Source organism: Vulpes lagopus, chromosome 4 (assembly GCF_018345385.1).
Source record: "Vulpes lagopus strain Blue_001 chromosome 4, ASM1834538v1, whole genome shotgun sequence".
NCBI lineage: Eukaryota > Metazoa > Chordata > Mammalia > Carnivora > Canidae > Vulpes > Vulpes lagopus.
Window position 1 is genome coordinate 121,753,469 of NC_054827.1, and position 233,504 is coordinate 121,986,972.

At 44.9% G+C, this 233,504-nt stretch overlaps 4 protein-coding genes and 2 pseudogenes across 6 annotated transcripts; 3 read left to right on the plus strand and 3 right to left on the minus strand.

Moving 5' to 3' along the window:
- The first annotated feature begins 20,386 nt into the window (after window positions 1–20,386).
- TNIP2 (TNFAIP3 interacting protein 2) lies at window positions 20,387–45,830 on the plus strand. 2 transcript variants are annotated; one of them, XM_041751331.1, is made up of 6 exons: window positions 20,387–20,769; window positions 40,193–40,480; window positions 42,032–42,121; window positions 42,543–42,809; window positions 42,973–43,092; window positions 45,087–45,830. In XM_041751331.1, exons 1-6 carry the CDS (start codon window positions 20,491–20,493, stop codon window positions 45,348–45,350), a joined length of 1,308 nt encoding a protein of 435 aa, XP_041607265.1. In that variant the 5' UTR covers window positions 20,387–20,490; the 3' UTR covers window positions 45,351–45,830. The 2 variants fall into 2 exon arrangements, with proteins under 2 accessions (XP_041607265.1, XP_041607266.1); XM_041751332.1 differs by lacking the exon at window positions 42,032–42,121.
- Window positions 45,831–54,060: 8,230 nt separating this feature from the next.
- On the minus strand, window positions 54,061–219,429 carry FAM193A (family with sequence similarity 193 member A). 2 transcript variants are annotated; one of them, XM_041751330.1, is made up of 21 exons: window positions 219,372–219,429; window positions 153,844–154,089; window positions 128,773–128,927; window positions 127,870–128,037; window positions 124,455–124,689; window positions 118,246–118,370; window positions 112,835–112,982; window positions 105,153–105,230; window positions 103,560–103,672; window positions 103,184–103,426; window positions 100,632–100,785; window positions 100,335–100,514; window positions 94,900–95,151; window positions 86,439–86,637; window positions 85,183–85,455; window positions 83,511–83,790; window positions 77,189–77,372; window positions 75,965–76,195; window positions 72,758–73,589; window positions 63,971–64,052; window positions 54,061–54,795 (listed from the first exon to the last, which is right to left on the minus strand). In XM_041751330.1, the coding sequence occupies exons 2-21, from the start codon at window positions 154,069–154,071 to the stop codon at window positions 54,702–54,704; spliced, it is 4,254 nt and encodes a 1,417-aa protein (XP_041607264.1). In that variant the 5' UTR covers window positions 154,072–154,089; window positions 219,372–219,429; the 3' UTR covers window positions 54,061–54,701. The 2 variants fall into 2 exon arrangements, with proteins under 2 accessions (XP_041607264.1, XP_041607262.1); XM_041751328.1 differs by having other exon boundaries at window positions 128,773–128,930.
- On the plus strand, window positions 179,160–179,868 carry LOC121488860 (annotated as a pseudogene).
- On the plus strand, window positions 179,806–180,999 carry LOC121488967 (annotated as a pseudogene).
- Window positions 219,291–220,868, minus strand: LOC121488861 (translation initiation factor IF-2-like). The gene is made up of 4 exons (XM_041751136.1): window positions 220,469–220,868; window positions 219,962–220,299; window positions 219,559–219,837; window positions 219,291–219,470 (listed from the first exon to the last, which is right to left on the minus strand). Exons 1-4 carry the CDS (start codon window positions 220,866–220,868, stop codon window positions 219,291–219,293), a joined length of 1,197 nt encoding a protein of 398 aa, XP_041607070.1.
- A 7,502-nt stretch (window positions 220,869–228,370) lies between these two features.
- LOC121489927 (FXYD domain-containing ion transport regulator 5-like) lies at window positions 228,371–229,564 on the minus strand. Its single transcript, XM_041753380.1, has one exon. It carries the CDS (start codon window positions 229,545–229,547, stop codon window positions 228,858–228,860), a length of 690 nt encoding a protein of 229 aa, XP_041609314.1. The 5' UTR covers window positions 229,548–229,564; the 3' UTR covers window positions 228,371–228,857.
- Between the last annotated feature and the right edge of the window lie 3,940 nt (window positions 229,565–233,504).

Here is a 233,504-nt window from a genome sequence, read left to right on the forward strand (position 1 = left end):
TAAGGAGAGGTAGCCAGGCAAGGTAGGTGCCAGGTTGTAGCTGGACAGAGCTTAGGCACATCACTGTCCTCCTGTCCCAGAGCTGCCTGGCAATGGGTCCCAGGCCCCAGAAAGGGGAGACCTGGCTGCAACAGCTCATGACCCGGCAAGACACATTTGGGGTCAGAAAAGTTACACGGGAGTGGGAGGGGAGTGGGAGAGGAGTGGGAGAGGCCAGAAAACCAAGTGCCAGGCCCTGAACCCATGCATAGGGGAGAGGCCCATGTCTACCAGGAGGAGACCAGCATAAAGACAGAACCACTGGAGAGGAGGGGGCAATGTTAGGGAGGGGTGGCCAGAGGCAGGTAAGTCTATGGGAAAGCCTTTAGCCAACAGGGCTTCAGTTTCTCTATCTGTGAAATGAGGGTGGGGCCATCTGCTAGAGAGTTGGCAAAAGTTTGGTGGAGGATAGAAGCAAGCAAGGAGCCTAGTACCCCAGCCCTTCAGCCCTCACCACTGATAGATACTCTCTCTGCTGGCCCAGTACCATCCTCTCTCACCCTGGCCCCCCATCTGTGACTCCACCCACCCACAGCTGAGTCTGGCTCTCCGGGTTGCACATAGACCCCAGAGTTTCTGAAATTCTGCCCCTCCAAGCCCACAGAAGTGCTGTGGAAGTGACTGGGTCAACCACCATTAGCATCCCACGTAGTCACTCTTGGAACAGGGCTCCATGTGGAGGAGGCCCAGGGCTGGCTGGGCTGGGCTGGAGCTCCTGATAAAAGTGCTTACCACCTCACAGCTGAACATGTTGTTTTCTGATGGTTCAGCAGACCAAGTGCCAGCCCTCTGCTGCACCCTGGAGACCCCAAAGTGATATAGGAAAAGCCCCACTCTTGCAGCTCATGGGAAGGGGCAGATACATACACATGTGAGCAGACAACATCGTGTCAACCATGAGTGACCTCTTCCTGGAGTGGGTGGCTGGGGAGGGGGATGGACCGGGAACAGGGTGGAAGAAAGCCAGACATCTGTGCCTCCAGCCAGAGCATGACAGCAGGGGCCGGTTTCAAATGCCACGTTCCCAGGTGACTAATGGCAGAGAGGCCTCATCATCAGGGTCACAGCAAACAGTTGGGACAGACCAAGCGCCCCAGAGATATATCACCTGCAAATGCACATCCGCCTCTGTGTGTGCAGGGCATATCAGCCAAATGGGGAACAGCAGGCAGCCTCCACCTTGGAGAGAATCGAAAACTCACCTTGCCGCTGTTCTTCCTCGACAGTGTAAGCCAAGCCTTGGGGAGAGAGGGCATCCTGGCTGGACCTCAGCGCTGCTCAAAGCAGCCTGTCAAGCCAGGGAGTACAGGAGGCAGAGGCCAGAGGAGCTGGGCCCTCAGGGGGTTTCCACAGGAGCCAGCAGGACAGTCACAGGTAAGAAGGAGGCTCTCAACTGCTGGGGAAAGTATGCAGGCAGGCTGGCCCGGCTCTGCAGGTGAGCAGAATGAGGCAATGAGCTCTGGGTGGCCAGGGGGAGGATGGGGCAGGCCACCGTAGAGCACAACCATATGAAAGGCACACAAGTGACTCCTGAACTGCACTCAGCGGGGGAGGGCCAAAGAGCAGGGCTAGTCCCTCTGCCATAGCCATCAAGAGGGTAGCCATGACTGCTGACTTGGTGGGCTGTGCCAGGGCCCAGCACATCTAAAGCAGCTGCAGTCTAGGGGTGGGGTGCGGGGCAGGACTTTGATAAGATTAAGATGGAGTGGGAGGGGGCAAGATCTGCCACCAGCCCAGGGGTCATCCCCCTTCCCAAAGCCTTGGAGCTGCATGAACCCTGACCCTGCCTAAAGTCATGTCACCAGTGCCAGTCTCTGTGCTGACCACCAGGCTTGGCACAGACTTGCCAGGCTCACAATCCAAGGCCCACTCACCATCTCTGCCTGGATATCTCCAAGCATCTCAGGTTTAACACATCCGAAAGCAAGCCCTTCATGTCCTCTGCCCTCCCCATCTCCAGCCTGTGCTTACCCTGTCTGCCTAGAATCCTGCCCCCTCTCAGACCCTACCATACCATCCTCACTCATCTCGTCTCCTGTTCCTGTCCTTGCTTTGCAATATCCGATGTCGGAGGGATTCAGTCACAATGCCAGTTAGATCATGTTCCCTCTCTACTCTGGAGCTTCCCAGGGCAAATGCCTGAATTCTCACTGTGGGCATGGACCTGTACAACCCTTCTGTTCTCTCTGAGCACCTCTCCCCCCAAGTGCCCACCTCCAGGAGCCACACTTCCTGCCTTCCTGCTGCTGGGGAAAGAGCTCAGTAAAGAAGGTTGGGCCTCCCACACACCAGGCACATTCCCACCCCAGGGCCTTTGCACTTGCTGTTCCTTCTTAGATGATTCTGACCCCAGATTTCTGTATGGCTCACCTCCTCACTTCCCTCAGTCTCTGTTTTAGCTCCACATTCTTAGATAGTTCTCTCCTCATTTCTCATTTCTCTTTTTAAAGCTGCCCACCATTATGCTCTCTCCCTGCCCATCCTCCTCTGAACCCTTATGTGTATATATATATTTTTTTCTTCCCCTTCCCCTAAACCCCTATGTATTTTTATTGATTGTGGTTGGACCTCACCTGGAGTATCATCTTACAAGGCTGGGACCAGGCATCCTCCTTCCCCAGGGCTTCAGTGCCTTCTGTTACAGAGTAGATGCTCAATAAGTGGTTGATGGATGAGCAGACGAAGGCCTCAAGGGGCAGCAGGAAAGGGCAGGTTTACGCAGCTGCTCACCTGGGTGCCCATATCCAGAGGACCCTGGAAGCATCAGCCTCCTCTCCCAGCCCAGCCCCAGGAGTGGCCCTATCGTCATGCCAGGTACTGCCTCACCAGGTTGGCTGTGGGAAGGGGGTTCAGTTCAGGACACCCTGGCAGGCTTACTCCTGGGCCAGGCCAAGGCTGATGGCTGTAGCACTGTACCCTCTGGCAATTTAGCTCCTAGGCGGGAACATGGGGAACCAGTGTCCACCCCATTCCCCTATCCCCCAGGTGAGAACATTTGGAGCCACCCTGGGCAGGGCCCTGGCCACATGGCCCAGCAGGTGAGGAAGAGGCAGTGATGCTGGGAGGGTGTGCTGATTGCTGGGCTCTTCCAGGGGACTCATTCACAGTATGTGCCTGACAAGGGGACAGGCTGGGCAGGAGCTGTCTGCCTTTGGCTCCAGGCCATTTCTGAACCTCCGGCAGGGCCTCCAGTGCTCCCTCATACTGCTTTGCCCTGGGTGGAGGTGGGGATGTCTTTTCCTTTGCTGGAAACAGGGGGACAGCAGTAGAGTGAGAACCAGGGCTGGAGGATGGCAGTATAGGCAGCAGAGGCTTACAAGATGCCTATGCGCTGGGAAGAGATGGGGAGTCTCATTGAGACTCCAAACTAGAGCTCCCAAGCTGGTTTCCCCACTACCTCCTCAGCCTCCTACATCCGTCCTGAGGACCCAGCTCAGTATCCCTGTCCCAGTCACTAGAGTTCCTGTCCAGATACCCACCCACATCTCAACCCCCACCTGCCCCATTGCATAGAGCTCACTGGACTTCCTGGCCCGCACTCCCTCCAGGCAGGGACCCTGGGGGGAGGTCTTGTTGGCCAGGTCTGTATCCCCAGAATCATCCAGAACAGGGCCATGCTCAGAGGCTGCCCTCAGCAGGTGGCACTGTCTGTGGGCCTCTGGGTGGGCTGCCAGGATGAGCGCCTGGATGTTGCTCTGCTGCCCCCCGGGCCCTGGCATGGCCTTATGGGTCCACATGTGCTCGTTTCTCAGCCAGCCTGAGACAGGGTGTAGGTTGATAGAGTCAGAGAAACCTTTCTGGGGATGACAGAACCGAGTGGCCCTGGTAGCCCGGAGGGCTCTCCTGGAAAATGGAGTGCTGTGGGCTGTGGGCCTTCCCTGCCCATCCACCTGCACTCCCCAAGTGGGCTGCACCCTGCCAGAAGCCACCAACAGTGTCCCCCAAGGCCAGATTGGCTGCTGTTTGCCCTTCCAGGGGTTTGTTTGGGTGAACTTTCCACAGAATAACAGTGTCAGGCTGGCCCCACTAAGACATTCTATTTTAAGACACTAACCCCACCGGTAGAGGAGGTAGGGCCCACGCACAGACTCTTGTTTCTATTTTTGCATCCAACCACGCCTGCTCTCAGCCCCCGGAGCCCAATTTGGAACTTGAAAGTGGCCCATTCTATTCTGGGTCCCACTTCCGGCCTTCATAGTGTGGAAGAGGTAGGTGTCTGTACACATGGAGCCTTCTCTCTCCACCTCTTCAACCCCTCCTCTGAAGCTCCTACACCCTGCCATCCACGTGACCTCCTGGAAGGCCCTGGGACCTGGCAGGGGAAGCTCATGGGGCTTGGGAAGGGGAAGCTGTGGCCCTCAGGATGGGAAGGCCTCCTGGAACCCCTGGCAGGCCCCACCTATCAGCCCATCCAGGGTCAGGGGACATCCAGCCCTCCTCTGCCAGCAGTGGACACTGGGATGAGGTGGAATAGTGAAGCCTTTCTCCTCCACCAGAGGTGGGAGGAATAAAGGTGAGCCTGGGCAGGCTCCAAGGGCTGCCCTCCAGGCCCTGACTCAGCAAGAATGAAGGGGAGAATTGCCCAGCCAGGCTCCCAGAGCTTCCTGCCCAGCTGGGCCCCTCGCAGGTTCTGGGAGAGCCTACAGCCCCCTGCCCCAAGGTGGGGATGGAGGATCACTCCTTTCACCTTTCCAGTCATCCATTCTCAAGAGTGGACTCTGGCCTCAACTCCCACTCTCAGGGGCACTCCCAACATTGGTGGGCAGCTCTAAGGCTCCCAGATGCTGGCCTGGGTACACCACCCCCTGGCCAGTCAGCCAAACTGATGTCATGGTGCCTGCGTGTGTTCCCATCCCCCACCCCCAGGCTGAGGCGGAGCCCCCTGGGCCCCAGGCTCAGCCCCAGCCAGTGCCCACCACAGCAGCTTAGAATGGCTCAGGCCCAGGGTGCACGGCTTCTGAGCCCCCTGCCCAAACTGCCTTTCGGTTGGCCTTGCACAGTAGTGGGACTGGGAGAAGATGAACATGGACCATCCACAGTGGTATTCTGAGCAGTGTCCAGGTGGAACTGGTTGCGAGAGGGGTGGTGGGGCAAAGGGCAGAGTCCAGGGACTCCAAGGACCACAAGGCTACTATCTCACAGGGAAGCCAGGTTAGCATGCAAGGAGGACCAGGAGGGGAGTGAGGAGGAGGGTTACTGGAGGCATAACCGAACCAGGCCCTGTCAGGGGGGCACCAAGGCCTTCCTGGAGCCCCTGCTCACATCCCTTATTCCAACTCATCCTGCAGCCACTGCAGATGGCACCGAGCCCCATTATCAGATACAAAACCCGGTGCTCTCAGGAAGTCTGGCTGCAGAACCTGTGTGCCTGCTCCCACAGAACCACACAGAGATACAAGGTTGCTGGGTTTTTTTCTGTTTCATATTGCAAAAAGTTAAGGGTGGTATTTATCTCAACTCATTCACAGATAGTGTTAGAATGTCTGGCTAACCATTAGAGAAAGAAAGAGATCCTACCTTCCATCTTAAGCCAAAATAAGTTCCACCCAGATCAAAGGCTTAACATGTGAGAGAGAAAAAGAAAGAAAAAGAAAGAGAGAAAGAAGAAAGAAAGAAAGAAAGAAAGATGATAGATAGATAGATAGATAGATAGATAGATAGATAGATAGATATGAGGGGCACCTGGGTAGCTCAGGGGTTGAACATATGCCTTTGACTCAGGGTGTGATCCTGGGGTCCTGGGATCGAGTCCCCACATCGGGCTCCCTGCAGGGAGCCTGCTTCTCCCTCTGTCTATGTCTCTGCCTCTCTCTCTCTCTACCTCTCATGAATAAGTAAATAAAATCTTAAAAAAAAAATGTATGGAAAGAGAATGGGGGTGATTATACACTCTGGATGAGGCAGGCTCTCCAGGCACAACACCAAAGGCAGAAGGACCAGCTTTGGGGGATAAAGGAAAGAACCAGCAGATACGGCAACATCAGAGTGACCCCAAAAAGCTGAACATCAGAAATGCCATAAATAGGTAGCCCCCAGGTGGCTCAGTGGTTTTTCAGCCTACAACCTGATCCTGGAGACCTGGGATCAAGTCCCACATCAGGCTCCCTGCATGGAGCCAGCCTGCTTTTCCCTCTGCCTCTCTCTCTCTGTGTCTCTCATGAATAAATAAATAAAAATCTTTAAAAAAAAAAAAAAAGCCCTTTCCTTGGGGATCCCTGGGTGGCGCAGTGGTTTAGCGCCTGCCTTTGGCCCAGGGCGCGATCCTGGAGACCCGGGATCGAATCCCACATCAGGCTCCCGGTGCATGGAGCCTGCTTCTCCCTCTGCCTGTGTCTCTGCCTCTCTCTCTCTCTCACTGTGTGCCTATCATAAATAAATAAAAATTAAAAAAAAAAAAAGAAAAAAAAGAGAAAAAAAAGAAAAAGAAATGCCATAAATAAAATTGAAAGGAAAACCACAAGCTGGGGAGGAATACGTGCAAAATGCATGCATCAACAAGGGATGAATATAAAAAGCAATTTTATGAGCTATTTACAAGTTTCTCCCTTTAGCTGAAAATGGGAACTGTGTGTTACCACTGAGACAGCTTTAAACACATTCCACCTCACCAGCAAGGAATAAATACAAACGAGAACCATGAGAAGGCATTTTTTTACTTACTGGCATCAAACTCTTCCTTGGCACCCCAATATATAGGAGCAGGTAAAAGCAGCATTTTGTTGTTACACCTTCATGTATTTACTTATTATAAGGAGAATTTATAGTCACTCTTTCTAGGGTTGCACGAATGAGCTGGTCTTGAGGCACACGTTTACATCCTGCCAGTTTACCAACAAGATGAAATTGGGCACGCAGCTCATTTGAATGTATGTTTTAAATTTAGTTTCAACTCGTTACTGGAGTTACATGTGCATGTGATTTAGAGAGTTACATAGTTTTTACAAGGGCTTCTTACAGAACACAGCCGTCCCCTACCCCTCATTTTCCATGGCAACTTTTACCTCATTCTTTTAGTTTCACTTCCATATTCCCAAGTAACACACTTTTATTGCCACTTCCTGACTCTGATATCATTGCACCATCATTTTGTTCAGATCGACAGTCATGGCTGGCATCATCATGCTAGCACATAAACCACATCTAAGCCACATAATGTGTCCCAATAACTTTCCTTTCTTGCTCTACTTCTTGTTTCTCTCAACTTCATGTCATCTTTTTTTTATGTTGTTTAATCTTTCATAACTAATTGAACACGAAATTCTGCCAAATATCCAAATCTCCCTCAAGATATCCTGGCATATCAGGTATTAAATCAACTCAAAGTAGACTCTGCTTTCTCAGCCTGGATGTTGGGCCCAGGCTTCACCCCAGATCTGCCTGCCCCAGTACATTCCCTGAATTTGTCCTCTCTGCTGAGGATCCCCTGATCCCTCTTTTTTGACTTCCTTCTGTGTCTGCTGGAGCACACCTTCCAGCAGCTTCCAGGGAAAGGGTGCTGGGACAGAAACTTTTTGAGACCTTATCTTTCGGAAATGTGAAAATTAACAAAAAGAGCTCACTGCTGTGGATGCAGGATGCTAGAAGGGGAGATTGGCGGGGGAGCTAGAACACTCAGTGTCCAGTGTAGGAGGAATTGTCCATTACAGAGCTCTAACAGAAGCACCCTGGATGGCCCAGAGTCATCGATTACAGGCCCCAGCCAGGTAAGTGGACACTGTATCTCCTACAAACCAACTGTCTAGCAACTCAGCCAATGAGAAACCCTCAGCACTTGGTGGACTTTTTTTTTTTTTTTTAAAGATTTTATTTATTCATGAGAGACACAGAGAGAGAGAGGCAGAGACACAGGCAGAGGGAGAAGCAGGCTCCATGCGCCGGGAGCCCGACGTGGGATTCGATCCAGGGTCTCCAGGATCGTGCCCTGAGCCAAAGGCAGGCGCTAAACCGCTGCACCATCCAGGGATCCCTTTTTTTTTTTTTTTTTTTTAAGATTTTATTTATTTTTTTGTGAGAGACACAGAGAGAGAAAGAGAGAGAGAGGCGGAGACACAGGCAGAGGGAGAAGCAGGCTCCATGCAGGGAGCCCGACGTGGGACTCGATCCAGGGTCTCCTGGATCATACCCTAGGCTGCAGGCGGCACTAAACTACCGCGCCACCAGGGCTGCCCTCAGTAGATCCTTTCAATCTTGTTCTTGTTTCATGACTATGATTGTTTCTTCCTGAGGACTTTAACGACGGTTTTTCTAAGTCATCTTCCAGCCCAGTACCTCTTTCTTTCTAGGGGCCATCTTCTGTTTCATCTTGATCTTCCACGTCACAGGTATCCCTCAGATGTCTGGTCATCCTGGCTGGCTGTTCAGGCTGGACAGTGGACTTGGGAATGGAGCTTGTTGATTGTCTATTTTGCCACAGGGTCACCTGGCAGGAAATGGCCCCTGGTATCTCCTGGCTGATTGGATGCCCTGGAGAAAATCCCTCTGCCACCCTGCCTGGAAGGGAAAGACCTGGTTTCCAGTGTCCTTGGCACTAAGGGTGGGGTAGGGCAGGTCTGGGGTTTCAGCATTGTGCATATGAGTGCTACAGCCTCTACCTCCTCCTGCCTGATGGTCCCTGATTCAGAGGCCCTGTGTCCAGTCCACTCCAGCAAAGAAACCTGCAGTGTATGGCCTAGTGTAGGAGATCTAGAGGCCCAGCTATAGGTGGGCACTACAGACAGATCTGGTTCTCTGTTTTTTTTTCCCAGCTAGCCCTGCTTATTTTAGCTCCACTTCATCCACATCTAGAAGTCCCTGGGACCATGAATTCCTGAGCCTTTCAGAGGGACATGGAGGCCCTGGGGTCAGGGGGATATGGGGAGCCCTGCCTCTGTCCTGTGGATACCAAGGCTAGAGTTAGTCCATCCCTCCGAAATCCAACTTCCTCATGCCCTGGGGGAGGACTGCATTTTCCCTGGGCTCATCCCAGCTGAAGGAACTTTACATCAAGAAGGAACTTTCGCAGGACTTCAGCAAACACCCGAGGAGCCCAGCTGGCTGCTGGGGACCTACTTTGCCACCCTAAGACTTTCATTCTTTGGGTTTATCTGTCCTTGGTTCCTTGGCAGTCTGTTTTCAAAAATCTATGTTAAAAATAACCCCAGGGATGCCTGGCGGGCTCCATCTGTTGAGCATCTGACTCTTGATCTCAGCTCAGGTCTTGATCTCAAGGCCATGAATTCTAGCCCTATGTTGGGCTCCACGCCAGGCATGGAGCCTCATACATAAAACCAAAACAAAAACCAAAACAAAAGACAACATCAAACTCCAGTCAGCATTAGACTTTCACGTCGAACATCTTAACTCACAGACAACACTTTTTTTTTTTTTTTAGAGATTTCATTTATTTACTCATGAGATACAGAGAGAGAGAGAGGCAGAGACACAGGTAGAGGGAGAAGCAAGTTCCATGCAGGAAGCCCGACATGGGACTCAATCCCCGGTCTTCAGGATCACGATCTGGACTGACGGCGGTGCTAAACGGCTGAGCCACCCAGGCTGCCCACAGATGACACTTTAGCTGTTACCCAAGACCTGTGTTGACAGGTAACAGCTTGGTTATCAGCTGTTACCAAATATCAGCCATACCCTTGCTAATTGTCAGGAAGAAGGCTCTGTCTTGGAATGAAATACAGATGGTCCCTTGTGTATGTGTTGGCGGGGAGGGGATGAAGTAGGGGGATGAAGGGTGGCTCCTAGGAGGAAGAAAATGTTCCCATAGGGAATGGAGGAGCCAAGATCCAGAAACCACCATAACCACATAGCCTAAGGGACCGGCTGGAGCTCCAATGGCACCACCTTCACAAGTGAGGTCATTTTCAGCTTATAGGCACATTACCCTCATCCAAATAGGGTGAACTCTCTAGGAGCAGGGACCAAGGCACATGCTAGTCACACTGTGGGTGCTTGATACAAATATGTTTAATAAATAAGAGCGGACTGTGCATGCTTTCTCTCAATTGAACAGATGAAAACATTGGGACGAGAGAGAGGAGGTATTTGTCAAGGGTCCCTCCAGGGGTGTGCTGGTTTCCTGCCCTGCCCGTTCTCAGCTGCCATGCCCCATACCCACCAATCCCTGGAGCACAAGAGAGGTGCCCAGCATCTAGGTGCCCCCACTGGGGCTTCTCATTTCTTCTTCCATTTTTAAATTTTTTTATTATTTATTTATTTATTTATTTTATTTTATTTTTCATTTTTTTCATTTCTTCTTCCAAACCTTAGAAGAGTCCTGACTTACTCACTCCCTTAGAAAACTCTTGCTGCCCAGGTCTGGAAGAGGAACTTGAGGGTCCTGAGTTGTCTTCTTGGCCCAAAGCAGGACTACCTTGGCTCCTCTGCTTCCATAAGAAGGCTCAGAAGCTTCCTGAATTCTCTCCCTGGGGCCAAAGGGTTTGGAAAGATGTCCTAGCACTAAATGTGCCTGGGAAATGGAGCGAGGTGGAGAAAAACATGATGTTTCCAGAAGGGCTCTTGGAGATGTAGCGGATGCGGTGGGCAGGGAGGGGCAGGGCAAGCTGAGTTGGGGAGTGCCCTGTGATCCCCCTATAATCCCCCAGGGTTGCTCATCACTCTGGCTGGGGAGGACAAAAGTGTGAGGAGGGTCCCACCCCGCAGGGCTGCTGGAGCCTGCCTGAGCTCCAGGGACTGGCAAGAACTTTGGCTGTCCGGACCTTCTGGCTTCCCACCCCCAGCTAAGGGGAGGGGATGTCAGGTGCATCTCCAACGGTCTTCCCTGGGGAGAGCCACGGCCACATGGTTAAGTATTTCAAAGCTACACATCGAGCTCTAAACCATGAGATAGACATGCTTCCTGTCCACTGGCAAACACACCTCGTAGCATCCTGGAAGGCCAGGTCTGGGTTTACTGTCTCCGGCTCCCCTGAGTGGTTTGCATGAGTGGTAAACACAGAGGGAATGTGGCCCGGGCCCCTAGGCTGAGAACTTCAGCCTCCCCCACAGTTGTTGAGTGAAGGACAGAGGGGCTCCGGGCTGCAGGGACAGGCTGTGTGCTCTGGAACAGCCAGGAGGCGGCTCAGCGATGAGACCCCTGGGCACCCAGGGTCCAGTTGTGAGTGCTCAGGTGCTGGGTGAGGGTGGGATTCACACCTACTTTGGTTCCTGCCAGAGGCTCTGGCGGTGGGCGGGAGGCTGGTCCCTGGGAGCACTGGGCCACATTGCCCCCTTGTGGACGCTCATGTGGTGGAACACCCACCTGCACCCCCTCAAGGCCCCGCCAAGGCTAAGGGTACAGCCTGGGCGCCCTGGGACCCAGAGCGCCCTCTTGTGAAGGACGTAGTCTGCGTGAGGGGCAGCCCAGGTTCCCAGCGAGCACAGCACCCAGTCAGGTCTCCTTGGTTTGGTGGGGGTAGGGGTGGGGGTGATTTCCTTGGTGTCAGACGACCCCGAGCCCTGGCCAGGAGGTGAGCTGCCCTGAGTGCCTCTGCCCACCAGGAACTAAATACGAACCCCACGCAATGTGTATTTTCATCACTCAGTCAAGAAATGGTCATGGGAGATGGATTAGGGGTCATTCCTCCAGGCAGGCTAAGGGTGGGTCACTGGTGAGCCGTTGGGCACCATGGCCCCCAAGGGTCCTTGTGCAGGCTGCTCCTCTGCTCTCCCTGCTGCTGAGTGTTCACTGCCCTCAGGACCTATGCCCACTGGGGGGAGAAGGTATAATGTCAGAGGGAGCTATGGGGACAGAGGGAGCCACGAGGACAGAAGCCAGGGACCACCGGCAGCTCAGACCACCAGCGGTTTAGGCTGTGTGGGGCAGGCTGGGGCTGCATTGCTGGAACACGGACTCACCCACGTTGGCCTCAGGTCCTAGACTCTTAAATGGTCCAGAATTTTCCATCCCTTGCCCGCCAGCCTCTCAGGAGCTAATGTGATGGTGCCTACAAGCTGGTCAAATACCTCCTCTGGGCCGTGTTCAGGTCTTCCTCATACTATCCTGGCACATATGCTTCAGTTGCATTGGCAGGACGAGGAGGAGCGGGTTCCCTGAGATCTCACTGCCCTGGAGCTGGGGGCAGGACAGGCAGTAGCCCCTGTGTGCATGGCATGCTGAGGGCTTGGGGAAGACCAGGCCTCACTGGAACTCACTCGAGTGTCTCCATTGAGGGCTCTTTCTATCCCAGCTTCTCTCATGCCCTCTCCTGTGGTCCCCTTCAATGGTCCTGGCCCCCTCCAAGGCTCACCCCTGAGACTATGCCCTTGCTGTTCCCTCCACCTAAAAGTGTCTTTGCCCAGACACCTGCATGGCCTTCTCCTCCCTTCTGGTGTCCAGTCACAGGCCACTGGTCTTTCCTGAGCTTTCTGAATGGAAATCAGGAAGAGTCAGGGTTGGAGCTGGGCTCCTGGTAGGGTCAGAGAAGCCACCTGAGGGAGGGGGGATGTGGGAGAGGGGGTCAGGGTCGGGGGCTCTGACCTCCCCTCCTCGTACTCACCCTTGGTGGCAGTCTCCCTGCTGAGCTGGATCTCTGGAAGCCTCATGGGGAGCTGTGGAGTGATGGTGAGGGGACAGAAGGAGGCATGGATGCTGGGCCTGGAAGGGGCTGTGGGGCAGCTCAAGACTTCGCTCCCGGGAGTGGGGCCAGCACAGTGTGTTCTGTGACCATCACGGTGGCTACCTGTGAGCCTTGCCTTGTGGGTGCACCATCTCTGCTACATGCCCTCGATCCCATGGTCTAATGGCCACCCTACAACCTGCCACCACCTTCTGATGAGCAAAGCCGCACCCTTCATGGCAAAATGGTACAAGACAAACCAGGAGACAAAGCCAGGAACACTGATGCTGGAGGTTCCTCTAGGCCCCGGGGGTGGCCAGTTCCTCTCATAGGATCATACCTTGTGAGGTGGGCAGAGGGCACCTGGGACCCAAGGGTGCATAGGGAACTGTGGGTTCAGGCAGGATAACCCCCTTGGGAATGGAGCTATGTGGTGGCTCCTGAGCTATCATTTTCAACAGGGGTGCCAGGTCGGCTTCCTTGGTTTGTGTCACGCCATGACTCTGTCTTCACATGGCCTTCTTCTGTGTACGTCTGTGTCTTCCTTCTTCTGTCTCTTATAAGGACACCTGTTCCCAGATTTAGGGCCCACCTGGATAATCCAGGATGATCTCTGCATTTTGAGATTCTTAACTTAGATTACATCTGCAAAGCCTCTTTTTCCAAATAAGGTCCTATTCACTGGTTCTGGGAGTCAGGACTCAGACATGTTTTTCTGGGGGACACCCCACAACCCACTGCAGGGGGATTCCAGTTTGTTGCTCGGAGAATACTCCATTTCATGGATAGTGCAGTGCTTGCCAAGAAATCCATGAGAAGGGGATTGGCAGCCTCATGAATGGAACATTTCATGCTGCAAGGAGACAGGAGTGGAGGCTTCAAGGAGAGGTGTACTCTGTCAGCGACCAGCACACAGGGCCTGGGCTGGCCGGGCACAGGCAGGGGGCAGCTCCCTGGGGCTACTCAGCTACCCAAGCTTACTTCTCTCACCTGTTATCCGGGGTGACGCAACACATGAGATAGCTGTTAGCTGTGCAAAAAGTGGCAGGAACAAACATTCCAGGCAGAGGGACAGCAGGTGCAAAGTCCAGGGGTGGGAAAGAACTTGATATTTTTCAGGGGCTCTCAAGATGGCTCGTCCACAGTAGGACCGCGGTGAGTAGGGTGCAGACATGCCAGAGAACAAGCAAGGCACAGGCCTTTGTAGCTACGGGTGTGGGTGGGCTTAGCCTTGGCCACTGTCTCATTCTCATTCGAAGCTCCTAGGACTTGCTCTTGGGGGTCTGCGGGGGGCCAAGGGGGGAACAGAAGCACATGTCACCCAAGGTCTTACCTCGCATGACCTGTGCTGAACCCACTGGCTGGGTTCAGTGCTGAGTGCCAGGGACATAGCCTACTCTAGCTAGGCAGGTACCCAACCAAAGTCACTTGGCAAAGGGTATGATGCGAGGTGTTGGGAAGCTGGGATCAGTGATCAGGAATATACATTCACTGTGAATAGCCCTGTTAGGGTTCCCAAGACACCTTCAGGCTCAGGCACTCACTAGAAGGACTCACAGAACTCAGACAAGCTTCTATACACATTTAGGATTTACTACATAGAAAGATATGGATGAAAACCAGCAAAGGAAAAAGGCACATATGATGGGGGCCAGAGAACCCAGGCACAGCTTCTGTTGTTCCGTCCCCATTGTGTTTATGGACAGCACCTACTTGTTTCAGCAAACACTGTTTGTCTTTTTTAAATAGATTTTATTTGTTTATTCATGAGAGACACACAGAGAGGCAGAGACATAGGCAGAGGGAAAAGCAGGCTCCCTGTGGGGACCCTGATGTGGGACTTGATCCCAGGACCCTGGATCACAACCTGAGCTGAAAGCAGACCCTCAGCCTTTGAGCCATCCAGGTGCCCTCCAGCAACACTGTTGATGACATAGAGGGGTGCTGCTGCTGTTACTGGCTACAGTCCTCAGGCCCAGCAATGGTAGAAATGAGGCTGGCCACAAAATTTAAAAGCACAGGCAAGGCTTCATTGGGGTGTATGCTTTTTTTTTTTTTTTTTTTTTTTTTTTTTTTTTAGAGAGGGAGAGCAGGGAGGGGCAGAAGGAAAAGAGAATCCTTAAGCAGACTCCTTGCTGAGCAGGAGCTCAATGCTGGGCTTGATTTCACTACCCTAAGATCGTGACCTGAGCTGAAACCAAGAGTCCCCGGCTCAACCATCTGAGTCCCCAGGCACCCCTATTGGGGTTTATGGTTGAGCATGAGGGACACAGCACAAAGGAGAGAATCCCCAGGCTGGCTCTCCAAGGGGAGATCAAGGAGAATTTTTTATTTTTATTTTTTTAAAGGTTTTATTTATTTATTCATGATAGACATAGAGAGAGAGAGAGAGAGGCAGAGACACAGGCAGAGGGAGAAGCAGGCTCCATGCCAGGAACCTGACGCAGGACTCGATCCCGGGACTCCAGGATTGCACCCTGGGCCAAAGGCAGGCGCCAAACCGCTGAGCCACCCAGGGATCCCCAAGGAGAATTTTTTAAAGACACAGGTGGGAAAAGGACCGGCTAAGTAGGTAGAGGCAGGATTTATTCGCACCTGCATGCTTAAAGGTCATGCTGCTTCTTCCTGCAGTTCACATCTAGTTAGCATGTTAAATCTCCACTCGGGTGAGTTTTAGTATTTTCACCAGGAACAAAGTTGGTGAAAGGTCCGCGCTGGAGTCCATCTTGGTGCAAATTGGTTTGGTCCAGTCTTCGTCAGCGTTCATAGGTAGCATCCTCACTCTGCATTCCTTTTTTTTAAATATATATATTTTTAAATTTATGATAGTCACACATGGAGAGAGAGAGAGAGGGGGGTAGAGATGCAGGGAGAGGGAGAAGCAGGCTCCATGCACCGGGAGCCGGACGTGGGATTCGATCCCGGGTCTCCAGGATCGCATCCTGGGCCAAAGGCAGGCGCTAAACCGCTGCGCCACCCAGGGATCCCCTCACTCCGCATTCCTGCAAGATATGCCACTCAAGAGGTGTAGAGTTTTAGGCTTTTTTTTTATGGAGGTAACCAAGGAATGCTAGATTTGGGGGGTCAGGGATGGCCAACCAGAGTCCAGTCCCTGTTCTGTCTCACTACCAACCAGGGAAGCTCACCCAGGCTTGATGTTGGTGTGGAGAACAAGTGTGACTGGCCTTGGGTCCCCAGTTTCCGGCCCCTCCAGGGGTCAGGCTGGTACATTGCACCCCCTGGCCCTGCCAGAAATCCTATTGTTAGCATAGACTGTGTGGTGTGGCCTGAGGCCCCCAGGCAAAGATATTTTATCAGACAGGACATGTCAACAGCTCTGAGACTATCTCCTAGGAGCTGGTCAAGGCCAGTTCTTCCTTTGCCGTGTGTGCATTTTGAGCAGCCAAACCTGCATAGCTAATCCTTTACTATAGAAATCCAAACAGTGCACAAGTGCCAGGCATGGAAACCCAATGTTCCCTGTTATCTCCTGCCCAGCTTCCTGTGGAGCAGGCTTTGGAGGTCTTTGTTTCAGGTCCTGTGAGTAAGGACAATGAGTTTAGGGCTGGGGGTAGGAGATTCTTCTGACTAGTGGGTGAGGAGTGGAGAGGGGGTGGGGGTGGGTACAAGAGGGTGAGAAGGGTGGGCAGTGGCCACTCCACCCCTAGAACTGAGGGCTGTCTCTTCAACCTTGTGCTCTTTTTTTTTTTTTTTTTAAGATTTTACTTATTTATTCATGATAGACATAGAGAGAGAGAGAGGTAGAGACACAGGCAGAGGGAGAAGCAGGCTCCATGCCGGGAGCTTGACACGGGACTCCATCCCAGGACTACCAGGATCACGCCCTGGGCCAAAGGCAGGCGCCAAACCACTGAGCCACCCAGGGATTCCCCCAACCTGGTGCTCTTTCTACTGCTTCAATGCACCAGAAGCAAGGGCATCTTAAAAAGGCAAATGGTAAACCTAAAACCCAGTGTAACAGCTTCACATTTGTGCTAGGCTGGCTGGGAAGGTGTGGAGACACTTGGGGCAGAGGGTTTACTTCCTCCTCCATTTACCATGGCTGGTGCAACAGGACCAAACAGCCTTTGCAGGGGCTGTTGTGGGCTGGTGGCCCAGGCTCCCAACAATGCCCACTCTGCCTTCTGTCCTTCTGTGTTCCACCTCTTTCCTCTTCCAAAGGCAGAGGGAACCTTCCTTCATATGCTGGGCACCTTATGAAAGAGCAGAAAATCTCTCTGTGCTCTTCAGGAGCATCCCCACTGTTATCAACGGAATTGTGTCCCCCACCAAATTCCTATGTTGTTGTTTTTTTTTTAATTTATTCATGATAGTCACAGACAGAGAGAGAGAGGCAGAGACACAGGCAGAGGGAGAAGCAGGCTCCATGCACCGGGAGCCCGATGCGGGACTCGATCCCGGGTCTCCAGGATCGCGCCCCGGGCCAAAGGCAGGCGCTAAAGCGCTGTGCCACCCAGGGATCCCCCAAATTCCTATGTTGAATGAAGCCCTACTCCCAGAATCTGACTGTGTTTGGAGAGATAGCCTGTAAGGAGGTCATTAAGGTTGAATGAAGTTATTATGGTGGGGCCCTGATCCAACAGAACTTGGTGTCCCTGTAAGAAGAGAGAGAGAGATAGGCGGGTCCGTGAAAGTCAAGGAGGAACCAATCTGGCTGGTGCCTCACGCTGCCGACTTCCAGAGGTGGGAGAGACAGATGCCCTTGGTTTCAGCCCCCAGTCTGTGGCATTTTGTTCTGGAAGCCTGAGCTAAGACACTCACCTTCCTCCAAGTAGGAAGGAAGGGCTTGAGTTTGGTGGTGGTCGTGGTGGGGGCGTGTGACAGCAGGTATGTGCACCTGACTGGCCCCCTCGGACAGACCCCCAGACCCCCATACTCCTTGGCATGGCTGCTAACAGAGGCCAATCTGGTCCCGCTCTGCCCAGGATGTCGGCCCCTGTAACTCTCTGGCACATTAAAACACTTTTATTTATTTATTTATTTTATTTATTTATTCATTTTTGAGAGAGAGAGAGAGAGAGAGTACACAATGGAGGGGAGAGGCAGAGGGAGAAACACACTCCCCACTGAGCAGGGAACGCAACTGGGGACTCAATCCCAGGACCCCGAGAGCATGACCTGAGCCAAAAGTGTATGCTTCACTGGCTGAGCAACCCATGCCTGGGGCACATCTTCCCTCTGCTCAGGACTCACTCCATCCCGTGCCTGGCTCCTTCTCAGCCTTAGGTTGCCGCTGAAACTCCCCTCTGTCCTGGCTGCCCTCTCTTTTCTCCTTCTTTGTCCCTTCTTTGTTTCCTTACTTATCTCTCTCCCTTTCCTGTACAGTTTCCTTACACTGCAAAAAAAAAAATTTTTTTTTTTTTTTTTGGAAGAGGGTCTGTCTCCGCCATCAGGATGTTTGCCCATGAATCCCCAGTGCCTGACTCACTACTTGGATTTTAGTTGAAGGCACAGGCATGTCGTTAAGTCTGTTAACAATGCTATGAAGTATGTGAGCCTGCCAAATCCTCACAACATCCTGTAAGGCACGTGTTGTTGGGAAGTCTGCCATCCGTCATTTGTGATTTTAAGATCCCAAAAGCTTGGAAACGCAAAGCATTTTTCTTAAAGTTGGTGAGAAATTCGCTTGAGAGCTGTAAGGTTTTGGTCTTTATTTATCTCAGTCTGAACAGTCATCTTGTCTTTGAGGAGATTTTATTTTATTTTATTTTTATTTTTAAAGATTTTATTTATTCATGATAGTCACACAGAGAGAGACAGAGAGGCAGAGACACAGGCAGAGGGACAAGCAGGCTCCATGCAGGGAGCCCGACGTGGGATTCGATCCTGGGTCTCCAGGATCGCGCCCCGGGCCAAAGGCAGGCGCCAAACTGCTGCGCCACCCAGGGATCCCGAGATTTTAATATATCTGGTTTTGAGGAGCTGTCGCATGCTTCAGCACGCACACTCTAACATACTATGTGGGAGTTTTCTAGTGCTGTGTAATAAACTACCCAAATGCTAGCTGACAGCTTCACGGTAAACACTGGTCATATATGCAGCTGCCATGGGTCAGGGATTCGGAAGCAGCTTTGCTGGGTGGTTCTGGCCCGGGGTGCGCCAGGTGCTTAGTTAAGATGTCAGCCTACAGGCTTGAGCGGGCTGGAGGGTGGGGCCCCAAGGCAGCTCGCTGACAACAGTGGGCAAGATGACGCTGTCTATTGGCACAAAGCACTAATTCCTTGCCACCCACAGGGGTACCTGAGTGTCTTCATGATATGGAGGGTGGCTTCCTGCAGAGCTGGTGATCCAAGAGAGGGCAAGGCAGTAGCCATAAGGACTTTCAACTCTGCTGCAGAAATCACACTCCATCCTTTCTGTGACATCCTATTGGTTATGATGGCATCAGGGTGTGAAATAACTGGAACTGGATGGATCCCAGGACCTGAGATCCTTTCTGGAGGCTGGCTGCCCCCATGACAGGTACCTATGTCAAATACAAAGATTCTGATTTCCAAAATACATGTGATCCTGAGAGTGTTGGATGAGAGACTGGAATGCCCATTTCACAGCTGAGAACCAGGGTCAAGGGCATTTAAGTGACTGGCCCCTAGCTACATATATGGCAATAGAATGAGGACCATCCCACCTCAATCAGCTGTGGGACCGAGCCATTTCTGTCTTTACCACTGCCTCAGCCAAACAAAACGGTTCATCCATAGCCATGGCCAGGGATTGTGGACTTACACTGTGTAGGACATGTGCACCTCCTCTTCTAGGCCCCACAACCCCACCCAGGAGGGAGGGTACTGGCCCTGATCTTCCCTCTGCAGAGGAGGAAGCCTGAGCTGCCTTTGCTCATACACTTGTATGAGACTTGATTACAAGCCTGCAGGGTGTTTCCTGGGCCCAGCCCAACCTTGGCAGTGGACTGCACAAAGGGGAAAACCAGAGGGGGACAAGGTGGAAGACGGGAAGGCGCACACACCAGGGCAGGGTGACCTTTGAAAGGCCACGGCTGTGCTTGGTGTGACCGTGGGCGAAAGCAGATTCTGAAAAAGAAAACAGAGTGAAACACACTGGTGGTTGGTCTGGGCAGTTGTGGGAGGGAAAGAGATGGGAAGGTGAGGGTAGAGCAGGGCAGTTCCCTCCGCCTTCTGTTCTAAGAATACCTTGGAGCCGGGCTCGGGCTCGGGGCAGCGCCCTGCCCCGCGCCACTGCCCTGCAGCTGGGAGGGAGCACCCCCCGGGGCTCCGCTCTTGGAACCTTGCCCTGCTCAAGTTGCTCGGCATGGCCAGCCTGGCCTGCAGGTCGCGGATGTGACCCGCGCACGGGTCCAGCACTGGAGGTCGCCCTTGACTCCCTTCTTTCCCTCCTATCAGCGGCTGCATAGAGGCGGCTTACCCTCGCTTCTCCTCTCCGCTGACTCCTTGAAAACTTCGACGTTGGAGGAGGAGGGGAACCGGGCCGCTGGGACAAGCCTGCCACCCAGAGGAGGACCACCAGGTCACAAAGCTGGGGCCTGCGAAGGGGCGGGGCCGGGCTGCGAGGGGGCGGGGCCGGGCTGCGAGGGGGCGGGGCCGGGCCGTGGAAGGGTCTGGGACAGCCTTTCCGTTCCTCAGGGGCCACCTTGGTCGCCGGGGGCGGGGCCGGGCTGTCGGCAGGGGGCGGGGCCACGCGGTCGCCATGGGCGGGGCCGGGCTGCAGTGGGGGCGGGGCGGGCTGTCGAAGGGTCTGGGACGGCCTTTCCCCGGGTCAGGGGCCACGCCGGTCGCTGTGTGTGGGGCGGGGCTCTCGGCGGTGGGCGGGGCGCGCCGGGAAAAGTTCCGGGAAGGTGCGGCGCCCGCCCAGCCCGGGCGCGGAAGTTGGCGGCACCCGCGAACGGCGGTCAAGGCCCACGGCCATGGCCTCAGGGGGCGCCGGGTCTGGGGGGCAGGAGGGGGCGGCGCGCGCGGCGGCGGCGCTCTGCGGCCTGTACCACGAGGCCGGGCAGCGACTGCGGCGCCTGCAGGACCAGCTGGCCGCCCGGGATGCCCTCATAGAGCGCCTCCGCGCCCGCCTGGCCGCGCTCGAGGGGGACGCGGCGCCCTCGCTCGTGGACGCGCTGCTGGAGCAGGTGGCACGCTTCCGGGAGCAGCTCCGGCAGCGGGAGGGCGGCGCCGGCGAGGCGGCGCTGCGCCAGGTGCGGCCGCGGCGGGCGAGCGCGCTTCCGGGGCGAGCGGCGGGGACTGACGGGGCGAGCCCCGGGAGGCCCTGAGAGGTCTGCACGCGGTGCCCCGGGCTCGAGAGCGAGGGCGGTGGGCCGGCCCGGAGGGCTGTCGGTGCCGGTGCGCAGCTCCCCGGGCGCTCTCGCGTCGGCCTGTCGGTTCTGAGGACGCACGCGGACGCCTTAACCTTAAAGCTAAGGCTGCCAGTCGTTTCCCAGCAAAACTAGGTTTATTCGGGAGGAGCAGAGAATTGCAGTAGGTGAGGCCGCCGAACAAGGAGGGGCGGCTCCTTGGACAGAAGCCCGCCGTCCTGGGCGATGCCGTCCCGCTGCCTGTCGGGTTTGCGACGGAGGAGGAGCGGGAGGGGGACAGCTCCTCCTGCCCGTCGGGACTCCGTCGGGACTCCGTCGGGACTCCGTCGGGACTCCGCTCTAGCGTGCTTCTGACGGGTGTGAGGGTTGTGCATTCTTGGTGGCGCTTCGGGGCCTAAGGTTTGGGGGCGGTGTTGCCAGCCCTCAGGTGAGGGTGCACTCCGGTGTTGCGTCTGTGCGTTTGTGCCCATTCTGGGTTCGAGGTATTTGTGTCCCATTGGACCTAAGGGTGGTTGTGTATGAGGGGTGTTTGTGCCGGTTGGCTCTGAGGGGGTGTGTGTGTGTTATGTTCTGAGGGGTGTGCTCCAGGTTGTGTCAAGGACTGTGTGCGCATTTATATTTGAAGGTTGTGTCAGGCTTACCTGTTGTGTGGCTCTGCGGGTTCTGAGGGGTGTATATGAAGCGGTGTTGAGCATAAGGGTTGTACGTCTTTTGGTTCTGAGGTGTGTAAGCCCCCGTCGGGTTTTGAGGAGTTAGTGTGCTTGGTTTGGTCTGAAGGTTGTGTGTTCCTGTTGATTCTGAGGGTATGTGAGTGTGTTAGATTCTGAAGAGTGTATCCTGTGTTGGGTCAGAGGGGCGTGCTCATGTTAAGGGTTGTGAGTCCTTGTTGGTCTGAAGGTGTATGTTCCTGTGTTGGGTCAAGGCGTATGATACTCACATTGGGTTCTGAGGGGGTATGTGCCTCGATTTTGTCGGAGGGGTGTTTGTGTATGTTAGGCTCTGAGGTGTGAGCTCCTCTCTTGGGTCTGAGGGGTGCGTGTTTGTGTTGATTCTGAGGGGTGTGCTCCCATATTAGGTCTGAGGGTTGGGTTCCATTTGGTTTTATTTTTATTTATTTTTTAAAGAACTTATTTATTCATGAGAGACACAGAGAGAGAGAGGCAGAGACACAGGCAGTGGGAGAAGCAGGCTCCATGCAGGGAGCCCAACATGGAACTCGATCTGGAACCCTGGGATCATGACCTCAGCGGAAGGCAGACGCTAACCCTTTGAGCCACCCAGGCATCCCTCCATTTGGTTTTAAAGGGCTGCCTGTCCTTGCTGCTGCTGCTGCTGCTTCTTCTTCTTCTTCTTCTTTTTGTGCTTGTTGTTTCTGACGTGTCTCTATGTTGCATATGAAGGATGTGTATTTGTGTTGATTCTGAGGAGTGTGCTCTCGTCCTGGGTTTTGAGGGGTGTGTTCATGTGTCAGGTTTTGAAGGATGTGCTTCCTGGCTGGCTGAGAGTGTCGTGTGTCTGTTGGTTCTGAGGAGTGTGTGTGCCTCTTGGGTTCTGTGGGGCATGTGTACCTGTGTCAGGTCTAAGGGTTATCTGCCCATGTTGGTTCTTCAGGTTTGTGTCTGAGTTGACTTGAGAGATAATGTGCCTGCCTAGGTTCTAAGGGGTTGTGTTTATGTTGGGTTCCGAAGGAGATGTGTACCTCAGTGGCTTCTCAGTGGTGTGTGTGTCCATTTTAGGTCTGAGGTGTTTGTGTCAGTTCTGAGGTCTGTGCATGCATGTTGGCTTCAGAGTGTTATACTCCCATGTTTGTTGTGAGGGGTGTGTACACCCATGTTGGGTCAGAGAGTACCACGATGTCTGTTTTGGTTCTGAGTAGTGTGTCTGTGGTGGCATCAAGGAGTTTGCACCCATGTGGGTTTGTGAGGTGTGTTTGCCTGTGTTGGCTACCGAGGAGTTTGTGTGCCTGTCTGGGTCAGAGGCTTGTGTGTTTATGTTGGTTCTGAGGGATGTATATTCCTGCGCTGTGCCTGTGTTGGGTCCAGTGGTTGTATATCCATGTTTTTTCTAAGGGTTGTGTATGCCAGTATTGTGTTCTGAGGGTTGTGTGTCCATGTTGGTTTCTGAGAAGTGTTCTGTCTGTGTTGAGTCTGGGGTGTGTATGTTGAATGTTGGTTATGAAAGCTGTGCTCCCATATTGGATGAGGGTTGTGTACCGCTGTTGATTTTGAGGTGTGTTTGTGCCCCTGTGTTGGGTCTCAGGTGTGTGCATCCTCATTTTGGGTTCTTTTTTTTTTTTTTTTCTCATTTTGGGTTCTGAGACGTGTGTTTGCCTATGTAGGGTTTGAGGTGTGTGTGCCTGTGTCGTGTCTGAGGGGGGTATGCACTCATGTTGGATTTTGAGGAATTGTTGTGCCCAAGTTGTGTATTGAGGGGTGTGAGTAGATGTTCATTTGGAAGAGGGTGTGTGCTCCGTGTTGAGTTCTGAGAGGTCTGTATGCCTGTATTGGGTCTGAAGGTTGTGTGTCCATGTTGGTTCTGAGGGTGTTTTTCTGTTTGTGTTGGGACGAGGGGTGAGTTATTGGTTATGAAGTTTTGTGTATTAGGTTTTGAGGAGGAGCTCCCATGTTGGTTCAGAGGAAAGTTTGTGTGCCTGTGGTGGATTCTGGGAGGTATGTGTGCTCGTTTGGGTTCTAAAATGTCATTCTTAGTAGGTGTAAGGGATGTGTGTCCTTGTTAGTTGTTAGGGGTGTTTGTCTGTGTTAGGTCTGAGGGGTATCTGCCTGTGTGGAATTCTGATGGGTGTGTATTTGGGCTCTAAGAAGTCTGCCCCCTCATTGGGTGTGAGGGTTGTGACTGTATTGTGTTCTTAGTGGATTGTGCATGCATGTGGAAGGTTCTGTGTATGTGTGTGTTCAATTCTGTGTTGTGTGTGTAGACACTGGGTTCTGGGGTTTTTGTGTATGTGTAGTACACAAGCATAGGCTCCTGGTGTGTATGTGTTCATGCTGGGTTCTGGGCCATGTGAACCCCGGTTATGTTTTGGGGCAACATTCAACCTCAGTCGTAAATGAGTCTTTCAGTAGTAACTGTCCTCCTCTGCTGGGAGTGATGACGGGGCTGCGGTGCCTGCGAGTATTGGATAACAGACTTAAATCTCACTTTCCCTCCTCTTCATCCCTGCTGTTGGTGTTATGTTTGTCTTTGTGAAGTACCATAGATGCCCAGTCTGGGAGCAAGAGTCAGTGTTTGTCCTAAGAGCAATTGGGAAGTGCTGCTGCACACCTTTGGGTGGACTCTAGTGCCTCATTTGGGCCATAGCTATTATCTGGGTTGTCCCAGGAAAGAAACTAGGTCTGCAAAAGGAGTAGCTGCAAAAGACAATTTTCATTTCTAGGCTTAGCCCTACAGCCACACTTTAGAGTGAAAAAGAGACTTGCACACATACCCTCCTTTTTTTTTTTTTAACTATAAAAGTAATTTTGAATATCTGAAAAACAGCAGAAAGAATAAAGAATAAAATAACAGCCACTATAAATCCCACAGTGTGGGGGTAACCAGTGTTAGTTTATTGGCATACGTCCTCCCTGTTTTTCCTTTACACACAGGGTATATACATACTGGGCTTGCTTGAGATCATGTTGTCTGTACATCTTCATGTCACGTTGCAAGTATTTTCTCATCTGCATCATTTTAGTTGCTTCTAGAAGCTAGATGTCTACCTCACTGAAGTGCTCTCCCTCTTCTGGGGAAGGTGGTTCATAACTCATCAGCTCAGAAGGAAAATTTATTTATTTTTACTTTTTAAAAAAGATTTTATTTATTCATGAGAGACAGAGAGAGGCAGAGATACAGGCAGAGGGAGAAACAGGCTCCATGCAAGGAGCCTGATGTGGGACTCGATCCTGGGACCCCAGGATCACGCCCTGAGCCAAAGGCAGGTGCTCAACCACTGAGCCACCCAGGTGTCCCAGAAGGAAAATTCAGAAGTTGCTTGGTTGTGGGCACCAGAGATGAGTGCAGAGCAGGGACCAGAGTGCATCATACCCACCACCAGCTTACACACACCTGCAAGTAGCAGGACTCTACTTGGAGTGTGGAGGCTGTTGGTGGTCAGCCCTGGCATCCTGAGGCCCCACAGCCTCTAACCAGGACCCAGACAAGTGGATCTATAGTCCTAGATCTATGTAGTCCTCTACCCGTGACATATAGGTTTCGTTTTAGGATTTTTAATTATTTAAGTAGCATTTTTAACAATCTGGTATCTTATGTGATTAAATGTTTGTGGCTCACTCCTCCACCTGTCTGGGTCTGTCACAGAACCTGTGGACGAATGGAGAGATTTCACACTGTGCAAAGTGAAAACAATGAGAAGAATTGATCAATAGATTGGTCTCATCAGTGGCCAAGTCGGCCAGCACATTAGGAGCAGGGACTCTGGGTTGGTAGAGACTGAGGGTCCCAGAGAGGATGCGGAGGCTGTGTCCTCAGGTGTGCAGGGACTGCCCCGTGACCTGTGCATCTGTGACTGAGCACAGAGAGCACGTGATGGGGCCAGATCAATCTTGAGGATTCTGGTTCTCTACCACCACAGTAAGACCCAAGACCTTCCCTTGTTTGTAACACGAGGCCCATGTGGGGAACTTTACCCAAAGGCCTTCCAATTAAGACTTTGGGATAATGGTATTAATTCACTCTGTGGCCCATAACTGCTCAACACCACTTCATTACTAGCCGAGTGCTGGCCTCATGGGTCCTGCCTGGTGCTGCCAACCAGCTTCCTCTCCCTTCTGGCCTGCCTTTCCCTGTTCTGCCGTGCTTTCTCTGGAGTGGAGCAGCATTCATCCTTTACAGTGGGCTGTGTTAGCTGTGTCATTGGTTGGGTTTTAACCATCTGTCTATCTCCATACCTTTTTTGCTCTTGTAAACCTGAAACTCTATGCTCTTTAAACTGTAACTCCCCATCTTCCTGCCCTCACAGCCACCACCCTTGGCAAATATGCTTTCTGTCCCTGTGACTTGACTCCTCTAGGGACCTCATAGAAGTGGAATCCTACAGTATTTATCTTTTTGTGACTGACTTATTTCACTCAGCATGATGTTCTGCAGGTTTATCTGTGTTGTATCATGTGCCAGAATTTCCTTCTTTTTAAGGCTGAATAATATTCCATTGTACATATATATCACATTTTGCTTATCCACTCATCTGTTGATAGACACTGGGTTGCTTTCATGTTTCAGCTATTATGAATAACACTGCTGCTCTGGATATGTGTGTACAAACATACCTTTGAGACCCTGCTTTCAGTTCTTTTGGGTATGTGCCAAGTGGAATTGGTAGATCATAGGGCAATTCTGCATCATTTTTTGAGGAACCACTATGCTGTTTTTCCACAGTGGCTACACCATTTTGGATTTCCACCAGCATTGCACAGGGATGCATTTTCTCCATGTTCCCACCAACATTAGTTATTTTCCATGTTTTCTTTTTTTTTTTTTTTTTACAGTTGCCATCCTGATGAGTATGTGGTGATTTAATACAAAATGATTGTAGTTTTGATTTGCAGTTTTCTAATGATTAGTGATGTTGAGCATCATTTCATGTGCTTATCAGCAATTTGTGTATCTTCTTAGGAAATATCAAGTCCTGGGATCCCTGGGTGGCGCAGCAGTTTAGCACCTGCCTTTGGCCCAGGGCGCGATCCTGGAGACCCGGGATTGAATCTCACGTCGGGCTCCCTGTATGGAGCCTGCTTCTCCCTCTGTCTGTGTCTCTGCCTCTCTCTCTCTCTCTGTCTGTGTGACTATCATAAATAAGTAAAATCTTTAAAAAAAAAAAAAGGAAATATCAAGTCCTTTGCCCATTTTTGAATTGGTTATATTGTTGTTGTGGAGTTTTAAGAATACAGGCATACCTCATTTTATTGTGCTGCTCGGCTCTTATGCTTTTTATAAATTGAAAGTTTGTGACAGGGCACCTGCCTGGCTCAGTAGGTGGAGCATGTGACTCTTGATTTCAGAGTTGTGAGCCCTGCATTGAGTGTAGAGATTATTAAAAAAAGGAAAGAAAAAGAAAGAAAGAATGAAAGAAAGTAAGTTTGTAACAACCTTGCATCAAGTAAGTCTACTGGCCTCATTTTTTTAAATTTTTTAAATTTATTTATGATAGTCACACACAGAGAGAGAAGCAGAGACATAGGCAGAGGGAGAAGCAGGCTCCATGCACCGGGAGCCCGACATGGGATTCGATCCCGGGTCTCCAGGATCGTGCCCTGGGCCAAAGGCAGGCGCCAAACCGCTGCGCCACCCAGGGATCCCTGGCCTCATTTTTCTAACAGCATTTGCTCACTTCATGTCTCTGTGTCATAGTTTGGTAATTCTCATATTTCAAAAATTTTCATTATTTTTATTATTGTTTGTTATATGATGTGTGTTCAGTGATCTTTGATGTTACTATTGTACTTGTTTTAGGGTACCATGAAGTGTGCCCATAAAAGACAGCACACTTAATATGTGTGTGTTCTTTTTTTTTTTTTATGTGTGTGTTCTGACTGTTCCACTGACCAGCCATTCCCCCATCTATCTTTCCCTCTCTTCCCTCATCCCTGAGACACAATGATATGGAAATTAGGCCAATTAATAACCCTGTAATGACCTTTAAGTGCTCAAGTGAAAGGAAGAGTCACACATACCTCACTTGAAATCAAAAGCTAGAAATGATTAAGCTTAGTGAGGAGGGGATGTCTAAAGCTGAGAGATGCCGAAAGTAGGCCTCTTGTGCCAAATGGCCAAGTTGCAAATGCCAAGGAAAAGTTCTTGAAGGAAATTAAGAGCGCTACTCCTGCCAACACATGAACGATAAGAAAAGCAAAATGGCCTAATTGCTGATAGGGAGGAAATTTTAGTAGTCTGGATAGAAGATTGAACCAGCCCCAGTGTTCCCTTAAGCCAAAGCCTAATCCAGAGCAAGACCCTGACTCTCTTCAGTTCCATGAAGGCTGAGGGAGATGAGGAAGCTGCAGAAGAAAAGTCTGAAGCTAGCAGAGGTGGGTTCCTGAGGTTTAAGGAAAGAAGTGCCAGGTGAAGCAGCAAGTGCTGATGGAGAAGCTGCAGCGAGTCCTGCAGAAGATCCAGCTAGAATCATTCGTGAAGGTGGTTCCTGACAATAGATTCTCAGTGTAGACACAACAGCCTTATTTGGGGGAGAAGTTGCCATCTAGTAGCACTTCCTAGCTAGAGAGGAGTCCTCAGCGCCAGGTTGCAAAGGTTCAAGGGACAGGCTGACTCCCTTGTTAGGGGCTAATGCAGCTGGTGACTTTAAGTTGAAGCCAGTGCTCACTTACTATCCTGAAGATTCTTAGGGCCCTTAAGAATTGGGCTCCCTCTCCTCGGCCTGTGCTCTACAAATGGAATAACACAGGCTGGACCACAGCATATGTGTTTCCGACATGGTTTACCAAATATCCTAAGCCCACTGTTGAGACCTACTGCTCAGGAAAAAAAAAAAAAAAAAGATTCCTTTCGAAATACTAACTGCTCATTGACATTGTACCTGGTCACCCAAGAGCTCTGATGATGTACAGAGAGATTAGTGTTGTTTTCACGCCTATTAACACCATACTGCAGCCCACAGAGCAAGGAGTCATCTTGGGGAACACATTTCACAAGGCTCTGGATGTCCTAGATGGTGATTCCTCTGCTAGATCTGGGCAGAGTACATTGAGAATCTTCTGGAAAGATTCACCATTCTAGATGCCACTAAGAAAATATTCCCATGGATCAATATCAATACTAACAGGAGTTTGGGAGAAGTGGGTTCCAGTGCTTATGGAGGAAGCCACTGCAGATTTGTTGGGAACAGCAGGAGAACTAGAAGTGGAGCCCAGAGTGGGGACGGAAATGCTGCCATCTCAGGATAACACTTGAACAGATGAGGAAGTGCTTCTTATGGAGGAGCAAGGAAGGTGACTTTTTGAGATGGAGTCTACTCCTGATGATGAGGCTGTGAGGATTGTTGAAACGACAAGGATCGAGAATATTGCATAAACTTGGTTGACAAAGTGGCCGGATTTGAAAGGACTGACTCCAAGTTTGAGAGAAGTTCTACTGTGGGTAATATGCTGTCAAACAATGTCACATGCTACAGAGAAATTCTTTTGTTTCCTATGCCCTAGTGTCATACCTAAGAAATGACTGCCAAATTCGATATTGTGAAGCTTCTGCCATGTTTCCTATAAGAGTTTTGTAGTTTTAAGTCTTACATTTAAGTGTTTGACCCATTTTGAGTTAATTGTTTTATATGATGTTTAAAAAGAGTCCATCTTTATTCTTCTGCATGTGGATGTCCCGTTTTCCTAGCACCATTTGTTGAAAAAATTATCCTTCTCCTGTTAGATGGTCTTAGAGCCCTTGTCAACAACCATTTGACCTATATGCAAGGGTTTGTTCCTGGGCTCACTCTTCCATTCCCTTTGTGTAAATGTCTGTTTTTATGCCAGTATCACACTGTTTTGGTTACTGTAGCTTTGTAATCAGTTTTGAATTCAGGTAGTACAAATCTTGCTTTGTTCCTTTTTTCTTCTTTTAAGATTGTTCTGGGTATTTGGGGTGCCTTGAGATTCTATATTCTATATAGGATGAGTTTTTCTATTTCTGCAAAAAGCAAATCATCTGGATTTTGATAGGAATTGCATTGAATCTATAGATCACTTTGGGTAATGTTAAACCTAAAAATAAACTGTGTTATTTTACCAGCAAAAATGGGTTTATTCCGGATAGTAGAGATTTGCAGTTCATGCAAACTACAGCAAAACCATAGGCAAGTCCAGACAATAAACAAGAGGAATGCTTTTTTATAGAAGAAAGGGGGAGCTGAGAAGGCTGTTGTAAACAGTCCATTGCAGCAAACTGGGAGCCAGGGATAACCTTAGTTATGAGCATCACCTTTTCACGGTCTTTAAGAAACTGATGAAGCTTGCTAAAGTTTCCTTTTAGAAGGTTCCCAAGGGATTTGTAGAAGTATTCTGGGTTATAATACTTCCTCATTATTGTGCATCAATGAGGAGCAATTGTTACATTAAGTATTAAAAAACAGTATACTTTAAATCTGATTCTGATGCTTTCTAGCTATGTTACTTTGGGGAAGTCACTTAATATTCTGATTTTCTTATCAGTAAAACTAAAATAACAAGACCTAGATCATAGGAATATTTGTCTATTTATTCATTCATGCATTAGGTATTTGTTGAATGCCTACTCTGTGCCAGATGTTTTGATAGGTCCAGGAAGTGCAGAAAGGATCAAGAAAGGCAGATTCCTACCTTTTATGAAGCTTATATACTGGGTGCTTGAACGGCTTGTCACTTTAGTGTCTGCCTTCAGCTCAGGCATGATCTTGGGGTCCTGGGATAGAGCCCCATGAGCCCCCTGTTGAGCAAGGAGCCTGCCTACTTCTCCCTTTACCTCTGCCACTCCCCCACCCCCAACCCCTGGTCATGTGCTCTCTCTTTCAAATAAAGAAAGAAAGAAAATCATTTTTTAAAATACTTTATTTGAGAGAGAGAGAGAGCAAGAGCAGGGGGAAGGGGTAGGGGGAGAAGGAGACCCAGTGCTGAACAAGGAGGAGCCCAGCTCAATCCCAGGACCCCTGGATCATGACCTGAGCCAAAGGCAGATGCCCAACCATCTGAGCCACCCAGGCATCCAAATAAAATCTTTTAAAAAAAAGAAGCTTATATACTAGTTGAGAAAATAGAGATTGTAGAAATAATCAATTGCCTTTATGGAAAATGTATAAAACAGTTATATAGTACATTATGAGTTTTGTATTGTGAGGAACATGTGATTTAACATATATGAAAACCTAGCATAATCCTTTGCACCTAGTTGGTACTCAGAAGATGTGAATATCACCTACCATTGCTACTTAAGTGTTTATTTATTGAGCATCTTCTTTTTTTTAAGATTTTATTTATTTATTCATGATAGACACACAGAGAGAGAGAGGCAGAGACACAGGCAGAGGGAGGAGTAGGCTCCATACAGGGAGTCTGACGTGGGACTCGATCCTGGGACTCCAGGATCACGCCCTGGGTGGAAGGCAGGCGCTCAAACCGCTGAGCCACACAGGCTACCCTATTGAGCATCTTCTGTATGGAATGGAGTGTGTATGTGCAGGCATCGTGGGTTATGTTTTTCCATTTCTCCTAATATTGAGTCTAGTATATTCATTTCACAAGCATGTATAGTGTCAGGGTTGTTGTACCGGGCTTTGGAGCAGTGTTAATCCAGTAGAATTAGAGTGAAGAGTATAGAGAATAACATAGGAAGTGGCTGTAAAGTTAAATTGGGGGCATTGTGACTACCTTCATTACCTTATAAAATGTCAACTACATATTCTTTTAAGCACTACCCTAGGGGAATGCAAAGATGATCAAGGTCCAGTTCTTGCCCTTCAAATTGTGGAATCACACATGGACATAAATGATTACTTTTTTTCCTTCCTTATCAATTTGGATGCTTTTTATTTCTTTTTCTTGCCTGATTGCTATTGCTAGGATTTCCAGTACTATGTTGAATAAAAGTGGTGAGAGTAGACATCTTTAACTTGTTCTGGATCTTAGAGGAAAATCTCTGTTTTTCACTTGAATATGATATTAGAGTGGGTTTTTCATATATGGCCTTTACTATGTTGAGGTGTGTTCTCTTTAAACCTATTTTGTTGAGAGTTTTTATCATGAATGGAATTTTGTACTTTGTCAGATGCTTTTTCTGCATCTATCAATATGATCATATGGTTTTTATTCTTTCTCTTGTTAATATGTATCACATTGATTGATTTGTGAATATTAAACCACCCTTAGATCCCTGGGGTAAATCCTACTTGCTCAGGGTAAAAGATTTTTAAAAAAATTTATTGTTGGATTTAGTTTACTAAAGTTTGTTAAGAAAAAAAAAAGTTTGTTAAGGATTTTTGCATGTATGTTCATCAGAGACATTTATCTATAGTTTTCCTTTTTTTTTTTTTGTAGTGTCTTTATCTGGTTTTGGTATCTGGGGCATGCTGGCCTCATAGAATGAATTTAGAAGCTTTTCTTCCTCTTCTGTTCTTTGGAATAGTTTGAGATGGAGAGGTACTAAGTCTTCTTTTTAAATTTTATTTATGGGGATCCCTGGGTGGCTCAGCAGTTTGGCGCCTGCCTTTGGCCCAGGGCGCGATCCTGGAGTCCTGGGATCGAGTCCCGCGTCGGGCTCCCGGCATGGAGCCTGCTTCTCCCTCTGCCTGTGTCTCTGCCCCCCCCCATCATAAATAAATAAATAAATCTTTAAAAAAATAAATTTTATTTATTATTGAGAGAGAGAAAGAATCTTTTTTTTTTTTTAAAGATTTTATTTATTTATTCATAGAAACAGAGAGAGAAAGAGAGAGGGGCAGAGGCAGAAGCAGGCTCCATGCAGGGAACCCAACACAGGACTCAATCCAGGGTCCCCAGATCACACCCCAGGCTGCAGGTGGCGCTAAACCACTGCGCCACCAGGGCTGCCCGAAAGAAAGAATCTTAAGTAGGTATAGTACAGAGTCTGATACAGGGCTTGATCTCACAACCCTGAGATCCTGACCTGAGCTGAAATCAAGAGTCAAATGCTTAACTGACTGAATCACCCTAGTGTTCCCTAACTCTTCTTTAAATGTTTAGTAGAATTCACCTGTGAAGCCATCTGATCCTGGACTTTTGTTTGTTGGGAGTTTTTTTTTTTTTTTTAAGATTTCATTTGTTTATTCATGAGAGAGAGAGAGAGAGGCAGAGACATAGAGGGAGAAGCAGTCTCCCTGTGGGGAGCCTGATGTGGGACTTGATCCCAGGACCCTGGGATCACGTTCCTCTTTTGGTTTCTTTTTAGGTTTTAAAAGTCTCTTTAGGGACACCTGGGTGGCTCAGTGGTTGAGCATCTGCCTTCAGCTCAGGGCATGATCCTGGAGTCCCGGGATCGAGTCCTGTATCAGGCTCCCTGCATGGAGCCTGCTTCTCCTTCTGCCTGTGTCTCTGCCTCTCTCTCTCTGTCTCTCTCTCATGAATAAATAAATTAAATCTTTTTTAAAAAAAGTCTCTTTATTCATATTTCCGTTTTGTTTATATAGTGCTTTCTTAACTTTTTCCACATCTTTTCATTTTCTGAGCATTTTTAAGATGGTTGTTTTAAAGTCTTTGTCTAGACGGCCTGCCATCAGGTCTTTTATTTATTTTTATTTTTTTAAAGATTTAAAAAATTTATTTATTCATAGAGACACAGAGAGAGAGAGAGAGGCAGAGACACAGGCAGAGGGAGAAGCAGGCTCCATGCAGGAAGCCTGACGTGGGACTGGATCCCGGGTCTCCAGGGTCACACCCTGGGCTGAAGGCAGCGCTTAATTGCTGAGCCACCTGGGCCACCCCATCAGGTCTTTTATTTTTTTTTTAATTAATTTTTATTGGTGTTCAATTTACCAACATACAGAAAAACACCCAGTGCTCATCCCGTCAAGTGTCCACCTCAGTGCCCGTCACCTATTCCCCTCCAACACCCGCCCTCCTCCCCTTCCACCACCCCTAGTTCGTTTCCCCGAGTTAGGAGTCTTTATGTTCTGTCTCCCTTCCTGATATTTCCCAACATTTCTTTTCCCTTCCTTTATATTCCCTTTCACTATTATTCATATTCCCCAAATGAATGAGAACATACACTGTTTGTCCTTCTCCGATTGACTTATTTCACTCAGCATAATACCCTCCAGTTCCATCCACGTTGAAGCAAATGGTGGGTATTTGTCGTTTCTAATTGCTGAGTAATATTCCATTGTATACATAAACCACATCTTCTTTATCCATTCATCTTTCGATGGACACCAAGGCTCCTTCCACAGTTTGGCTATTGTGGCCATTGCTGATAGAAACGTCGGGGTGCAGGTGTCCCGATGTTTCATTGCATCTGAATCTTTGGGGTAAATTCCCAACAGTGCAATTGCTGGGTCGTAGGGCAGGTCTATTTTTAACTCTTTGAGGAACCTCCACACAGTTTTCCAGAGTGGCTGCACCAGTTCACATTCCCACCAACAGTGTAAGAGGGTTCCCTTTTCTCCGCATCCTCTCCAACATTTGTTGTTTCCTGCCTTGTTAATTTTCCCCATTCTCACTGGTGTGAGGTGGTATCTCATTGTGGTTTTGATTTGTATTTCCCTGATGGCAAGTGATGCAGAGCATTTTCTCATGTGCATGTTGGCCATGTCCATGTCTTCCTCTGTGAGATTTCTCTTCATGTCTTTTGCCCATTTCATGATTGGATTGTTTGTTTCTTTGGTGTTGAGTTTAATAAGTTCTTTATAGATTTTGGAAACTAGCCCTTTATCTGATATGTCATTTGCAAATATCTTCTCCCATTCTGTAGGTTGTCTTTTAGTTTTGTTGACTGTATCCTTTGCTGTGCAAAAGCTTCTTATCTTGATGAAGTCCCAATAGTTCGTTTTTGCTTTTGTTTCTTTTGCCTTTGTGGATGTATCTTGCAAGAAGTTACTGTGGCCGAGTTCAAAAAGGGTGTTGCCTGTGTTCTCTTCTATGATTTTGATGGACTCTTGTCTCACATTTAGATCTCTCATCCATTTTGAGTTTATCTTTGTGTATGGTGAAAGAGAGTGGTCCAGTTTCATTCTTCTGCATGTGGATGTCCAATTTTCCCAGCACCATTTATTGAAGAGACTGTCTTTCTTCCAATGGATAGTCTTTCCTCCTTTATCGAATATTAGATGGCCATACATTTCAGGGTCCACTTCTGGGTTCTCTCTTCTGTTCCATTGATCTATGTGTCCCATCAGGTCTTTTAAAGGGATAATTCTGTTTAACTTTTTTCCTTTATTTTTATTTATTTATTTAACTTTTTTTCCCTTTAAATAGGCCATATTTTCCTGTCTTTGGATGCCTTGTGATTTTTTTGTTAAGAATTGGACATTTGGATCTAATGTTTTATGTCTAGAAATCAGATTCTCCCCCTTCCTGAAGGTTTTATGCTTTTTCTTTGATTGTTATAGGCTGTCTCTGTGCCAAGGATCAACCTGAGGGATATCTCGAGGTTTGCTCAGGTCTCTTCTGAGCCTGTGCCTCTTCCTGGTTAAATGTGGGCACTTTATAATTTCTTCTTTATATGCAGTTGCTTCTGAATGTCCTTGTCTTTATTTTGTGTGTGTGTGTATTTTTATGTATGTCTGTCTGTATGTCAACAGGCCTGAATGTCCTTGTCTTTAGTGTCTGGTTCCTGAGGGTTGGAAAAGAGAACAATGAAGTGGAGTGGGGGGAACGGGCTCCCTCCCTTTGAATGTCCAGGTTGCTTCAGCTGGAGAGGGTCTTTGCAACCATAGGGGAGCAAAGTGGCTTCCTTTCTCTGCATCTGCACCTTTGTGATAGGAAGGAACAATCAATGATCAGAGCACAAATTTCCAGTGTTTGGAGGACAGTTTCTTTTTGGCCCACCCTGGCTCCTGCAAGATGTGTGCTAGTTGCTGCAGAAACACAGGTGGGTGGCTGGGTGTGGGGGATGGGCTGGGGTGAAAGGGGTTGAAAGTAAGCTCAGCTGAATGGCCAAGTCCTCCCCTGGAAGTTGCAATCCTTCGGTAGAATTCCAGTTTACAGAACAGTGACATCAGATGGATTCCGTCAGTGCAGCTGTTTTTCAGGTGGGAGATAGAGTCCTGGTGCTTCCTGTTCCACCATCTTCCCAGAATCCTCCAAGCTGCATTAGCTTCTGTCCTTTGTTTGCCTTGCTCTTCCACTATGCTCTTCCAGAGGGGAGGAAACATGTTGCTCTCCTATCACTGCTTCCCAGGGTACATCTGTTTGGCACTTATGGTAAAGGCTCAGTTAACTGGCCTTTCCTAAAATTCCTGTGTTCTTGTTCTCTTATGGTCCTCTTAGGGTGGGTCACAGGGACAGCAGGGGCTGGGCTGCAAGCAGCACATGGGCGCCTATTACGGATGTGCAGAAAGGAGAGAGAGACGGGGACTGCACTGGGTTGGGCATGTCCCTCTCGCCCCCTATGAGTGGGATCTTTTTTGGAAATAGGGTCTTTACTAGATGCAAGACATTAAAATGATGTCATTCTGGATTAGGGTGGATTGATGGTTGGTGTCCTTATCAGAAGGCCTCATGAAGATGGAGGCAGAGATTGAAGTGCTGCATCTACAAGTACAGGATTACTGGCAACCCCCAGAAGCTGGAAGAGACAGGAAGGATCTTTCCTTCTTGCCCTGGAGGAAGCATGGCCCTACTGATACCTGGATTTTGGACTTCTGGCTTCCAGAATTGTGAGAGAGTAAATTTCTGTTGTGGACTTTGTTAGGGCAGCCTGAACACACTAATACGGACCGGGATGAGGGCCGGGAGGCTGTGCCTTTTATTTTTAAGGCTGATCCACAGACTATAGAATTCTTCCTACTTTTGTATCTTGAGATGGAGCCATGAAATTGTGGGTTCCAGCAAAAGGCTCTCGTGGGGGGGACATTAGCCCATGTGCTGATTCCTGTGCAGTGTACGTGTATAAAGCTGGGATTCTAGGACAGGCCTTGCTCTCTGACAGCGGTGGTCTGTATTTTTCTGATTACACAAGGGCCCTTGGCCAGATCGATCAGTACCTCTCTGTCCAACTTCAGAGCAAGCAGAGTGCCAAAAACCTGGGGCCCCTCATGCTGCTGGTGGGAGGATGCTTTTGGGGGCTGCCCTGCTGTGCAGTGCACCACCCTCTAGTGGTTTTGCTTTTGTTTTTCTAGCTCTGGGAGATTCCCAGCTATGAAGAAGAGTAGGGTAATATCCCCAGCAAGCCTCCAGGTGAACTAGGTTCTTTCTAAAGTGATGTTTGAAAGCTTTTTTAAAGATTTTATTTAGGGGATCCCCTGGGTGGCTCAGTGGTTTGGCGCCGGCCTTCGGCCCAGGGCGTGATGCTCAAGTCCCGGGATCGAGTCCCACTTCGGGCTCCCTGCATGGAGCCTGCTTCTCCCTCTGCCTCTCTCTCTCTCTCTCTCTCTCTCATAACTCATAAATAAATAAATAAATAAATAAATAAATAAATAAATAAATAAAAAATAAAGATTTTATTTATTTGAGGCAGAGAGAAAGAAAGAGCTAGTATAAGTGGAGGCAGAGGTAGAGGGAGAAGCAGACTCCCCACTGAGCAGGGAGCCAAAGTAGGGCTCAATCCCAGGGCCCTGCCTGAGATCATGACCTAAATGGAAGGCAGACACTTGACTGAGCCCCCCCAGGCGTCCCTGAAAGCTGGTTTTGAAGACAAAAGTAAGGCTGGTGAGTCCTTCAGAACTAACCTCACCCCTGCAGTCAGCCACGTGTCTGTGGTTTTTCTGTGTCTGTATCGTGAGCAGGCTGAGAAGAGAGTCCGGATCCTGACTCTTTTCATGCCCAGTCTTACTCCTAGACAGTTACTGGGTATTCACATGGGACTGGGCCTGGTGCCCTGGGCCAGAGTGTGGAGATGGAGCATGCCCTTGGGAAGCTCCATGAGCCCCCTGAGCTGGGGGACATGTGCCCCACTGTTTGTATGGCTGCTTGTTTCTCCCACTGTCTCCATGACCAGGGAGGAAGGATGCTTAGAATTCAGGTCTCGCCTGAAGCCCTTCCGCCTCCAGGAGGACATTGAGGCTGTGGTGGCCTCTTTACCCGTCACTCCAATGGCTACCGATCCCATGAGCCTTGGTTGGCCTACTTGTAGAGTGGGAGAGACGGCAGAAGCTGGCTCGTAGGATGTGTAGAAACTGCATGGCTGGCACGGAGTGAGGGCAGAGCAAGCAGGAGGTGCTCCTGCTGTCACTGTGGTTGTTTGCTAATGATCCCCCGGAGACCAGCCTCTATGGGTATTGTTTATAGGACTCCCAACTGTAGTCCTGTTACATATATTTGTATATGTGTTGTCTGTTTCACACATTGAGATGCAATTACCCTGAATAAACTTCAGTATTAGATACGAACAAGGATAGAGACATTTCTCCATCGTGCTAATTTGAGTAACTTTGACATTTTAATGGAAATGGCATCTCAGGGCATACCTCTTTATGCACCATCTATTCACTCTGCACACACTTCTGGGCCCGCTGTGAGGGGAGCAGTCTGAGATCAAGGAGCACGGCAAAGAAAGGTCACTGCCCTCAGGACTTCCTTCCACAGGGGCAACAAAGCAAGACCAAAGCTGTCATGTAGGCAGAGGGAAACTGAGGCTGGGCCAGGGGGCCGACACATTAGAGGGCGAGGCTCCTGCAGTAAGTACTGTCCAGACAATAAGAACACAGAGAAGGCTCAGCTTGTGAGACCTGTTAAAAGGTGGTCAGTTTTTAAAGAAAAATTCCAGGCTAATAATGAGGCCTAGTTTTGTGTTTCTAGGCTCAAGGCCACAGGAATGGTCTGAGTTTACCCTCAGATTTGGACTTTTCTTGTCTATTGATTGTCTATTGAGTTTTATGTTAAGGAGGCCACATGGTTGGTTCTCAGCTATGTGGACTCGGCCCCCAGGCCCCGCCCCTCCAAGTCCTGTGGCACCAGCCTGGAGCTGAAGGGCCCTCTGTTGGGAGGAGGTACCGATGCTGATGAGGCAGCTTTCAGGGAGGGTCCTCCTCCTCCTTCAGTCCAGAAAGGCTTGCTTGCACTCTACTCAAGGGTGACATCAGAGAGTGGTCCTGAGGCGGACAAGTCAGAGGAATGGCCATCACAAGCTGTGCAGCAGAGGTGCCCTGAATTGCGGACATCTGCGGGGGGATGAGGGAACATGGGTGAGGGAACACGTTAGGCAACAATCTCGGTTTTGGGCTCCTCGCCAGGTGCACAGTGTGACACCGTGTCTGGCCATGTCCCCGAGTTCCACCACTTATTTCTTAATCCAGTCTTAAGATGGCCTAGCGTGTGACTCTGGGGCATGTCTCCTGTGAAGGTGTGTGCACCAGCCACATGTTTGTGTGTTGGAGGCTGCTCCACAGACCTGGAATGTGCTGTGTGCTTCCAGGCTGGGTGGGGAAAGAAAGGGGCAAGCAGAGGTAGTATGGGGGTTTGGGGGGTGGGGGTGGGGGAGGACAGCAGGGTGAAGAGCATGCCGATGCAGGCCCTATCTGTGTGTGAAGGCTGCTGTTGTGGATGCTTGTGCACATCCTGGAAAGATAAGTGCCCACGTGGTGATGAGCTGCCTCTGGAAAGTGGCACTCAGGGTGGAGGGTAAGTGGGAAAAGAGGGATTTAGATTTTCACAGAATTCCCTGAATTTGTTATAATCATGCATGGTTTTTGTTTTTGTCTAACACATGTTAGAGAAGACTCATCCAGGGGCCCTCTGGTAACATGGCCCAGCCTCTCCTCCTGCTGAGGGTCCTGGCATCTGTCCCTCCTCATGCTTGTGGCCGGGACCCCCTGCTTGCCTGCATGTTCTCCTGGAAGCCTGGCCTCTCCTCTCCCGCCCTTTTCCCCCACCTGATGCTGCCTTCCCACCTGCAGGCTGCTTTCTTTGCCCTGCCCTCCTCCTCTTGCTGCAGGCATTGCAGGGTCCTGTGAACAGAAAAGCAAAAATTAAGGCCAGACAGAAAGCAGACTGTAATTTTAAGAACTTTTTTTAAAGAGGTGACCGTGGTTGGGTGCATTCATTTCCTATTGCTGCTGTGACAAAGCATCATCAACAGGGCTTGGTTCATCAGCCTTGTAGTCTTCCGCACTCCCAGAGGCAGAGCCTGAGCTGAAGGTGTGGGCAGGGCTCTGGCTCTTTCTCTGCCTCTTCCAGCTTCCTGGCTCCCGCAGTCTGCAGCTCACCTCTGCATCTGTGGCCTCTGTCATCGCACTGCCTTGTATCTGTCCACATTTCCTTCGTCTTCTAAGCACGAGAGTCACTGGATCAGGGCCTCTTCCCATCCAGAATGGCTTCCTCTGAAACCGTTACATCTGCAGGGACCCTGTTTCTACATAAAGTCACATTCCAAGTGCCAGGGGGCAGGACACACAGACTTCATGGGGCTCGCCCACTGTGGGTTCTAGCTTCCCTATAAAGAAGCGTATGGATGTGCCACACTTTTACTAAGTTTGTTGATGTACTATCTAAAATTGTGCACTTACTTGTGAAAACAGAATTTTAGATTGAACTTTCAGAAAGACCATTTGAGGTTGAAAACTCCAGTTAATTACATTTCAGAAGCTGACCTCTGAATCATGACTGTCATCTAGTGATGGCATGTCCATGCCAATTTTTCTTTTTGTGAACATTTTTCTGACCTTGCTTCTTTTAATAAATGTGCTTTAAAATCTTCCTCTTAGGAAATTGAGAGACTTTCTGAGCAACTAAAAGAAAAAGAGAAGGAGACACAGCAGCTGATGAGCCAGCCGGAGCACGAGCGAGAGAAGGAAGTTGCACTGCTGCGGAGGAGCGTGGCGGAGAAGGAACGTGCCCGGGCTGCCAGTGACATTCTGTGCCGCTCCTTGGCTGATGAGACCCATCAGCTGAGGAGGACTCTGGCTGCCACCGCCCACATGTGCCAGCATCTGGCCAAGTGTCTGGATGAACAACAGCGTGCTCAGGGGAACCTGAGGGGGAAGAGTCCTGAGGTAGGCTCTGTACATGTGTGTGTAGATGGTGGTGAAGGCCTCTGCAGGGAGACACTGCTTGGGGGCTGCAGAATCCCTCAGCAGCCACGGGAATCGGGGCGCCCAGAGCCCACTTATTCCCAGTATTGAGACCCAGCTCTTGTGGCAAAGCCCACCTATCCAGGGGTTTCTTCTAGAATGATGGAACATGCAGTATGTATGTGATAGGAAAGCAGGGCAGCCTGTCTCACCAGCCCCTCCCTCCTGGACGCTGCATGCACTGTGGCCTCATCAGCCTCACTGAGCTGAGGACAAGAGGGCAGAGCCAGTGCAGGCCTGGTCTGAGCAAATGTCAGTGCTTGAGCATCAGCCAGGTGAGCAGACTGCACAGCAGGGAAGGCAGCCCCTCTTCGTGCCTCATGCACAGGAGCCAGGCCCTAGCCTGCCACAAAGGGCAGCGGGTGCTGACCTTCTGTAGATCCACATGTCTGAGTGGAGCAGCACTGGCTGTGCCCTGGTCCTCCTGCATAGCTGGCTGGGGGTGTGCAAAGCAGGGTCCTTTCTAGGTGGCTCTCTGGGGCTGCCACCACGTTCATGTGAAAACACACTCTGTGATGTTCTAGAGGGGATAGGCTGCCCAGCTCCTTAGCAGCATCTTCACTGAGAGCCTGTGTGGGGAGAACCTTCGTTTGAGAACCACCCATCCCCGTTGGGGGGATTCCATGAAAAGGGAACCTCAGAACACTCGTGTATTTCAGAAGCCAAAAGACAAGTGCTGTCTGGGAGGAAGCGGGCACGCTCATTTGACTTTGAGTCACTGTGTCATTTCCTTGTGGGGACCTGGAAGTAGCTACACAGGATGGTTGGCCTGGGGCTGCAGTGAGGCCAGTGCAGCCCCTAAACCAGTGTAACTTCCCACCCTGGGACTCTGCTGAGTCACCTGGGGCTTCCCGTCCTGCTTGGTGAGGACACACACTTCCTCTATCATTCATGGGGAATTCTCAAAAGCAATGTCACCAGCATACAGCCCCTTGTTCTGTTAAATGCACCGAATTTCTCGGATTCAGATGGACTTCTTGAGACTTTTTGCTTAGGTCTGCCCACCACTGTCAGAGTTGGTTAGGGATGTGGCTTTTGGTGTGAACGTGGTGTGGGTCGAATTGCTGCATGTGGAACCCCTGAGGTCGACCCTGACTCTGCAGAGGCGATGGTGTGGTGTGCTTGGAGGAGTGAGCCTGGTTCCTGGCCAGGCCTGCGCCAGGTGGCCCGAGGCCAGCATGTCCTCTGTTCAATCGTGGGACAAAGTGCCTGTGCTCCGACTCCTGTGATGATGGAGAATCTGAGGCCATGGGAGACCATACACCAGGCTGTCCGGTTGGTGGTGGGGTCTGGGCGAGGCCTGAGCAAGCCCCCCAACCCCCACCCCACCTTCTCGCATCTCTGCTCTACTCCTCTCCCGAATGCACACCTGCACCATCTGTGGCCTCCGTCTCCAGGTCCAGCTTCCTCCCCTCTTGCTGTGTGTGTCATGTTCAGCAACACGGCGTCTTCCCCTGTCCCTTCCTTCTGCAGCCAGAGTGCACAGGTGGTGCTGCCTCTGTCCAGGCCGTTATTGAGAAGTTACAGGAAGAAAACCGCCTGTTAAGACAGAAGCTGATTCATGTGAGTGTCTGTCCTGTTTCACTTATCCCACCATTGGTGGTGCTCAGGGCTGGTGTCTCCCTCGGGCTACCTGGGCTGACACAGTCCCCAGAGACCTGACCTTTTTGTCTAAAGGTGCAGAGAACATGCTGTCACTCTGTCCCCCCACCGGTTAACTTGTAGATCAAGAAAGGAGGTGCAAACATTTCTATCAAATGCAGCTTTTAAGGCAGGAGCATTTACCGAGTCCATGTCTGTTTAAGACAGTTGCTCGTGGACGTCAGCACCGTGCCTTGGTGCGTCTGGTGGTCAGAGTCCCTTCTGAACATCTGAGCAAAGTGAGGCAACATCTGTTTACAGAAAGAACTCATTAGCTAATTGTTGCTAACAGAGCTTCCTGGTCTCGGCCGCCTTGTACAGCTCTGTGGCTCTGTCTCCTCAGGTGGAAGACCTCAATGCGAAGTGGCAGCGCTACGATGCCAGCAGGGACGAGTACGTGAGGGGGCTCCACGTTCAGCTTCAGGGGCTGCAGGCCCCCCCAGAGCCCGAGAAGACCTCCTGCCCTGAGCTGATGAGGAAGGAGATTTCCAGGCTCAACAGGCAGCTGGAGGAGAGGATACGTGCCTGTGCAGATGGGCGGCGGGAGCTGGCGGCCGTTAGGGGGGCCCGTGATGCGGCACTGGAGCGGGTGCAGATGCTGGAGCAGCAGGTAGCCGCTCAGGGCTCCAGGTGGCCATAGGGGGGCGTCTGCCTGCAGGGGGCACTGGCGGTCAGTCGCATGGCAAGTGGCAGCAGGGGTGGGTGGGGACTTTCTCCTTCCTGAGCTGAAATGGTTCAGCACCGTAACTGTGGAGCGTCTGGCCTCCTTTCAGATTCTCGCGTACAAGGATGATTTCACCTCAGAAAGGGCAGACCGGGAACGGGCCCAGGGCAGGATTCAGGAGCTCGAGGAACAGGTGGCTTCCTTGCGGCAACAGGCATCCTGGACACAGGTAGGGCCCGAAGGCTTTTCTCCTCATTTAGGCTCAGTGTTTCTCTCACTTTTCTTTCCATGAATTTCGAGTGCTAGCCTGAGACACTTGTCAAGGCCCCAGACTCCTTACTTCCCTGTGTGGGCCCGAGCCGTCCTGCCAGGTGTTGGGACGTGGTGGTGGAGGACCTCCGTTGCACTGTGTGGAAAGCTGGCATGGTGGTGTGGTGGCAGAGGTAGCTGTGTCTATGGGGCCTGTCCTGCCCTCTGTGTGGCTGTGAGGTGGGGACCCTGGTTAGCCCATTCCACAGATGTGGATGCTGAGGCCCCAGGTGTCCAGTGATGTCCCCCATCTCATGGCGCAGGGGCCTCGTGCATGGAGTTGGGCCTTGTGGGCCAGTGGGCCCTCCACCCCACTTAGACAGGCCTGGCAGGCATCAGAATTGACAGTCTCTCACTGTGGGACGCATGGCACCCACCGCCTCTTCCCCTTGGCGTCCAGACCTGCTCAGTGCTCTGCGGAAACCCCAGGAAAGCTTGGTTTCTTCAGCCCCTCTGCCAGTACCCAACATACCTCTGGCCCCAGAGTGAACCCTGGGCCCCTCAAAGAACTTCATCTGGACACAGACTGGACAGTAGTGGCACCTCTGGGGATCGAGGCAGCTGGTGGAGCAGGGGTGCTGAGCAGACCTTGGAGCTGCCCCTTCTGGTTGGCTTGTGGGCAGTGTTAGTTGTCCACACTGTCCTGTGTTATGGCTGCTAGGGTTCATTGGTGGATTCTGCTTCCCTACGGCAGGAAGGTACAGGGAGCCATGGAGGACGTGCTTGCACGCTCTTGGACCAGTCCATAGCAGTGTGCCCACACAAAGGCAGCTGTTTCTACTTGCGGGTGAAGTGGGTGGGGACCGTGGCTGATGTCTGTGTCCCCTCCACATCTGCAGGCCCCCGGAGAGAGGCAGGAGGACCTCACCAGCCCCAGCAGCCTTCTTGGCCGCCATCGGAAATTCCTGCTTCTCCTAAGGCCCTAGGACTGTGGGGTTTGGTTGAGGGATGCACACTGGAGGACCCTCAACCCAAGCATTAGGATTTTTCTGCACTGGGGCTACGGCTCACTGCCCACACCTTCACTCCTGCCCTGGGTCACCCAGGGACTGAGCAACAGCACATGCTCCCCAGTGTTCAGGGGGCCATGGAGGCCACTTAGTGCACATGGCCCGGTCCCCTGGAGCACCCTCCAGCTGGGTGGGGGTGGTCTTCCTGTGACTTGGCTTTGCCTGTGGGGTTTCTGGCTGGAAACATGTTGCTCTTGAGTTGAAAGGTCACTAATGCTGTGGTCCTTGGCAGCCTCCCAACAACTCAGGGCCGATAGGAGTGACCAGAACTTGGCTCCAGGTCTGGTGGGGACCGGCTGTGTGCACTAAGTGGCCTCCGTGGCCCCTCGAGCACTGGGGAGCATGTGCTGTTGCTCAGCCCCTGGGTGACCTGGAGCAGGAGTGAGGGTGCAGGCAGTGAGCCTTAGCCCCACAGTGGAAAATCCTAATTCAGATGTGAAGTCGAAGCAGCAGAGCCAACTGGAACGAAGTTCCTGAATGAGAGTGATGAGTGCTGCAGGCCACTGTCTGAGGCACCCCTGTCTTTGGGGGCTCCAAGTACTCAGTATCCGGGCCCTGCAGAGAAGGTGCGGTGGGTGGCTGGGATATGGCTTGCCCAGCTTCCCACTGTAAGCTCTGCCACTCCCTCTCCACTGAGGTATCGGGGGCTGGTGTCCAGGGCCGATGGGCCACTCAGGCCTTCTGCCCCAGAGGTGTGGGTCCCTTCACGAGAGCGCAGGAGTGTCCATGTGGTCGCTCTGGTTCTTCATGGAGCATGGCCATATTTGGGCTCTGGGTTACTCCAGGAAGCAGGGTGAGGGGTGCACACTCCACTCAGAAGAAATATCTCAAATGCTAGAACCCAATATGTGATTTTCTGGTCTCCTGTGCAGCCCATGTAACTGGACCCTTGGCTTTTTCCCAGGACCGCCGGGAACCAGGCTCCTGCCGGATTCATACAGGGAACAGAACCCCCAAGTACTTAGAGACTGATGCTCTGGAGCTCATGGCACCTAGTGGCCGGAGGACTGGGACTGGATCTCAGGGGCTGGACTCACCCACCGAGGGCAGGTGTCCTGGAACAACCCGGAGAGGGCAGGGGGACCTTCAGTGCCCTCACTGTCTGCAGTGCTTCGGCGATGAGCAAGGCGAGGAGCTCTTCAGGCATGTGGCTGAGTGCTGCCAGTGAGCCCTGTGGCCGGGGCTGCTGTGCCCGGGCACCTCCCGTGGGGGTTAGAGATCCCTCGAGATCGGGGCCCATACCAGGTCAGAGGGAACCTCTAGGGGGGCATGTGCTCCTGGGAAGGAGTGTGGCCCTCCAGCTGGACCAAGACCAAGGCAGGGCACAGTCAGGCCAGGCCCTCCAGGCCCACATGATGGCCCCGCATAGCCTGCCAGTGGGTGCGCTCTGGCTTGCCGGGAAAAGCTGGCTGCCTGCGGGGACCACACGTGGGGGCCTCAGGGTGAAGGCCTGCCTTGTTCTGGTGACTAAGGACCAGGAGGTTTGCGGAGCTGAGCACATTGGCCATACCTCTTACCTGGGGCTGGTCTCTGCCACCGCAGAGCCATGTGTCTGCACTGAACTGCACTGCAGTGCCTTTGCCACATATCTGCAAGTCCAGAGACATTTCACAATCACTTATTTTCATAATAAATGCACTTGCTCTGGTGACTGCTCTAAGAATGCATTCTGGGGGTTGGGGTGCAGGGACCAACGTATTCCAGTGGGGTGGGCATCAAACCAGCCGGTAAGGAAAAACACTCCTGTGTGTCTGCTGCCTGTCAGAGACCACTTGACCTGGCACCAGCTCAGCTTTGCCTTTGGGCTATTTAAGCCCCAGCCCAGGGTGTGAAGTCATGGGCTGGGAATGAGGTGAGAGGAAGCAGGTACCTGCTAAGAGCACATCGGAGCCACAGAGCAAGACATGAGTGTGGAGGGTCAGGAGACAGGAATGAGGTAGCGGGAGGGGAGACTGAGGCACTGTGCTGTGTGTGTGCCAGGTTCACTTCTAGCAATTCCAGAACCTAAGTGTTATGATCATCCTCAACACAGACAAGGGAGATGAGACACAGCAGGGTGAAATCACTTGCCCAAGGTCACACAAGAGCTGAATAACAAAGCTGGGATTTGAACTCCTGTCCTCCCAGGAGCTCACCCTTACATCTGGCTAAGTCCTCAAGTCAGAGTCCAGGCATCACTTCCTCTGGGACTCCCTGTGCACCCCTCTCCCTAAGAGCCCAGCTGGGAAAGATCTGGCCTGTGTGGCACAGGGTGGCTAGGCTGTAGCAGAAAAGCCTCAGTCTTCCTGAACTGAGGAGGTGCAAGTTTGTGGACACCGGAATGCAGGAAAGAGGATGGGGACATGCCAGAGAAGGGAGCCACACAAGGGGGATCCTTGGCTCCCTCAGATCCTTGGCTGACCCCAAATTGTGCGTGCTTCGAGCAAGACCCTAAGGATTCTGGGGCAAGAACAGCAGATGGAAAACAGAGAAGGAACTGAGCAGACATTTCAGTGAACGAATATTATGGGGTGATAGCTTTGAATTTAGGGCTCAGTAAACACTTCAGGTTTTCCTTTGAAACTCTGGGAGGGCCAGGCCTTGGGAGTAAAGTTGACACAGTGGGACAAAACGGAAATAGCCCTTGCTCCAAAAAGGCATTAGAGTTCAGGTAATCAACCAGTAAATCACCTATCCATTGTATTGAAAACCAATTTTCTCCAGAGACGGGCAGCAGAATCTCAAGCCTTATGCTGTACGAGCCACAAGTGCAATATGCAATAGAAAAGACTAGAAGGGCACCTGGCCGGATCAGTCGGTGGAGCATACAGCTCTTGATCTTGGGGTTGTGAGTTTGAGCTTGAAAATAAATTTTATGAAAAATCAAGGCAGCAGGAATGTATTTTCAGACAGTTACAAGGTAATGAAGTTTATATCCCAACAGACAGCCCTACAAGAAATAAGAAATCTGTACTACATATGGAAGTGATTCTGGATAAAAGACAAACAAAAGACAAAAGATAAAAGACAAAAAGGAATGAAGATCATGGGGGTAGGTAGCTGTGGATTACTGACTGCTTCAACAGTGATGTTTGAGGGCTTTAAAACATGCACACATGTGACCACAAGAGCTTTCCAGGTCAGGGAAGGCATATTTCAGGAACTTACACAGAAGTTTTTGCATTGATTTACAGCGGGGTGTAATGCAGTCAGGAAGCATATTATAATCTTTAAAGTAACCAAGAAAATAGTAATACAAATCTTTAAAGAGTGAACATAAGAGAGAAATGTATTTATTAATCCAAAGCAAGATGAGTTAGGAGAGCTAAAGGAATAAGGAAGGGAGGAGAGAAAACAGATGGTGGCAGACTTAAACCCGACTCTATCAATCATCCACTCAAAAATATGGATCCCACAGTGACAAAGACCATGATTGTCATGCTGGATGAAAATCATAGTCTCACCTATATGCTTACTAGCAGAGACCTACTTTAAATATAAGAACAGAATGAAAAGGACAGGAAAAGACACACCATGTTAGCACTAACCACGAGAATGAGAGTGTATGTAGCCATTCTCATTTTTAAAAAAGATTTTATTTATTTATTCATGAGACACACACACACACACAGTGGCAGAGACACAGGCAGAGGGAGAAGCAGGCTCCATTTAGGGAGCCTGGCGTGGGACAAGATCCCAGGTCTCCAGGATCATGCCCTGGGCTGAAGGTGGCGCTAAACCGCTGAGCCACCTGGGCTGCCCAAGCCATTCTCATTTTGAAGTGATGAGTAATACAGCTTCAAAACATGTGAAAGAAGACCTGGATAAATGCACCATCATCGCTGGAGATTTTAACACACTTCTCAGTAAATGACAGAAGCAGGAAAAAAGTAAGCAGAGACACAAAGATTTAACTAAAACACTTAACCAACTTGGCCTCCTTTGCATATGGGGACATAAGGCCCAACAAAATTAGGCCCAACTAAAATTCTTTCCAGTTGCACATGGAACACTTAACAGACAAATCTGTGGGCCATTAATCAAGTCACATCATCATGAAATTGATGTTCTCTGACCACAGTCCCATTAAACCACAACTCAATCACAGATAAATACCAAACTCTCAACACACTTCTAAGTGATCTGTCGGCAAAGGCAAAAACACAACAGAAATGAGAAAATACTTTGAACTGAATGAAAATGAGTTAAAATTCTGTGATCTGAGTGCCCATCTCACCAGCTAGGAAGGAACTGCAAATTAAACCCAAAGAAAGGGAATGAGAGAATATAAGAGCAGAAATCAGATAGAAAACAGAAAAATCAACAAAGCTGAGTTCTTTCAAATAAGGACAAGACCCATGAGGACAAGAGAGGAAATAAATTGCTGGTAATGGGGAATGAAGAGGGGGATGTCACTACAGATCTCTAAGAGGGCTACTCTGAATGCTTTCATGCTAAGAAATCTGACAGATGAAATGGATAAAATAAACACAACTTACCAAAATGGATACAAGAAGAAACAGAAACCCTGAGTAGCTCTGTAGCTATTAAGTAAACAATCTGTAATTAAAAATATTTTCACAAAGAAAATGTTAGGCCCAGATGACTTCACTGATGAGTTCTTCCAAACATCAGAGAAAGATATGCCAATCTTACACTCAGCAAGGGCAGCCTGGGTGGCTCAGCGGTTTAGCGCCTGCCTTCAGCCCAGGGTGTGATCCTGGAGATCCGGGATTGAGTCCTACACTGGGCTCCCTGCATGGAGCCTGCTTTTCCCTCTGCCTGAGTCTCTGCCTCTCTGTGTCTCTCATGAATAAATAAAATCTTAAAAAAAAAAGTTACACTCAGGAAATAGAAGGAATGTTCCCTAACTCATTTTTATGACACCAGAACTGGAGAGAAAAAAATGAGTATCTCTCATGAACACAGATGCAAAAATCCTAAATATTAACAAATTGAATTTGATATAAAAAGGATAATAAATCATAACCAAGTGGAATTTTAATTACAGAGCTACATGATTGGTTTTTTTTTAAAAAAAGCACTAAAAGTAATTCACTAGAGTAACAGAAAAAAATTTCAATACAATCAGAAAAAGCATATGACAAAATTTAATGCCCACTCATGATAACACTCAGCCAACTAGGAACAGAAGGCACTTCCACAATCTGATAAAGAGGTGTGTCCCAAACCCTAGGGCTAACTAACATTCTGGTGACAAATACTGAACATTACCTCCGCTCAGGTTTACATTACCACTGCAGTGCCACATTGTACAGGAGGTTCTAGCCAGTGCAGTAAGTTAACAAAAGGAATAAAGAACAGGAAAATTAGAAAAAAATTGTCCTTATTTGCAGATGACATGATTATAGATGCAGAAAATCTTAGGTGATCTTAAAGTTTAGAATTTGTAAATCATTTTGACAATCTCAAGATACAAAGTTCAATACATGAAAAATCTGCCATATTGCTATGTATTTGCAACAACTGGAGAAGTGAATTTGAAAACTTGTCTCCTTAAAAGATAAGGTGACTAAAAAGATGTTAAGTCTTAACCCCAAAAACCTGTGCATGTGACCTTACTTGGAAACAGGGTCTTTGCAGATATCATGGGAGGTGATATCATGCTGGATGAGGGTGGGCCCTAAACCCAATGGCTGATGTCCTTATTAGAAAAGCAGAGACATGGGGCCCCCAGCAGGCTCAGTCCGTGGAGCATGTGGCTCTTGATCTTGGGTTTGTGAGTTTGAGCCCCACACTGGATGTGATTAAAGTCTAAGAAAAGATACAGAGGGAGGAGACGTGAACTCAGGAAGAGAGACCGGAGGGACACCTCTGCAAGCTAGGGATTGTCAGTGGCCACCAAGAGCTAGGAGAGAGGCATGGAATAGATGGCTATTCACAACCTCTAGAAGGAACCAATCCTGTGGGTACCTGTTTTGGGTATATATCCTCCCAGGGATTTTGGGTTATATCCTCCAGGACTGTGAGAGACTAAATTTCTGTTGTTAGAAGCCACCTAGTTTATGGCACTTTGCTACGGGAGCCCCAGGAAACTAAAGCATAACCCCGTTTATGATAATGTCAAAAACCTAAAATGCTTAGAAAAAATTCATCAGAAGTTTGCAAACTCTCTACAACAAAAGCTACAGACTACTGCTGAAATTGAAGAACACATAAATGATGAGACATCATGTTTGCAGACTGGGAACTCGGTAGTCTCAAGATGTCACCTCTTCCCAGGCTGATCTACCCACTCGACACAGCCTCAGCCATAGTCGCAGCAAACCTCTGCACACTCCAATCACATGTATGTTGGAAGGCCCGACACTGCCCCACAGGTTACAGTTTTCCATCCTCTCCTCTCTGTGCTGCTTTTTGGTAATTTCTGTTCCTATGCCATCAAGTTCATGGGTGTTTTCTCTGAGGTTTCAGGTCTGCTGTTAATTCTACCCAGTGCATATTTTCATTTCAGATATTCTATTTTTTCTTTAGAACTCCACGTAGGTCTTTTTGGATCTCATGTCTCCCTTCATTTTGTTCATGGTTTCTTTTACAGCTCAAGAGTGACAATAGCCATTTTAAGGCCCCTGTCTGCAAATTTACCAACTGCCATTTTGGGGTCTGTTTCTATTGTTTAGTATTTCTCTTGATTATGGTTTATGTTTTCCTTCCCCTGGGCATGGCCTGGTAATTGGTAATTTCTGCTTGGATTCCAACATCATGACTTTTGTTTAGTGTGGGCTATATTTGTATTCGAGTGTTGGACTTTATTCTAGCATGCAGTTAAGATACTTAGGTTTGCTTTTAGATGTAGATTTTACTTTAGGGCTAATTTCACCCCGCTAAGGTCACAGCCTTCTGAGGACTCTACTCTGATGTCTGCACTGTGCATTACAAAGTCTCTCCACCATGGCTGCTGGGACACTATGCCAGCCATACTGCTTTCTGGTGATTTTCCTTTCGGTTCCTGGAAGCTGATACCACACCTGCATGATCAGTTGGTTGCAGGGGACTCTGTTGCAGCAGGCCCCCAGAGCTCCTTATGTACAGCCCCTCCTGTCTGGAAACCTGCCTCACAAATTCCAGCCACCCCGGGCTCCCCAAATGCCCATCTCTGCTTGCCCTGCTCAGAAGGCCTGCTGGGCTCCCCTCACCCCCACCCTCCCTCCTGGGCCTGGAAACTGCCTCCGGGCAGGAAGCTGGGGCACCTTGTTTCCTCCCCTTCACTCAGAAAACACTGCCATGTGCTGTGTCTATTCCAACATCTAAAAACATTGTTTAAACAACTTCCTCCATTTTACAATGGTGTCTGACAGTTTCTGTGGCAGCTCATCCTTCACGGGTGCCACGGGTACACATTTATGACTCTTCTTCTCAACCTACATTATCTTGTCTGTGGAGAATGATCTGGAGGGCTCCCAGCGACATCGTTTAATGTGAGTTAACAGTTTGTGACTGCTTGAAATCCCGCTGTGAGCTCTGCCTCCTGCCTCTCGGGGCTTATTCTTCCATTTCACTAGTGGCTGCAGGACAGTGACTGCTGGTCACTATGAGGACAGAGAGCCAGGATTCAAGTTACTTCAATTCTGTCATTCTGGGGGTGACTGAGAGCTTTCATTTGGGTTTAAAACCGAGAAACAAAGTGACCTGTGAGGTAAGTTTTTTCTTCTTCTTTAATCTTAATGAATTTAAGAAATGTTCATCCTTTCTGTACCATAATACTCATTTTGATAATATTTTGGTTTAATGGTAGGAGTATGTAGACAAGGTTCAATAAAAGGACAGTTTTATTGTTTTCTAGCCATTGTTATTTTATTTCATCTCACAATTACCGTTACCATGTAAAGGAGGTGATACTCCAACGTGGTCTACATGAGGCTCCCCCGGGGCCGACTTCCAGGCCTAGGCCGTGTGTAGATAGCAGCACTGGAGCTGGATGGCGGCAGATGCACCTGGGGCTGTGCCTTCCCCCTCTGTAAATGCAGTATCTGGGTGTAAGGACACAGCCTCACACGGGGCGGGGGGGGGGGCGGGAGGGGAGTGGGAGGGTCACAGTACAAGTCTTCAGGCCCGGGTCAGCCTCATGGGCACTCTGAACTAGGGAAGCCCCGCTGGCCTCCACCCTCCACTTCCCCCACCCCTGGCCCCCAGGCTCCAAATCCATTCTGTTTTTAATTTCTGAGGCCTGGGAACTGTCAAGTGACGACCCCTTCTTGGGGAAAGGGCCGAAGGAGCAGCAGGGGCGGAGGTGTACAGCCCTGGAACGAGGCATAGGTGGCAGCCTGTGCAAGGGGAGGCAGCATAAGTGTAGGGGGCACCCAGGGCTTGCTCTCACCACTCACGGCCCTGCTCATGTCACACATGGGACCCTGCGGTTCCTCAGTAGCCAACACAGCCTCCCCACAACAGACGGAGGCTGAGGCCCAAGGTGGGACCACCCCTGGGGAGAACAGGGCGAGGCAGGGACAGGGTCTTGGGGGCCTGGGCGGGCAGCTTCCCCAGAGAGCAGGTTCCCCCACAGACCCCTCCCAGTGTTCGCTCCACTTGCCCAGGCAGCCCCTGCTCCCCACTTGCTCTCCCCTTGCTCTCACCAAGAGAGGTTGAGGCCCAGGCTTGGGGGTCCTGGAGGCCTTTCAAGGACACAGCTCCAGCTGTGGTTACTGCCCAGCCTGTTCCTCGCTTTGCTGGGTCACCCCATGAGCAAAGGGATATGCTCATCCTTCTTCCCACCTAGGAAAAAAAAGCAAAACAAGCCAGCCAGCCTCTTGCCCTCACATTCCTCTAGCTACTGCCCTATCTCCTAATCCCAGACCTGCCGTTCCCACCCTGGTTCTCCTGCAAACCAGCTCCCACTGAGTGGTGGCCAAGGTCACCCCAGTGTTAGAGCCCTGTGCCAGCCCCAAACCCCCCTTGACCACAGCTACCCTCCTCCTCAACTCTGGTTCTTGGGCCTGAACCCCTGAGCCATCCACACTGGCTCCTGGGTAGCCTCATAGGCTGGTGAGTGTGGGGCCTTCTGTCCATGAACAACACCCCCCTATGCTAGACATCTCACCTGGGTGTCCAATGGGTACCTCAGACTTGATCCCTCTGCAGGACGGTCAGCCCCATCCTGCCCAGGGTCAGACCAAAGCCTCAGAGGCCCTCTTGCCTCCTCTCTCTCCTACCTGCATCTGTCGGTCCTGTGGATGGAACCGCAGAGTATTTCCAGAGTCTACAAGAAGTGGTGCCCTCATCACTCCCCCTTCACTCAGGGGCATGCCACATCCCTAGGGCTGCACGCAAGCAGGTTTCCCAAGAGGAGGGAGCAGGGGGAGCTCCGGAGCACTCTGGGAAGCGGGTGGGAGCAGGACTGGCTCTGCCAGAGACTCAGATCGCAAACCTCCTGGAGAGATCGCAGAGGAAAGGATCCATGGCAGCATTCCCATTTTCATCCTAAATACTGCTGTGTTGCTCCATGTTTATACCTGATTTAACACGACTTTTCATAGTCTCACCAAACATCATGATCCCGCCCTCCCCCAACTGGATGGTGCTGCCCATAGGCTCTATGAATCCCAGCCTCCCTAGGTTAGAATGCAGGAACAGCCTCCACCCCCCTGGCTGCTGCTTGGTGGTGACTGCTGCCTTGACACCAAACCCTCTTGAGTATCTGGCTGGGCTGTCCCAGGGCTGGGCCCTGCCTGGTGCATGGGAGGCCCCCCATACACCACTGCATGGAGAGTGGGGGTGCCAGGACCCTGAAACTGTTGCCAGGGGTGACCCGGGAGATGCTCCAGGGCTGGTGCACAGGGGCCCCTAGGAGGGCACTGCCCCCCCCCCCGTGTGCCCTGCCCCCCACTCCCCCACTCCGCCACCACCCCCAGCAGAAAGCAACCAGACGAGGTCTTCTGCTGTACTAATGTATTCCATCTTTCAAAAAGAAAGACATGATTTTAATATTACTTAACAATATGTTAAAAAAGTAGCCAGGCAGGCCTCCGTGTTAATACAGTCGTACACTCTCTAACAGACTTGATGGTGTGAGTACTGGGTGGGGTTTTGTTTTGAACTTTCTCATTCTGCAAGGGATCTTACACAAGCTGGCTACAAGTCAGGGGGGTCAGACACAAACAGCGCAACGTGTACACTCTTAAACAGTAGATTGTGGAGGAGAACGAAGCGCGCCTGCCCGCCCAGCCCGCCTCAGGGGGACGCAGGACACACGAGAGCTGAGTGACGGCAGTGCCCCCGGCGGGGACAGATGACAGGACGGGGCGAGATGCAGAGGCAACAAGCCACGTGGATGATGAAACCCGTCTCTGGCCACGTGGTGGAGAACTGGCGGGAGCCACTGTTCCAATCCGACAGCACAGCACTGCGATCGACGCCTCACTCACAGACTACACGCACACGAGCTACCGATGCGGGCCGAGCTGCAAGTTCTCGGTCTGGGGGGGTCTCAGGTGCGGCGGCCCACCCGGCACAGCCCTGGGCAAGCACAACAGCTCCGGGGCCTGGCCCACCTCCCGCGCACTCCTCTTCAGGCGGTCCTCATTCAGTGGGCAGCAAAAGTGGCTTTTTTCAAGCTAAAATTGGACCAGTTGATGGACAGTCTTTGCCGGGTCTGTCGAGCGGAATCCAAACAGAATCTGTGGAGACAAAGAGCCCAACAGTCATGGAAGGAAAGAGCCTTCTCCTGAGCAGGTGCTGGCAAAGCCTAGCCTACTCCTGGGGACTGGGAGTTGGGGGAGGGGGACTCAGTGTGCCAGACCCAGCATCAAGATCCCCTCCACCCCTGGCTGCCTGGCCACCCTTCAGAGTGGGGAAGGGCCCTGGGGAGGGCGGGCCCCTCCTTCAGGACCCTGGCCAGTGCCCTCAATGTCCTCTGCTGTCCTCCAGGAAAGCTGCCCAAGGTAAGTTTCTGGAAGAGCCCATCTGAGAATGTGCAACCACCCTGCCCTCTCCATGTGTCAAGCCACAGAGATCCCACCTCCCCTCATTTGCCCACAAACGCATGAGTGCATGCACTATGAATGGGACTTTTCACAGTGAGACTTGGTCACAGCGCTGTCTGCCATTAGCTCCTGGTGCTCAGGCCCAGCAGGCGCAGAGGAGTGCCCTCGGGCCTCAGGGCCAGACCTGCACGCCCAACAGTGCTTGTAAAAACACCTGCTTCCCAGGCAACAAGGGCCGACTCTGAATTAAATGAGGAACATTTTCTCTCAAAGACCTTTACTCTGCAGAATTTCTGACGTTCTCACCTGTCCAGATCTCATTTGCATCACAGAAACTGGAATTAAGCCTGAAAATGGTTACTGCTGACACACCACCAGAAACTGAATGGATTCATTTACACGGTGGTTAACCTGACCACCTGCAATTTCTGGCGCTGCTCACCCGGCAGTCTGAGGTGGATGGAGTTGTGTCCCCCTGCATCACCTGTCCCCCCTGCCACCAAGCACCACACCACCTCCCAGAATCCAACCTCTCTTTTCCTGGCCACAGCTGGTCAAAACCCAAGTCCTAGTGGTGTTGCCTTTCCGATTCCACCGATTCCACCATCTCCTCTCGTTCCAGCCCCCTGCTCCTCTCCACGCTCACAGGTGTCTCCAAGCCAACTGAAGCAAAGCCTCCAACGGGCCAGCACAGGGGCCATGGTCACCAGCTCTGCTGCCTCCTCCCCACACCGTGTGCCCGGCTCCCCTGCACCTGACACCCCGCTGCCACCTGCCCATCAGGCCTCTGCGTGGTCAGCTATGCACCACATTCCATGGACAGAGCACATGTACATGAGTAACCACACTCCAACCCAGGGCAAGAAGCCCGACCCTGCCAACCCCATGGAACTTTGTTGTCCTCTCCCAGGGGAGCCCACACCCTGGTGTCTGGGACCATCAGACTGACGATCTCACAGCTCAACAACGTCTGCCTGTGCTCATTTCCAAACTTACAGGAACAGAATCGTCCTGTATGTCTTTCTTACCGCGTTCAATCCACATCATGTTGTGCAATTCCTCCATGAGGCCATAGTGTGGTTGTTTCCAAGGTGTGAGAGCTCACCCCATGGGACTGACCGGTGGGTGCCACTCACGTGGTTCTGCCTGAGTGGCCTACATGTGCACCCATGCGGGACTTCGAAGCTTGAGTCGGACAGGAGGAAGTGACTCTGCAACTCCCTGGCCACATGATTCACGTGACAGCCCACCCGGCACTGCGTGTCTTTTCCTATTCTGAGTATTTCTATATCCTGATATGCACCCTTGGTGACGTGCTGCAGATACAGTCTCACTTTAAAGAGCTGTTGATTTTAATGTCATTTAACAACTTTTTATTTTATGGTTGGTGTTTGTAAGAACTCTTTCCCCACTCTGATGTCAAAAAGATATCCCCCTACATTCCAAATTAAAAGGTTTGCTTTTGACACTGAGAAACTTAACTTGTCCAGAGCTGACCTTTAAATATGATGCGAGGTGAGGATCCAATTTAAAAGTTTTTCTTATGTCAACTTTCACAGCTCCATCTATGAACACACCTTTATTTCCACAGTGATCTGCCTGTCTTTTGTCATAAACCAAAGCTCAGTGTTTGTATAGTCTGTTTCTGGGCTCCGAAGTCTGCATGAATATCACAATGTTTTCATAATTATGACTAAGTCTTTGTAACGGGTAGAAAAAGGAATCCCAGTTCTTTCTATTCTAGGAGGGTCAGATCAACCCTTTATAAATTTATTTGGTGAACATAATACACATACAGAAGAGTAAACAGATGTGCATGATACAGGAAAACTTTAAGGCAAACACTGATCACAGCATCGAGCTGTGGGACAACTAATCACTATTCTGGCTTTTTATGTTGATAATTTCCTTACTTTTCTTTACAGTCTTAACACCAATGTATTGTTTAGTATCCCTGAATGATATACTTTACTTAAATTATACTGAAGTATAATTTATGTATGATAAATTGCAGTTACTATAGAGTTCATAGTGCTGACAAACATATATATCTGGGTAACTATCCCCTCAATCAAGACACAGAACACTTCCAGGAACCCCTCTTTTCCCCAGGCCCATTTGTTGTCATCTCCTTGATGCCCCAGCCCTAGGCAAACAGCAATCTGTTGTCTGTCACTATTTGTATTTTATGCATTTGTATTTTCTGGAATCTCATGTACATGGTACTTTGCAGTATGGACCTCTTGTCTGGCCTGAGATCCATCTATGGTGTATGATCAGGAGTATGCTTTCCACCACTGAGTAGTGTCCACTGGATGGACAGAGCACAGTTTATTTGCTCATCTGTTCTGGATATCTGGGTTGTCCTGTTTTTGGCTATTACAAATAAAACTTCTGGAAACATTCATGTACAAATCTTTGTGTGGTTACATGCCCTTCTCGAAGGCAGACAGCCAGGGGTGGAACTGCTGGATTGAATGGTGTACATTTAATGGAAAGAACCCAGAAGTCCACTGACAGATGAATAGATAAAGATGTGGCGTATACAGACAATGGGCTATATTACTCAGCCACCAAAAAAAAAAAAAAAAAGAAAGAAAGAAAGAAAGAAATTTTACCATTTATAATCATGTGGATGGAACTAGAGGGTATTATGCTAAGCAAAATAAGTCAAAGAAAGACAATTATATGATTTCAATCACATGTGGAATTTAAGAAACAAAACAGAGGAACACAGGGGAAGAGAGGGAAAAATAAAACAAGATATCAGAGAGGGAGACAAACCATAAGAGAGCCTTCATCACAGGAAGCAAACTGAGGGTCCCCAGAGGGGAAAGAGGTAGAGGGGACAGGGTAACTGGGTGATGGGCATTAAGGAGGGCACGTGATGTCTTGAGTACTAGGTGTACTACAGGCTGATGAATCACTGACCTCTACCTGTGAAACCAATAAAATGTTAATTAATTGAATTTAAGTAAAAAGAATTTAAATGTACTTTAGTTGCATCTAAACTGAACTTTATATAATGTATTGTGTATATTCTCATGTTCTGCCTTTTGCCTACTATTCTTTTTTTTTTTTAATATTTTATTTATTTATTCATTCATGCGAGACAGAGAGTGAGAGAAGCAGAGACACAGGCAGAGGGAGAAGCAGGCCTCATGCAGGAAGCCTGACGTGGCACTTGATCCTGGGTCTTCAGGATCACGCCCTGGGCTGAAGGCGGCGCTAAACTGCTGAGCCACCCAGGCTGCCCTACTATTCGTTTTGTAAGAACCATGTTGCAGACTGCTGTAGTTCATTCCTTGCTGCTGCTGTATACAGCATTCTGTGTGTGACTGTATCACGTTTCCACCTTAAAGTGTTTGAAAAACACTCAATTTTATAGAATCCTTCTTGGGTTTTAAAATCTACAGATAGGGGATCCCTGGGTGGCTCAGCGATTTGGCGCCTGTCTTTGGCCCACGGCGCGATCCTGGAGTCCCGGGATCAAGTCCCGCGTTGGGCTCCCAGCATGGAGCCTGCTTCTCCCTCCTCCTGTGTCTCTGCCTCTCTATGTCTATCATAAATAAATAAATTGAAAAAAATAAAATCTACAGATAAATTTAGGGAGGTGAGATGGCTTTATGATATTCACTTTTCCTATCAATGAACATAGGATGTATTCTAGGTCTTCAATGCTCTTCACTCATGCTTCACTACCTTTTATGCATCAGTTGTGGGCAACTTCTGTTAAGATTTATTCATGGAGACTGCACAGATTCTGGTGCTATTATAAATACTGTCTTTATTTAAACTATATTTTCAGATTACGGATGGTGTAGAGAAACTAACTTTTTGTACATTGATCCTACAGCCAGGCCCTTTACTAAATTCTTTTTCTTGCTAAATTCTTTTGTAATTCCCTTTGTAGACAATTAGTTCACCTATAAAATGGAATTTTATTTCATGCTTTCCACTCAAGCGTTTCTCTTATTATGCTACCTAGGAAGGATGATTTAAGGAAAGCATCTTTGTTTTTGAACATGCGTCCATGTTTCCTGTTTTAGAAAATGTTTCATGTAGACCTCTCTTCTCTTCTCTCTTTCTGTAAATCTCCTTTTCAGGTTAAGGATATTTCCTTCTACTACTAGTTTGCAATTTTTTAAAAATTAATTAAATGCTAACATTCTATCAAATGTTTCAAATGTTTTTTTCTGAACCTATGGAAATGATCATATGGCTCTGCTTTAATAAATCAATTTAGCAAAGAGCACTTGTGGATTTCCTGATACTAAATGCTCCTTGCTTTCGTTCCTGGGGTACAACAGTTTGGTCATATGCTGCTTTTTAAAATACTGTTGGGGGAAGCCCGGGTGGCTCAGCGGTTTAGCACTGCCTTTAGCCCAGGGCCTGATCCTGGAAACCCGGGATCAAGTCCCGCATCGGGTTCCCCACATGGAGCCTGCTTCTCCCTCTCCCTCTGCCTCTCTCCCCTCTCTGTGTATTCTCATGAATAAATAAATAAAATCTTTAAAAAAAAATAAAATAAAATACTGTTGGATTTGGAATGTGAAATTTTTTCTTGATTTCATCCAATTAGTATTCATGACTGAAAGAGATCTGTGATTTTTCATGTTGTCTGGCTGCTTTTAGCAGATTTTGGTATGAAAATCTTCCTTCTCTCATAAAATGAAGTGGGGGCCTTGTGCTGTCTCTTCCTTTCAGTTCTCTGGTAGAATCAGGTACAAGGCTGGATTATCTCTTTGAAGTTTTGGGAGAATTCTCTGCACAAATGTCAGATGTAGTATTTCAGTAGGATTACTTGTAACTCCTGATTTCTTTGATGGTTACTATATCATTCAGGCTGTTTTGTTATTAGTTGGATTTTGTGTTAAAGTTTTAAAACTAACTGTGAAGTTGTTCCCAGTGTTCTGTTCTATTTGAATCACTGCAGTGCCTATAGCTCGGCCCACCTTTTCACTTACACAGTCATAACATTAAAGACGCCCTTTCATTACAGAAGGTGTCGAACCCACACCAAAGCAGTATGATGACGTGGGTGCAGCCATGGTCCAACTTTGATAACTGTCAACATCCTGGTTCTCTCCCAGCTGATTATTATATTGTGTCTTTTTCCCTATTTTTCTTGACCAGTCTCTCAAAAGGTTTATTTATTTAATTAATATTTTCAGAGTCAAAGTCTGGCTTTGTTGATATTTTCTATTTTACTATTGCTTTTATGTATTATGTCCTTTTTTTTTAAAGTTTTTTTTTAATTATTTTTTTATTCATAGAGACAGAGAGAGAGGCAGAGACACAGGCAGAGGGAGAAGCAGGCATCATACAGAGAGCCTGACGTGGAACTCGATCCAGGGTCTCCAGGATCACGCCCTGGGCTGCAGGCAGCGCTGCTGCGCCACCGGGGCTGCCCATATTATGTCCTTTTACTTTCTTTGGGTTTATTCCCTAGTTTCTCGAATGAAATCTGTAACTCATTAATTTTCAGGTTTTTAAAAACTCACTTGGCAGCTTTAAGGCTTCACTGAAAGAGCGCTCGAGAGTAAACTGTGTCCACATCCCATAGGTTTTCACATACGATGTTTTCCTTAGTTCCACATATTTTTAAATATCTACTGGGGTTTCTTATTAAACCCATTAGTGCATGTACTTTCCAATTTCCAAATATTTAAGGACTTAAAATTGTCAACTGCCTACTTAAATGTGGTGTGGTCAGAGAACACAATTATACACATGCATTTTCTGAAACTTCTAAGCTTTTTTTCTGCGGTCCAGTACCTGCTCCACTTCTGAGCACCTCGTCTGCCAAGAACAGACACTCTGTTCCCTGGAGGCACTTTCTTTCTTTTTTTTTTTTAAATATTTTATTTATTCATGAGAGAGACACACACACACACACACACACACACACACACACAGAGAGAGAGAGAGAGAGGCAGAGACACAGGCAGAGGAAGAAGCAGGCTCCATGCAGGGAGTCCGACGTGGGACTCGATCCTGGGTCTCCAGGATCACGCCCTGAGCCAAAGGCAGGCGCTAAACCGCTGAGTCACCTAGGGATCCCCTTGGAGGCACTTTCATCTGCATTCCTTGCTGGCCAAGCTCTGCTCATCATCCACAGCCCTGTGGATGTGTGCGCTACTCAAGCAAGCAGCCACGCAGAGAAATAGTCTGAGATGCCCTCCAAAGAGGGTGGATTTGACTCTCTATGGAGCCCAAACAATTTTCCTGTTTGTATTTTGAGGCTATTCCATTAAGTACCTAGTTTAAAATTTCTACATCTTCCTCACGTGTTGAACCTTTAAACACTATGTAGCAATCTTTATCTGTCCCTTATATTAAGCCATGTTCTGTTTAATAATAACTTAACTATACAACAACTTCCTTTCCCTCTTTACTTCCACCTTTCTATTCATTGTATTTTAGGTATGTTCTTGTAAATGGCATGTGTGTGCGTGCATGTGCATACGTATATATTTAAGACTGTTAACACCATCTGGCACTTTTTTTTGGTCTGTTATGGTTGCTGATAAAACTGAGATTCTGTCTCTTGTGTTTTTAAAATTCGTTTGCTGTACTTTATTTACATGTTTTTTTTTTTTCTTGTTGGAGTTCTGCTTTTTTCCTTCTACAGATTAGCAATTTATATATCCTACTTCTATTCTTTTAATGCTTGCTGTAAAACTGTATCATGTCCATTTAGCTTGAGGTCTGAATATTAAATACTTAACTGCTAAATACCTCAATAAGAAAAGGACCTGAGGGTATCAGCCCCATCTCATACTTAGCTTACACACTCCTGTTCAATACAGCAGTTCTTTCAGACATAATATCAATTGGACATTACTGTCTTGTTACAAAGAAAATGTTTTATTTAATGACATTTATAAGGCTGTTTTCTCTTTCCTTCTTGCAAATCAGACTGAGATGAATCTCCTTTTTTGCTTCAAGATTTTTTTTTTTTTTTTTTTTTACACAGACCTCTTTGTAGCAAGTTCCTGCAATTTTTCTTTATTATGGAAAAAAGTTTGTGGGATATATAGAAAATTTTCTCCCAAACCTGTAAATATCACTCCATGGTCTTCTGGTTTCACACTGGCTATGTTGAAGAACGGACTTTGGTTTGTTTATTCCACTGGTATATGTGCTTCTGGATTTCTCATTAGTTCTGCAAAATCCCCAGGTACTGTTTCCTCTTCCAACAGAACTTCTCTGGAATGTCCACCTTCTCCCAGGGGTCCCAGGTACACCATGTCAGACTTGGTCTCTCCTCCATGTCTCTGAACCTCTCTCCTCTTCTCCATTCTCCTGTATCTGGGTGCATCTTTCAGATTGTTCTTCCAGTTCACTAATTCCCTCTTCAGCAGTGTCTATGCTATTTATCATATATCTACTAACATCTTCCTTTTCAACACTGTATTTTTCATTTCTAGATGTTTGATTTCCCCAGGTGCTGGCTGTCTGAGAATCTCTGTTTATAAGGCCAGGCATGAATTTAGAGCACAGGAGTCCCACAGGTCTACCTTGGGAAAATATCCCTCAAAGTTCTGCCTTTACGCATGAAATGTTCTTATTCTATCCCCTGCTCCGAGAATCCAGCTCCAGGGCAAACTGTCTTAGTAACTCAAGTGATTTGCCTACAGGATTTTTTCAGACTTTGTACACACACACACACACACACACACACACACACACACTACACACACACTCTCTCTCTCCTGTCACCTGAGAAAAGATAATTCTGTCTTCCTTCTGATTCTCATCCCTTTTGATTCTTCTTACACCTTCTTAAACAAAAGTTGTTTATAATGGGCATCCTTATCTTTTTTCTTTTTTAATCTCAAGGGACAGCTTTTAATGTTTCACTCTAAGTATGGCATTTATTTATTGTATTTTATGGATACCTTTTATTATGTTAAGGATGTGCCCATCTAGTCCTACTTAAGAGTTTTTATTATGAATGGGCGTCCAACTTTAGTAAATGCTTTACTCTGCCTGCTAAGATGAGATATATACATACACGTACACATATATAAATTATATAATAAATATGATTTCCAGAATCATTTAGAATTCTACAGTATTTCATTTATTTTTGTCTTTTATTTTTTTAAGTAGTTGGGCATGGAGCCCAACACAGGGCTCGAACCCCCAAGCCTGAGATCAAGACCTGAGCGGAGATCAAAAGTCAGATGCTAAACTGACAGAGCCCCCAGACACCTCTATACCATTTCAGATATGAGTTCGTGACTTTTTGCACCACAAACTGTTTCTTCTGTGTATGTGTGTATTATCTAAAACAAACAAGTTAAAGAAGAAACCTGAAAACAACTCACTTGCTATAATTCACAAAGTAGATAAAATACTATAGAATACATTGTATTCTAATGTATAGAATACATTTCCTGCTTATCAGGAAAACTGAGCAAATATCTAAAATGTCATTTTTCTCCTTAAAAGCATGCCATATCAGTGTGTTCCAATGTCAGCACACATGAGGATCATCAGGGATGCTTGTGAGAATACAGATGTCTGATTTGGCAGGTTTGGGGGGGTGGGGTGGTGGCTGCGTGCCCACGTGATGCTGCTGGTCTGGAGCACTTTGAGAGAAATGGTCCTAAACCAGTCTTCACACAGAGGTGAAGAGAGCAGTGACTGGGTACAACGGTGAGTGAGGAGGCCGTATGTGGCCAGTGCTGGGGCGGAGACATGCGGGGCAGGCTTTCACAGGCTGGGATGCTACTGAGTAGCCAGGCTCCTTGGCCAGCTGACAGCTCTCGTGTCCAAGAAACCCTTCAACACTATGGGAGGGTCATGTACAGCAGCCATGAAACCATCATTACTTCAGACACATAGCCCTAATATTTACCTTTTGAAATATTCCACTTCCCTCTCTGTCTCATCCATATCCACACTGTCTAGGTCAATATCTTTAGGCAGAAAGACATCATCTGTAAAATGAAAGAAAAGAAGCAAGTCAGATTATAAGAGAACAAATTACCTGGGCTTTACTTAATTTTAAGAACTTCAAAACTGAAACTTTTTCTAAAATGAGATTTTACAAACAACCAAAGGAGGACAGATGTCTCTCCTGTGCTTGTGAACATCAGGTTCAACCTGGAAATTATGGAACTCACATGTTTGCTGAGCAAAGCAACTGTGGCTTCAGGTCCCACTAGAAGAGATCCATTTGCTGGCACCTGGATTCCCCAAGGGACTGGTCTTTACTGGACATGTTTCCATGATGGGAGAGCCCCTGAGAAGATTCCTGGAAACCTAAGGAGCTTGCAAGCCCAGTCCGTTCTAAGTCCCTACTGGAGGGAGGGAAAGAGTGGGACATGCTGGTAAACAGAAACTGCTCAGAAGGCAGCCTTATGTGGGGGAGAATGCGGTCCCTTGTACCAAGAGGACATGACTGACTACCCAGGACCCAGATATCAAGCTCTATAGGAAGATGGCGCTCCCAGGCGTTCAGTGTATACATGCAACATCCCAGAGACATCATCAAAAACTTTTCAGGATGTTCCAATAAAAAAATAGTTACATCACTCTCTTTGAAACACAGGCAGGATGGCAGGGAGACTCATGATTCAGGATCATTCCATCTCCTAGAATCTCAGCAAGTTTGAGGGGTTCAACTTCTTGCTTCTTCTCCGCCTGCCTTGTCTGGCACCTGTGCAATGCTGGGCACTTCCTGGGCACTGAGCCCTGTGCGCCAGAGGCGACATCAGTGCATACTGCTGCAATGAGGGCTGGTGGTGCAGACACAATACCCAGCCCCTATGATACAGAGCCTCCACTTCCCTGTAGACTTTAGCAAGGATCATTTTTTTTTTTGTCATCTTAAAAAAACAAGGCCACACTTTTTTCCCTATCACTGGGGTACTTGCACAGTAGCATAAGACATGGTTCACCTCTATAAGAGCAGGTAACATTTTTGCTGACTTATACCACCAGGCCAATGTCTTCACATCTGGAAGCTCACAGAAATGTCAGTGGAGAGCTTCCCTGTAGGGACTTGCATGACCACAGCCTCTTCAGCCCACCTTCTGCTGGCACCCAAAGCTCTCTGTGGGGTCAGCTTTCCTCCTCTGCTCCCCACATCCCATCCCTCCTTCCACAGGGATCACCAAACTTCCACCCTTGCCCCAGACTGCTCTCCTGAGTTCTGCATCCATGTAGGCACCTCCTCTGTACATGGGCCTTCAGGCATCTGACCCCCAATAGGGGCAAAAGTGCTCCTTTTCTGACAGTGACCCTCTTGCCCCACCTTACACTCACATCATACCTTCTACATGCCAAGCAAGTTCTTGTTGGCCTTCACCACCCTCCCAGTTAGGCTCCTTGGTCTCAGCTTCCACCCTGCCCAACTCGGCCAACACGGAGTCACCCTCCTAACACATCCAGTCACAACTGTCCTGCTTCCACGGCCCAGTATGTTCCTTTCCAGCCACTAAGACTGTTCCAATTGGGCCTCTGTCTAGATGTCTACTTGCAGACCTTGCTTGGCTGCCAACTAGACTTGCTGAGGCCCTGTTCAAAGAAATGCTGGAGTGTGAGGAAGGGGTAGGAATGTTTAAAGAAATAATGAAAGTGAAGATGTAGGAAAGTGAATTTCTGATCAACAGTGTTCCCATTATAGTTCTATAAGAGGAACAAGCACAAAAGCAAACAGAGCAGGCATGTCTGCTGGAAAAGCTGTCTTCTAAATGCAATTTCTAATACTCTTTTCTTCTAAGTAGAACTAATAATCAGGACAGAACATCTTGGTATAAGAAAAAAGAGACAGAAACATAAGCAGATTCAGTACCAGGAAGACATTTTTCACAAAAAAGCTATGTTAACTAGAGTGGAAAGTGTGACCCGAAGGTTTCACAGCCAGCCAGGCTGTGGCTGTGTGTACATCATTAAGACTATAGGCAACACCCTTCTTTGCCAGAGCTCAGAGGATTCTGTACCCCTACTTGAGGGCATGCACCCAAGGGTGAGCCTCACTCAGCCAGAGGAGGATAGGGAACAGCTCACAGGAGGACCAGCACAAGCACGGAATGTAATCAGCTGGAGACTTATGAACACTGTGTGTCCAACAGCAGAAATAATGCAGCTGGAAAACGGGAAGAGAAGGGACTGCAAAGGGAGTGTGGTGGAAAGAACAGAATCAGTTCCCAGACCATTTTCCAGGCAAGTAAGTGGGTGTCAGAGGACCTGCCCTGCAGCCCACTGTGGAAGGTAAGCAGGGAAACTAAGGATGGGGCAACACAAGTATGAGGGTAGAGGAATGCACTCAGGCAAGATTGCCAAGTTTCCTAAACCCCAGTGATTTTCAAAAATAAAAGCTAAGAAAACACACCACAGAGAAAAAGAAACAGCAAATATAAAATACACAGAGTAATTATAAAATGTTGTTGGACTTGAGACAAAGCGCATAGTAGTAATAAATGGGAATGGACTCAAATTCACCTATAGATGAAATTTTTCATTTGGCTCACAAAACAAGATTCAAGATTTGTGCTGTCTGAAATCAGAGAACAAGCTAAAGCTGAGTGATTCAGAAAGGGATGAGAAGAGAGGTGCCCACCACACAAATGGAAACATGGAGAGAGAAGGGGCAGTGATCACCATCTCAGACAAAGTAGAATTCAAGGCAAAAGCACAAAAACACAATGAAAGGACATTTTTTAGTACTAAAACCCATAATTCACTAAGTAGATATTAAAGTTAGGAATGTGCACCAAATACAAACACCACCTTTATAAAGTTTTGCTTTATAAAACTTGCAGTTTTGCTTGCAAGAGTCAAAAAAACACAGAAATTCATAATAATAAAGAATAGAAGACAGGTCAAGAGGACAAAAAACCAGGAAGGAAAGAGAAAAGCTAACTTTAAATATTATTCATAAGTACATCATGGAGATATATATATATTTTTCAATTTTCACCATGATAACAAAAAAATCATACTTTTATCTGAAAGTATATGGAGCAGTCACAAAAGGTGGTCACAAAAAAAGTATCAGTGATTTCTATAAAGCTGAAATATTACAAACAATATTCTCTGATTGTAATGCAGAAAATCTATAAATTATTAACATATAAAAGGCTCTCCCAAGGGTGCCTGCATGGCTCAGTCAGTGAAGTATCTACCTGTGACTCGGGTCATGATCCCAGGGACCTAGGCTTGAGCCCACTTGGGGGCTCCTTGCTCAGCAGGGAGCCTGCTTCTCCCTCTCCCTTTGCTCCTTCACTTGCTCGTGCTCTCTTTCTCTCAAATAAATACAATCTTAAGAAAACAAAAAACAAGTCTTGGAAACCTGAAAGCCACCTTTTTAAACTACTGAGCAATGGGGACAAAAATGAAGAAACTCTTGAGTTTCGTAAAACAAAGCAAAATGCCAATAGAAGTATTATCAGACTATGAGATATATTTAAAGGAATGATCACAGGAAAATCTGAAGTGGGAAATACTTTGATCAATAAAAATAGTGGAATGAAAACAAATGAACTAAATTTCTAAATCAAAAATTTAGAAAATAAACAAAAGAAAAAGAAAATAAAGCAAAGTAAAAGGAAAGCACACGAGAAAATAAAGATAAAAGCAGAAATTGATGAGGTATTAGAAAGAGCCACAGTAAACCTGTGTGAAAGCCACAGTTCAATAAATAAAGAGCCTTTTTTTTTTTAATCTTAACAAAATAGACAAATTATTTTTCACACCCAACTTGGGACTTGAACTCATGACCCCACCATGATCAAGAGTCACATGCTTCACCCACTGAGCCAGCCAGGCGCCTCCCAAATAAAAGAGAAGCTATTAACTAGCAGAATGAAACAGAAATGGGGAGAAAACACAAATATACAAAATAAGAAATGATGATGAATACAGGCACTGAAAAATACATTTTTAAAAATTATGTAGTTTCAGACATCTATGTAAATAAGTTTGAAAATTTAGCTAAAAGAATTTATTATGGAAACATAGTTTACTAAAATTAACCCCACTGGAAAGAAAAATACCAAATAGACCAATTTCCATTTCTTTCTCAGCAAAGAGAGAAAATTGTTAAGGAACTCTCCCACAAAAAAAATACCATGCCCAGAGTGTTGCACAGATTTCTCTCAAACCCTGAAAACCTAGACAGTCTCAATGCAGGGTGAATTGTTCTACAATACTGAAAATGAAAAACAGACAAGAAATCCTGATTCTTTAAACCTCCTTATGAGGTATAATATTAATACCCAAACCTAATATAGGCATCAGGGAAAAAAAAGTTACAGACCCATAGTTCTTATTAATATTGATATAAAAATGCTATATAAAATATTAGCAAACAGAAACCAAAACTAAAGAATGCAATACGCTACAAGCAAGTGGACTTTATTCCAGGAATCCAAGCCTGCCTCAGTATTAGAAAATCCGAAAATGTAACAAATATAAGAAGAAAAAATATGTTTCTCTTCAGAGACACTAGAAAACCTTTGGCAAAATACAACACTCATTCTGATAAAAACACTTACTAAGAGTAGGACTTGTCGCATATTTTCTTAAGATGATAAAATACGTAAACCTTATCCTAAGCCAGAATGTTACTTTTAATGTGGACCAGACCTTTCTGTTAAGATTGAGAATGATGCAATCATTTGAAATGATTGCATCATTCTCAATCTTGGAGTGAAAGAATTGGAAAAGTTGGAATAAAAAGAGAAAAGGCTTTCTCTATTTGCACAAATACGACAGAATACCTGGAAAACCCCAGAGCATCAAGAATAATTTGGTAAGTTAGCAGACATAAAGTTAATATACAGATATCAGTAGACTTCATACACAAATAACCTGTGAGAGCAGTACTAGCCAACAGAAAGATGATGTGAGCCACAGATATAATTTAAGATTTTCTGGTAGCCACATTAAAAAAATTAAAAAATAGGTAAAATTAATTTTAGTAATATATATTTTATTCAGTTAAACAGTGCCAAAAGATGATCATTTCTACATGTAACCAGTAAAAGATTTATACTGAGACATTTAAATTTTTTTTTAAATCTTTTTTTTTTTTTTTTTTTTTTTAATTTATGATAGTCACACAGAGAGAGGGAGAGAGAGAGAGGTAGAGACATAGGCAGAGGGAGAAGCAGGCTCCATGCACCGGGAGCCCGACGTGGGATTCGATCCCGGGTCTCCAGGATCGCACCCTGGGCCAAAGGCAGGCGCTAAACCGCTGCGCCACCCAGGGATCCCGACATTTAAAATTTTTTAAAACCTCATACAAGGTTTTCAAAATCCAGTGTATGTTTGTACTACAAGACCCATCAATTTGGAGCAGCCATATTTCCAGTGTTCAGTGATGACACGCGACTCGTGGCTAATGCACCTGAAGTGCAGAGCTAGCAGACATAATGGTGGGGAGTACCCTAATGAAACTAAAAACAAAGAAGGTCAAATACTTAGCATTAAGCTCAATAAGAAATGTGAAAAATCAATGAGAGAAAATATAAAACATTCCTAAAAGCCACAAAAATAGACTTGAACCAATGGAGAAACACCTCTACTTCAGGAAAAGACAATCAACATCATAAAGAGATCAATTCTCCCTAAATTAATTTATAAATGTAATGCAACCCTGACAAAGATCCAACAAAGGGTTTGTATGGCTCTAGCACACAGACACTTTAGTGAAAACACAGATGCATGGACAGGAAAGAAGAGTTGGACAACAAGGGAAAGCAGGGGAGGAGAGGCCTCCCCCCGACACACAGAGTGCCCGAGATAACCAAGTCAGTGCAGCAGTGGCACATAAAGCAAGGAGGAAAAGAAGAGAGATTCCTAAATAGACCGAAGACACAGGGAAACTTACTATAGCACAAAGGAGGCGTCTTGTATCATGGGGGAGGATGAATTTTTATTAACTGATGCTGAGCCAGCAGGCTAACCATTTAAGAAAATACTAGACCCACGGCTCTCCAAGTGTACCAGGGGCTAAATGAGAAAGGTAGAAACACGGGTACACTCCTCTTCTACCTTAATGTTAGATTAATGTTAGATTAATGCTTTCTGATCATTGTTTAAAATCCAGAGGCACTAAAAGATCAATGAAATGACTATATAAAACAAAAAAAAAAAACTTCCACAGAGACACAGTCCAAAGGAGTACATATCTGCAGCCTATGATGCAGGTAAAAAGGCGAATATTTCTCATATATGAGTCTTAAAAATGCAAGGAAAAAAACCCCAAAACCTAACTAAAAAAACAAGAAAAAAATATGAACAGAAAATTCACAAAAAAGAGACAAATAGCCCTTCAAAATACCTCACTGTATTGGAGGAAAATGCAAATGAAAGCGACACTGGGGACTCCTGTCCCCTCCTGTCTTGGCTTCAATTACCAGGACTGTGGTGCTGCCTTCGGACTCGGCACTCCACCTTCTAGGGAGTTCCTGAGGAAACTTGGCCCCACAGAGGCCCTGGCTGTGATGACGAGTGATGATGAACCAAGGACACAAGGCCAGGAGCCCATGCACACAGCTTTCCTGCTTATGTTCAGTTGGCGGGAGGGGCAATCAAAGGGCAAAAGATCTCTACTGTGTTACTTTTTGTGCAAAAAAGAAAAGACACTGAGTCATCCCTATAGGGAGCAGGTGGATGCGAGGTGGAAAGAGGAAAACTGGGCTGGGAGTGAGGAGGGGGAGGCATGCAAACAGGCTAAGGAGCCTAGAGCAGCAGTGTGCCCTCAGCCTGGAGACACACCGAGGGAACACGGGCACAGGGCCAGGCCATTGTCTTTTCCAGCAGGGAGGGCGAGCATTCCTGGATGCACACTGTGGTGAACTGCTGCACAGCCATGCTGAAGGAGGGAGGTGCAGGTAGAGCACCACCAGAGCCATCAGTGTGAACTTTATTATTTTTATTATTTTAAATTTTTATTTATTTATGATAGTCACAGAGAGAGAGAGAGAGAGAGAGAGACAGGCAGAGACACAGGCAGAGGGAGAAGCAGGCTCCATGCACTGGGAGCCCGACGTGGGATTCGATCCCGGGTCTCCAGGATCACGCCCTGGGCCAAAGGCAGGCGCCAAACCGCTGCGCCACCCAAGGATACCGAACTCGGCTTTTATTACAGAAAATACACCAGCTGCTTGTGTAGGCTACATGCGTGCGCACACACACACACACACACACACACACAGAGCCACTTGCCCTGCTGTGTTGATAGGAAGGGTCTAAAAGCAACAACACACCAGCAGCCCCTGTGTCTGGATTTCTCAATGCCACTCTGCTCTAAAAAGAACCAGGGCTTCTTGGAAAGTGGTAGATTCAGAGCTGGGGCAGGAAAGCACAAGATAAGCCCAGAATACCTTCCCGGACTGTGCAGGAAAGGATGCAAGTGCTCCAAGAATGATGGGGTTGAGGGGCCACCCAAAGGGGCTCCCACTGTGACTCAGGGACAGCCAGGGGACCAAAATATGTGGGGTCAGTAATGGACTCTAATTGACAGCATGAAGACAGATTCCATGAACCCACCCTGATATAAATATCTGAATGAATGCAAACAATACACAGGGGAGACGGGAAGGAGGCGCCTCCCACAGAACACCAAATAAGAAATGCACATAGGGAATAGTAATGTTAGAAAAATAACCACTTTGCAAAGAACTTGGGAACAACCACTTTGGGCAAGACTCGCTGGTGAATGTTAGCAGCAGCAGGAAACCCCGTCCCCATCAGAGCAAAGGAGAAAAGTGTGGGCCTCACAGCAGGAAGGCTGAGTCCCTGTCACTAGATGCTATGCCCCCCACAGCAGGCACCAGCAAGCACCCACCACTTCCCTGGCATTGCTGCCCAGAACACACAATCTGAATCTGATCATGAAGAAATGGCACATAAAACCAGATTGAAATTATTGTAAACAATAAATTATTGTAAAAAATAAATGGACTGTACTTTTTAGAAATATCAAGGTCACAAGAGACTGAGGAACCGATTCATTAAAGGAAATTAAAGAGAGAGGATTTGTGATCTGGACTGGATCCTGTGTCAGGAAAAACAGTAACTTTTTTTTTTTTCTGAGGGTTGGGGGAGAGAAGGGGGTAGGGGAGAGGGAGGGGAGAGAGATGGGGTAAACGGTTGGTGGGCTCTGAGGTATTACAGAAAACTGACACATCACTGACCTCTACCTCTGAAACCAAGAATACAATATGTTTAATTAACTGAATTTAAATAAAGCTTTTAGAAAACCTAAAAAAATAAATAAAAGGACATTAAAGGGACAACTGGAGAAATAGCAATAAGGTCTATAATTAGATTATCCCATTGTGTCAGTAGTAATTTCTTAGTTTTGATAATGGTATTGTGGTTTCCTAAGAGAGTACCCTTGTTCTGAGGAAATATAGACTGGAGTATTTAAGGGCAAGGAGCTTCACGCTGAAAGTATTCTTCCTCAGTTCAAGAACAATGAAAGAGGGAGAAAGAGAAAGCAGATGTGGAAACAGAGCTTGGGGGACCGGTGCGCAGAGGAATTCTCTGCACATCTGTAATAATTTCCAAACAATAAAAGAGAACGATAGTGGCTATTTGTGTCTCACTGCTGTGGCCAAGCCACGGAAAGCCCGGGGCCAGGAGAGGCCGGGGCACCAGCACACAGACCCCTCTGCTCCCTATTTACCGATTGAACTGTTGACTCTGTCTCCTTTCTTCTTCCTATTTTTCTTGCTCTTGCCCTTGGGCTGTGGAGAGTCTGCCAGCACCAGCTTGCTGTCCGGCAGGGGCTCGCTGGGGGGAGCAGGCTCCAGGGGGGCCGGAGGCAGCCTTTCCTCCTTAACATGGTTCAGCTGCTTTTTGTTATTGTTGTTACTGTTCACTCTTCTCTCCTCCCTCTTCTGCTCTGCCAGGGAAGCCAGGTCAAGCACCTTGGCCTTTGGTTCCATCTGGGGCCGTGGTCTGGGCTGGCCCTCTGAGGCTCGGGGGGCCTCGGCCGGCTTCCTCGCAGGCTCACTGCCTGCCTTGCTGGTCTGCTTGAGCTTCTGTTTGCTGTTCCCCTCTTTGTGGTGATGCATTATGTCGAGGAGGAAAGACAGCGGCTCCTGCTGCTTCCCACTGGCCTCCTTAGGGAGGAGAAGCTTGGAGTCTCTGGCGTCCACTGGGCTGGCAGCATCCCCATCAACCCCCGGCCCCGGCCTGGCCTCTGAGTGGTCCCCATGTGTGGAAGGAGAGAGACAGGAGGTTTCCGGTTCTTCCATTTGCTCTAGTGAGCCATTGTGCATGGTTTCAGAGTTAGGTACAGACTCTGTTGCTGCCTGGAAGTTTCTAGCAAGCATGTCCAACTTGGGACAGTCTTTACTTGGTCTCTCCTTCTTCTTCTTCTTCACGGCCCTCAGCTTCTGAAGCTCTTGAAGCCGCTGAAACTCCTCCTCCTCCTCCTGTCGCCTCTGCTCCTCACGGAGGTGCAGGTGCTCCCGGGCCCTGGCCTCAGCTTCCAGGCGAGCTTTCTCCTCCAGCTGCCGATGGGAAAAGAAGACACAAGACAAGAGTGAGTGTTCTAAACATTAAAACACACAAGAAAAATAAAATTATTTTAAAAACAAGTCATATAACAAGAATATATACTCTGAAACAGGTTATAATAAGCCAAGTAGCTTAAAACGTACCTCACCCAAATTATTTTACTCTCCAGGATTACTAGATTTAATCTTTCTACTAAGGTATACATTTATTACTTTATTGATGGTGGTGGGGGAAGGGCTCCGTAACAAAAAGTTCCCGATAGCCTTTGCTCTAGTGGCTAAGCATGTCTTTAAAACAAGGTAGGGGCACCTGAGTGGCTTAGCCGGCTCTTGATCTCAGCTCAAGTCTCGATCTCACAGTCGTGAGTTCAAGCCCCACACTGGGCTCTGCGCTGGGCATGGAGCCTGCTTAAGAAATAAATAAATAAAATAAAACAAGGTCAAAGCAGCTACTGTGTCTGCCCTGCTCCAGCCTCCTATTTGCACACGGGGGCTGGATGGTTACATGATTGAAGGTACACACCAGTCACACAGCAGCCAACCAGCTGCCAGTGGGCCGCCTCTCCAGGTAAGGCTGGTGCATTCACATGCACATCAATAGGACACGTAAAAAGTATGCACTACAAACTTGAAATTCCTTTTTCCCACCATAGCAGATACACCAAACTCCCAACATATTTTCACCAGCGTGAGAGAGCAAGTGACATTCTAGGATGTTCCACATCACATAGCAGGCAGACATTGCCTATTTCTGCCCTCCAGCTTGGCATGAAGTTAATTTTCATTCCAAATGACACCTAACCCAGAAGCCCCCAGGGAAACTATTCCTTTTGCTCAGAAAACAAATATGTCTGTTAAAAGTGCACGACTCTGCATCACTGAGCTCCAGTAAAAGCTTTGGCAAATATATTTTGCATTTAAAATCCTTTCAAAAGTAAAAAACAATACGATTAAAAAAATAAAAGTCCTTCCAAGTTTCAATTATTTTTCACAACATCCCAGTAGGCACTACTTAAAAAAAATTTAACTTGACAATTCAAGTAACACTTATTTAAAAGCCTGGTTCCATCTGTTAAAAGCAAACCTTGGAAGCAGCTCCCAGAGTGGCCCTGTGTCTAGTGAGCAGAGTGCCTCCCACAGCACAGGTCAGGAGCAAATCTGCCCCAGGACAGAATCTACAGGAAACTCACAACCAGCCCGTCAACCAGATGCTCTATGAAGATGGGGTGCAGGGTACCAAGTGCATGGGGTATGAGCGGGCCCTGACCTAACACTGCCAATGGAGAGCAGGTCTCACTGCCCCGCTCTAGTGGGGCTGGGCAGACCCTTGTCTCCCAGGCACAGAACAAGCTTCTCAAAGCCTGTGAGTTAGACACTGATTAGGGCTGTGAGATATAAGCAGGGCTCCCGACAGGTGTTCCACTTTGGTGGAGCGATCCCAACTGTCTCCCCATCACAAGCAGCTAAAGGTGGGAGCTCCTTGTCCAGTACACTCTGGGATGTCCTCCCACCCCAGCTCTGCTGGACCTCACAGGGGCCCAGGTTCTTCTCCAAGCCTCCTGTTTGCCGTCAGAGCCTCCACTGTCGTCCCATGTTCCTTCTGTACACAGCCTGGATCTGCCTGGCATGGTCTGGCTCTTGAGGAAGCTAAAGCAGGGACATCCATGGCATGGGCCCAGCCCCAGGGCGCACTGTCCTGCCAAAGAGCAGACACTATCCCTCCCTTCACTAGTGAAGTATAGACTACAGGTTGTCACACGCTGGTCGACAGCCTCTGCATGCCACGCCCACCGCTGGGCCAACCTGGCTTGTCTTGGTAGACGCTTGCTTCCAGGACAGCCCACACCCCATGGTGGTGCCCAGGGCTGCTAACAAGAGCTGTCCGTCTTACTTTTGGACCCTGGCCACCAATGCTGCATGCCTGACCTCTTCTGGGAGGGCTCTGACTGACTCTCCTCTGCCAGTTGAGGGACAAGGAGCATGGGGTGGGGCACTCAGATTATGTCTGAAGGATACTGCTGGGCCAAGGGCCCTGTCCCAGCCTTGTGTCTAAGTGACCCCCTCCTATTCCTTCACAACTAGGGGCTCTTTCCTCAACCTCCCTGAGAGAGAAGGCTCTTCCTCCACAGACAGCGGCCAAGGGTCTGCTGCAGCATGCCCACTTGGGGCACAGGGACCCAAAGGCCCATTTTAGATCTATGTTATAAGAGGGAAAGCCATGTCCTGAAAATACAACCTGGGGTTCTGACCAGCTCCAGCTCAGGCCACAGAGACAGAGACAGTGACAGGCTCCCAAGGCCTGCTGTATCCAGCTGGGCTTGGGCTCTTCAGGTCGCCCTTGAGCAGAACCACACTGGCATGCCATTTACCTTCCTCTGCTTGTGTCTGGCTCGCTTGGCGGCTCGAGTGCTGCTCACAGGCTTGGTCTCTGAGCTGTTTATGAACTGCAGCAAGTCTTCCACCCTTCGATGGTCAACCACACTCTCTCTGTCTGAGAGCTGGTCCGCTTTTTTAGGCTGCTCTTCTTTCCTCTTGGTCAGCCGCAAACGAAGCTTCTCCCTCATCTCTGCATAATTTCTACTTGTTGGTGCAGCTGGAGGCTAAGGCAGTTAAAGGAGAGTGTGGTTGAATTAAGCTTCAAGTTTTAATGATGTTGAATATTGCAAATTTCAGAATGTATCTCTAAAAACAAAAGTTTTCTTATTACTTATGTAATACATGTTCATGGTGAAAAATAAGGAAGATAAACAAGTGGCAGAAACAAGGAAAACCTGCTCTAGAGTGACCCAAAGATTTGTTCTGGCACCAACCCCTCAACCTGCACATGTTCGTGAAAAATATGGTAAAACATGTACAACTATGTACACAAATGGACATTTTTAAACTGAAAAAAAAAATCACATATACTGATTAATCTACTTCTTATATAATGCAGTGTGATTATTATTTCATGTCAATAAATGCATTTGTAGAATCTTTTCATTCCTTTGTGGGTTTCTCATTCAGTGCCAAAAGGGAAAAAGAAAATTGCTCTCAATCCCCCTGCCAATATTTCTTCCTGGCACTGCACGTGTGTGTACTCATGTTCAGCAAATGCAGACAGGACAGCAGTAAGAAAAGCAACTACCAGCCATTGCTTTTCCTATCAGCCACCCCTAGGCACAACATGGCTGACATCTGCTTGTACTGAGACCGTGAGGTGTCCCACAGCGCACACCATGTACAGCAAGTGCCCCCCCCCATCATGCACGTGGGTTGTGCATGATCTGGACCCAACAATTCCCAAAGATGGCTGTTCGTGAGGCCCCTAGCTCATCAACTGATTTAAAAATCACAAACAAATGCAAAAATGGAGTAATGAAATCCTTATAGGTAGATCTTTGGGCAAACATTTGTTTTTTTGTTATTTCTTCAAGATAAGCACAACCTAGGAGCAGAACCACTGTTTCAGACCACACCTTGATTTTAACCACACTGCAAATGAAGCTTTACACACAGTATGATCACACCGAGGATTCCACCTGGTACCCGCTCGTTCTAAGTACCTGCTCGCTGCCCGCCCCCGGGGCACTTATCCCAGCTGGGGTACTTACCCCACCATGCCCGAAGAACTCACAGTAGCAGCAGTCACAGTACTTGCCCTCCTTCTGGTTGGTGGAGGTTGAGGTGCTAGAGCTATGCTCAGAGCAGCTGTCCTCGTCGGCACTCTCATCCCCATCGTCCTGCTGTGGGTCATACACGCCGTTCTCACAGCGGTGCCCCTCACAGTCAGGGTCACTGCAAAACCACACATGGGCTGGTTAACAACAGCTGCCTCAAGAGAGGCACATAGGGCAAGTGGCCATTTGGACGCTGGGAGTCACATAGGAAAGGTGATGTGGGCTTGGAGGGCACAGTTTCTCCACTGTCACTCCTACCACCACTTCATGGCTTCAAACAGGTAACATAAATTGTCTTTTTAAAACTGTTGTCAGTGTCCAAGATGGCGGAGGAGTAGACCTTAGTTTCATCTGGTCCCAGGAATTCAGCTAGGTAGCTATCAAATCATTCCCAACACCTGTGAACTCAACCAGAGATCTAAGAAAATGGCAACAACTTTACAAATATAAAAGCAACCACTTTCTGCAAGAATGACAAGATGGAAAAACTCACCTCGAAAAAGAACACGAGGCAGTACTGACTCTAGGGACCGAATCAGTATGGATGTAAGTAAGATGTCAGAACTAGAGTTCAGAATAACCATTATAAAGATAGGGACGCCTGGGTGGCTCAGTGGTTGAACATCTGCCTTCGGCTCAGGGTGTGACCTGGGGATCCAGGATCAAGCCTCACATCAGGCTCCTTGTGGGGAACCTGTTTCTCCTTCTGCCTGTGTCTCTGTCTCTCTCTCTCTGTGTCTCTCATGAATAAATAAATAAAATCTTAAAAAAAAATTATAAAGACACTAGCTTGGCTTGAAAAAAAAGCATGGAAAACACTAGAGAATCCCTTTCTGGAGAAATAAAAGAATTAATAAAATCTAAGCAAGTCAAAATCAGAAAGGCTATTAATGAGATGCAATAAAATAAGCTCTCACTGCTAGAATAAATGAACCAGAAGAGAGAATCAAGGATACAGAAGACAAAATGATGGAGAATAAAGAAGCTGAGAAAAAGAGAGAGAAACAACTGCTGGATCACGAGGGGAGAATTCTAGAGGTAAGTGATACCATAAAGTGAAACAATATTAGAACTGGGATCCCAGAAGAAGAGAAAAAGAAAAGGGGCAAAAGGTATATTAGAGTAAATTATAGCATAGAATTTCCCTAATCTGGGGAAGGAAACAGGCATCCAAGTCCAGGAAGCACAGAGAACCCCCATCAGAATCAATAAAAACAGGCCAATACCCCCAACATATAACAGTGAAACTGGGAAATCTCAGAAACAAAGAGAAAATCCTGAAAGCAGCTTGGGACAAGAGGTCTGTAACCTATAAGGGTAGAAACTTTAGATTGGCAGCAGATCTATCCACAGAGACCTAGCAGGCCAGAACAGACTGGCATAATATGTCCAGGGTGCTAAATGAGAAAAATATGCAGCCAAGAATACTTTACCCAGCTACAATATCATTCAAAATAGAAGGAGAGATAAAAAGCTTCCAGGACAGAAACTAAAGAATTTGTGATCACTAAACCAGCCTTACAAGAAATACTAAAGAGGATCCTTTAAGCAAAGAGAGAGCCCCAAAGTAAAAGAGACCAGAAAGGAACAGAGACAATCTACAGAAACAGTGACTTTAATACAATGATAATACAATGGCACTAAATTAATATATTTCAATAGTTACTCTGAACGTAAATGGGCTAAAATCAAGACACAGGTACGGTATTAGACTGGATAAAAATACAAGACTGATCAATATGCTGTCTTCAAGACACCCATTTTAGACCAAAGACATTTAAAATGAGGAGGTGCAAGGCACCTCAGTGCTTGAGCATCTGCCTTTGGTCATGGTGTGATCCCAGGGTCTTGGGATTGAGTTCCACATCAGGCTCTCCAAGGGAGCCTGCTTCTCCCTCTCCCTGTGTCTCTGCCTCTCTCATGAATAAATAAATAAAATATAAAAAAAAATAAAACAAAGGGGTGGAAAACCATTTATTATGCAATGGACATCAAAAGAAAGGTGGTGTGGCAATCCATACCGGACAAATTAGATTTTAACCCAAAAACTGTAATAATAGATGAGGAAGAACACTATATCATAATTAAAGGGTCTATCCAAAAAGATCTAACAATTGTAAATATTTATGCCCCTAACATGAGGACAGCCAATGATATTAGCCAATTTATAACAAAATTAAAGAAACACATGGATAATAATACAATAATAGTAGAGGACTTTAACACTCCACTCACCACAATGGACAGATCATCTAAACAGAAGATCAATCAGGAAACAAGGGCTTTAAATGACACTGGACCAGATGGACATCAGATATATTTAGAGCATTCCATCCTAAAGCAACAAAATACACATTCTTCTCAAGTGCACAGGGAAATTCACCAGAAGAGATCACATACTGGGTCACAGCTCAGGTCTCAACCAGTACCAAAAGATTAGGATCATTCCCTGCATATTTTTGGACCACAATGCTTTGAAACTGGAACTCAATCACGAGGAAATTTGGAAAGAACTCATATACAGAGGCTAAAGAGAATCCTACTCAAGAATGAATAGGTCTACCAAGAAATTAAGAATTAAAAAAAAAATTCATGGAAACAAATGACAATGAAAACATAACAGTTCAGAACCTTTGTGATGCAGCAAAAGTGGTCCTACGAGGGAAGTATATAGCAATACAAGCCTTCCTCAGGAAACAGAAAAGCTCTCAAGTACACAACTTAATCTTATACAAACAGGAGCTGGAAGAAGAACAGCAAGTAAAGCCTAAACCTAGCAGGAAAAAGAAATTATAATAAAGATTAGAGCAGAAATCAATGAAACAGAAACCAAAAGAACAACAGAACAGATCAATGAAACTAAGAGTTGGTTCTTTGAAAGAATTAATAAGACTGATAAACTCCTAGTTTAAGTTTCCTAGCCAGACTGATAAAAAAGAAAGGAGAAAGGACCCAAATAAATAAAATGAATGAGAGATCACTACCAACACCAAAGATATACAATTATAAGAACATAGTATGAACAATTAAATGACAACACATTAAGTAATCTAGAAGAAATGGATGTATTCCTAGAGACATATAAAGTACCAAAACTGAAACAGGAATAGAAAACTTGAACAGACCCCCAACCAGCAAGGAAATTGAAGCAGTAATCAGAAATCTCCCAACAAGAGTCCAGGTTTGGATGGCTTCCCAGGGGGATTCTACCAACCATTTAAAGAACACTTAATACCTATTTTTCTGAAGCTGTTTCAAAAAAATAAAAAATGGCAAGAAATGAGGCCAGCATTCCCTTGATCCTAAAACCAAAGATACCAAAAAGGAGAATTATAGATCAATATCCCTGATTAACATGGATGCCAAAATTCTCATCAAAATACTAGCCAATAAGACCCAACAGTACATTAAAAGGATTTTTCACCAGGACCAAGTGGGATTTATTCCTGGGCTGCAAGGGTGGTTCAACAGCCACCAATCAATCAATGAGATACACTATATTAATAAAAGAAAGGACAAGAACCATATGATCCTCTCAATAGATGCAGAAAAAGCATTTGACAGAATACAGCATCCTTTCTTGATTAAAACTCTTTATAGTGTAGGGATAAAGGGAACATACCTCAATATCATAAAAGCCATCTACAAAAAGCCCACAGTGAATATCATTATAAATGGTGGAAAACTGAGAGTTATCCCCCTAAGACTGGGAACACAGCAACAATATTCACTCTCATCACTGTTGTTCAATATAGTCCTAGAAGACCTAGCCTCAGCAATCAGACAACAAAAAGAAATAAAGGGCATCTGAACCAGCAAAGAAGTCAAATTCTCACTCCTCACAGATGACATGATACTCTATGTGGAAAACTCAAAAGAAAGACTCTACCCCAAAATTGCTAGAACCCATATATGAGTTCAGCAAGTGGAAGGACACAAAGTCAATGCATGGAAATCAGTTGCATCAAAATTGCTATACACTAAAAATGAGGCAGAAAAAAAGAGAAATCAAAGAGTCGACCCCATTTACAATTGCACTAAAAACTCTAGATGACCAGGAATAAACCTAACCAAAGAGGCAAAGATCTATATGCAGAAAACTATAAAACACTCATGACAGAAATTGAGGAAGACACAAAGAAATGGAAAAATATTCCATGCTCATGGACTGCTGGAACAAATATTGTTAAAATGTCTATACAGCCTAGAGCAATCTATACATTCAATGCAATCCCAACAAAATACCATCAACTTATTTCCCAGAATTGCAACAAATAATCCTAAAATTTGTAGGGAACCAGAAAAGACCCCGAATAGCCAAATGATTGTTAAAAAAGAAAACCAAAACTGGTGGCATCACAGTTCCTGACTTTGAGCTCTATTATAAAGCTGTGATCATCAAGACAGAATGGTCTTGGGAAAATACAGACACACAGATCAATGGAACAAAATAGAGAATCCAGAAATGCACCCTCAACTCTATGGTTAACTAATCTTCGACAAAACAGGAAAGAATATCCAATGGGAAACAGATAGTCTCTTCGACAAATAGTGTTGGGAAAATTGGACCACCACATGCAGAAGAATGAAACTGGACCACTTCCTCATACCATACATAAAAACAGACTCAAAATGGATGAAAAGCCTAAATGTGAGACAGAAATTCATCAAAATCCTAGAGGAGAATACAGGCAGCAACATCTGTGACCTCAGTCAGAGCAACTTCTTGTTAGACACATCTCTAAAGGCAAGGGAAACAAAGGCAAAAATCAACTACTGGGACTCCATCAAGATAAAAAGCTTTGCACAGAAAAGGAAACAGTCAACAAAACCAAAAGACAACCTACGGAATGGGAGAATATATTTGCAAATGACATACCAGATAAAGGACTAGTATCCAAAATCTATAAAGAACTTATCAAACTCAACACCAAAAGAACAAATAATCCAGTCAAGAAATGGGCAGAAGACCTGAACAGACATTTCTCCAAAGAAGACCTACACATGGCCAACAGGCACATGTAAAAACGTTCCACATCCCTCAGCATCAGGGAAATACAAATCAAAACCACAGTGAGATACCACCTCACATCAGTCAGAATGGCTAAAATGACTAAGTCAGGAAAGGACAGATGTTGGCAAGGATGCAGAGAAAGGGGAACCCTCTTACACTGCTGGTAGGAATGCAAGCTAGTGTAGCCACTGTGGAAAACAGTATGGAGGTTCCTCAAAAAATTGAAAATAGAACTACCTTATGACCCAGTAATTGCACTACTAAGTATTTACCCCAAAGATACAAATGTAGTGATCCAAAGGGGCATCTGCACCCCAAGGTTTGTAGCAGTAGTGTCCACAATAGCCAAACTATGGAAAGAGTCCAGATGTCCATTGACAGATGAATGGATAAAGAAAATGTGGTATACACACACACACACACACACACACACACACACACACACACACACACACACACACATATAATGGAATATTACTCGGCCATCATAAAAAAGAAAGAAAAGAAAAGGGGAGGGGAGGGGAGAGGAGACATCTGGCCATTTGCAACAACGTGGATGGAACTAGTGGGTATTATGCTCAGTGAAATAAGTCCATAAGAGAAAGACAATCATGATTTCACTCATATGTGGAATTTAAGAAACGAAACAGGATCATAGAGGAAGGGAGGAAAAAATAAAACAAGACGGTATCAGAGACGGAGACAAACCATAAGAGACTCTTAATCATAGGAAACAAACTGAGGGTCGCTGGAGGGGAAGGGATGGGGGGACAGGGTAACTGGGTGATGGGCATGAAGGAGGGCACATGATGTCATGAGTACTAGGTGTAATATAGACTGATGAATCACTGACCTCTATCTCTGAAACCAGTAATACATTATGTTAATTGAGTTAAAAAAATAAAAACAAACAAAAATAAAGCAAGCTGTTGAATATTTCTAGTGTTCTTCACTCAATGTGTAACAAATACAACTTAAAAAATGCCCAGCCCCTTCCCTTCTTGCTGCCGGTGGCTAGGTGGTGATCTGTGTACCTGATCCATGGTGGCTCCACCTTTGAGGACTAGAGGCAAGACTAGCGTCCTCCTGGGACCCATGGCCTCCACTAGGCATGCCCCTTCCCAGCATCTTTCCCTGCCTTGTTCAGCTGCATGTGTCTGGGAGCAGAGCTCTGATAGCCCTTCTGCAACACACAGGCCAGTGTGGCTTCTTGATTCTGGCACCAGCAGGACCCGGGCTCACCTGCAAACGCTGGGTGGAGCGCTGATGGAGCCATCGGTGGTGGGGGGTGGGGGGGCTCCTGGAGCAGGACAGAAGCTCTTTCGTGTATCCACAAACCCGGGGGATGTGGCTGCAGTGTTGGGAAAGGACGGGGCCGCAAGACTTGCTAGGTGAGGCGAAGAGGCTGGGGCGAGCGCAGCAGGGGCGAGGGCGGGAAGCGGTGCCAAGCCTGTAGGACTGTTCCTTGGGGCGGCCGGCACCACGTGTCTGTGGTCCTCCTTGACGCCATGGAACACCTCACCTGCATTCGGAGATGCAGAAGAGTCACCGAGGACGGCTGAGCTGGATTAGTGTCTCTTCACTAAAGCTTCCTCTACCTCTTCATGTGAAGATGTTCAAAGTTACAGAAACTTCGAAGGAACAGTACAAAGAATTTCCATACGCTCATCTGGACTCATGACTACTTAACATTTTGCCACATTTACTTTGTTTCTCATGTACACACAATTTTTTGGCTTAATATCTGGAGGCTGCATGCATCCTAAATACCTCAGCACAAACCCCAGGGAACATGACACTTCACTGTGTAACCACATCCGAGACGTGTACTGTCCCCATGACATGCTCATCCCATGTACTACCCCATCCTATCTCCTGTCTCCCCCACACGGTCTTTGCAGCTTTTCCCCAACCTAGCCTCTTCTAAACTTTTTTCCTTCAGTAACACTGACATTGTCTGAATTGAGGACAGTTGCCCACCAGTCTGGGCTTATGGTATCATGTCAGAGTTACCAAAGATGTTTGGGGCACAACTCCTGCAAAGGGTATGTTGGATCCTTGTGATTGCATGAGAAGCCACTAATGTGAGTCTGTTCCATGCCAGTGAGGTCACATCTGATCGGTGTGCAGGGGGTAATCTGCCACATTCCTCCAGTGAAAAGGCACTTTATCTTCCCTTCGTGATCTGCCAGTCACCTGTGGGCACTACTGTCAGACACTGAGGATGCTACATTCCCCAAACAGATATCCACTGTTCTTAATAACCACTGGGGATGCTCACCTAGACTCATGGTCACACAAGCTGCACAGTGGCCTTCCCTGTCTGTTATGTCTATCAGACAGCAGCAGCGAGCATTTGTCAAAAAGAGCTTCCCTACCCACCTCTTTTCTGAGGCAGGGGATTCTTGACCATGCATGCTATCATCCATCCTATTATTCTTTCTGATGCTCCAACTGTTCTAACTTTCGCTAGTGAGGGCTCTCTGAGCCAGCTCCCATGTGCTTTCAACACGTTTCCAGATCGCCACTCCTTGTGCTCACACTAGGGCATGGAGCCACACCTCCTTATGCCATAGATCCCAGTGGCAGCAGGGGCTGTGTCACAGGCTGGCCAGGAGCCCCATCAGCTCACTCTCCACCAAGCTTCTGCTTTCAGAGGACTCAAAATTCCTCCATGTGCTCAGAAAGCAGTGACCTTTTCTTCTCACAAAGCAACAGGTACCAAGAAGAAAGGCAAGACAGCGCAGCAAAAGCCAGAGGATGTTCATGGGGTAGTAAAACTCAAATCCGACTTCCAAAGGACATGCTACCTGTGTACGAGCATTTTCCAGAGTTGATTACTACACCCAGGCCTTTGGCCACACTGAGGATAAGGTGATTACAGAGATGGTGAGGAGGAAGCCGCAGGTCTTACCTATGGAAGGAGGCCTCTTGGACGACACTTTGAACTGGCTGTTGCTAGACTGCACCGTAGTGGCTGTGCAGGATACGGAGGAAGTGGCTGACGACGTGGCCATCACAACTTTGTTCGCTTCCATAAAAGCATCTTGGAAATTGTACAAGCATTTCTTTTTTGCAGCATTTTTTTTCTCCTTGCTCTCTGAGACCATAGGTGTTTCACCGCTGGATGGCGTTGGAAGGGCTTCGGGTCTTGTTTCTGAGAGAGTTGGTCCTAGTATGTCACTCCCTTCAGAGAAGAATAGTAGAAGTAAGGCTTCTAGAAATATGTCGCTAAAACCTAAGGGATGTCTGCTGACTGAACTTCTAACACCGGGGCTGCTATCGAAGCTGGGACTTCACTGGGAGGATATCAGTCAACTAGTTTTTATCCAAGAAAAAAAATGTATTGAGCACCTACTATGTGCCAATCCCGTGCTAGGTGCTTTCCCAAAGTTCTTTTATTTAATGTCTTAAAGCTACTTTCTGAGCTTGGTACTATTAATCCCATCCTACAGATAGAGAAGCTGAGGCTCAGAGAGGCTAAGCAACTTGCCCAAGGTCACAAAGCTAGAAACCTTTTCCAAGCACAGATGTCAGGTGTAGCCTGCTTTTCTGAGCATATGCAGGGCTGGGCGTGGGGTCACCAGGGGCTCTAACCATGTAAGAGATAAGGCTGCAACCAGCTCCTCTTCAGGTGCACCTTTCCCTACGACTAAAGTAACAGCTGTACCTCGGCAGCCAGAAGCTGGGAGGAAGGAGCTTGTTAGAGGGCACAGATCCCATGTAGGGTTGATATAGCACCAGAAGAGGAACATAAGTCATAGCACTGAGGTGGTTGGTGGCACTGCTGCAAGACCCCTGTACACTGGGCTGAGTGGCTGTTGCCGCTGTTCGAGGACCACAGGCCCAACATCGAGGCCTAGAGAGAAGAGGCTTGGCAGTGCCAAGGCATGGGATATCCACTACGTGCAGGGCCTTGGAGAGCCTGCTGCTGAAAACAGCCACAGGGTGCCAGCGCCTTGCTCTGCTCTGTCCGTACAGGGGAATATGGCTGGTGGCAGACGTGGGTGGCTAGGGCAGCAGGACGAGGCCCAGGGGCCACCCAGGAGCAGCGGAGGCAGGGGCCTAGCTAGCCCGGGGCTTCTATTGGGGGACCGCGGCAACAGAGACAGCAATCCACCCAGCTCAGGTCATTTTAAACCTTTAAGAAAGTTTTAACAAGTTCCTTACCAGAAATTGTATCTGGCAAGAAAGTGCCAGGATTCCAGTTCTTATCATTCATCACTTCTGATCCCCAAAGACTTATAAATTTAGAACTATTCCACTCTGGAGTATTCCCAAAACAGCTTGGATAAATATGGTCTTGAAGAGATGCATTGAATACCTGATGCTTATTTGTGTGATTCTGAACAGGTGCTGGCGGTAAAGCCTACAAAAAAAAAGTTCTAATCACATTTCAAAATTCATATTCTGCTTACCTACGTAGTTAAACCACAGACAGACCATGACTGAGAACCCTGGGGGGCTGTGCTTGCGGTGGGAGGGCCTCCCGGGCTGCATGAGTCTCATAGAGCACAGACTTGCCTGGCTGTCACACTACATCCGATCGGTCACATATGAACCAGGAGTAGACTTTAAAAGTAACTGATGTTTCAGGGAATCTACCAAACTGACTTGAGACAACTTAGCAACTTACAGTGCCTGTCCCTTGGCACAGTCTACATGGGGCTCACTAGCATACGAGGTGCTTGCTCCCAGGGCTTATTAGTCTCATCTGACATTCTAAGGATCACCGCTAAAAAGTCAACTCTAGAATCACTTAACAACAAATAGTAAATAAAGCTCCTCAACTGTTCTCTCACACCTGGGCCCAGGGCACAGCATGTCTAAAGAACTACAGATTTTATTTGAGCCTGGAAGCAGCCCCGCAGCCCTACCATGGCAGACTGTGGTCTGAAGGGTCCACCCACATATCGAGTGACCAGTGTGGGCTGCTCCCCTGCACACCCCTGTGCATCCTTGTGCCACCCCCAGCCACGGCCTCCACCACCTGTGCAGACAGCCCCCATGGCTCACACCCAGCCTCCTTCCAGTCCTTTTCCTCACAGCCACCAAGGTGAGCTTTTGTGAAGTCAGTAAGAATGAGTCCTTCCCTTGCTCAGAATGCACTAATGTCTTCCCACTGCTCTTAAAATAAAATAAAAAATCTTCCATATGGCCTGGCCTATCCCTGTCCCTGGTGTTCCCCAAGCGCCTGGACACAAAGGCCTTCCCTTGGTCCTCAAATCCAAGCTTCTTCTTGACCTTGACCTTTCCTTGTGCTGCCTCCAGCTTCCAGAACATCCTAACCTCAGCTCACAAGCTCACTACGTACTGTACTCCTTCAGCCTCAGCCCAAACACCTCAGAAGTTATCACCTCACCACCCAGCACCCAAGACCAAGGTGGGCTTTCCCATTTAACACACCTAAAAATCCACAATTTTCTCTCTTAGCACTTCCCACAGTTATAATTTGAGACTTACTGGTAGCCTTCTGGTCCCACAGTTCCCCTCCCCAGGAGGACCCAGTGCTACAGGTCCCACCCAGAGAAGCTACAGGTCTGGCACTGGCAACACCTGGGAGTCTCATCCTTTGGGAGATAAAACTGGGCCCTGGCCATTGTAAAGTCAAGTGGGAGGGTTTTGGGAGGATTCCCGAGCAGGTGATGGTTGGGCAGAACCCTAAAAGCCTGGTTGGGGCAGAAGATGGGAGGGAAGGGAGGATAGCATAGGCACAGTCCCCATTCATGGACAACGGCACCACAGTCAGATAGGCTGCAGGGACCAAATCAGAGATGCCTCTGCCCAAAGGGGAAAGGGCACCAAAGGAAGCCATCAGTTGGGGTCTGAGAGATGAGGAGGTAGAGGCAGTGGAGAGGAGGGGTTCTGGGGCCATCAGGACAATCGCTGTGACTATCAGAGCAGCAGCCCAAGATCACAGTCCCTGGGAGGTATGGCTGTGAACAGCAACCTGTCCTCAGCCTTTGGGACGCACGGCCTGACAGGATGCATGGCCTGATGGCTTTGGATGCCGGCTCTCCCTCTACTAGCAGTGTGATTCAGGCAAATGACGCAATCTTTTTGTGCTTTAGTTTTCTCATCTTTTATTTGGGAATACCTACCTCCAGGGTTTGTGGTGAGAATTTAACTGGACAGTGAGTGTAAGTGTGCAGCGCAGTGAGGGATGAGGTGGGATATCCCCACCTGTACGGCTGGTTCCTACACAGAGAACCACCCTGCTGCACCCCAGGCTGTGCTGCCCATCCTGGGTACAGAGAGGAAGTCAGGGTCACTCCACTTGGGTAGCTCAGCACACCTGCTGGCCTGAACGGGCTCAGGGAGGTGGAGGGTGAGAATGGTATGGACACATGGGGTATGAAATGAGAAGAAACAGGTCTGGATGCTCACGATCATGACAGGAGCCTAATATGGTGGTTCTGGCAGGGCAAAGAGTGAAGAAATAAAAAAACCCGTTATTTCTACAGACATCGTTTTCCACAAAGTAGTGATAAACTAAGAGTTGCTTTGCTGAGAAGGAATAGATGTGAAGACAACTAAGCAGAAGGAGGTTTCTCGGTCTTGCACACCTTCTGCTAAGGTGCAGAGACACGTGGCAGGTAGAAACCAGCTGGCTCCTCAGGCTGCACCACAGCAGCATGTGGAGAAGCAGCTGGGCCTCACTGGCCACTGCACAGCAGAAGCCCAGGTGAGCTCTGAAGCTCCCCTCACTACTTTCTGAGGCCCTCCCAACTCATGGCTGCCAGATAACTGCCTTCTCCCTGGAGGGGGCCTGTCTAAGAGCCTGAACCTGCCACCTGAATGTATCCAGAGAGCTTATGCTTACCCTTCAAAACCCCATCCAGCATCACCTCCTCTGCAAAACTACCTGACAGGCTCAGTCAGAAGCCCTCTTCCCTTCAGTGAGGCTTTCCTACTCTGTAGCTACAATTTCTGCTAAGGTACACCATGGAATTTTGAGGTCTTAATTTGATTAGACTGAGAGATCCCTAAAGGCAGGGATGAAGATTCCCTGGTTTGTACTTTGCTAGCATGTAGCACAGGGCCTGGCACATACTGGATGTTCAATAAAGGCTGAAAAGATTTAGCTTAGAGGGACAAGGGAACACAATTCTAAAGCTGTAACACTGAAAGCATAAGTTAAATTCGATTCACACACTTCCCATTTACTAACATGAGGTCCAGTTGCAGAGACCAGGGGAACTGGGGGTCTGTAACAAGCTGTGTTTATAGCAATGCTTTCCCATAAAACAGCTACTCAACAGGTGTGAGTATCCTTGAGAAAAATATAGGCCTCTGTCAACTAGACCAATTTTGGGCCATGCCTCCATAAGCACACCAATAATTCAGGCATAGAATTAGTCTCTCAACATGTGGACAATGCTGTTGAATTAGAACAGATTTATTTCACTGTGTACAAATAGAAGTTTTGAATGGTTCTCCACTTTGGAGACAAAAGTGATTCACAGGAAAGTAAAATCTTTGCTTTAAATGAGAGCTCGGACAAACATATGTTAACAGATGCCTTCTAAACACCTGAGTTTATGTAGGAGCCAGGAGACCTGGCCTGTATTGCACGGCACCACATCCATCCCAGAACCTATTAGAACATGGTGAGGAAAACAGAGCCAGGTGCAGGTGTGGGGGAGGGATGACTGCCCTGAAGGCACATGCACCATAGTCACGGTGATGGGGGGCAGATCCATGATCCCCACAGGAGGCAGGAGAGCTGGTGATGGTCAGGTGGAGCCCTAGGATCCCAGGTGAGTCAGCACTGGTACCTCAGCCCTACTTAGTGCCTTGCAGTTCTCACAGAATAAGTTGAACAAAAACATAACCTCGTTAAAAGTTACTGTACATCTACAGAAAAACACATCCACAGGAGCAACAAAAAAAAAAACAAATTCAGATCCTCAAGGTTTCAAACAGAGAATTATGTGTAAAATGTTTAAGAAAAGATAAAAGAAAACATGATGAAGGAACAAGAGAACACAAAGAGTTGCTAATATAAATTAAAAATAAATTAATTAAAGCTTACAGATAAGAATCACAGCTGGAATTAAAAAGTCAAACTTCAGCATCATGTGAGAGAGACCATCAGAGAGTTGTTTAACTGGAAGGCTGATGCAAAAGGGGTTCTCAGGGAGGCCAAAGGGTGAGAGGCAAGAAGACAGGTTCAGGACACAGAGCAGGGTGGGCAGGCTGGCCCCGATCAGACAGCATCATGGCAGACTAGGGGCATGAACATAACAGGGCTCACCATCACAGACAGGAACTTGAAATAATAAATATGCTGAGGGCTCCAACTGAAAAAGCACACAATGCTTAAGCGTCCAACTCCTGGTTTTGGCTCAGGTCATGATCTCAGGATTGTGGGATCCACGCTCCACACTCAGTGAGGGAGGCTGCTTGGGATTGTCTCTCCCTGTCCCTCCACTCCTCCCCTGCTCTCTCACAAATGAAATAAAAATTTTTTTAAAAAAAGCACACAATAGGCAAGAACTAACAGGTAACGTGAGCAGTGAGACAGTGAGATGGAATCTCAAAGAATAAAGAAAGCTAGAGATAAAAACACCTCGGGAGAAACAAAGAATGCTTCTGATGAACTGATCATCAGTGGATGGGAAAAACACATGTGCATCAAGATATGTCAACAGAAACTTCTTAAACTGAAATGCAAAGAGAAATGAGAATTTAAAAAAACACCAGAACTAAAAAACCACCATCAACAACACAAAATAGAACAAAACATCCAAGATGTACGGGACAATTTCAAAAGATCTAACAGGAATTGGAATACCAGAAGGAGAAGAAAGAGAAAAGAAAATGGAATATTGGCTGAGAACTTTCCAAGATTAATGACAATGAACTACAGATCCAGGAAGCTCAGAACTCCAAATGGAAAAAACACTCCCAAATCTACACCTAGGCATTTCATATTCAAACTGCAGGGAGCCAAAGACAAAAAAAAAAAAAAAAAAAAACCAACCTTGAAAGTAGCCTTGGGAAATGGAAGGGGGCAAAGGAGAGAGGGGAAGGGGGAAGGGGGAGGGAGAGAGGTGGGGGAGGGCCCTGTACCTCTAGAACAGAGGAGAATCAGAGGATATCTGGTCAGAAACCATGTAAGCAAGGTAAGAGTGGAGTGAAACTTGTTTAAAACACTGAAAGAAAACACCCACCAATCTAGAATTCTGCACCCAGCAAAATTATCCTTCAAAGGTAAAGGAGAAACAAAGACCTCCTTAGACAAACACTGAGGGAACTTATTGCCAACAGAGAACAATGGCAATGTCACAAGGGACAGGAGGGAGGGAAGAAGGAGGGAGGGAGGGATCAGGAACTCTCTGGGAAAAGGTACCTATGCTAACATGAAATAGAATAGAGTTATCTGAAGGGAGACTCAGATTAGTTAAAATGTATATTCTAATACAACTGCTGAAATATATTTTTTTAAGTATAACCAATATGCTAAAGAGAGGAGAGAAAATTGAATCAGAAAATGCCTAATTAAAAGTGGAGAAGGCAGAAAAAGAAAGCCTCTGGTAATGAAAACAGAACAAGGGTTACTATTAACCCAAACACATAAAAAATCACTTTAAATATGGCTAGTCTAAAGATATAAATGGAAAGACAAACATTATCAGAGTATATTAAAAAACAAGCCCCACCTAGATGTGTCTACAAGAAACATACTGGGAGTATAAAGACCCCTTTCAGTTAAAAGTAAAGAGATGGAGAAAGAGATACCACACTAGTGCTAATGAAAAGCTGGAGCAGCTGTCTTAATATCACACAAGTCAGACCTCAGAGCAAGGAAGATCATCAGGGATGATGAAAGGCATCCCATAATGATAAAAGGGTCATTCTCCCAAGAACACATAACAGTTCTAAATATGTAAGCACTGACCAACATGGTGCCAAACAACAAACAACACGAGACAAAAACTGACAGGACTGCAGGCAGAGGAGGAGAATCTGCTGTGGAGTTTGGAGACTCCAACACCCCTCTATCAGGTGCAGGCAGACCTAGCCACAGGTCAGGAAGGACACTGCGGAACTCAACAACGGCACCATTGGTCAACGGCACATGATGGACGTGGACAGCCTACTTCATCCAAAAACAGCAGAATACGTGCATTCTCAAGATCACTTGGAGCATGCACCAGGACAGACCACATTCTGAGCCACAAAGCACACTTTAACACATCCAAAAGAATAAAAAGTCATACAATGTCTGCTCTCAGACCACAGTGAAATTGAAATAGAAATTAGTAACAAAAGACAGCTGGGAAATACCCAAATATCTGTAAATAAAATTCCTTGCCATATAGTTTTAATTTTTGTCTAGAATTTCATTACTGTATTTTTCTCTTGCAACTACTTTTAACTTTCAAATAACTTTTATCTCAACATATAAATGAAATGTATCACTGGTACAAAGACCTTTGAAAACAGAAAGTCATCAGATTATTCTAAGTCCAAAAAAATAAATTTTCTATATTACGCATCCCAAGCATTTTAGGTACTAAATATTTACCTACAACAGCCAGAGTATGAATTAAAAGTTACAACTATTACAACTACAATGACATAAAGTCCTAAAGGTGACAAACATCACCTTACCAGAGCAAAAATCCCTGAAAGCCTAGAGAACACAAACATGGAAGCAGCCGAGCTCACACACAGCCACACAGGGGGCACCCCATTGAACAAGCCGCCTCTGAGGTAACTGAAGACAAGTTTGTGCGTTCTCCAGAAGGGGCTTCTACCAACTCCTATGGGGTTGTGAGCCCATCATGACTTAGGTATACAGGTATTCACAGTAGTCAACCAAGTCAAACTAACTTAAATAACACAAACTAATTTTGGAAGACATAGTGACACTGCAAGCTTGTCTGAAGAAACAAGCATTTTTATACCAGATACAAATGAAGTATTTTGCCAAATGCAACTCATTTTCCCAAATAAGCCTTACTAGCTTATCTTCTGCATTGCTTTTCTACCCATGAATCCTCCACATCTATCTACTAAAGTTTATAAGGTATTAAATAGATTCTATATACAGATGACACTTTCTCAAAATGTTTTTCTTCTCTTTTACCCTTCTCTGGACTACCTAAAATGCTCTGGGAAAAGGCCAAAAGTTAGGGGTAAAAATCAGCTTTTAACTGGAGTATCCCAACAGCCTTTAAGAATAATCAATTTCCTACTTTTCTTAAAGATTTTTAGGGACTGAATCTTGAATAGGTTTTACTACCAGCAAAACATTACAACAGACCATTCTTTACTCTTTCCTAGGGTTGGTTCCCAAGGACTAGGAAGCAGTTGTATTCAGGTAAGACAGAACAGAGAGCTTCCCCACCTCATACAGTCACCCAGAGAGATTGGGCCAACCATGGAAACAGCCTGGCTTTTTTTTTTTTCTTTCTGGCTTTGAATATACACCTGAAAATGCTATTTCAAATCACTCTATCAATAAAGTGATCATTAAATATCCAAACTGAGTGAAGTTCAATCTAACAAAATTTAAGCATAAATATGGGCAGTTACCAAGTACTTATTGCAACAGAACATGACAAACTGATTCTATTATACTGTAAATCAGAGGTTATTAACTCTCCTACCTGTACCCCTCTTCTCAGCAAACAAACAACACTCTACTTCTGAAAAAGCCTCTTCTATCCCATGTCCTCCTCTCTTCTCTCAGTTGAGAATCACTATTTTAAATAATAAATCTAGGGTTTGGGGGGAAATTTTATTTTTGATTGATTAAAACTAACTCTGACCCAGAATAACTGATAAAAAGGAAACCAAAAATCAGACTTTATAAGAGCCAATAAAGCTAAGTTAAAAAAAAAAAAAAAAAAAAAAAAAAAAAAAAAAAAAAAAAAAAGCTAAGTTAAAAACGGCTAGGGACACAAAGCTATCTGTGGTGCCAAGAATAAAACCAAAGTAAAAATTTCATTGCAAAGTCAAAGCTACTAATATAAGCATGGGGTTCTCTGAGAATAAATACATAAAAAGCACATCTCTCTACATGCTCACTCCTTTTCTGCACAGGCACCGAGCACAGCTGGTCTGGGAGGCCAGCATGGCACTGCAACTTCGTCTTGGATGACACTTAGGATTCCTCCTTTGAGCCTGTGTATTTCATTATGTCCTTCATTTTCGCGTTTAGGGAGCATGTTCATTTCAGACACTATAGAGCCCAACCAATGTCAGAGGACCCATGCTGTAATCACAATATTTTACCCAAGTAGCATTAAGGAAAAAAACCAGGCCTCAGGAGGCCATGAGGAAATAACTAAGCTGTTGTCTGGGTAGGCAGAAGAGTCGTCCGTGTCTGGTGTTCCCCCAAGTACAACCTATTACACCAATGTCATCTGGAAAACTCTTTACGCTCTACTTAATTCTGAAGGAGTAAGCCACCACTTTTGTAATTGTTTTTACAACTGTGAAGGTTCAAAATTCTGAAAGCTTAAGGGATTACAGTAATCTCTTGCAGACCTCCCTGTCAAGAGTAGACATGGCCTATACAAATTGCCAATTTGTGGATTTTTGTTTGTTTAAAAATGCACTTCTGATAAGATCTTAGTGACAGGTGAGCTTCCAGGCCCTCTCTGCCCTGACTTACCTTACTGTGTGTGAAGGGGGGCGCTGTATACAAGGTGGGGTGGATGAGAGGGCGGGGCAGGTGTGGGACCGCGTGCAGGGGCACGTGTCCATGGATGTGGGGGTAAAGATGCAGAGCAGGGTGTGTGGGCTTCTCTGGGCTCATGAACTGATGGCCAGGGGGAAGGGCTCCTGCAGTCATTGCTGATGCGGTCAGTCCAGAAGCTTCTTGTTTACAAACATGACATTCACAAGTGTTTGGAGCTTGTTCGGCCTAAAAGGAAAGAAAAAAAAAGTACTTGGTTATTTAGTAAAACAAAGAATGGAGTGAAATAAATTAAGTCAAGTCACATTGTGTTGAGCAGTCACACAGCCACTACAGAGAAGACAGGGCTCATCTGATGCCTCAAGTTGTCCAGAGCCCTCCTTATAGAGTACAGAAGGGACCCCGAGAGCCTGGGATGGAGGAGACCTGATGAGAAAAAATGCAGACCTCACTACCCAGCTAAGTAGGTGCTGAGGTGGCAGCCACACCAATCTGCTCCTGTGACTGTCTGTGCAGGGACAAGGGGACCGACAAGGGTGGCAGAAGGGAGAAGGGAGTTGGGGCCAAGGATGACAGAGCACTGGTGCCAGGCTCCACGGGCCTCACACTGCTCAGGAGTGGTTACATGGAGACTCTGCAAAAGACACCAGAGGTGAGACTCAATAGTCAGTGGCTCTGCCCTCTTAAAACAAGGGTAAAACTGAATGCAACTGTCAAAGCAACCATTTGAGGATCTGAAAATCAGCCAAAGGGAAAAAGCAAATAGAAAGGCATTTCTTCATGCCAATTAGCGAGAACATCAGGTAAGAGCAGCAGGAGCCAGGCCTTTTTGCCTGGGGCCCTTCCCATTCCCAACTCCCAAAAGCCCATAAAAACAAACCAAAAAAAGACCAAAGAATCAATAGCAGAATTAAAATAGTACACTAAAAATTTTGTTTAATACAAAAAATAAAGTAAAGGAGGAGCAGAGGAACAAAAAAATAGGAGACCTATGGAAACAGACAGCAAAGTAGTTGTACATACCGCCGACCATGACATTAAACCATCAATGAAGCACTCCAGACAAAAGGCAGAGATTGGCAGACAAGATACAAAAAATACAAGACCCAACTAAAAGATTCAAAGACAAATCTTAGATTCAAAGACACAAAGAGGTTGAAATGCAAAGGATAAAAAAATAGGTAACATGCATACAGTAACCCTAAGACAGCAGGAGCGATTCTGCAAGTGGGAGGAGTCTTTCAGATGAGAAATGCTAATGGAGAAGCATCTCATAAGGACAGAAGAGCCGACAGAATAGGAAGGGGTAACAGTAACACACACATACACCTTCAACAACACTGTCCCAAAGGCATGAATCAAAATCTAGCCAATCTGAAAAAGAAACAGTCCAGTAGCAATATGTGAAGACTTCAGTGTGCCTCTCGGCAATTTTTAGAACTGGACAGAATAATCAGGAAGGATTCAGAGCACCAGAATGATATCAACTTGACCAAACTTTCGTTCTTAGGACACTCCATCCAACAAGAGCAGAACGCAAATTATTTTCAAGTATATATAGAACATTATCTAGGACAGACCATATGTTAGGGCATAAAACAAGTCTCAATAAATTCTCAAGTTCTAAAATCAGTAATCTAAGGCTTGGATTCAACAAGCTAGAGAGGGAAGAACAAACCAAACCCAAAGACTATGGAAAGAAATAATGAAGATCAGAATAGAAATCATTGAAATAAAGGGAAAAACAAATAAAATTAACAAATTTTTTGTTTTGTTTTGTTTTGTTTTGTTTTTTACAAAAACTGATAATCCTTTAGGTCAGTTTGAGGGTTTAAAAAAAAAGTAGACAAAATTACCCAAATCAGGAATTAACATCACTCTAGACCCTGCAGAACTAAAAGAATCATAAAAGAATATAGTAAATATCCTCACGGCATCAAAGTAGACAATATAGATGAAATAGAAAATCTGAATAAACCTGTAACAAGTAAAGTAAATTAGTAATTCTAAATCTTCCCACAAAGGAAAGACCAAGCCCACAGATTTCACTGGTAAATTCAATCAACTATTTAAGAAATCTAAATTTTAGACAAATTTCTTCAGAAAATATAAGCAGAGCACACATTTCCCAACTCATTCTATGAGGCCATTATTACCCTGATATCAAAGCCGAACACTGACACTCTTAAGGTTAGATGACTACAGAACAGTATCTTTAACTAACACAGAAGCAAAAATGTTAACTGCAGATTATTAGCAAACCAATCCAACATACAAAAATAAATAAATAAATAAAATATTATACACCATGATCAAGTGGGATTTGTCCCAGGAACACATGGTTGGTTTAATATCCAAGAATCAGGGGTGGCTGGGTGGCTCAGTAGGTATTGGATCTGACTCCTGATCTCAGCTCAGGTCTTGATCTCATGGTCATGAGTTAATGCCCGGCACTGGGCCCGACTCTGGGTGAGGAGTCTACTTAAAAAATAAATCTAAGAATCACTTGATGCAACATACCACAGTAATAGAATGAAGGATGAGAACTACAGGAACATCTTAATAGATATAAAAAAGGGCATCTGGAGAACCTAATATACGTTCATGATAAAATTCTTAGGAAAAGAAGAGTTGATAGGATTTACTTCCTTAACTGGGTAAGGCTATCCAATGAAAATGTGCAGCTAGCATGATCCTAGTTACAGGCTGAGTTCCTGGGGCCAGAAACAAGACAAAGATGTGTGCTTGCAACACTTCTCTGCAGTGCAGCACTGGAGGTTCTAGCTAGCTCAGTAGGGCAAGAGTAAGACATGAAAATCATCCAGAAAGAGGAAGAAAAACTATCTTTATGTCTACATAATCTTGCATGTAGAAAATCCAAAGGAATCTAACCAAAAAGAGAAAGAGAGAGAGAGAGACACCAAAGAATAAATGTGTTTTAAGCCACAGAACACAAGTATTTAAAAATCAACTGTATTTCTATGTATTACCAATAATCAACTGAAAATTGAAATTAAAAAATACCATTTACTACAGAATCAAAAACTTCAATAATTAAGAATGACTAGAAACTTTTTTAACAGCTAGAAGAAAGATGATTTAAATAAATGGAGATACAGCACATTCCTAGGCTGACAGATTCAACTTTGTTAAGACTGTATTTTCCCCAAACTGATCAAATCATTCCACAAAGAAAAGACTAGGCCCAGAGGAGTCTGCTGGTGAATTCCATAAAATATTTAAGAATTCAGTACAATTTCTACCAAAATCCAGGCAGGTTTCTTTGTAGAACAAGCTGGTTCTAAAACTTATATGGAAACACAAAGGGCTTTGAACAGCCTAAACAATTGTTAATAAGGCCTACCAAGCTGGGGGGCAGATCCTCCCTGATATCCAAACTTACTATAAAGCAGCAGGTAAAGTACACTATGGGAAAGAACCCAGAGGTCAAATGAACAGAAAATGCAGAGTGCAGACAATAAACACTTGTATTTATAGCTCTGTGATTTTCAACAAATGGCTGATGCAATTCAACCAGGAAAGAGAGGGTCCTGTCCACATATAGCACTTGGACACTGGACATCCACATACACAAAAAGATGAACTTAGACCCTAACCTCACAGCATAAGCAAAAACTGAATCAAATGAACCACACCTTAAGTGAGAGCTGAAATTATACATCTTGTAGAAGAAAACAGAATTTTGTATAAGGCAAGGTTTTCTTGGATAAAACATCCTAAGCACAATTCATAAAAGAAAAAACTAAGGAACTGGAATTTATCATTAAAAACATGTTTTTCGGGATCCCTGGGTGGCGCAGCGGTTTGGCGCCTGCCTTTGGCCCAGGGCGCGATCCTGGAGACCCGGGATCGAATCCCACGTCGGGCTCCCGGTGCATGGAGCCTGCTTCTCCCTCTGCCTGTGTCTCTGCTTCTCTCTCTCTCACTGTGTGCCTATCATAAATAAATAAAATTTAAAAAAAAAAAAAAAAACAAAACATGTTTTTCAAAAAATACCATAAAAAGACATAGGGAGCCTGGGTGGCTCAACGGGTGGTGCGACTGCCTTCAGCTCAGGTCATCATCTCAGGGTCCTGGGATTGAGCCCCAAATTGGGCTCCCTGCTCCACGGAAAGTCTGCTTTTCCCTCTGCTCCCTGCTTGTGCTCTCTCTCTCACTATTACTCTTTCAAATAAATAAAATCTTAAATAAAAAAAAAAAAAAAAGAAGGCGGCTGACAACAGTAAGATGGAACAGGAAATGAAAGGCCCATCAACGTATAAGAGAATGTTCAGCTTTGCCTATCATAAATGAAAGGAAGACTGAAATCTCAAGGGGCTGCCATTTCTCAGCAGACTGGTCAAGTCCCAAGACCATGACATCACTCTCTTTTAGGGGGGAGGAGAGGCCATGACTCTGTGACCCAGAGAAGCCACCACTGGTAACCAATCCTAGGGAGAGACCTACTTCTGTAGAAAAAGCCAGATATCAGATGGCTCACTGAACAGTGTGGAGGGAAAAGAATGGGAGACACACACATGGGCCCATGGATGGGGGACGAGAAAGAGAAACCGAACTATGGTGTGTCCACCTGTTGGGACAGACAGGGCAGCAGAGGGGACGAGGAAGAGCGCTATTTGCAGAGTCAGGCTGTACTGCGGAGAGAAAAGCAAGGGGAACAGAGTGTGCATCAGTATGAGCCTTCTCACAGAACAAGGGAAGAATGAGTATTAGCATTTGTATAAACACATACTAGTAAGTCAGACTAATCACCTACTGGGACTAGAACTAGGCGTGTGTAGGTGCTGGACAAGGCTGGTGGGGATGGACGTTGGAGCAAGACTTCTCAACATAACACCTTTTCATGTCACCTTTCATGAACTGTGTGTCTACACTGCCTATGAAGGAAGGTGGTTAACCAAGCACCCCCACCTCCGTTTGTTCTCTCTTTCATTTCAGAACGAGGTGAGCAACTATTTATGAAACTAGGAGCCTTTAAGAGAAAAGTCATCTCATGAGGTACTCTCATAACAGAACAGGTGTCCACCAGAAAAAAACTTCCTTTACAAAGTCAACCTTTTCTGAAATTTTAACATTCCATTATTTTATTAAAACAAACAAACAAGCCCTCCTCTCTTGCTTCTTTAAAGTCAAAAACCTCTATGACAGCTCAATGTCTGGAGCAGCTCCAGGGTGCTGCAAATTCAAGACTGTTAAGAGGGCTCAAGCCAGAGGAGCAAGATGAGAACATGGTTAGAGTCATGTTTGAGTGTTTTATATACAAGCCTCGATCCTCTCTAGTTCCAATCTTCAAAAGTTATTTAAAATAACAATTTTGCATTCACTAATGCCCATGTTTAGAGAAAATGTACACAGAGAAAGACACAGAGTTGGGAAAAATGAAATCGTACCTGCTGAGTTGGGTAAGATGGGGGTGGACTGTCCACTTTACTCTCCTCTTTCCTGGGACTCCCACTGCCTAGAGCCACGTCTTGCTTTGGGGCTCCTGGCGGCTCCCCACTGCTCTCGCCATCTGCCTCTTCATCGTCAGCCTCTGAAGAGCTACTACTGGTACTGCTTACCTGAGGGGACTTTAAAGACAACCTTTGTAATTTATACCTTTCAAGATGGAAGAATATAAAACCATTAAGACAGCAGATCGGCACCATTTGCCGTTCACTATCACCAGGAGGGAGTCATGCCCATACCTCATCTTTGAGAGCCATGTTTTCCCCGCCACCATTCAGTTCGCTGTGGAGTCCATTCATGTTGGCCACCACCTCAGCATCATCGTAGTTACTCAGTGGATAAATATCAGCAAATTTAGCTGACAATGGTGCAACGTCTTCATCATCACTACAACTGAGACAGGCAGAGTTGGTCACCATGAGGCCATCCCCCCAGCGCAGTGAGGGAACCACCCTCTAAGCACAGAAGCTTCCTTTACAGACTCAGTTCTCGAGAGTATTTCACTGAGCACCACGCACACTTCTCAACATCTCTTAGTAATCTGAACACCAGAGAAAATGCCTGAAAGATTACCATTTGTGCTATTTAGACAAATGGAAAACAAAATGCCAAAAGAAGAAAAATATCTAGGAAACTGCCAAAATTTAATCGGATTAATTATTACTGCACTTCCATTTGGCCTGAAGTGCCTTGGTGCACAACTGGTGCCATTTCCAAAAAGACACAATTTTTCATTAAAATTAAAGAGGGTACAAAAGAACCACCAAAATTGCAGATGTAGCCAGGTGAACAAAATTTTAAAGGCACTTAGGCGCCAAAATACTAAAAGATTTTTACTACAAGTCCAGCTCTGGACAAGACAGTCACGATCTTAAATATCAGCTTTAACAAGACATCTAAACAATAAGCAAATGACATATTTATTTATTAAAAAAAGTAAGCAAATTTCAAGGCTGTGGTCAAAGACCATTTCAAATATAGGCTTTTCTGGTGCGTGAAAAGAGTGGGCACAGAGTTCCCTATCAGTGCAAATTGTTCAAGGCATGACCATACATGGTAACCCTGCAGTCTACATAAACAAGCCTGAGTCCATCTTCAGCCTTGGCATACCATAACCTCCAGAAGGAAAAATTCTACAAACTAGAGATCTCTTGGGTTTAGAAGAGTGTCCAGAATTGCTGAACTTGGATATCCTTCCCATTTTTGGAAAAAGAGTGAATGTACGACATGCTATAATCTGGAGCTCGCCAAAGTTAACAAACACAGAGCCAACCAGGTGAAGGCTCTCAGGTGTCCTGAGGCCTGTGGCACCTAAGGTGACAGAAGTGCTGCTGTGGTCAACACTCACACCCAATCCTGAAACATGACCACCACCACAATTCAGATGAGGAGGCCAAGGTTCAGACATGAAGTGATTAAATCATCTATCTGCTCAGTGTAATGAAGGCAGGCTTCAACTACTCAGAGCCCATCAAAACTAGAGAGCCCCACAGTATGGAGACTCCAGTTGCACGATTCTCTTTAACAACTTAATAATGACACCAAGAAAGAGATAACACAAACCAAAGGCAACACTGGAGGCTTTCAAGTCACAGCAGTTCATGTTTGGGAGACATTAATCTCACGTTGCCAGAGGAGCAGAGGCCCAGAGCAGCTGCAGGCAGTCCCAGCTCTCGGAGAAAGATGCCCAAACCCCACTTCCTCCACCACTTGACACAGCATGGGAGCCTGCACCTTACATCGGCAGCTGTGACACATGAGAAGGGATGGGCTTTTCCAATATAAGTTTTTATTAGACCATACGTGCTTAATTCTGGTATGTTTTTGTAAGAGGCTGGCAAACAGCTAGCTGGGAAATACCTCGACCCTCCTTTGCAGGCTCCCAGAGAGAGCACACAGTATTCAGGACTAGAGAGTAGTTCGAGCTCAACAGAGTCATGGCGTTCGGACCCATCCCCTTAGAATTATTTTGTGTTTTGAGACCAGATCCATATTGAGGACTGCAAGACTCTGAAGGAAAGCCTCAGAGTCGTCGGGAGAAATCCAGACGGAGGCATGGAGAAATCTAAGAGATGCTGAGCAGCCCAAAGTCAGGGCAACAAACTCTCCCACTGGGAACTGCGCTGGCATCCATCACCTCCACAGGGCTCCTGACACCTGCACACTCTACAATAAGCAAAATACAAACCTAAGTTTACCTAAATAAAATAAAAACACACATCCATGTGCAACCCATCCAGAAGTTAGAGTGGAAAGCCTCAACAAATGACAGGGTCACAACTCTGAAGAAATGTGGGACCACTCACCTACAGTGGGAATTGGCGACAGCTGCACAGCCACCTCGCTCATACAAAATGTACTTCTAGATAATGTGGGAACACGGAAAACAGAACCTTTCAATCGCTTGCTAAAGTGATCATCTGAGTTTTTAGCAAGACATGGAATAAGCATGAATGCTGAACGGACAATGAGGCGGAATGAATTTCGGGCTGATCACCCTCAAATAAAATGAGGAAACGTGAAGCCAGAACTGAAGAGACACTTCCCTGCATACCAACATGGTTTTTTCTTTACCGGCATTTATAAATTTACTGTAATTTTTTTTCAGGTAATGAAATAGTGTCAAAGTTTGGGTTTATTGATTTCGTATTTTAAAAGTTGCTTAAAAAATGAAGGATCCTTTTTCTTGAAAAACACTATAATGATATCCATACTTCTGCCGACATTACTGTCCATATTTCTCAATGGGTTACATAAATTTCTGAAATCTTATTACAAAGTCACAACTTACAAAGTTGGTGCAGAGCCATTGTCTGTGAGGATGAGTCTGGGATGTTGCTGAATTGTAATGGGAGAGCTGGAACCTGACCCTGAGCTTGCTGAGGACACGCTAGGTGGGCGCATCTCAGAGAGATAGTCGGGAGCAGAATCCACTTGGAGGGGCAGCTGGTGACTGTGGATGTCGCCAGTGACGGGGGGGTCCATGACACCACAAGTGAGGATGTGTGAGAGGCTGCAGTCATCACAAGCACATCTGAGTGGGAATGAAGGACAGTTACCCAGAGAGCCGAGAAAGAAGGTCAGACCATGCGGTGTCAGGGTCAGTGCCTCGACTGAGGCTGTGGGTCCCACGGGCTCACTGCACCCACACGACAGCGGGGGCTCACCTTCTCCTGTAGTTGCAGTTGGGGCAGTCGGGCATGCTCAGCCGGGATGACAACATGTGCCTCATGGCATCTGTGAAGTTGTTCTCACCAGCAACTGTTTTCTTATTGGTCAGCTAGAGGAAATCATCAAATGAGAGGTTAACTCTGCAAAACTTATTCCCCAACCAGGCGGTTCAACTTCTCAATAATCATGGTAATATGTGCCATGCCCATTTAGAAGCCAGTGGCCACAGCTTCCTAGAGTGGGACAGGGCCACGAGGGGGCAGACCAGAAATGCACAGCAGCCACAAGCTTGAGCCTCACTGAGGCTGGGGACAGTAGCCCCTGGCTGGCACCTCACCAGCACACACCAGCCTTTACTTGGAATTGGCTGTGTGCACAGTCCTCACGAGGAACCAGAAGCACAGAACTAAACTAAGGCCCCGAAAAGCTCAGACCCTGGAAAAGGAAACTCTGATGTGGGAGGTGCCCTGGCACAAATCTGTTCAGGCTGCCACAGAAGCAGAAAAGCAGCACAACAGGATACCAGGCCCAAGCTGGGTCCAGAGGAGGCAGAGTTGGTAATTCTGTCAGAGGCAAAGAGGCCATCCAGCTCAGTGGCTAAGCACTGAGCTAGGCAGCCACTGAAACAGCTCTGGAAGGCCTGGCTGACCCTGGGCTGACAGGGAAGGGGGTGCCATGCCTGACAGGGCAGCCTGGAGGGACACAGGCCTGTGTATGGAGCTGTAGCACCAGAGCATCCACGAGTTAAACAGGCATTTGTAATCCACGATAGAAGCAGCGGGTGGGAGGAAGGCCAGCTGGGGAGGATACCCACTGTAGGAACAAGGTGAAGGGAGCAGACCAGAAGCTACCTGGAAATGGCACCCAAACTTCCATTTGACAAGGCAAGCATCTGAATTTCAGAGAAGAAACCTATAGACCACCTCTGGCAATGGGAAAGGTGGTGCCAGAAGGGCCATTTCATAGGATAGAAGCCATGGAGGAAGGGCTGGGGGATGGAGCAGGTGAGCGGACCAGTGTGGATGCCCAGAGACCACAGGGGTGAGGACAGTGGCACGGGGGCTGAGGCCAGGGGCCACCAATGCCTAAAGAAGACCAAGGAGCAGAGCTGCCTAGAGAGAAAGCAAGAACAATGCCAGCTCATAGACGAGAATCAAGAGAAGCAAGCTTTCAAACAAGGCAAGTGCTCTGAAGCCCTTGGGACAAGGCCTGCAGCCAGGCACATAGCAGAGGGGTAGGGAAGAGCCCATGGGGAAGGAGGGGGAGGAAGAAGGCTGTGTCGCCAGCAGCTACAGTGAAAGCAGGGCCCAGGCCAGTGTGGGGAGGCCCATGAATTGGGTCAACACCCTGCTCCGTGATGGCACCACCTGCCTGTGCAGAGGCCAGACAGCAGGAACTTGGGTCCCTGTGGGCTAGCATGGGTCACTCGACAAATAGAGTCTTCCTTGAGGATTACAGAAATCAGGAAAGAGACAGGGAAAACTAGTTTATCTAGGATTAACAACACTCTTAGGAGCAGACCCACAGGGTGGCCTTGACACAGTGGGTGTTTTTCCCCTATCTGGCATGCAGCCTCCCTGCAGCCTCACCTGTTCTTCAATGAATCGCCTTTGTTTGAAAAGCTCCCAGTCCTCCGTCAGCATGCGCTGTTTGGTTTTCATTGTCATCTAGTAAAGAGATGCAAACAATAAAACCTTAGTGCCAGCAAGAGCCACCTGGGCGTCTGCGAGGAGAGATGTCAGCAATGGTGCACATGAGGAACACCCCCTGGAGGCATGATACAGACTCGCTGCCTGGCCTCTATCTCATTCACATGTTCTTCTCGTGTGGGAAACACAGAGGAGCTCAGATTCAGGAAAGAAATGAAGATCCCAGAGCTGAATGTGTCACTGCAGTAAGTGAGCATTCAGCCTGTACTGAATGCCCATCACATGCCCTGCCTGTACCAGAAATAAGAACTTGAGGATGAGCGCCCCATGCAGGAAGAGCCTTGAGTGAGGGGAAGACCCATGAGCAACCTGTTCCCGCATGGATGGGCCTGAGGACAGGACACAAGGGAACCAATCCGGTCACACAGGGGCAGATTCTATACGCCACTGCCACACGAGGCCCTTGGAGGACTCAAAAGCACAGAGACGGAAAGCAGACAGGGGCTGAAGGGGCTGGGAGGCCAAGGAGCTGTTGCTCAGTCAGGGAAGGTGGAGGGGCTCTGTGGGTGGAGGGTGGAGCACTTGCCACAATTTAAATGGACTTAATGCCCCTGACCTGGACCCTCAGAAATGGTTAGAATGGTACATTTTACATTATGTGTATTTCACCACAATTTAAAAAGACACCAAATTGAGAGGGATAGGGAATGAAGAATGGGCTCAAGATACAGTTTTACTGGGGTGGGGGAGACTATGAAAAAATTGGATCTTGATGTTTATCTATGTGTTCTTATAATTACTGAAAAGAACTAAAAACTACTAACTACTAAAAAAAAGAGATATGGAATATGTATCTTCCAATTTTTTTGGAACACAAAAAGGGGAGGGGGGACATATTTAATCCACAGGCAAGAAAATACTGCCAACAAACCCTCCAAAACAAGTAATTTCAAAAAATAAATTCGTGCATTTGAAAAAAAAAATGTACATAAACAATGAGAGAAGAAATCAAAGCTAAAATTACAGTGCATGGAAATCCCAGATAATGAAACCCCCACAAATCAAATCATGTAAGATGTATCCAACACAGAAGAAGAAAATGTACAGGCTTCAAGGCATTTATGAGAAAACAAAAGACTGAAAAGTATGTGTTCCATGTAAGAAGTCAAAAAAACAAAACGAGAAACCAGCTGATAAGGCAGGAAGAAATTAAAGTAAAAGCAGAAATTACTGGGAAAAAAGAAGCAAATGTGATCAATAAATCCCCAAACTATGGTTCTCCGGACTCCCTCTCAGGCTGACCAAGGGAAGAAAGGGCCACACAGAAAACGTGGGCATGAGGAAGGACAGACACGGGCACAGGAGGTTTCTCTTCAACCACAGGAGGAGGTATCTGTACAATGTAGATGTTCATCTCCAAAGCAGCTTCAAGCAGGTGGCTCATGGGCCACTCTGCTGTGCCTGCACAACCCACTGTTTTAAAAGCTGAGTCAACATTACAAAGCTCTTGAGATTTCACCTAACAGCCCAGACATTAGCTTCTCTGGATGTTACTGCAGCTCTGAAGCACTCTACCCTCTGCTGCCCTCCCAGCCCAGGGTAGGAGGTTTCCTTTTGGCACAGAAGGTGCACTCTCCACACAGTGTGACAGGGTGGCACGACAGGGGTATAGAGAGGCTCCCCCAGTCTCATCACCTCCCCTCTGAGCACAAGCTTATCATCCCTTGTCTACATAGTGTGGACAATCTCCTAGGTAAACATCAATGTATAGCACTCACTCAGGGAGCAGAAACCCCCAATCAGATGACCAAGTGTAACATGAATTGAAAAGGTGGTACAAGACAAGACCCAGAGTCCTGGCTTCTCCTCCCTGCAAAAATATGTCACACCCCAGGTTTTAGGGTGGATTCTATCAAACCCTTTATTGGAACAGAAGATTTAAACTATTCCTGCAAAGCGGGCAGCCCCGGTGGCGCAGCGGTTTAGCGCCGCCTGCAGCCCGGGGCGTGATCCTGGGGACCCGGGATTGAGTCCTACGTCGGGCTCCCTGCATGGTGTCTGCTTCTCCTTCTGCCTGTGTCTCTGCCTCTCTCTCTCTAGCTGTATCTCTATGAATAAATAAATAAAATCTTAAAAAAAAAAAAAAAACTATTCCTGAAAATTAAAAAAAAAAAAACATGGAAAGTTTCTCAATGCATTCTATGGAACTAACAGAACCTTCATACAAAATGGACAAGGCGGGGATCCCTGGGTGGCGCAGTGGTTTGGCGCCTGCCTTTGGCCCAGGGCGCGATCCTGGAGACCCGGGATCGAATCCCACGTCGGGCTCCCGGTGCATGGAGCCTGCTTCTCCCTCTGCCTGTGTCTCTGCCTCTCTCTCTATCTCTCTGTGACTATCATAAATAAATAAAAATTAAAAAACAAAAAACAAAACAAAACAAAAAAAAACCAAAATGGACAAGGCCTCAAAGAGAAACACTTAATGATGCCTCAGAATACAAACCCAAAAATCCTAAATAAAATATTCGCTACTTAAATCTAATAATAGATTAACAGAAAATACATCATAACCTAGTAGGCTTTAATCCCAGGAATGCAAGCATGTCTCAAAATTAGGAAACCTAATGCCTTTTTCATTTGTTTTCATAGAGAAAAACAAATACCATACCAATTCAATACCTATTCCTGTTTTGTTTTTTTTTAAATCATAACTTAAGTAAGCTAGAAAAAGAGAAATATCCTTAATTTGCTAAAAACTCTCACCAGTACTTATGGCAAGCATCTGACCTCATGGGAAGCCAGAGCTGTGCTCAGTGCCGCCAGTTACACTCAATTGTGAAGAGCTGAGGGCTCTAAGTGAAGCCAAACAGTGCAAATGCCAGAGAAGCTAAGACAAAACTATTATTTGCAGGAGACATGGGTCTTCTAGAAACTTCGAGGCAGCTAACTCACAAACTCCTGGAGAGTCAGTAAGGGCACTGGGTGGAATACCAACAGCCAGACAGCTGTGAGCACATAGCGTGGCCTTGACCCCAGAAGCCCCGGGGAATAAACTTGATGGGAAGTACACAAACTGTAAAAGCGTCATACAGAAGACAAAACACAACCTAAAACCAGAGATGTATACCATCTTCTTGGATGAGAAGATTCAATGCTGGTGCCAGTTCTCCTTTTACATCCTGTATGTCTGCCACTTTCAGGAAAAACATTTTCCTCTTAGAAGCAGCAATTACTGTTGCATGTTTAAAAATGATTTGGGGGTAGAGGGGATGGTGCGCCAGGGTGGTTCTGTCAGTCAAGCATCCAACTCTTGATCTCAGCTCAGGTCTTGATCTTGGGGTCATGAGTTCAAACCCCATGTTGGGCTCCATGCAGGGCATGGAGCCTACTTAAAATAAAATCTTAGTAACACCTGGGTGGGTCAGCGGTTGAGTGCCTGCCTTTGGCTCAGGGCATGATAGCCAGTCCAGGGATCAAGTTCCACATCAGGCCCCCTGCAGGGAGCCTGTTCCTCCCTCTGCCTATGTCTCTGCCTCTTTCCCTGTGTCTCTCATGAATTAATAAATATAATCTTAAAAGATTTTAAATGGGCTAAATATCAGGAAAGGTAATTTATTTTAGTACGGAACTCAGTCCAGAGCTGTTTGATAGCTAATATCAACAGAAACCTCCTCCTCTTTGACCCTCTCCTCACGTCCTCTGGGATTAATTTTTCTGAACGTTTGGGTGTCTGCAGGCTTATGTCTGTGTCAAACAACAAATAAAGGATACATTTCAAAAAGCAAGCAAAAACAAGTGATTTCAAAGCTGTCACCTGTCTCCCACGTCCATGCTTATTTATGAATACTCAATTATTTTACAGATGTTTGAAACCCTGAAATTACATGATTTCTAAACTATTACTTGATTAGAAGAAAGTGGTGTCCATTCCAAGGATTCCAGAATGACTAGTACCCTCTGGATGCTGCTAAAATTGTTCAGTTTCCCTGACTTGTATTAATGGCATCATGGTTTCTTGATAGGGGAGTGAAAATAAGAATACATTTTCTCATTGCTTTAGTAAGGAGTATGGGTTTTCTTTTTCTTTCTTATTGTGGTAAAATACACATAACATACAATTTACCATCTTAACTATTTTTAAGTGTACCATTCAGTGGCATTAAGTACATTCACATCATCATACAAACATCCCCACTATCCTTCCCTAAGATGAGAAACTCTGTCCCCCTGAAACACTCCCCGTTCTCCCGTCCTGCAGTCCCTGAGCCCATGAGTTACACTTCCTGTGTCTAGGAGTCTGGCCTCATATGAGGAGTGGGGGACCTTGTATACACAGATTTCTACAATACTTGTCCTTTCATGTCTGGTTTTGTTCACAGAAAGAAATGTCTAAGGTTCTTTATTTTAGATCTTCTATTTAGGCCTTTTCCCACTTGAGTTAGTTTCTGCATCTTGGCTCCAAAGTCATTCTTTTGCATGAGGATGTGCAGTTTCCTCAGCAGTTTGTTGCATACTGTCCTTTCCCCTTTGCGTGGCCTGGCACCCTTACTGGACATCATGTGACCACATATGTCAACACCACATTGTTGGGATTACTGCAGCTTTGCAGTCAGGTGCAAAATCACAGGAGTGAATCCTCCAGATTTGTTCTTTTGCAAGACGGTTCCGGCTATTCTAGGTTCCCTGAGATTGCATAGGAATTTTAAAATGCGTTTTTCTGTTTCTACAAAAATGACTTTAGGATTTTGATAGGGATTGCACTGATTCTGTAGACTACGTTAGCTAACATGGACATTTTAATATTAGTCAGTCTTCCAATGAACGCAGCATATACTTCCCTTTATGTCTTTAATTTCTTTCAGAAATGAGTCAGAAAAGACTCCTTGAGTCAATTTGTAAGTATTTTACTCTTGATACTGTTGTAAATGGGACTGTTTTTGTAACTTCCTTTGCAGATTATTCGTTAACATACAGAAATATCACTTTACGCATTTACTTTGTTACTGATGCTTTGAATTCATTTATTCAACAGCATTTATTTATTTTTTTTACAGTCTTTAGGATTTTCTACACATAAAATCATATCACCTGCAGAAATAATTTTAGTTCTTCTGTTTCAATTTGGATATGTTTTATTTTTTTCCTGAGCTGACTGCTCTGAGCAGAACTTCCAGTACCATGTTGAATGGAAGTAGTAGAAACAGCATCCCTACCTTGTTCCTCATCTTAGAGGAAATGCTTTCAGTCTCACCATCAAGTCTGATGTTTCTGTGGGGTTTTATGTGTGGTTCTCAGTATGTGGAGGTGGTTCTCTTGTGACCCTAGTTTGTTTGATGTTTTTATCATGAGAGGGTGCTGAATTTTGTCAAAAGCTTTGTAGATCTGCATCAATGGAGATGATCCCATGTTTCCCCCTCTATTCTGCTGATGTGTATATTACATCGATCAGTTTTCATGCCCTGATCATACTTGCATTCCAGGAAGAGATCCCACTTGGTCGTGGGGTACAGTCCTTTCAATACGCTGCTGAATCCTGTTTCCTGGTATTTTGTTGAGGATTTCTACACACGTGCTCTTCATGGATGTTGGTCTATAGTTTTCTTTTCTGATGGTGTCTCTGTCTGGCTTTGGTATCAAGGTGATGCTGGCCTCACAGAATGAGCTGGGAAGTTTCTCTCCCCTTCAAGTTTTTGGAAAAGTTTGGGAAGGATTGGTGTTAATTCTTCTTTAAATGTTTGGGAGAATTACCTGTGAAGCTCTCAGGTCCTGGGCTCTCCTCTATGGGGAGATGTTGGATACTGATTCAGTTTCTTAAACGGACTGTGTCTCCACGACTTAGTCTTGGTAGGTTCTGTTTCCAGGAATTCTTCCACTTATCTGAGTTAACCTGTGTTGGTGTACAACTGTTCATGGGACTCTCTGACAACCCTTTTCATTTCGTTAGGATCAGTAATAATGTTCCCACATCATCTCTGATTTCAGTCTTCTCTCTTCTTGTCCTAAGCCTGTCTAGCTACAGGTTTGTCAACTTTTGGTTTCACTGACTTTTCTCTATTCTCTATTTTGTTGACCTGCTCTAATTTTTATTATTTCTTTCCTTTTGCCAGCTTTGGCTTTTGCTAGCTTTGGCTTTTGTCTTTTTTCCCCTAGATCCTGAAGTTGCCAAATTAGGTTGCTGATTTAAGATCTTTCCTACTTTTAATTCTAAGCATTTAGAGCTGTAAGAACATACACTCTTAAATAAATTTAATTTCAGCTTTACTTTTTAAACTAAGACTGTATTTTCCTTCCTAGAGAAAACAAGTATGTCAGCCTATGCAGGTGACACGGTGTGGCCAGGTCAACCCTGACCTGATTAACAGCTGCTGCCAGCCCAAGGCACAGCTGGTGAAAGGTTACCATGGTACCTCAGAGCCTCAGTTCCCTCTGGAAACTGTTATTTTATACATGCCTTTTTTTCGTCAGAACAGCAATGATAATGCTGTGTATTATATTCCTAAATAGACTTTTAGCTTCAGGTATAAGTACATTAAGAAATTACTATTCCTAAAGGTTTTCTCAATCTTAGGAAAGTCTCAGTCTTTCCTTTCTTCTAAGAGTTATCTTGGGGCACTTTTTGTTTAGTCCCATTTCAACTGGAGAAAGGAAAGGATTTCTGAAACTAGAAGTGCATTTATATCTGTTATACCTATAATGAGAAATGAGAAAAAAAGACTGCATAGGGCAGGATGTAGACCCCCTGATCCAAATCCCAAAGTCTCAAAAGTATAATATATAGAGGGGTGACTGGGTGGTGCAGTCAGTTGAGCATCCAACTCTTGGCTTTGGCTCGGGTCATGATCTTAGAATCGTGGGATCGAGCCCCATGTCATAGTCTGCACTCAATGCAGTGTGTGCTTGATATTCTCTCTCCTTCTGCCCCCACCCCCATGCTCTCTAAAATAAACAAATATATCTTTTAAAAAAGAGAGAGAGAAAGTATAATACAGAGCTCTAACAGTGTTCCCTCATTACTCCTTATGCCCTATTACCTTGAAAATGGCTGTTCTGAATGCCTCCTCCTCTGCCCACCCTCTTGCGGTTTTTGGAAGGTGGGCAGGCAGGCTGGGGTGCCCTCTGGGAGTCCTGCTCTGTGTTCCCAAGAGGTTCCTGCTGATCAGCTGCATCTGCCCTTCAGGCCCCACCCTCACCAGGAGTACCCTGCTTTCTTGGGTCTTCCTCCATCCCTGTCAGCCAGCTGCCAAGCACAACCAACTCAGTTCTGTCTGCATTCCCTCTCTGGATAGTTAAAGACAGAGAAGGGGCTCTGAGCAGCAGAGCATTCCATGAATGGTTCCACAAATTACAAGGCTCAGCAGCTCCCCAAGGCTCCACAGGCTCTTGCAGATAACACTGAGCTAGGTGGCAGCCTATGCAGGTGACACTGGGTGTGGCCAGGTCAACACTGACCTGATTAACAGCTGCTGCCAGCCCCAGGCACAGCTGGGTGAAAAGTTACCATGGTACCTCAGAGCCTCAGTTCCCTCCGGAAAACCAGGGACTATACTCCTCCCACCTGTACCTCCCCGATCACCTTGGCACATGTGCCTTACCCACGGCAGGTCCTGGTGGCACGCACTCACCTGCTCGTCGACATAGGCATCGATCCTTTGCTGGCATTCCAGCCACTCCTCCGCCACCCTGCGCAACTCCTCCTCAGAGCGCTGGTACCGCTGCAGCAAGGTGCTATAGGTGTCTTCATTGCATGTGTCATGCGTCGTGGTTCCTAGCCTAGGGAGAGAGGCATTTCAGCAAAAGAAAGGGGCCCAAAGGCTCTGGGCCAGAAACCAGAGATTTGCTTCTGTGTCACCTCCTCTCCCAATGTGACACATGGGCACCACCACACACCACACAAGGCTGCTGTGAGGGCTCAGCAAGTACATGTGCAAGGCACCAGAACACAATCTCGCATAAAGGAGAAGCTCAAAGAAGAAAGAGCTTCAAAGAAAAAAAAATAGTAGTGAATAAGACTGTCCTACAAGACTAAGGCCTTGGGGCACCTGAGGGGCTCAGTCAGTTGAGCATCTAACTCTTGATTTTGGCTCAAGTCTTGATCTTGGGGTTGTGAGATTGAGGCCTGCATTGGACTCTGTGCTCAGTAGGGAGTCTGCTAGAGAGTCTTTCTTTTTCCCTCTACTCTTTCCCCTGCTCTTTTGCGTGCGCGCTCTCCCCCTCTCTCAAATAAATAAATAAGGCCTAGGATCCAGTTTACTAAATGTGGGCTTGTAAATTATTTTTCCCCAGTGAAATATACTGACCCAGGGAAAACACAACATTTAATGAAAAATATAAAACTTGGACCCAGTTTTCAAATTAAGTAAAATAGAAAATCTGATCCAAAGAAATACATTTTATAGTGTTTATTTTTATATTATTTGTTAAGAAAGATGGTTAAGATGCAAACGAGAAAATGAACTGAAAATAAAACACAAATACTATAAACAATGAGGAAGACTCCTAGACTTCCAGGAAAGAGAATGTGGGATGAGAGGGTGGCCTGGGGGTGAACAGAAAGCCAAGCAGGGCAGGCAGGGACAAGGGGGTGAGCAGACTAACATGGTAAGTTGTCATCAGAAAATGTTCATTTTCTTAATATCCAAATACATTAATGCTGGAACCAAACAACTGTAATAAAGCATCTTGACAGGGAATTTCAAAATCAAGACAACATTTATCATCACTCAAGGGCAAAAGGCCGTACAGGAATAATCATCATGTCGACATAGAGAAACTGGAAGCTACACAGTGGGGACATCTAGATGAAAGGATTCTAGATAACGAGGTACCCGTTAGGAAGCTTATAATTACATCTCTTCACTCACAGATGTGCAAATATATACTGTACTTACACCTGTGCTTTGAGATAAACTATGCCCAGGTTAAGTAAAGATAGGATGATGGCATCATGTTTAAAAGATGTGTGTTGGGCTGGACATAAGGAAAAAATCTAGAGGAAACACCAAATTGTTTACAGTACCTCTTTTTCTTTTTTTTTTCTTTTTAGTACCTCTTTTTCTTCATGATTTCTGTATTTTCAGAGATTCACTGCATGACAATCTAATAATTTTATAATAAAAATAAACAATTAAGTAATTTTAAAATTAGGACCATTTCAATGGGCACAAATGGCTCCCTCTCCTTTTATGTGTCTCCATCTGTGGGTGGACCCCACTTGTGACTACTGTGTAAAACGGAAAACCTACAAAGGAACTCACAGCTGCTGAAGTTATCTGCACACATGTCCAAGTGTGGAATCACTCCAAGGAGGGACCAAGCAGAAGCCAGGCCTAACTGAACAGGTGTTTAAGGGAAGCCAGAGACAGGAAAGAAACCAACACTGACCCACACAGTGACTGAGACTCTCAGGCACCAAGGCTGTCCTTCTAAGGCTGTTTCTGCCCCTCAGGATACAAAACTCCTCAAGGCACAGAATCTAGGGACTCTGAGGCTGCTCTGGGCTCTGCACAGCTACTAGATGGCCCTTGGGTCTAAGAACACAGCCCTCTGTCTTGCAGTTCACCAGCCCATGGAGCAACTGCTTTCTTCCCATTTCTGTTTCCACAACCTTGCTTGTTACAGACAGATTTCCACGCTTCACACAAAGCTTGCCTTCTATGTAATGCCATCGCACCCTTCTTGTACTACTTGGAAAACGGTTATGTTAAGGGAGCCTGGCATCTGCCTGGCACACACCCCTCTTCCTCTCCTACCGGAAGTGAGAGCTGCTCTCCTCTACCATGATACAGGTTCCATTTTGAGCCAAAGTAGCCAGGGTTCCTGGGACATCTCTGCTGGGATAATCGGAGCACAATGTGTAGGCACAAGGCTTACATTCAAGCTGAGCTGAGCTGGAATCCAGACAGAAAACAAGGAATGTCCTCACGGTCACACGACACAAGTGGTTTAGCAAACAGATTACTATCTAAGTATTCACTCTGTAAACACATGATAGTGCTATGGACAGATCCTCACAGTAACATCTATTACAGATAGTGTGCATGTGCAACATAAGGAGAATGAAATAAAGTCAGTTTTGGCAAGTTTATTCACAAGCCTAATCAAAAATTTCCCTAACAATTAATATCATGTATTTAAAATAAAAACCAATTGGGCAACCCTAATACCCACCAAAACAAACAAGCAGATAGTGAGGCTCCTGGTCTTGCCACCAGGACAGACACAAGCCTGATGAAGCTCCTGGACCTCACTACCAGTCCTCGGGCAGCACAGACAGAAAGCCTGTGTGGTGCTCCATGAGCACACATGCCACAGAACCTAGATGCTGGGCATCGCTGCAGGTTCTCCAACAGATATATTATAAGGGAAAACGAATAGGGTGGGGGCCTGCAGACTAAAGAATTATAAAAAACGTGGGGAAAAGAAGGAGTGGAGTCATTCACAATGATAGAGTCTCTGGGTGATGAGAAAAGTCTTGGCAACAATCACTGGTGATGGTTGCTCAACACTGTGAAAGTAATTAATCCTACTTAACTGTACAGTTAAACGTGGTTAAAAATGGCAAGTTTCGTGTTGCATATATTTTACCACTATTTTTAAAAAGTAGTAATGTGATATACCAACAGCTGTTGACCTATACACTTTAAATGAGTGAACTGTAATGGTATGTAAATTATATCTCAGCACAGGGGTTTAGAAAAGGAGAAATAATTTACCCGAACTAAGTGAGCTCCTTTACATGAAGTCAACTTCATGTAGATTACTTGTATTAAAAAACAAAACACAAAAGATACATCAAATGAAAAATGAGGCAAGACTATGGAAAGGCACATTTGAACAACAGAAGAATAAACAAGGAAGGAGTAGGGCTGCTGTGGCCAGCAGTGTAGTGGCAGTTCCAGGGGACATAGCAGGCAGAACGGACTGACTTCCTGGGGCCACGGCACACTTGCCGGCAGCTAAGGCACACTCATGCAGCTGCACATCTGCTCCGTGTAGTCTTCGCAATCTGTATCATAATTTAAACACATAGAGCCAGAGACCAGGGTTTATGTGCCATAGATACAGTCATTACTTCAGGGGGTGGCATTTGTATATAACGTGTGTCAAAACTTTTACAAGTTGTTCAGTGCCTATCTGTACACTAGAAGATCAGATCTGAATTATTCTTGGGTCTGACAAGGGAGCGTGCTGGAGAACTCGAAGGAACTGGCCCTTCTGGTGTCACCAGCTCCCCTGGGAATGCTTCGCTTGCCTCCTCCCAGCTCTGTCCCCATCTGTATTTCCCCTGCTGACAATCATTGGAGTCTGACCATCAACTGCAATGAGTGAGAAAGAAACCCAGAACTAGGGGCACCTGGACGGCTCAGGTCAGGATCTCAGGGTCGGCTCAGGTCAGGATCTCAGGGTCGTAGGATTGAGCTCTGCATTGAGTTCCCTGCTCAGTGCGGAGTTTGCTTCTCCCTCTCCCTTCTCCCTCCCTGCTTCTCTGCCCCTCTCCCTGCTCATACATGCTCTCTCAAACAAATAAAGACAGAAAGACAAGAAAGACAAGAAAGAAAGAAAGACAGAAAGAAAGACAGAAAGAAAGAAAGAAAGAAAGAAAGAAAGAAAGAAAGAAAGAAAGAAAGAAAGAAAGAAAGAGAAAAGGAAAGCAAGTAAATAAATAAATCTGGAACTAGGACACGGCCAAGAATGAAGTTTCAGGATACATTTCAGGTCCCTGTCACTCACCCCCAATTGATGACAGACCCATCAAATGAACTGGCTCAGCAGAAAAAGAAAATACAAGGCCCTAGAATCTTCCTGTAAGAACCCCCACCTTCTGAAGATGCATTATTTCGTAAAAAGTGGCTTTGGTGGATGTAAACATCAGTGACTGGGGACAAAACTATCTCCTACATTTCAAACTCACAACTCTGAGAACTTCCCTGACTCTCTCTTTGGTGGAGGTGACAGGACACTCAAGTCTCCAAGACCCACCATGTAACGTGCCAGATGCTATGAGACTAGACACATAGGGAAAGGGCAGGCAGGGAGCAGGCTGTGGGGAAGGGGATGCCGGGAGGGTCAGGAGCCAAGCAGAGTACAGGCTACACCCACACAACACTTCATTCAGGTCTCTCTGCCCCCACCACCTTTATTCAACTACTTTCAGGGTTATTCTTTCTCCAGAGGTGAGGGTGTGAAGTGGGACCAGTTATGACCCCTCAGATAGGATTTAGAAATACAGGAAACAAAGACTAGGTCGATACATGGATTTCAGAAGAAAACAAAGTGGTCTGGAAGCCAACCACAAACTTACTTAAAAATAATTTCCCTTTTTTGTGAATCTGGTCCAAATAAATTTCAGCATGGACATTTAAATAAAGATGACCAGGTCTATAGTACAGGAGTCCATTCCTTTGTAGGAAGCCCACAGGAACAAAAGCGCCAGACAGCAGAACCATGGAAGCATGCACCTAGCTCAGCAGTGCACAGTGACTGTGGATTCCAGGAGCCTCCTCCCAACTGAGCCGCATGTTGTCCACCCTGCCAGCCAGGGCAAAGGCCCTGAGCACCATCCTTGGCACCACTTGTCCTGGCACACATGAGGAAGCCCCATGGACACTCTACACCGTAAGGAGAGGCCAAGCCATGGACAAGGCACTGAGGGAATGTGTGAGATGCAAATCCCTGCCCTCAGTGCCCAGGAGCCCTCCTCCCTATTCCCACACCCTCTTCCTATCTCCCGCTGCACACCTGAGTGCCACAGTCATCTGGCCAATCCTGAGTCTCATCAAAGTAAAACTGCACATTTATCACAGCTTTTTCTTATTTACAAGGAATCTGCGGTGTTAAATCTTAGGGGCATTACCAGTGAGTTTGTGATTTGAAAATTTAATAGTTCTCTTGGGGTTTGTAGTTTCTGTCCAAACTAGATGGTTCCCTGAGCAAGAACTTCCACCAGGCGCTGGTGTTCCAAGGCACACATGCTAAAAGACAGGGAAAAGTACCGTGCTGTATGTATGTATGCAGATGAAGACCAGATAGATACCTGATCTGCGACACCAGTGCTGGCAAGTTGCTCTGGAGAAGTGGCTCCGAAAAGACCAGATTTTCAAACAGATGTTTATTATGCAGTTCCCATGTCACCTGGAACTTTTTCAAGTGTTCATTTTCCTAGTCAAAAAAATAAATAAATAAATGGAAGATGTACCGAAATGATGAAGACTAAAGACTCCCCAGAAGGATCAATCCCCTCCATCCCTCTTTCAGGCCCAGAACATTCTGCGGACAAGGGGTTGCTGCTCCCTGTACATCCAGAATACACCCTAATGCAGACCTTTGCCACACGCACACGGGACCCCACTTCTCCTCCCTTCCAGATCCCTCACACACAGAAAGGGGCTAAGACACACACAGATGAAGAAGGGACAGAGAAAGAAACAAATGCATGTATTTGACGGTCATTCCTTACAACTGTGCTCTCAAATGTACTGAAAGCCCTACTCTTCAAACATTTAAATGCATACAAATCCTGATGTCAGAGGGCACTCATTTTCTCACCTAACTTAAGAAATCTCCCATTCTGATAGATGCAAATCATTTCTCCACTAGTGACATGCTGTGAGAGGACAAGTCCTCCTCTCCCTAATAAAGGCAAACTCATCAGTTACTGTAGATAACTTAAACATTTGGGAGTGTCCTGGCCCTCACAGAGAATGACATTAGAAGAAACATCCATTTGTCCTCAACAACAAGGTTTCCTAGAGGCAGATCTTGCTACGACATATGCTCATGGGGATCCTTGCTTCCACCTGGAAGTAAGGCTATACAGCTACTTGTCCTTCAGTCATCTTACATCCTTGGCTAGATGTTCCTTCCCTAAACCACAGATGACTGGAGGAACCACTGAACAGTATGTAGCAACACTCAGGGTGACTACTTTTACAATTTAGCCAGACTGAATCCAAATCATCACACCTGGAGAAGTTAGTAAACAATCTACACATTAGGACTCCACTGTTTTGTCTCCCAACAGCTGGCTGGCGTGGAGGCTAGGAGAACCAGTTAAAATGGCCATTTCCTGTTCCTGAGCACAAGCATCGCTGAAACAGTGCTGAATGCACACCAGTGGCACCACTCCACCACAAAAGTATGCCAGCTCTGCCACCTACAGTCCTCTGCTCACACCCAATACAGAGAGAGGCCTTGCAAGGAAGCTGTGACACTGGCAGAGAACCTCAAACCCACACTTTTGCCCAAGTTTTCAGAGCTTGCTCTCACTCTCTGAGATGTGCATTTCAGCACCTCTCACTGCCATTACTCAATACAGGAAAGCTGGCCTGGGAACAGATAAACTCCGCCCATTTTCTGGAATGAGAAACTGTTGCCCAAGAATCTGATAAGGACGTGGCCACAGACAACACGTTGAACACATCATGTGTCACAGATGTCAGCAGAGACCACTCTGTGCAGGCACCGTGCCAGGTACAGGGACAGAGAGACTAATCCAGTAGGTCCCTGCTCTCCAGGAGTCACCAAACGACAGAGGAGTAGGCAGTGATCCAATTTTTGTCTCTATAACAAAGAACATGCAGGAGCTAAAGCAAGCCAGACCAGTCCCCCAGCTGGCTGAGGGCGGGCTCTGGGGAGGTGGCTCAGGAGAGCTGCGGGCTTGCCTGGGCTCCCCAGTAAGCCTCTGGGGCTGAAGTGTGTAGTCCCTGCCTGCCTGCCTACTTGTGGGAGTGGGACACAGCTCTGGTTCTTGGGGCTCATGTTACAACAGGGAACTGGGTGAAGGCTGACTTAGGAAGATGTTTGGCATTTTTAAATGAAATCTGAGGGGATCCCTGGGTGGCTCAGTGGTTTAGCGCCTGCCTTCGGCCCAGGGCACAATCCTGGAGTCCTGGGATCAAGTCCCACATCGGGCTCCCTGCATGGAGCCTGCTTCTCCCTCGCCCTGTGTCTCTGCCCCCACCCCTGTCTCTCATGAATAAATAAAATATTAAAATTTTAAAAAAATAAATAAATGAAATCTGAAATCATACTTTGAAATGAAGCATGCAAGAGAAACAGCAAACCCCAAACTCATTTCCCAGCTTAAAATCAACTTGAGATAACAACATGCACAGGCACCAGAGTGCTTGCAGGAAGTGTTCTTGGCACTTGCAAGTGTCACGTCATCAGTGCCCTTGACAACCCTGAACTGGGTGCTGCCAGGCCCCATTTTGCAGGCCAGAAACTGCCTAGAGAGGCTGACTGATGTGGCTGGGGGACCATGGGGATGGGAGTTTGTGGGGGGAAGGAGTGGTGTGCACTCACAGCTGCTAGGACAGGTGGTGCCTGAGCATGAGTGGGGCTGAGACTCAGAGCTGCCTGAGCCAGAGGCAGGGAGAAAAAGCTCGCTAATGACTCACACTGAGGCTTTTCTAACCAAACTAGCTTTACTTCTTACATTCAACTGCAAAAAGAGTTTTGGGGGTCTGGAAGAAGAAAGAGGAGGTATTTAGAATCAAGTTCCATACCAGACCTTGAGAAATACTAGGATATTCAAGATTCTTCTGTCCTCGTGGATGGAAATTTAGATTTCATGATTACTGCAGCCAGGCAAGGAATTTCTAGATGGTGGAAGGCACAGCCCAAGTGTAGTCCAGTTCTATTTTAATACTTTAAATAAATTTTTAAAATGTGACCCTATCATCCTGTTTGATCCCCAGGGTAGTGCAGAATAAAGCCACAAAGGCTTTTCCCATGAAAGTCGTGTTTTTAGAAATACCTGTCTATGTCTACATGTACTCTGGGTTCCACAGATTCAGAAAAACAGGGGATGTTGTTTACAGAGAAGCCAGCTGAGTTAGCAGAGAATGACTTGGAAGGGTTTGTGCAGCAAGCCACCTTGCTGCTTGCTTTAAGGAAAACAAATGATATGATTTATGGCCAATATAAGATCTAAGCAAAACTTAGAACTTTGGAAAACTTGCACCTGCCACTGTGGCCTTAAAGCTTCTCCATTCTGATGAGGATCAATGGTGACAATAACAAAGGTCCTTTTTTCTACTGAATATCATCAGGAAGGTCTGCACTAAATTACTTGGTGAACCAGTATATCCCAAATGACCAATGTATGATGCTCGAAAAACATGTGTGGGCAGATCCATTCCAAGCGTGGGCTGGCTGCACCACTGGTTCTGATGTGACAGAGTGTGGTCAGCTCAGGGACATGCTTTCAGATTCTACACTGCAACCAAACATTAAGAAGCACTCAGGCTTTGCTGTAGTCTCAGAGAAGAATGGCTGAAAAGACTATTAAGATATTCCTCTCTATTCCAAATACAAATCTGTGTGAGGCAAAATTTTCTTCAAGAACTTCAGCCAAAGCACCCTATGACAACAGTGTGAGTGCAGAGCAGTTAGGAGAATCTATGTGTCCTCTATGGATACAGAAACTAAGATTTGCAAAAATGTTAAATGATGCTCCTCTTCTTACTAAATATATTGGGGAAAATGGTTCTTTATTTAAAAATATGTGCTATTTGTGTTATGTGATGGGTTTATTATTCTAAAAGTGATTTAATACATAGTTTTAAGTTTCTCTTTTAATTTCAATGCAGCAAATATTGATAGATAAAATCTACAAGCGCCAGAGCCCTTCTGAGTCCTCAGTTTCTAAGCTGAAAGGACCCTAAGTCCAAAAATGCTGAGAACTACTGTCCTGAGACCCTGAGTTTAACTGCATTTTAACTTAGCTCTGTTAACTCTGTATACCACAAAGATCACTGCGTGGGCCTAAAAGGATATTGTTATAATTTTGTCAATCTTGTTGGATCCTCATGTGAACACTCCAACCATAAGAGAGACTTTTAAGGAAATTTTTTTTTAAATTTTTTTAAATTTATTCAGAGAGAGAGAGAGAGAGAGAGAGAGGCAGAGACACAGGCGGGGGGGAGAAGCAGGCACCATGCAGAGAGCCCGATATGGGACTCGATCCCGGGTCTCCAGGATCACGCCCTGGGCTGCAGGCGGTGCTAAACCGCTGAGCCACCCGGGCTGCCCTTTTAAGGAAATTTCTACAGACTGAGTGTAAGTCAGTAACAAGAAATCATGGTTAGTTTCTGTGGCCTGACAGGGTACCTTGGTACCTAAGATGATGCCCAGCCCAGCATCTGTGCACTGCACTGCCTGACTCACTGACAGTCTTGACCACTGTAAAATGACATGTGGGCCTGGGAGGTTTTCACACCCCACCAATAGCACTTGTTGAAACCACAAACCTAGGGGGCAGTGGCTTATGACAAAATTTCTGGGTGGCGGTACCTCACCTCCACCCACCCCAAGATCACAATGGGCCCACGCCCCTGCTGTCTGTCCAGTGCCAGGGCCTCCCCTTCACCCTCACACCAAGGAGGTGGCCATCTGTGGCCCAAAACTGCGTGCCGATGCCACCCAGGGTGGGATTCGGGCTGTACCTCCTGTGTCTCTCAGGGTCAGAAGTTCTTGGAGTGAATGTTGGCTTTGGAGCGCACCAATTTCTCAGAATTCCAGCTTTCGGTTTGTTTTTCACCCCCAAGGCTTCTTGCCTTTCATGCCACCTCAGCAATATGTTGTAAAAACTTTTATCCAGTTTATGTTATCTGATAATTCCGTCGTTTCCCTTGAAGGAAGGAAGAGTTCAGGGTGCCTCGTCTGCTGTACCACTGGAAACCAAAGTGAGTACCTCTGCGTATAGTGAAAGTGACATAAATCACTGATCAAACAACTATATTTTGTTCTGAGCATTTACGAGTTTTTTTCCAAACCATAAGAAAATATTTCTAGGTAAATTGCTAAGAATTTGCTCCAATAAGCAGGGTCCAAGTCAATCTCTGTTTGCTTCAAAACTGTGTTTCCCCTCTAACTGCCTGCAGAGGGCCTGGGCTTAAGAACCATCCAGGGCACAGTGGTAGCGCTCTTCACTGCTCTGCACGAGGTTCCGGGAGCAGAGTGACACTCTTCACACCTTGGCGAGCTTCTCTCCCAGCAGACTCAGGAAGGTCCAAGGGTGCTGTCCCAGAGGAGGTGGTGCTGAGGAATGGGTACTTTCAGTAAGTCGAGGCAGAAGAAGGAGAGCTGTGTGAGATGTGACATGAAGGACTGAGGCACCGGAGGCCTGCCTGGCCCTGCTCGGTGGGCATTCAATCCCAGAATCTAATCTTGAAGCACAAACAGTAGTCCCTCCCGACTCAGCAGCTCCTTTTCTCACAATGCACGCTCTCCTGGAGGCTGTCAGAGTCACTTACCGAAATGGCAAGGTCTACTGCAGGGATGCCCAAGGAAGTCCATGAGCCCCAGGCCCAAAACTACTTGCAAAATTGGACATCTATAAATTTTCCTAGCAGGAGGTCTATCAATTTTAGAATCACATAAAGACCATTGTATTTAAAATCTCAGGAAATAATGGTTACTGTATTTGTTTCAAAACGTAGTTTTACCAGTAAGAAAGTATCCAAAACTAGCCCAATGAAATATCATTTAGTAACAAAATTCAGGTAATGACAACTCCACAGACTACTGGCAAATCAGTATTTCTCTAGCAGTTGGAAAGCATGAATGACGGGTTTCTTGGGGAGCATGGCCTCCCTGCAAGCAGGAGCTGCACCGGCTAGTGAGGTTGCCTGAGGGTTCCAATACCCAGCTTGGCTGGTTTCCAGTGGCCATGCTTCTACGACATGCTGCCTCCTACCCACATATACTAACTCACCTTGTGAAGTGGTCAGAGACCCATGAGGACACACTTGCTTGTCTCCTTCAGTAGGACTACCAGTGGGGTGCTGACCTGACTCTGTGAACCCATTGTCAACCCAGGGCTGGATTGTGGGATCAAGGACTGTGAGCAAGTCCGTGTGCACACCGACAACAGAGCTAACAGCTTAAGACAGAAGCCATCTCTCTCTTTTCTCCCTATTAACACACACGTGGGTCCTCACTTCATGTTGTCCCCCTCTTTCACTTCCTAGGCCTCAAGATCTCACACTGTATTCCCATAATGTATCACCCAGATATCAGTCCATGCTAAACTTTCATCCCACCGCAAAGTCCAGAGAGAAGAGAAAGGGGGGAGAGAGGATTCAGATTCTCTCCTTCATGCCTGAACGCCGCAAAGGGGGTGCCCATGACGGTGCACAAGACCCACCACACACAAGCTTCAGCACCACCTCATGCGACCACAGTCATCCACTAGACTTCTGCCCGACAGAACTGGAGGAAGGTGGCTTTCTCTCTTACCAGTGTGCCAAGGAAGGTGCTGATTGTGCGTGCCGCCTGGCAGAGGGCGCCATACTCCTCGAGGAGGAGAGAGATGAACTGGTGTGCCTGTGGAGGGCCCTGCAGGGCAGACGGCGCTTTCACTTTAGATGCTGCCGACAGCTGCCGGAGGAGTCGGACCTTCATCTCCAGCACGTACTCCCTAGCTTGTTGCTCCAATCGCTGGTACAGCTGGTAGGGGTCCCTCTCACAGAGCCTGCACAGAGAAGACAGTGTCACCACTCACCTGGGACCCACACACACACAGCCCTCTGCGGAACTGCTCTGCCAGCAAGCTGCAGGCACCCATCCAACAACAGCAACAAGCACCATCTTCTCAACAACCTGTGAGAGGTGCCATCACCCTGCTCAACACAGCGCATCAGCTGACAAAGCTCAGTATTTACACCAAACTTACTCTGTACTAGCATTGTGTCTCACATGTACCAACTCAAGTAATTACTGAGTTAATCATTGAGCTGAACCCCAAAGTCCACACGGGCTGGGTAAAACACTGGAACTCACGTGGCCAGCAGGTGGCAGAGTGTCCACACCAGGACCTCAGCAGCTGTCTTGAGAAGAATGCACTTTCTCAACCACAGGACCATTAAAAACACAGGAGACTGAAAACAATTCATTTTCAATGCCCGTATGTTAGGTTGAAAAGCAACGATTCCAGCACAGGTGGTACCTGGCTTGGAGGACTAGAGTAGACTGTTCTGTCCTTCTTCCTAGGAATTCAATATATAGTCCAAATGGGCTTGTATTATTTTTATAATCAGAGGAAACCGTAGAAGCAATATGTTTCTTTTTCAGTTATCCCACCAAAGAAACAATGAAAATGTATAAAATAAAATCTCTAAATTGAAGAGAAGGGAAAAAATTAATATGTGCCTTTTCACCAGGGCCACAATAGCAATTAACATTTTTATGAATGTTTTTCCTAACCTGGAACTAATCTACTAAAGTGGCTGCTACTTCTAACTGGGCACTTGAAACTGGCACTGGCCTGCAGACAGACCCAAGACCACTGGGGCGAGGACAGGACCCAGCTGTGAGGAGCCATCAGGAAAAAGCACCCAAGGCCAGCACTTTATCAGACACGAGTGGTGAAACCTATCAAGCTATGGTTCCTAGATTCTCCATAGTTCCTGGATCCTTTTACCTTCAGGGCACCACATCTGGTCAAGAGAAAAGAATGGATAGTGCCTTCTAGTCCAGTTTTATGCTAGTGCACCCCCTTGTTATAAAAACAAGAGGGGACTAAAACCTAGCAATAGGGCATAGGAAGCCTTCCACACAACGTGGCCAGAAAACAGAAAGACTTATGGAATTTCCACTGGGTTCAGTACATTTCAGAAAGATCTATCAGTTTTTTAGTGTTAAGAATCCCAACTACCCTGTGAAACAGAATGCATTTCATCTGTTAAAGGAATGCCACAGAAGACTCAAATGACAGAGAAACAACCAAACTTTCCAGTAGACTGGATGCCTCTTAGCATGGCCAATTAAACATCCATTTTATTTTTTATTTCTTTGCCCATTTTGTATCTTAGAAATTTAATGAAATGGCCATGTGGTACTTCTGCAAGTAGATTTTTTAAAAAGTCGTTATGACCAAGAGGCAGGCACATGCTAAAAGATGGTATGGTGGCTCATTCACATATACATTCAACAAACACCATTGTATGTGCGCTAAAGGCTATTCTAAGATGGCAAAGCCACAGCAGTGAAGAAGCTAAGGAAACAAACTCTCCACCCTTATGATGCTTATGGCATATGCAAGTGGATGATGGAATTCTGGGTAATGGCAGGAACATAATAAAAAGGGAAGGCAAAGGGATAAACAGTGATGGCAGGGAGGCCCCCGGGGTCTTAGAGAGGGTGGCCTCTTGAGAAGGTGACTCTGAAAAGTAATGTGAACAATGGAAGGGAGAAAAAACAACCCTGAGAAAGGAAGAACACTGCAGAAAGAAGAGAAGAGCAAATTTGAAGGCCCTGCAGCAGGAGCAAGTGTGGCCAGCAGAGGAACGGTGGGAAGCTAGCACAGCTGGAACGCAGTGATGAATGGTCTGAGGGCAGCATAGAGCAGGACCATGTGGGACACAGAGGGCCACAAAGAGGAGGCAAGGATTATCACCACCAGCTGTACAGACTTCCAGAAACGGGCTTTACAAACATCCCTCTCCTGATGTCTATCAGCCCACAAACGACAAAGACAACAGCACTCTTGGATGCAAGGACAAGGAAAGTGCAGCATATCTGATACAGGCACACTTTCAGCTAAAGGCATAACATTTCCACATTCTTAACAGCGTATTTCACTAACAGGGTGATGCTGTTTCCCAAACCCCAGCAATTCCCATTACCACCTTTACCCTCTGCCATAACAGCTCTCATGGCTACTAGTGTCTGCCAAGTGTTTTCCTTCAACTGCTTATTTGACTCCAGTAGCTTCCTAAGCATTGGTAGTCTATGAAGTCATATGCCTGAATGGCAGGTCCCATGTTTCTTCCTCACACACACTAGGAAACCTAACTTCCAGAGCAGACACCTACCACCCGGAGCCATATCCTGTAACACTGGGGGTTTACCAGTCAGGTCCCAAACACACTGGCTTGATTCATCCATCTGTTAAGAGGACCCACGGCCAAGCACTACTCCTTGCTCCAGGATAAACTGTGCTGTACAGAAAACAACAGTTTCTAAAACCCCCATTCAAAACACAAGAAAAACAAACCAAAAGGAGAACTGACCCTTGAAATGTCTAGCTCAAATGCATTCCTTTTATTTGGAACACTCAAAAAAGAGGGAAAAAGATGTTACAAATTCTAAAGAAGAATAAAAATGATGCCCATCTCAACTTCTGTATTGTCACTGGGCACAAGGTATCTGCTGGAGAACAGACACTCAGCTGTAAGCCACTCCTCGCTAAGAAACACCCACACAGACAGGCTTGGCTACAGCTGGCTCTGCACTCACACTACATGCACTTTCTCAAACTACCTGACCTTTCAGAAGGTCAGGCTTTCTTGCCCCCATAATGGGATAACTGCCTGTCCTCCATGGGTTGATTGCCTGAGAGAGTGCTTAGCATCATCCCTAGCACCGTAAAGATTGGAAAGTTGTGTTACAGTCTGTTACACTAAGAAATGAGAGAAACATGTCGATTCATTTTATTAAAAAGGCAATTAGCATTTCATCAGAATTAGAATTTGAAACTCTACCCAGAGGGCTTGCTTTTGGCAATCCCTCTGCTGAAGACTGGCCGTGCAGCTGGGGCTGAGCAAGTGGAGCCGAGCTTACTGGGTCCTGAAAGGAAAGCCCACCCCAAACAGAGGGGAGGCTTCCTGGGCAGCAGGTGAGGAAGGGACATGACGCAGGGGGCAACGTGTACCTATCCACGAGCTCCTTCACCCCCTCCTTGTCGGGCACGAGACTCTGGTCTTGGTCGTCGGCCAGTGGGGTCCCCGCCTGGCGGTAAATGCAGCGGACCATGTAGCGCACTTCTGACCAATAGTTCTGCAGCTGCTGAGGTTCCCGGTCCGTCTCTGCCGAAATCTCTCTGTGAGACGGCACAAGAGCAAGGAGGTCAAGGGTTAGTGGACAGTCTGGGTCACCCATCACCCTCCAGACAGCCTGAGGGGATGGGGGACAGACTCCCACCAGCACCCTCCACCTTGTTCAGCTCCTGGAGCTGGCTCCCATCTGCTATGGCCACAGGGAGGCCTGATGACCAGCACAAGCTCCAGGTGCCTGCAGCTGTCCAATCCCCCAGACCCCAGGAGAGTATAGACCCTCCTCACACAACAGGAGGAACCACACCTAGCATCTCCTGTCGGGAATGCTGATGGTCTCCTCCATCTCGGGGTGCCCAGTAGGCAGCTCTCACTCCCCACAAAGCCCCTGCTCCCCACTTGGCTGCACCAGCTCCTGTGATGACTTGAGTGCAGAGCCCCCAAGTCCCAGCTTCTCTTCCCTTCTGCCCTGCAGCCACTGCAGTGCCAGTCTGCTCAGCCTCAGATTCTAAGAGGCAGCTCTCTCTCCAGCAGGCCAGCCTCAGATTCTAATGACTTCGCTCTGCCTCCTTTCCCTGAATACTAGCTTGGTCCTGCCAGCCCTCAGTAGGGACCCAAAGATCCACATCCATCTTGTTCTTCTGCGTGACCACCAGGCTCCTCAGACTCAGGGATGGCTCAAATGCCTGCTGTCTTTACGGAAATGGCTCCTTTCCCGTTCCAGCTCCAGAGCATGTCAGAGTGGCCCTGCTCCCATCCATCCCGCAGGCACACACCGGTACCTGCGCTCGCTGCAGGCCTCACAGGCGCACGCGGCGTCCGAGGGGGCAGTGCCCAGCCCCGTTGAGGGCAGTGTCTGTGCACCGAGGGCTAGCCTCCCGCCGCCTGCCTCCGGCTGGGACCCACCAAGAGGGGAGTGAAGAAGAAAGTCTTGGCCCTGCTTTAAAAAGAGAACAGAATAAACTATATTCAAATGTTCACGGTACAAATTTATTAACATGTCAGAAAAATACCTTTTATTTTTTTATTTTTTATTTTTTTATAGAAAAATACCTTTTAGAAACAAATTTAAACCTAGACACTGACAAGATCTCCAATGACATCATCAGCATAACTTTCTCTTGGACATTCAAGAATTTTGTTTCCAACCAATTATTTTTTACCTTCGGACAGTTCTACCATAACCTCATGAAGACAGTAAGTTTCTTTCATGCTTTAGAAAAGAGCAGCTCCACTACCAGGGTCCTAATCAGCACATGCAACAATCAGCGCAGTGGGCGCCTCCTCCAAGTGACGCCCCAACACTCATGCCAGCTCCAACCCTCATGACTGGACCCAAAAGCCCCTAGAAGGTCCCATCAACAGCCATTACAGGTAACACAAATACAATCTTTGCCCTCACCCACCCAACCCCCCTCCGATCTTGGTTTCTCCTGTCTTGGGACATGACCCCACACCCACCCAACTGGCACCTTGTCCCTCAGTGACAGGACCTGAGAGGGACTCTATTATTACAACACAGACGTGTGGGCTCCAGTCCTAGAACAGATGATCCCCGTGGTGAAGAAAGGGTAGTAACAGGGTAGCTAGCCCCAAGCCATCGCTCCAACAGCCTAAGTAGAAGGGCAGAGCCAGGGGAGCAGCCCCTGAAGGGAGTGCACACACACAAACAGAACAGAGACCAGACCTGAGAGGCTGCGGCGTCTGCCGGGTGCTTGTACAGAGGGGTTGGACACCTGTGGCACCACCCCAGCCGCCTATTAGATGAAGCACAGGGAAACCAGGCCTGTCAGGGCCCCCCTGGGAGTTTGGGCACATGGACACGGAAGGGAGCAGCCTCTATTACATGGCAGGCTGGGGCTTGCGTCAGCAAACAGCTCCACCTGAAAAAGTTCCTGCTGGGTGAGTATGTCCCAGAATTACACCAGGGGGCAGAGCAGGGGCGGGAGGTGTCACACCTCCTTCCATGGCAGACAGTCTGGTGCAAATTCCCCATTGAGGTCTAGGAAAACCTAAAGGAGGGCCTCTTATATGCAAGAGCCACTCACCTGTGGGACACCTGTTAGGACCCTGGGCCTTGGTCACCAAAGAGAACTCACAGACAGCCCGGAAAGGAGACCTCCCCTGAATAACTCTGGCCCAAAGCCCCTTCTCCAGCCAGGCAGAGTTGGGAGGGCCAAGGAAGCAAGATAAGCACCACTGCCCTCCACCCCATGACATGCCCTTGGTGATCCACGAAGGCCCTTAGAACGGTGACACTCAGGTTTTCGGTAAATGGGACCAGAGCACCTGAAAGTGAGAGGATTCTAATACCCACAGCGACTAGAAGGGCTTGACAGGTCTGAAAGCAGTGCTGGCAGAACCAGGCTGTCCCCCAAGAGCAGCAGGTCAGTGCACTGCACAAAGGAGGATTCATCTCTCCTCCAGCCCCCTCAAATCAAACAGCAAGGCTGCCCATGCGACTCCCATGCTCAGCAGATGCACAGCTCACTCCTGCTTCTCCCTCCACTGCTCCCAGCCAGTCCACCATTTCCATCTACACTCACAGCCCTTTTGCAAGCAGCAGCCAGAGTGGTGGTGAAAGTAAGACCCTGTCACTCCCCTGCACAGAACCTTCCATGCCACTTAGAAGCAGATTCTAAACTTCTTACCCATCTTCAAGGTTTCCTAGGACACATTTAAAAGCTTTTCTTTCACTGAGTCTTTGCCTAGATTACTAATCCACTCAATCTGTGAACGGCCTGACAGGCTGACAGAATTCTCAGTCATACCTCAGCAGGGACTCGGGTGGAGCCAGGTAGCAGCATTCCTGCCTCTCTCTCTGCCCCACATCCACCCTTCTTTGCACTGCTGTGTGCACCAACAAAGCACCCAGCAAACATAGCTGCTTGGCCAGCTGCTTGGCACCATAGCTGCTTGGCACCATGCAGGGGCCTGGCCGGCAGGGGGCGCTGGAGGAACATCACAGGTGGCAGCGACTGGCCATTTGGGCTGGAGCAGGACTGAGCACACCCACTCCCGTGACAGCCTGTCAGGCCTTGGCCTGCAGCTTCTCAATAGCTGTTCTGCTACCCAGAGAGCCTCTCTCAAGGGTGTCCAGCCTGAAGTCCTCTCCTACAGCTGACCCGGCCTGATAGTGGGGGCTCCCCGGTTGCCCACGGCTGGACTCTAGTGTTCCCTTCCCAGATCTACGCAGCTGATCTTCTGTTACTAGTTAACAGTCGATTCTTGGCGCCAAAGTGTCCCTGTTCAAATGACTGACCTTAGTCACTCCTGTTAATCTTTTATTCACAAACTGCTACATGAAATCCTGGTGTTTTCCTTGTTCTTTGTTGTTTTGTTTTTACCTGTCTTCATCACTGGAAGATCAGTTCCACAAGAGCAGGAACCTTTCTGTCCTGCTCACCGCTGTACACTAGCACCAACAATGCTGCCTGACACACAGGACAGACTCAGAACAGCAACCAAGAACCTGGAAAGTAACATTTCCTGGTGACAAGGGATGAAATGAAGCCCTTTAAAATAGCCCATGATGACTACATAGTACATCCTTAAATGTGTCACCTTCTAGTACTCATCTTACACAGATTTAACTTTAGTTATTTTGTTCTGTCCAAGTCTAACACAGTTAAAAGAATATAACAAAACCCAGCACTCAACAATGTAAAATACACAATGTCCAGCATCCAATGACAAAACCAAGAAGGAAAATACAACACATAACCATGAGGGAAACCAATCAACAGAAACAGATCTTTTTTTTTTTTTTTTTAAGATTTTATTTATTCATAGAGATGCAGAGAGAGAGGCAGAGACACAGGCAGAGGGAGAAGCAGGCTCCACGCAGAGAGCCCGACGCGGGACTCAATCCCGGGTCTCCAGGATCACGCCCTGGGCTGCAGGCGGCGCTAAACCGCTGTGCCACCGGGGCTACCCAGAAACACATCTTAAAATAACAAAAATGAAGCAACCAATGGATAAGAATCGGAAACTGGTGATTATAAACTCTATGTGTCAGAAAGTAGAGGAAAACATAAACACGAGAGGAGAGAAAGTGAAGATGTATAAACAGTAGCAAATGGAACTTCTAGGGATGAAAAATATATCTTACAGTAGAGTATTAAATCTGAAACAATAAAAAATTCAAATGAGGCACAGCAAGAAACAAGACAAAAAAATAAAGCATTTCTAAAAACTCTAACATGTGGGTAATGGTGTCTCAGCAAAAAGATTATATAAAGAAATAGTTTAAAATTTCCCATATTTGATGAGACTGTAACTCGAATATCTTAAAAACTCCTCTAAACCAAAGCACAATAAACAGAAAGCAACCACACCAAGACACATTAAAAAGGGCTGAGAAGTAACAATGAAGTACAAATCTGAGAAGCAGGCAGAGGAAAACATCCCTTCTATGCACAGGAGCAGAGACAAGCATGACAACATGCTTTCAACAAAAACCGGGGAAGGCAGCAAAGAAATGACCAAAGAATTTTAAACAAAAATAACTTTTTAAAATGAAAGCAAAAGAAAAGCTCTCAAACAGAAGCTTCCCTGTACTATAAAAACTGTTACAAGCAGTCCTTGAGGCAGAAGAGGAGCCAAAGACGAATGGAGTTACATGCAGGAGTGATGAGCACCAACCCAAAAAGTGGGGGGCAAGGACCTTGCTCATTTTAAAAGGCTTTAAAAAAGATAATTAACTATTTAAAGCAAAAATAAAAATGTATGGCAAAGTCTGTAATGTATATGAGAAAAACAGACAACTACCCAACTGGTGGAACTCAGAGTGCAATATTTTAAGGCCCTTAATACTACATATTAAGTATATAATATTCCTTGAAAGTAGAAGTTGCAAATTTGAAGATATGTATTGTGAATTCTATAACCACTAACAATAATGAAACAAAGTGAGATAGTTAATAAGCCAAGAGGAGGCAAAATAGAATAAAAAAATACTCAAGAGGCGCCTGGATGGCTCAGTCATTAACTGACTCTTGATCTCAGCTCAGGTCCTGATCTCAGGATGGTGAGTTCAAGCCCGGTGTTGGGCTCCATGCTGGGTGTGGAGCCTACTTAAAAAAAAAAAAAAAAAAAAAAGAAAAAGAAAAAATTCACTTAATCGTAAGGAAAAGAAGGAAACAGTAGGAAAGAGTAGCAGACAACAGATGGGAAAATGAGAGGGAGGAGAAAAAAGCAAGATGGTAGATTTACTACATCCAAACACATCAATAATTATATTAAATGGAAATAGTTAAAATTTCCAATTATTAGAAGAGATGGTCAGACTGGATTAAGAAGCAAGAGCCACCATGCTTTCTACGACGGATTATAAAGACTGTACAAGTAGGTTAAAAATACAGGTTGGAAGATGAATTGTATGCAAATACTAACTTAAAAAGGCTGGATGGCTCTATAAGCGTCAGAGAAAGTTGGCTTCAGAACAAGGGATGTTAGCAGCAATTAAGGAGATAATCATGATGAAAATAAAATAAATATACAATAACAACATGATTGATTTAACAAGAAACAGTAACTGGTAAATATGCAAGCACTCTAAGAACAGAGCTCAAAATACATGAAGCAGGAATTAAAAGGAGAAATATACACAAACCCATAGTTACATATGGAATTTCAACAGTCCTTTCAATTATTGAACTAGACAAAAATATCACAAAGGATGCAAAATATGTGAACATCACCATCAACCAGTTTGAAGTAACTAACATTCTCAGTACACTCTTCCCAACAACAGAATTCAAATTCTTTCCAATGAACACAGAACATTAAGCAAAACTGGCCATAAAACAAATTAACAGATTTCTAAAAATTAAATAATATATTAAGTATGTCCTCTGATTACAAAAGAATTAAGCTAATAATAACAAAAAGAGGGTCAAAAGGTACAAACTTACAGTTATAAAATAAATAATTCATGGAAATATAATGTACAGCATGATGACTTTGGTTAATACTGTGTTGCAAACTTGAAAGTTGCTAAGAATAGATCTTAAAAGTCCTCATCACAAGGAGAAAAAACCTTTTTTTGTAACTGGTGACATGTTAATTGGAGATTATTTTGTAATATACACAAATATTAATCATTATGCTATATACTAAACCTATGTAATGTGTCAATTATATTTCAATTAGAAAAAGATATCTGGGGGGGGGCAGGGGGCACCTGGGTGGCTCCGTGAAGCAGGTGAAGCATCTCCCTTTGGCTCCCAAGATACTGGGATCATGCTCAGCATGGGGCTCCTTGCTCAGCAGAAAGTCTGCTTCTCCCTCTCCCCACAGCTCGTGCATGCTTGCTCTCTCTCAAATAAATAAATTAAAATTAAAGTTTAAATAAAAAAAGAAAAATATCTGGAAAATATGCCAAAGTATTTAGAAATTAAAAAATACAATTCTAAATAATTCATGAGTCAAAGAATAAATCACAATAAGGGCAATCATAAAATATGATTTCATAAAAATGAAAAACATAACATAGCAGAATTTGGAGGATGCAGCTGAAGACATGCTTAAATAGAATTTTATGAAATTAACTATGAAGTCAAAAGATAATAATAATAAACCTAAAGGCAAAAATTAATGAAACAGACAAATGAAAAATCAATTCAACTAAAATATGGTTCTTAGCTTAATAAAAATGATAGACCTATAGCCGGGGTTATTACGGGGGGGGGGGAGATAAAACTCAACCAACTAATATCAGGAAAAAGTGGCAGGGGCATATCACTATAGATTCCATGGAAATTAAAAAGACAGGTATAGGAGAATATTTGGAACAACTTCATGCCAATATACTTGATACACAGAATGGGCAAATTTCTTTTTTCCCCAATTTCCTTGAGATATAACTGTCATACACCATTATATAACTCTATGCAGGTATAGAGCATAATGACTTGACTTACATAAACTGTAAAATGACTATACAAATTTCTTTAAAGACAAAAATTAGTAAAACACACTGGAAGAGATAGATAGCCTTTACCAAATAAACTGAACTCATAGATGAAAACCATCCTAATAAGGCAACTCCAGGTCACTGGTGAATTCCACCAAACATTTAAGGTATAAATAATACCAACTCTCCACAAACTTCTCCAGAAAACTAAAGAGAGAATACTTCCTAGTTCATTCTACAAGGTATTATCTTGATACCAAAACCACACAAAGACATTGTGAGACAAGAAACTTAGGCTATTATCCATCATGAATACAGATCAAATAGTCCTTAACAAAACCCCAGCAAAGCCAATATAGCAACCTATTGGAAAGATAATACATCATGATCAACTGTGGATTATCACAGGAATGCATGGTCCATTCAACATCTCAAAAATTACCATAATTAATTTTGCTAACAAACTCAAAAAAAAAAACTCTGATCACCTCAAGAGATGTAGAAAAAGAATCTGCCAAGATTAAATAACCATTCACGATAACCCCCAGCAAACTAAAACTAGGAGACCACCTGATGTACAAAATCCTACAGCTAACATCACACTTAATAGTGAAAGACTGTTTTCCCCCTAAGACTAGAAATAGGGAAAGATGTCTGCTCAGAGCACTCATATTCAACATCATACCAGAGGTCCTAGCCAATGCAGTAAGACAAAGAGGAAAAAAAAAAAAAGAGAGAGACATACAGATTGGAAAGGAAAAAATATATATATTATTTATATACATAAAATTATATTATTTGTAGATGATATATTTTCATCTATGTAGAAAATCTTGAGGGGGATCATGGGCGGCTCAGTGGTTCAGCGCCTGCCTTCGGCCCAGGGCGTGATCCTGGAGTCCCAGGATCAAGTCCCACATCGGGCTCCCTGCATGGAGCCTGCTTCTCCCTCTGCCTGTGTCTCTACCTCTCTCTCTCTCTCTCTCTCTCTGTGTGTGTGTGTGCGTGTCTCTCATGAATAAATAAATAAAATATTTTTAAAAATTAAAAAAAAAGAAAATCTTGAGGAACCTACCAGATAACCAATAGAATTAATAAATGAGCTTTCAAAGGATATAGTCAATAAAAAACTCTGTATTTCTTTTTTTTACATGCACTGTTGAAAAAAAGGCAAAATGAGAACTTCTACCTAGTTTCATAACTTACTGTAAAAAGCTTCAAGAATCAAGACTGTATGGCATTAGCAAAAGGATGAGTATATAGGTAAAGTGGAAGACAGAATCCAGAAGTAGACCCACACATAAAAAATAAAACTGATTTTTTACAAAGATGCCAAGGTAATTTAACAAGGAAAAAAATAGTATTTTCAGCAAATAGTTCCCAAACAAGTAGATATCCACATGCAAAAAGGGTAAACCTTAACCTTACTTATAAAAGATATAAAACTTCATCAAAATGTATCACAGAGCAACCATATGAGCTCAAAACACAAGACATCTAGAAAAAAAAAAAAAAAACCACAGGACAAAATTTATAACCTTGGGTAGCAAAGATTACTTACATGGAACACTAGAAACGTGAATCATTTAGAAATTGATCAAATTTTAGAATTTTGCTCTTTAAAGAAACGTTCTGTAATGAGAAGACAAGCCACACACCAGAAGAAAATATCTGAAAAACATATCTGATAAAAGGCTTATATTCAGAATATACTATAGAGATCTCACAATTCAATAATAGTAAGACAAACAACCTAGTTAAAAATAGGCAAAAGATTTGAACAGCCACTTCCCCAAAGTGATATAGGTGAAAAATGAACACATGAAAAGATGCCCAGCATGTCATTAAGAAAATGCCAGTCAAAATCACAGGATAGCACTATGAGCCACTAGAATGGCTACTATAAAGAATTAAGGACTGTTAATATGTCCAGCCTCAGTAAGGATACAGATTAATAGGAACCCTCATACATGCCTGGAAAATAGTATGAGCACTTTGAAAAATTCCAACTAAAATGTTAATCATACACTCACCCTATGACCTAGCAATTCCACTCCTAGGTATTTACCAGAGAAATAAACTGTACACACAAAGACTTGTATTCAAATGTTACTAGTAGTTTTATTGTTTGTTTTTTGAAAGTAGGCTCCATACTCAGTGGTGGAGCCATAAGCAAGGCTTAAACTCAGCACTCTGAGATCAAGACCAGAGTTGAAATCAAGAGTCAGATGTTGAACCGACTGAACCACCCAGGCGCCCCTGAAATGTTACTAGTAGCTTTATTGTTTTTTTTTCCACAGGCGCCCAGGGGGTTCCCACCTGCCCCACCCCACACCACACCAGGGATGCGGGGTGGCGGGGCCCGGGGCAGTGGAGTCTGGGGGAGAGGGGACTCTCCCCGTGGGCCCGACCGCCCCAAGGCGGACGGGTGACCCCCAAAGGGTCTTTAAACCTCCGCGCCAGGATGCGCTAGGTACCTGGACAGAGGGTGGGGGACAGGCGAGGCGGGGTGGGGGAACGAAGCCACAGGCCACCGCCACCGCCACCTCGACACCAATCCTTCCCCCCACCCCGCCCCGCTGGCTGAGGCCGACACCGCCCGCAAGGGGCGCGAGCCCCTAGTAGCTTTATTCTTAACAGCCAAAACCAAAAACCACGAATGTCCTTCTATTGGTAAATGGATAAACAAATTGTGCTTCGTGCATACAATGGAATACTACTCAGAAGTAAAAAAGAATTTCCTGTAGATGCATACAACAACACAGATGAATCTCAGAAGCATTATATTAAGCAAGAAAAGCCAGAGACCACCATTTGGATTATCTTTCTCTTTTTAAAAGTTTTTATTTATTTATTCATAAGAGACACACAGACACAGGCAGAAGGAGAAGCAGGCTCCTTGCGGGGAGCCCGATGTGGGACTTGATCCCAAGACCCCGAGATCACGCCTTGAGCCAAAGACAAATGCTCAACCACTGAGCCACCCAGGTCCCCCTGGATTATCTTTCTATGTGGCTGATTCAAGTTCTGTATTCCCAATCTAACAGCTCTGAGCAGTGGTAACAAACCGTATCAGCAACCACTTTTACAATGTTCATTACAAAGGAATTTTATATGTTTATATTAGGAGCCAAGACCCAACAGGGCAAACATTCAAGATATGAACAAATATTAGCAAACTCTTAAATGACTGGTTTAAACTGAGACCATATGCCTTGATAAGACCCAAGAGCACGGTAACTGTTGGGAGAATCTGGCTCCTTAGCATATAATGCAAGACTTACAATTCAATGATACATATGAGAACCAAGATACAACTGTTCATGCCCAGAATCAAAAGAAAGCCTTTAAAATGATCAAGCTTAAAAAAAATAATAAAAAATAAATAAAAAATAAAATGATCAAGCTTGAAAACAGAAAAATAGAAAAAAAATTTTTAAGTAGAATTTTTCTACTTAATTTGACAAGTAGTCCTCCTTGAGGCAGGATGCCCATGTGCTACAAAGACCCCTTCACAGAAAACAGTAATTCTCCCAAATACCATCTCTCACATCCTCACACCAGACTTTTTTTTTTTAAAAAAAACATTTATTTATTTATGAGAGAGAGAGAGGCAGAGAGGGAGAAGCAGGCTCCATGCCGGGAGCCCGACGTGGGACTCGATCCCGGGACTCCAGGATCGCGCCCTGGGCCAAAGGCAGGTGCCAAACCGCTGAGCCACCCAGGGATCCCCCTCACACCAGACTTAAATTATTTTCATTACTTAAACATACACAAGTGTAAAATGCAATATAATTTATACTTTTTAAGCCTTTGTGTAATTATAAAAACCCAAGCTGGTCTACAACTTAAAATTTTAAAAACCAGAAATAATTATTCAAATTAACATTATTTTAAAGAGACAGATGAATGATTAACTGAACCCAAAATGCTAAATTCAACACAGGCTTGGTTCTGACTACTAAGTAGCAGGCTCTTCTGAGTTAGGCCTGTATCCCTGGAAATCTCTCTACAAAACATCTGGACCACCCCACCTCTCTGCCTGTCTCAATCTCTCCTGCACAGAGCAGGCCATAGCTTTGGAAGGTCTTTGCTTGGCCTCAGAGAAGAACCTAAGTATTAAGAGAACCTCTATTCTTTCCTCAGTGGCCTTGACAAGCAGGGCATCCAGGCTCAGCAGGTCACAGAAGGCAGGAGCAAAAACCCTCTGATAGGGCAGCCCAGGTGGCTCAGCGGTTTAGTGCTGCCTTCAGCCCAGGGCGTGATCCTGGAGACGGGGGATCAAGTTCCACGTCAGGCTCCCTGTATGGAGCCTACTTCTCCCTCTGCCCGTGTCTCTGCCTCTCTCTCTCCCTCTGTGTATGTGTCTCTCTCTCATGAATAAATAAATCTTAAAAAAAAAAAAAAACAACCCTCTGATACATAGCAGGCCCTTCCCCATTACCAGAATACAAACAAAAATTATTTTAACTGTCAGAAAATTCACTGAATTCCACAAAAATACATCCACAGCCTCCCAAGCTGTAAACGCTACTGTGTAGGATGAATACTTGTAAATGTTTTGAGGTCCTAAAATATTTATATCCTTTGGATATAAATTAAAGGTAGGCTCATTCCTTCATCCAAAAACCATCCATGTGGGGCCTATTCTGTGCCAGGCCTGTGTAGAAACGCTGAGCTAGGTGAGACAGGAGCCAGGACAAAGTGGCTGTGGCTGAGGTGGATGCATGCATGTGTCAAGCGAAAGGGATGGTGCATGCCTGTGGGATGGGGTATGGAGTGGTGGAGTCAAGCAGGCATCCTGGAGGCCTGGCTTCTACTGGGCCTCTGCAGCCACCCTTCCCCTTCCCAACCAGCCCTGCCTTTTTCTCCTGGTCCAACAAGCACATACATGCTGGGGATGCAGGGATGCTACTGAAGAGAAAGTGCTGGGTGCTGGGTAGGTCAGGGCCACAGCACAGCCATGTCTCCACCTCCAATAGGACCTCAGGCTAGCTGCAGCCCATACACCCTGACAGCTCACCACCCTTATTTCTCAAGGAGACCATCTGAAACCTTACCCACTCTCTGGTTCTTCCCAGTCCCATGAAATCCACTCTCCCTCTCAAAAAATTTTTTATAAAAGAGGGTGCCTGGGTGGCTCAGAGGTTGAGCATCTACCTTTGGCTTGGGTCATGATCCTAGGGTCCTGGGATCGAGTACCGCATCGAGCTCCCTATAAGGGAGCTTGCTTCTCCCTCTGCCTGTGTCTCTGTCTCTCATGAATAAATAAAATATTTTAAAAATAAAAATAAAGTAAAAGGTGCATGGTCTTAAATGCCATCTTAAAAAAAAATTTATAAAAGAGATTTCTGGCAGCAATTTTCTTGACTTCCACAACCCCCACCCCACCTAACTTTTACACCTATGCAGCCTTGTCTGAGAATCCTGTCTCAACAGGCTGATTCTTCTTGAAAGAGACTCCAGCTCTCCTGTCCTGGTGGGACCTGATGGGCACTGCCGTTTCTCTCTACCTTACTCATTCCCACTCCCAAACAAATTCAAATTCTGCCTACCCACTGCTAAATGTGGGCAAGAATATGGGTAACCGCAACTCAAACACCACTGGCAGGGATATAAACGGGAACAACCACTTGGGAAATTGTTACTATCTTGTGTGAGCATTTGAGTTACCTACAACCCAGCCATTCTACCCCCTAAATAAGCACTCTGATAATTTTTTTTTAAAGATTTTATTTATTCATGAGAGACACAGAGAGAGAAAGAGGCAGAGACACAGGCAGGAGAAGTAGGCTCCATGCAGGTAGACGCGACACTTGATCCCGGGTCTCCAGGATCACGCCCAGGGCCGAAGGCGGTGCTAAACTGCCGAGCCACCGGGGCTGCCCAAGCACTTTGATAATTAATTTTGCACTTTGATAATTAATTTTATGTGTCAGCTTGACTGGGCTAAGAGATAACAGCAGTAAAATACTACTTCTGGGTGTTTTGTGAGGATGTCTCTGGAAGAGATGAGCATTTGAACCCAAAATCTGAATGAAGATGATCTCCTCCAATGTTGAGGGTGGGCATTACCCATTCCACTGAGGGTCTTAAAAGAACAAAAAAGGAAGTGCTTGGGGCGCCTGGGTGGCTCAGTAGGTGAAACATCTACCTTTAACGCAGGTCATGATCCCAGTGAGTCCCTGAATCGAGCCCTGCATCAGGCTCCCTGCCCTGTGGGGAGTCTGCTTCTCCTTCTGCTCTCCCTGGCCCCCTGCTCATGTTCTCCCTCAAATAAATAAATAAAAGCTTTTAAAAAAAAGAAGAAGAAGAAGAAGATGACGACGACGGGCTGATTCACTATCCCTGCTTCAGCTGAGACATCCACCTCCTGCTCTCAGACATTAGCACTCCTAGTTCTCAGGCCTTTGGACTCAGAGTGAATGACACCCCCAGCTTCCTGTGTCTCCAGCTTACAGATCACAGGTTGTGGGACTTCCCAGCCTCCAAGACAACATGAGCTAATCTCTGTAATAAATCTCCTTCCTTCCTTCCTCTTTGTCTCTTCTTTATCTATTTACCTACTTACCTACCTATCGATCTACCTCTCTCTGCCTCTCCCCATTGGTTCTGTTTCTCTAGAGAATCCTGACCAAGGCACACTCTAACAAAACTCTTACAAATGAATACCTGGAGAGAGGTATACAAATGCCCTGACAGCATTTTTAAAAATCACTAATCCTTGTTTAAAAAAAAAAGTAAAACTTTGTATCTTTCAACAAAATTAGTGATGAATAAATTATATACAGTAACATAGTGAATTATATACAAATCATGGATGAATGAGTGAAAATGAGTAAGTGAAGCTACCCAGACAACATGAGGAATCTTTTTTTCCCCAAGATATCTGTTTGTTTGTTTGTTTGTTTGTTTGAGAGAGAGGCAGAGATAGCAAGAGAGCACGAACAGGTAGGAGAGGGAGAAGCAGGTTCCTCCCTGAGCTGGGACTTGATGCAAGACCCCATCCCAGAACCCTGGGATCATGACCTGAGCCAAAGGCAAGACACTCAACCGACTGAGCCACCCAGGCATCCCAGCATGAGGAATCTTATAAACAAAGACGAATTAGATAACAGAAGCATACACCACCTTTCATCAAGATCAGAAACAAACAAAATTAAACAACTTATTATTTAGAGATACACATAAAGGCAATAAAGTTTTATTTTAATTATTTTTATATTTTTTAAAGATTTTACTTATTTATTCGTGACAGACACACACAGAGAGAAAAAGAGAGAGGCAGAGACACAGGCAGAGGGAGAAGCAGGCTCCATGCAGGGAGCCCGATGTGGGACTCAATCCCAGGTCTCCAGGGTCACACCCGGGGCTGAAGGCAGCGCTAAACTGCTGGGCCACCGGGGCTGCCTGGCAATAAAGTTTTAAAGGAATTTTAAAATATGGAAAGGATAACTATAAAATTCAAGGACAGCAGCGACCTCAGAAAGGGGAGGAGGAAACAGGGGAGGGGACACAGAAAGGCACCCGAGTATCAGGAATGGTCTGGGTATGATGCTGGCCGGTGTCACTTTACTGTCTTCACAACGTGCTTATTATACATGTATTTATATATAGCTTTCTCAAATATTACATAATAAAAAACAAAATTTAAGTCAGGGAACATCTTCCCACCAGCAGCTCTTCCCTTCCACAGTTTGATGCCAGTCCCCCTCCAACCCCCTATTCCAGTTTGTCCTCCCTGCCTTCACAGTCAAGCATCTTGAAAATCAGCACCTCAAACTGACTTTCTCAGTTTCACCAATAATTTACTCTTCATGCAGCTCAGTCTGGCTTTTGCTCCCACACTTCCACTATGAGTCTAGCAAAGGTCAGATACAATCTCTTTGTTGCCACGTTCAACACTTCATATCTTTTCTTGGTTAACATTTTAATGTCTGTTGGGAGGACAGTTGGGAAACAGCCGTCCACAGGTCTCCCAGGCCAACTCTCAGTCTTGCTGGATGTGCCAAGGCTGTAAGGCTCTGCCTATTCTCCCCTGTGCCCTCCCAACCCTGGACTGGTTCTCAGAGTTAATGCAGCAGATGGTCTTGAGACAAAGTGCAGGCAGATGTCCCCCTCAGTGCTCCTGAGCCCCAACACAAAGTCACCGTACCCACAGCATGTATGCAGGCCTCCCCACTTCACAGACGGGTTTGGGGAGGGAAAGGGAACAAGCGGAGCAGACATGCTCATGCTCATGACAGCTGCTGCGCTATGAGCAATAAAGTCCTCTGTCTCTGACGCAGGAGTCTCATGTCCTGCCAGCACCCATGAAATAGTAACAAGGTACTTTATTACCTTCAAGTAGGGCAAAAAAATCCAATCTTAGGCCCAACAGCTACTAACCACACCATCCTTTAAATGATTACTGTCACTTAGCTCTGCTTATCACACTTTCTTGTTTTTCTATTTCTCTGATGTCTGCTTTTCACTCATCTCTGTCTCAAATGTCAGATGTTCTCCAGAACTGCCTCCTTCATATTCTACTTCCCACTCTACCCGCAGCCTCAGGTGTTGTGCCAGTGACCAAGGTTGAGACAGAGAGTAAAAGTCATCTGTGCAGAGTCTTTTAGTGAGTGCTACAGGACTATCCAGCAATACAAACATCTGAGCGACCAACTGACTGTAACTTGAAATTGCAACTTTAAAAAAAAAAACCCAAAAAATTAAAATTCCACTTCAATTAAGAAAAGTAAGGTCCAAGACCTATTTGAGTCAGAAACTAAGGGTTTTGCAATGTCCTTTCAATTAAAAATTTAAAAAGAGAGAGTGGGGCTGCCTGGGTGGTACAGTTGGTTAAGCGTCCAACTCTTGATTTTTAACTCAGGTCGTGATCCTGGGGTTGGGAGACGGAACCCCATGTCGGGCTCTGTGGTCAGTGCAGAGTCTGCTTCGGCTTCTCTCTCTCCCCCTCTGCTCCTCCCCTCCACATGCATTGTACACAAGCTCATTCTTTCTCATAAATAAATAAATCTTTAAAAATAAATTAAATAAACAAAAAATAAAAAGTGAATACATCTGTACCAATAAAGTTAGAAGAGGAAGAATAGAGAAAGTATCATTTAAAATAGAACGGATAAAAGTCAAATACCAATGGGTCAATCTTCTTTTTAAAAGATTTATTTATTTGGGGGGGGGGGTAAGAGCCAGTGGGAGAGGGTAAATCTCAAGCAGACTCTGCAAATGAGCATACAACCCAATGTAGGGCTCGATCCCACGACCCTGAGATCATGACCTGAGACAAACCAAGAGTCAGAAGTTTAACCAACTATGTGACCCAGGTGCCATCCCTCTATTCTATTTTTTAAAGGAGCAATACATGACACTGAAAAATATAGAATACTTAGAAAAAGACTCTCTACTCAAAAGGATTATTAGATTTTTTTAAAGATTTATTTATTTGAGAGAGAGAGAATCCCCAAGCAGACTTAGCGCTGACTGCAGAGACTGACCCCACAACCCATGAGATCACAACCTGAGTCAAAACCAAGAGTCAGACACTCAACCGACTAAGCCCTCCAGGTGTCCCATGTATTAGATTATTAATAATATTAGAAAGAAGTTAATTCTCCTCCTACTGATTTACAGACTCCATGTAATCCCAGTCAAATCCTAACAGGGTTGTTCTATATATTTTGGGTTTGTATGTGTAAACTCACAAGATAATTTTCAGTTGTACAGAAATGCAAAGAATGAAGACTAAGTAAGACATGTATAAAGAGTACAGAGTTAAGAGTACTTTTTCTCTGAAAATGAGATTTATTACAAAGCTACAGTAATTAAGACAACACGCTGTTAATACAAGGACAAACAAAGCAAGGAAACAAAACACAGAGCCCAGAAATACATCCACACATATACAGATGCTTGATCTATAACAAAGGTGGTACTAAAAAGTGGGGCAAGGAGGAGGGGGGCGGGGAACAGTCATTTCAACAAACACTGCTAAGGAACTGGATTTCCACACGGAAATAAATTTAGCTAGATCTTTATCTCACACCATATAAAAATTTAATTTCAATTCCATGAGGGCTGCAGGTCTAAATATGAAAGGCAAAACAATAAAAATATAGGACTGTGCTGTTTACTATGCCAGCCACTAGTTATACATGGCTACTGAGCCTGTGAGATGTGAGCATCCTAAGTGATGCACACTGTATGAGTAAAATATACAAACTCTGAATATTTAATACAAAACAAACTGAAAATAACATAACATTTTTTATATTGAGTACTGGTTGAAATGATAGTTTGGATACACTGAGGGAAAAATAGATTGTCATATCACCTATTTCATTTTAGTTTTTGATATGTGGCTACTAATATATATTATTCACATGGTGGCCTCCATTTGTCATTCACTTATTTCTTTGGACAGTACTAATAGAAAAAGAAAATACATTCTAAAGAATATGCTGGGGCAGCCCAGGTGGCTCAGTGGTTTAGCGCCACCTTCAGCCCAGGGCCTGATCCTGGAGACCCAGGATTGAGTCCCTCGTCGGGCTCCCTGCATGGAGTCTGCTTCTCCCTCTGCCTGTGTCTCTGCCTCTCTCTCTCTCTGTGTCTCTCATGAATAAATAAAAAAATATTTAAAAAACAAATAAAGAATATGTTTATTGTGTCATGATAGGAAAAATCTGTAATAAACAGAACTAAATAAAGTGGCAACTATTTAGGAAAAATTTGAGAAATCTGACTAGATTAAAAATGAATTTGTGTTTGGGGTGCCTGGATGGCAAAGTCAGTGAAGTGTCCAACTCTTGATTTTGGTGCAGGTCATGATCTTGAGGTTGTGAGATTGAGTGCTGTGTCAGGCTCCACACTCAGTGCAGAGGTTCCTTGAGACCCTCTTTTCCTTTCTCCTTTGTCTTCTCGTGTTCTCTCTAATAAAATAAATATTTTTAAAAACTGGATTTGTAGTCATCAAAAGACACTATAAACAGTTAAAAGAGAAGCAAAAAAGAGGCAGCTGGTCTCTGCAATGCATAAAACCAGCAAAGGGGTCATGTTCAGTAAAACATAAAGAAGTCCCATGGGTCTGAAGGAAAAAGACAAATACAGTCACCCACCTTATCAACAAGGGATATGTTATGTGACCCCAGGTGGATGCCTAAACCCATGAATCTATCATACCCTACCTATACTATGTTTTTTCCTATACTTATATACCTACGATAAAGTTTAATTTACAAATTAGGCACAGCAAGAAATTAACAATAGTTACAATAATAGTAATATTAATATGTAATAATAAACTAGAACAAGTGTAGTAATACACTGTAATAAAAGTTGTGTGAATGTGGTCTCTGTCTCTCTCTCTCAAAATTTCTTGCACCCATGTCCTGCACTCACTCTTTTCATGCAATGATGTGAGATGATAAAGTGCCCACATGAAGAAATGGAGGAGAGAAGTGAGATGGGTGTTGTGACCTAGTGTCAGGCTACCACTACCCTTCTGACCACACATCAGGAGGAGGATCACTTGCTTCTGGATTGGCTGACTGTGGGATCTGAGACCATGGAAAGGGGAACGGCAGATGGGGGACCACTGTACTCGAGAGAATAGCGGCTCTCCAAACATGGTCCGTGGACCCATGGCAGTCCCCAACACCCTTTCAGCAAGTATACTAGTCAAAATTATTTTCACATTAACATCTAGATGTTATTTGCCTTTTCCCTGTGTTGACTGGTGGTGCAGAAGCAATGGCAGGTTTAGCAGCCAGCGCTTTGGTGAGAATGAAAGTTGCCCAACGAAGTGTGCCAGTAACCACTGCTTTTCCACCTTCCACACACTTAGTTTAAAAAAGAGGAGTTCCTTGGGCAGCCCTGGTGGCTGAAATCAAGAGTCAGATGCATAACCAACTGAACTACACATGTGCCCCACAAATATAATTTATATTGAATAATGAACGGTGTCCGTATCGGAAAGAATCTGCCCAACTCAGTAAACCATTATTATACAAATGTATGCTGTTACAAAATCACCAATGAGTAAGGTATTCTTCAGAATTCAAGAAAGACAATGTATTTTAATTTAACCACACAGGAAAAATTCACTGACACTGTTTCATACTCTACAATTCCACCAACCATTAAGAAACTATTACTTGTCATAGTTTGGAGCAGTATCAAAAACTAATATCCACAATTATCTGAAAAAGCTCTCATATTACTTTCTTCATAATGCTTCAATCAAAACAACCTATAACAACACACTGAATACAGAAGCAGACATGAGAATCTAGCTGTCTAATATTGTCTAAACACTAACATTGTTTATAAAACAATGCTACTTTACTCATGAAATTATTTTTGTTTTGGAAAATAGTTTTCATTTAAAAATATGCTATTGGGGGATCCCTGGGTGGCTCAGTGGTTTAGCATCTGCCTTTGGCCCAGGGCACGATCCGGGAGTCCCGGGATCGAGTCCCGCATCGGGCTCCCGGCATGGAGCCTGCTTCTCCCTCTGCCTGTGTCTCTGCCTTTCTCTCTCTCTATGTCTATCACGAATGAATAAATAAAAAATCTTTAAAAAAATATGCTATTGATCTTAACTTGTAATCAGTTAATTATATAAATTCTCTATGACTCAATAATTCCTTTCCCACACGTACACACAATAGAATGTATGAACATGTGTTCCAAGTGCATCAATCATAATAGCAAAATTTGGAGACAACCAACATATAGTATATTCAAAATGGCAGATAGTGTATAGTAATGAAAATGAAAAAAAAACCTATAACATTGAGGAATCTCAAATATAATGATGAACAAAATAAATCAGGCACAAAATAATGTATACTGTATAGTATTTCTATGAAATTCAAAACAAGAGACTAGACGACTGTTTAGGAGCAGAGGCATACAGGTGCCACGATTGATAGAGAAGAGCAGGAAGACTGAGTGCCAGGAACATCAGGACAATGTCAACTCCAAGAAGGCACAGAGGGGATGTGAGCTAAGGTTGATGCTTGAGTCATAACCTGCATGGTGGCAGAAATAAACCCTGATTGCTGAGTGACAGAGTAATTTCACCACTAAGGAGGCTCTACAACAAACCAAATCAAGTCTACCTTTATGCCGACTACACAAGACCACCTAAAACACACCAACACCAAGAGACGGAAAATGATAGTACATGAAAGGAGGGGAGAAGGGGAGGGAGCTCAAGTAGCTCTGCAAACTGCAGTCCTTTAGGAGAAACCACACATGGCTTCAGTGCAATAAAAGAACTATAACACAACAGGATTTAGTCATTTTAACATGTATTCACCAGCAGAGCTTTAAAACGTAGAGCAGAAATGAAAATATTTATAACGAAAAAAGGACAACTATATATGCAGAGTAGGAGAGTTCAACTAATCTTACTCAGAAACTGACAGATTAAGCACACAAAAAACTTAGTAAAAACATAGAAGAAAGTGTAATTAACAAGAGGTTGACCTAACCGGGGAATAGAGTCCTCTCAATCCTGGGAATACATTTTCAAGTACACGTGGAACACTGAGAAAAAGTTAACCATGTATTAGTGTAACTGACCAGAGAGCAATCACTCTAATAGAGACTATGATATCCAACAGCATGAAATTAAAAGTCAATGATTAAAAGTAACCTAAAAGATCTGTTTGCGTATTTACAAATACTTCTCAACAATTCATGGTTGAAAACAGAAATAATGAAAATTGGATAATACTTAAAATTGAGCCAATGTAACTAACATTTCAAAATCTAGTATAGCAATTAGAGGTTTCCAGTGCCTATCAGAGAAGAATGATAAAAACGGTGGGTGAAAACTCAGGAAGGCAAAAGAGCTACCATAGAGAAGAAAAAAACCAGATTTGTAGTCATGAGCAACAGGAACTGCATGACAATATCTGGTGGCTCTTGGCCTGGAAGCCAGAAAGTGGGACAAGACTGTCCCCCTGCCTGCCCCTAGGCAGGCTCAGGTTCCCACAAGATTTCCCACAAGGTGACATCTGCAAGGAATGCAATTCCCAGAAGCAGTTGGTACTGCAGCACAGGCACCCTGGATACCTTTATCAAGAACCCTCAGAAGAGGCTTGGAAATGGATAGCACCCTCCATCAACGTGCACCTCACCTTGCCATGGCATCCATGCTCTTCTTCCAAGGAGAAGAAAGTAAGAGAACCCCATGCCTCTACTTACTAACAGGTGTGTACAATGTAGGACACTGTGGTGTTTGTCATCACTACCTTTCAATACTCAGAAAAGAATATATCTGGAGGAAAAGACAAGAACCTGCCACACTGGAAGCCTCTGCAAGACACAGGGGGACTGGCTGGCACTACTTTTGGCTGTGCTCCCAAAGTCTCACCACACTTGCCACAGCACTGACTAATCAAGTCTATACACACACAGCAGTAATTAATGAAAACAGAAAGGAGATATTTTTTTAAGTTAAAAAGTTCTTTGAAAAGACAAAACGGAAAGACTTCTAGCAAGACTCGTTCAAAAAAGAGCGAGCACAAATATAAGGATAAAGATTTGTATGTGTAAGTCCGATAAGTTATGAACACACGGCCTCTACACAATTTTGTACCAGGAACTCTTAATTTCTCAGAATGTAATTCATCAAAACTAACTGGAAAAGAAATGGAAAACCTCTTACCACCAAGGAAACTGAACCAGGATTTTATTATTTTCCCAGAGATGTGCACAGCTGCAACGGGAGTAGGAGCGAGAGTGACGGTTGCGAGGGACCACGAGGTCAGAGGCGGGTTATTGGAAAAATAGACAATTCTAGAGCATCTGTACTTTCCTAGGCATGAGGCAGGACAGAAGAAAAGATCTGTGGCGCCCAAGAAGAAAAGACTCACCAGAACAACAAAGTCCTGGAGAAGACGAAAGGGGAGAGGCACCTGAAAGCCTCAGGGAGGGCGGGCCTCCCCCAACTGTGGGATGGCAGATGAGCCAGGGCCCGAGTGTCCCTGGAGTGTGAGGTCAGCTGCTGAGCTGAGCAAGGCAAAGAGGTTGTGGGAGTTTGGGAAGAAAGGAGAGGAAAGGTTCACACCTTTCTGCGGTCAGGTACAAAGCCAGAGCAACATGCCAGATGCCTGTCTACAGCCCGGAACCACGATGTCAATGGGCAGCAGGGAGCAGAGGCCTGAAGCTTTCTCCAGCAGCACTCTACCAGGTGGAGGGAGGGGTAGTGCTGAGCCAGTGAGCTAGGTCCTAGGCAGAAGACTCATGGGGTTTTGCAAGCAAGTGATGGCAATGCTGAGTCATGGACTCTGGCTGCTGGAGAATGGAGCAGTCAGAGGGACCTGCCAACGTGAAAGGGATGAGGATGTCTGGAGGGAAGATTTCCTGAGTGTCCGGGCACGACAAGGTCCGGGAATGGAGGGAGTCTATAGTATGGAACTGTAAAGGCAGGGTGCCGGGGCATCCAGGATAATCTTCCACGTCAGAGAAGGCCTGATCCTGCTCTGGTAGGAAGCAGCTTTGCTGCAGTGGTGGCAAGCGCCCTCCACCTGAGGCACAGGCCTGATCCACTGGCAGGAGGGCATCTAGCTTTCCACCGTGGGAGATAGACACAGGTCAGCCATTCCAGGGAGGCTCTGGGGGTGTATCCCACCCAAAACTTCTAGAGATACTGGCAGACTCTGGCTTCTATCACAAGGGGGCAGGATCACCAGCAGAGCTGCACTGGAGCCCTAGGCACAGGGAAGATACCAGGGTGGGAGTCTCGTGCTGAAGGGGAGGTAAGGGTGGCCCACTGCCACACAGAGGGGGCTGGAACATGAAGGGAGACCCCTCCCCAGCCCACATACGCTGCTACAGAAATGAGTGTGTGAAGACAACAGGAGCAAAGCCAGGCCAGCGGAAGCGCTGACCAGACTGCCCCAGCCCCCAGGTATGCATGAGGGTGACTGCCGAGTAAGGAGCACTCAGCCCTGTGGTCTTTTCCTTTTTTTAAATTTTATTTATTTATTTATTTATTTATTTATTTTTATTTTTTTTTTTTTAATTTATTTGTGATAGCCACACACAGAGAGAGAGAGGCAGAGACACAAGCAGAGGGAGAAGCAGGCTCCATGCACCGGGAGCCCGACGTGGGATTTGATCCCGGGGCTCCAGGATTGTGCCCCGGGCCAAAGGCAGGCGCCAAACCACTGTGCCACCCAGGGATCCCCCTGCGGTCTTTTCCATGTCCTGCCTGGCATCCCACCTAACAGTTTGAGAGACACAGAAAGCAAGAACCAACAACACTTAAGGAAGAAATAATACTAAATTCTACACAAACTCTTCCAGAAAAAAAGATGAAGCAGGAACGCATCTCAACTCATCTTATGAGGCCTTGAAAGACATTAAAGACAAGACTTCAGGCAAACATCCTTCATGAGCACAGACAAAAAGTCCTTAACCAACAAAAGCAAATCATTCCAGCAACATGCAGAACAAATGTCTAGAGAAGGACCTCTACAAGCTTCGCATAGCTTTATGCAAAATAGTCAGAATTTGGAAACAGCTCAAACACCCATCAGTGGTGAATGGATAAACAAAGCGTGGTGCATCTCTACAACTTCTCCAGCAACAGAACAAACTACTGCTGCATGGCTCTCCAAAGCATTATTACTAGCGGAAGGAGTCTATGTGACATTTAGAAAAGCAAAACCAGGGGCAGAAATCAAGTCAACGGTTACAAGGGACCGGGGGAAGGGCATGCCTCCCAATGTGACCAGGGGGAACTTTTGGGGCGACGGAAATGTTCTACATCTTAACTGCAGTCATGGTAGTTACATAACTATATAAATGTGTCAAAATTCACTGAAATATATACACAATTTAAAAGAATTTTACTAGATGTAAATTATACCTCTTTTTTTTTTTTTTTTTTTTAAAGGCCAGCAATCTTAGCTGGCTTGAACAAAGACAACAACCTCACAAAAGTAGCAGAAGAACAGTCTACAAACATAGGCCAGCATTTCCTCTGTAGCGGCCAGAGTCACTTTTTTTTTTTTTTTTAAGATTTTATTTATTTATTAATGAGAGACACAGATAGAGAGAGAGGCAGAGACATAGGCAGAGGGAGAAGCAGACTCTATGCAGGGACCCCGATGTGGGACTCTATCCCGGGACTCCAGGATCACGCCCTGGGCTGAAGGCAGGCGCCAAATTGCTAAGCCATCCAGGGATCCCCTCACGTTTTTGATGAGAAAAAGCCTCCTCTGACGATTCATTATCCAGGACAAATGGAGTTAGGGAATGAGGCCACCCCGGCATCAGGGCAACTTCTGGGAAATCACTGCTATTTCTACTTGTCTCCCAAACCAGCCTGAACAACAGCCACCCTTCTTCCAAAGGCACAGTTGGGCTCAAACAGAGGAGCAGACCCAGGCAGAGAAGCCAAGACTGGAAGTTCAGGGAGCACAGGCAGTGCTTCCAGCCAGGGCAGGGGACAGCAACAGGGGACAGAGCAAGGGCCACACACATTAAAAGGACACAGAAAGGAAACAAAGTAAAACAATAAAATGATAAAAGCAAGAGGATTGGATGGTAAAACACTTAAGATCGACTATGCCGGGATCCCTGGGTGGCACAGCGGTTTGGCGCCTGCCTTTGGCCCAGGGCGCGATCCTGGAGACCCGGGATCGAATCCCACGTCGGGCTCCCGGTGCATGGAGCCTGCTTCTCCCTCTGCCTGTGCCTCTGCCTCTCTCTCTATCTCTCTGTGACTATCATAAATAAATAAAAATTAAAAAAAAAAAAAAAGATCGACTATGCCATCTTTTTAATCCCACTGAGGGGGTTCCACCATTTATTCACTTCCATGCTCATTCATTCACTAACTCAAATATTTGGGTTTCTTAAAATATGCCAGGCTAGGCACTGTTCCTGCTTAGAAAATGCACAAAAACAGCCACCCCTGTGGAATGTCGATTCCAGTGAAGGAGCTAAGCAAGACGAAGAAGCTGAATGTGCTGTATATCAGAAAGAGGCGCAGCAGAGAACACACAGGAGAAGGGAGCAAGCAAGAGGAGGTGGGGTGAGACATCAATTTTTATTCCAATAAATGACGAGATCTTGAGTGCAGACATTAGCATGTGTTTGGAGGCATCACCTTCATGGAAACCCTAGGACAGAAGTCACTGGCATAAAGGTAGTCAGGAATGAGGCCATGAGACCAGAGACAAAGGAGACTCACAATGACTATTCACCACAGTGGCACACTTGCCCTGGACAGCAGTCCCCGGGTACAGCAGAGAACAGAGCATGGTGGTGGTGGCCTCATGTAGGGAGGTATCTGAAGACAAAAGCTCAGGAAACTGGTAGCTGCTCACAGGCAAAAATAAAAGGAACAGAAAAGCCCTACAATGTGGGACCTTACATGGTTGCAAAAGCCAAGTACTTCCTTCTAGAACCCAAATAGCAGACTAAGGCTGTGGCCTTCCCATGTATGCCTGAAGGCCTCAGAATGCCTCCATTTTGCTGAGGCAAGAAATGAGGAAAAAACAGGGTGGGGAAACCCGACCTGAGAACTGCATCTGGGAAAACATTTCAGGTGAGTTACTAGCACATGGAACCAGCCAGAACCAAATGCTCTAAGAGTCTCTGAGCTTTCCAGAAAAATGGCACTGCCATCCTGAGGCCAGACTTAAAAAAGCCAAAACACATCCTTTGGGCCCCCTGAGCTCGCTGACCAAGTTATGAGACCAGGGAGGACAGATCCCCTACAACCCACTGCAGGTGTGTTACAGAAGACCAGGACGAAAACCCCAGAGGGTGGAACAACGGACCGGAAGATGGCGCAAGAGGGGTTTCCTTCCAAAAAGCTAACCCAAATTCATGATTTCACTGCCCAATCCATCAGCTCTGTAATCCATAGGGTAAGGAAGCCGACAAGCCCATGTGTTCTGTGCCAGGCACTCACCGACGGCTGATCAAGGCTGCTGGGCCTCTCCTCCTTCTCCACAGCCCGCCGGCAGTCTGGGCACACCCACAGTGGCAGGTGCAGCACGCTGTTGCCCTTGGGAGCCATGGAGAGGGCCAATTTGCTTGCAGTCTTAATTCCACTCTCTAAGAACGAAGAGTCTTTCCGCTCACTTCTGCACAGAAGGCAATAATCCCCAGCGGGGTAGGGTGGTGTTCTATGATTCATGCCAAAATTAAAAGGAGTCTGGAATAGAAAAAGAAAATTCTATTTTCAAAACATGATCCACAAAGCCAAGATCATTTAAAAATACAATATAGTTTTAAATGATAATGTACATGTATGTTTACATAAGCATCAAATAGGGAATTTGTTAAATAAAATTCTATCTAGTGAACTAGAAACTCATAATACTCCAAATAAAGAGAAGGACCATAAAGAACATCTTAGTAGGAATAAGAAAACTGCCCAGCAGAGTTTAAAGCCACTCTTCCAGAGGTGTGTGCATACGAGGGGTCACACCCAAGGCGTTAATTCCAGCCTAGGTGTGTGTACAAACCCCCAACCATGTCAGAGGGGAGTGTTCCAGTTCTAGAGGCAAGATCAGTGTTAGAGAAGTCTGGCGGCACCACACATCCAAGACCCAGCTTCCCTTCTGGCTCAGCATCAGTGCTGCTCAGTTCATCTCTAGTTACTCAATTTCAATGTCTGCTTTTTTAAAAAGGTAAGAGGCAAGATCACTGCCCTAGATTCTCTTCAAAAGATTTCCATCACCCATCAGAAAAGGAAAATTAGCTTCAAGAACACACAAACGGGTCAAACATATTTAAAACACGCCTAAAGTAGTAAGGTTAGCAAGCAGGGGCCAAGACTTTAATCCAAATCAATGAGCCCAAGATGTGTCATCTGCAGAGAGGAACCATCCTGCAAATTCTCAAGAGGGGTTCAAGAGAGGCAGACCTGGGCAGCACATGAGCAGGGAAGCCAGGCATGACCTTCCAGAGTCAGGCACAGCTCTGCCACGGTTCCAAGCCAAAGCACATGTGGGATCAAGGCTACAGAAATCCCCCCAGGCCTCCAATGCTGTCCTCTGCCACAGGACATGTGGCACAGGGGAGTGTAAAGAGGACCAGGACCGATGCCAAGGTTATTCATGCTGGAACCTCAAGGTATTTTACCAAGTCTCCAGTTCTACCCAGAAGCTCCTCCAGTACCTTACCCAGGCCTGCCCAGCCAGCAGCCCAGCTCTTCCCTCAGCCCTCGGTGCTCTCCCTGTTCTCCTGTTCGAAGGCTCTGTTCTCCTGCTCCAAGGCTCACATAGGTCTTTGGCTGTGCTTGTTCGCTGAACTACAAGTGTGCATTTACACAACCGGCTCCACAGGCTCCATCTCTAAAACCCAGGATGGCTGGCAGGTGACCAGGTACTTACACAGGGGGTGGGTAGGCGATGCCAGGGTGAAAGATGAATGAATGATGAAAGGAGTGAATAACAGCACCACTAAGACTTGCACATATATTCTTACCTGCTTTATAATCCAGTGACCAAAACTACTTAAACCCGTCACATCTGCAGGTTCCATGGTTTTAACCAGACCCCACTCAGCAATCACTTGAATGTGTGGGTTGTGTGTCAAGGGAAGAGTACTATATCCCAGTGAGTGGTATTCCAGAAAACTCCAGACTGCTCCTCAAACCACAGAATACCATGGGAGGAGATGTCTTTCTCTGTCCCAACAAATCCAGATGTAGAAAATAAGACAATTTCAAAAACCACACTGATTTAACCCTATGTAAAACCATCTCTTGTCCCTAGGCCTATAAAAAAACAACCCATCATCAATAGAACAGCCACAGCCTTCAGATCTTTCTAGGCCATCTTTTTACTCAGAGAAGGAACTGCCAGGCTTCAAGGTTACAAAGTCCCCAAGCCAGAGATTAGAAGAGCCAGAGCTGACCTGAGGGTAACCAGTTCTGCTCCAGATCATCTGCTCATCTGCATAACGGGCAGCCTGTCTATCCAGTATTTACTGGGAGCCGCCATGTGCCAAGGCACCCATCCAGGCACTGAGCACACAGCAATAACTAAAACAAAGTCCCTGCCCATGGGGAGCTAATATCCTTGCAAAAGATAAGACTACATATGACACAGATCAGGACAAAATACAGAACATGAGATAGTGGTCACTGAGAAGGAGAAAAACATAGAGCAGGCAGGAGTGTCTGGGGTTGGGAACAGTGCTTCCTATTCAGGATGGCCAGTGAGAACTCCCTCCAGGAGAAGAAGGAACTGTGAATAGCCCAAAGGGCCTACTGTTTCCTGAGAGGTGTCAGACAGGCAAATTCAGACATAAGCACCTGCCTTCCAATGGCAGGAAGTATTCCTCCATGAAGAAATAAATTCAGCAAGGATACAGAGCAGAGCTATAAGGAGGGCACCATATTATCATGGGTGAAGCAAAGCTAAGGCCCAACAGAAGCAAACACAGCTGCATGAAAATCTGGGAGAAGAGCACTGCAAGCAGAGGCAGCAAGTGGGGACCTGCACAGGCTTGAGGCCCCAGATGAAGGCCAGGAGCACCACCAGAACAAGGGACAGGCGGGGGCTGCTCTCCAGGGCTGAGGGCCATGGGAAGAGACCAAAGATTTCTCAGAAGGACAGGTAGGAGCCAGCTGGCATCTTAAAAGGAAACTTTACTGTGTAAAAAATGAACTCTGGTGGAGGTAATGCTGTTCTAGGTGGGTCCAGGTGCAGGCAGGAACCATGGAGGTCCAGAGCAGTCAGACTCACAAGTGCTGAAGGTAGAACCACAAGACTTGCCTGCCAAAAGACCCAAGGATGTGATGAAGATGTGAATGCCTAGACAGTGGGCATACGAACAATAGAAATGCCAAACACAGCCAGACAGGCTGGGGCAGTGGCAAGAACCAAGGTTTGCTTTAGATGATGTACCATGAAGTTTGTGTTAAACATCCAAAAAACATGGCGACACTTCGGGAGTAGGCTGCAATGGGATATATAATTCGGGATCAGCAGTGCATGTGGTATGTCAAGCCATGGAGCCAGGCCAGATGATCCTTGGGGAGAGGGTAGACCACCTCCTGAATCAAAGTCAAAACTTCTCAACTCTTGACCAATGTGCTCAAGTATGAAGCTAGTCTTCTCAAGGGGGTCAACCTCTACTCTCCACGCCTTTCTTCAGATGAAGCAAAGTAACAGATTACTACAAGATACCCACGTGTGCATACTATACACCTGACCAAAATAACCAAACACTTGTATCTGCCACATAGTTACTCTCCTATCTGTGATTAAATGGGAGGTAAAAATATAAACTCCACTGAATCTTTTAAAAGCATTTTCAGCTATACTGAAGTATAACCAAGGTAAAATAAGCTGGACAACTGAGGCATGCAATTGGAGTAGTCCTAACACAGACACACCTGTGAAACCACAGCAATCAAGATAATGAACATTACCCTCCAAGTTTCCTAATGTCCTTCTGCACCCTCTTCCTCCACATCCCCCTCCCTCCTATCCCATTCACAGGTGACCACTTCTGTGTCTATCCATTACTATGCAACTTCTAGAATTGTATATAAGTTATATCACACAACATACTCTCGTTTGGCTTCTTTTGAAAAGTATAGTTATTTGGAGAGGATTCCCAGGTATGTATCAGGAGTTGGTCTTTTCCTTTCTTTTTCCCTTTCCCTTTCCTTTCCTTTCTTTAAGATTTTGAGATAGAGACAGTATGCATGAGTCAGGGGTGGGGGGCAGAGGGAGTCAGAGAAGCAGATTCCCCACTGAGCAGACAGCCCAACATAGGGCTCTATCCCAGGACTTCAGGAGCATGACCTGAGCTGAAAGTAGACGCTTAACTGACTGTGCCCTCCAGGTGCCTCAGGAGTTGATTTCTTTTTACTGCTGAGTAGTATTCCATTATGTGGGTAAGCTACAACTTGTTTATCCATCCTCCCATTCGGAGACATCTGGGTTATTTCCAGTTTCTGGCTATTACAAATAGTAGCTGCTGTGAACACTCATGTAGAATCTTGGTGTAGACACATGCTTTTGTTTTTCTTGCACAAATACCAAGGAACAGAATAACTGGGTAATATGGTAGGTACAAGTCTAACTTTTGAGAAATTGCCAAATTCCTCCCCAAAAGCAGTCTTCGAGAGTTCCAATTAATCCACATCCTCATCAATATGATGAGTTTATTGTAGCTACTGTAATGACTGTGTGGTGCTGCCTCACTGTGGTTTTCCCTAAGAATTAATTATGTTAAATATCTTTTCACAGGCTTATGTAGTATTTATTCAAATCTCTGGTCTGGATTAAGGTTTATCAATTTTATTACTCTTAAAAGAATCAGCTTTCAGGGGCGCCTGGGCAGCTCAGTCAGTTGAGTGTCCAACTCTTTTATTTTTTTTTTTTAAGATTTTATTTATTTATTCATGAGAGACCCACAGAGAGAGCAGAGACATAGGCAGAAGAGAGAAGCAGGCTCCTCCCAGGGAGCCCGATGCAGAACTTGATCCCCAGACCTGGGATCATGCCCTGAGCCAAAGGCAGATGTTCAACACTGAGCCACCCAGGTGTCCCTTGAATGTCTAACTCTTGATCTCAGCTCAGGTTGTGATCTCAAGGTTGTGAATTCAAGCCCAACGTTAGCTCCACACTGGGCGTGGAAACTACTTTAAAAAAAAAAAAAAGGAAAAAGGAAAAAAAAAACCCAGCTTTTGGTTTTGTGGATTTTCCATATTTAAAAATTTTATTTTCATTGATTTTTGCTTTTATGATATTATTTACTTTTGGGGAGTTTACTTTGGGTATAACGGCTCTTTGATTTTCTACTTTCTTGTGGTGGAAGCACAAGCCATTCAGCCCTTTCTCTTGTATGAAGAGGGAGTTAGTACTGTAAGTTTCCCTAGACTCAGTGCATTGGCAAGCACTTTAGAAACATTAATATGCTGTTTTTTCATTCTCATTAGGTCCAAAATACTTTCTGGTCACCCTCTTGATTTCTTCTTCGGTTCATTGGCTGTTTAACATGTGATATGGTTCCCTCATGTGTATGGTTTTGTTAGTGATTTCCAATATAATCCCATGTAGTCAGAGAAGCTGTTTTATACAACTTTAATTCTTATAAATTTATCAAGACTTTTTATGGCTCAGAATATGGTCTGCTTTGGTAAATGTTCGACATTTACTTAAAAGACTATGTAAGCATGCTGCTGTTGTTGGGCAGTGTCCTATAAACATCTGTCAGGCCAAGGTGGCTAACAATGTTATTCATCTTCTATAAACCTTAGTGACTTTTTTTTTCTTTTTAAAGAATATTTATTTATTTATTCATGAGACACACACACAGAGGCAGAGACATAGGCAGAGGCAAAGCAGGCTCCCTGCAGGGAGCCCGATGCAGAATTTGATCCTAGGACCCTGGGACCATGACCTGAGCCAAAAGACGCTCAACTATTGAGCCATCCAGGTGCCCTTAGTGACTTTCTGTTTACTTATCAATTATTGAGAGGTCTTAAAATCTCCAACCATAATAAATTTGTATTTGTCTATTTTTGCTTGATGTTCTATCAGTCTTTCATCCACGTATTTTGAAGCTTTATTAGGTGCAAAGACATTTAGGATTCTTATGTCCAATTGATAAACGGACCCCTTATCAGTATGAAATTACTCTTTACTCCTGCTAATATTCTTTGCTCTGGCATCTGTTTTTCTTACATAGCCAATCCAGCTTTCTTCTCACTTATATAAGCAAGGCGTTATCTTTCCCTATGACTTTACTTTTAGCCTACTTGCATCTTTATGTTTAAAGCATATAGCAGAAATCATATAACTGGGTCTTGATTTTTTCTCACTCTCACAATCTTTTAAAATTGTCATGCTTAGACTATTTATGTTAAGTACAATTATGGGATAGGATTAAGTTTATTAAATTTTCCATCTAATTTTTTATTTTCCTAGTGACCCATTTATTTTTGTTCCTTTTCCTCTTTATCCACTTTTTAAAAATTGGGAATTTTTTATGATTCTACTTTACCTCTCTTGTTGGACTGTGAGCTATATTTTTGTTTGGAGTGGCTATATTAGTGTCACAGTATACATTTTAATTTACCACAAACATCTATCTAGTAAGACTTTATGACTACACCATGGAAGAGCCCTCTGCTCCCTCTCCTAGCCTTCGTGTTGCTTGTCAGACATGCTGCTTCTACATGTAAGCTCTATAAGGCATTGTTGGTTTTGCTTTATTTTTTTTTAAGAAAAAACATTTTTTTTAAAGATTCCATTTATTTGAGAGAGAGATCTGAGAGATCTGAGACATGTGAGAGATCACAAGCAATGGAGAGGGAGAAGCAGGCTGCCCATCAAGCAGGGAGCCTGATGTAGGGCTCCATCTCAGAACCTTGGGATCATGACTCAAGCTGAAGGCAGATGTTTAAATGCTGAACTACCCAGGTGCCCCAAGAAATTCTTTTTTAAGATTTTATTTTTATGTAATCTCTATCCTCAATCAGGGGCCTGAACTCATAGCCAAGATCAAGAGTCGCACACTCAATGGACTGAACCAGACAGGCACCCCACTGTTTTTGCTTTAAATAGATTATTGTATTTCAAAGTAATATAAAAAGTATTTCCCCCATACAGTCACAATCTCCAGTGTCCTTCCTTTCTCCATGTAGACCCAGACTGCCATCTGGTGTCATTTCTCCTCTGCTTGGAGTTTCCTTTATCATATTCTCTGATGAAGATCCACTAGCCATGAAATCTTCCAACATTTTACGTCAGAACGTTTTTATCTCACCTTCACTTTTGTGTCTTTTTGTTTTCATGCAGCCCCAAAGGGGCATCATTTTCACTTTTGAAAGATATTTTTGCTGGTTTAGAATTCTAGGTTATGCTTTTCCCTTTCCGTACTTTAAAGTTGTTCTTTCTCTACTTCTAGCTTGCACTGTTATTCATGAGAAGTCTACCTTTGTCATTGCTCAATGTGTAATGCATCTTTTTTTTCTAACTGCATTTTTCTTTTAAACATTGTTTTCAAGACACCTGGGTGGTTCAGCAGTTGAGTGTCTGCCTTCAGCTCAGGGCATGATCCTCAAGTCCTGGGATCGAGTCCCACATTGGGCTCCCTGCATGAAGCCTGCTCCTCCCTCTGCCTATGTTACTGCCTCTTTCTGTGTGTCTCAAAATCTTTTTCAAAAAAATAAACATTGTTTTCAGTGATATAATGATGATGTGTTGTGGTGTATTTTCTTCATCGTTCTTGTGCTTGAGGCTTACTGAGCTGCTTCGATTTGCACATTTTCCCACCATTATTCCTTCAAATATCTTTTCATAATCCCCATGCCCATTCTTTCTTTCTGGAACTCCAATGACACATACATACAGTGCTGTGGGCCATGTGAAGTTGTTTCAAGGCTCACTGATGCTCACGGTTCTTTTTGGATACCTTCTATTGCTATCTCCTCAAGTTCATTAATCTTTTATTCTGCAGTGTCTAATCTGTTACTAAGCCTCATATAATGTATTTTTCATCTCAGACACTAGTTTGCAACTCTAGAAGTTCATTTGGGTTTTCTTACATCTTGTGCTTCTTCTTAACATGCTCATGCTTTCCTCTGTCTTCTTGAAAATGCAGAATATAGCAATAACAACTGTGTTAACATCTACCTAATAATTCTATTATATGTGTCATTTCTGAATCTGTTTCTGTTTATTTATTTTGAACCTCATTATGAACTGTATTTGCTTGCTTCTGTCTCCGCATGCCTGGTGATTTTTGACTAGAAAGTAAACACTGTGAATTTTACTATGTTAGGAAAACGGGTATGGTTTTACTTCTTCAAATATTTCTGAGCTTTGTTGTGGCCCATAGTTAGGTTATCTGGGAAGAGCTTGGTCCTTTCAAGGCTTGCTTGTAAGATTTGGGAGGTGGGATCTGAACATTTCTTTTAAAAAGATCGAATTGGGGCAGGCCCGTGGCTCAGCGGTTTAGTGCCGCCTTCAGCCTGGGTGTGGTCCTGGAGACCTGGGATCAAGTCTCACGTCAGGCTCCCTGCATGGAGCCTGCTTCTCCCTCTGCCTGTGTCTCTGCTTCTCTCTCTCTTTCTCTCTCTCTCTCTCTCTCTCATAAATAAATAAATAAATAATCTTTTAAAAATAAATAAATAAATAAATAAATAAATAAATAAACAAACAAACAAACAAACAAATAAATAAAAAGATCAAATTGGTTTTATTAAGTGATTCATGAACCAGGCAGCATCCTATTTGGCAGTAGAGAGATGCTCCCAGGATCAGAGCACCTTTAACCTTTCCCACTGTGTGGCTCACTGGTTGAACGTCTGCCTTCAGCTCAGGGTGTAATCCCAGGGTCCCAGGATTGAGTCCCGCATCAGGTTCTCCGTAGGGAGTCTGCTTCTCCCTCTGCCTGTGTCTGCTTCTCTCTGTGTCTCTCATGAATAAATAAATGGAACCTTTAAAAAAAAAATCTTTCCACTACTGAGGCAATACCCTTGTGACCTCACTTTTGCGTTACAAGATTTTCCCTCTCTGGCTGGTGGGAACACAAACTGTTTGGGGTCCCATAGGAGCTCCATGGATTGTTCTACTACTCACTTCCTGGGTTCTTCCCTTGATATACAGTTTCCACACATGCATGTGCTCATCAATACCCAGCTGAATATTCTGTGTGGCTCTCCAGAACTCTTTTTTCTCTTTGCAGCCCTCTCTTCTCTGGTACTCTGCCCTGCAAATTCACTCTGGCCTCCAAAAGTTCTCAGGTAGATCTCCTCAACTCAAGGAAACCATCAGACTCTCTTCAGGCTACTCTCTCCTTTCTTCCTGAGCCATGACCTGTAAATTCTCTCCAGACAGTAAGGTTGACCAACCCTCAGCTCCTGGATTTTCTATCTCTCAAGGATTACTGTCGTGCACTGCCTGCTGTCCTGCATTGGTACACTACTGCTTGAGATATTTTGCCCTTCTTTTAGTTAAGGCAGGAGGATAAATCCAGTCCGATTTCATTAATACTTTTTTTAAAAAGATTTCTTTATTTATTGATGAGAGACACACAGAGAGAGAGAGAGAAAGAGAGAGAGGGAGGGGGGGAGGCAGAGACGTAGGCAGAGGGAGAAGCTGGCTCCTTGCAGGGAGCCCAATGTGAGACTCGATCCCAGATCCCAGGATCACACCTGGAGCCAAAGGCAGGTGCTAACCACCGAAGCACCCAGGCATTGCTCGATTTCATTCATATTCTTAAAAAATAAATGTACCAGAATAAACACTAAACAAGTGTCATCTCCCTAATCCTATACACACATAAAATACATTTAAATAGCAATATTTTATTTACTTACTTCTGTAAGATCCTATGTTGTAACCCAGAAATTTTTCCACAAGAAGATGTGCTTATTCCTAAATTGGCTAGATTGCTGAAAGCACTTGAGAAGGCCACTAACAATTGAGTTCTACACCCATGATGTAAGATATTTTACCCTTTCTGAGTAAACTGGTTTTCCACTGTCTGGCATAAGCTGTCATTTGTGGCCAGTGTGTATGTTTAATAAAAGATATCAAATTCATATTCTTGCTAGGCTTATCTCTAATTCTAAAAGTAACATCCAAAAAAAGAAACTGCAAATTCAACATGAAAAACAGACTTACTATTTAAAAACTTTACAGGTAAAAAAATAAATAAATAAAAAATAAAATAAAATAAAAAAATAAAACTTTACAGGTAAACTTATTATTAACACAAAGAAAACACAGCATCTTAGGGCATAAACACACTAAACGCGCTCAGGTGATAGTGGCCCATCTCAGGTCACACAGCCTAGGTGAAGACTAAAGCCAGGATACTCATGTACACAAAACACAAAACAAATGTGCCTGTTTTTGTTGCATTAACAACTCCTGCCTTGGACACAGCACAACTGTGTCTTCCTGTCTGGTCTGCAGCCTCCAGGTCTGTCTACTTTCCCACATCCTTTATTTACCCTGCTATCGGGATGATCTTTCAGACTGCACACGTGAACAGAATATTCCTCTGCTCTGAACACTTCAATAGTTTCCCCAACTAAAAGGATCAAGCGTGACATACAAGGCCCTTATCACATAGTGCTGCACGACCCAGTAGTTCTACTCCTCACAATTACAGATCCCTGCCCCATTCTTAGTACATGCCATTTCTCACTCTGAAACACCCATTTCCCTCCTATACTGGGCAACTGTCAGGCATCCTTTCAAACCCCACTGTACTATATCATTCTTTCTCTGTGAATTTTCTTCTCCTCCAACCTGTTCCCCACCCCTCAACCAATACAGCCCCCAAAATTACTCCAACTCCTGTACACCCTCCATACTTTACACAAACTATCTTATGCTTTCACGTGTTCATCTTCTCATTAGACACTCAACAACTTTTAAGTCCCACAAAGCACACAATAGGCATCCAACAAACGCTCAAAGAAGAAAATGAAATGGGTAGTCCATATGAGTAATTCACATTTTGTGCTCCCTACCTTTTTTTTTTTTTTTTAAGATTTGACAGATAGGCAGAGGGAGAGAGAGAAGCAGACTCCCCACTGAGCAGGGAGCCCGACGTGGGGCTGGATCCCAGAACTCCAGGATGAGGACCTCAGCTGAAGACAGACACTTCACCGACTGAGCCACTCAAGTGTCCTCTGTGCTCCCCACTTCAATCACAAGTTTCCTTCCTAATTTCACACACGATCTTTTATCAGCTCCCTGTGTTGAAGTCCAGGGATGACTACATGTGTAGTCACTAAAGTATCTATAGTCTTTTCCGAACTTTCCCAAAGCACATGCAAGTTCTTTAAGCAAGTGGTACTCCTTGGGAAATAATTACTAACATTAATACTTAAGTTCTCTTCCAATTAGTTATCAAAAAGACTGATAATAGGGGCAGCCCAGGTGGCTTGGTGGTTTAGTGCCGCCTTTGGCCCAGGGCCTGATCCTGGGGAGCCAGGATCAAGTCCCACGTCAAGCTCCCCGCATGGAGCCTGCTCCCCCCTTTGCCTGTGTCTCTGTGCCTCTCTCTCTCTCTCTCTCTCTCTCTCTCTGTGTGTGTCTCATGAATAAATAAATAAAATCTTAAAAAAAAACAAACCTGATGATAGAATCCTAAGTTAGAGGTGAAATTACCTTAAGTGTTTAATGTTTGACATGTAATTTATATAATCACAGAGTAAATATTTAGCAATTTATAGATTTCAAAGGTGTTTCCTGAAAACTCAACATTTATTACATATGATTCCATATTATTACATTATTATAGCATCCTTTTTATAGCTCATGTGAAGTACGTTTTCTTTAGGATTTACTTTCAGTTTACATATTCAAAAAAACAGAGAAAGCCTAAAAAACCTGTAACCATTAAAAAATATATATTTATATTATAATAATCATATTAATTATAATAATTATATTATATTATATATTTACTTATTTATTTATTTGAGAGAGAGAGAGCATGAGAGAGTATGCATGTGTGAAGAGGGAGAGGGGCCACTAGTGGGAGAGGGAGAGAAAGAATCGCCTGTGGACTCCTGGCTGAGCGTGGAGCCTGATGTGGAGCTCAATCTCACAACTCCGAGATCACGACTTGAACTGCAATCAAGTGCTGGATGCATGAATGAGCCACCTGGGCACCCCAACCATTTTTTCTTTTTTTTTTCTCCATTTTTTCTTATGACTGCAGTTAACTTCCTGAATTGGCCTACCTACAAATGACCAGTGGTTCTACAGAAGTAAATAGGGTGGCTTTGGGCATTAATGAAGGCACAGTGGTATTGGCTACCTGCCAGAACTATAGTTACATAAAATGGATTTAAGTATGTAACCATTATTAATACAGCGTTTCTATACAGATGAAATCGTGTTCTATGTCTAATAAACAATGTAATTATTGTTTGTTTTGATTCTACTTATCTGGAAGAAAATAAATATCTAAACCAGCCTCAGAACAAGTCAGGATGCCAGGGCAAGTTTAGCACCACTGCTCCGTCATCTGGCAGCATAGCAATTCACACATTCAAATATTTACAAAATACTTCAGGTCTCTGCATTTAAGCTCCATATGGCAAAAGAGAAAAATAACTTGCATTTATTAATAGCAGCAAATCAGACAGTTAAAAAAAAAGATTTGCAGCTCTGAAAATATGTATTTCTTACATTCCTCTTCACCAATCTTTAAAATACAAATGATCTCCTGTGTTCAAGTGGTAGGTTAAATCAAAGTACTACTAACTTCTCTGGCTACAGTTCACATACCCTTTAAAATCTGAAAGTCCCAGTAACCAGTCATTTTGCATAGGGTGCTAAAGGTATTTACAGCAATGCCCAGAAATTGCCAGAGGGGAAGAAAAAAACTCATACATAGAACAGAAGCTGGGAAAGGCTTTGAATCAGAAACCCTAAGTGGGACAGGCAACATTGGAAAATTCAGTGACCTGAGGTTATTCCAAAGGTAGCCAGCCACTCACGTAACATACCTGCAAGCCTGTCATCAATACGGCCTTGCTAACACGGGCAGCCAGGCCAGGGGCAGCCCCCACCATCCACTCCATTTCCATCACCATCACCACCACTCATGTGGCTACAGAGAGGAACCTGGCGCCGGGATAGTCAAACCAGAAACTAGCTAGTGACCTAAAATAATAACCACAGAAAGTACTTGCTTTTTACAGAATCCTCAATTTCCCTAATACAGACTTTGATAACACTGAGTCAGTCTCCAGGATTGTTACTAAAATTTTTATGGTCCAAGAAATTCACAAGGCAAGGAGATGAGTCAGAGTAAGGAGGCACAGAAACTCATCAGAGCTAAGAGCATAAAGGAATGGGGGGAGGGTGCCTCCTGGCAGGAGCTGGACAGGAAAAGGAGCAGAGATGTGGAAATCAAGCAGAGCGGAAGCAGAGCAGAGACTTACAGGTGAACCACGTGCACAGGTGGGTGGCAACAGGAAGTATGACATACTGGATATGTATGTCTCAAAAGGGCATCCTGGCCAGGCACCCAGGTACCTGTCAAAGCTCTGGTCTCCATGGGTCTCACAAGGGGAGGAGTAGAGAGGCCTCTTGCTAAAACTTTGCAAACATTTAAAGACTATGACAACACTCAGTGCTGCAGAATGAAGGAGGAAGGGCATACTCACATCCTGCCAATGGTGGCATGAGGCCTAATGATGTGCTTGAAAACCCACTGGCAGTATGTTTCCACAGGCTCCACGCCATCTACCTAAAGCTGTGCCCTTCGGCATGCTTACCCATTACACACCTCCTCGCCTAGGTGAAACCTCTGCTCATGCACCAGGCCCCGCCATCTGCTTGAGGACTTTGTTCTACGGATTCTCCCCTCCATTCCTCGGATCATCAATCTTTCCTTCTTTCCTGCATCATTTCCATGAGGATATAAGCACACTGTTACTACCAGGCTAAAGAAACAAAGCACCCTCCTCGAGACCATACTTCCACCTCTAAACCTACAAACAGCTTCTTTTCCTCACTTTTCAATTCCTTCAGAGCTGCCCATCCCAGCTCTTTCTCAGAGAAATACAATGCAAGCCATAAATATGAGCCATGTATTAAGTTAAAAAAACAAACACGCAAAAAAACAGAAACACTGGTGAAAACAAAATAACACATCACACCTATCAGAATGGTCAAAATCCAGTACATGATGGCACAGATGTATAGCAACAGGAATTGTCACTCACAGCTGGTAGGCAGGCAAAATGGTACAGCCACTATGGAAGACAGTTTGGCAGTTTCTCACAAAACTAAACATACTCTTACCATATGATCCAGCAATCAAGCTCCTTTGTAATTTTTTTAAAGATTTATTTATTCATGAGACACACAGAAGGAGAGGCAGAGACATAGGCAGAGGGAGAAGCAGGCCCCCCATCGGGAGCCCAATGCGGGACTCGATCCCAGACCTTGGGATCACGCCCTGAACCAAAAGCAGACACTCAACCACTGAGCCACCCAGGTGCTCTCCTCCTTGGTATTTACCTAGATGAGCTGAAAACTTCAATCCACACAAAAACTTGCATATGAATGCTTATAGTACCTTTATTCAGAATTTCCAAAACTTGGAAGTAACCAAGATGTTCTTGGTGAATGGGTCATAAACTATGATCTATCCATCCAGGTAATGGACCGTTATTCATCAATAAAAAGAAACGCGCCATCAAGTCAGGAAAAGTCAGAGGAACTTTAAATGCATGTTACGAAGGTTAAGAAGCCAATCTGAAAAGGCTACACGCTGTAGGATTCCATCTACAGGACATTCTGGAAAAGGCAAAGCCACAGAAATAGTAAAAAAAATCAATTGTTGCCAGGGGTTGGGGGAGGGAGGGATAGAAAGGTGGAGCACAGAGGATTTTTAGGGCAGTGAAACTACTCTGCATGATACCACAATAATAGATACCTGTCATTATACATCTATCCAAATCCATCAAATATACAATAGCAAGAGTGACCCCCAATGGAAACTATGGACTCTGGGTGATAATGATGCATCAGTGTAGGTTTACCAACTGTAACAAATGTCCTACCAGAGTGGGATGCTGACAGTGTGGGAACATGTGCATCTGTGAGGACGGGGGAGGGGAGTACATGGGAATTCCCCATACTTCCTGCTCAGTATTTCTTGAGCCTTAAACTGCTCCCCAAAATTCTGTAACTATGTATGATAAGAGATACTAGACTTACTGTAGTGATCATTTTGCAATATATACAAATATTGAATCATATTATACACCTGAAACTCATATGTTGTATGTTATCATACCTCAATTAAAAAAAAAAAAAAACCAAGAGCAAAGTCAAAAGCAACTTTAAATAGTTTTAAACTAATTCCTAAACTAACAAAAGACAGAGCTGCACATCTAATTTGATAGCCACTGTCCAAATGTGGCTACTGAGCACTTGAAATATGGCAAGTCCAACGGAGATGTGTCCAAGTATAAAATACACACCAGACTTCAAAGACTTAATATGAATAAAGGAACTTTAAGTATTTCAGTAATAATTTTTATATTGATTCCATGCTGACATAATATTTGTGGCAGGCTATGCAGGGCTATATAAAAGACACTACATAAAATTGATTATATGTGTTTTTTACTTTTATGATATGGTTACTTAAATTTTACAATTACATATGTGGCTTCCATTCCACTGAGCAATACTGGGCTGGAGAGTCACTACTAGTATCTCCCTTTTCCCATCTTCTATGAGTGCTAATATACTTATAAAGAATAAAATATCCAACCCTGGGTGGTAAAAGGAAATGAAGCCACAGGAATAATTTACAGATGGGAAAAAGAACAGCTAGAAAATCAGAATCTGACACAGCTGACAATAGCTCTAAATACTCCTGTTTAACTGTTTTAAACCCCCAAAGTCTTTAACACAGAAATTTTAAACTTTTGTATAGTTTTTTTTCAAATGCCAACTTAGACAAAATATCTGCAGTACAGAGGCAATATATGCTAATTTCCTAAATATGTACTAATCATCGTCGTATGTACTCCTAACTATCCCCAAAGCCCTATACTATTGCCCTATATTGTTAGTGTATTCTGACTAAAGAGAAAATTAAGGCGCTTTGAGAGTTTGAGAGATTTATCTGTGCTAGGAAGTATCAGAGCAAGGATTCAAACCTAGGCAAGTTGAGGGTGCCCAGGTAGTTCAGCCAGTTGAGCATTTGACTCTTGATTTCAGCTCAGATCATGATCTCAGGGTTGTGGATTGAACCCCACACTGGGCTCCACACTAGGTGTGGAGCCTGCTTAAGATTCTCTCTCTCCCTATCAAAAAAAAAAAAAAAAAAAGCAAGCCTAGGCAAACTGGCCCCAAGACCACTGAAGGATGTGCTAGGGTCACTTCCTGGACAAGGCAGCTTCTCACAGCAAGGCATCCTTCCTGGAAAGAATGCATAACAGCTGGGGCATGGACACCAGGTAAGGGAGTTTGAGCCTAGGTTGGGCATCAAAATCAAAATACATGTACATTAGCAGAGACCAATGAAGCCAAAAGTTGCTTCTTCAAGAGGACCAAAATAATGGACAAATAATGGTAAGACTCATTGAGGAGGAGAAAGTAAAAAAAAAAAAAAAAACAGGTCAAAAATGAAAATGACATCATTAGGAATCAGTCACTTAAAATAAAATAATAATAAGGATATCACCAACACCTTTAGGTTAAACTTTAAGTGAAGCTCTGATGAAGTGCTCAAAGAATTCCTAGAAAATACAACTTACCAAAATAGATAAATAGAAACTGGAGCAATACTGTAATTATTAAATAAACTCAACCAAATCTAACTACAAGCTGAGATGGCTTCTACCAAAAAATTTAGTAAGTCCAATTTTTTTTTTTAAGAGTTATTTATTCATGAGAGACAGAGAGAGAGAGAGAGAGAGAGAGAGAGATGCAGAGACATGGGCAGAGGGAGAAGCAGGCTCTCCTGCAAGGAGCCCGATGTGGACTCAATCCTGGACCCCAGGATCACGCCCTGAGCTGAAGGGAGACGCTCAACCACTGAGCCACCCAGGCATCCCAGTAAGTCCACTTGTAGAGAAATTCTTCCAGGTAACAGAAAAAAGTACATACCAAAAATTAACTATAATCTATATCCTGAAATCTAACAGAAGAAACTCCAAGTTACTCTCTTTCATGAAAATAAACGCAAAAAATTCTAAATAAATTTATGAGCAAACCCAACCTACCAATATATAGAAAAAGATGCTACTATAATCAAGTGGGTTCTTACCCAAGAATGCAAAATTAATTTAAAACTGAGCTGATTTTCTACTTATTTTATCACATTACAGAATAAAAGAACTACCACGTAATTAAATAGATATAGAAAAGGTGTTTGATAAAATTGAATATCCATTAATAAAAGCATTCCTAATAAACCAGGAATGTAATTTTCTTAAACTGAAAATTGCCACCTTAACAAAAAACAACCACCACCCCAGGATGTGTGGGCAGCTCAGTTGGTTTAGCTTCCAACTCTTGGTTTCAGCTCAGGTCATGATCTCAGGGTTATGGGATCAAGCCCCACATCAGCCTCCATGCTTAAGGGAGTCTGCTTTTCTCCCTCTCCATCTGCCCCTCCCTGTGAACTCTTGTTCTCTCTCTCAAATATTTTGCAAAAATAAAAATAAAAGTGTGATACTGGCCCAAGGATAGACAAAGAAAGAATACAGAACCAAGACATATACAGACTCTAAGTTTATAAAAAATTTGAATTTAGGAGCACCTGGGTGGCTCAGTAGTGTCTGCCTTTGGCTCAGGTCGTGATTCCTGGGTCCTGGGATTGAGTCTCGTAGCAGGCTCCCTATGGGGATGTCTCCCTCTGTCTATGTCTCTGCCTCTCTCTGTGTGTGTCTCTCATGAATAAATAAAATCTTTAAAAATTTTTATTTATTTTTATTTAAATTTTTAAAAATGTGGCACATGGGTGGCTCAGTCACAGTTGAACTTCTGACTCTTGGTTTCAGCTCAGGTCATGATCTCAGGACCCTGGACTGAACCCTGTATCGGGCTCCTTGAGCGGAGGGAGAGCCAGCTTCTCCCTCTCCCTCTGCCCCTTTTCCCTGCCTGTGTAAGTGCTGTCTCTCTTTCTCTAATAAATAAATGAATCATTAAAAAAGAAAAAAGGCGAGAAAGCAAGAAAAATATATAAAATTCAATAGAAAATAAATGAGCAAAAGACTTGAATAGGCTTTTCACAAAAAAGGATCTCCAAATGGTCGATTAACATATGAAAAGTTCACATGTAATCAAGGAATGTAAATTAAAATCATGTAAAATACCAAGCAGAGTAGCTAAAATAAGAAATTGTGACAACTTAGGCAAAAATAGAACAATGGGAACACTCATGCATTGCTGGTGGAGTGGAAGGAAATAAGAACAACCACGTTGGAGAACATTCCCCAACAACCACATTAGGGAACATGCATCATATATGTATGCATGTGTGTGTGTGTGTGTGTGTGTGTATATATATATGCGTGTTTTTGAAGTCTTAATATGTCATATATATATATGTGTATATATATATATATATATGGTTTTTAAATTGTTTTTATTTACTGAGAGAGAGAGAATGAGCAGGGGGGGAGGGCAGAGGAAAAGTAGGCTCCCCAATGAACAGGGACCCAGTGTGGGGCTCGATCCCAGGACCTCGGGATCATGACCTGAGCTGAAGGCAGATGCTTCACCGACTGAGCCACTAAGGTGCCCCCAAAACACACATATATTATGACCAAGTAGCTTCTCTTCTAAACACATATCCTTCCTGATATTAAGTTTTGTATGCACCAAGATACAAGTACAAGATTATTCATACCAGCTCCAAACTGGAAATAGCCCAGATACTCATCAACTGCAGAATATACATTGTAATCCATTCATATAGTGGAATACTACTCAGCAATTAAAATGGTCAAACTGTACCTCAATTCAAAACAAATCTTAATGACACCTAGGTGGCTCAGTGGTTGAGCTTCGGTTCAGGGTGTGATCCTGAAGTCCCGGGATCGAGTCCCACATTGGACTCCCTGCATGGAGCCTGCTTCTCCCTCTGCCTGTGTCTCTGCCTCTCTCTCTCTGTCTCTCATGAATAAATAAATAAAATCTTTAAAAACAAAACAAAACAAATCTCAAAAATACTATTTCATTTTTAAAAAAGCCATCTACCAAAGACTGTATGTAGTGTACTTCCACTTATATATCAAAAACAAACAAAACTATAGTGTTTAGGAATGTATGCTTAGTGATGACTTACAAAGGGAAAGAAAAGAATTGTAACCAAGATACAACTTTTAGTAGGCTTTTAGAGTTCCCAAAACATTCTATTTGTTTATCTGAATGGTGTTCATACTAGGGGTCAAAATCAAACAATCTGCCTAGCTATACATTCATTTTATGCACTTTTACAGTATTTAACAATAAAAAAAAGTTTTGAAAAAAGAAATGTTTGACAAAGGAAAGAGGAGGTGATTTAGTTGGGAAAGAAAAGGTTTCTCTATAAATGATGTAACTGAAAATCCATATGAGGAGAATACATCCAACTTCCCTAACATCACTTTAATTTTTTTTTTTTAACATTTATTAGAGAGAGAGAGCAAGAGCACACAGGAGCATGGAGAGGGCCATAAGGAGAGGAGAAGCACTGAGCAGAGAGCCCAACATGCCACTCAATCCCAGGACCCCAGGATCATGACCTGAGCCTAAGGCAGACACTTCACAGACTGAGCCACCGAGGTGTCCCTTTGCCACCAGTTTAAAAATTAATGTGAAATGGATAACAGACCTATACATAAAAGCTCAAATTACAGGGGTACTGGCTTGCTCAGTTGGTGGAGCATACAACTCTTGATCATGGAGCTGTAAGCTTGAGCCCCATGATGGTAGTAGAGATTACTTCAAAATAAAATCTTAAAAAGAAAAAAGAAAGTTAAAATTATAAGACTTTAATAAGAACAAGAAGAAAAAAATCTCAACCTTGGAGTTTTCTACTTAAAGTAGACCAAAAAAAAAAAAAGTAGACAAAATATTTCAACTTTGGGGTAGAGAGAGATTTCTTTGGACCCTAAAAAGCACTAATAATAGAAGAAAAAACTACTAAACTGGACTTCATCAAACTTAATAAAACTTGTCCCTCAAGACATGGTCGCTTCTGACTTCTGCCCCAGGATGGAGAAAGCTGGGAGATAGGAGGGGAACATTGCTCCCACACTTAACAATGAAAACGAACTAATTTCAAGTCCATGACTTTCTTGAACCTATCAGGGAACTGAGGTCACAGAGCAAACTGGTCCAAAAAGTAAATGGCTGCAATGAAAGAGCACACACACTCACCTGAGGAAGATGCCATCAGATACTGGTGAAGAAGAGTCTGTTGAGAACAGATGACATATTGTGAAGATGGGGTATAAGCTGTCAGGACAATTCCTGGGGTCACAGAAATTGGGCAAGTCTGCATCCCTTTGCAACCTCTCTGTGAAACCCACTGGGTGGTCATGGAAGGGATGTGAAAGAGCTCTAAGAAGCATGATCACCGTACAGAACTGGGGAAGGAGCAGCAGGCATGTGGGAGGGGCAAGACACTCTACCAGGTCCTTCCCCTCCATCTCCACTAAGGAACACAAGCCTTAATCTATACAGGGAAGGGCTTTGGTGAACACTCATTACATCTCCTGGAGACAATGAGCCCACAACCTCAGCCAAGGAAGGGACGGGAGAACTGTGCAGTCCATACCCCAAGACTCAGGGTTGTCATACATTTCCAAATAAAAAAAGCTTTCAAGACTACTACTAGGAGAGACAGGAAAAGAATAAGAGTGTGCAAATACACACTATGACCACAAATAGGTAAATAGGAAAGACTTAAAAACTTAGAATTACAGAGTTCTATGGGGACCTGGGTGGCTTAGTGGGTGAAGCATCTGCCCTCAGCTCAGGTCATGATCTTGGGACCCCAAAATCAAGCCTTGTGTCAGCCTCTCTGCTCACTGAGGAGTCTGATTCTCCCTCATCCTCTCCCTCAAATAAATAAAATCTTAAAAAAAAAAAAAAAAGAAAGAAAGAAAGAGTCGTAGTAAACTATCCTCACACTAGACATAAGCCATTGCTACAGAAATTTGAAGGCTGTGGTGCACTGACAATAACCATAGCAACAACCAATCCTAAACCTAAGCCAACTCTTAACAAGAGTAATGCAAACTACAGCACTAAAGGCCGAGTTGAGAGAAAGCTGTGTCTATTTCCAGGTATAAAAATGATTTACTTCAGTTCTGACTGTCCTATACATGTCTAACTTTGAAAAAAATTATAATTTTGTATAATCATAGAAAAGGTAAAATGCAAACCACACTCCAAAGAGACAGAGTAATCATCAAAACAAGACTCAGACATGAAGCAGGAGTTGGAACTAACAAGGAACTTAAAGTAACTATAATTCATATGTTAAAGATGGTTAAGAGATGGGGATCCCTGGGTGGCTCAGCGGTTTGGTGCCTGCCTTTGGCCCAGGGCATGATCCTGGAGTCCCGGGATGGAGTCCCGCATCGGACTCCCAGTGTGGAGCCTGCTTCTCCCTCTGCCTGTGTGTCTGCCTCTGTGTGTGTGTGTGTGTGTGTGTGTGTCTATCATAAATAAATAAATCTAAAAAAAAAAAAAAGAGATGGTTAAGAGAAAAAGTAGACAACATGCTCTAGATCAGATGGGTAATTTCAGCAGAGAAATGAGCACTACAGAACCAGTGGACCTGAAGATAGGTCAAGTTACCCAAAGTAAAGCACAAACAGAAAAGGGGGTTGGGAACAGCCAGGAAGTGTAAAATAACATGACATGTTCTCACATATATTTAATTGGAATCCCACTAAGATGTGAACAGAAGAAATAATATTTGAGAACTTTCCAAAATTAATGAGACACCAAAACACAGATCCAAGCAGCACAGAGAACATCAATTAGTGTAAAATAACAAAAACAAAACAAATTTGCCTCATCCTATCACTTCCAAACTAAAAAGGAGAAAATCTAAAAACAAAAAAGGAGAAAATCTTGAAGGCACCCAGAGATAAAAAAAAAAAAAAAGAGAGACATTACATATAGAAGAATAAAATAAAGAATTATAGTGGCTTCTTTGGAAAAAAAAAAAAAACACAAAAACCAGAAGACAGTGATTTTTTAAGTACTGAAAGGGAAAAACAACCACTGCCTGCTAAGTCAAAATCCTATACCCAGCAAAGATATCTTTCTAAAAATAACAGAGAGAAACTTTCTCAGAAATAAATACTAAAGAAATTCATTGCCAGGAGACTTAACCTACAATAAATGCTAAAGAAAATATTTTATGCAGTAAGAATTTGAATAAAACAGAAACTTGGGTCTACGAAAAAGAAATGAAGGGCCCTTAAAATGTAATACAAGTGAAACAAAATTAGTTTTTTATCTTTTTTAAAGAATTGCACTAAAAGATGACTTTCAAAAGCAAAAATAGCAATGCACTGTGTGTTTACAGCATATATAAAAGCAGAATAAATAACATCAATAGCACAAGGAAGAATTGGGAATATGCTGTGTAACATACTTAGGCAGCATATCTTACAGAGACTGTGGGTTCAGCACCAGATCATCACCAGTACAGCTAGTAAATAAATGTTCTGGTTTCCCAGTATATACTATACTATAGTCTATTAAGTGTGCAATAGTATTATGTCTAAAAAAAAAAAAAAATTATGGGGCAGCCTGGATGGCTCAGCAGTTTAGCACTGCCTTCCGCCCAGGGTGTGATCCTGGAGACCTGGAATTGAGTCCCACGCCAGGCTCCCTGCATGGAGCCTGCTTCTCCCTCTGCCTGTGTCTCTGCCTCTCTGTCTCTCTCATGAATGAATAAAATCTTTAAAAAACTAAAAAAAATTATGTATCTTAATTTAAAGATACTTCATTTTTAAATTACTAAAAATATTATAAAATACTGTATTAAAAAATACTAAGCTTCATCTGAGCTTTCAGCAAGTTTTAATATTTTTGCTGGTGGAGGGTCTTACCTCAATTTTGACGGCTGCTGACAATCAGGGTGAGGGTGCTGAAGGCTGGGGGTGTCTGTGGCAGTTTCTTAAAATAAGAGAATAAATTTGCCACACTGATTGACCCTTCCTTTCCCAAATGATTCCTCTGTAGCATGTGATGTTGTCTGATAGCATTTTACCCGCAGTGGAACGCCTCTCAAAATTGGAGTCAGTCCTCTCAAATCCAGCCACTTTGTCAACCAAGTTTATTCAATATTCTCAATCCTTGTTGTCATTTCAACAATCTTCACAACCTCATCACCAGAGGTAGAATCCATCTCAAAAAGTCACCTTCCTTGCTCCTCCATAAGAGAAGCACTTCCTCATCCGTTCAAGTGCTATCCTGAGATGGAAGCATTCCCATCACCCCTCCAGGCTCCACTTCTAGTTCTCCTGCTATTCCCACCAAATCTGCAGTGACTTCCTCCACTGAGTTTTGAACCCCTCACCGTCCTCCATGAGCACTGGAACCCACTTCTTCCAAACTTCTGTTAGTATTGATATTGATCCATGGAAACATTTTCTTAGTGTTTAGTGGAACATTTCTTAGCATCTAGAATGGTGAATCTTTCCAGAAGATTCTCAATGTGCTCTGTGCTCAGATCTAGCAGAGGAATCACCATCTACAGCCTCATGAAATGTTTCTCTCATTTTTTTTTTTAAGATTTTATTTATTTATTTGAGAGAGTGAGTGAGAGGGAAGAGAGTACAAGCTAGGGGAGGGGCAGAGGGAGAGGAAGAAGCAGACTCCCTGCTGAACAGAGAGACCGATGCAGGACTCGATCCCAGGACCCCAGGATCATGACCTGAGGAGAAGGCAGATGCCTAACTGACTGAGCTACCCAGGCACCCCTGAAATGTGTCTCTTAAATAATAAGAATCAAAAGTCAAAATGACTCCTCGCTCTGTGGGCTCCAGTATGGGCGTTGTGTTAGCAGGCATGAAAACAACACTAATCTCTCTGTACATCATTAGAGCTCTTGGGTGACCAGGTACAATGTCAATGAGCAGTTAGTATTTCGAAAGGAATCTTTTTTTTTTTTTTTTTCTGAGCAGTAGGTCTCAATAGTGGGCTTAGGATATTTGGTAAACCATGTCGGAAACACATATGCTGTGGTCCAGCCTGTGTTATTCCATTTGTAGAGCACAGGCCGAGGAGAGGGAGCCTAATTCTTAAGGGCCCTAAGAATCTTCAGGATAGTAAGTGAGCACTGGCTTCAACTTAAAGTCACCAGCTGCATTAGCCCCTAACAAGGGAGTCAGCCTGTCCCTTGAACCTTTGCAACCTGGCCCTGAGGACTCCTCTCTAGCTAGGAAGTGCTACTAGATGGCAACTTCTCCCCCAAATAAGGCTGTTGTGTCTACACTAAGAATCTATTGTCAGGAACCACCTTCATGAATGATCCTAGCTGGATCTTCTGCAGCTTCTCCATCAGCACTTGCTGCTTCACCTGGCACTTCTTTCCTTAAACCTCAGGAACCCACCTCTGCTAGTTTCAGACTTTTCTTCTGCAGCTTCCTCATCTCCCTCAGCCTTCGTGGAACTGAAGAGAGTCAGGGTCTTGCTCTGGATTAGGCTTTGGCTTAAGGGAACACTGGGGCTGGTTCAATCTTCTATCCAGACCACTAAAATTTCCTCCCTGTCAGCAATTAGGCCATTTTGCTTTTCTTATCAAGCTCATGTGTCGGCAGGAGTAGTGCTCTTAATTTCCTTCAAGAACTTTTCCTTGGCGTTTGCAACTTGGCCATTTGGCACAAGAGGCCTATGTTTCGGCATCTCTCAGCATTAGACATCCCCTCCTCACTAAGCTTAATCATTTCTAGCTTTTGATTTCAAGTGAGGTATGTGTGACTCTTCCTTTCACTTGAGCACTTAGAGGCCATTACAGGGTTATTAATTGGCCTAATTTCCATTGTTGTGTCTCGGGGACTAGAGAGGCCCAAGGTGGGGGGGGGGGGGGGGGCAACCAACAGTCCACAGAGCAATCAGAATACACATATTTATCAGTGAAGTTCACCATCTCAAAAAAAAAAAAAAAAGTTCATCTTTTAATGGGCACGGTTCGTGGTACCCCAAAACATTTACAATAGTAACATCAGATGTCACTGATCACACATCACAGTAACTAATATAATAACAACGACAAAGTTTGAAATATTTCAAGAATTACCCAACTGTGACTGAGACACAAAGGGAGTAAATGCTGTTGGAAAAACTGCACCAATAAAAAACCTTGCTCAATGCAAGTTGCCACAAACTTTCAATTTATAAAAAACACAGTATCTATGAAGCACAATAAAACAAAGTATGCCTGTGCTACACTGTAAAGTGGTATAGTATCATTTGAAAGTCCACTTTGGATGAATTTAAAATGTACACACTGGGATCCCTGGGTGGCGCAGCGGTTTGGCGCCTGCCTTTGGCCCAGGGCGCGATCCTGGAGACCCGGGATCGAATCCCACATCGGGCTCCCGGTGCATGTAGCCTGCTTCTCCCTCTGCCTGTGTCTCTGCCTCTCTCTCTCTCTCTGTGACTATCATAAATAAATAAAAATAAATTTAAAAAAATATTTAAAAAAAACAAAAATAAAAATAAAATGTACACACTAAGGGAAGAAGAGGATGTGAGAGACTGTGGCAGGAGAAAGTGAGGAGTGCCCCTGGCTGTCATGCCACTATCCCACTCAGCCACCCATGACCAATCAGTCACTGGCATCTGGGGCCTTTAGGCCACCTACCACCGGATCCTCGATAAAGTGGAGCTCTTGCTGGTAGAGAAACTGAACCTACTATACAACCACTCAGCAGGTCCCAAAACAGTTTTTTCTGGGCTCCAATTATGAATGGGGGTTGGTGTGTGCTGGATTGGCTGACATGGCCAGACCTGCAGAGAAACTCAGCACAGCTCATTCTGCTGTGTCGATGGCTACAGGGTTACATGGTCAGGATACTCACTTGTCATTGTTCCAAAAAGCTGGAGTCTGTCTGCTGTTAATTTCTTTGTGGGGGCAGCAGAAGCCTTTCAGCTCTTTTATATTTGGAGATATAACCAAGAACTAAAAGCTAAAGCAAACAAATAGGAATTCCTGACCACTCGAACAGTCTAGATATGGACATAACCACTGGGAGTAACTTACTATTTCACTATTGACATGGTGGTATCAACCGTGCTGTTTAGAAGGCATTAAAAAAAAAAAAAAATCAACCTGTATGCTAGGGGCTAATACTTGACTCAACAGAAAAAATAAAGCAGACTTTTAACAACAAACAAAATACAACTGTAAAACCAGGGCTGGACCCATCAGGGCTGGTGACATGGAGCCATTGCACCAGGCAAGGCACAAGCAGGTCCATAAGACCTAGTGTCAGAAGGGACAACCTGAGATGGCAAATATCTTCTACACTTAGTAGAAAACAAAATCCAAGCAAACAAAGACCAGGTATTCAGCCATCCAGAACGTCTGGAGATGATGTCTGGAGAGCAAGGAGCTCTCTAACAGAAGACAAAATGCCAAACTTCATGTTGACCACTTAAAGTATCATGTCCAGCAGGTGTAGACTGCTTTCAGAAACTTCCCACATCAAGGATACACAAGGGAGCAGCAGGACAGATGGCAAGAAGAGCTTCTGTAACACACTTCCACCACTAACAACTCAGACACCACCATCCTAATGGGATGACTCGCTGCAATTCAACTCTTCCCTCCAGAAAGTTCACCACACATCGATGACCTCACTGGAGTTGGGTGCAGTATTCTGAACTTCTGAAGGGGTCTCAGAAGAAGATACCTGCCACAGCCAACAGGCTGAGCTTGTCACAGCATGAAGTGAGAAGTGGGCTTTCCAGAACAAGTACTTTATGATTGGTGGGATGCTGCTCACCTGTGTGATCCTGTTTCTCGTGGTGCAGTACTTGATGTGAGCTGCAGAGCCCACCAGCTGAACAACGTTTCCACTGTGTGAGAGTCTGTGTGAGTGTATGTGTGTATGAAAGAGAGAGGGGAGCCTAGAGGTTGCCTTCTGAAATGTAGGCCATCTTAACTATGAAGACCCCTTGGAAGTCACTGTGATCTGTAACCCAGCATGAGTTTCCAATCTGCTCTGTCTTTTGTGACACTGTGGTGGGGAGGCTAGTGCCACCAAGAAGCATGGTGCTCAGGAAATGAAAGTTCATGTTCTCTCTCTCAAAATAAATAAATAGAAAATTTAAAAACATACACTATAAACTCAAAGGCAACAAGTATACAAATATTTTAAGAGGTATGAATAATAAGTCAATAAAAGAGATAAAACAGAATCATAATACATGCTCAATTAAACCCAGAAGAGGAAGGAAAAGAGGGAAACCAAAAAATAATTGATGAAGAGAAAACAGCTAGTGAGATGGCAGATTTTAATGAAACCCTATCAATAATCATCAGTGGCTGCCTGGGGCAGAGGAGAGAGGACAGACTGGCAAAGGAGCATGCAGGAACTGTGTGGGTGATGGGCATCTCCTAGGTCTTCACTGGGGTGGCAGACATGTGTCAATCCTCCTAAAACTGATGTTTATTTTTTTTAAGGTTTTTTTTTAATTTTTTTAAAATTTTTATTTATTTTTTTTTAATTTTTTATTTATTTATGATAGTCACAGAGAGAGAGAGAGAGGCAGAGACACAGGCGGAGGGAAAAGCAGGCTCCATGCACCGGGAGCCTGATGTGGGAATCGATCCCAGGTCTCCAGGATGGCGCCCTGGGCCAAAGGCAGGCGCCAAACCGCTGCGCCACCCAGGGATCCCAAAATTTTTATTTATTTATGATAGTCACAGAGAGATAGAGAGAGAGGCAGAGACACAGGCAGAGGGAGAAGCAGGCTCCATGCACCAGGAGCCCGATGTGGGATTTGATCCCAGGTCTCCAGGATCGCGCCCTGGGCCAAAGGCAGGCGCCAAACTGCTGTGCCACCCAGGGATCCCAAAACTGATGTTTAAAATGGATGCATCTTACTGTGTGTGAAATATACTTCGATAAAGTTTGTTCTTCCAAGTAAAGAATGAAAACTTAAAAGAAAAAACAAACTACTGAAATAATTAAGAATGCCCACTCCAGGCCAGACAGCCCAGCCTCACCAGCATGTTAACATGGGCATTACTCATTCTCCCCTTGCCTCAGCTCCCTCATCCTAGAACATCTGCTTCATTGGCCTGCCCTGAGGAGGCACAGTTAGTGGCCATCCAGTGCTGGTTCGCACTATGATTCATAAAGAATGACCTGTGTTTACACTTTGATCACATATGGTGGTTCCTTGAGGGAGAGGTCACTGGCTCTGCTCTAAGCAAATGAATGTCTTCTGACTAAAGACTCAAAAGACTGAATTTTTAAAAATCACTGTGGACCAGATAGTTCAAAAAAACATTCTACCCATGCACTATACTCTTATTATCTCAAGATATATTTTTTTAAATTACTCTTTTTCAGGTTAAGATACATTTTTAAAAAAATATTTTATTTATTTATTCATGAGAGACACAGAGAAAGAGAAGCAGAGACACAGGCAGAGGTAGAAGCAGGCTCTATGCAGGGAGCCTGATGTGGGACTCGATCCTGGATCCGGGGATCACGCCAAGCCAAAGGCAGATGCTCAACCACTGAGCCACCCAGGCGTCCCAATACATTTTATTTTTTAAGATAACTGCTCTATGTTCTTAAAAGTTGTTAAATTAAGTGAGAAGAGACTAGGTGATCATAAGCTGAAAACCCTGGAAGCCTCCCCTCAGAGAAGCTGGCTTTTCTAGATGCTTCTAGTAAAGGGGCTGCAGGGTTCTCAGGACAGAGCAGTACCTACTCAGATCCATGCTTGGAAACCCTTTACCAGATCCACTGAAGGTCAATGGCAGTGGTGCAAAAGAAGCTGCCAAATCGCCTACCTTCAGCCCAGGGCATGATCCTGGAGTCCCAGGATCGAGTTCCACGTCAGGCTCCCTGCGTGGAGCCTGCTTCTCCCTCTGCCTGTGTCTCTGCCTCTCTCTCTCTCTCTCATATGAATAAATAAATAAAATCTTAAAAAAAAAAAAAAAAGCTGCCAAATAATCATCCCGTTAAAGGTGTCTGTTCTCACCTGATGGTCTATGGTGAGTACAAAAAAAAATTAAGTACAAATAATACATATTATCAGAAATAAACTGACAGAGGGGATCCCTGGGTGGCTCAGCGGTTTAGCGCCTGCCTTTGGCCCAGGGTGTGATCTTGGAGTCCCAGGATCGAGTACCACATCGGGCACCCTGCATGGAGCCTGCTGCTCTCTCTGCTCTGTGCCTCTGCCTCTCTCTCTCTCTCTGTCTCTGTGTGTGTGTGTGTGTGTGTGTGTGTCTCTCATGAATAAATAAATAAAAATCTTAAAAAAAAAAAAGAAAAACTGACAGAAACACAACTTGTGGTTAGAAAATGTTCCATTTCTCCTACATTCCTACTTCCTCTGTACAGTTCAGTCAGGGTTTATGGAAGACCTACAAGGTTCTGGAGATGGTTCCAAAGACCACATACATGTTCTGGTGCTTGAGAAAATGGCAGGGGAGTGGGTGTTCCAACATAATGAAAGAAAAAGTACTAATATAAAAAGATGTGCATGTTAAAACAGAAGCCCCAGGACAGGAAATGACTCACATCAGGATACAAAGCTAAGAACCAAGTGCCAGCAGGCATTATGATAAATGCCATACCTGTATTTTCTCTGATAACTCTCAGGATGACCCCAAAGACAGGCACTACGGTCTCATTTTAAAGCTGTGACATCTAAGAAATGAATCAGGGAACCTCATCTGACATCACAGAGCGAGGCTTCAAATCCAGGCAGTATGAATCCCACAGCTGTACTCACACCACCACAACAGACTGCCTCTCTGCCAGTACACCTCCTCCCGTTAGCCACCTGGAAAGTGCCTCTCATCTTTTTTTTTTTTTTTAAGATTTTATTTATTTATTTATGAAAGACACAGAGACAGAGAGGCAGAGGCATAGGCAGAGGGAGAAGCAGGCTCCATGCAGGAAGCCTGATGTGGGACTCGGTCCCAGGACTCCAGGATCATACCCTGGGCCAAAGGCAGACCTGGGCCCAGGCATAGAGCCTGAATACCTGGTCAACTGCTGAGCCACCCAGGTGTCCCATCCTCTCATCATTCAAATGTAGCTCACGCTTCTTCTCTTTAAAAGCTGACTCACCCCACTTTCACTCTCTCCCAATCTCAATAGTTAGTACTGTCCTCCTCCTGTTCAAACAGCACTTCTCAACCACATGAGCTCCTCTTTCTCTCCCAGGAAACTGACCACAAATTCTTTGAGACCACAGACTTTGTCCCAAGCACATTCCTTCTACTAACACCTTCCATAATGTCACTCCTAGGCAGGCAGTGTCCATGTAATGAACAAGGAGAAGACTCTCCAGTGGTTTCCAAAGTGATGGTGAGAGATGAGAGAGGCTGACTGCCTGACATGGGAGCTACCTGAGCCGCCCACTAGAAAAACTTGTGCAAGGAGACCCTGAAATCACACACATACTGCATAATCAAGTTCCTGTGCTGCCACTTCAAAAACTACACCTATGACGAACAAAGGAAGAAAATTTAGAGTCTATTTATAGACAGCTCTAAATGATAGGTTGGCACCGGCCAGCAGCGGATGGCTGGAGCTGCCACCGTCCTCAAACATGATCCTGAAGGCCCCTTCCTGGAGGGAAGATACAACCAGTGAGCACAAGTCTGAGAAGTGTGCTTGCCTGTATGCTTTGCCAGGAGGAAGAGATGGTCAGAGATGGAGATCTATGCCAATGTACGAACACAAGCTGGTGTCTGGCCAGATGGCCAGAAACCTAAAAAGAACAAGAAGGGATAACTAATGGCAAAGGGCTCTAGAGGTGGTGTCTGAGGATGGCATGGAGTGCAAGGATATTGTGTCCTCTGTGAATGCTGAGCAATGACAGCACTGCAAAAGCAGCTCTCAAAACTCAGCAAGATGAGATGAGCTTCCCTGAATATGTATGTCTCTGAGCTTCTTTCCCCAACACTTATTGAAATATGCTCATGAACAAGAGACATAACAGCAAGGATAGAAGTGATGCATTTGCTCAGTGACATGAACCTCCACCAAGGATGATCTGAATTCTCCAATGCTAGGCATCTGCAGGGCAGCTTCTCTGGTGTTTGTCATTCTGTGCTTTCCCCAGCACTGGACTCACTCAGGAAGCAACAGCATAGCTGGGAGCCCCAGAGAATCTGAACTGGGCCCCAGCCTTAGTCACTGCTTCCTGTACCCTCTCCTCAGCTCCCTGTCTCAGCACATGGAAGAGGTCCTGCAGGGCTGGCTGTCCAGTGAGCCTATTATTACCCAACCTTGTCCCACACAGTGGCCTGGGGCCACCCGGGCTCAAGTAACCTTCAGAAGTGTGTGAGTAGCTGGTTAAGGGGGCTACTGCTCTAGCAAACAGTTCTGACAGTACTTCCCAGACTCCTGCACACTAGCCCATTAACGCTGGCTCACCTGAACCCTAGAGGTATGCTTCCCATGGCCCTCCCAACACAGACACAACACACCCCAGGCAGCATGCCGAAAGGAGGGCCTGACTGCCTCTGCATGACCACCCACTTGCCTCAGCTTGTCTAGTGATTATGGACTAGCCCTGGCCCAGGCAACCTAGCTACAACCATATGTGTTCCAACAAAATATGAATCCCAGTCTTAGGGTGTGGTCCCCTTCCAAATGTATCCTTCCTTGGGGGTACTATCCCTCAGCCCTGGAATATACTTTATATAGATTTCTCTTTCCAATTTATAGCTACCCTGTCGAACCTCACTAATTTCTTGATATACTAAATTTCCCTTGTTTAAATTACTATATGGTTTTGTCTCCTGATTGGTCCCAGACTGATATACCCTGTTTTCCGTTACCATCTATGGACTTGCTGTATAACTTTTCACTGTGTATGACACTACACTGACCAAGGAGTTTGTTTTATGATAACAGTGAGGTGATGACCCATGGTCATGAGATTTACTCATCTTGTCACATACTCCATCATCTAAAAAAGCTGGCTGCAGAGAATGGTGAAATGGCCCAATGGGGACTCACCACTTCAAACAGGAGACCTCTGGGGTTAGAAAGCTGTCCCACAAGATGTAGTTGTATATATTCTGCCCAGATGCCCAACAGTTGGTATTGCTTCTTCAGGAAAGAAGGGTCCAGGGGATCCCTGGGTGGCTCAGCAGTTTAGCGCCTGCCTTTGGCCCAAGGCGTGATCCTGGAGTCCTGGGATTGAGTCCCACGCATCGGGCTCCCAGCATGGAGCCTTCTTCTCCCTCTGCCTGTGTCTCTGCCTCTCTCTCTCTCTATGTCTATCATGAATAAACAAATAAAATCTTTACGGAGAAAAAAAAAAAAAAAGGAAAGAAGGGTCCAAAAGCAAGTAGCATCTGATTTATACCTTCTGGACCAATCCAGAAACCTTTTCCTTCCAACTTCACTATTTTGGGGTCTGACAAGTTTTGTTTTGTTTTTAAAGATTGTATTTATATTTATTTATTCATCAGAGACACAGACAGAGGGAGAAGCAGGCTCCTTGCAAGGAGCCTGATGCGGGACTCAATCCCTGGACTGGGATCATGTCCTGAGCCGAAGGCAGATGCTCAACCGCTGAGCCACCCAGGCATCCTGGGTTCTGACAAGTTTGAAGCCTTAGTACCCAAGAGTTGAATACTTGTATCAGGTGATAATAGTTTCAGCATACCAGAAGCTACCCTGGCCATCTGGACTCCTGGTATCTCTGAATCAACATGTTTAACAAAAAACACAGCAAACATTGACTAGATATTGTGATGGTCAAAGGTAAAGAGAACATGAGACAAGTTGTGGAATCCCAAAAGTATGTCTTTAAAAAATATATATATGCATTTCTAAATTAAATTTCCCTCTGAAATGCTGATATATATTCCAAAAATAGCAACATCAATGCCTATATTTTTCAGCTGAGTATGTCACAAAACAGAATAAAGAAAAATTCATAAAACATTACGTCCAAACTACATGTCCCACTCCAACAAAATTTAGTTAGCTATGACTTGGTTTTCATGCATACACACGCTTCTAAATAAAATATGCTTGATATAAATAGTGCCTGGCTGTCTTGGTCAGTGGAGCATGTGACTCTTAATCTCAGGGTTGTGAGCTGGAGCCCCAACTTGACATAGAGATTATTTTTTTAAATATTTTTAAGTAAACACAAATAAGAATATATTGGAATATCTTCACCTCTCAGCACCATTTACGATCAAGGGCAGGTTAAGACAAATAGAACACTAGCAGTGGTTAAAAAGAGAAACTGCAGAAAGGCAGCAATGTTTGGTATAGAGAGACTGGAGTCAGGAGCCTGGGTTCAAATGCCAATTCAACCCCCTAATAAGCTACGTAACTTGGAGAAGTCATCTTTGTAGAACTCATTTTTCATCCCCCCCCCCTTTTTTTAAGATTTTACTTAAATAATCCATATTCCCAACGTGGGGCCTGAACTCACAACCCCAAGATGAAGAGTCACATGCCCCACCAATTGAGCCTGTTAAATGCCCCAGAATTCATTTCTCTTCTTCTGAGAAAAAGAAATACCTTGTAAGGTATTAAAAAATATTAAAATTTTTTCACTTTTAAATTTTTTTCAAAGATTTATTAATTTATTAGAGAGAAACAGTGAGAGTGAGTTGGGGAAGACGGAAGACAGAGAATCTCTCAAGCAGATGCCCCACCAAGCATGAAATTAGATGTGGGGCTCAATCTCATTACCTACAAGATCATGACTTGAGCTGAAACCAAGAGTTGGATACCCAACTGACTGAGCCATCCAGGCACTCCATATTTGTTTATTTTTTTAAAGCAACACTGCACCCTATGGCTGCTTAGAAAATACATACTTAAAATACTGTACAACTATGGTTGAAAACTACTCACTATTCACCCTTAAGCAAATCCTTAACCCTGCAAGCCTCAGTCTCCTTATTTGTAAATGAAGGGTTAAAAAAACCACTTAGAAGGTTGCCACAGAATCAAATGAGATAGGACAAGTAAATTGCTTAATAGAGTATAGGACATAGTAATCATTAAGTCAAAATGGCAGCTGTTTATTATCATTAAAATGACAGAATTTTTTAAATGGGCAAAATAAAGCAGGCAAATGCAAATAAAATAAAATGCACAGGTAGCAATTTAAAATCAGAAAAATTTAAGTGGAGTGCCTGGCTAGTGTAGTCAGTGGAACACACAACTCTTGATCTTGGGGTTGTGAGTTCAATTCTCACTGAATATATAGATTACTTAAAAATAAAATTTTAAAAAGAAAAATACTGTAAGTAACAAAGTTCCTCTGTTAATAGAAGGTATACTTTTAATAAAGACATGAAAATGATAACTCAATAAAAAAAAATAAACACGTTGAGGGATGCCTGAGTGGCTCAGCGGTTGAGCGTCTGCCTTCGGCTCAGGGTGTAATCCTGGAATCTGGGATCAAGTCCCACATCAGGCTCTCCTTGCCAGAAGCCTGCTTCTCCCTCTGCCTATGTCTCTGCCTCTCTCTATCGCTCATTCATAAATAAACAAATAAATAAATTCTTTTAAAACAAATAAACAAACATGTTGAGGGTGCTTGTGTGGCTAGGCAGTTGAGCGTCTGCCTTTGGCTCAGGTCAGGATTCCAGGATCCTAGGATCGAATCCCACACCAGACTCCCCAGAGGGAGCCTGCTTCTCCCTCTGCATGTCTCTGCCTCTCTCTCTCTGTCTCTCATGAACAAATTAAAAAACAAAACAAAACAAAAAACCATGTTGAATATGTAATGAAAAACCCAGTAAATAAGGTAAAAATTAACAGATGTTACCAACGGTGAAATAGGGCACCTATCAACCTGTAACAAACCAAGTCAAGAAAAACATTGATGGCAAATTTAAATAAGGCTTAATTGTTGGATTTATGTCAAGATTTAAAACTCCACTGAATACTTCTAGGGTTAAGCGCCATGAAACACTTGGAAAACCGATCAAACAGGCTACCAAAAAACAAACAAAAACTTACACTACAAAAGACGAGTTGTATACAGGCAATATTCACTTAAAAACAAAAAACAAGGGCAGCCCCAGTGGCGCAGCGGTTTGGCGCCGCCTGCAGCCCAGGGCGTGATTCTGGAGACCGGGGATCGAGTCCCACATCAGGCTCCCTGCATGGTGCCTGCTTTTCCCTCTGCCTGTGTCTCTGCCTCTCTCTCAAGCTGTGTCTCTATGAATAAATAAATAAAATCTTAAAAAAATTTTTTTTTTTTTAATTTATAAAAACAAAAAACAAGAGTGCCTGGGTGGCTCAGTTGGTTAGAGTCTGACTCTTGGTTTCAGCTCAGGTCATGGGATCGAGACCTGCATTGGGATCCACACCAATTGGCACCAAGTCAGCTTGAGATTCTCCGTCTCCCTCTTCCTACTTGTGTGCTCTCTCCCCCTATTTCTCTAAAATAAATCTCTAAAGTCCCAGAACTTACCTTAGTAACTAGCACATAATATGGACTAAGTGAATGTGTGCTGAATAAACAGATTCAGAAAAACAACAGAACTGCCAGCCCTCTGTATCAAAAACGGTAGGTGTCTGGCCAAAGTTGTACTTAAGTTCACAGCTTTAACGACTACAAGTTTTTTGTTTTGTTTTTTTTAACGACTAGTAGTATTTTGAAGGGAAAGAAAAATATTCAGCTCAAGATTAGAAATCAATTCAGAAAGCTGCCCTCTTCAAAACAGGAACAAATTATTAAATATGAAAAGCTAATGACTCAGTAAAGAGACTTGTTAAATAAAAACTAGTTAAAACATGGCAAATCTCTCTAAACTGTATACTTTAAAAATGGTTAAAATGGCATATTTTATGATATATATTTTTATCACAATTTTTTTTAATTGGGGTTTTTTTTAGAAGGGCAAATTTAAGGGGGGGTGGATACTGAAAATTAAAAGAAAAAAGCCCAACAGATTAAAAAAGAACTGTCCTAGAAAGTTTAACAGATGATCATTGTTTTAGAAATAGAATATTCCTGAGCATTAATAATGAACATACTTCATGAGTTAAAGAGTAAATGCTCTAACACCAGAATGTCTTAGAATCATGAAAGCACATGGTAACAATTAGCATTCATGGAGTCCTACTAAGATTCTCACTCTCTCATCTACCTCCAATTACCCATACATTCCCCAAAGCCATGGGGTTTTCTTTGTTGTTGTTGTTTTTTTTTTTAAGATTTTTAATTTATTTATTCATGAGAGAGAGAGACAGAGACAGAGAGGCAGAGGGAGAAGCAGGCTCCATGCAGGGAGCCCAACACAGGACTTGATCCTGGGTCTCCAGGATCACGCCCTGGGCTGGAGCGGCGCTAACCCGCTGAGCCACCTGGGCTGCCCCAAAGCCATGGTTTTAAATGAATTCCTACCACTGTTCCACTACATATGGATGTTGTCAAGTCCGTTTATTTTCTATAACAGACTCCTGGTGTTCTCAAGGACACACAAGGACCTTCAAGAATATCTGCTATAACAAATCACTAAAACATTCAAATGACATCATCAGACCTTTAGGAAACATGTAAGATTAAAATGAGTTTGGGCCACCTGGGTGACTCAGTGATTGAGCGTCTGCCTTCGGCTCAGGACATGATCAGTCCAGGGGCAGGGGATCAAGCCCCGCATCGTCATCATCATTACCATCACCATCTCTAGACATTCTTGTATTATTCTCAGGAGATGATCACTGTTCACAGGGCAGGAAAACCACAACAAAGCTTAAGTGAAAGGATTGGTGGGATATGGGTAGCCAGCCAGCAGCTGTGACTTCCAGACAACACTAGGAGCTTCAAGATTTCCCCTTTTCAAATTCATGCCTTCACAAAATTGACACTAGAATGGTAACCACTGGGGTGCCTGGGTGGCTGAGTCGGGGAAGCCTCTGCCTTCAGCTCAGGTCATGATCAGTCCAGGGGCAGGGGATCAAGCCCCTCATCATCATCATCATCATCATCATCATCATCATCATCATCATCTGGCTCCTTGCTCAGCTAGGAGTCTGCTTCTCCCTCTCCCCCTGCTTATGCTCTCTCTCTCTCAAATAAATAAAATCCTTAAAAAAATAATGACTATCTGGAATAATTATTACATGGACTCCACAATATTCTCAAAAATTGAGGTATTTTAGTTCTCTCATGACAACTAAAAACCTGAGGTAATATAACTTTGAGTTCAATACCTGTACAAAGTCCAATAAAACTCAAGTGAACACACTAAATCCTCAAAAATGCTGTATGGAAATTATGGTCTCAAACACGGACTAGTCTGAAAATCAGCATATCAAAAAAAAAAAAAAGAAAATCAGCATATCACCATGTTAGGTTGCCCTACACCTTAGGGTACCTCCCCAGCCCCTTATAACCAAAAGAGCAGGTGCTGCTGGCCCTGACCCCTTGCTCCTAGCTATGCAGTTGGCCCTGGACACTTCCTTAGCCGTTCTCTTCCTGTTTCCTCAACATAAACTGGGGAAAAAGCACCTCCACTTCAGGACATCGTGAGAACAGAAGGGAGACACACATGTGGATGGCATCATACTGTGTGACATGAGAAGTGCAGTATAAACGCCAGGTAATGTTAACACATTACTATCAGGTTTGTGGGAGAACTACTCAGCAATTACTGCTTACACTGTAAATTAATGCCAAAAGAACTATATAAACTAATTTCTGATTTCTATTATAGTTCCAGACTGCTGCTATTTATATCTCATTGCTGTCCAACTCACCTAAAAACATAAACCTCCTGGGAGCAGAAACCACTCCAGCAGACACTTCCTTGCAACCTGATCACGCCAAGAAATATACAACAAGGTTTAGGGATGTTCTTCCAATGTTACAATCCCAGTATCTAGCATGTACCCAACATATCAAAAAATGTCAATAAGTGCTTGCTCAAGGAATAAATTTGAATTATTTCAACTATTTCAACTTGAAGTCCAAGGCCCTGACACCGCTTGGTGAGTCTGGCCCTAGTAACCATACCTTAGCACGAACTGTCAATGACCAGATTCTACTCAGCCATTGGGCATCAACCATGACTTCTTTCACTTGAGCAAACACTCTGAGGTCTTGCTGTGGTTCTCGGTCTGCACGGACAATGCGCTGTCCTTCAGCCCTCCCTCTTCCCTGCATGGACAAGTCAACATGCTCTCTAGCCCAGGGCCTGGGCCAGGAGCATCTCAAGTATTTGGGAGGGAGGCAGTTAGAGAAGTGTGGACTCTCAGAGGGGGAAGGAAACTTTTATTCTCAGTAAATTTTTCTTTATTTCATTCAGCTTTTCAATACTTCTAAGAGGACAGAGGGCTACTACCTGTACCCAAATAACTCTTTGTTAAACAGAATTAATTGATAAATTCATGTCACTTCTGATTTTAATGTTCATTTTTTAATTAATGCCAAATGATTAATTCATGTAATAAAAAAACTATGCATGTAATATTTATTGAAAACTCCTCAAAAAAAAAAAAAAAAAAAAAAAAAGAAAACTCCTCAGTTCCAAATCTGTTTAAGGCAATAGATGAATAGATGTAAGCATTAATAATGTAAGAGAGATGGGGTACCTGTCTGCTAAGTCAGTGGAGCACTGGACTCTTGTTTGCAGGGTCATGAGTCTGAGCCACTGGTCAGGCTTAGAGATTAGTTAAAAAAATTAAAAAATAGGGCAGCCCAGGTGGCACAGCGGTTTGGTGCCGCCTGCAGCCCGGGATGTGATCCTGGGGACCCGGGACAGAGTACCACATCAGGCTCCCTGTGTGGAGCCTGCTTCTCCCTCTGCCTGTGTCTCCGCCTCTGTGTGTGTGTGTGTGTGTGTGAATAAATAAATAAAATCTTAAAAAATAATAATAATAATGTAAGAGGGGTCCCAGCTTCCTAGTGTTACAGAACCCCAAGGGCCCGTTCTCGGCCTCTCCTCACCAATGCTTTCTCCCCACCAGCCACAACCACACCATCAAGAGATGCTCAACTCCAAGAAGTTGGTTTGGGGCTCAGATGTTTACAGTGGAGGAGGACCCTAAGCTCACCTTGTTCTACAGATACAACTAGTTAACACTCAGATCAGTGTAAATAACCCAGAAAACGACCCAAAGACTGGCAGAACAAACTTCACATTGAAGGTTGGAAGGGCAAAGACACAGTGTGGGAGCAAAACAGACTGTCATCTACAGTGCAAAGGGAGCCAGTGGCACAGAGAAGGACAAACATCAGTTGTCTATGAAACAGGTGCCTAATCCACATCAACCCTTGGATGTCTCCTCCAAGCTCTTAGAGTTCAACACATCTGAAACCAAATCTATACTATGGCAGCAGTGAACCAGAGAACCTGGGAGTCATCAATGCAAAGAAAATGAAAGGTGGGCAGGCAAAGCCAGCTCAGTATGTGTGACAGCTCGCCCCCTGTGAAGCACACTTGTGCTCTAGAGAAGATGCCTGCGCACCCTCCCCATCCCATAAGCAGAAATCAGGGGTATATACCACATTCCCTTGGCAAATGCTCACTCTATGCCTGATACCAGGCCTCTGATGGGCCTTTCTGCTTCAGTCTTTGCCCCTTACATCCACAAAGCATCAGCAGTAATTCTTGTAGAACCTGAGTCATGGCATATCACTCTTCAGTTCAAGATTCTCCCATGTTCCTATCTCAACATGATTAAAACTAGTGTTGTTAGAGTGTCAGCCAAGGCCCTCCACACCTGTCCAAAGAGCCTGACAATCCAGCACTGAGAAGACACTCATGGGATGGATGGACAAATGTGACATACACACGGTGACAAATGATCTCTGACATGGAGCTGAGAAGTGAGAGCAAGACCTCACACCATTTGGTAATAAACAATGAGAGCAATGCCTCACACCATTTGGTAATAAACAAATACATACAAAGGATTTTTTACAGAGATTCATATCTATCCAAATACAGAAACCAATCAGAGGAGGAATGAGCATAAAATGAAGTGGGGGGGATAGGAAAGCAGGAAAAAGGAGAATGATATTTATCAGATGCTAAGCACACACTGTGAAGCAAGGAACATGAGGTCCTAAATCAATGCAGCTAACACATCATCACACCTCCCCCTCAGGTCCAGCCCTCTGGTGGTATTTCCAATTTCAGGGGAAATCATTTCTGAAGTCAGACTCCTAAAACTTTACTTTGCCCCTCCCACATGCAACCCACCTCACTCTCCTATGAGTCTCAGAGCTGTGCCCTTCTGCCAATCTTTACTGCCACCTTGCCTCTCATCTGATGACAGCGGAGACTCCCACCTGTCCCCCTGTACCCACTGCTATCCTGCAAACCCTAGCCCTCACTGCAGTCAGGGATGTCTACTCCACTTTTCAAAGCCCTCAACTGTCTCCAACTGCTCTTAATCAAAAGACCCAAACTCTGGCCCAAGCCCTTAAGGTCGCACCATGGGCACTTCCCACCCACAGGCCCCTTGCTCCAGTTCCCTGGGGGGAGGGGGGGGTTGGGTGCAGCACATGGCTTTCCTCCTACCTGGTTCACTGACAGCTCCCACCACAAGCAGCAGCCAGGCCCAGCCGGTAGCCTTTTCAGAAGTATTTGTCAAAACATTAGTATTGTCAAAAAATCTGAGAGAATGTATCACTAGCTACCTATGTGCTCTGGAACATCAGGGATACGAGTTGGACCCTTTTACAACAAATTCATGTAACAAAAAAAAAATTCTTTTTACTTGTAAGGTCCCACTTTATTTTCTTGTTAAATTTTATTTAAATTCAATTAACATATAATGTATTACTGGTTTCAAAGGTAGAAGTCAGTGATTCATCAATTTCATTAACATCCACTGCTCATGACATCACGTGCCCTCCTCAATGCCCAACACCCAGTTACCCTGTCTCCTCACCTAACTCCCCTCCAGCAACTCTCTGTTTCCTATGGTCAAGGGTCTCTTATGGGTTGTCTCCCTCCCTGATTTCATCTTGTTTTATTTTTCCCTCTTTTCCCTCTTTTCCCTCATGATCCTGCTTTGTTTCTTAAATTCCATATGAGGAAGATCATACTATAGTTCTCTTTCACTGACTGATTTATTTCACTTAGCATAACATCCTCTATTCCATCCATGTCACTGCAATATTAAGATTTCATCCTTTCTGATGGCTGAATAGTATTCCACTGTCTACATATACCACATCATCTTTATCCATTCATCTGTCAATGGACATCTGGGCTCTTTCCACAGTTTGTGGACTGCAACTCTCTCTGGGTCACACAGTGACTTCCTGGCAAGGATAGTAAAATGCTCAGGTCCCCAGTCCAGCCCTTGCTGTGAGGTCACATCCTTGGGCAATCTGGTTTCCATTAGGTACCGTGCAGGACTTCATTCTGGGAGAAAGGGGATTAAAAAGAAAGCTTGAAATATTACTTTGGCTTTAACTTTTAGTTGAAATTCAGTCTTTATAATCTGTTTTGATTTCCTGAGCAAGATTTAGAAAGTGATAAATAGAAAGTCTTGGTCTAGGATTTTACTCTATACATATCACTCAAAATTCTCCTTCACCAAAGACACCTTTATATTTTTTTAAGATTTTTTTAAGATTTTATTTATTTGTTTGAGATAGAAAGAGAGAAAGTTCACACAAGTACATACACACGGGGAGGAGCAGAAAGAGAGAGACAAGCAGACTCCACATCCACACTGAGCGGAGAGCCCAATGTGGGGCCCAATCCCAGGACCAATCCTGAGATCATGACCTGACCCAAAACTACGAGTCAGACGCTCAACCAACCGAGCCACCCAGGCGCTCCACCAAGACACCTTTAAATAAAATGAACTGTTCTACCTCTGAAGCCACTTCCTTCCAAACTCATACTACACATACAATATTTTTTACACATAACCAAACAGAAGTTCACTGTTCTAACAGGTGTGCGTTTCTAAGCTTGTCTGAAAGATGGCTCTCATAGGGAAAGTGCCCTCACAGTCCCCCTGCTTAGTAACCCAGGCCCTGCCCCTTTCTTCATGCCTATAGAGGGGTGAGGGTTGAGGAAGACAGGCAGCCCATCACAGTATACCCAGGGACCCAAGATGAAGCCTAGCATAAAAACATGGTCTGGTCCACTTCTGAGAAATGTGAATCAAAATACAAAGTGAAACCAGTCAGTAATCACTAGAGGCTGACAAAAGGAAAGGCTTGAGCCATGCAAGCAGAATCACCAAAGAATAGAACCCATGGGTAAGATGGGCCAGCCAGAAGAGAAGCTCGGCAAAGCCGCCCCACATCAAGAACGAGCAATGGTATAGGCAGGTTGGCCTTCTGTTTCTTGAAATCTCAACAACCCTGAATACACCAGAGAGCAGGAAGGGGATGGATGGGGTAGGAGGGAGATTAAGAGGCACTGGTGTGGTCAGCTCTCTTGGTGTTCCATTTCCATCTAGGAAACCAGACCAAATGCAGCCCATCTGAGTGTGAGACTGGGCTAGCACAAAAGCTCCCAGCCCAAGGAATAAGGACTGAAAAGGAGTGGTGGCTCTAGCCAAACATTGCTCTGGGAAGGAGCTCTCCGAGTCCTGTACCCATGGGGTATTTTGCATAACTTTTTCCAAGGTATCCAGACATGGAAAGGTTCATCTCCTGTATCACCATGGGATTTCAATAATGAAGGGGTGAAAGATTTTTAATTATTCTAGTCAAGAGAAAGGGCTTTACTGCTGTGTCCTACACTGAAGACTGTGCTGTGACCCCTACAAGGAAGAAGAGCAGATCAAGTGACCGAGAGTCTTTTTTCTTCTCTTTTCTTTTTTTTTTTTTTTTTATTGTGACTGAAAGTCTTAATAGTCTTACCCAGTTCATGGAATACTTAGGAAAAGTTTAAAATATATGGACTTAAAATATATGGAGTAAAAACATGGAGGTCTGGTTTAGAACATGTGATCGAAACTCTTTTAATAAACTTAAAACTGGGGATCCCTGGGTGGCTCGACGGTTTAGTTCCTGCCTTTGGCCCAGGGCGTGATCCTGGAGACCCGGGATCAAGTCCCATGTCGGGTTCCCTGCATGGAGCCTGCTTCTCCCTCTGCCTGTGTCTCTGCCTCTGTGTGTGTGTGTCTCTCTCATGAATAAATAAAATCTTAAAAAAAAAAAAAGAAAAAGAAAAAGAAAAGAAACTTAGAGCTGCTTCTTCAGCTCAGAATGACTCTCTGAACCTACAATGCTGTAAGAAACCCAAATGACCAAGTCCTCAATGGCTCACAGAATGTATTACTTTCTTAGAAATGGAAGATGTGAACACACTAAATTCAACCCTGCAGGGAGAAACCAAAGGAAAATGATTTGTCCAAGAAGCACAGATTCAAATTGGTCCCTGGAATGAGCAGATGGCAACTGGAGACTCCACTCACTACTGCTGAACAACCCAGAAGCACAAATTCTGAAGAAGTGCTGGGCTATTTAGTAGTCACAATTTCAGATATTCAAAAATGAAGATTGGGAGTCATGCTTTAAGTGCCTGTATCTAATATTAGGTGTGAAAACCTCCAGATGTATGTGAATTATGCAGCAACTGACCCTAAGAATATGGCTCGACTTGCAAAAGCATCTGAATGAAATGAACTCAAATTATGTTCACCATGACAATATGCCAGTCCTAAAATTCTGAGGAAGAATGTATGAATAAAACCATTCAGAAATTTGTGACTTTGTGACCAGATTCTAGATAAAATTCCAGTCTAATTGATTAGGAAAGCATCTTTTCTTACAGTGGCATTATTAGCTAAAATTATGAGAGTCACAGGGCCTTGGCACCTGCTTATTCCCTCTGTCTATAACACTTTTATCTGAATGTCTACATAGCTTTGCTCTCTGCCTTTGGGTCTCTGCTCAGTGCTACCTTCCCAGGAAGGCCTTCCCTGACCTCCCTTCATTTAACTCTGGAGGCATCATGTTCACACACCCTACTTCATTGCTCACCATCCCACCACTTCATCTCATTTACTACCTCTTCCCATGAAAGGGGGCAGGGGGCACTTGATGGGATGAGCACTGTGTGTTATACTATACGTTGGCAAATCAAATTTCAATTAAAAAAGAGAAAAAGGGCAGCCCGGGTGGCTCAGCGGTTTAGTGCTGCCTTCAGCCCAGGGCGTGATCCTGGAGACCTGGGATCGAGTCCCACGTCGGGCTCCCTGCATGGAGCCTGCTTCTCCCTCTGCCTGTGTCTCTGCCTCTCTCTCTGTGTGTCTCTCATGAATAAATAAATAAATAAATAAATAAATAAATAAATAAATAAATAAATAAATAAAAAAGAAAAAAGGGGAAGGAGGACCTTCATGTGCTCTGTTTGCTGACGTATCCTCAGTGCCAAGAACAGCTCCTGACACATCCTAGGTGCTCTAAATACAGGTACCTCAGGTGTACCTTTGACTGAATCTCCTCCCCCAATACACACAGCTCTCAAGAGTGTTTCAGGATGGTAGACACCATCGCTCTCACGATTAAAACTGACAAATAGCACTCAGCTCGTATCTGCACACTTTGTTTAAATAAGACTGAATAAACCAACTTTGGACTGCATTTGTATTACTGCTAAATAAAATTTAGTTTTTATTAAGTTATAATCCACCCACTGTTAGCAACAAAGTTTCTATTACAATTTCTCAGCCCCACAGTTGAACTTCTGATCAGTTGGCTCTTCACAAGAGTCTGGATGACTAAGGCTGAGTGTTTCAATGAATAACTAGGACAATATTGAAACTGTTTGGGAAAGGAGAAAAAATAAGTGGGAAATATCAGAAAGTGAGACAGAACATGAAAGACTCCTAACTCTGGGAAACAAACTAGGGGTGGTGGAAGGGGAGATGGGCAGGGGGTGGGGTGACTGGGTGGCGGGCACTGAGGTGTGCACTCGACAGGATGAGTACTGGGTGTTTTCTGTATGTTGACAAATTGAATACCAATAAAAAATAAATTTATTTAAAAAAGAAAAAAAAAGAAACTAACTCCCAGAGTGACCTAAAGACTTAACCCTACCCCATCAGGAGTTTCCATGCCACCAAAGGGAGGACAATGATGTTCCATACTGCAGAATCAACGAAATCTATAAGTGAATTTGTACACAAGAAACATATCTAACCTGTTACCTCCTAAGACTTAAGTCCCAATTCTCCAAATAACCACCCCTGCACTTTGTCACAGTAATGCCCCTCTTGCTTTTACCTTACACTGTGGTAGCTATACCTGGTAATAACATTCACACTTCTCTGTGAGAAACACGGCCTAGTATGTTTCACTATGCTTTTTAACTTAGTATGTTTGAACATCTGGACTAAATTAGCCAGACTGTCCAAATGGTAGAAAATGTCTACACTTCAAATGCAATAGCGAAATTTTTAGACTTTTAAAAATTCCTTTTTTTTTTTTTTATTTTTTTATTTTATGATAGTTACAGAGAGAGAGAGGCAGAGACACAGGCAGAGGGAGAAGCAGGCTCCATGCACCGGGAGCCTGATGTGGGATTCGATCCAGGGTCTTCCAGATCGCGCCCTGGGCCAAAGGCGGGCGCCAAACCGCTGCGCCACCCAGGGATCCCCTTTTAAAAATTCCTAATTCTACATCTCATTTGATTCATTCAAATGAATGAATGAACAAGGTATTTTGCCTTAAAATCTTTCTGCATTCAGTAAACTACCAATCTAGTAAAGATAGTGAATACATAGGTAAATACAAATGTGTTCAGTGTCCTGAGAGGTAACTCCTATCATAGAGCTGAACTGAGAAGGCAGCAACAAGCCAAGCCTCAAATAACAAAGAATAACAAGCAACAAGCCAAGCCTCAAATAACAAAGAATAACAAAGAACAGGAGGGTTTTCAGGAGGCAGAGGGGAAGGAAGAGACAAAGAATGGGAAAAGAAAAGAGGATGTGGGAGAAAAAGCCTTCCTGGAGAGAAGAAAGGTAGGGAGCCAAGGTCCAGATGTGATGTGTAAGAAAGGACAAGGTAATGGGAGAAAGGAGGAGAGGTCCCAGCTGGACAGAGGTCCTGCTTGCACCAGCAGGTGGACTTCTCTGCAACTCCGGGTCAGGAAGATCTGAGTGCACACCACCCCCACCCACATAACAGACTGAACATCTAGGCATGGCACAACAACATGGCTCTGAGCTCATCTTACATCTCTTACCAGTAAAGTAGATGGTATTCAGATAAAGTTGATGAACGTGATTTACATACAATAAAAAATATCCAAAGGCACCTAAGTGGCCTAAGCAGCCACTCTTGGTGTGAGCTGGGGTCGTGATCTCAAGGTCCTAGGATGGAGCCCCAAGTGAGGCTCTGTACTCAGCGCAGTCAGCTTGTCCCTCTCCCTCTGCTCCTCCCCCTGCTCCTACACTCTCTCTCTCCATCTGTCTCTAAAGTGAATAAATTTTAAAATCTTAAAAATAAATAAAATAATATACAGTAAGATAAAAATGAAATCATACTTCTGCATACTTTTTTTTATTAACAATACTGAAAAGCTTTTTTTTTTTTTTTTTTTTTAAAGAGAGAGAGAAGCGTAGGCAGGGAGAGAGGGAGGAAAAGAATCTTAAGCAGGCTCCATGCCCAGCATGGAGCCCAACACAGGGCTTGATTTTACAACCTTGATATCATGACATGAGCCAAAATGAAATCAAGAGTCGTACGCTTAACTGACTGAAGACACATAGGCACCTCAGAAAAACTTCTTACAACAAAGAATCACAAGAAAAAAATTTAAGGAGGCCAGTGTGATTGAATGTACTTTATTATTTTTCAAAGTCTTGGTATAATTCTTTGTGTTAAAACCAGGTCTTTGGAACACTGTAAATTCAATTACTTCAGAAAGCTGGTTTTACTGGCAGTGTTCACTGAAAAAGGTCCCTCTCCTTTCAATACACACAGATCTAAATGGAAGAAATATATCATTTGCACTTACCAAATCATGCTAATCTATTTTCATCCCATCAATCAATTATACAAAGATTTTTACTGAAATTCAGTCAATTTTTATCTTCCTCATAGAGTTGTTTTTACACAAACAGATCAGAAAGTACATTTTATATTTTTAATAAGTTCTTTTACACAACAGATCAGAAAGTATCATTTTATATTTTTAATAAGTTCAAAAAGAAACTTTACGAAAAGCTAATAGTATAAAAATTTCATTTCCCAGTTTAAATGTGCAGTAAGAGGACTATTTATATTACTCTTCGCAACAAAACAAAACATTGTGGCAACAACTCTAAACATCCATTTTCAAGATGCTCTCTATAGCAAGAGCTTCTTTCAAAAAGCAATTTTCTACTCATTGTTAAACTGTCACCTTTACCTTGAGGGGGCAGATTAAGTGTTTATTTTCTTAAAAATACTGAATTTGCTAGGTAGCTTTCTACTGAAAGCCACTTATTACAGAAAAGATCAGCAAATTTAGACTACCTGCCTTGTGTAAAAGAAAAACACTCAATTTACCCTCAGAATAGGCACTGCTTTTAATTTTGCCACAAGATAACCAGCAAAGCTCTGCATCTTGCCAATGAGTACTTTCATAGTTATTCCCCATCTCATTACAAAACAATGTAAAGATTTACTACTTTTGTAAAGGGCTCAGGCTGATCCCATATATGATTCCAGTTTCAATTTGTTGCTATAAGAACTTATTTATGCATCATGTGGTGAATAAATTTCACATGTTGTTCTTTCTGCCATCCTAGTCTATTCAAGCATCTTTTTTTTTGTTTAAATAAATTACAGTAGCTGCTTCATCACTAGTTATATCTATTTTTTCCACAAATCCCTGTTTTTTTAATTCTTTTTTTTTTAATTTTTATTTATTTATGATAGTCACACAGAGAGAGAGAGAGGCAGAGACACAGGCAGAGGAAGAAGCAGGCTCCATGCACCGGGAGCCCGACGTGGGATTCGATCCTGGAGCCAAAGGCAGGCGCCAAACCGCTGCGCCACCCAGGGATCCCCCCACAAATCCCTGTTAATTAAGGAAAACATTTCAGAATATATATGCTCCAGGATATTCAGTGTGTGTGTGTGTCTCACACACACACACAAAAGTACTCAATCTGAATCTATAAAAAGTGTAACTTGAAACCTGTTTAGAAGCCTATTTCCATAATGTTTCCATTATCCCAGAACAAACCCTTCTATGTAACATTTATCATAATTTATTCTAGTAATTTTTCAAATCTTCCGCAATCATTTCTATGAATACTCCCAAAAGTATTTGCTGACCAAGTTATTTGTTTTAGTACCACCTTGTTTCCTATGAATTATTTCAGCCTTTTTGCCTACCGCTTCCTCCCTTGCTGGAAGAGGAGCTTCTCCCACTGGTATGTGGCTCTTCTGTCTCTGGGTGTTAGTAAGTATGGCAGATGCTGCAGACTAGTTTGATCAACCCCAGGTGAGCACTGTACTTTTGTTCTGGAAGTCATTCTTGGAAGCCCATCTCAGAGACCTGTTCCCCTGAACTTCTCATTATGTTGTATGCTCCTGATTCTCAGTATTAAAAATGTTTATGCAAATTAGCTAGAGTTGCTTATGCAACTGAACCTTTTAGAAATGTAAAACTTCAGGAGGAGCTCATCCTTAAGCTTTATGAAATTTTATAAAGTAGTAGATTGAGTAACCATAACTTTAAACACTGCTACAAAATTTACAGCTGTTTCTCACTTGGTTTATAAATGTTTCGCTGACTATAAAGGCTCACTACTTTCCTTCCCTAACGTCTCAAGGCAAGATAACCACTTTGGACATCGTGGCTCGTCATTAGTAACATTGCATATAACTTCACATTTCTTATAATCTTTGAGAGTTGGTTCTCAGCTCTGCTTAGATCATTTTCCTACTTTATTTCGCAGCTAATAAAGAGCCTATGCAGGAAGCAATAGTGGTGTTTCTGCCATCAATTTCCTGATTGGTCCATATGCTTTCATCATTGGCATTGTCGTCAATCCAGAGTTTCTTTGAAGACTACATATTTTGTGAGGCTCAGCTTAATTAAAATTAGCAGAATTCATGAACATACTTAACGAGTTCTCACTAACTGGCTTCAACTCACTGGAAATGAACAGGCTTCCTCTCTTGACTCAGGATACATCAGCATTCATGCAAGACTCATGGCTCTGAAATACAGTGCAAGTGAGGGTGCCAACCTCAATCCACGTAACAAATGTTTGTAAAGCATAATGTCTGCCAGAAGATATAAGGACTAACACACACTTCCCACAAAACCACCATCCTTAGTTTGCCTCTTTCACACTTCACAGCAGAGACTTCTGCAGCAGCCAATGTGTGGTCTCTGAAAGTATGTGACCAAAGGACTGACAATCATAGAGGCATAAAGATGGATCTTCAAGATTACTCAGTATAGTCCTACCTGACAGATAAAGAAACTATCTGATGCACAACACCACACAGAGCTAGCCTGAGATCTTTAGACAAAAACTTATTTTGAGGGGCACCTGGCTGGCTCAGTCGGTGGAGCATGTAACTCTTGATCTTGGGGTTGTGAATTCAAACCCCATGCTGTATATAGAGATTACTTAAAAATAAATCTTAAAAAAAAAAAAACTTACTCTGATAAATCAGCTAGCAAAGAAATCACCATGCTATTTTGTAAAGAAGACTTTAGTCTAAACGTGTATAGGCTGAGTTCACTTGCCAGAGATGAGACAAGAAAGGCCTCAGCCACCACTCTAGTAACCAAGTACAACCACAATGTTAGAGATGGATTGATCAACATACAAGTTACTATTATCAGAAATTTCTACCAATATACGCTAAAATTATCAAGTATAAGAAAGAACTGGATGTAGACTCACCTGCATCAAGGTGAGTACTATAAATATAGGAATAAGTAAGTACAACCAAAGCCAGAGTAAGGAGAACCAGGACACTGCCATTTAAAGAAGGCAAAAGCGGGTGCCTGGGTGACTCAGTCACTTAAGCATCCAACCTTGATCTCAGAGTTGTGAGATCGAGCCCTATATAGGGCTCTGCACTGGGTGTGGAGCCTGCTTAAGATACTCTCTCTTGGGATCCCTGGGTGGCGCAGCGGTTTGGCGCCTGCCTTTGGCCCAGGGCACGATCCTGGAGACCCCGGATCGAATCCCACGTCAGGCTCCCGGTGCATGGAGCCTGCTTCTTCCTCTGCCTGTGTCTCTGCCTCTCTCTCTCTCTCTCTCTCTCTCTCTGTGACTATCATAAATAAATAAAAAAATTAAAAAAAAAGATACTCTCTCTCCCTCTGCCCTCACCTCTCCCTTCCAGACCAGCTGTCACTCTTGCATGCTCACTCTCTCTAAAAATAAAATAAAAAGAAGGCAAAGAGAGTTCCAGAAAGGTATATATAAGCAAGATCAAATGCAACAAGCTCAAAGGACATCAGGATTGAACAACTACAGAATTTGGTAATGATACGATCACTTACTGGCCTCTGGAAAAGGTGATTAAAGTGGTAGATGGATAAGGGAGTAAAACAGGAATTGGAGATGAAGAAAGTAGAAGCAACCAGTATTATTAACGAATATTTCAAGTTATTTAGTAGCAAAAGGTAGAACAAGGTCAGACAGAAAGGTACCTAAAGTGGTTAAGTTAAGCAAGGTCAAGAGAAGGACTCGGGGAAGGGAAGACGAGAAATTCAAAATGTGGATGCTAAGGAAAATAATCCAATAAAGGATAAAAGATTCCAGATCCAGGAGGGAAATAACAGAGCTTCTGAAGAGATCTCAAGATAATGTACTTACATAAATTTTGCAGTAAGTTTCCATGGGTTAACAGACTCTCTAAAATCTACCAATTAAGAATCCCAGGAAGAGAGGATCCCTGGGTGGCTCAGCGGTTTGGCGCCTACCTTTGGCCCAGGGCGCGATCCTGGAGTCCCGGGATCAAGTCCCGCGTCGGGCTCCAGGCATAGAGCCTGCTTCTCCCTCTGCCTGTGTCTCCACCTCTCTCTCTCTCTCTCTCTATTGTGAATAAATAAATAAATCTTAAAAAAAAAAAAAAAAAAAAAGAATCCCAGGAATAGAAGATTAACTTTGGAAAAAAGGATGATACTTTCTTCCAAATTAGAAGACAAAGAAGACAATAGATTTCAGAAAAAAAGGGAAAGACGGAGGAACTGCAGGGGCTCACATCAACTAGACTGGATCCCAGAGAAACATTCTGAGCAAGTCCTATGTGCTGAGTAAGCCACAGACCAGTTTAGAAGACAATGTCCCAATCAACTAGGGATCACAACCCACTCTAAGTGCCATGGCCCAGCTAAGGAGAGACACCAAAGGAACCCAGAAGAAAGAACCCAGCAACAGCCTTGCCTAGGATGATGCAGGCACACTTCCCACAGGGACAGCCCCTGTCCTTCTTCCAAGCGGGAAACAGCAGTTAACCAGGCAAAAAAGGGAGAGAAACTGTGCAGAACGAACACCAGCAAAGAGGAAAAGAGGACTGGGTCCACTCACGGGGCACAGCTGCACCCTATCAGCAAAACACGGCAACTGCTACAGGCTCAGATGCAGGTGGGGACAGCAGCAGGACAACAGAGGCGATAGAAGCAAAGAGCAAGAATGGGAACCTCTTCACCTGACCAGAGCGTCTGTCAGGCAAGGCCCGGAAGAACAAGTGAAGGTGTCCCCAAAGGAAAGGGAGGACTTCCAAATGCTCAGGCAAGTGCAGAGCTATGTGTGGAAAGGGTGGAGGAGCTCATACGAAACAAATTTTATATTTGTGTGAGTGTTATAACACTCACAAAGATGAATTTACAGAGAGGGAGACAAGAGTAAGTTAGGTGGTCATGTAAATGCCACCAGGAGCTGAAAAGGGGCAGGAGAGGAGACCGATGAGAACAATTAAAAGGACTTTCCAAACTCAATTCTTTGGGCCCCGGCTTCCTCAGCTAGCAAATACCATCTCAGCAAAAAGCATGTGTTCTGTTGTTGTCCCATCCAGTTCTAAAGTTCTGTGAGTCTATGATTTGCCAATCCTAGCATTCCAACTGGAATACTGGTGTGGGCATCTGCAAACATAAAAATAACAGTTAACTCACTTTGTGGAGAGGGATTTAATAGTAATGACTGATCGACAAGGCAGCCCCGGTGGCGCAGCAGTTTAGTGCCGCCTACAGCCCAGGGAGTGATCCTGGAGACCCTGGATCGAGTCCCACGTCAGGCTCTCTGCATGGAGCCTGCTTCTCCCTCTGCCTGTATCTCTGTCTCTCTCTTTCTCTCTCTGCATCTCTATGAATAAATAAACAAAATCTTAAAAAAAAAAAAAAAAGACTGATTGACAGAGCCAACCTTCCTATTAATCATTTTTTAAACTGAGATATAACTGACCTATCATTCTTTTAAAGGAAGGGAGAGTATTCACAGTAGCTACAATTTAAGTCAGTCAATAAGTGATTTTTTTTCATATTTTAAAAACAGAAAGTAACAATACTATAAGCAGAGTCAAGAATTCAATTCTGGGATTTCTTTATTTAAAGCAACCGCACAGGGATCCCTGGGTGGCGCAGCGGTTTGGCGCCTGCCTTTGGTCCAGGGCACGATCCTGGAGACCCGGGATCGAATCCCACATCGGGCTCCCGTTGCATGGAGCCTGCTTCTCCCTCTGCCTATGTCTCTGCCTCTCTCTCTTTCTCTCTGTGTGACTATCATAAATAAATAAAAATTAAAAAATAAAAATAAAAAAAAATAAATAAATAAAGCAACCGCACAGCTTTGCAAGGGGCTGGCAACCCCATTCTCAAGGTGGGCCTGGTCCTTCACACTTTCAGTACCTCAAAAGAGAAGGCCAATCTCTGAGCAGGCACAGTAGAGAATGTTTACCCTCCCAGGCTACTTTCACCAGTGGAGTAATTGCCAAGCATTAGGGGGAAAAAAGAAAAGAATTAGGAAAAGGAGAAAAAAAAAAGGAAATTAGATTGTAGCAAACTATTAGTTAACAATTCCACTGAATTTTGGCATTAATATAAAATTACTACCATACTTTAAACATATATATTAATTAGCTTTTGGTAGAAGTTCCCTCAGGAAGATAAAAATTAATCTTCCCATTCCACAGATGAGGCAGCTAAAAATAATTTTAGCTCCCGGACTCCGGGATCACACCCTGAGCCGAACGCTGACCCCAACCACTGAGCCACCCAGGCATCCCAAAATTTAAAGTTTATTAAAAAAGAAAAAAAAATCCAGGGATACCTGGGATCGAGTCCCGCATGGGGCTTCCTGCATGGAGCCTGCTTCTCCCTCTGCCTGTGTCTCTGCCTCTCTTACTGTGTCTCTCGTGAATAAATGGAATCTTAAAAAAAAAAAAAAAAAATCCAGGCTGGAATACCTGGGTCACATTTCGCCTTGGGTTGTGATCTCAGAGTTGTAGGATCGAGCCCCCTGTTGGGCTTGCACTCAGCAGAGTCCACTCAAGATTCTGTCTCGGGTAGCCTGGGTGGCTCCCGGTTTAGCGCTGCCTTCAGCCCAGAGCGTGATCCTGGAGACCGGGGACTGAGTCCCACGTCCATCTGACTCCTGCATGGAGCCTGCTTTTCCCTCTGTGTCTGTCTCTGACTCTGTCTCCCTGTGTCTCTCATGAATAAATTAAAAAAAAAAATCTTAAAAAAAAAAAAAGATTCTCTGTCTCTCCCTCCCTCTTTCTCTAATAAATAAATCAATCTTTAAAAATAAAAAAAAAAATTCTGGGCAATATGAAATTAAATTCCCCAACTTCTCACTCAGTTTCATGATGTACTCAAAATATTTAAGGGTAAGGGGATCCCTTGGTGGCTCAGCGGTTTGGCGCCTGCCTTTGGCCCAGGGCGTGAACCTGGAGTCCCAGGATTGAGTCCTAAATCGGGCTCCCTGCATGGAGCCTGCTTCTCCCTCTGCCTGTGTCTCTGCCTCTCTCTGTCTCTCATGAATAAATAAATAAAATCTTTAAAAAATATATATTTAAGGGTTAAATGTTGGGGCGCCTGGATAGCTCAGTAGAGTAAGCAACTCTTGATCTTAGGGTTTAAGCCCCACACTGGCTGTAGAGATTAGTTAAAAATAAAATCTTAAAAAGAGAGAGAGAGAGAGAAAGGTCCTTTGCATTCTATGAAAATATATGGAAAAAAGTCAATTTCCAAAGGAAATGTGATAATTCAATGCCACATACGTTCTTGGGATTACTCTAAGAGGGTGAGAAAATAAAATTGATTTCTACAGTAAAAATATAAATACATACATACATACATACATACATAAATGCTTTGTAGGTTCATGAGATACAAATTATTTGATCCCAACTCATACTGGTTAAAGTCTCTCTAAAGACAGTTTGTGTCTCCATGATAGTGTATTCCAACAAATGAGTTCAGAAAGCCTACAGGGTCAAGAGTCCAATAAAGAAAGCTATACAATGCACAGAAGCAACTCATACTAGCACCAAATATATATTCTACTAGTAACTAGGTCAGGAAAAAAAAGGCCTCAAATTAATAAACATATTTCACATATACCTCATAATTAAAGGTAAAAATATGAATATAAACAATGAAAATTAATCAAGCAACTATCGGTAAAAAACACACTTCAAATATAATTATATAGATAAGTTAAAATTAAATAGAAAAGATATACCATGCAAATAGTAATGAAAAGAAAGCTAGAGTGGTTATGTTAGTATCAGATAAAGTAGAGCCAAGAAAACCATCAGATGGGACGCCTGGGTGGCTCAGCAGTTGGGCATCTGCCTCCAGCTCAGGTCAGGATCCTGGAATCCGAGGACTGAGTCCCACATCGGGCTACCTGCATAGGGCCTGCTTCTCCCTCTGCCTGTGTCTCTGCCTCTCTCTTTCTCTGTGTCTCTCATGAATAAATAGATAAATCTTTTAAAAAATAAATAAAAGGGCCATTTCACCAAGACAACATAACAATCCCAAATGTATATATATATATATGCACCAAAAAACAGAGCTCCAAAATACATGAAGCAAAAATGAAACAAACTCTTAGAAATCAAGAAATCCACAACTTGGGGCAGCCCCAGTGGCGCAGTGGTTTAGCGCCACTTTCAGCCCAGGGTGTGATCCTGAAGTCCTGGGATGGAGTCCCACGTCAGGCTCCTTGCATGGAGCCTGCTTCTCTCTCTACCTGTGTCTCTGCCTCTCTATGAACAAATAAATAAATAAAATCTTAAAAAAAAAAAAAAAAGAAAAGAAATCCACAACTTTAATCAGATTCCAACACAACTCAGCAACTAAGTACCAGGAAACAAAAAATCAGCAAGAATATAAAAGAATTCAAGAAATCATCACTGACTGGAACTAAAAGGCATTCAGAAAACACTCCACTCAATAACAGCAGAATATATTTATGTGTATAAGCAAAACTCACCAAGATAAATCATAAAATCTTAATCTTTTTTTCTTTTAAGAATTAAAATCACACAAAGCATGTTTCCTGATCATACTGGAATGAGACTAGAACTCAGTAACAGAACGGTAACAGGAAAATAAACGTACTTCTAAATAACCTGTGAGTCAAGGAGGAAATTCAAGAAAAATCAGAAAATAATCTAAATTGAATTAAAATGAAAGTACAACATACCAAAATTTGTGAGATATAGCAAAAGTCTGGCTTAAAGCACTATATACATATGTTAGAGAAAAGAAGAATGGTCTCAAATCAATAATCTAAGCCTCTGGGGGCACCTCGGGGGCCTCAGTGGTTGAGCATCTGCCTTCAGCTCAGGTCATGATCCCAGGGTCCTGAGATCAAGTCCCACATCAGGCTCCCCACAGGGAGCCTGCTTCTCCCTCTGCCTAGGTCTCTGCCCCTCTCTCTGTGTCTTTCACGAATAAATAAATAAAATCTTTTTTAAAAAATAATCTAAGCTTCTAAGGAATTAAAGAAAGAAAAATCGAAATAAGCCCAAAGCAAGTAATAAAGCAGAACCAAAAAATAAAAATAAATAAAAATAAAAACCAGAAAAATAAAGGGAAAAAAATCAATAAAACAAAAAGCTGGTTCTTCAAAAAGATTAAAAACTTGAGGAACCATACAGCCACTCTGGAAAGCAGTACAGAGATTCCTCAAAAAAATGAAAATAGAGCTACCCTAAGACTCAGGAATTGTACTCCTGGGCCTTTACCCAAAGATACAAATGTAGTGATCCGAAGGGGTACCGGCACCCCAAGGTTTACAGCAACAACATCCACAATAGCCAAATTATGGAAAGAGCTCAGATGTCCGTCGACAGATGAATGAATAAAGAATATGTAGTATATACAGACAATGGAATATTACTCAGCCATCAAAAAAAGGAGGAAATATGGGCAGCTCCGGTGGCACAGCGGTTTAGCGATACCTGCAGCCCAGGGTGTGATCCTGGAGACCCGGGATCGAGTCCCGTCGGGCTTCCTGCATGGAGCCTGCTTCTCCTTCTGCCTGTGTCTCTGCCTCTCTCTCACTCTCTCTGAATAAATAAATAAATAAATCTTTAAAAAAGAAAAAGGGGAGGAAATCTTACCATTTACAATGATGGAACTAGAGGGTATTATGCTAAGCAAATAAGTCAGTCAGAGAAAGGGAATTATCATATGATTTCACTCATATGTGGAATTTAAGAAACAAAACAGGATCATAGAAGGGAGGGAAAAATAAGATGAAATCAAAGAGGAAGACAAACCCTAAGAGATTCTTAATCATAGGAGACAAACTGAGGGTTGCTAGAGGTGAGGGGGTGGGGGAAACAGGGCTATTGAGTGATGGGCATTAAGGAGGGCACGTGATATAATGGGCACCGGATGTTACATGCAACTGATCAATCACTGAACTCTACCTCTGAAACTAATAACCACTACATGTTAATTAATTGAATTTAAATAAAATTAAATTAAAAAAAAAAACACTTGGGGATCCCTGGGTGGCTCAGCAGTTTGGCGCCTGCCTTTGGCCCAGGGCACGATCCTGGGGTCCCGGGATCGAGTCCCACGTCGGGCTCCCGGCATGGAGCCTGCTTCTCCCTCTGCCTGTGTCTCTGCCTCTCTCTCTCTATCGTGAATTAAAAAAAAAAAAAAAAAACACTTGAGGAACCTCTAAAGACTGTCAGGAAAAAAAGAATCATCATAATATTAAGAATGAAAGAAATCATTCCCCCCTGTGGGGGGGCGGTGCGCCTGAGTGGCTCAGTTGGTTGAGTGTCTGCCTTCCGCTCAGGTCATGATCCCAGGGTTCTGGGATCCAGCTCCATGTCAGGCTCTCTGCTTGGCAGGGACCCTGCTTCTTCCTTTCCCTTCGACTGCTACTCCCCTTGCTTGTATGCTCACACTCGCCCTCTCTCTGTCAAATGGGTAGAATCTTAAAAAAAAAAAAAAAAAGAGTAAAAGAGGGGGCATCACTGCAGACCCCCAGACACATTACATATTATAGTAGAATACTAAGACAACTCTACACACTTAAATTCAACAACTTAGAGGAAATCGACCAATTCTTTGAAAAGCACACACTATAACAGAGAGAAAGGACCACTTCCCTAAGTTACTTAATGAGGCCGACATGATGCTGATACCAAATCTGGCCAAGAACAATAGTACAAGAAAACTACTGACAGAGTTCAAGAAAACAGATACAATAAAGCTCAACAAAATACTACTAAATTCAAAATACTACTAAATTCAACTGAAAAAGTAATATACCATGACCAAGCAGGGTTCATTCCAGGAAAGCAAAGCTGGTTCAATAGTCAAAAATCATTAAGGTGATTTACCACATTAACAGTCTAATAAGGAAAAACTACATGATCACATCAATTTGATTCAAAAAAGCATTTGATAAAATCCAACATCCACTAATAAGACTCTCAGGCAACTAGAAGTAGAAAGGAATTTCCTCAGCCTAATAATGAACATCAACAAAAATCTACAAGGAGACATACTTTATGGTGAAATACTGAATGCTTTCAATCTAAAATCAGAACAAGGAAATTGTAGTACAAGTCCTAGCCAGTGCAATAAAGAAAAGGTGTATGGAATGGAAAACAAGAAAAAAATCACTACCCAGACACCATGATTGTCTATACAGAAAATTCCAATGAATCCACCCCAAAGTTCCCAGAATACGATTTTAGCAAGATCAAAGGACAGAAGATAAACACAAAAAAATTAATTACATTTCTCTATACTAGTTATACATAAGTAAAACAATTTTTTCAAAAGCACATTTAGAAAGTTGGCAAAAGGGATCCCTGGGTGGCGCAGCGGTTTGGCGCCTGCCTTTGGCCCAGGGCCCGATCCTGGATACCCAGGATCAAATCCCACATCAGGCTCCCGGTGCATGGAGCCTGCTTCTCCCTCTGCCTGTGTCTCTGCCTCATTCTCTCTCTCTCTCTCTCTCTGTGAATATCATAAATAAATAAAAATTTAAAAAAAAATTTAAAAAAAAAAAAAAAGAAAGTTGGCAAAAATGTATTACTTATATATAAATCTAACAAAACATGTACAGACTCTATCTGTTGGAAACTACAAAACACCAACGAAAGGAATCAAACACAAATTAAATGTCAATTATATCTCAATAAAAAAAACAAAATCAAAGATCACCAAATAGAGATGCATACCATGTTCACAAATTGTAAGACTCAAAATAATAAATGTGTCAATTCTCCATCAAACTGATCTATGGATTTAGGGCTATTCCATTCAAATCCCAGAAGCATTATTTGTAAATACAGGCAAGCTGATTCTAAAATGTATGGAAAGCAAAACAACTAAATAGTCAAAATTTTTTTCTTTAAAGTTGGAGAAATAAAAAAATAAATAAAGTTGGAGAAATCACCTTGCTCAATTTTAAGACTTGCAATAATTAAGACATGAGGTATAGGCAACGAAATAGACCTATAAATCAATGGAACAGAAGAGAGAGTACAGAAATAACCCACTTAAATAAGGCCAACTAATTTCTAACACAGGTGAAAAGTCAATTCAATGGAGAAAGGATATCCTTTCAACAAAAGGGCCTGGAACAACCTGACACCCATATGCCCAAAAACAAAACAAAAAACAAACTAAAAAAAATCCCTATCTGAATATGATACCTTATATATAATTAACTCAAAATGAATCACAGATCTAAATGTAAAACTATGAAACTTCCAGAAGAAAACAAGAGGAGAAAAAAATCTTTATAATCTGAGGTTTTACAAAACAGAGTTCTTAGATATGACACCAAAAATTGTGATTCATAAAAGAAAAAAGCTGAACTTCATCAAAATTATTTTTTTTCCTTGAAAGAAATAAAAACAATTAATAGAATAAAAATACAAGATACAGACTGAAAAAAAAAAAGTTTGGGGCAGCCCGGGTGGCTCAACGGTTTAGTGCCGTCTTCAGCCCAGGGCGTGATCCTGGAGACCCAGGATCGAATCCCATGTTGGGCTCCCTGCATGGAGCCTGCTTCTCCTTCTGCCTGTGTCTCTGCCTCTCTCTCCTCTCTGTGTTTCTCATGAATAAATAAATAAAATCTTAAAAAAAAAAAAAAGGTTTGCGAATTACAAATCCATCCTAAGATTCCTATCAGAATTATAAACTATAAAAACTCAAAAGTAAGGAAATAACCCAATTAAAAATACGCAAAGTCTGAATAAATACTTCACCCAAGAGAATACAAGAATGGCAAACACATGAAAAGCGTTCAGTATCAGTAGTCATTAGGGAAATGCAAATTAAAACCACACCACACCTATTAAAATGCTTAAAATAAAAACTACTGACAATATCAAGTGCTACCAAGGATGCCGAGTAACTGGAACTCTCATACATTGCTGGCGGAAGTTGAAAGAATAGGTAAGGCCACTCTGAAAATAGTTGGGCAGTTTCTTATATTACCATATGACCGGGGGAGCCTGGGTGGCTCAGTGGGTGAAGCATCTGCCTTGGGCTCAAGGTCACCATCTCAGGGTCCCTAAATGGAGCCCGAGTCAGGCTCCCTGCTTAGCAGGGAGTCTGCTTCTCTCTCTCCATCTGCCTCTCCTCTCTGTTCTCTCTCTCAAATAAATAAAATCTTTAAAAATATATATATTACCATATTACCCAGCACCCACACCTTAGTAAATATGAAAACACTAGAAAAATGAAAATTTACTTCCATACAAAAAACCTGTACACAAATATAGCAGCTCTATTTATTTTCACAAAAACCTGGAAAGAACCTCAACATCCACCATGGGGAAAATGGATAAACTGTGGTACATCCATATAATGGACTACTACTCAGCAGTAAAAAGGAACAATTCAGATGAGTCTCAAAGTTGTTAGGCATGCTGAGTGAAATAAACCAGTCTCAATAAGTTACATACTATATGATTCCATTTAAATGACTTCTCCAAAAGATAAAATCATAGTAACAAAGTACTGGCTGCCAAGAGTTTAGGGGTGGGAGAGAGTGTGATATCACAGGGATTCCATGAGGGAGCTTTTGTGGGTAATGAAACCATTCTGTATCCTAACAATGATAATGGATACATTAATCTATATATGTGTTAAATCCGCCAGTACATTTTAAAACATCAATTTCACTACATGTTAATTTTTTAATTAGTATACAATAAAACCACTTAGAAAAACTGCCTGGCAGTATCTACTAAAGTCAAACTACATGTACACTTAGCAATTCCACTCCAGATATATATACAGATATACACTGGACTGAAATGAGTACTCACGGTCAACAGAAGACATGTACAGGAATGTGCATGTCAGTTATAAAATAACCCATATATATATGTCCATCAATAATAGAATGAATAACTTATGGTATATTCACACAATGGAAAACCGCACACCATGAAACACAATGATGAGCTGCTACCTCAACAACATGGCTGCATCTCAATGTTGAGCCAGAGCACTGGCAGAGTACTTTTATGTGAAATTCAAATAAAGCCAAAATGCACAAGAAGAGTTGGTGGGGATGACTGCAAAGGGGAACAAGGGAGCAGTCTAGGGTACTGGGAATATTCTTTATCTGTATTTTATATCTTGATATATTAGTTACACTGGTGTACACATACATAAAATGCTGAATCAAAGAGGTGCTCTTTGCAACTTCATCAAATTGTTAATCTTACTTAAAGCACATTAAGGTTCTAGATCTTTATTTGACATACATGCTCAGGTCATTAAGGCAAATGCGAACTAGAAAGTTATGACTGAACCTCATTTTATCACAGCAGCAATTTCTGCAACACATCCAACGTACCCCCAAATCCATAATTATACCATCTAACTATGAATATACTTGTAGGATAACCTTTAGACATTACTAACATTATCTCTTTCTTGCCACCTTTTCATCAATGAAAAGGATTCATATTGTTACAAATGCCCCCTACACCACAACAGGTTTCTCTGACTTCACAATTTTAATATCCCTGTTTGAAAATGTACTTTGATCCCTACCCCCAAATGGCTTCCTTTTATAAATCTCTAACAGCATTATAAAAATAGCTCTAAACTCCCTTTTGAGCCCTCCATGAGTGTAAACTATATGTAACTTGATATTCCAACAGCTAGTGACATGGGTCAATTTCCATAATAGAGGAATTCTGGGTTTTGCAAATAATATGTGCATGACTTAATTTTGCACACCTATTCAGGAAACAGGATTCTGATGGTGTAAATACATTTTGCATATATTGACTATTAAAAATAGAAAAAGCAAAAAAAAAAATAATAAATACAAATAGAAAAAGCTCAAATCAGTTTTATTTGAAAAATGATGTGGGGCGACCACTCATTTGGTTAAGTGGCTACCTTTGGCTCGGGTCATGATCTCCAGGTCCTGGGATAGAGTCCCAAGTTAGGCTCCCTGCCCACTGGGAAGTCTGCTTCTTCCTCTTCCTCTACCTCTCCCCTCTCCCTACTCGTACTCATTCTCTCTCTCAAATAAATAAAATCTTAAAAACAAAAAGAGAAAGAAAAAAATGTTAGTAATATCAGGTTGTAAAAGTATCATTCATTTTTTTTTTTTTCTCTACAAGTAACACTCACTGTAGAAAAGTCTTAAAGCTTGAGGCATGTGCAGAAAGGAAAAAAAATCCATCAGAACTTCCACCACAAAATATTTTGATGCATACCCTATCAGACTTTTCTATGCAAATATATATACACACAGATATTTTACAAAAGCGGGTCTGTACAACAAACATTTTCTATTTTGTAAGCTTCCTTCTTCACTTAATACATCACAAACGTTATGAAAATTACATTTAAAATAGAAATACATGGGACATCTGGGTGGCTCAGCAGTTGAGCATCTGCTTTCAGCTCAGGACATGATCGAGTCCCACACTGGGCTCCTTGTAGGGAGCCTGCTTCTCCCTCTATGTCTCTGCCTTTCTCTCTCCGTGTGTCTCTCATGAATGAATAAATAAAATCTTTTAAAAAAATAAAATTAAAAAAAAACATAAAAGGCATGGGGTGCCTGGGTGGCTCAGTCAGTTAAGCGTCTGCGTTTGGCTCAGGTCATGATCTTGGGGTCCTGGGATCGAGCGCCCCACATCAGGCTCCCAGCTCAGCGAGGACCCTGCTTCTCCCTCTCCCTTTGCCCCCCACCCCCACCCTAGCTTTTCCTCTATCTCTCCCTCATAAATAAATACACATTTTTTTTAAAAAAGAAATGCAAAATAGTAAGATCTAGTCACAACACCCTTCACCTACCAACTTTTCATTTCAGAGCCAACCCTTTACGAACACATCAGAGCAGACTGCAGAACAAGGCTATTAGAACAAGGCCTTATACAAGACCCATTCATGTTCACCATTCTTAACTGTACAAGGTTTTCCCATTTCACAAGCGGAAAAAGCTTGATCAAAATCATCCTGTGGCAAAATCCCCAAATAAAGTCCAACCCAGCCTCCTGGAAATTAATGATTATGCACATACACAGCACATTATGTGTTACCAGGCACTGTTTATTTAATTCTTACAATAACTCTAGGAGCTAGGTGCCACATTACTTAGGACACCAAGGCAGTGTGAGGTTTGACACCTTGCCTGAGGGGGCAGAGCCTATCCAATTTGTATCCCCCAGGTTTTGGTGGGTCAAAAACTCTATAAGCTACATGATGTTTTCCTACTGGCCTCTCAGCCCTTGCTTCTATGTAGAAGCCACCCACATGCAGAAAGGCCCTCTGCCTGAGCAGCTGCTCTGGGGAAGGCGGTCGTAGGTTTAACACTCAGGGCTATTTCCAACACACAGGACCCCTCCTGAGAATCAACACAGTGCTTCCACTCTTACTTCTCTCTCAGGCACTTTCTGGTCTGGTGACCCCACATAGAATGGAAAAGATGCACCCCTGAAGTCAATCATAAGCTTCTCCCGGAAATGGAGGGCCGGTACCCACTCCCTGTTATTTGTTGACAACAACTGTTCTGGGGTGCCTCTTCTGCACCAGACAAGATTCCCCCAAAGAGCTCACCTTCTTGGGGAAACAATCCAGAGCCTTCAGAATTACAATAAGGATTTTTATGATCAGTGTCAAGAACACTTTTAGCCCTGTCATCGTGGGTATGTTTCAGTTACCAAAAATACTTGCAAAGAAATTTTAAAGCTCACGATAGGACTTTAAAACTTTAAAATACAGTAAAAGAGGTAAAAGAGGGGATCCCTGGGTGGCTCGGCGGTTTGGCGCCTGCCTTTGGCCCAGGGCGCGATCCTGGAGCCCCGGGATCGAGCCCCACGTCGGGCTCCCGGCATAGAGCCTGCTTCTCCCTCCTCCTGTGTCTCTGCCTCTCTCTCTCTCTATGTCTATCATAAAAAAATAAATCTTTAAAAAATAAAATAAAAGTAAAAGAAAGTGTTTTTCAAGGTGCAGGTCACGAATCAATGGTACACAGTAAAGTAATTCTGTGTACCACAACCACTTTATTAATGAAATGGAACAGAATTAAAAAGATTAAAAAGTACTGGAATATTATTCATTAAAATTTTCGTTGTGTAAGCAGAAGTATACTCTACAGGTCTTAGTCTTATTTCTTACAGGGGTTCATGGTCAAAAACCTTGATTCAGAAGTTTAACAGAGTAAGACAGTTCTGTCAAAAAGAATACTAGATGGGGGTGCCTGAGAGGCTCAATCGGTTAAGGGTCCAACTCTTGGTTTCCTCTCAGCTCATGATCTCATGGGCGAGGGGCTCCTGCTGGGTGTGGAGCCGGCTTGACAGTTTCTCTCCCTCTGTAGCCTGCATGTAACTCTCACTCTCTAAAAAATAAAATAATGATGATAATAATACTTGATAAACAGTTACATATGAATTTAATGTGGTTAGAATAGCCTAAAAGAAGACTATTCTACCTAAGTATTGCAAAGTAAATGGGATTTATTAAAACCCGAAACAATGGTACCACAAACTTGTTTTTACTGAATCAACATAAATGTTCTACTTTACACCAAGATACAACAAGTATCATCCACATTTTTGTAAAGGATTTGCACAGGCAGACCTTCTACCCTCACCTCCCCAGCAGCAGCAAACACTGCCCTTAATTTACAGCCCAGGATCCAAACGCCTAAACCTCATCCCTGATCCCAACAACTGTACCTTTTTCCCTGTCCAGAGTATTGGAAAGGTTAGCCTCTGGAGGCTGAAGGCCAGGATCCCAGAAAGGTAGCAATATCATCTAAAGAAAGCTCCAACAAGAGCACTTATTACTCCACTACAGCGGAGGCTGAAGGGACTTTAAACTGAAACTAAAGGACACATACGTTGCTGTATGCTCACTGACAGCAAAAGCATCAGAAAGCCACGCCGTTGCAATCGTTCCTTAACTGCTCTCACTGCATACCATTCCAACACAGTACTGAGCATCTTGCACACAATTCATGTGTCATAATCTGGCACCGCAAATGCTCCTAATGAGGCTCTCTCTTAATTGCAAAGATCTTTAAAACAACCTGATTTCAGTCGTAACCACCCAACTTTGTTAAAGTCCATGATCCTTCAGGAGCCATTGGAACGAACTGGAAATGCCTGTCAAGCGCACACCCTCGCACTACCATTGTGTCTTCTCAAGTGCTGGGACCAACCGCCTAACAAAGGTGCAGCAACCCACCACCACCGGGAGATGCAGCGTGTGCTCGCTGCTTTCGTAAACACAGAAAAAAAAAAAAAAAAGTACTTTTCAAATTCCTCAAGCCCAAACACTAAATACGTGCCCGAGTCACCAGACCACCGATTACCCCTGAAAACTTTTTTAAGAAGCTGGAGGCGAAGAGCCAGGGCTCCAAGAGACTGTCAGGTAGCTTTCAAATGACCAAATCGGAGCAGAAAAAGAAAACTTCTGTGAGGGCGCTGCTCAGTCACCCCTCGCGAGGGATGGAGAAGGGAGGCACCGTGACACAACCTTTGAAAGCACGCTCGACTCCGAAGGGAAGCCCCGCTCGTCACCTGACTCCTAATTATTCTGGAATTGCACACGAGCAATTTCAAGGACGAGCTGGCGCGGGGCGGGATGGCAGCAGCCCCGGGTCCGTGACAGCACCGCGCAGGTGGGCAGAGGCGCAGGCAGCGCGGCGCGCCGCACCCAGGAGATGCCGGCACCTGGCGCGGGCAGCCGGTCCCCCGCGCTCGCCGGCCCCGCGGGAGGGCTGTCACGGCGCCAGCGGCCCGCGGCCTCCCCGCAGCTCCCGCCCGCCCCGGCCCGGCCCGGCCCGGCCCGGCCCGGCCCCGCGCCCGCCCGTTACCCGCGCAGAGCCGGGCCCCCGGCGGGAGGCCAGCCGGGTCCGCCCGCCCACCCCGCCCCCGCCCCGCCGCTGCTTACCTCGAAGTAGCCTCCGGGGGCGGCGCCGCCCGCGCCCGCGCCCGCGCCGAGGGGCCCGTTGGCCGCCGCCGCGCCGCCCGGAGCCGCCAGGCCCACGGCCTGGGAGCCGCGCAGCACCGCCGCCGGGCCGGCCTTGCCGCCGCCCGCGCCGCCGTTGCCCCCGCCCGAGCCGCCGCCGCCGCCCCGCTTGTTCTTCCGGCGCTTGGCCCCGCGCTTGGCGTCGGCCGGGCTCATGGCGGGCGGGCGGGGAGAGGGCGCGGAGCGGGCGCGGGGCCGCGGGCGGCGGCGGAGGGCGGGGAAGGCGGGGAGGCTTAGGCGGCGGCAGGGCGCTCCGGCCGGCCGAGGGCGGGGGGCGCTGCGCGGGGTCGCCTGCGGGCGGGGAGGGCCAGGAGGGCCGGGCGGGCGGGAGCTGCGGGGAGGCCGCTGGGCGGGAGGAACGGCGAGTCCACCGGGCCCGGCGCCGCCGCTGACCAGAGTTAGAGTCCAATATGGCGGACACAAGGGGAAAGGGATCCCAGTTTACGTCGGGGGAGGGGGAAGGAGCGGCGGGGAGGGGGAGGGGTGTGGGCGCCCTCCCCCCCCCGCCTTACTCCGCCCTCCCGAACGCCGCTCCCCCCCTCCCTCGCCCGCCCCCTCCCGCCGTTAACGAGCGCCGGCGCGCAGGGCACGCTGGGAGTTGTAGTCCACGCGCTCGCGTTGCCGCTGCGGGCACACGGCGGGATGACCACGATTCCCGTCAGGCTGCGCGCGGCCGAGTGCCCGGACGCCGCGAGGGGCTGGGCTGGGGGGGAGGCTGCCGGCTGCGCCGGTGACGTCACCGACGCTGTCCGCACCGCCCGGCCACGCCCGCGCAGCTCAGCCTTCTGGGAGTTGTAGTTGGGCGGAAGGGCCGGGCCGGCGCGGGGCTCCGTCGCCCGCGGTGGACGAACTACAGGGCTGGAGCGAGGAGTTCCGCCTCTTTGACAGGCACGCACACGCCCCGGCGCCCTGAGCCCCGCGCCCCGCGCCCCGCCCCCCGAGTGCGGCAGGCTGGCCTGGCCCCCGGGATGCACCAGGCAGGTCGCCCGGCCCTGGCCCGCCGGGAGTGGCCCAGTGACCTTGGTCGGGCTCTGGGTTCGAGAGCGCTTCCTCCACCTGCTGGCTTCGTGACCTTGGGCCGGCCCCCTTGCCCGAGTCCTGGTGATCTCTGCGCTCCAAAACAGCCTGTCTCGTGGGCTTGGGTGGGGTTCCGGAGGGGCTGGGCCCCGCGGTGCACGGAGCTGCCTCCGGGAGAGGCGCGGCTGCGTCGGGCCGGGGCCGCCCCGGGAGGTGAAAGTGCCTGCACAGAACGGCCGTGGCTGGCTGCGCCGGGCCCGGCCCCGCACACCTGCCAGTCGGCGTGGAAGCCCCGGGCCTGCAGGCGCCCTTCGCGAGCCCGCCCTCTCCCTGCACCCCCGCTAAGCCGCCGTCCCGGACTCCTGGTGCCTTGCGGCCCGCCAGGGCCCCGGATGGTCCCATTTCTCACGGCGTCGCGTTCACCCACGTCATGGGTTGTGCACCCAGCCAGGCCCTCCCGGGCCTTCCCGTGCTCTGCCCCGTGAGGCCTCAGACGCCCGGGTCAGAAAGGTGAGCTCTCCGCCTGGCCCCTCCTCCTCCCCGGGCCGCCTTGCCCATCATCAGCCAGCCCCAGGTACAGTTCTGCACTTAGGACGAGAGGGGTCCCTTATCACAGTCAACGAGACACCAAAGACATCTTTTCCCCTCTGGTTCTGTGGGTGGTTACAGGGCTGAGATACCGTTAGCTCTGGGCCTGCCCACCCTCGCTCTTTCCCCAGCTGCGATCAAATCAAGCTTCTGCTTAAAGCCCTTCAGGGACTCAACTTGTCAGAATAAAGGCCCCTGACCCCACCCAGAAGGTTCTGGATGACCCTGCCCTGCAGGTGGTGCTCCAGAGTGGGTCTTGGTCAGGTCGCCTGCCTGGCACTCCCCAAGATAGGCAAAGTCTTGAACTGCTCCCCACCCCACAGCACCTATGCTTTCCCTTGTCATAGCACGTTGGCACTGAACTTGGATTCCTGATATTCACCAGTATCGCGGGAGAGGTTTAGGGGCCTGAGAGGGCAGGAGTGCCTGCTTCATGCACCTCTGGATCCCAGCTCCTGCCAAGCAAGGGCTGGGCGTACACCAATCCAGTATTTGCTGGATGAATGAATGACATAATAATGACCACTTGTCAAGCAATTACGTACCAGGCTCTCTGCCTGCTGCTGTATCATCTCATCTAACCCACATAACCACTCTTGAGATAGGCACCGTTAGCCCTATATAATGGATAAGAAACTGAAATTCATAGATATTAAGGGATTTGCCCAATGTCATCCTGACAGTAAGAGGTGGGGGCCCAGATGCCAACTCAGGTATGGCCCTGGTGTGACTTTTGGGTTCTGGCTGGGCACAGGGGGGACACAATTGGGATTTCCGCTGAGGATCAGGGACAGGGGAAGCCTCCATAGGGAAGTGAACTGAGCCGGAGCCAGTCACTCCCAGAACAAAGGACTTTCAGCAATGCAAGACTCTGGAGCAGAGAAAAGCTCCACATGTCCCAGAAAACTATAAAAGCCACTGTGGCTAAAGCAAGTGAAAATAGCAGAAGAAGCTGCGGGTTTTATTCTAAATGCAGCTGGGAGCCATGGAAGGTTCTGAACAGAGTGTCAGGGTAGGATGTCTATTTTTGAGAGAAGTATGGCTGTTGTGTGGAGAATGGATGTCAGGGGAGCAAAACTGGAGTCAGGACACTCATGACAACCTTGTATTGGAGAGGGTGCTTCGGGCAAACAATGGGTGAAGCAAAGACAGAAAGCAGTTGTTCTCAACCTTTGTTGTATTTCATTAGCCCCCTCAAGGAAAAATGCATACAAAATTAAGGGGAAAAGTTAAATATTAAGGAATAAGATTTTGTCTGGTAGGGCTGCGCTTTGGAGGGCCACAAACCATTGTAATATCTAAAATTTGTTTCTCTCCCTGAGAATCAGTTTTCACCCCCTTGAGGGGTGCATTACCATCCTCCAGAGAAATAGAACTAATCTCTACGTGTGTGTCTGTGTGTGTGTATGTGTGTGAGAGAGAGAGAGATGATTTGTTATAAGGAATTGGATCACACAGTGATGGAGGCTGGCAAGTCCTGAAATCTGCAGGCAACAAGCTGGAGACCCAGTTGGAGTCCAAAGGCCTGAGAACCAAGAGGGCCAATGGTGTCTGTCGCTCTAGTCCAAAAGCCAGTAGGCTGAAGACCCAGGAAAAGCTAATCTTTCAGTATGAGTCCCAAGATAGGAAAAAACCAGTGATCCTGCTCAGAGGTACTCAAACAGCAGGAGTTCCATCTTTTTCTTCTATTCAGGCCCTTTTGTTCTATTTAGGGCTTCAGCTGATTGGAGGAGTCTCTGACATTGGAGAAGGCAATCCTTTCATTCAGTTAACTGATCCAAGTGTTAATCTCATTCTCACGAACACATCCAAAATCATGTTTGACCAAATGTCTGGGCACCCAATAGTCCAATCAGGTTGACACATAAAATTAATCATCACAAGGGAGAATGCAGGACATAAAGGTAAGAAAGGGTCTTGTTTTCTTAGAAGTAAGAGCAGCTCAGTCCAGCAGGAGCAGGAGTGGTCACAGGGAGGTGTGGCAGTGACCCTGGAGAGGATTTAGGCTTGGAGGTGGCCACTGAGAGCACTTATGACCCTGGAAATCTCTTAGGACAGACTTGCAGGGAAAGGCAGCATATGTTGGATATGTTTTGTAAAAGTGAAGCTTTATTATTTCCATAATGCAGTAAATATCATTGACCAAGCTATGAATCTGTACTAATAACACAGGACAACTTTTTTTTTTTTTTTAAGATTTATTTATTTATTCATGACAGAGAGAGAATGAGGCACAGACACAGGCAGAGGGAGAAGCAGGCTCCAGGCAGAGAGCCTGATGTGGGACTCGATCCTGGGTCTCCAGGATCACACCCTGGGCTGAAGGCGGCGCTAAACCGCTGGGCCACCAGGACAACTTTTAACCTAAAAATTTAGGTAAGTTAATTATCTCAATTTGTAACCAGTAAACATTACATAATACTGAATCACTACCTAGAAAGCCTTTCCTAATTTCTGGCTTTATTAAGTCTGCAGAAAGAATGGCTAGACACCCCTGCTCAGGCCACTCCTTGCCCCAAGCAGGGCACAGGGAATTCTCTATGGAAACTTACAACGTGGGGATCCCTGGGTGGCTCAGTGCCTTAGCGCCTGCCTTTGGCCCAGGGTGTGATCCTGGAGTCCCGGGATCAGGTCTGCGTAGGGCTCCCCACATGGAGCCTGCTTCTGCCTCTCTCTCTCTCTCTCTCTCTCTCTCTCTCTCTGTATGTCTATCATGAATAAATAAATAAAATATTTTTAAAAAGCTTACAATATGAGAATGGGTACACTATTGTTTGGGGATTGCAAAGAATCAGGCAGTTCTTGATACTCCTGCAAAATTGAAGTCTGTAGGTCAATAAGCTTGGCCACAGGGAGCTCCTAATCAGCTTTTACACATGTCACCTGTAAACATGAGAAACCATCAAGGATCACCAGTCATTTAAGAAATGGGTCAAAGGCAGATACAAGAAATGTGTGTGTAATGGGGGCAGGCAAAGAAAGTGCTAATGGAAGTACTCAAAATTTTTCAAAAAGCTGTTAATAGCCTGAAAGATATTTAAGCAAGGAGTCCTGGAAACTAAAAATATAGCCAAAATCAAGGAAATTCAGCAAAAGGGTTGCAAGATAGAGTTCAGGAAATTATCCAGGAAATAAAACAGAAGATACAGAAAATTACAGAGAAATGAGACTTAGAAGTTCAAACCAGGAGGTTCAAAAACTTTCTGAGTTTGGGGGGGGGGGGAGTGGAGAGAAATAACTTTCGAAAGAAATAATACAATTTATAGGAAATAAGGACTTGAGTGTCCCGATTGAAAGAGTCCACCAAGGATGGTGACTAATTGTGGAAAGCCAGATATAAACAAAACAGTCTAAAACATACAGAAAGAGGGCAGCCTGGGTGGCTCAGTGGTTTAGTGCCATCTTCAACCCAGGGAGTGATCCTGGAGACCCGGGATTGAGTCCCACGTCGGGCTCCCTAAATGGAGCCTGCTTCTCCCTCTGCCTGTGTCTCTGCCTCTCTCTCTCTCTCTCATGAATAAATAAATAAAATATTTAAAACATACAGAAAGAGGCGCCTGTGTGGATCACTAGGAGGCATCTGCCTTCAGCTCAGGTCATGATACTGGGGCCCTGGGATGGAGCCTCCATGTCGGGCTGCCAACTCATTGAGGAGTCTGCTTCTCCCTCTGCCCTCCTCCTGCTTGCTTCTCTCTCTCTCTCTCTCTCTCTCTCTTTTAAAAAATAAATAAATAAAGCATAAAGAAAGGAAGTTACATAAAAAAAGGTATCTCACTAAATGTCTTAACAGTAACAACATTCAATGCTAAATAGTGGAGCATGGATCTCAAAATTCTGAAAGAAAATTACAATGTAGAACTGCATAGTCAGATAACAATTTTGGACATTCAAACTATATTTTACAGGTAAACAGACTGTAACATAGTAACAACAAACCCTAAAGTACTAGTATAGGCATACCTGGGGGTTTGGTTCTAGACTATTGCAGAATATTCTAATAACGTGAGTCAAATTTCTGTCTTCCCAGTGCATATAAGAGTTATGGCTGCACTATACTATGGTCTGTTGGGTGTGCAATTGCATTTTGTATACCAAAAAGAATGCCCATACTTTAATTTAAAAATACTGTATTGCTAAGAAATGTTAACCATCATCTGAGCTTTCAGTGAGTTGTAATCACTGATCACAGATCACCATAACAAATACCATAATAATGGAAAAGTTTAAAATATTGAGAGAATTACCAAAATGTGACAGACACAAACTGAGCAAATATTCTTTAAAAAATGGTGCCAAAAAAATAAAAATGGTGCCAACCGACTTGCTTGAGATAGGGTTGCTACAAACCTTTAATTTGTAAACAGCATAACATATGTGAAGCTCAGTAAAGCAAAACACAATAAAATAAGATATGCCCGTAGGTCTATTTCTCACATGCACCTGAGACTGTTAAGTTACCTCTCTTCCATTTTCTGACATGTGACCTCAAAGGTCACCCTATCTCGACCATGATGGAGAGGGCTTGGAAATTAAAAATATAACAGAAATTATAAAATAAGGCCAACAGTAGGGTTGCAAGATAAATTATCCAAAAAGTAGAAAGACATATGGAAAATAGAGAAAAAAGTTCAGTAGAGGAGGCAGGATGACTTCCTAGTAGTGGTTAAAGAAAAAAAAAAATCAAAAAGTAAAAAACAAATCAAACCAAACAAAAAATCTGAACCAGCCCTGTCCTCTTAGAACAGGACTACGGAAGCCTGTGAGGAAAAGTAGCACCCGACATTTTAAGTTATTTGATGTCTGTAATCAAGGTAGAAAAGTGGATACATGGCAGGTGTAATAGAACATATACCAGTCATTACCTGATACAGGAAAAATGTGAATGCATGCCTAATTATCGGTTTAACTAGGATGTCTATGTATACACACACAATATAAGAAAAACACAATATTTAGAGAATTGGAGTGCTATTTAACACATAGGACTAGGATCCAGTTTTCCCTGAGTGTTTTCCAGCTCTTAGGACGCTGGGCTGTGAGGATTTGTGTGAAAAGAGGATACTATCATGGAGTCTTCTGGGGTGGAGAGACAAACTGACTTAGGGTTACAACTGCAGAGAGTGGGATGAGTCAATCACTGAACCTGATTGTTTTTCTCTGAAGACACTGCCAGATTCTCGCAGTCTGCAGGCAAGAAGCTAAGAGACAAAGCTTCTGAACAAAGACACAGAGAAGCAGAGGAAGGGTTCTGGCAGTCTCACCAGGCTGAGAAGATGAGGATTATAGGTCAGAACTAAACAGAGAGAGGTGCCCTGGTGTCCACTGGGAAGTGAACCACCAGTAGACAGAGTTTGCTGAACTGCAATATGGCTTTAATACAGCTTAGTGTGAATGAGGCTGAGGGCACTGGCACCTGCTCTATTTACCTAGCAGAGTAAGGTATCTGTAGCCACTACCATTCCTTGTGCACAAGTTCAGCCTTCAGTTAAAAATTTCCTGGCGTGTCAAGGCACAGGCCCTTTTGACTGAAAATAAAAACACAAATGACTATAAAAACCTGTAGGTGAGGGATCCCTGGGTGGCGCAGCGGTTTGGCGCCTGCCTTTGGCCCAGGGCGCGATCCTGGAGACCCGGGATCGAATCCCACGTCGGGCTCCCGGTGCGTGGAGCCTGCTTCTCCCTCTGCCTGTGTCTCTGGCTCTGTCTCTGCCTGTGTCTCTGGCTCTGTCTCTCCTTCTATCTCTCAAGAATAAATAAAATCTTTAAAAAAAATAAATAATTAAAAAAAAAAAAACCTGTAGGTGAGTCACATACTGGAGTTAGTAGGCAAAAACTGTAATTAACATGCTCAAGAAAACAGAGAAAAAGGTGCAAAACACATGAAATAATGGAGAATTTCACCTGGGAATTGAAATCTATAAAAGTACTGGATAAAACTAAAAGATTAGACACAACAAGAGGACCAATGAACTGGAAGATAAATATAAAACATCCTAACTAGAAAAAAAAGAAGTGATAAAACAGAAAAAAAGATGAAGAAATAGATCACACACAGTTGAAGGTCTAACAATGTGTAATCAGAGAATAAGGCAAGAGAATACCATAGAAGCAGAGCTCTCCAAAGCTGATGCCAGACACTAACCCATTTCAAGGGTCCCTGTGAGTCCCAACTAGGATAAATACAAGTAAATCCACACCTAAGCACATCATTATCAAACTGTTGAAAACAAAGACAAAGAAAAATGTTAGCCAGAGAAAATATTCACTTCTCTTCAGACATGACAGCTAGCTGCAGTAGAAATGAAGCTGGAAGACAATGGAATGACCTAGTTGTTATACACTCACACACACATGAAATTGGATATACACAGGATTTTCTACCTATATAGAGATATAACCTTATTTATACTTTTTTCATTTAAACATATATTCATTTTTTAAAATTTTATTTATTTATGATAGTCACACAGAGAGAGGCAGAGACACAGGCAGAGGGAGAAGCAGGCTCCATGCACCGGGAGCCCGATGTGGGATTCGATCCCGGGTCTCCAGGATCGCTCCCTGGGCCAAAGACAGGCGCTAAACTGCTGCGCCACCCAGGGATCCCTAAACATATATTCATTTGAAATTTTTAAATTGAGTTGTCTCATTTTTTTTGTTCTTGTTGAATTGTAGGAGCACTGTAAATATTCTGGTTCTTGGTATCTTAGCAGATATTCCAAGCAGATGATAGGCAAAAATCCTCTCCCATTCTGTGAGTTGTCTTTTCACTGTTATTATCCTTTGAGGCATATAGGTTTTTAATTAAGTCAAATGTATTTTTCTTTTTGTTGTATTTTTGGTGCTACATTTAAGAAACTATTGCCAAAGCCAAGAAAAATATAATACAGAATTTACCACTTGAATCCTCAAGTGCACACACTGTACAAGTTGTTTTTAACTTGCCTTTATGTTTTCTTCTATGATTTTTTTTTTTAAGTAAGCTCTAGGCCCAATGGGGGCTTGAACTCTTGACCCTGATATCAAGAGTGGCATGCTCCACTGACCACACACCCCCTTCTTAGAATTTTACAATTTTAGCTCTTAAATTTAAATCTTTGATCCATTTTACATTAATATTTGTGTATGGTTTAAAGATTCAACTTCATGGGATCCCTGGGTGGCGCAGCGGTTTGGCACCTGCCTTTGGCCCAGGGCACGATCCTGGAGACCGGGGATCGAATCCCACGTTGGGCTCCTGGTGCATGGAGCCTGTTTCTCCCACTGCCTATGTCTCTGCCTCTCTCTCTCTCTGTGTGTGACTATCATAAATAAATAAAAAATAAAAAGATTCAACTTCATGTTCATGCATGTAAATATCCCATTTTCCAAGCACCATTTGTTGGAGACTTTTCTTCATTGAATGGTCCTGAAACTCTTATTGACAACCATTTGACTACAGAGGTGAGGGTTCATTTCTGAACTCTCAATCTTATTCATCTATTTATTAATCCTTATACCAGCACCCCATACTGTTTTTTTTTCCCAAGGACCACAGTGCTTTACTTTTCGTCTGAACAGAATGGGTAATTGGGGGGCAGTGCCCAGGGAGCCGGGCAGCCCTCAGGGTGGGCAGGGTGGGGAGCAGAGGCGCCTCAGGGCCGTCAGTCCCGGCTCTGGCTCATCCGGGTCTTCCCTCCCAGGCTGGGCTTTACTGACTATTCTGTAGGAGAGGGGAGGGAGAAGGCTGGGCACGGTGAGCTGGTGAGGACTCAGTCCTGGGGTGCCCATCGATGGGGTTGCCGGCCCCTACTTCTGAGGGCCTCACCTGTTATAATTCCGACATAACTGGGGTAACCGCCTACATTTGCCACTCCTGAGGATGGCAATGCCTGTGATGAACAGCACAGCTGCGACCAGCAGCGCCCGCTTCCGGAGAGTGTCCTCATCGTAGGAGAAGGGGTCGTCCTCGCTGGAACCAGTTGGCCCGAGTGGGGGGTCCCACCTGATGTCTCTGCCTGGAGACTGTCTCTTGGAGAGCGTGGTGCCTTTGGTGGGTTCAGGAGAAGGAGTTGCTCTCAGGCTGCTCTTGCCCGTTGTCATCGTCGCCATCGCCCGATCTGCTGCTAGAAGCTCGGATGCTTCCGGGGGTTGTGGGGTCTGGGTCCCCTCCATCTGCTCCCATGTTGTTCCACCAGTCTGCAGGCCCATCCGAGGTGTGGACTGGGGTTCCCGGTGGACTGTGTCTGGGACTGGTTGGGTCAAGGCATTAACGTTCACACTGGCTAGATCTGCTGGAGAAATGGATGTGGCCTCCTTCAATATCTGTCCTCTGGAGGGGAGAATCAGGCCAACGATGGTGAGGAGACACAGGTGACCAGAGAGCGACATCTGAGCCCGCCCCGGGCAGAGGGGAGGCGGCGCGGGCGGAGCGCAGGAGAGACTCACGTCGGAGCTGGGGGTCCCGATCCGGCAGCCTCGTGAGCAGAGGGCGGCGGCCCGGCGGAGCCCCATACTGTTTAATTCCTGTATCTTCCTACGTTTTCAAATTGGGAAATCTTCCAACTTTGCTCTTTTTCAGGATGGTTTTAGCTATCCTGAGTCCTTTGAAATTCCATACAAATTTTAGGATTTTTCCATTTCTATAAAAATTGCCATTTTTTTTTTCTTGAGAGACACAGAGAGAAAGAGGCAGAGACACAGGCAAAGGGAGAAGCAGGCTTCTCGCAGGAAGCCCAATGCAGGACTCTATCCTGGATCCTGGGATCACGCCCTGAGCCAAAGGCAGACACTCAACTGCTGAGCCACCCAGGTGTCCCAAAATTGCCATTGGCTTGAGAGGGACTGCACTGTTGTATATTGTTTTGGATAGTTTTGCCATCTTAACAATAGTAAACCTCTCAGCCCAGGAGCATACGAGGTCTTTCTCAAGTTCATTTCTTTCAGCAAGGTTTTGTAGTGATTTCTTTCAACAATGTTTCAGTGTACAAATTTTATACCTAATTGGTTAAATTTATGTGTAAGGATTTTATTCCTTTTGATGCTACAAAAATGGAACTTTAACTTCCTTTTCATTTTATTTATTTATTTATTCATGAGACACACGGGGGGGGGGGGAGAGAGAGAGAGAGAGAGAGAGAGAGAGAGACAGGCAGAGGGAGAAGCAGGCTCCATGTAGGGAGCCTGACATGGGACTTAACCCTAGGTCTCCAGGATCAGGTCCTGGGCTGAAGGTGGCGCTAAACCGCTGAGCCACCTGGGCTACCCTAACTTCCTTTACAGATTAATTGACCAGTGTATTCACTTACTGATGAATTCGTGTCCTGCAGCTTTGCTGCATTCACTTATAAGTTCTCACAGTTATTTACATGTATTGTGGGGTCTTTAGTTTTCTACTGCTGTGCCATCTACAGATACTCTTCCTCCTTCATTCTCAATGTATCTTTTCCTTCTTTCTTGCCTGACTGCTTTAGCTTGGACTTCCAGTACTGTTGGGCAGAAGTGATGAAATAAAGCACTTGTCCTGTTCCTGATCTTAGAGGAAAAGCTTTGTCTTATCACTGAACATCTTCACTGTGAGCTTTTTATTCATCTATGGCCTTTATTGTATTGAGGTGCTTTTCTGTTCCTGGTTTGTTGAGCGTTTTTATCATGAAAAGGTGTTGGGAAACACTTGTTCTGCCATGAGTTGAGGTGATCATGTGTTTGTTTTTTCCCTAGTCTATTAACGTAGTAATTGCCTTGATTCCCATAGGTTGAGCCACTCTTGCATTCCTTGGGAAAGACCCACTTGGTTATGGTGTGTAACATTTCTAATATGCTGCTAAAGTCAGTGTGTTACCCATCTGTTGAAGACTTTTGCATCTATTTTGAGATATTACCCTACAGCTTTCTTTTCCTATAGTGTCTTTATGTGGCTTTGGTATCAGGATAATACTGACCTCATAGAATGACTTAGGAAGTGTTCTCTTGAATTTTTTTGAAGAAATAGGAGAAAAGTAGTATTCTTTACATGTTTGATAGAATTTACCCATGAAACCATCTGGTAAATGGGCTTTTCTTTGTATGGATTTTAAATACTTCAATTTCACTTTTTATAGGTTTACTCGTTATTTTCTATTTGGAGTCAGTTTTGGTAGTTTTATTTCTAGGAATTTATCCATTTCATCTAGGTTATCCCATTTGTTGGCATACAGGTGTTCTTATTAGTCTTTTATAATCCTACTTCTATAAAGCTCAGTAATGTCCTTTCATTGATTTTAGTAATTTAAATCCTTTTTGCTTTATCAATCTAGCTAACCACTTCTCAATTTTCTTGAGAAGAAATGTTTCTTCAAAGAAACAACTTCTATGTCCCTGGTTTTGTTTTCTATCATTCATTTAACTTATTTTTTACCATTACCTTTCTTCTGCTAGCTTTAGGTTTAGTTTGCTCTGCTTTTCTTTGTTCCTTAAGACATACAACTAGGCTATTGATTTGACCTTCTGCTGTAATATATATATTTATAGCTATAAAGATCCCCCGAGCACTGCTTTCACAGTATCCCTTAAGTTCTGTTGTTTTCATTTTCATTCTCAAGTTATTTTCTAATTTCCTTTGTGACTTCTTTGACCCACCAGTTGCTTGAAAGTGTGTTGTTTAATATCCACTTATATGTGAGTTTTCCTGAATGTTCATATCCTGTAACACAGTAATTTCACATTTAAGTATATACCCAACAGGTATGGGAGCAAAGCTGCCCCCAAAAGACATAACAAATGTTCACTCTGGGCCATTAATGGCCAAAGCACCTAAGTGACTGGAAGAATGGATAAACTGAAGCATAGTCATCTCATGAAATACTATATACAAGTGAAATGAATAAACTACACAGCATGAATCTCACAAATATGATACTGAACCACAAATATGATACTGAACAACAGAAGCCACCCAAACCCGAATACATATTGAAGACTTTGATCTATTTTAAGTTCAAACAACAGTTAAAACAAAATTATGGGGGGATTCCTGGGTGGCTCAGTGGTTTACCGCCTGCCTTTGGCCCAGGGCATGTGACCCTGGAGTCCCGGGATCGAGTATATGACTTAGGACTCCTGCTAGTGTTACAGATGGAACACTAGCTCCCTGCATGGAGCCTGCTTCTCCCTCTGCCTGTCTCTGCCTCTCTCTCTCTCTGTGTCTCTAATGAATAAATAAATCTTAAAAAAAAAATGTGATTAAGGTTGCATTTTTGGGGGAATTAAATTATAATTATAGTCAAAGGAGTGATCTCCATAAAAATCAATACCTTAATCTAAAAAAAAAAAAAAAAAGCTGGCAAGAATAAGGCTTCAAAATTACACCTACAAAGGATTTAGATACTGGAATTTACACATGCAGAACATAAAACTGAGAAATCTAATTTTTTAATATCTTTTTTTTTTTTTAAGATTTTATTCATGAGACACAGAGAGAGGCAGAGACATTGGCAGAGGGAGAAGCAGGCTCCCTATAGGGAACCTGATGTGGGACTGGATCCCAGGTCCCTGGGATCAAGTGAGCCAAAGGCAGATGCTTAACCACTGAGCCACCCAGGCACCCGAGAAATCTCTAATTAAAAAGGGAAGGCATAAATATTAATGATAAAAAAGATGCTACAGAGATTAATTAGCTCATAAGGGATAATGAAGAACTTCATGCCAAAAACTTGTAGAGATGAAATGTATGAATTCCCAGAAACCAGCAACTTAACAAAACAAAAATGTACATAATTCTCAAGCATTTGAAAAAAAATCAAATCAGTATTTTAAAATCTTTCCTCAGTGAAAACAACAATTCAGAGATCTTATTTATAAGTTCTATTTCAGTCAAGGAATACCAGTTAGGATACAGAAAATCTCTCATCTCTTTGTAGGGAACTCACACTACTTTGAAACCAAAATCTGGCAAAGACAGTCTGAGAAAAATCATAGGTCATTTTAACTATACATAAACATGCATTTCAAAAAACCTTAAAATCAAATATTAGCAACACAAGGTAAGTTAATATATAGAAAGAAAACATCACAACCAAGGTGGATTTATCCAAGAAATGCAAGGTCTTACGTGGAGAAAAAAAAAATAATAATAAAGGATTGTACTGTAAGTCCCCTTGCCTTTCCCTAGAACTATTTCAAACCTTGAGGACTGCAGCTCACTGTCCCTTCTTGCTCTCCTGGAACTCCTGTACCTGACCTTTACATTTTGACTTTTTACAGGCTGGGGGGGAGGGTAGGGTGGGAGAGAAGACAGTCTACCTCAAGGAATGTACACCCCAAGAGGGCAGCGATATACAAGGTTTCTCAATACCTGCCAGAACCAGGTGCAATACCAGGGCATTACAAATGTGCAGTGAATGTTCAAATTAACTGCATTTTCCTCTGATCTGACTTGTCTCCAACTGAAGGTAGGGCCTCTCAGCTAAACGAGGCCAGCACATTCACCTTTTT

What these genes read in the sequence shown, in the direction of transcription:
- LOC121488861 (XM_041751136.1), bottom strand. Translation starts at nt 220,868, where the DNA reads ATGGGACCATCCGGGGCCCTGGCGGGCCGCAAGGCACCAGGAGTCCGG. An exon ending in GAACCCAGAGCCCGACCAAG is followed by an intron (nt 220,300 to 220,468) that starts GTCACTGGGCCA and finishes CCAGCCCTGTAG; the next exon opens with TTCGTCCACCGCGGGCGACG. An exon ending in GCCAAGCGCCGGAAGAACAA is followed by an intron (nt 219,471 to 219,558) that starts GCGGGGCGGCGG and finishes CGCGGCTCCCAG; the next exon opens with GCCGTGGGCCTGGCGGCTCC.
- TNIP2 (XM_041751331.1), top strand. Translation starts at nt 20,491, where the DNA reads ATGGCCTCAGGGGGCGCCGGGTCTGGGGGGCAGGAGGGGGCGGCGCGC. An exon ending in TGAGGGGGAAGAGTCCTGAG is followed by an intron (nt 40,481 to 42,031) that starts GTAGGCTCTGTA and finishes TTCCTTCTGCAG; the next exon opens with CCAGAGTGCACAGGTGGTGC. An exon ending in TGCAGATGCTGGAGCAGCAG is followed by an intron (nt 42,810 to 42,972) that starts GTAGCCGCTCAG and finishes GCCTCCTTTCAG; the next exon opens with ATTCTCGCGTACAAGGATGA.
- FAM193A (XM_041751328.1), bottom strand. Translation starts at nt 154,071, where the DNA reads ATGAATCATAGAACACCACCCTACCCCGCTGGGGATTATTGCCTTCTG. An exon ending in GGCGATTCATTGAAGAACAG is followed by an intron (nt 103,673 to 105,152) that starts GTGAGGCTGCAG and finishes GATTTCCTCTAG; the next exon opens with CTGACCAATAAGAAAACAGT. An exon ending in ACATGGCTCTCAAAGATGAG is followed by an intron (nt 100,515 to 100,631) that starts GTATGGGCATGA and finishes TTGTCTTTAAAG; the next exon opens with TCCCCTCAGGTAAGCAGTAC.
- LOC121489927 (XM_041753380.1), bottom strand. Translation starts at nt 229,547, where the DNA reads ATGGGGCTCCGCCGGGCCGCCGCCCTCTGCTCACGAGGCTGCCGGATC.